At 38.2% G+C, this 243,793-nt stretch overlaps 5 protein-coding genes across 12 annotated transcripts in view; 4 read left to right on the forward strand and 1 right to left on the reverse strand.

The window, feature by feature from the left end:
• The window catches only part of sgms1b (sphingomyelin synthase 1b), a 19,558-nt gene extending 1,643 nt beyond the window's left edge, over nt 1-17,915 (forward strand). Inside the window, exons 2-7 of one of the 3 annotated variants that reach the window (XM_026915438.3) lie at nt 2,644-2,683; nt 10,544-11,142; nt 11,244-11,361; nt 14,367-14,520; nt 14,951-15,117; nt 15,999-17,915. In XM_026915438.3, coding sequence (XP_026771239.1) covers nt 10,718-11,142; nt 11,244-11,361; nt 14,367-14,520; nt 14,951-15,117; nt 15,999-16,172 — 1,038 coding nt within the window. In that variant the 5' untranslated portion in view covers nt 2,644-2,683; nt 10,544-10,717 and the 3' untranslated portion in view covers nt 16,173-17,915. Of the gene's footprint in view, nt 1-2,643; nt 2,684-7,487; nt 7,596-10,543; nt 11,143-11,243; nt 11,362-14,366; nt 14,521-14,950; nt 15,118-15,998 lie in introns of those variants that run through there. The other 2 variants (XM_026915436.3, XM_026915437.3) reach the window with 2 other exon arrangements.
• Nucleotides 17,916-24,716: 6,801 nt separating this feature from the next.
• On the forward strand, nt 24,717-39,253 carry asah2 (N-acylsphingosine amidohydrolase 2). 2 transcript variants are annotated; one of them, XM_026914654.3, is made up of 21 exons: nt 24,717-24,774; nt 25,168-25,326; nt 25,417-25,520; nt 27,042-27,185; nt 27,271-27,447; nt 27,606-27,733; nt 28,142-28,219; nt 28,390-28,510; nt 28,664-28,789; nt 28,948-29,034; nt 29,111-29,215; nt 29,416-29,497; nt 32,673-32,788; nt 32,865-32,959; nt 33,058-33,097; nt 33,961-34,059; nt 34,790-34,885; nt 36,153-36,305; nt 36,401-36,457; nt 36,551-36,639; nt 38,383-39,253. In XM_026914654.3, exons 2-21 carry the CDS (start codon nt 25,194-25,196, stop codon nt 38,579-38,581), a joined length of 2,229 nt encoding a protein of 742 aa, XP_026770455.3. In that variant the 5' UTR covers nt 24,717-24,774; nt 25,168-25,193; the 3' UTR covers nt 38,582-39,253. The 2 variants fall into 2 exon arrangements, with proteins under 2 accessions (XP_026770455.3, XP_053094394.1); XM_053238419.1 differs by having other exon boundaries at nt 24,742-24,774; nt 25,165-25,326.
• On the reverse strand, nt 38,807-50,214 carry a1cf (apobec1 complementation factor). 3 transcript variants are annotated; one of them, XM_026915452.3, is made up of 12 exons: nt 50,057-50,214; nt 47,900-48,043; nt 46,043-46,177; nt 45,618-45,748; nt 45,294-45,532; nt 44,816-44,980; nt 44,031-44,128; nt 43,645-43,924; nt 42,942-43,135; nt 42,501-42,637; nt 41,457-41,626; nt 38,807-39,912 (listed from the first exon to the last, which is right to left on the reverse strand). In XM_026915452.3, exons 2-12 carry the CDS (start codon nt 47,996-47,998, stop codon nt 39,761-39,763), a joined length of 1,800 nt encoding a protein of 599 aa, XP_026771253.1. In that variant the 5' UTR covers nt 47,999-48,043; nt 50,057-50,214; the 3' UTR covers nt 38,807-39,760. The 3 variants fall into 3 exon arrangements, with proteins under 3 accessions (XP_026771253.1, XP_026771252.1, XP_026771254.1); XM_026915451.3 differs by having other exon boundaries at nt 42,942-43,159; XM_026915453.3 differs by having other exon boundaries at nt 39,774-39,912; nt 41,448-41,626; nt 42,942-43,159.
• Nucleotides 50,215-65,028: 14,814 nt separating this feature from the next.
• Nucleotides 65,029-220,922, forward strand: prkg1b (protein kinase cGMP-dependent 1b). Of its 3 annotated transcripts, none has more exons than XM_026915240.3 (18): nt 65,029-65,342; nt 83,825-83,991; nt 111,844-111,957; nt 160,118-160,223; nt 170,304-170,367; nt 186,994-187,071; nt 187,195-187,286; nt 197,972-198,037; nt 201,836-201,910; nt 214,430-214,526; nt 217,017-217,156; nt 217,315-217,404; nt 217,490-217,631; nt 217,747-217,910; nt 218,038-218,160; nt 219,069-219,131; nt 219,230-219,296; nt 219,411-220,922. In XM_026915240.3, exons 1-18 carry the CDS (start codon nt 65,077-65,079, stop codon nt 219,507-219,509), a joined length of 2,013 nt encoding a protein of 670 aa, XP_026771041.2. In that variant the 5' UTR covers nt 65,029-65,076; the 3' UTR covers nt 219,510-220,922. The 3 variants fall into 3 exon arrangements, with proteins under 3 accessions (XP_026771041.2, XP_026771040.2, XP_053094395.1); XM_026915239.3 differs by lacking the exon at nt 65,029-65,342 and adding an exon at nt 72,717-73,224; XM_053238420.1 differs by lacking the exons at nt 65,029-65,342; nt 83,825-83,991; nt 111,844-111,957; ... (4 more) ...; nt 197,972-198,037; nt 201,836-201,910 and having other exon boundaries at nt 214,386-214,526; nt 216,946-217,156.
• A 3,597-nt stretch (nt 220,923-224,519) lies between these two features.
• Nucleotides 224,520-227,632, forward strand: dkk1b (dickkopf WNT signaling pathway inhibitor 1b). The gene is made up of 4 exons (XM_026915648.3): nt 224,520-226,165; nt 226,297-226,438; nt 226,631-226,774; nt 226,871-227,632. The coding sequence occupies exons 1-4, from the start codon at nt 225,992-225,994 to the stop codon at nt 227,119-227,121; spliced, it is 711 nt and encodes a 236-aa protein (XP_026771449.3). The 5' UTR covers nt 224,520-225,991; the 3' UTR covers nt 227,122-227,632.
• The last annotated feature ends 16,161 nt before the right edge of the window (nt 227,633-243,793 follow it).

Here is a 243,793-nt window from a genome sequence, read left to right on the forward strand (position 1 = left end):
TAATCGTTTAGATCGAGTTGGGAATGTCTTCACAATGTACACACGAGTGTCATGCCATAAATTCCATATACCACATTTTAATACAAACACATTGCTTTGACCCTTATTACAACCACTTGTTGTAGGTTGCGCATGATCATTAGGAGGTCACATGACCATGACATGTATGTAGGCTGTATACCTGTGCTAGGAACTCAATAACTTACCTAACATCCCTGGAAGTGACGCTTTTCTCATGTGACCGTCTATATTGTTTTTTTTCTGCGGCGAATACTTGATTTAAGTTTGGTTTTGGCTTGAGGTGATAAAAGAGTGCAAACTAAATTCTTTCCGTGCTGCAGAAAAAGGGCGAAACCTCTATTCCCACAGGACAAAACAGAATTTTTACCAACACGTTATCTTAGATGGAGTATATATTTACCTGGGGTTATTTCTCCTGGCCATTTTATAGAAGGTAAAATATGGCGTAATCCTTCCAGATGTGTGCATGTACGGTCAGTAAAATATTACAGATGGGACTTAAATCCCAGAGATACTTTGATGATAATTACATTACCCCACCTCCCCAGGGAAAGGAACATGTTTTCTTGTTGGTTGTTCTTTTCAAGTGTTCATCTGGGATAGTCGCAGTAGCTGTGTGTATTACCCATAGTGCACTGTGACCATTTATCAGTTTTCAGTCAGAAATGGCAGTGAGCAGTACTCTGTGTACACTGTCAATACATTTCACTTTGAATAAATTCTTTTAAGAACCCTTCTTTCAACACCAGCATTTGAGTTATTCTATAGGTGTAGGAGGTCACATGGGCTTTGTGTGTTTGCGTAAGCAGTGATTAAACAGAAGACAGTGATTAAATAGAAGCATAACCTTCTATAGATAAAGTGGTATAGAGATATCACAGTATTGGCTTACAGCTTGATATTTTTAAGGAGTAGTAACACTAAAGTTCAGATAACACATTGGAACTGCATTTAGAGCTCTACATTAAAGTATACGTAAAGCAAAGATCCCTCTGTTTTCACACCAGAAAAAGTGACAATGCGACAGTTACGGGGGAGTTAGGTATGCAAAAAAAAAAAAAAAAAAAAGTTTATCTTTTTCCTTGTTTTGTTATTACAACATGTAAATACATTTTAAACTAAACTCACACAGTGATGTGTGTAAATTATAGAGGAAACTATACACATTTAATTACTAAAATTTTATTTTTAATGGAAAAAAAATCATTGAGTCAGGGACAAAAAAAATGCTAAATCATGTTGATTCTGATCTGCTATGAGTTGCCCTGGAAATCCACAGTTAGGTTCAAACTGGTGGGAGCACAGATTAAACACCGGCTCAGATTCTTCCTGTTATCACGCCTGAAAGAAGTATACCAGTTGGCCAGAGAACCTTTCACAAATTTCTGATATGGCTTAAAAATATTCTACACAGCCATCATAACATAGAAGTCTTACCCCTTTAACAAGGCCTACAGTTTTACTTATGTATTTAACATTAGTCAGTTACCTGGTTCACAACCATCAACGTCAGAGACACACGTGGAGACCCTTAGTGAGCGTGTAAACTCACTCCTGGATGCATTTTCCCTGAATTCACCCAAAGTTCTCATTGGCTGGTTACTGCTTGCTTCTTGCGACAGTCAGATTAACCTTTGCTGTGGGGAGCAAAGCAGCACAACCCACATTATAAAATCTTTCATAAGTAACTTGCAATAGCATTTAAAAACAACTGGTTAAAGCCCCACCCTATGTCACGACAGAAGCACTCACTCCTAGACATATTCAAGAACCAAGGTAACTGTTTTAGGCACCAGTATTTGAATACAGAAATCACTATTTGCGTAATCGTTATGCTCTATACCCACATGAAGATTTGAAAAAGAAAAACAACATCTGGCAGTATTTAACATAGACAGCTGTACTTTCCTGATGTGTAAGTTAGAGGTGTGCATCAGGATTGGAAAAATCTCAAGCGGTCACAACTATGTTAAACACACTGACACACTCTTTTTCTCATTAAAATTTTCTCAAATCAGAAAATATTCCATTACATTCAAAAGTATTTATTAATCTACAAAATCTAGAAAACTGGTACCCAAGACTGACCTTTTGGTCGGTTTGAAGGTTGCATGAGAAGTTTTTAAAATTCAGACGGTAGAAGGTCAACCGTTAGTGTTAAGTGTAGTACTCAGTAACTGACGTGATTACACAACACTGACGACAATTTACCCCTCTTTCTCTTAGTAGTTAACTGAATGTTGTTGTTCGTTCGGCTGCTCCTGTTAGGGGTTGCAACAGCGGATCATTGATCTGCATATTTGATTTGGCACAGTTTTTATGCCGAATACCCTTCCTGACATAACCTTCCCCAATTTTAACTGAACGACCTTTATTAATTCCTACAGATACTCGAATAACAAACTTAGGTAGAAGGCACATCTGTACTTGAAACGCATCTACATATGTGAAACAGCAGCTCGGTGTGGTACACTTTAAAAGATAATGTATAACTATTTTAACTAATATATAACAATATTCAGATTTTCTTATCAGAGTTCCTTCAAACCCCTGGTTAATATCTAACTCTGCCTTGTCTTTGGCTCAAGGTTAGGGATTCACTGTTTGTGTTGTGTTCTTCAGGTCAGAACTCAAGAAGCCCATTGGATGATTGCATTTGCAGGTACCTGAACTCACTACTAGACAACTTTTTACAAAGATTACTAGAAACTAGGGTGGTGTCACGGTTCGTCGTGGTGTATGATTGGATGGTGACCTGACTCTTAATTTTTTCAAAATACCAATTAAATTAAAATGCATTTCTGTCTATTACTGTCTCTGTTCTTTTTTTTTTTTTTTTTTTTTTTTTTTAAATTGCCAAATTTTTTTGCCAAATTCTTGGCGCAGGTGTCACGAGTCCTCTGAAAACCCTCTGGCTGTTTAATCCATTACTGTTGTAAACACCTCTAAAACCTTTACTGCTGCTTGTAGCATGTTTGTAACTTTATTGTACATGATGTCGTCGAAAATAAGAAAAGAAAAAAAAAATTGTTTGATCCTTTTTTTTTTTTTTTTTTTTTTTTTGCTATATAGCCTATTCATGGATGCACAAAGACTTTTTGTACAAAGATGTATTTAATAAATAAATAAATGTAATAAATAATAAATTTTTTTCTTTAATTTTCACCATAGGCTTGTGCTTTTTTCAAGTGGACCATTACTACAATAATTCAGTAAACTTGTGATAGTTTTACATTACTGTGCAAATTTCAAACCATAACACCACTACTAGAAACTGGTAAAGTAGAAATGAGTTCTCTTTCACTTGATATTGCTTACTGGGTGGTCTGTTTTCTGTTGTTTATAGTTACGTAAGATCCTTTCGGGTGTTAATGGAAAGAATGAGACCTGCGAGCTTGTGAAAAGCACGTGATCCTAATATAGCTGAGCATTTCACCCGAGCACAGTTGTGCAAGATTTCCTGTTTTACTTTGCCTGTGGTTTACTGGTTTGCTATTTGGTTGGCTGATTTAGGTTTGCCTTCCTTGCCCTGTCACATATTGTGACTAGACTCTTGTTGCTCATTTGCTTAAACAATGTACTGTTGTGCTCACTGGGCTGGTTCGCAGTGCAGATTAATGCTTGCTACATGTTTCAGGTCAAAAATAGAAAGTCGGGCCTATTAACTCTGACTCACCATATGTGAGAAAAGATCAGTAACCAGAAGCAGCGAATAAAGACATCCCATGATCTTTAAAGAGATAATTTCTCTTTGAATGTAATTAAGGCCCAACGTCGCAGCCCTCGAGCATCACTAATGAGATTTCCTTACAAGGAATTGGATCAGGACCTTCCTGCCTTTCAGAGAGGCCTAATTTGAAAACATGCTATGAATTAGGCTACTCACATGAGGTTTTTGAGGGTGTTCCAGTATCATATCATAGTATTTTGTTTTCGTTTAGTCTAGACAAGATGTCTTTTGCTCTCTTGTCAGTTTGGGGAGTTTGCTCATTTATTTCAGCGGTTGTTATATTTTCTGATATAATGAACAGAATTTGTGGTTGTGTTCGTCAGAGAATATGATGCCTTCCGAAGTAGCAGTTTGTCATTTTTTAATCAGCGTTTCAATGTCCTTGCTTGCAATTGTCAAGAGTGATCAAGATTAGTTGTGGTATAAAAGTCTGGGACATTTATCATCATGTCATTTTGTTATAACGAGGTAAAGTTAATTTGTAACCGGGATGTGTCATGTGCTTGCTCATTTTCATGAAGTGGGAAATGATTAAGTCATAAAAGGAGCGTCTGAAACCACAAAACTACGTGGGCTGCATATTCCCTGATGAAATCATTGTGCTACTCAAGACAAACGTGTTTATTTGATAAAGGACCTCTGTGCAGAAGAAGGCAGACAGCAGACTTGATCCTTATATTGAACATGAGTTTTATCCCTGCTTTCCCCGCAGACTTGAAACCGGACTCTGCGATTAGTATAGGGGTTGAACAGTGGAAAATCCTGCTTGCCCAGGGAATTGAGCAGGGCGTTGAACTTTGTGCCGCATGCGTCCTGTTCATTTTCATTCACATCCTCTTCAACCGTGGACATGATTAGAGGAAAGAAAGAGGCCTGTATTTGGCTTCATTGGCTTCATTGTATACGTGATAATAACCTGCATGTAGTTAACAGTTTGTGCCCGTTTCTGAGGGGTTAGAGCTTTTTATCAGTGTCCCATGACTTTTGCGTAATTCTCTTAGATCAGAACTCATGTTAGGTAACAGGGCTTATTACGCTTAGTCCAATGTCAAGCTAAAAAAATCAGACAAGTAAAACATCAACAACTCCTTGAAGGTCCATTCTGAATGCACAAACAGATTGAACATTTATCAAAACAAATGAATATACAGTGACTTTGACCGTGGCATGGTTGTTGGTGCCAGATGGGCTGATTTGAGTATTTTTTAGAAACTGATGGATGAATGCTTTTACCATGAAAACATAAAAAAAAAAAAAAAAAAAAAAAAACATGAAATCCTGCACATTGCTGGTTGGGTTGATACTGTTTCTGAGCCAAGCTTCTTCTGTAGCTAATTTACCATTATCAGGGTTTAGCTTGGTCATGGTAATTGGATTCAGCCTTATGGAGTGTGTGTGTGTGTGTGTGTGTGTGTGTGTGTGTGTGTGTGTGTGTGTGTGTGTGTTAAGGAATTCATGGAGGACAGAGAGTGATTCAGTATGTGAATGGGGCTGTTGTGGCTTGTCTTCTACTCAACAGTGATGGTGTGTGTTATCAAACTCCGCTTGACCCACTGCTGCTTCTTGTTGCAACTTTCTATTCTACTGTGAAATTACAATAGTTAAAATAAAGTAGAGTATTGATCTTTAGTGTTTCAGCTGCTGTCATTTGAATGACTTCTTTCACATTGGTTAGGCTTCTGTTTGCAAAAATGGAGCATTAGCTTAGCATTTGTCTCGTATTTAGTCATTAAATAGGGCCAGCGATGTGAGCTGGCTGCTCAGTAGGGAATTAAGTCATCTTAGAGAATAAGAAAGGCAAAGAAATAGGCCAGTTAATTATGCAACCTAAAGACGCTTCTATAAACACTTTTAAATCTTCTTTCTCTCTGAACTGTGACCGTTTCTGGCACACACACTGTTTTAAGCTTGATGGCATTATGGTGGCCAGCAGACAGCGCAGGACTATAAGGAGCATGAGGGTGGCCATGTTGGGAATTTGGTGCAAGCTGAACTATTCTCGGGATGTAAATACCTGTCAAAAATAACCCCATCACCTCTCACGTTGTACTTGACTGAACAAAAGAACAAAAAAAGAATTGATCATAAGCAACATTGTGCCTGATGTGCTTTAAATGGGAACAGACTCAGGAATGAACTCGGGACAATCCTGGTTGAGGAGTGTTGTTTGTGTTTCATTAAGAATCGCTGCTGTGTAATGGGTCCAAACTAAAGACACCAAGTGGCAAAAAGTGGCAAGTTTAGAAACTCGCTTGTTCAGCGCTTGCTATTGTAGATCTGTATTTTATGCCTCAGATCCTGATGGATTTGGGCTCTTTGGTAACTTGATACCTACTTTCTTATCATCCAGTTTAGAAGGAGAATAAAACTGAGCTGGTATTCTTTGCCGTCATGTCATCTCGAGGTCAATTATGAATGGCTTCTGCTGTTCTACTCAAGATAATTAAGAATTACCTTATGTTTTAGGTGTTCCATTAAATGAAATATATCCAGTATTGGGGTCATTTTGGTTGTTTCATGGTTAGTCATGTTGTATGGTTGGACGGTTTCCTCACCGCTGACTTTAAAAATACCTATTATAATGCATTTTCATTTAACAGTGTCTCCCTGTTTATTATTATTATTATTATTATTATTATTATTATTATTATTATTTTCTCTCCCTGAATGACACTGTAGCAACCTTCGTTTCTCCACACAGTGGTTGCGACTGCACTGAAAACCCTTGGACTGTTTAATCCACTACTGCTGTAAACACATTACATCGCTACCTCTGCTGCCACTCCTAGCATGTTCAAAACTTTATCCTACACGACGGCTATCAAACGCTCAGATGTTGAAGGTGTCTTTGCTGCCCATAACCAAACAACTATCAATTTCTGTACTAGTTAGATTTTTAAATTCATTGTTTCACCTTTCCTAACAGCCACTCTGTTTGTCAGCTTATAAAGACAACATGATAAATGCTGACAGTGTAAGAGATTATACGGAAAACATGTGCTCAGAAATGATTGATCAGAAAGCAGAACAAATTAGAGGATTTTTATTTCCTTTTTGTTTTTGTGTACAGGGAAGTAAGGAAGTGCAAAGACTTTCATAAATCATTAATCAATATTTTTAGACCAGGTTATCTCACTGTAAAAATTTCCAACCGTAAAACCCCTGTTTCTGGTATTTGTGTCTTGGCTCACGGGGCTGATAATCTGGGACAGGTGAAATCCAATACAGGTGAGAGTCGGATGTGCATTGTGGTTCAGGTCTCGCCCACTTTTGTACGTTGTTTAAAATGAAGCCGGTTCAGTAAGAGAATGCTGCTTTAGAAAAACACACTCCCTATGGAGGAGGATGAAGGCAAGATGAAAAATGAACCTGGAGTGTTCATTACAATGGTGACCTAATGCCTTAGAGGTAGAGTCATCTACTCTAAAACTAGGAACTGCATCAATGTTCCACCTGAGAGTCAGGCTCACAGAAATGCCACACATGCCACTCCTGAGAAGAGTAAATGTTTCCAGTCAGAGAATGGCCTTACTCAGAAAGCGGTGCTTATAAAAACAGAACTTGACCAGCAGTCTTAGCAACCAACAGAGCGAGTAAATATATTCTTGTTCGCTTACTCATTAGAGGTATACATATGCACCCCCCTTTCTTGTTGCCAGGCAACTAGCTAACAGCTTTAGGCCAGAACTAGGGCTATGTCGTGGAACATGACCGAGCCAATCAGCGTGAGGGGGCGGGGCCAGTGAGTGGGGAGTGAGCTGAGAAAGCATGAGCAGTTGAGGAGGGACCAGCAGTTTTACAGCACATGGGGAAGCACAAACAGCTACTTGTAGCCAGGACTGAGGTAAGTTTGAGTGAAAACTTTTCCTTTCAGGAGAGAAAACCTGTAGAGAGTGAAATATATATATATATATATATATATATATATATATATATATATATATGTATATATATGTATATATATGTATATATATGTATATATATATATATATATATATATATATATATATGGCATGTGTGGCAGGTGTTAATTGTGGAACTTATTAGGTATTAGGTAGGTGTTAATTGTAGAACTTATGAAATTATTTATTAACTTGGGAGATGTTGGAAATAATGTATCCACTATTCAGCTGGATGTGAAAATGTACTGTACTGTACTGTACGTTCATGACCGTGGTCAAAGTTTAACTGCTTGTTGCTATATTAGACACACGAGTGTGTGGCTACTGTATGTAGTGGCTGTAAATTATGAAGCCGAGTGTATAGGTGTTTGTGACTTTTTAAAAATTTTTTTATTTAAATCCTTTTTTAAAAGCTTTAACTGCGGAGTTTCAGAAACTCAGAAAAGAGATTGATGATTCTTGTTTGAACCTACAGGAAAGGAAGATTTACATTGGTTTGTTTATTTAGGTATAGAAGACGGACTATATCAAGTCTCAAGTCTTGAGTAGGAGTGTTGGTCTTTAAATAATGGTTGATTACTCCCATGACGTTGAGTTCTCATACCAGTGAAGGAAGAATAACAGCTCTTGTTTTTTCTGTTCTTCGTGCATGTCTTGTGAGAAACTGGTGTGTTATCTGGACGCTTCAGTGAATCGTAATAACCTACCTATTGTTAAATGACCTTTCGTAGGACGTCACACTAACATAGTCTCTACTGAGCTCTTTTAAAAAGCATTTGACATCAAATGCTTACCACACTCTCACTTTTGTTTCATAGTGTGCATCACAAACCTTTGGTTGCACAACTTTAACAAGTATCATGTGATGCTAACCACTATTAACCTCAGCTGAGAAATATGAAAAGAATTTTTTTTTTTTTTTCTCCTCATGTTAAAGTGACGGCTGCATTACAAAAGTTTTCTTCTGACAGAGGACAAAGGGTTTTATATTTCTTCACCATTGAATTGACTTTTAACAGGAAACTGCACTCACTGTGGAGTATGTGAATGCTGTTGTATGTCTAAGTACCACTTGGTAAAAACTACAAAAAATCAGTTTTGAAAGAGTAAAGCATAACTGTTCTCTTTAACAGTAAAAAGTTCTGCCTGCTAATGATAAAACTGGACAAAATGTCTGCACTGTGTATGACATGCAGTGCAGTGGTTCAGCTGATAATGAAACACTAGTGCAGAGCAGGCTATGTAATAGAAAGCAGATGTGTGGTGGGGAGACATCCCTTCCCCCTGTTCCGTGAACAGACTTGTAAACAGACTTGCCACACCCTGGCTAACGCACTCACAAGTTCTTCAAATTCTTCCTAGTGCAGGCCATGTGCTTCAGCTTAAAAGCGGTTAACCGATAAACATTTCTCCAGCTATAGAGGTCAAAGGAGTGTGGCTGATAGAGGATGTTTCACCTCGTGAGGTTTGGAAAGAACGGTCTGGGTTTTTATCCAGCAGAAAGTTAGTTAGGCAGTGTATTCCACAAAAGTTTCCTGTAAGACAACATTAACTAAAGTCTCAGCATAATTTCCTTGACTCATGCTACATGCGTCTGCAGTGGTTTTGTGCTTGCAGCAACTTGTAATCTCGTTTGTGTCCGCAATTATCCAGTTAACCTGGTCAATGCGTGTGAAATCCGTTATTACTTCATCAATTCATTGTCAACATTCAATGTGATTATCTTCCTGTTTTTAAAAATTGCATGGACATTACTATAGTTACAGTAGAATTTTAGACAAAAAGACAAAAAAAGACAAAAAAATTCTCAACAACAATCAATGCCTGGGTTTCTGAGGGTCATCGTAAGTCATCACACGTCATACAGTCTCTGTGCCATTTTGTATCTTTATCCCCTTGCGCTTATGTACTTAAATAAGGCCACCAAAATCCTAGGCCCATCTCCGATATGGATCAAACGGAGATCATGTTGTACTTGCGTGACTTGATACACTGTTATTTTAATCTACAGTTACGACCATGGAGATATTATAAGAACTGGAAATATTTGTTTATTCATTTCAATAAGCTTTGCTCACTGGTGCGTTGTATACACAAGACTACAGTTCAGGGTGGTGTTGTCATCTTGTCATCTTTGGTTCATAGTGATTTACTTTCTGTGAAAATAATGTGACGAGTGATGCAAGTTCCTAATGCCATGTGATTCACCGCTTTTGAAATGTTGAAACTAATCTATCTATCTATCTATCTATCTATCTAATCACACTCTTCCAAGAACTGTGTGAAAGACGAGCGGAGTGATACACACAGTGAAACGTCCCAGTGTGGTTATAGGAAATATAGGCACTCTTGGAACACTGCTCCACCAATCAAATTAGTGGAGCTAATTGTTGTATAATGTGCTACATTAGAAACTTATGTTAAAAGTGAACGATGACATACTCGTTCATTTCTCTTAGTCTATTAATACACTAACTATCTTGCCATATGTTATTACATTATGTTAGCTACCACTTTTTCAGCCCTGTCACTTAGGATTCTGGGAAAACCAAATATGGGACTAAGCTGTGCATTGGAGCTTTTACTTGCCTGGTGGGTTAGTTAATGAATTTATGATTTGCCTGCTCCAACGAAGGGAAAAAACTTCATTGGTTTATATGCCATCCTAAAATGAAATCAAAATCTAATGCACAAAGAGCAAAATGTAAACAATTTATCAGAAAATTATGGTCATTTTGAACGTACGGCTACAGGGATACATAATTATTATTATTTTTTTTTTTCACACAATGGATTTTATATTATTTGACTGAATACTCCTGTACAGCCAAACCCTGTCCCTGATTAAGATATGGTTATCATGTTTTCTTCATGTGTCTTTTCTTTGCAGGCAGAACCATGCATTAGGAGATGATGTCCAGTTGACATCCAGAGCTTGTTTTCTACAGCTGGTTTCAGCCTCCATCCTTCTGCATGATGAGCGTTGCTGAAGGAACGCTGTGCATCCTCTAGCGCTCTACACTGGTCCCTTCATTCCGTCTCTACAGATCGCTCGGGGACGGGCATGAAAACAGCGCAGTGGTCCAGGGAAGAGGTCACCATTGAGCCGCGCATGGAGACTCACGTGAACGGCCATGTTAATGGCCATGCCGCTGGCGATGGGAGTAAGACAACGCGCAATGGCTTAGCCAACGGTTTTCATAAGGAAGTGGTGCGAATTCTAATCCCTGGCCCACCCAGCTCTTCATTTCCCACTGAGTGGGGCAAGACTGCCATGACTTTGTTATATGCCATCTGCTGCTTTATTTTAACCACTGTAATGATTTCTGTAGTCCATGAGCGTGTGCCTCCCAAGGAGGTGAGCCCTCCATTGCCTGATAAGTTCTTTGACTTTTTCGACCGTGTGGAGTGGGCTTTTACCGTGTGTGAGATTAATGGGATGATTCTGGTGATGTTATGGATCTTACAGTGGAGTCTCTTGAAACACAAGTAAGTGTTCTTTTAAAAACAATGGACACTTTTGAAGTCACACATATTTCTAAAAGGTATTGGATCATGTTCTCTGGTGACATCAGTCTTTCCTTTGGCAGGTCCATTGTTGGTCGGCGGTTTCTTTTCATTGTAGGGACGCTGTACCTGTACCGGTGTATCACCATGTACATCACTACTCTGCCTGTTCCAGGGATGCACTTTAAGTGCTCAGCTAAGGTACAAATTCTTCTGAAACTGATCCAAGAGCAGTAAGAGTTTTTGTATTCACTGATAGTGCAAGCCTGCTTAGGTAGCCAGCATTTCATGGGTAAATCTTTCCACACCTGAGATAAAGGTTCAATTTGGAAGGCAGAACAACGTTTTGGCCAAATTTAAAGTGACCATCGAGAGTTTGTGTCGAAAGTGAACAAAATAAAAAAGGTTTATAAACATTACCTGTCTCAAGCTAGCCTTTCCTTTAATGTTTTGCATATAAAATTATGTTCATAGGTTGTCAAGCTGTTGCTCTTGTTAAGTTAGCTAATGCCTACGCTAGAGGATAATTGGGCCAGTTTGGAGGTCAGTTCACCGCTGCCAGTGATTATATTCTTGGATTATCCTCTGGTATGAGGTGTGTAAAATTCATTTGTAACCCATCTGATCTGCTTACAGTCAAGTTGTTGCAGTCCCAATTTAAAATGTTCAGTATTTATTAGGAATTCTGCATCCTGTCTCAGGTAAAAAACGCAATCTTGATGGGAAGTGTCAAAGAGCGATAACCAGTGGCAGCTGAACTGAACAGTCATCATGTTCGTTTTGATCTGAAGTCATGTTTGTTCATGAGAAATTCTGAGAGATGCCAGGTTTTGAGAGTTGGGAAAATTGGCCGGGACTCTTTTGCAAGCACAATCTGAAATCTTGACCAAAAAAAATCATCGAAATATAATAATGTGACCTTAAAGGATGCACTGATACTCATCAGGAGCGATACTGATAAAGAAAAGAAAAACTTACTTAATATTAACCAATCAGGGATGTCGCAAAGCATTTTATTAAGCTCTGTATTATGTCAGGTATAACAGTGGCTATGAAAAGCGCACACACATGTATTCATGTAAGTATGCAGCTAGCCTCGCTCTTTATAACATTAGTCAGTTAATTTTACGTTACTTATAGTTGTAACAGAGACTGTAAGTAAAGTATGTTTCATTGTGTTCATTGTGTTGGAATCCCGTGTTGTCAATGACCGGAAGTGACTGATCATTAAGAATAACATGATGGATAAGAGCTGTTATTGCTGCAGCGTTGCTTGCTGTTGTGTGCTGCTAGACGATGCTCTATTTCCTAATTCTTCTTTGATTGCGTTCATTAATTGTGAAATACATCCAGATTGCTGTCATTTCGTGTCATCTGGTCATTTGCGGAAAACCACACTAGGCTCCAATCCCATAATTTCACATGGTAGCAGATGTTGGTATTGGAGCATCTTTTACAAGTAAATGAGCATGGCAGTATCAGTACTGTGCATTCTTAGAGACATTACATCTAGGGACTCTCATGATTTTTTTGAGCATTGATTAGGATTGTATAAATCTCGTGTGGACCAGGGAGAACTCTTTAGTCCTCAAGTGCTCATCCTTTTTAAAATGTTTGATGGTTTAGCAGAGAGGAGAGGCTAGTAAGCGGTGGCAAGTAAATACATTACATATGTTATTGGTTAAAATGCTGCTGCCACTCTTTTTTTTCATTAGCTTTTTTTTTTTTTTTTTTTTTTTTTTAAATCTGATTATGTCAGAATTTCTCATTTCCAGTATTAGTCATGTTAAATTTATTGCAATAATGGAAATGGTACATGTTGGTTTGACTGTAAAAGTAACTCTCAGAAGAAATGAGAAGCCAGAGGTCAGAGTGTGACAGAAATGAAATACGTTGCACAACGAATTACCAAAGTTGTGCCATGTTTCATTCTTTGAAAAGGGGACCCTTTACTGGAACCTTAAGGTGGTACAGTTAGTGCAGTTCTCTATTTTCTAAATCCTGTTCTAGGCTTTGACACCAATAGAGACTCTTAGAACAGCGGATGATTAACTTGTCAGCACACAACAGCACATACGGTACTTAATTTTCATTCGAAAGCCGTCTTTTCATTCGTGACACGATGTCTCTTGAAAAACACGACTAATACCTCTAAGCAAAGAAGTTGCAGCCATTAAGACTTGCTGAATGCAGAAGAATGAGTAATAAAGAAATGAGATGATTGTTTGGAGTGTGACTGCGTTGCCATGGTGCACCCCCTGGCAAGTGTATCTGTGTGAGTGTTAATGTTTGTTTCTGTTTGTGTGAGAGAGTCACCCTGAGGGGTGGGGGGAAGTGGGGGCACACACCCACTACATGGAACAGGAAGTGCTTACTGCACAGCCTGCAGGGAAACATTCATCACCAGATGGGCCGAGCCCGGTGCCTTTTTCACATGTCAGATCCTGCTTTCCTGCTGAATGCAGCTGTGTGAGAGAGTGTGAGAGAGTGTGAGAGAGTGTGAGAGAGTGTGAGAGAGTGTGAGAGAGTGTGAGAGAGTGTGAGAGAGTGTGAGAGAGTGTGAGAGAGTGTGAGAGAGTGTGAGAAGAAATGCAATGTAAACACAGACTCAGTGAAGGATTTTTAACAAAAAAATTTAACGTGGGCTTCCTCACTGTTACATCTTTCATTGTACAGAGCATCAGTTTGTATTATAACGAGGGAATCCACAACCACAGCACCGTTGAATTCTCAAATCTGATTGTCAGAAGGTGTTGATTAATTTTCTATAAAAGCAGCTCTGACAGTAGTTCCAGCTACAAGGCAGTTACATATTAATGCACTTGTTCTAATAGTTGATCGTTTCTATAGTAACTTATAGAAGGTCTTGCATGGTGGACGCTCCACATGAACAGGATTTAAACATGTATAATTGTTGATGTATAGACATTTTCAGTGAGGAGATGTTTATTTGATAGTTTTAGAAGGAGCCTCCAGTGTCAGTGCTTTGTAACATAAAGCTTAAATGTACAACTTTACCTCTGTAAGTTCTTTAATAAATAAACAAATGTTGATGTTATAAAGCCTTATTTCAACCATTCTGCTGTTTTTGTGAGTTACACTGGTTGCAGTTGACGGCAGATATTAGAGGTTGGATTTCACCTTGTCAAAATGCTCATTGTCACCAGCTACTTTAACACGATACACTCTTCTTTTCTGTGCCACAGCTACATGGAGATTGGCAGTCCCAGATGTGGCGGGTGATGAAGATGCTTGCCGGCGGTGGTTTATCCATCACTGGCTCTCATCACATGTGCGGGGACTACCTGTACAGCGGCCACACGGTCATGCTGACCCTCACCTATCTCTTCATTAAAGAGTGTAAGAAGATTCTCAATTCTCAGTTCTACTCCGGGACAGAATCTCTGTTCAGATGACAGAGCCACCTTGTGTTAGACTTTAGCACATGCACTGGAACATAGCCATGTCAGTGTGTCTGTGGCATTGTCGCATTGCAATGTTTTCATGCAAATGTTAGCAAAAAAGTGAGCAGAAGAAAAGTCAGTCATTGCATTTTTCCATAAAATACTGCCAAACACAAACAGTCATGGAGAGAGACACACTTCATCATTGTCCATTCACTTTCCACATCAGCCTAAGATTATTTAGGTTTCCTTATGTACTTAACATAAAAACAGAAGATTAGAAGCCCTCCATAAGGCTAAGTTGTCATCTTTTTTGAAAAAAATACATAGAAAGAAGTGCAGTTTCACTGATTTGGAACTTTTTCCCTCCATTTTGTGTCTCACAGACTCTCCTAGACGCTTCTGGTGCTATCACTGGGGATGTGGGACACTCTGCGTCGTTGGTGTGTTCTGCATCCTTCTCGCTCATGATCACTACACCATAGATGTAGTCATTGCCTATTTCATCACCACGCGCCTCTTCTGGTGGTACCACACCATGGCTAACCAGTCGGTAAGTAAACCTCAGCAGACAAATGCAGAGCTATCTGACACAAACTATTGTTATTGTGGATGCTTACTCATCACTATTCATTCCTCTGTTACACTGTGGACAGTCAATATTTTTAGACCTTATTTTAGGAGTGCCGTGAAGAACTTTGACTGCTCTTTAAAATGTCAATTTTACTTTTCAGTTGTATTTAATTTAAAAATCTAGTATTGTATGTCAACAAATATGATATAAAAATAATCCTTAAATACCATCTAACTCCTTTTTTTAGTTAATGCTTCACATTACTACAGCATATGTAACATTAACAAAGGAACTACACTTTCCTGATTGTTTGGCTTATTTAGTTTATTAATAAAACATAATATTAAAACTAGTGTTCATACAATCAGTGAGTAAAATGAATCCCATAGTGAACAATATAAAATATAAAACACCTTAATTTACATATTTGTGGTTGTTAACTGGCAAAATCCAGAACTGAATAGCAAATTTAAATATTTATACCTGGACACCAGAGTACAGTAACTTATCAACATTTAGGAACATGCTGTAATTTAATTTTTTCCTAATTTGTGGACTTGTTTTTACTCATTGATTGAATAAACATTAGTCAATGCATGTGTGTTTTCTTACCATTTAAACAAGCATTAAATAATATAGGTTTTAACTTTATTAGAATTATGTATGGTGTATTAATGCTGATGTTTATTGTTTGTTAATGTTAACTAATGCAGTAAATGATGTTAAGGTAAAGCGTTACTATTTTTTAATACAGTCATTATTGTGATTTTTGTATATTTAATACCAGCTCATACTGCTGGAGGTGTATGAGTGAACTTCACCTTTATTAATGAACCCAAACGCCTCTTCTGATTGTTCAGGAACTCAAGGCAGCAACTCAGAACAACTTCCTGTCACGCGTGTGGTGGTATTGGGTTTTCCAGTATCTGGAGCGGAACGTGCAAGGTGTCGTCCCTCGCAGCTACCACATCCCCTTCTCGTGGCGATCTATACAGTGGGGCACAGTGAAGTACAGCAGGATTGATTCTGACTGAACGTAAACGCTCAATCTGAAGAGCGAAACTCTCAAAGACTTTCCTTAAGTGCCAGGTCATGTGACAAATGAAGCCAATCCCTTTAGCGCTCAGCTGCAGGGCGCACCGGTCCATCTGGCCATCCAAACATCGTCCAAAGCATTTCATTCCTCACCCACTACCTACATTCCCTTCGCATTTCAGCTCGGATGTGTTATGGGATGCGTGGTGTGTAGTACACAGGGCCAGAGCGACTAATGAATGCGTTTAGCACCTAGCACCTGCCAAAAGTAGTCACGTGGTAATGTGATCTTTAACAAATCACTAACTTGGTAGATGATCTGCCTCTGTCTGTTACTTGAACATGCAGTAAAGTGAACCAGCTACAGATATTTCCATTTGCTTACAGACTGAGCCAGTTTGCCATGTTTTATGACAGACCTACTTGACAGAGTGGAATCTAAAGTTTACCCCAGTCAGCGGGTTTTTTTCCAGACTGTTTGCTTCACTCAAATGTAGAAGTGTCCCTTTAACTGAGAATCCTGCAGTTTATTGTTGTTATTATTATTATTATTATTATTATTATTATTATTATTATTTTTCAGAAAATGACTTGCAGGGAAGGACATGTTTGAAGAGAAGTGCAGTTTTGTAGCTATCCACTTAAACACAAAATTTGGAAAATGTGCTTTCTATAAGAATAGTGATTTATTTTTCAGAGTAAATCTGTCACATTTTTTTACATGGAGAGCAAAAGGAGACAAAAGACTGTTTTTGGTGATACAAACTTCCTCAGTGCCTTTCTTGCCAGGATTGTACAGAGATCCTGTGGTCTGTGTGTTTGTTCTTTTTTTTTATTATTATTATTTTATTATTTTTGTGCGTGTGTGTGTTTTTTTTGTTTTTGTTTGTTTGTTTGTTTTTAAGCTTGTGGTATCAGTGGTACATTAATGTTGATAAGACCCCTTAAATCAAGGCAGAAATATCCAGCATTTAGGTTGGAGGTATTTAGCACTAAAATATGAAAGAAAACATGAGAAGTAGTAAATAGCTATTGCTGGTAGAAATTGATGGTAAGTGTAAAGGCATCAATATATGTTAGTATTATTTCTTTGGTAAATTTGGATAGCTGCTAGGTTGTAGTGTCTACTTTCATATTTCCTTAGACCTAGAATTTACTTTCACAGCAGTTGTTCATAGACAGGGAGTTAAGAATAAAGTGTATAAGAAAAATATAAAATGATTGTTGTACTATCTTTGCACTTGTCCTCATTTTTACCAGCAAAGCATATTTGGTTTTAGGAAATACCCAAAACTTAGGATGTTGTATAAGGACTGTAAGGTTTTTACCAAATATTCAACCATTAATGACCACCAAGCCAATGTCCATAATCAGTTTTGTTGTAGTTTTTGTTGTTGTATATTAAATTTATTTATTACAATATGTCTAGAAGTATTCCTCTTAATGGAATATGGGAACATATTTCATGTCCTGTTATTTTGTCTAAGACAAATGGCTGTGTCTTTGGTTCTGCTTTAATTCCCGACTACTGGGCAGGAGAGTAGTTTCAGTGTCTTTGTGCATTGATCGCCGAGAGTATTTTTGATCATGTCTACCCTATCCAATGTGGTTAATGAGCAGGATGATACTTTGTTCATAAGCTGATAACAATGAGCTGTTCTGTACAACACATGATGAGAAAAGCTGCTAACACTTTCAAATTTTTTGGCAAATAAATGACAACCATTAGCACACAACTAAAATGATTTAGAAGTTGTGGTTATTATTTCAAAACACACACTGTCTGTTTGCACCTGAATGAACATCTCTGAACATGCAGTGCCTTCTAAAAAAAATTGTGAGTTTAAAAATAATTTTATCGATAGCCATTTGGCATTCTGGTCAGTATGCTTAAACAATTTACCAAGTACAACCTCAGATCAGGTGCATACAACTGACAAATTAAAGGAAAAAGTGTGCTAGTACAGAGTTGAGCCACCAGAACATCTTCAGTGTGCTGTAGGAGAGATTCTACACGTTTCTGGAGCTCTACTGGATGGAAAAACATCATTCTTCCAAAAGAAATTCCCTCTGTTTGTTTTTTTGATGGTCGTGTTGGAGCACTGTCTAATACATCACTTGAAAATCTCCCATAGATGTTCAGTTGGGTTGAGATCTGATAACTGTGAAGCCAAAGCATATGATTTGCATAATTTTCATTTTAATCAACCCATTCCCATCCTATTTTTATCACCCGAGCCATCATGCCCTGTAGGTAGGGCCGGAGACTACTCATGTCAGGATAAAAGTATTTCATAATAGGATAAAGGTGATCAGAGTCAGGACGCTTTCCTCTAAGGGGACAAGTGGACCCAAACCACACCGACTTGTCCCCATGTGTTGAATCTGTGAACCTCAATGTACCTAGAGGATATATCATTTGGCCTTCATCAGTTCTTTCCACAATTTTAAGTCCAACTTCCCAGCAGCATTGTTGACAGGAAAAACAGTAGACGATCATCCCAGGACCCATTTGACCTGGTGGAGAGTGTGGGAAATATGCAGCACAGTCCCTGACCTGCTGGATTGAGTTGCATTCCTTCAGCAAGTACTGAAAGCACTAGAAAGCAGCACACAGTAGCAGAGTTTAAAGTGGAAGAAGGTAACAAGATCCATGAGACCAGGAGAGCAACCCTCCTGTCATATCTGTTCCTTAATACCATTATGCCTTCACCATCATCAGAAAACACCTTATTAGTAATAATACTCTTAATGTTTTTTTTTTCTTCAGTTGGTTACCCATCTGTATATGGGTCTGGACCTCTATAGTTTGTAATGATGTGTGCTAAAACTAACTAAATGTATGCCACTACCAGATCTAGACATGTACACTTCAACCTGCACATAGGCTTGCTGCTGGAACAGCAGAAGTGAAGAGCTTAAAAAAATCTCAAGAGTTCATGAATTGTTGTTTTGCTATAAAATGCAGGTTAGCAAAAGTTCAAGCAAAATCCAAAAATGGCTTCCCATTATCCACTGGGAAAGGCTGAGAACTTCTACCCTTCTATTCTTCATGGAATAGAAGTTTATTCTGCATTCGCTTTCAGCGAAAGAATGGTTTCACATAACACTCATTTTGTTTCTCTGGGGGAAGCCTTAAATGTTCTGTGTAGAACCCAAAACAGAGGGGTTCTCATTATAAAGCTAGAGCTATAACTATTCAAAGAACATGTGTCTTTTTAAAGAGATTGCCATTGATACCATTTGCATCATTGCTAAATACTTTACACTGTCAGAAGAATACATTTCTTAGGTACCCTTCATTATATCTTTAAATTACTAAGCTCATAACTGCATGTTCATTACTTGTTCAAAAGACAAAAAGCAATCATAAAATTTTATGAGATAAGGTTTTGAAATATATAAATAAGCCATGAGAGGGCGTGTGTTCTAATAATTTTATCATGGGTAAGAGTAACGCATTACGCATAATGCATAAGTGCCTAAAACCCCATTTTTTATAAAACTGTGACAAAAAGAATATGATAAAAAGATCCAGTGATCAGTAAAGAATTTAATATATTAATTATATTCACAAGAAACATTTAAAGTTTGTTGCCACATCATGTAGCATATTAACAGGCAAGGATTAGTGTCTTCAATGGGCAGAAAAGTGGCTTATACAACTACAATGCAATAATCCCAATTTCATTTTTTTAACCTCTGCATGCTGGTTAACCCTGGACACTCAAATTTCAATGTCAAAAATGACTGTCATGTTTTTATAAATGACAAATGTATAAATTTTATATGTTAATGTTTGATTTCACCCAGTGAGTTCTTCATGTTTTCTAGCCCTCTGTCAAAAAGGATGTCAAGATGGGAAAACTCTACATGAACTTTACGTACTGTGGTTTTCATGTATAAAATGCGTATGTGCATATGCACACTATTTTTTCTGATTGGTTGAAATAAACAAAAAAGTAGTCACCATACTCTGTGGGTCTCACATAATGTCAAGGAAATTGATAATGGAGATATAATTATGACGAAATGACAGGTTTGCACACACACACACACACACACATACACAAAAACTGAATATTAACAAAGCAAAACTGGCTAGACTGAAATGACTGTTATGTGCTTTGTAGTAGCACACACACTGCATGCAAAAAAGGTTCTGGGGAGCTGGTAATGCAAATGCGTTCACTAACACAGACACATTACTGGAATCTGGAACATTGAAAGACCACAAAATGGGTACTAGATACACAAAGATAAATGTTATAAATGTTATAGGGGTATAGACTCTTAAAAAGCTTTTGTCCTGCACTGCAATGTTTTATGTAGATCAGGATCAGGATGTAGAAAGTTAGAGAGCTAGAACTGTAAATCATCCAAATAGGGTATAAACTCAAGCAATTTGAATTTGCTGCCACTGTCCCTCCCTGACTTGGCCTTCATCCCATTCTTAAGAGGTCTAGGAAAAGCAATTGCATAAGGATCTGATTCATTAATTTGGTTCTTATGCTCCCTGAGGTTACTACACTACTACCTAAAAATGTTCAATATGGCAAGCATCCTTTGGTTTGTAACTTTTTGGTGATTTCATACTTTTTCACAACTGCCAGCGCATGTTATACATGTAATCCCATGGAATGCAACTGTTTTTAAAATGATTTCCCATTAGAGCTCTGCTACCCAAACCAAGGTTACCAAGGTTCGGGTTCGGGGCAGGTTTGTAACTAAAAAAACATACATATTTTAAATGTTAGTATATATTTTAAATATTCATAAATATATTTAACGCAAATTGTTTCGCGCATGTGCGCACGATTTCTGTCACAAAACAGCAGACAGCACACACACCTCATGATTGAATTTAGCTAGGTAGGTAGTTGTGCACAATGAGTGAGATAAAGCAAAAATAAGGGAGAACTTAATACAGTGACAAATGATGCAGGGAAAGCTGCACTTTAGAAGAATTATGACCTTGTTGTTACAACCAGTAAAGCGCTCAGTGGTGTAGGGCTTGCAAAGATTTTTTTTTTTTTCAAAGCAGAGTTTCATAACTGGTGAATACGTGTTTTTTCTCTTTTGCACTCGTGTGCTGAGGGGGGTGCCGTGCCTTGATGAAACTGTGCTTGTTTACGTGTGTTTGTTTTCTGACTGTTGCATGCAATCCTGAAATACAGCATATTGCAAAAGGTTATTTGTTATGAGATACCAATTTCGGGTTCGGGTCAGGTTTGGTCTTAAAATTTAACAGTACCGTTAGGGTCGGATCAGGTTGGGTCAAACGATCTTGGGTACGGGCCAGGTTCGGGCTTCAATTTAAAACCTGTGCAGACCTCTAGTTCCCATCAGCTTTTTTTTGTCACATCTGACCAATTCCAAAGTTGAGAAAAATGTCAAGTGATATAAAGCACTTTTTTGACCAGTGGTCATCTGACCAGTCAGGTTGCAAGATGGAGGGCAAGGGAGAAAAGCCAACATGGATTACAAAGTGACAGTCTTTGTTAATGAGTGAAAGTGAAGAATATTTCATCACCAATATTCCAAGGTTGCATTTGGGACATGTGTCAGTGTGTGATGTGACTTAGCACAAGCACAAGCTTGATTTTCTGCCTCCAAGCTACAGTGAAGGTAAACAGCCTTCTCATCACCAGTGTTAAACCATCCATCCATTTTCTGTACATGAATAGGTACAGCCTATCCCACAGGGCAGGGGGACACCCTGGACAGGGTGCCAACCCATTGCAGGGCACATTCACACACTACAGACAATTTATTTCGCACATTTTCCCCCAAAAACTGTGCCCCCACCCCTGTGGTATGAGGCAATCGTGCTATCCACTAAGCCACCATGCCCCCCCAGTATTAAACCAACCTGATAATTATAAATTTATTCTAGAGAGCAAGCTAGGCTAGTTAGTTAGGTGATTCTATCTGATAGCTGAAGCCCAAAATCTTTAAATTCATCCGCTTTTTAGTAATTAACTAATCATACATTGTTAAGAATTACAAAGTATCCAGACCATTGTAAGCAAGGAATTTTATGTAGCTTGGTCTTCGCATATTGTAACCAAATTTGAAGGTGAACCTCTTTGGAAAGCTGGAAGCTTTACTTAGAAACATTTCTAACCAGACATTACTAACCATTGAAACCTAGAACCATTCCTTATCTCCTATTTTCTAAGAGTGTATCTAAGCGCCTCTGATTTTTAAACCAGACTAAGTAACAGAGCTTATTATTGGTCTAATGTTACTGGATTGGTGTGTTTGGATAGCAAAAGGTTGTTTCATTCTCTTTAGTTGCTGGAAACCGAGTTAATGCCGTGTAAATTCCAGGAACACAGCTCCTGATCTGTAATAATTCTGATATCAGTGAGACAAGACCTTAATCACAGTGAAGTTTCACAGCACCAGCACAACGACAGTTCTAGATGTCTCATCTACAAATAGATGAGCTATTTATGCACATATACATCAACATATTGATTGGATGCTGATTTTTAATGGCCTGTTCATGCATATTTATGGCATAGCAGTAATTCAATGGAAAAGGCAGTCATGGTTCAATGCAGGATGTGTACTGTGTACTCTTTGAGTTATCTCTGAAGGTGTAGTCAGTGATAAGGCAGAACATGAGCCAGAACCTCACGGCATGTTGTCACTACCAATAAACACAGAAAACAAAGAAATTATCCTACAAAGCCAAGAGTAACAGGTATCCTCTCAATAAGATTGTATATAGTGTGATTCACCAACATAATCAGTCTTAAATAATGATATGGTATGAGCAGGACCAATGCACATGACTCATGCTTAAAGACACAGTACTCAGAACTGCATATTTTTTGTTCATGTTGTTCAGACTTCACTGTATTACTGCACCTACAGGACTCGCCACTTCATAAACTTCAAAAAGCCCAATTTTCTCAGTCCTCCCTATATGCAAGGGCACTCCAGATGTGTTTCGATGGGTCAATTAAACACTTTTCCTGGATGGATGATCAAAGAAGCTATTATGTGCATACCCCGAAGAATATGTTTCAGTAATAGTTTTAGTCTGCACTAGTACATTTGTCCCAGAAATGAGTCTTGAGAAGAGCTGTGAACCTCTGAAAGCTCACATAGGAAGTGAATAAAATCAGTGAGAAATGCTGCAAAAATGTGTAGAGCTACAGCCCACGAACCATGCTCACTGTTGCTTAAACTGAATGACAGAAGACAGGAAATGCTCAGCAGCTATGGCTTTCCCATAAACAGCTGTAATTCTGAGTAGAGATTGCTTTTTTCTTTGCTGTCTGCTTTTATGTGCTTTTATGTCCTATATTTATAACTATAAAGTCTACTGAAAAACCAAAACCTAAGGTCTACTCAGATGTAGAAAGCATGGTTGCCTCGAATGCATGGTAAAACCCATTTCAATGGCTATTCAAAACTAATCCAAACACTACACCATTGGCCGGTAGGACAATAGGACAAAGTAGGACAAAGTCAAACACCAAAACACAAATATTTTTCCTCCCAAACCCCATAAAAAAACCCTCAAAATTACTATTACTGTCGCCACGACAACTTGTGCTGATATCTATCTATTCTCCAAACACCAAACATGCTAAACAGAAAAGCTGCAAAAAAAAGAATAAACTTACGGTTTCGTCATCTGTCCTTTTGTATAATTTGTACTTTGATTGGACAATGCGTTGTGATGAATGTGCATACCCTGTGATCACCTTGCAAATTTGTATTTACCACCTCCGATGTAGAGTTTTGTTTTTCTTTTGTTCTTTGTTTTTCTTTTGTTTGATTTATTAGTAATAAATAAGTCTGATTTATTGTTTTTGTCCAAATGCTAGAAAGTGTTGGATGTTTTCATGAGCTTCTTAAAATATCTAGTATTTTTGCATATATTACCATAAATAATCAAAGAATATCTGTGTAATAGACGTGTGTAATGGACCATGCATACCAATTTGTCTTGCAAAACATTGATATAATTCATTTTGTCTCAGCAAAACAAATACAAATAGCAGCAAGAAGTCAAAATTTTGCCCAAATTCTACAGGAAATCTTGCAGACTTGAAGTGTGGCACAGCAAAACAAAAAGCTTCACTGCCCACTCTCTTCCTGTTACATAGTCTATAGTTTGGGTTTTAACCTCCTCCACCAATACAGTCAAGCACTGGCAATATATTTGATACCAGAAAGCAACTGCAGACATGTAGACAAATTTATTCCTCTCCCTAGCTTATCTTCTTATCAATAACATCTACTATAAAAAATGATAAAATTAAATATATAAAAATGAAAAGTCTTTCTCTTCCATAGAGCACACAGATTTCTCTTATTCTTTATTAAATATGACTATCATGAAGTTTTAGTTTTGTTGTGTAGATGTACAAATTGCATGTCGATCTAGCTAATATCTTATGGTATCTTATAGTGGCAGTCCAAGACAAGAACAAGAAGGTATTGAATAATGGCTATAAAATAGAGGATCCAAGTTACCTTTGCCCCAGGAGAGCATAAGATCTTTGCTCTATCAGGGCAAGAGCCATTTGTATCTCACATCAGAGATATTGATTTGGTTGTGGAGCCTGCTCGCTCACTGTAAGTCATTTACAATCATTTACAACTGTGAAACTTACAAGTTTTTTCAGCACATATATATATATATATATATATATATATATATATATGTATGTATGTATGTATATATATATGTATATATATATATATATATATATATATATATATATGTATGTATGTATGTATGTATAGTAATATTAGTTACTCATAGATCTCTGTATTTCTCTATATTCTTTTACAAATATCTATCCAAATTATTAGTAAAGTATTATTACTATTAATAATAATTAATAATAAGTATCAAGTGTCTGAGCCATGAGTTGCTGTTTGCTACATAGAGTTTATGTTCATGTCGTATTCTTTAGTCGTCATTAGTTGCGTTTTTGTGTTTGCACTCTGTTCCCACGTAAGTAGGGTCTGTCTACATCCAGGGCAGAAGCATGGCTCATAAATCTGTATGCTGTAAGCTCACCAGTTTGGAGGTTCTGCTCATAGTTCTGTTTGTGTTGATGACTGGAATCGCAGTGGGACTTATGACCATATTAGCGCTTTACATTAACTTCCAAGAGCACAGTGAGTCATGTTCCTTGGTGATATTTTCATCTAAAGATATTACTGGATGAATAAACTGTATAATATAATTATAATATAAATCTTACACAGAGGTTACAGAAGATCCTACTGCCTCTGAAAAATTTGGAGAAAACCCCTATCTGATTGGAGTGGGTCGAGCAGACTGTACTGGACCAGTAGCAGATGTGCCTCTGGTGAGCTGGGCTTATATTATACATTTCCATTAACAATCCATTTATTGACTATAACTGTGGCATCTTTCCTAAGAGTGAGTTCAGTCAAAGATTTTGTGCTGCATTTTGTATTGAACTGGAACAAAGGTTAATACATTTATAAGATTGAAGCAGGAACCACAGCTACAGTGTCAGGGTGCTTTCACGCTTTCCTTTTTTTTCAAGAGAAAGGGCAAGCCAGAACACCCTTTGTGCTGCTATATACAGTATATATTAAAAAAGTAGTTAATGCGACACACGCACACACACTGTACATAACAATTCTAATACCAGCCCTAGCTAGTATTGCCTATCTGAATGCATACTATCTAGATTAGATTTATTATGAGTAATAAAGATTAAATAATTATTGGTTTAAATGAGGAAGCTGTTTGCTTTTACTATAGATTTGGAGGTAAAAAAAAACAAAAAAAAACAAGAGAACTTTAGCTGCTTGTATGATTTGACTGTATGCATCCATAGTTAAAGTGGGATGTCACATCACATACTGTAACAAAAAAGATAAAAATTATTACTTGTTATTTTGCAATGACGGATTAATATGCGTATCCAGTGAATCATCATAATTATGTGCATATCAAAATGTGTTACATGAAGAAGGACATTTTTCGGAAAACACTTAGAATAGAATGGAGTTTTATCTGAATAAAAAATAATAGATAGTGTTTCATATAGAAAGAAGTCATCTTTGGCCATGGCACCATGAATTATTTATGTATTTATAAATTAGAACTAAAGTAACTATACTACAATATCTGTCAAGAATGCAGACAAAATATAGCATGGTAGTGAGTATTGAGAAAATAGACACAAACTAACCAATTTCAGATGGAATAACTTGCTTTTATTAATTGTAAATATAACCAAGAAGCAGTGACAGTGAGTCACTTAGACAAACTAATTTTACTGCTCTTAAGTAGCTTGCCATTACTATTATGAAACCATTAGGGTTTAGACTTATAGCATATGATATAGACATAAATCGATTACACACACACAGGAACACAGTTTTTAACCAGCAGATGTGATGTGAGCTAGAGAGCCATTTTGAGTGCAGGACAGTCTCTTATATTTGCTCAGAAAAGTTGCTAGATTTGTCACTGTAAAAACTGACTGTAAATTTTACAGTAATTTACTGGCAGTAAGGTTGCCAATAAAGTACTGTAAAATATTACAATAAACATTATTGTAAAGTACTGTAATATCTTACATAGTAAAATTACACATAACCCAGTACATTTGCTCATTTGGGTGATGCTTTAAAAAAAAACAACAACTTACAACTGAGCTGAAGGACCCAACCATAGCAGATTGTCTCTGGGATTTGACCACACAACGTTCTAATTTGCAACTCAAAGCTGTAACCACTGAACCACCACAACTAACTTCAGCATCAGCCAAATGAGTAAAGAGAATACTGTGGTGTTCTAATCAAAAATGCTGTCCAAACTCACAGGACTTTTTTTTTTTTTTTTGCAAAAGATGGGCTATGCTAACTCTGATCAGACTGCAGGAGGAATCCACACTCGCTTGTTCAGCAGGGCCTTCATTGTGGATGATGGCAACAAGAGAGTGGTGTTTGTGAGTACTGACATAGGCATGGTCTCACAAAGACTAAGACTGGAGGTAAGTCAAAGAGAAAAAGAAAAATCTTCAGTGCTGAATTATAACTCCAGCTGGTTCGTATCTCAAACTGACCCGGCTCTTGTAGGTGCTCAAGGCACTCGAGGTGAAATATGGGACTCTCTACAGGCAAGACAATGTAGTTCTGAGTGGCACACACACACACTCTGGTCCAGCAGGGTATTTCCAGTACACCCTCTTTATGATCACCAGTAAAGGCTACATCAAGCCCTCTATCCAAGCTCTTGTGAATGGAATCGTGAAGGTGTGTTACAAATTCATCACATCGCTTCTGTCCTTGTCTGCTGTACAGACTGTTTAATCAAAACCATTCACAAGTACAATTGGCCTCATTATCATCATGAATAGTAATATGTACTGATTGTCTAATGTTTATGCAATGTCCATGATCTGCTTCAACAGAGCATTGATGAGGCGCATAAAAACATGAAGCCCGGGAGAATCTTTTTGAACAAAGGAAATGTTGTGGATAGTAACTTCAACAGGAGTCCACACTCATACATGAACAACCCTGAGGAGGAAAGAGAAAGGTATTATGTGTAATATGAATACTGTCTATTTATACAAATATAAGCTATTATAAACTATAGCATAAGTGATAAGTAAGGAACTTGATTCTCACACATTCCACAACATTAAATCTAACTATAAACTGATAAATGTACAATGTGTCATTCTTTAATTAAGAAAATAAAAACTTTATCATTGTATAAGAGGAATGGCGCATTCCAGGACATGCTTTTATAGGAAAGTAATTAATGATCAGGTGGTGTGATACAGCCCGATGTGAAGCCCCATCTGTTTAATTCCTTACTTATGCAACTAATTACTATTAGTTGACTAATTGATTATTGGATGCATAAATGCAAATGTCTGTTGAGATACAGAATGTATAAGGTGTAACTATGGGTGATAATTGGTTAAGATTTTATCTACAGGTACAAAACCAATACGGACGAGCAGATTGTAAGCCTAAAGTTCACAGATCTGGATGGGGATGGAATGGGAATATTCAGGTATGCTGGCTTCAAACTAGTATTTCATACAAACTGACGTTTGAAACATAAATTGTGCTATTATGGCAGAATTCTGGTTTTGTATTTATATGTTGTGATCTCAAATTACAATACTTAAAGAAATGTATATTTAATGTATATGTGCACACTTTCCTTGGGATTCCTCTCAGCTGGTTTGCTGTTCATCCAGTCAGTATGAATTACACCAATCACATGGTGAGCTCAGACAATCTTGGCTATGCCTCCTATCTGTTCGAACAGGAAAAAAACATTGGCTTCTTGCCTGGTGAGGTGAGATGTCCCATTTATTTATAGAATTTTTATTAAGTTTGATTCTTAATCCTACAGCTCACAACTGAGATGTGTATAATATATAACTATATCAAACTACTATCAAACAAAAGGGAGAGCATTTCCAGAGTGCCTTGTATCATCGCCCTTTAGGGCCCATTTGTAGCAGCGTTTCCCACCAGTAACAGCGGAGATGTGTCTCCCAATACTCGTGGACCATACTGTGTGAATACTGGGGAGAAGTGTGATTATCTCAACAGCTCCTGTCCTATTGGTGGGGTGAGATACCTTTAGATATACTCATATAAGGAAAATATGATAACCTGTAGTGTTTTGCCATCCCTGCCCTGTACTGTTTAGTGTTTAGTATAAAACAAACCCTATCTTGGTTGTCAATTCTTTGTGGTTTTAGTCTCTTTTCTTGTTTGTATTCACAGACTAAAATGTGTGTTGCTTTTGGACCGGGTAATGACATGTTTGAAAGCACCAGGATTATTGGAGAAAACATCTATAAAAGAGCAAAGGTATTCAGAATGCATAGATAGTTTTTAATATTTTGTACACTTATCTTCCACACTAACGCAGTGTACTAATATGCAGGAGCTTTATGGCAGTGCTCAGCAGGAGGTACATGGCAGTCTCCATACTGCACATCAGTGGGTCAACATGACAGACGTAACTGTACAGATTAACTCTACCCACAGTGTAAGTAACCTTTGAGTAACCAGATTTACTTTGGTTTTAACCCTGGTTCTTGTAAAAATTGTAGGGTTTATTTGTCAGAACAATTAGCATGTTTTAATAAACCATGAGGGCAGTAAATGACAAAGACTGCATTAGCAAATCCAGGTTATAGGGTATAGTTGAGCATGAAGTTTGAACTTATTGATGTATACCACTACCAGGTCAAGACATGTAAGCCTGCACTTGGCCACAGCTTTGCTGCAGGAACAATAGATGGAGGAGGAGACCTTAACTTCACGCAAGGTACATCAATCTCCATTTTATGAGGCAGTTAATATATGGGCTGTATTTAGCAGAGCTGGAATTCCTGAATGAGAACAAGCTCAACCCACCCAAGACCCAGACCGCTGCACTCAAGACCTAGATCCAGACCAAGACCAGTGCCCTGAAGGTCAGGACCCATTTAAGTTTCCAAGACTGAAACCCAGACCATTCCCTTCAGGACTGAGAATCAGACCAATCCTCCCAAGACTGAGACCAAGACCAGCTCCTGCAAGGTTGATATCCAGACCCTGACCAATCCTCTTAAGATGGAGAGTACAAGACCCAGGCCCAGGCCAGTCCCCTTAAGGTTGAGACCCAAACCAGCCATCACAATGTCAACATACAGTCCCAGACAAATTCTCCCAAGACCCAGACCCAGACCACTCTCCTCAAGTTTGAGACCCAGTCCAGCCCTCTCAAGGTCAAGATCCAGAATCAGACCAATCCTCTCAAAACTGAGAGTCTGATTTCCAGACCCAGACCAGTCCCCTGAAGACTGAGTGCCAGACCTTGGTTAGTCCCCTCAAGTTTGAGACCCATACCAAGACCAGCCCTCTCAAGGTCAAGATCCAGACCAATCCTGTCAAAACTGAGAGTCTGAGACCCAAACCAGTCTGCTTAAGTTTGAGAATTTTGAAGGTTCTTCAAAATTTTCAAAACTGTATTTTATAAAGGCTTTTCATTTCAAATGATTAGCTGAAAGAGTATCCAATCTAACTATTAAGAAATGTCATTCAGATTGTAAATGAATTGCAATATTTCCTTTAAGATGGTAAATTTAGTGAAGAACAAACAAAAGTTTGGAGGCTTTGCAGGAGATATAACAATTCTATTCAGTTTTATGTGAAAATTAGGCATACATGCATACATTCTATACTGCAGTACAGAAACAGCTTGGAAAGAGGTGATTATTATTTCAGCATACAGGAAGGAGAATGCAGTTTGAGACCAAAAGCCAGAATCCAAATACAGACCATACTCTCAGAAATGAGACCCAGACCAAAGATACTTTTATGTGGTCTCAAGAGTTTTCAAGAAAAAATGATCAAAGCTCCAACTCAAGTGTATAATGGATGTAGTATAATATGGTAATGGAACACCATGGCAGAAAGTGTCCTGACATCTTTTCTTTTTTAAAGCAATTACCCCTGTCAGAAAGAGGTCCCTTTTACCTTTGAAATATCTGGTGGAAACTACATGCATAAGCATGAGAATCAGCAAAACTTTTGTTTTCCAGAGTTTGGAAGAAGTGGACTTTCACATTATGCAACTCTTGACAGGACTGTGATTAATTTCAATAATTTTAGTAATTGCTATACCTGCTTACTCCAAAAGCCTATTAAATAATTTTAGTCCTAATTTTCCAGTTTTGGTTTCTAATTTTTAACCCTATATTGGTATTAAATTGTTGCTGTCGTTGATACTGATGAATTGTGAGTGGTGCAGATACATGCTCTTTTTCTTTGGCTTATATCACTGCACAAATATTATTCATTTTTGAAATGTTGCAATGTGAGCAATGTGGGATAAACAATGAGAAAAGCTGCTAAACCTTCTTACATATAGTCTACTAGATTTTATTTTATTATATTATATTCTGTTTTTATTATGTATCATTTTTGCACTGTGGGATGAGGCACTAAGGAAAAACATTTCACTACATTACATCACATGCATGTAATGTGTATGTAACAAATAAAGAACCTTGAACCTTCAATCTAGAAGAAGTACATTGTTGTGCCTACAACAACTGTCCTTCCTAAAAAATAGCAATAATGCCTGCAAAGACAGCCTCTCCACAGTCTGCCATTATGAGAAAATACACAAAAATGTTGATTCCAGTTTGGTTAAACATTTACTGTAAGTGTTTGTACTAAAAGCAAGTACATGCCCTTGCCCTTAAAACAAGAAATAGAACATCTTCATTTTCTTTGCCGTCAAATGCAATAAAATATAACCCAAAAGCGATATATAATTTAAAAAATAAACAAATTAGAATTACTGATACAATGATATATATGAATAGTAATAGTAATAGTAGGAGGGCTAGTTGGAACTATCATGATAAACCCTGAAAATATGTCATAATTGTAACAGTATGGCTTTCACCCTCATTTTTTGGCAGTACAGCTCATAAAATAACTCTTGATCCAGCATATTCTATTTTTTTGCATGATGACCTTGAAGTACAGTGACAGAAAGCTTGTAAAGCTTAGGCATGACATTGTAATGTGTGTATGGGATGTAGGTATTTTTTCCATGCTTTTATTTTGCTATTTTGATAGCATTCATTTGCTACTCCTTCTTTTCATAGCGTTTACAGGGATGATACAATTAATTAATTAATTAATAGTGTAACATGGTATTTAATATTGCCAGTGTATTTACATTTACAAATTTCATATTGTGATTACAGCAAATAGACATTGGTCCTGGATTTAATACTGCTTAATACTGCTCCTTGTTGAGATGGTAAAATGGGCTTAAGTTCAAGGTCAGAATCATGCATAATTGAGACACACCTTTGGTGTTGGGAGTGATTTTATTGAACCAATTAGTGAAAAACAGAAAATATCAGAATTCATATATGCAGTCTCTTATCTACTACAGTGGTCTAAGGACTAAATAGATTTATTTTTTCCTTCTTTTTCGTTTTCTATTTTCCATGACAATAACTGAATAGCAGTCCACTTCTAGTCACTGGTCTTTAATAGTGTTCTCAAGACTTTACAGATATCAAGGGTATTCGACTTAGAAATGAAAAAGAGTAAGCATCTATAGATATTGATGGTAATTGTTTATCTGCAGCAACATGACTCAGCAGTTACAGCTGACGATATAGCTTTGGAGTCCAATGGATATGTAGTTACTGGGTTTTATTCGCTGACACGTGACAGCTTTTATTCCTTCATCTGTAGTAAGAGACTTTGCTTAAGCTGTGGGGCTGAAACAAAGTTGTTTACTGTAAGAAACAATTGAGGAGTATGCATCAAAAGAACAGCCATGAGCACAGTTTCAATACAAACTGAACTCATTAGCTCATGGCAGCCTTGTCCATTCAAAATCTTACATGTTTTTTATTTTGCTCATATTATTTCCAAAGATACTGGGTATAATAGTATTCTAATTTTGTATCTGATATCTACATGTACAGGGGCAATTGAAGGAGATCCATTCTGGGATGGTATTAGGGACGCTCTCTTGGGTGAACCTTCCAAAGAAATTCAGGACTGCCAAAACCCCAAACCCATTCTCTTTAGTACTGGAGAGGTAAGAACAAGTTATAACAAAATAATGTCTAGACAACTTTCCTTATATACTTCATCTACAAATAGTTTGTTTCCAGATGAAATGGCCACTCCCTTGGCACCCAGAAATAGTGGACGTACAGATCATCACTATTGGATCAGTGGCCATAGTGGCAGTCCCTGGAGAAGTGAGGTAAGTAGAGAAGGACACACCCATATTAGATTTGTTTAAACTAGCAAGGGCATGTCAACTGTATGATTTGAGATGTTGCCTCCTTCATATTTTTCTAGCACTATGTCAGGAAGACGGATCAGACAGGCGGTCAAACAGGTGAGAACATGCACACATACAGCCCAGCAAACATTATCAGATGTAATCAGAAAGTTTAGTAAAGTATTTGAGAGGTTCTAAGAAGGTTATGCTGCAATGTTACAGAAATAATGTTCCTGCAATGTTCTGAAAACATCTGCTGTGGTAATGAATTCCCACAATGCTACAACCAATGCTGTAACAATGCTACAGCCATCTGTGGCCAGATGTCCAAGAAAACAAAAGTGGCTGTCTGTGGGAGGGATGGCATACACTTTCTCCTGTCAGTCAGAAAGACACTAACCATTTGTAAGAGCCTGTGCGTCATGTATGCAGCAGAGGGTAGTTAACACTTTTCTCTGAGTGCGTTAAGCTGCACTGTGACGTAGCATGAGCAGAAGTTTGAAAAGATGTTACCCAGTTGGTAGTTGTTGCATCATGGGGAGAGGTAGCTAGTGGGTAGAAATTTGCAAATAACAAATTGGGAGAAAATGTTGGTAAAACAAATTAAAAACAAAAAGAATATTACCAGTTAGACAAAAACTTTATAGATATTATAGAAATATAAGTGGTAACGTTATTACAACTAAAACATTGCAGCAGCACTGTAGGAATATTGCTAAATGTTATGTTTCACACAGAAAACCTGACAGATTGAATGTTCTAAGAACCAAAGGTCCTTTCAACCATAACAGAATGTCCTTCTAAACTAAAATTGCTAACTAAATGTACACTTCAATCAGCCAGTAACCATTCTTTTTAATGAATCATTCTTATTATGGCTTCTCCATTCATATCAATCTATTTAGTGAGCACTGTGGTCCAACACTTGGAAAGTGCTTATGTTTATGGGAATAATGATGTTTTATATCCATCTGCTTTAGGAACTGGAGTCAAAAAATACTTTCACCAACACAGAAGTGGTCATTACTGGTCTGTGCAACATCTATACACACTACATTACCACCTATGAAGAGTACCAGGTATCAGCATATAGCCATTTATTTTTGTTTTTGCTCATAATTGACCAGAAAAGGGGTTGAAAATTTACAGAAAAAATTAAATGGTGAAAATAGAGGTATTGTGTCACAATAATGTGCAATTAGAAGTGTAAGTAGCTATTTATTTTTAAATGTTGGAAATTTATTTGCGTGCCTCAAGTTATATAAAAAGTTACAATAGTTAAATTTGGGGTCAGGGGAGGAGATAAAATTTGTACCTTTTCTTATTTCATAGGAAACTGAATGACATTCAAGCGTGGTGATTCAAATTCAAACAAATTTTTCCTTAAGATCAGGTTCTTTCTTTTTAGTAAAGTAGCTTTAATATATGAAGAGTGATTAAGACTAACAAGCAAGCGGTTCTTGTGCAGAGATGATTGGTTGTGGGACCCATACAAAGTTACAAATAACTTTAAATTGCACAGAAATTGGATCGGTTGAATTGGTAACTGGGCAAAAGAAAAAAAAAATTGAGTCATTAAGATTTGACATTTGTGTAATGTCTAAAGAAGGAAAATGCAAGGACTAAAAAGAAAATATTACTGAGTAAGAATACAAGTATAAGTACATTTATACTCAGGTAATGTAAAAATCCCCTAAAACAATACTGTACTTATGTATAGTAATGAAGTATGCTTATGTAAGCTCTTTCAAATTTTGGTCATTATGCATAATTTTGTATATAATCTACTGAGGTAATGTTCATTCATAGGTGCAGCGGTATGAAGGTGCTTCCACCATCTACGGGCCTCACACTCTCTCAGCCTACATTCAGCACTTCAGAGGCCTTGCCAAAGCCATTGCAGAGGCAAGAACACTATTACTATCACTATTAAATAAGACTTTTTAACTATCACAAGATTTTTGTGATGAAATTCTCGTCCTGGGTTGCACAGTGGTGTAGTGCGTAGTGTTGCAACTTCCTAGCCACCTTCAAATTCAACCAGATAGGTAATGCTAGTTACATATATAGCTAAGATCCTATTTCACACTTCCTAACTGCCAGGGGCATTATATAATCTGTGGATACTTCCTTGTGTACATGTGAGATTTTCCAACAAAGTCACATACAGATATTTCAGGGATTCCTGACTGTTATCCAGGGTTCATAGAGCCATAGTTGCATATGTACCTAGCATACTTTTTCATCCTTCCTAACCACCAGGTGTAACACTTGGATAATGTATACCGAGCTTGTAATAAGGAACAAGACTCACTTTAGAACATATCTAAAAGCTACACCACTGGAAGGGTCGAGTTTAATCTCGTAAAATCTGGAGAAAGTGCTTGGAGGTGTCCAGGTAGCAGCAGCACAGACTTCAGGCTAAAGGGGCACATCTCTAAATGGAACATGAGGAGTTATTTCATGGATAGTGGCATAACACAGTATGGACTGAGTGTAAAGCCCATCTGTAGTCCAAAATGATGATGCCGTCGTCCACCCAGGGGGTTAGTCTCAGAAAAGGGACCTCACATGTCTTACCCCATAATATAATCTGAGTACTGGATGGCTACAGTTTGGAGCAAATAATACTTCTGGGCATGTATCAGGCCCAGCAATGTATTCTCTGCAGACTCACTCTCATTGAAATTCAGTGGACTGATTCACAAGGTTGGGTGATATAACACAGGGCACGCCAGAGTCATCTGGCCACCAATGTATGTGAGGTGAACTTTTAGCCAGAGCATGAAACCACCCAAATCTACTGTTCAGTAGACCCATTTCAAGTCAGTATTATGCATAGGCTGGATTCTCAGATGTCCTCCCAGTTTCCATGTGGGTTTCCCTAGGGTTCTCCGGTTTCCTCCTACATTACAAGAACCTGCCAGTAGGTGGACTGGCTGCTCTAAATTGCCCCGAGGTGTGTGAATGTGTGTGAGCATGATGCCCTGCTATGGCCTGGCATCCCATCCAGGTTGCATTCCCGCCTCACACACAGTGTTCCTGGGATAGGCTCCAGATCCACTGCCACTCTGACCAGGAAAAGGCATTTACTGAAGATAAATGAATTCTGACCATATTTTCTTATTTGTGCTTTAAACTCCATGGAATGGAATGCTCTTCTCTATAACAGGGTAAGACTGGAGAGTTACCGAAAGGTCCTGAGCCTCCTTTTTTCAAAGACAGTCAGCTGATCTCACTGCTACCAGCTGTGCCAGCAGATAAAACACCAACTAACACTACCTTCGGTCAGGTCCTGGAGCAGGTCAATCCTCTTTATAAAGTGGTGAGTCAAACAGATTCTGGTTACACTAACTATTTACACAGACTAAATGATTCAGACTAAGATTTCATTGCTGGATGAATGTTGTGTTTATGCAGGGAGAGGTTGCATCTGTTACTTTTGTTGCTGGAAACCCCAGAAACTCTGGAGACATGGTGGGGCAATTGAAAGTTAATGTCACACTTGTTATAGATGGTTAACCTTCTACCTGCAATACAGCTCCTAATCTGTGAGCCTTCTGATTTCAGAGAGACAAGACCTTCATCACAGTGGAGAAGTTTCTCACGACTACCAGCACATGGGAGGTTGTTCATACAGATGCGTCATGGGAGACAAGGTAGGGGAGATTTAATGAGCGTTTTCCGTATGTGCATATTTATCTTACTGTTATATAATGTGCTGTTTAAATGTGCTTGTTTTTATTAAAAGCATAACCTTGGCCACTTATAAGATCACTTCCCCAAAGGTGTACTCTGAGTTATCTTACAAGGTGCACTCAGTGATAAGGCAGAAGCTGAGTCAGGGCCATACTGTGAGCTATCACTGCACCACTAATAAACAGAGGCCACAAAAAGATTATCAACAGAACGCTTGAGGAACCTGTTTTCCAAGAGTTAATATGGTAGCTGGACTGAAATGTTCAAAATTTCAAAAACTACAAAAATCAGTGGGCTTTGACCTTATTTTCTTTCTAAGAATGTAGTTTTCCACATTGCTGCATAACCATTAATAAGTATCTGTGGTATGTCTAGCAAGTAGGTGAGAAAGTTTCCTGAGTATAAATATGACATTTCTGAATTAATTCTGAAGCCAGAAAAAACACCAAAGGCAGAAGGTAAGCAAGTAATAAAATATGAAGGGGGTGTGCTCTTATAGGAAAATAAACAATGACAGGGTGATGTGATACTCTGAGTTACTGTTACCAAACAAGGGTTGTTTATTTTCCTATGACAGCATGTCCTGAAGTGATTTATTCCTCTTATATCACAGCAATTTGCCAATTATTACATTTTTTTATTTATTAAAGAACAACACATCATACATTTTAATCAGTTTATAGTTATGTTTAATATTTTGGAAGATCCTTCCCGGTATCAATTATTTTATAGCAATTATAAACCATTAAATATGGTCATGTTATCAACAAACAGACTTTCCTGTGCAGGAAAAATTAGCTTTACCTTTGACTGTTCACTGGAGACTTCTTCCAAAAATGCTAAATAAACATCTCCTACTAGAAAACCCCATGGACACTTTTTAATCCATTTAAGTGAAGCGTCTTCCATTCAATTCTCTGTGTAAATTATTACTATAGGAAAAATAATGTATTAGAACAAGTCCATTAATACAGTATAAACCTGTTAGCTTGTCTGAGCTGCTGTTATAGAAAATAAATCAACACCTTCTGACCAATCAGAATTGAAAATTCAACAGCGATGTGGTATAATTGTCATCAAAAACATCCATAGTTCATGACTTTCCTCTGGAAACTGGTGGTAGTAGGAAGGACATGGGCTTGAAATTAAAAATTTAACCTCTGTTATGGATGTGACATGAAATGAAAAATTCAAGTGCAATCTGCACAGGAATATTATAAACCACATCCATAAAAGTCATATTAGAGTAATGTTAACCCTCGGCTGCTTGTCTGGAATGGTTGCATAACCAGTTATCACTGCTTTTATGACCTTGATGTACATTTTGTTTAGGAACTAGACATAAAATTGATCTCGTCTTTGAGTGCATTTGCTTAGAATATATGGGGACTCAATCGAACTATTCCAGTTCAGCTAATTCAGCATGCTCATGTTAAAATGTTACCACAAATGCCTTATTTCTCTTTCTTACCTGAGCTATTATTAAAGCATATGGACCTGTTTTTATCCTTATTGTGCTTAGGGTGAGTAGGTTTCATAGTATGCCATGTCTGAAGTGGCTTTTTGTGGTTCAAATTGCTTCTCTGAAGTGTTAAGACAGGTTTAAAGGTCAAGAGTGATGACAGAGAGATTGGATCATGAAAAAGCTCTCTCTCTCTCTCTCTCTCTCTCTCTCTCTCTCTCTCTGTGTGTGTGTGTTTCAGATTTTACTGGATTAAAGGGACGGGTGGTCAGAGCAACACCACAGTGGAGTGGCATATCCCTCTCTCAGCAGAGACAGGCACCTACAGGATTCGTCACTTTGGACACTCCAAAAGGCTTAGTTTTCCCAGTCCTGTGATCACTCCATATGAGGGCACTTCAGATACATTCAGAGTCACCAAAACACTCTATTCCTTTTGAATGCTCAGTGCCTTCATAGTAGGACAACCATCAAGGAGCTGCTGCCATCAGAGTCTTCAATTAGATGAATGTTATGTTGTAATGATTGCCATAATCACTGTGTATGTTTGTAAAGTAACGTCTTTGTATTTGGACTGTATGAAATAAATTCTTTGTGGTTATTCCTAAAATCAGAATAAATGTTGAATTAATTTCCACAAAAAAATGAAATAACAGAAATAGACACAGAATTGAACAGAATTTATTGATGGACACATCCAAATTATCCCATTTCTCCCTCTTATTTCGCAGCATAATGATGTTTTGAATTTGAAAAACCTCCCTGTCACCCTCTTCTGATTTCCCCTCTAGTTCTTATGCCAGTCATTGAGACAGATGATTTGCAATATCCTAAAATGTCTTACAAATAGTGTTGGAATTCAGGTATAAAAATAAGTTCTAAGTGCTAAACACACTTTAATACTGTCACTGTTAGGCATCAAGGTATCTGACAAAATGTCACATTCTTCATCCAACAAAAGATGAGGTGGGATATTCAAAGGTTTTCATAGGTAGCAAGCTTGGAAATATTATCATAAATGTCATAGCACAGAGAAAAAAAAACTTATAAAGCTAAAAAACAAAGTGTAATGCCAGTTTAAAAAAAGAACAGAGAAAAGACAAAATGCCTTGCAGCATGATAGTATATGTTTAGGTTTTTGTTATATTAAAAATTCCTAATATATATATTATTTATTAAGGTAAATACTGAAACACTTGCACCACTACCACAAACTTTAAATACCAAAGAAATCAATATCAAAGCTGTATGGCAATATGACATCCTTAGCAATGGGGCAGTGTGTTTGTTTTTGTATATTATAGTCTTAACTATACATTTAATGGCAGTTTTAATAACCCTAAAAGACACCAGATTTAAATTCTGATCTCATACACAGGCAGGTTTTACAACCTTGTCTCTTTTAAGAGCTGTATGGGTGCTATCTAATGACTTTTTTCCCCTAACAACTTGTATGAAAGGTATTTTATGACAAAAACTGACTTGCGTTCTATATAATGAAGGGTGAACTGGACAAAGGTGGCATTCAGGCAACATTAGCATTCATCTCTGCTCAACTAAACACAAAACACATTCATTCATACAGAATGGATGTTCAGACACTGTGCTGCTTATGAGTTTTAGAATACACCATAAGCATCTCCGCGGGTGGTGACAGCGAACGCTGGATAACCCTCGTAGGTGGCGTAGGCTGTCAGGTCCTGCCCCAGAGACACAGTTTGTTTGAGCTGAGACGCAGCCACAGTGCCAGTGGTGTTGGCGATTGCATAACCTGGAAACAGACAGGAGAAATAAGAGTTAACTGTTGTTTTGGCGTCTAAGACAGAAATGTAAGTATTTATGGACTCGTGAGTTTATAGTACGCTTACCAAGCTTGCCGTGGTAGGCTAGTTTGAATAACAACAGAACTATCCACTATCTCTGAAAAATTTGAAAGTTCAATTCATCATTGGAAGTCCAATGGCAAGGACTGTCAACGTGTGTACAGGTTTAGCTAGCTTACACAGAAGTGAACTTATTCTCTGGCCCTACTGACCACAAACAAACCGGTCAAATTTTATTTTATTTTTTTATTTTTATTTATTTATTTTTTATTAGGATAATGACATTCATTATTTGGATGCATAACATTTTATTTATTTAGTTCATTATTAGTGACCATTAGGTAATGATATTGAATTCGTAATGTAAGTGTACTTCATAAAACAAAGTCTAATGTTACACTATATGGCCAAAGGTATGTGGACACCTTAACAATGAAACCCATATTTGCTTTTTTAACATCCCATTCCCGATTTAGTTCCCTGTTGCTGTTATAAAAACCTCCACTCTTCTGGGAAGACACTAGACACTTTTGAAATGTGGCTGTGTTGATTCAGTCACAAGAGCATTAGTGAGGTCAGGCAGTGATGTTGGGTGAGGAAGCCTGGGGCGCATTCGGTGTTCCAGTTCATCCCAAAGGTATTCAGTGGGGTTGAGGTCAGGGCTCTGTGCAGGCCACCTGAGTTCTTCAAATCCAACCTTGGCAAACCATGTCTTCATGGAGCTTGTGCACAGAGGCATTGTCATGCTGGAACAGGTTTGGGTCTCTTAGTTCCAGTGAAGGGAAATTCTAATACTACAGCATACAGAGACATCCTATACAATTGTGTGCTTCTAACTTTGTGCCAACAGTTTGGGGAAGGCTCATATATGAGTGTGATGGTCCACACACTTTTGACCATATAGTGTATGTTTGCAATTACTTTTTGTAGTGTGCTAGATTCAAACAAATGTTTCTAAGCCACGTGCCTTTTACCTGTGATGGGGATCCTAAGGGCATACATTGGTAGGAATAGCCACATTATGTCATTTTCTATGTGGATTAGTGTTTTGCCCCACCCTAGACTGCCACCCCAATGAAGTCATTGGGTCTAACCTGAATATCCCATTTGTAAATGGTCTTGCTATGTCCCTGTTTCCCAGATATTAGTGGTACTAATCACACTAACTAAAAATTTTGCAGCAACATTGTAGGACATTCTCAGAACACCCAGAAATTTCATGGAACCAAAAATTTTGAGACATTTTGAAAAAATTGAACGAGAGTGAACAATATTAGAGATTTGTCATAACATTTCAGAAATCTTTTAAATTTCTTAGCTGGGTTGGCTCTTTATATTTTCTCTTTTTAAGATTATACATGTTTAATAAATCTCAGTCTGGTCACTCAACAAGACTTGCTCAACTTGCTCAAATTTAAGCTCAAAAAGTGTCTTTAACCCAATAATGTAACTGTAATAAAGTTATAATAAGTATATTACAGACCTTACATACCTGGGAATGCCACAGCAGCAGCGGCTGCGGCAGCGGCAGCGGCAGCAGCAGCAGCAGCAGAAGTATCAGCGCCCTCTGTGTGTAGACCCAGAGTCTGCAGTGCATGCTCCGCTGCGTGGATTTTGGCTTCATCCACTGCTGCACACAGTTTAGCTGGGGTGAACGGGTGTCTACAAAAAAGAATGGTAAGGATTAATGGTTAGGTGCCTTGCACATTAGTGAGGTTTTTTGTCAATCCAAAAAGTCCCGTTAAAAAAAAAAAAAAAAATGCAGAACAAATTACCCCAAAAGGTCTGACAATTGCTGACAATTACACCATTCATTTACAGCAATCTGCTCTACATGCTCAGTTAAATGTTAAATGTGTTCTAACTATAAAAATATTAAGCAAAAATAAGACTTTTTACTGTGTATATGAATGTTTGGTGCTATGGTACTATGGTAAGGTCCAAAAGTCTGATCCAACATCAAATGACTAGTTTTGTTTATTTAATCATAAGATTTTCTCAAATTATATTTCTCAAATAAGATTACATCATTCTTTAGTCAGGAAAAGTTGAAAGAAGTCTATAATAGAACCAGAGACAATGAAAAATGCATAAGACTTAGAAAACTGTACTAGATGAATCAACATCTGGTGTTCACTAGTAACAGATGGTGACAATTAGCACTGTGTGATGCGTGTAATTTCAATTTTAATGAAATATATTGGCATCAAAACAATTTTCACAAATGAAATGACTCAGGAAATAATTATATATATATAAAATTTTAGAAAAAAATTCTCAGCTTGAAAAAAATGGATGCGTCTAAGCTTAAAATAATCCTGAAACAATTTGTTATTATTATAATCATTATATTATATTACATTATTCAAATTAATATAATGTAATCAATTATATATCAATTAATAAATTAATGAAGTGGTAGTATTTGTTTAAATTAGTAAAGTTCTAGTCATTTTGAAATGAAAACCGTGGTAGTAGGATTAGACTTTTAGGTAGGTGCAGATACAAAAGGAAGATTGAGAAGGGTTCAGCTTACATGTTAGGGTACTGAGTGGCCAGAGCAGGGATGGTGACTTTGTAAAGGAAAAGTTGCCTCTGATCTGGTCCAATGGCTGAGTGAAGTTGATACACTGGCTGTCCCCAGTTATTCTTCTGACAAATATCTTCCAAGATCTTTAAAATGGAAGACATTACATATACGTATAGCTTACAGTTTTACCCTCATCAAGAAATACAGGCTTTATGAATATCCCCTGGTAAAATTATTTGCATTTCCATACTAGAATTATAAAGTATTCCATACTCTATACCAAACTTTGTATTCGCTTTTTTTTTTTTTAACAAAAAAAAAAAGCCTAATTAATTTCAAATTTGGTGGAATTGTTGATAACTTAGTGTCCAATAATATCTGATTGAAATCGTGATGAACAGACTGCTTGAAATAGTGAAGTGACGTTTTCTGATTCTTTGTGTTTACCTGTGGAGCATGTTTGATTCCCTGTGGTTTCAGGGTGACGGGGTTCATGGGCGTGAGCTCCATGCCAGGGAGAAGATCGTAGAGTTTGTCATCAGGGTGTTTGTCAGACTTTAGCTGATACGTGGGGCAGCCACGGCCCACGCCTGCATAGGCGAGGTAGCCTCGACCCCCCAGCCCGCGCACACCTGCCGCCCCTACAGGCATATTCATGTAAATTTCTAGGAATGCAAGAAGGCATTGAATCGAATCAAATCACCAGAAATCACCTGGGTTTCGATCAAGATTCAGAAAGCTCCAAGCCAGCACAGTACAGGCTCTGATACACCGTCTAAGTAGATCTGATTTGTGATGTCAATTTATTTGCCGATTGACGCTGATGTCCTAATTTCTAGTAATCACATGACTGTATTATGCAGGCATGGAGAACAACTTCAGAAAAGTGCTGCATCAAATGCCACATAGTTCATCTGACAAGCAAATGTCACACAGTACAATGAAACATTTAGCTTATTTCAGATATGTGCGCTTGTCTTTTGGACTTTATTTTACATGTTTCAAAAAATGCAATTATTATTAATAATGTTATAATTAATAATGTTTAATACAACATTTGATCAGTACTTGTTGATTTGGATTTTGTTGCAGTATAATTTGCAGGGATCAGCTCGCTCAGAAATTGTGAGTACTTGTCTAAGACACTCACCTCTGACAGAGGGCGGACGCACCAGACCCCGAGTGCTCACATGGCCCTTAGCAGTGGGGAAGCGGAACTGACTGGGTAGAGCTGCATAAGCATGAGGTGCATAAAACACTGGGGCACCCAGGTATGCAGCTGAGGGGTCATACATCTGACCCAGTGTGTAGGCGTAGTCGCCCTGCAGCAGAGCTGCCCCTCGTCCTCCTGTGCCACGAGTGTAACGCACATAACTGTCTTTATCCACTGGCTTGGCCAGCGTCACTTCTATAGGAGAGCCATCAATCACCTGAAGGATTAAAGTGTTTATTACTCACTGTGTCATTTGATCAAAATGTGCTACATTATATGGAATGAGGTTTGAATGTTATAGCCATGACAACATGTTTCTTCACCTTTCCGTTCAATGCGTTCATAGCTGCAATAGCATCCTCTCTCTGAGTGAAGTGAACAAAGGCGTAGTCCCTGATCTTTTTCACCCTCTCCACTGCACCTGTGAGGACGTCACATATATCTTTCAATCCTGCCACCAAGATCCCTTGATTTTAATTAAAAGCATAAACCAAAGAGATGAAACATAAAATTTTGTGATAGGTAGGAGCAGAATTCAGAGAAGAGCAAGTTAATGGCTCAGGATGTCAAAATGCTGTACAGCTCTTAAAATTTTGACATTTTTGCATTTGAAAAAAACCCTTAAGACATTCGTGCAAACACCAGGACCTTTTGAAAGTGGGATTTTATATCATTCATTCATTCATTCATTCATCTTCAGTAACCACTTTATCCTGGTCAGGGCCACTGTGGATCTGGAGTCTATCCTGGGAACAATGGACATGAGTCGGGAATACACCCTGGATGGGATGCCAGTCCAGGGCAAGCCACCATTCACACACCCATTTACACACTCATTCACACCAAGGGACAATCTAGAGTAGCCAGTCCACTTACAGGCATGGTTTTATGATGTGGGAAAAAAACAGAAATCCTGGAGAAACCCCACTTGGACATGGGGAGAACACGCACAGAAACTCCAATTGAAGCAGGGGGATGTGGGTCCCCAATGCACTGCCATGCCACTAGCGTTTAAATTTTTTCTTTAAATCAGATCCAACCCAGTAGAATCCAAAAAAAATTGGATTGGGTTTGGTGTGTATATTCAGATAGTGAATTTTTGAATTACCAGGTTTGATGGCATTGAACTCCTTCTCAATGGTCTCTTCTGTCGTGGCCAGCATCAGGTTCCTGATGTAGAGGATCTTCACAGTGGACATTGTGTCTTCATCCACTTCCACTTCTGGCTCTGCCCAGTCCACAGCGATGGCATGACCCCACAGCTGGATCCGGCCTGTAAACACAGACAGTCTCAAACTGTGCCATGCATGGGCCTTGCAGGTTCTTTAAACAAAGTAAAGAATGTTTGCACAGACTAGCTGGAGGCTCAGTACCCATTGAAACTACACTCTTAAGAAATATTTGGTTTGATACTCTGAGGAAACCCTTAAATGTTTAAAGGTCATCCATTCCGAAAAAGTTGCGAGTAAAACGTCTTTAGAAAGACATAACCTTCAACCGTACAATGAACCCTCAAGCAATCTTTTTTATCTAAGCGCTTCTTGATGGAAATGTTTATCACTTTCTGTCTCTCAGTGTGTTTTTACCTGGCAGCAGTTTTCTCCTGGCCATGGCTGCAGCACGGTGGCTCTCGTACTCCACAAAGGCAAAGCCCCTGTTCTTGCTCTTGTCAGCGGCACTGGGGTAAACAATCACCTCCACCACACCATCCGTCACCTTCTTCATCTCAGCCAGGATCTCCTCTTTCTTCTTGGTTTTCGGGATGCCTCCCACAAACAGGCGGCAGTTGTCCACGCTTGCACACACACCCAGGAGACGACCGTTCCTAAACCAAAGTTAGGAAATGACTTGCAGTTAGCTGTGTGCTGCAGTCTCAAAATCAATCATATTTTTTTGAGACTTTGTCCTACCTAATTTCATAATTATTGAGTTGCTTCATGGCATTCTTTGCTTCTTGTTTTGTACTGAAGGTGACAAAAGCATAACCTCGGTTGTTGCCATTGAAATCCATCATCATCCGTACTTCATATATTTTGCCAAACTATAAACAGAAAAAGAAATAATAACTACCAGCACCATAACCTTTCTCCTTTTATGATAATACCAGGCTAAGAGAACGTAATAATAGTTTACTTCACAGTGTAAACTATCGCACCCCTAGAAACATTCCTGTTATGTTTTAGGAATGTTATTTAAAAACAAACACCCAGAAAATTAGTTTGAATGTTCTTTGAACCAAACATACATTTCAGAAGATTCAGATAACCCAAAATTTTTATTTGGCCAGGTGTCATCTACCAACAGATTTGGTGTAATGTCTTTAAAAATGTCTTACTTTTTCACAAAGAGGCACCAGCTCATCCTCAAAGAGGTCCCGAGGTAATTTGCCCACAAAGATCTCGCTGCCCCTCTCTGGTGGTGGGCCTTCCCAACCAGGTGGTGGACCTCCGTATCTCCTCTGGCCATTTTCCTACAGGACAGAACAAGAACTGTGATAGATTGCCATGCAAACCAAACTGAACGTCCATAGATCGGCAGGTGGAGATCAGCCCATTACCAAAGTGCTTTGAAAGAAACCATTTGTTATTGCAAGGATGGAGTGATGGAGGATTATTTAGCTGAGAGATTTAATCTCACCAGTAGACTGCCTCTGTACTACTTATGACACCTCATCCAGCTCATTGATGGCTCACATAATTAGCCTACTTACTATCACTATTGTGATTCTGACCTGTTCTTAAGAAGAATCAGTATAATCTTTAATGTGAGATGGTTTTGCTGAAATCCCATGCAAATAATCCATGGTCATAAGAAAAATAGGAACCAATGAGAATCTATACAGTGGAGAAGGTATTGGTATTTGCCATAACGTTGGTACTGAATACTTCTGTAGCTCATATTTAGATGCACTAGTTTGACAGATGTGGACGGCACTGCTCATTTTTCAGCACAGGGTGGTGCTATAACTATAAATACTCTTCAAGAACTATTGGCTCCCAATGGTATTTCTACACCAGTAATATCATAGGTGACAAGCCTCTTGTGTTCAAAGTTCATGAACAATACAGAATTCTGAATTCAGACGCCTTAAAGGGAAAGAAAATCAATATTTTAAAGCAATTTCCTAATATTTTTTTGTGAAATATGTGCTTTCAGACTAAAATATGGTGGAAAATGACCTCCACTAGGTTTCCAATTAAACCTGCAAAGTTCTAAATTCATAAGTATGGAAACATTCTCATGACATTATAGGTTACTGTATGAATTATGATAGAGGGTTTTTTAAAGATATCTAATGATCTTTTCTATATATACATACAGTTCTGTGCAATAGTCTCAGACATTCTAGGTTTTTCTATCAATTTTGTCTTTCATATATATTTTTAAAAATAACTTTTATATCAATTATAAATCCAAACAGGCTTATTTTAAGCCGACTGCATTAGTGTGTTTATAATTTCTTCCCCCCAAAATGTAATGTTACACAGAAACCCAATAGAGGTTGTCTGAGATTTTACCTGCAGAGACAAAAGAACTCTCATGAGTTCTCCAAGAAACCTGGAATACCATACCATTTTATTTCCTTGGCAATCACCATAATACTATAAATAAAAATTAATGTATTCAACAAATAATTGTGATTTGATTTAATTTTTAATTGGGTGTGTTACTGATTACTGTTATTACCTAAAAAGTTATTTCTTTTTTTAAAGGCCTCTTCACTTTACTGTATTTCTTTAGATGTGCTTCGCTAGACTTTTGCACATTACTATAACACACCACTACGGTGAAATGATCAAAAAGCTGAGTCGTAACACTAAATTCTTCTGTTCTTTAACATAAGATGGAAATACAACATTAAGTCTTTGCATTAGTCATAGTTTTGCCATCTCATCTGATGCAGGGAAACATGTGGATGGTCATTTTTCCAACATATGTTATATTAAATGCTTTATTTTCACACACAAAAATCATTTTTAAAACAATTTAGAATGTGCAGCAAATATTCTTGTGCCAAAAAAGTGTGGGAATTTTTACTGTACAATTATACTGTATACTATCCAATTATAAAAAGAGAATAATTTCTCTTAAAGTGCCTCTATCCCAAACCCAGCTCTATCTCTTTCTCTGGACTTTGGCCTGAGGCAGGGCATGCTGGGTATTGTAGTCTGTTGTCAGTGGTGGCTCCTACCTGGTGCAATTGATATCCTGTGCTCTGGATGAGAGCGCGCAGTGCAGCCTCTTTCTGCGTGCCAGTCAGTCCATCCCCGCATTTTTGATTGGTTTCCATTGTGAGTGATTATCAGCAATAAATCAGCAAAATTAGGGGTGCTCACTGAAATTAAATCAAAGTTCAAACACACGTGAATGACAAGGCAGAGGTGCTGATTCATGCTCAGAAGCCATGGCAGCTCTTTATTTCGCCTTGTCGAGATGCAAATAGTGAAAATTCTTTAACTTTAGCTTTAAGGAATTAAATATCAGGTCACAGTGCAGAATTGTCTATTAGCGTTGCATATTTAGCAGATAAATAAGTAGAAAAGTTAACCTTACAAACAGCGAAAGCTATATACCAAGCATCTGGTAGGATATGTACTTGATCCAGGTCATTTTCACTCTCCATTTTAGATATTCATGAAAAAGGAGATCTCATGTATATTGCTTCTCTCTGTAATGGCTAGTGTTAGCATTATGAGTGCAGAGAGACATTTTTCTCAGCTCCAGGTCAAGGACCGCTGTGTAATTATTAACTGAAGTGAGCCAGCACGACTGTATTTGCTTAAACTGAGGGTATAACACTATGTTTCTCTCCCAACCCCCAAAATTAGCATTAGGAAAATAAATCCTACAAAATGTCTTTGTGATCACTGCTAGAAGTGCTCCATCAGCCAATCAGACCAAACCTTATTAACCCAAACTGCAGATGAGCCTGTTGTGTAACCAGCTTGATTGAATCAACTGCGAAGAAGATGGACTACTTCTAATAATCAATGAAGTGCCTGTCTTTGTCTCTTTTACGCTTTGCTTGATCAAAGCAGGGACATGAAAACCAGGCACACTCCTCTAGCATAAGGGTCAGATAAGACAAGACTGCCATTCATGTTCAATTCATATTTGCACTTAAGCATCATGATTATTTCACATGTGATGTGTGTGTGACACAACAATATAATGAAAAGTTCTTTTCTTTCACCTTGCCATGATACACACAAGTTTTAGCTGCCTGACTGATTCTCCTTCATAAGCATTAATACTGCATCACTAATGGACACACGAGAGCTCATCCTGAATTCTTCAGGCATCCTGAAACAAGCACTAGGCTTCAGGCTGGAAAAAAATAGATCACTGATGACTAACAGTGAAACAAACTGTGGACTGGCAATTGATTCAAACAGAAAAAAAAATCATTATGACTGTTGCCATGATTGCACTCTATTGACAAAAAAAAAACATGTAGGCAAACACCTTTGATAATAGAGTCTGTTTTGTGGCCAAGCATTAGGCTGCACATTATGGAGATGGCCATAATACAGTAGGAGAAAGGTCCATTAGTGAAATCCGGGATATCTGCGGTGCTCTCCACTCTAGCCTGGTTACCGTTTGCATAAACAAGATAACTAGACGGCATCTTATCTGGCTTAGATCAGTACCTGCTTTTTGGAGCTGTGTTGACCAAAGCTTAAATACACACTGAACTGAAGGCCACTATGTCCTGTACTGCCTGAAAGCAACACTCGCTCTGCTTAGTGTGTATTTTTAGTGATAGGAAGATGCTTTTCTTTTTAATTGTGCAACTCATTTATTTGTTGTGAAAATTTAATTTTCAAGGAAGTTAAATCCGTGCCTAATGGCATTATGCCTGTACTAAACAAAGCCATTAATTTCACAATGATTGTGTTGTGTGCCTATCTTTTTCCATTCCAATATTTATCAGCAAGAAGTGATTAGCAAGTGAACACACAACCACTACGTACATGGTTACTAGACACATTTCAGGATCATCCACGTAGATCCACTATGAGGAGCAACTCTACTCCCCTTTATCAGCTGAACTAGGCAAATAAGTGGTGTACAGTGTGCTCGTCAGTGCTAGCCATCATAAAGGAAGTATCGATTCCCTTTCTTTACATCCCATCTGTTACCGTGAGTCCAGCTGATTCCTTATGGTGGCCATGCAAGTGTCTCACCCCTTTCTTATGTACTACCTTTACAATCATAATGGAGCATCAGTTCACAGGTGACAAACATAAGCAAAATACTAGAGTCCTGAAACTGAGTTAGTCGAACATCTTCTTAAGCTGCCTCAATGAGTTGCACCAAGCCATAGAGCAAGAAAGTGGGGACTTACCTGAGCAATTTTCAGAGATCAACACATGGAAGACTCAGACCTTCATTCTGGTAAACTGGGCAACATGTCACTGGGGTGATTCTGTAATCACATCATATCAAACTCCAAAGGTTCACTGTCCTGGAGCTACTTTACAAGCTGGGCGGGTTAAACGTTAACCAGCCCTATCTCCCTGCCTCTCTCGCTCTCTCACTCTCTCTCTTTCTGTGTGTCCATGCAAAGCCCTTTGTCCAAGAACAGAAAGATCTTGGTGCCTCCAGCTTAGTGACCCCCTGGAGCCAAGGCCCTCTGTGAGATATCTCCAAACACGTTATGTTTTACCTGCTTGCTCATTTGGTTGAACTCAGAAAGAGTGTTTCTTTGGTGTTGTTGCGGTTGGTTGCAACTTTTAAATCACGGACGTGGACTTTATGCTGTTCTTTTACCTGATAGCAAATATGCCAGAGTCTATGTGTTTATGTGAGTTTATGTGTTTATGGCAAAAATTGTTATAGTAAATAATTATCACAAAATATCATATTATCATGGAACTGCTTAGGAGCAATCACTACAACCAAGGACCTATTTGCAGAGTTTCACAATATAGATTAGTTTTTGATTGAATGCAATTTTCATTTGGGTGACATCAGTCTAATTATTGACCGGGTAAACATTATTGCTGATGTTGCACTGTGTGACGCCAAGCCATGTCATTGGCTTGTTTATATGAGTTAGATATAGGCTGAGGGGAATCGAGGCCCCTGATCTCAGGGAAAGGAGTTCTGTTATGAGCAGAGTTGCTCAGAGTTCCTCAGAGTTGGAAACTTATAAGGATTTTGGACAGTGGACACTGGATACTGTAGACTTGTACCTGATTTAATCATAAAGACTGTGACACTTAATACTGTTTTCACTTCATTGTCTACAATTATGAAAGATTACTGAATTGCAATTTCTCTTTTGAGTCTGGTTCCTCTCAGGGTTTCTTCCTCATGTCATCTCAAGGGGTTTTTCCGTGCTCCTGTCACCTCTGGCTTGCTCATTAGGGCTGTAAATATAAATCTGCATACAGATAAAGCTGCTTTGTGACAATGTTTATTCATAATAGTACTACAAAAATGAGATGAAATTGAATTGAAGTACCTCAGAGTTGCTGAGGCCAGGGAATAGAACTCGCTCTCTCTCCTTAATTCACAAGCCACTCTTCCGTCAATCCCAAAACTAATCTCTTACCTTGGACAGAAAGAGATCAAAATTAAAAGAAATGTTTAAATGAATCCATGCTTGGAAGCAGCACTGGCTTGTGGTCATATATTTTGGTGGGGCGGGACGACATTAATAATGATATAGCCTTAAACAAAATTAAGTCAAGAGGCTATCATGTTTGAATTATGCTATAGACTACTATTTAATTCGTTTTTTTTACAGTAACCCAGTAGTAGGCAGTTGAGATTCAACAACATACAGTCATGCAGTGTTCTGTCCAGCAGCTTGTTTTGAGTGGTTTTAGATGTGCTTTGTTTGAGGTATTATCATTAAGCAGGGTTAAGGGGTTTCAGCTAAATTTCCAGCTCAACTACACCTCAAAACCCACACAAAATACCTGCAACTAGCCCCAAAAATGTGGTCATTGGAAAATAGAGAAGTTTCTTATTTTCCTTAGCCTTCTAGTGAAACAAGTATTTCACACACATTTTGATGTGTAGACATTATTCACTCCATAATCCCCCTTTCCCTCTCTCAATCTTTGCAATATATCTTACAATAGAAATTGTTCTGTACATCATAACCACACTATCTACACTTACACACATGCTAATTCGAGGTAATTAATTATGGTTAATTCAGATTATTTACTATAAAACAGAGTATTTAAACTGGCCTAATCTGGCAACCCTTCATTACCTTCTGTGTCTGCTCCTTGTCTGAAAATATCCTTAGAATGAGCAAGGGGACAGAAAAAATGGATGTCTGCCCATATGGATGTCTATTCGCACTTGTTGCTATTCCTATTTTTGACCACTAGGGGCAATAATAGCTCCATGGAAGCTAAGTGGAGCAGTGAGTGCTTTGCCCCATGATTGCACAACTAGAAATGAGAGCAAATCAATGGAATATTGGGTTATATCTGTCAAATAAGAAAATTTTTTTAAGTCATTGGTGACTCAAAAGAGGTAATTAACATTATTAACATTTAAATGGAATTGAAAATGTAAGAAGTTGTGAATCAGGACTATGAAGGTTAACATTTGTTGAATGGCTGATATAAATAGTGACCCCTATGGACAAGCCACCACTGCTTGGAAGAGAATGTTGTATATAGTATATAATGGAATATCAGTAAAAGTATAATGGTCCAGAGCATGTGACACTTGATGTGGATTGTAGTGCCCCTATCTGGGTAATTATCTCACTCTTTAACAGGCTTACAAGGACCATCAATTTTGCTGATATTACACTCAGACTGTAAAAGAGTTGGTTGATCAATGACTCAAATCCCACCACACCGCACCCTTTTAAATGCAAATGCATTGATGAGAACGCAGCTAAAAAATGAACTTATATGAGGAGTCTCAGAAATACAGAAGAGTTTCTGATAACTGCATATATAGGCTTGTTTATGAGGCAAATAAGTGATTCTGAAAAATGCTATAGCTGCAATGCCTATTTGGGTTCACTCAAGGACAGAGCACACCAGTCTTTCTGAAACATTATGTTTGTCAGAGCAAAGTGTCACCCCACACACACACACACACACACACACGCACACACACAAACACACACACACTAGGTTGGTTTTTAATAACCCAATCTGTTTGAAGTATTACAGAGCTTGTCTTTTTATCTTTGACCTGCATTACGTAGTTATTTTTCAATTAATCATGCAGTCTTCACGCAGAGATGCACCATAACTGGGTGACAGTACCAACAGTTTATTCCTCATTAATTTCTGGGCTTCTTTCTCCAAAGCTTCTCCTTAAGTTATTCTGGCTGACCATGTATAGTGCTGATAAACTTTAGACAAATTTTAACCACGTAAATATAGGCTTACACATTTGTAAACAAAAGCACATGGGGAAATGCAAACTGACTGGCCTGGTGACCTGTTTCTCTACCGATAGCATCAGATATGTCCATGGGGCCATGACGTGATTTACAGTTACCAATTTATTAGATACACCTAGGACAATATTCAGAGCTGAGTAAAGCACATGTGGTGAAGATTTAATACCAAAATTGCACACATATTCAGACTTCAGACATAACTACAATCTTAATCTTTATTCAGAAGTTATTTGAGAGTTACGCATGTGGGGTGACGTTTGAGTAAAACAGAACTGTGTCTCAGTTACTCACGATTCTGACCTTGGACTTGATGCATTTTTCTTGCATGATATCGGCTAGAGCGAGAACCATTATTAAGTCCAGCACCATTATATGACAGTTTGATGTAACCATAATATGTCATGCTGAAATGTATGCCTTGGGCTGTAAAAAATACAAAAAAAAAAATAATAATAAAAAAAATATGTAATGCCACTTCAGGCCAATATTACATACATAAATATGACAGATGAGTGCTTGGTCAACATATTCTTCAAACCATGGGAATGCTCTCTTTATAGAAAGACACTTAAAATGAACAAAAACATTGGCATTATTTTATTCATTCGACATCTCATTATAGCAAATTAAAACATGATAAAATCATAATTAACTGTTGGTGCATTACATAAAAAAAGACAAAATATTAGCATGTGCTGGATCAAGTGCTATTTTATCAGTTTACGAATAATGACTGTTAAAGCCAAGCGTATTTTTAAATTAAACCAAATTTGAAGTGCTTAATGGGATAACTGCAATTAAGATTATTCATGCAGCAATATAGTGACAATACACTCTTGTTAGATGTTTATTTCAGTGTGTCTCATTTGTATCATCTCATAATATTAGTCTTTTTACTTCTATTCCTGATTTTTTTTCTGGCTTGGTTTTAAAGGCAGTATTCTGGACCCTTTGAAAAACCCCTCTAGGATGCAAAATCTGGCAACCTCAAAGACATGAACTACACAAAGATGATTTGCACAATCTGACTGGCACTCCAGAAGTAGGTGTGTAACCTCTGAATACGTGTAACTTTCCTCACATTAATATTGACATAAATTTTGGATTTGTCTCTAACTCTGAATATTGCCCCTAGTTTGTAGCTGCTCTCATTGGCCACTTTTTCAGACTCATCTACAATACAGATGGCTTTTGTGGGTACACAATTACTTTTTGTAGCACATCTGTTATTATATACAATTTGTTAGCCATCCTCTACCATGTCCATCAGTGGAAAGGCACCACCACAGAACCACTGAGCAGAAATTATTTGGATAGTGGGCTATTCCTTTATGGAAAGTGTTATAGGCCATATCCAAAACCTCAAAGAAGCTGAGATGTTGATTCCGATAGACCAGATTTAATACTTAGTTTTAATTATTCCTATTATAACACAAATAATTTAACATGTTCATACCCTTGAGCCTAATAATGAACTTGGCTCATACCAGTAAATTTTGACAATATTCTGATAACTTCGTGAGAGTTTCCTTTAAAAACAATGGCTATTTCTCACAGTGGTAGTAAAAATATCATATCAAGGAAGTCCATGTCAGTTGCCCCCAGAATGTCGCCATCCTGTTGAAGGAGGTATGGAACCATAGTAAGATTATAGATCCAAGGTCAGGCATCAGTAAGCACCTACATCTAAAAGGAAAGACCCTTACACAAGATAGTCCACTGATAAGCTACGAGCTGCAGTTATACTGCATGTCATTCAGAGATCATGGATGGCTATGACCTTCACTACTGCCCTGGCTCATATCTCAATTTCATCTGATTTAGACTCAAGTTTCTCTGAACTGATCTCTGTCTATGATGACATAAAATGATATACTGTAAGACCACACAGTAAAGTATAAGTGGTTAAGAAGTGGATATTGAATAAACCTTACTGTGAAAAGAAGATATTGTTTGATCTATTTCAATCATTGGTATATAACTCGGATCATTGTTACATGAATTACCGAGTGGGAGGTTGCATTAGTATCATGTTCTTGTTCCCAGGTGGTTATTCTTCATTTTAAAGTAAGACATTACAGATAGAAATGATGATTTTCATCATGTCTATCATTTTTCTGATTTTTTTTTTTTTTTGATAAACTGCATCCACTCATAAGCGAATCCAAATGTCAAAACTCAGCAGTAAAGGTTTATTCTGTTTTTTCCCCACTCACAACAACTGCATTATCTAAAACTTTATGGAAGTTTGTAAACTTTGTAGAAGGCTTTAGCTCCACCCACTTGGCACATTCACCTTGTGCCGTGTATCCCAGAAAAGCTCATTTCCTGCTATAAAAATTGATGTGTCATTATGACGTACATCTCTGTTTTTTTTAATAAACCTTATAAACAACACTTTCAAGTGTGGAAATACATGAAATCACATTCATTTTTTTTCTCAGAATCATTTTTATTCCTTCTGAAACAAAAATATAAGTTTTTAAATGAGCTGTATTCATGAGATTCTGCATGTGTATTCTTATCCGTAATTAGAAGGATCAGTAGACATCAGAAGGTATATGGCAAGCTGATTTATCATAAAATGGGTTAATTATGGGAGTACCCATGATTAAATTTTGCATCTACAAATGGATTTTGACTAGTAAGAATTACACTTTGACAGTTCAGAATGATTCTGCATTTTGACAAGTCAAAAAAAACAAAAAACTTTTAAGATCTTTTAAGTTATGTCACCAGAATCAAAATTTGAAGCATCAAAAATCCCAAATGACAATCTGACTCTAATTCTCTTATATCCAGTCTAAATGATTCACAATTTTCAGATATATTTCAATTAGAAACCATGTGTATCACATGACACACTTCATCCAGGGCTTATAAACTGTAGTCTGCACAATTTTGATAGGCTAGAATCAAGCTGGCTGTTCTTGAAAAAAAAAAAATGCTAGCATGTTAGAAAATACTATGATCCTTAAAGAGTTTATCAATATGGAATTTGTGAAGAAAGGAAATGTTGTTGAGTTTCAGCCCTGACATGGCCACTATACAGCAAGCAATCAGCAAGATCAAGTGCTTGACTCAACATGGATATAAAAATTGCTATTTAAAGCTACATTTTCTTTAGTCAGAATGATCATGTAAGATTTCCACAAACACGTTCTGACGAATCAGAATGATCAGTCACGATATCTGAAAAACAAGAGCTGTCTCGTTAACAATATGTTCAAGCTATCCATCATTTCTATGGAGATGTCTTAAAAGGACCTTAGACTATCATAAATCAAATTCAGATCTCAACTTCAGTTTTGTCTAGTCATATCTTACATTCAGTTGTATTTGCATTAGTAATAACAATTTCAAATATCTAAAAACATATATTTCAGATATCTTTAACCATAAAAAAATTGATATCTTTAATTGGAATTATGAATAACCAGAACTGAAGTGGCCATATCTTGATTTGTTTTACAACTTGTAATTTAATTGTAGGTTTCAGATAGTTAGTAATGAATTTCAGATATCGAGAATTTGGAGCTTGCATACAACCCAGTGGCAAAGGAAATGTCAATATTATTAATCAAAACATCATTACTAATGTTACATCATAGGTTAAATCGAGTAATAAGGAATCGGGAAAATAATTTACCAGCCGGTAAAACTGGTCTGCCAGATTGCCCACCTCAACCTGTGTTTTGGCAGCTGGTAGCTGGTCAGACCAAGCTGGATTTTTTTTCAGCAAGGAAATATATGATATATCAGAACTGTATATCAGGAGATTGAAACTCCTTTATGTTTTCCGTTTGTTTATTTTTATACGTCTCATGTTCTAGTATATTGAATCATGTGTTAGTGTGAGTATATGGTCTGTGATTTGATGTAGCTAATGTGAAGAAAAAGATGACAATAAAGCCATCTATCTATCTATCTATCTATCTATCTATCTACTCAGGGGTGTCTGGTATAAATATATGTGCTAGCAAGTCTAAACTCATCGCTGTCTTTCAAAGAGAAAAAGACATTGATATTCCCATTCATATCCACCACAGATTATTTTGTATTTTTGTGGAATTAAGCACAACAGCACCACCAACGGTCGTGACAGTCATGTCACATGATTACACAGAGGGGCACACCACTAGATTTCATATGCTTTTTTCATTTGAGAAGATGAATGTGAAACACAGTTGGGGGTGTAATGAAAACAATATGGAATATTTATTCTATCATCCTTTTTTCCCCCAAATGCCTTTTGGACAAGTCACTAAATAGATAGAATAAACACACTTTGCCCGATGAAAACACAAATTACACAAAAGGACAGACGACAGAGCAGTAAATTTAGTTTTTTTTTTTTTTTTTTTTTAATGAAAGGGTTACAACTTTTCTGTTTACTTTGTTTGGTTTAGTATTCTGAGGAAACACGGCATGTACCCAGTCGAGCATTAAGGACTTTTTAAACATTACAATTTAATTTACCCCAGATCATTCTTTTTATACCTTGTTGATGAGTCCTTGTTGTATAATGCTTTGCTCAACCCTAATAGTTTCTATTGATAAACAACAGCTTTTAGCCTCCCATCTAATCTAGTGACCAGCTGTCGTTGGATATATTGTACACCAAAAACTAATACTGAATGGAAATTTTCCCCATTGAGAAAAGACAGTGATTCTGTCTATCTCAGGCTGTGAAGGCAAACCACTGCTGCATCTGCATACATCCAAGAAAACTACTTTCACAAAGCAGAGTGCAGGATTTCCTGCTGAGTTTATTGATTTGACCAGGCTTCATGATGAGACCACTTTTCCTTTTAGTCTGTCTGTGTTTTTCTCTGTGCTTTGCCTTTCCCCTCCCTCTTCAGTATAACTACTGCACCTCCTGAATTTGGTTTCTGATACTTGGTTTATAGCGTGATAACCCAGGCACAAGAGGAAAACAGTAATTTGTGCTTTCTGGTGAAAGCAGCTTTATCTTTTTTGAATAATAATTTAGCTTGATAAAACAACAAGGAGCTTGAAGTGTTGCTCCACTCATCCATATGAATGTTTATTATTGCACTAAATTATAAAGGCTCCTCGCTTTGTAGGTTCGACTACAGGCAAGACTTTGGATCCATCACTATGGTAATGCAACTGTGTTTGCATTTTAAGGAGTCAGAAAAGAATAACAGTTACACGGAACATAATAAAAGAAAAATCACACTGTAGGCCATACATCAGGATTTTATTCTTAGCCTCTCTTTATAAGCAAATGTGAAATAGAGAATTGAGGATTTCCATGCACATAAAAATTATCAGCAAACAAAAAGTCAATGCAGTGTCACATCAGGGGCTTCTAATAATTTTTTTAATAATTTTCTTTAACATAATTTATGCATTTATTCTCTCATTAGTGAGGTGTTACTAGTTCAGCTGATAGCCAATTGGCTATTGTGGTTAATCTGTTGTAAACAGTTTATGAAGAAGTTTTTTTAATTAAAAACCAACAAACATTGTACTTATAGAAACATATACAAATGCAAGAAAGATATAACAGATTAAAGAAGAGTAGTACATTTTAAATAAGCTTTGCTGTAGAATCATATAGAGAGAAACAGAACAAAAAAAAATTTTATAGCCTTTTATCATAATGTTATCATAATCAGAGCACTGCTAAATTGTTGAGTCTGACTGAAGATGTTGATTAATTTTCTATAACAGCATCTTAATAGTTTCGTCTGCCAGGCAAATCACAGCTTTATATTAATGCAGTCTTTTTAATATGTTATTGTTGAATTACACAGGGACTTTTAAGGTGAACACTCTGCCTAAACGCATTTTAAAAATACATGTAAGCACTGATATGGTGACGTTTTCATATGTTTCAGATGTTTATTTAGCATTTTTGGAATGAGTCTCCAGTGTCAGTGCTTTCTAACACTCAGAAGCAAAGTTGCAACTTTACATTTTCCATCAAAGGACAAAAGTCTTTGCAGTCTCTTGGTACCATGGCAAGCATCTTGAAAAAAATAAAAAATAAAAAAATTTTAGTTACATCAAGAGAGAGAAAATTAGAGATTGGTTCTCCTATAACATAAATGATAACAGTTATATCTGTTTCATGGACATTCCACAACCTCCATGGATCCAAACTATGATGTGTCATTATAGATAGGATTGCACAGTATTACATTTTAGTGTAAAGCAGTACTAACTTCAAAATGTGTCCATAAAGAGTTTGAGTAGCTGCATCACTTTTCTCCAGATGAGGTTTGTTGTGTTAAATGTATCACTAGCCTCAGGATAACTAACCTCAAGTGCTATTTTCTGTAAAATATCCACCATGCCAAAAAATACATGCAGCCTCTTTGGGAGATTTAGGAAGCACAGCCAAGCAATTCAGTCTCCTGCCAAGCATCACAAGACAGACCAGATGAAAGAGATATTGGAAAAAGTTATCAAGTTCTTAGATCAGGTTATGACAGAGTAGATAAAGCTCATCCAATTTTTTAATTGATAAGCAGCAATGTCAAGAGCCATGCTGAGCAATTTCGTTTCTATTCCATAGAACTGATCTGAGCAAAGATGAGCAAGTTATTTCTATATTCATTCTTTTTTTAGTAAGTGCTTTATCCTGCTCAGGGTCATGTTAGATCCTGAGCTTATCCAGTGAACACTGAGTGTGATTTGGGAATACACGTTGGATGGTACACCAGTCCATCACAGGGCACCATGCACACACATATTCACCCCTAGGGACAATTTGGAGTAGCCCTTTCATCTACACGCATGTTTTTGGGAGGTGATAGGAAACCGGAGAACCTGGAGGAAACCCATATGGACATGGGGAGAACACAGACAGCAACCCGAGCTGAAGATCTAATGGGGACCCTGGAGCATGTGAGGCGGCAATGCTACTATTGCACCACTGCGAAATGAATTTATTATAATGTAAAGTTAAAATGTAAAGTTTGATAAATTGTTACATTTGTCAAATGTAACAAACAAAAAAAATATGTGGCCATTTAACTGTATCACTTCACATCATATTCCTACATAGGGCTCAACATGCCCCTGCCTCATGCTCAAGTTACCCCTGCTAGTTTGTACCATCAAACTCTATTAGATTGATCATTTTAGTTATTATATAGTATATAGACGATTTGATGATTTGATCCTTTCCAAAGGGTTAGAAAAACAAATAGTGATGCTACATAAAATCCAAGAAAAATATCTCTCTCTCTCTCTCTCTCTCTCTCTCTCTCTCTCTCTCTGGTGATCTTTCTCTCCTCAACCTTTTTGTTCTCTCCTCTAGAATAACAGATGACAACTTATCTGCTCTGACAGTTTCTTATCCTGCTCTAGAATATCACAGAATACAAGTGCCTTGACCTTTTCATCCATGTCCTTACCTCCTGCATGAATACTTACTTCAAGAAATGGAAAAATGGAAGATAAACACAGACAAAGAGGAAGAGATGGTAGAGCAGACAGAGGGACAAATATTTGGGAGGACACAAAGTCTATACAAAAATAATTCACTGGGGACAGGTTTGATGGGTCGCTTTATGTTACAAGTGTTGTGCTTGTAGTGTTTGGTTTAATAAGACCATTTGGTTCACATAGTTCCTCTAGTGTCAGGCAAGAATGTGCATATAATAATGCTGTTCGAGTCAAGCAGCTGGAACACCACATGGATTCATTCAAAGCAGACGGTGCAGTGTTGTCCCATGTGTAGGCTGTCAGCAGCTTCCTGTCTCTACCAGTAGGCTGGGAAAGCTCTGGAGAGCAAGAGTCAGGCACAAGTGTAAACTCCTATACAGGATGCATGCAGACAAGTGAGGTGTTGAAAATACGAGCCTGATCCCCTGGTAATTATGGCAAGTGCAGAAGTAATCTGTTATACTGAAGGGAGAACAAAAGAGAACGAGAGAGTGGCCCTAAAAATAAACATCTCCTCATCACCTGAGTGTGTTTGAGGGGCTGAAAATAATTAAATGCTGTATACATGATGATGAACCACTATTAACACTGCAATAATATAAATAGAAAGAACTTCTAATATAATATACAGTAAATAGAAATAATATAATAACAAATAGAAATAATAATTTAAATAGAAAGAACTTCTAAAATGGGGCTTCTTTTATTTCTCAAGCATCTCTCATTAAGCATCTCTTATTTCTTTTCTCTGTACTATGTAAGCTAATGTGTGTCCATTCATGCTGTTGACCCATAGCTGTAAATCTCTATTCACAAACACACACACACACACACACACACACACGCATACAGCCTTTCAGCAGCATCCGAGCAGCTAATGCTCTCACTCCCTCCTCCTCCCTCTCCATCTAGATGGTCGGATGGAGATAAACATTATCGATTTTGCAGCATCCTGTCTTCACATTAGAGGCCTTCCACAGTTCCGACAAGAGAAATTGTATGCATTACAGGAAGGCTGGTGACTAATGTCTGCCAGGCTGCCAGTGAAAGCTGAGCTCACTCCCCAGAGAACGCACACATACATGGGATCTGAGATGCAAGGTACACTCAAATTTTGTGAATCGGAGTCAATGTGACCTGCTTGTAAGGACAGAAAAAAAAAAAACAAGGTCAAGTCTCCATTATTGTATCAAACATAAATAGAGTATCCCATGTGACCTCTGAAAAATAGCTCAGTGTAAAGCCTGAGGCTTGCTTTCATAACGCACTGGACCTGAGGCGAAAGGTTTCGCCATACCAGTGGGTTTGTAAAGATTAACTTTAGTCAATGTTTAGAGGATTTCAGGCACTCATATAAACCATCAGTGTTCATGTTAAGAGTTATGCAAAACAAAATAGATCAGAAATACTCACTCAAAAGAAGCTGGCTATTAGGAAATATACAATTATAGTAATATATGATAATCAGACTAGCATTTTCCTTGATAGCAATGGGCTGTAACATTACCTGGAGTTGAATATCTATATCTGATCCTTTTAACGCAAGACACTACAGGTGGAAACACTGTTGATGCATGACAAAATGCTGAATTTTTCTGAAATTTTGGATAAACTGCATCTATAACATGTCTTCTCTTGAACTGTAGTAATAGAATTATCCAAAGCAAGCAGTGAAAAGCTTGTTTCCTGATCCGATTTAACAGATAATTTGTTCTAAATGAATACAAACACAGATATGAATAGGAGGTGCACTTTAAAAAAAAAAAAAGATTGCCAGAAAGGTTCACAGGGCATCTGGCTGAAACTAGAGGTGTGCATCAGGATTAAGATCCCAAGAGATTTGGCAGTTTTTACTATCATGTGTTTTGCACAATGCATTTACATAGTAACTGCCTGGTCATGGTTGCGGTACTTTAAAAAAGGCCACTAGTTTGTTTATATTTTGGGAAATAGAACTAAGTAAAGGGTTTCTGTTTTCTCTTGTGCTTTCCAGTGTTTCCAGAGGCATAGTAGTATGGTCATATTTAATTAAAAAAATTAAAACACAACAAAAAAAACCCTAACCCTATACAGATACAGATAATGTCATTGCATTACACCCCTAATGTCAATTTATGTGTCAGTATGATGTACATGTCAATTTCCTTTATAAGTCTTATAAACCCCTCTTACTACAGTGCATAAACATTAAACCACATTTTAAATGAGTTTAACACCCAAAAGACTCTGATTCTAGATGATCTGGGCTCATGACAGTTTTCCAAAATGTCGATATCTGTTGGATTTATGTTAGAATTTATACTGAACAAATGACCAAAACATTTACACCAGCCTGTGGTGTTTTCTTGGTTAAACAATAAAAAAGGATTTTCCAACCCTGTTTTGTAAAAGTCCTTTTCTTGAGAAAAAGAAACTTGTCTTCACAGTGAGATAAACATTTTAACTGAATTAACATCACCCAAAGACTGGTTTTATTAAGTATGCAAGTTTGCACATATTGAATTAGCTGAAGCCTTATTTGGATAAATAAATGTATAATTTTGAAAGATTTCCAATACAAAAGTACTTGGAAGAATAGCAGTAATGAATTGGCAAAGATTGAATGTGATACACTATATGACCAGTTTGTGGACACTTGACCATCACACCCATGTGTGGTTTTTCCACTCTTCTGGGAAGGCTTTCCTGTAGATTTTGGAGCATGGCTGTGGGGATTTGTCCATTCAGCCACAAGCGCATTAGTGAGGTCAAGCACTGATGTTGGATGAGGAGGTCTGGGGTGCGGTCAGCGTTCCAGTGGAGGACACTCGAGTTCTTCCATTCCAACATTGGCAAACCATGTCCTCTATGAGCTCACTTTGTGCACGGGGAACATGTTTGGGTATCTTAGTTCCAGTGAAGGAAACTCTTAATGCTACAGCATACATAGACTACTGCAACTGACTCCTGGCAGGTCTGCCTCTGAGTGCCATTCGTCCTCTGCAACTAATCCAGAATGCAGCTGCACTACTGGTTTTCAACCTTCCTAAGTTCTCCCACACCACCCCATTGCTACGCTTCCTCCACTGGCTTCCTGTAGCTGCCCGCATCAGATTTAAAACACTGATGCTTGCCTACAAAGCCAAAAACGGACCAGCACCCACTTATCTCAAAGCATTTATCACACCTCGCACGGCACCACGCTCCCTCCGATCCTCTAGCACTGCTCGAGTGGTCCCACCATCTCTCAGGGTACAAGGAAGGCATGCATCGAGACTCTTCTCTGTTCTGGCACCAAGGTGGTGGAATGAACTTCCCCTAGATGTTCGAACAGCTGAGTCACTGGCAGTCTTCAAACGACGTCTAAAGACTTACTGCTTCCTAAAGTACTTAAATTGGCACTTGTCTATTACCTCCCCATCAGAGTTTTTGGACTGATAGTATTCCTAGTTTGTGACCTAGCGAGCCAGTATCAGAATGTATTTTTGATAGACTTCAAAGCACTTCTGTAAGTCGCTCTGGATAAGGGCATCTGCCAAATGCCGTAAATGTAAATGTAAATGTAAATGTGTGCTACCAACTTTTGGGGAAGACTCACAATAATGGGCATAATGGTCAGATGTCTGCAAACTTTTGACCTTATAGAGTATATAGACTTTTTTTTTGTTCATTACCCTACTCACCTATAGTGTCTTGCCTTAAAATCTTCAATGAGAAAGTCTATAACACACACCCTCTCAGAAATAAAAGCATCAAGGGTATCAGTGAAAAGGTGCATGTTGTGTGCTTTTTATAAAACTCGCTTGAAATTCTTTTTACAGGTCAATTATGTACATTCGGTTATTTGTGAAAGGGATAAAGATATATACATAAAGGCACACTAATGCACAAAGTAAAACAAAGTAGAGTGTGCAACCTCTATTCTCAGAGTGAAAGGCAAAGATGAAATTTGCTCCACTGAGCTTCCTGTGTATTGATTTATACACCAGACTTGCGTGTGTCAAAGCTCTCAGGCAGGACGCTTTCTCTGGGTCTACTCATCAGTCTGACACATCACTGGCAGGCTGGAGCTCATGAAGCATCTCTGCAGCAGCAGCATCAGATCCACAGGGCTGGATCTTCAAGCAGAGAGTCGAGTTACGCGGGAAGCACCTCAGCCTTCATGTCTTATGCTCATGCGAGCTATTCAGGCGAGCAGCACAAAGTGCACAAGTTTTTCTCCACACTCAGCACTCAGTACAGTGGCCAGTACAGTACTGATTTTTTAATGCCACACACACACACACACACACACACACACAGCTGTTAATTAACTGGGTGTGTGTGTGTGTGTGTGTGTGTGTGTGTGTGTGTGTGTGTGTGTGTATTGGGGGGGGGGGGGGGGGGGGGGGGGGGGTGAGCACCACGTCATTTCACCCCCTCTTCCATTTGCATTGCACGCGGGAGATCTGAAGACTCTGTCTCTCTCTCTTTCTCTCTCTTTCTCTCTCTCTCTCTCTCTCTCTCGCGCGCGCGCACACGCACCACCGGCACCGGCACCGGCTTTTCTTCGTCGCGAGCGCCAAAGTTCCAAGATGAGCGATTTGGACGAGGATCTGGCCAAGCTGCTTGTGATGAAGGATGAAAGGATTAAGGAGATGGAAAGACGCCTCGGAGAGAAGGAAGAGGAGATCCAGGAGCTGAAGAGGAAGCTGCACAAATGTCAGTCGGTGTTACCGAGCGCGCAGATGATCGGACCGAGGACCAGGCGCGCGCAGGGCATCTCAGCAGAGCCGCAAAGCTTCACCTCCTTCACCGAGCTCACCGCAGAGGCTTTCCGCAAAATCCCCAAGTCTGACAGGCAAGGCAAAAATGTTTTCATTGCTCTAATTGCTCACAGACACAAAGTTAACACCAGGGTTGTGTCATTAGTAGCACAGGAAAATGATCCACTACTAATTCTCCATGTAGGACGTTTTAATAACACAAGTTGTGCTCAATTCCTCTTACAGTGTCAAACAAAATTTGTGTCCGAATCATGGGCTGTAAACCCCTGGTCTCAACACTGGACACTCTAAGAATGACTGTAAACATTTACAGTGTTTATTTTGCAGCACAATAATTATTTTTTTTTACAGGATTGTACTGTAAACAATTAGGCAATTAGAGCAGTGCATTGGTTTACAGTAAAATACCAAAAAACGCAATGCATAGTGGGATATCTAAGGTTTTTGGCATGGCTGAGAGTGGTAAAAATGCTCCTCTGTGTCGACCTTGAGTTTAACTTTATATACTTGGGAAAACTTGCCTCAGTTGTGGTGGTTCAGTGGTTCACGTTGTGAGCTGCAGCTCAAAAGCTCTTGTGTGCAAACCCCAGAACTGCCAAACTGCCATGGATGGGTCCTTGAGCAAGCCCCTGAGTCTTCTGCTCAGTTGTATTGCTTCATCCAAATGAGCAAATGTACTTGATCATATTTTATACTATCATTTCTTTTTATTTGCAAGTAACACGGAAATTACAAGTTTACAAAATTTACAGTATATTACATACAGTAATATACTGTAAAATAATTATCTGTAAGATATTACAGTACTTTACTGTGACTATGCTTTTACGGTTAATTACTGTAAATGTAAAATACTTTACTGCCAACTCTGCTGCTAGTAATTCGCTGTAAATTTTACAGTGTAGGTGTTCATTTTTCTATGCACAGATTTTTTTGCAACATGTAATAACATGACTTCTTCAGGTCAATCGAGAATATTGCCCCGGAAAAGAGCATATAAAACTAGATGACTTGTCTACTATCATTTATTTATTGATTTATTAGCCGAGTCGCCTTTTAATTCTCAGAATTTCGACCCAGGAGGTCATGTTTTTCCCTTCATATGAATGCATATGAGCGCATTTTTACATAATTATAAACCCAATCACCTCAAATCAGATAAGCTTTTTCTCAGTTTCTTAGAGTTTGAATTAAGATTTCTATGCACAAGCTGCAAAGAAACACATCAGGTAAACATTTAAGCCTAGATAAACATATATAACTATTTACAGTGGGAAAATCCTGTAAAAGGGGTGAATCACATGATCTGAACCACTTCACTTAATTGATTCAGCTCACTACACTCTCAAAAAAAAAAAAAAGCTTACCAAACTGCACTTTTCCTTGTCCCTGGGGCGGTATCACCAAAGATACATCTTTTCTACTTTTCTGCTATTGTGTATAAATGTACACTTTCACGGACTGGCTGGAGCTCAGGATACATCTCTGTATAGCATCAAATGGTACGCTTATGGGTAACTAAGAAGGTACATGTGGTGTAGGCCTTTAATAATGTACTTTAATTCTTTTTAAAGGTACATTATATTCACAATTTAAGGTAAAAGATACATGCTAAAGATAAAAAGATGCCCCCTTGGTGGTCCTACTACAGCACAAGTTTGGTACCTTTATTTCTGAGAGTGTAGCATATACACAGCAACGTTTCTACTGTTGGATAAACTTTTAAATAGCACCTTTGACATTCAGTAGTATCGAGCTGGACATACAGGAAATTTGCTTTACGTGTTTGCATGAAGTTCTCTCCTTCTCGCATTTATTTTCTGTTTGCAAAACGCACGTCCTGCTCCATTTTTAGCAAAATATCAACACATCTCCTTCAGTGCTCGGTGCTACTGGCCACAGATTACAGACGGATGCTCTTTCAGATGTGAAAGCAGTCTTTGTGCAGTTCCCCCTCCCTCCCCACTCATGCACAGCTTACCTCCTGGATCCTAACCTTGCTGAATATTTAATGCTTGCTGTTACATATTTAATGTAGATGAACTTCCTGCCATATACAGGCGTGCAATTTGTTAGGTTTTATCCTAGCCTTACACGCAACCTGGATTCCAGTTAGTGAAAATCGTTATTAAATAATGGAACATACACTGCCAGTTGTTTGAACACTATACTTTAGCATTATTGGTTAAATGACCTTTAAAAAAAACTCTAAACTTTAAAAACTGAATTGAGAAGTGTTTATTATTTAATGTTAAATGAATTGAGAAATGTTAGAAATGATTTATCTAATCTAATCTAAACGGAAAAGGTCGAAATCTTTATCACTATAATTAGGCTCTTTATGCACACCACATATTTGTTTTACAGTTAATACTAGCACTGTCTCTGAGTGTTTGCTCTGTTGACTTATCAAGTTTACCCTCCAAATAGTCTTGCCTTTAATAAAGCATTCATTTTGAGGTAGGATCTGAGAGTGAGCAGTTAATAAGTAACAGATTACAGATATAGGTTTCCTTATTTAATTGCTATTCTGTATCATGTTGCTAGGTCTGTGGTCATAATAGTCATTAAAGTGTAATAAAACATAGGAACCTATGATGATTAGTTTTCTTGGCAGTTTATTTGAAAGATAGAGCTAAAAAAATCTGAAAGTAGAGTTAAGGTCATGCATCGTATTTATTGTTATAAGCTAGTCAGTTCATGCTAGTTTATATTTGCCCCACTAGATGTCACCAAATTACAGCAAGTCTGTATAGTGATGCCCAAACAGAAATTTTACAGGGTTTCACATGTAAGAACAGTCAACTGGCTTCCAAAATGAAGTAATGTGTCCATTTAGTAGACTGAGATAAATAAAGATAAAAATGTTTGTCTTTTTGTCAACCATTGCAGTAGTTTGTCTTATAAAGCTTGTTCTAGTCAGGTTTACATTTCCCATAGGTAACGCATTACAGTGCAGAACATACATACATAGTTAATCCTTGGTAAATATACAGTAATTTTAATTATTATTTTAACCAACTTCCTTTTTCATCTCTATTACTGCTAAAATTAGACCACTATTATCATTACCTGATGCTGAAACATAGGTTCATGCTTTTGTCTCTTCCAGGCTGGAGTATTGCATTTCTACATACAATGGCTTCCTGTGATTGATTGTAAAATTCTCGTAAAGACATCCATGGCTTAGCATCCCATTACCTTTGTGACTTTATTCAATGTTTCATGCCTTTATGGTCACATGCCTCAGGCAGCCTTTTTACATCACTCATCACAGTTAGCTAGCTATCTTCCGCAGTACGTTGAATGCAGCATAACTCCTGAGGAAAGACACAGTAACACTTTAGTCATTACGTGACATACACAAAGTACTTACTCATTCTGTAATATTTGGAAAGCATATTTCAGAGACTATGAAAGTAAGGCACTATACACAGTGTGATGTATTTATGTGAGTCATCGCTTTGTGATCGTTCAAAAAACCACTGACATACTTTCTACTGCAGAAAAGAATGATCGGAGAAATCTATTCTCCTAGACACTAGTGTAATAGCTGGAGTCCCATTTGTAGGTCAAACGTGCAATTTGGCTCATACTGCCACATATAAAGGTTCAAAGAGAGTTCAGAAGGGACAGTGGTGACTACAGGGTGTGTTTGACCTCTGCATACTCTGAGCACATCTTTTTATGTTTATTATAATAACAGACAACTGATATTGATATTGTAGGTGATGAAGTGTTGCAGTAGAATGCTTCATCATCATCAGCTAGTAGTTCTTTAATAGGTAGTTTGCCATGAGATGCAGTATATAATACTGTAATTATTGCTTAGTTCATAATGAACTAACAAATCCTTACTTTCTTATTACTTACTGAGTAATTACCCAATATTCATTAATAGTTAACAGGAGTGACTTAGGTGTTAATGTAGTACTGTTCATTCATTAGTCCCTATACAATATTGTAAAGTGTTAACTTCCCATACCAACATGTAATATATTCTACAATCATTCTAAGGCTCTTATCAAACTTAGGTCAGACAGATTCTAATAAGCTTTAGTAAAATTGTAATTTTACAAGTAAACACAGCCTCGTCCCTGAAGAAAAAAGGACATGTTTGTGTTTTAGGACAGTCTGCCTCCCACACATGGCCTGCATGTTTGAATTTAGCACTCCCTATATAATCAACAAGCTCCTTGAAAAGCACTCGAGTGTGGACAGTGCGTTAACTTGTGGGGACAGATAAAAGGCTCCTGGGTTTGTCACGCCGGCCCTTGCTGCATTTGCATCGCATCTTGTCGTGACACTTTGATGTGCTCCCCAGACTCCTTGTGCGTCTTCAGTGAGAATGCCACGGAGCCCTAATTGGGCCTGTAATTCACCGTAATGAATGGGATAGATTTAAATTGGAGCTCTCATGGAAATGAGATAAAAAAAGGCTAGGAAGGAATATGAAATATTGCTATCCAGCATGCACCAAATTGTTATAATGGACACTTCAAATTATTGCCACATCAATCATGTTAGATTTGCACGGAGGTTGGCTTAGCAGGTAGGCAGCATATTTGGGAAAGGTTTGTGCTTCAGAGATAAAATATATCATGCTCAGAAGACTGCAAAAGGACAACTATTTCCTAAGGGTCCTTATTTTGGTCAAAAATGATGGAGCACTTCATGTGTAATTCTTGAAAAGTATTTTGTTCACATCAAAGTTTGAAAAACGGTTGACTAAGGAAAAGGTTTTTTTTTGTTTTTTTTTTTTAAAAAGAAAACTAGGAAAATACAATATCATGATAATATTATAAACCAAAAAAGTATTACATAATTTAATCTTGACATATGCATTATTGGATTTGCTTGATTTTAATCAGGGCTGTTTCTTAACTATATACAGAACAAAAATAATCTTATATACTTACTTGCCTACATGGTGGCTTGGTGGACCTACGAGAACTGTTTCAATCCAGTAAGGTTGTCATACTTTCTTTGTACCCCAAGAGGGAGCATTTGATCCTTTTTTCAAACAATATGTTCAGATCTGATATGGTCTACTAGATATGGTAATGCAGTACTTTCCACAGTATTCTATATTTACCTTTTGTAAAAATAATTTCTATATGGAGAATTAAATTAAGGATTTGCACAACAATATGACACTTATATTGTCATATATTCATCAGAGCACCATGCACACACACACACACACACACATGCACAGACCCATGCTGATTCACACCTAGGGGCAATTTAGAGCAGCCAGTCCACCTACTGGCATGTTTTGGGAGATGGGAGGAAACCAGAGAACCTGGATGACTCAGGCACAACCATTGACACAACACTACCTGCCGCTCCAGCATTTAGCATGGCACAGTAAAATCTGTAGTCATTGTTTATTAGGCATATCGGTGCAGAAAATATGTGACTCGTTTAGTCTCTTTTGCACAAAGGCTATGAAATGAACCTGGTGGGTTTGATGGTTCTCACACAGATGCTTCATTGGAGATATCCTCAGTGTTTGCTGCGGATCATTAAAACTCCATCTGTTTAGGGTAGCCCTGGTAGAGCAGAATATTTCACAAAGGGGTGGGTGGGTAACAGTAGAACATAAGCAACCACATATGGTCTTCATTTCAAACACTAGAGGAAGTTCCACATAGATTATCTTATGACACACACGATCTATAACTGTATTGATAAGGTTTAATAAGAAAAGCATACACCAAAGGGGAAAAGTAATGGAGGGCATCAAATATTCCCAACTTCTTTTCCATACCAGTAGTGAATTCAATATGATTGCAAAGAACAGGCAATCAGATGAGATTACACAGCCTAAGAGCTTTACTCACACTACAGAATCCAAGACTGAAGAGCTGAGATCAAACCAAATCAGTTTGATATTCCAGCAAGACCAAGATCACATGATTGTCTGAACGGCTACATAAAATGCATATTTTCAAATGGTTGTGTACTGAGATTTCTTTATGAACTTGAACTGGGACATGAAAATTCCAGTTCAAAAATATATGCATTTTATGTAGCCGTTCAGACAATCATGTGATCTTGGTCTTGCTGGAATATCAAACTGATTTGGTTTGATCTCAACTGAAAGGTATGTTGGGAACAGGTCATTGCTAAACAAACATTATATTCAACAGGTACACACACAATTGTGAAAACATATGGCCAGGGTTGCTGTGGCTCCGAAGCCTATCCTGAGAACACTGGGGAACAATGTGTGGCGGGAATACACCCTGGATGAGACTCCAGTCCATCAAAGGGCACCATGCACACACATTCACACACACACTCACATCTAGGGGCAATTTAGTGTAGCCAATCTACCTCCTAGTACGCTTCTGGGAGGAAACCGGAGAACCCGGAGGAAACCCATACAGACACGGGGAGAAAAACACGGCACAGATACTCCACACAGACTCTAACATGTGCTAAGGATCAAATCCAGGCCCATGGAGCTTTGAGATGGCAGTGCTACCCGCTGTGAAAATACGCCACACACAAAAACAAAACTTTAGGGGAAAATGAATTAAACTATTTTATTTGCTCATTATCCAGTGAGGAGTTTTATCTGCTTTAACAATCACAGTCACATCATCAAGATATAGGGACTATTCAGGTATATTGTGAAAGTATTGAGAGATAGATTTTTTATTGTCATTGCACAGGGTACAACGAAATTGTGAAAATATAACTTAGAAGTTATGAATTTGGAAATAACCCAGTTACTGTTATTGTGGTAAGAAATGAATTATAGAATGTTACTCAGGCCAACAGCTTGTAACATATACAGTATAGAATATGTAAATGATGAATTTGCAGAATTCAGTTATTAAAATTTAGATTTATTGAGTCAGTGAATAAGTATGCTATAAATAAATAATGTCTAAATGTAATTGAGGATGAAAGTAAGGACCTAACCCAGTGAAAATATGTCTCCCAAATTCCCAAACATTCCCAAGTCATTCAAAATAGTTTCCAGTCAGCTTTAACAACAGCCATGCAACTTTAGAATAAGACATAAACATTTCACCTTCATATTTATGAACAGTACGGGGTAATTTATATATCTGAATTCATTCTGACACACTTTATGGCTTGTATTTCCTCCACCAGTGTCACGACGCTTCCCAAACTTCAGGAGCTGTTGTAGTGTTAGCATGGGAGTGTAACAGGTTTTCCAGACAGCCTCAAGTACCCGAGCGCTCTCATTGGCTCACTGCTGTCCACGTGCGACTTCTGATTGGCTGAGCGCCTCGCGGAGGAGAGTCGCGCGAACGCGTTACTCCAGACGGAAAAAAAAAAAAAAAAAAAGCAGAAAAAAAGCGAAGTGTTTCGGCATTCCGGGAGCGCTCGCGCGTCTGAGCGGTTCTGTAAGACCATGTGCGTGAGAAGTGCGTGAGAAAAGAACACAAACAACTTTGTGTGTGTGTGTGTGTGTGTGTGTGTGTGTGTATATGTGTGCGTGCGGTGTTTTTTTTCCGAGTGCGATGCATCGGGAATTCGTATGCGCGCGTGACTTTTTGCGTTGATTTCCTCAGTAGTGATCACGTGCGCGCGGCTTTGTGACAGCTTGACAGCTTTTGTTGCGCTTGCCACAGTCAGCTGGAAGCTCGGAGAGCATCAGGGGAGCATGGGCACCCTGCGCGACCTGCAGTACGCCTTGCAGGAGAAGATCGAGGAGCTGAGGCAGAGGGACGCGCTGATCGACGAGCTGGAGCTCGAGCTGGACCAGAAAGATGAGCTGATCCAGAAACTACAGACTGAGCTGGATAAGTACCGCTCTGTGATCAGACCAGCCACACAGCAGGTCCAGCAGAAACAGAACGAGCTGCAGGAGCAGCAGAGGACCAAACGGCAAGCCATCTCAGCTGAACCAACCGCCCTGGACATCCAGGATCTCAGCCAAGTCACCCTGCCCTTCTACCCCAAGAGCCCAGAGTAGGTCTCCAAATAAACCGCTCACACGCTCACACATGATCCATGCATGTATGTGGTGTGTTTGTAGAGTCTTCAAGTTGTGAAAGTGTACTTAAGTTATCCAAGGATTAAAGTCACAGCATAGGACGATCCCCACTGTTCGATTAATGGTACCTACAGTACCTCATGCACTGTCTAGATGTTTGAATGAAACCTTATGTGTTTCATTCAGTGTATGTGTCTAGCTGGAATCATACAGGTGGAATGGTGGAGCAGCTTCAGGTGCCTGGTTTCGATCCTGAACTCGGTTGCATCCTCTGCTTACTCCAGGTTCTTCCCAAAAACCTTCCAGATGTTCCTGGTTACTGTGTTGTCAGTGCGGGGTCCGTGAAGCATAGTCAGGGAGTGTTGGATTTTGTTTTTGTTACAGCAGTGGATTATCAAAATTTATGATGTTTATTACTGAGTTCTTTTACAGGGTGTCTGAAAAGTCAGGACTCATCCAACGAGAGTAAAACTACATATACGTAATTTTGTATTTATTATTTCTACCATGTGCTCTACACATTTTCTACACCACTATATCACTTTTTTTTTTTTTTTTTTTTTTTTTTTCCTGATTTTGCTTGATATATCCCCATTGGTCCCTGGCTTTTCGGATGCCCTGTTCTTATGAACCTATTTGACCAATTGGTCTTTTGAATATGGGTTTCATCCAAACTACAATACCTCCAAAACATGATGTAGTCTATAAAGAAGGTCAATTTGGACCTAATATGCCGTGTCAGTGGAAAGTTCAGAAGTGAAAAGATTTATGGCTCTAATAAATAGCTAAAATAATATTATACATATTTTAAATAATAAGATTAATATTTTTGTGTTCATAAAAAACTGTACTGAAGGAGTACCTGGAATTTATTTAATAGTTAAACAGGTCCTTGGCTGCACAAAGTTTGAGAATGCCGGACTACTTTAAATTGGTGTGAATGTGTATGTTAGGTGTCAGGATAAAGTGTTTAGTAAAGATGAGTGAATGTATGAACTTAAGCATATCCAACACTGGGAATTTTGCTGCGTAGTGATATAATCGTACCTTTGACGTCAACGCTTTTCCTTTTCTGTCACTGGGACTCCATTGTGACAGCTACACAGCAAAATCCACTGTTCCTGTGTTCAGTCAGCATGCACGCTGCTCATTTCTGTCCAGCTGGACTTAATATCAGGACGGCTGTATGATTAATTTCAACAGGGTTTTTGCTGTCAGGCATTGACGTCTGCTTTGTACTTCTCCCTGCTTCACTGATGATCTCGATAGCACAGACGCCAGCTCTGAATGAACACATAGAGTGTTGACGGATCTGCAAGGCTGGATTGTGTACTTGGTCTGCATACATAATGTGCAACCCATTTAAGCACAGACACGAACAGGTGTCGTCTTCCCACTTGTTGCTTCAGCTCATCCGTGCTAACACAGAAGTGAAACAGCTACACAGGACTAAATGTAGCTTTAAAGAGCTAATAACATCGTAGATTATATGCGATAGTGTAACATCATTCAGATAATTCTGACATCCTCCTACCTAACTTTTCCTTGAAGTGGGCAGATCATAATGCCACTGATTAAGTGGTCATTTCTGTTAATCACTGACTATTAAAATGCTGTTTGTATAAAATGCTGTAACAATAATAATAATAATGTGCAGGCAGGATGTTCAAGGCAGAATTTTTTTTCCTGGAGCAGGATTACTCAGCCCACGTCTGTATTCATTCCTCTGCTTCCTTCGTCTCCCATTTTTGCATTTTCTCTCTCTCTCTCTCTCTCTCTCTCTCTCTCTCTCTCTGTCTGTCTTTCTTTTTCTTTGTGCGTGAGAGAGCATTTTCACAACTCCCTGTGCCTGCATGACATAGATATTTACTTCCAGCACAGAGTGGAAAGCAATATTCTTTTCAGCTCTGGGCGAGCGCAATCTGTTCTTTTTTGGGTTTCTGCTCTTTCTGTTAATCATGTGTACAGGCACTGTCTGGAGAGCAAACGCTAATATGTGTTCAATTTGAAGTAGATCCAGGGTGACGTGATGGTGTTTATTGCAAGGTGCCCACAACAATATGAAGCTGGATATCCATGATCACACCTAAGTGGAAGAGGTCAGTGTAGTTCGATGAGCAGAATACAAAGAGAGGACCAGATCATGTACAGTATATATAAAACAGAGTGTATTTAGTGTATTTCTTGTCAGATTAAATATTCCAGTAGTTAACAGAGTTGTATCATGAAGTGAGGCAGAATGTCCTTGGATGGAAATGATTATGTATATATGGCTGTGCACATTTTGAACCAGATATTAATTGCATAATGACAGATGTCACTGTGCATCCAATTTTCCCAAGTATATTATATCTCTTTGCACCGATTTGCTTTTTATCTAGCCATTATCTATCTTTGAAACTATTTTTGAAAATGCGGGGGTTGGAGTATATCAGAAGTTTTTCCTCAACTAGTGTAACAGCTTCAGTTTGCAGTGCCTGAAGCAACAGTGTGTACCATTTCAGAGGCTATTGTTTTTTGTTTTTTTTTTTCCCAGACAGAGGCTTATCAAGACTCCTGAGGGACTGGGCTCAGATGCTGAATGCAGACACATTACTTTACAATATATTTAATCTTTTTTCATTTTGGCATTGTGCTTTTAATGCCATTCAACTAACCTTTTATTGCACAAGATGACATTCAGAGTAAAAGGAGTCCTTGAAAAAAGTATTCAGCATAAGATTCTCTCAATCCATGGCCTCGGTAAAGGTTTTTTCCCTCAGAATGTGTCTATCCCTGAGAGCATACTTTCTCCTTATAAGGCCGTTGCTCTGACTTGGTCTCTCTGGCCTCGCACACATAAATCTTTTCAAACAAAAGAGTGGAAGTGAGGTTAAGAAATACACAATGAACATGAGTGGACAGCCAAGCAGAGGATGATTGCAGCATGCACTGTGAGCATCTTGACCTACAACAGATGCCTGAATCTATTTGGCTTGGCTTAATAAAGCCAGGCTCCATGTGGCTGAAATACAGCATCGGCATTCCTCTGAGCTCTAATGATGCATCTTCATATCAAAGACTTTCATTTGATATTGTGGAGCCTGACGAAAGGTGGCATTTCATTCGCTGTCTCCATGGCCACCCTCCTCTCAAAGCGCCACTTGTTTTGGACAGGCTCGCATGGAGCTGGTCTTGAATGATAGCCACCTCATGTGGCTGCCAGCTCAAAAGGAAACTTTGGCACTAGGCAGCGCTGTCCTTTCTGATCTTGCTAATGAACAGGAGAGTCTTTGACGTCTACAAAGGTCTAATGAAGTGCCAGTACCAGTCTTTTATTGAAGCTTATTTTGGTGCTTATCGAGTGTTTGCATGCATGGAGTCTTTCAAGTTGATTCAGCAGTGGTGGAACAGGAGGGACTTTTGGTTTATCAGTCCTCAGGGATTTTATATAGCTGTCAATATAATGCTATAGATCCAGCAATAATCTGAGACTTTGGGAGGTTTTTCACTGAGGGGCTATAATAAGAAAATTTAGTAGCGTGCCTGAGAACACTGAGAACAGAATAACCCCATAAATCGCCAGACAGCCTTCAGTCAGGTCAGTCTAGCATGTGGGCCCAGATTCTGATTACAATCTCTCCAGGGCATTGGTGATTAAATGATTTATGGAAATGTGATTTGCAATTTAAAGTGTGCTATCTTATGCCCAATCAATGACAGTCAATCGTTTTAACAGAACATTTGAATGAAATTTAGATTTCCTTCATTGACACTGTGGATTGGGTTCGGCAGAAAAGACACTGTAAACTGTCAGTATTAGGGATCGGCATTTTAGGCAAAATTACTCTTTACATTATTCAAATATTTGAAAGTTTAAACTGCCATTCATACACGCACACACACACACAAACACACACGTATATATAAACACCCACCCATACACATACACAAAATAGCATATATGCCACAAAACATAAAGTCTTTTTTTCCCTCCATTTTCTCCAATTTTGGTCTTGGCAAGTTCCCATCCACCAGCCAGCTCTCCAGCAGCTACCAGCCAGGGAGGGTGAAGGCTAACATGTGCTTCTTCTGAGACACACGAAGCCAGCCAAGCACATACTTCGGAACTGCTGCTCGTGCTGCAACACATGGCGCCGTAACACACTCAGAGGAAAGCGCTATCTGCCCTCTTCCGCATACATGAGCTCACAGATGCCCATGATTGGTTAGTGCTCTGATTGACGGCGGAGAGATAGTGTGCCACCTTTCCCACCCAGAAAGCATGGCCAGTTTTGCTCTCTTGGACTTCCAGCCACAGATAACGTTGTCGTTGTGGCGTTGTCGGCATTTGAACTTGCGCATTACGGTGACCTCTTTTCTATTGGGCCAATCGGGAGCATAAAACATAATTTGTTATCCACTTCACTGTGTGTGTGGATAGACAGTGTTCTAGTCTATTACATTCCACTCCTGGCAAGGTTATGACATGTTTCATTAGTAAGCAATAAAACATGATGCTGCATGCTGAGAACACTGCATACTGCATACACACTTAGTACACTGAAGTGGATTGTATTCCTGTAACAGTACATCCCAAAGAGTTTTATTCCTCTTATACTACAATTGCCACCTATTACAATTTAGTATTTATTTAGTATAGTTACCTTTAATGTTGTGGAATGCCCATGAATCTAGTTAGTTCCTGTTATCACTTATGTTATAGCAGCTATATACAGTCATTAATAAAGGGAAAAAATGCAGCTTGTTACAGAAAAACTGCAAAACTCAACATCCTCCATCTTCAGACTTTCCCATGTAGTAAAGTTACAGCTTTACACTGGAGACTCCTTCCAAAATGTGAAAAATAAATAGCTCCTTACAGAAAACTTCACCATATCAATAATTATATGTTGGAATTAGCCATTACTATGGCAGACCATGTCTTTATGGACCTTGTTTTGTGCACAGGGTCATTGCCATGCTGGAACAGCTTTGGGCTAGACCCCTTAGTTCCACAAATCTTTGGCCTTATAGTGTAGCTTATCTAGCTTGACCTAAGTTCTTATCTAATTTTCTTGCATAAGAATTTAGGTAATATTAGTTTTGCAATTGGATTTGTAATTTGAGATTGAGTACATTTGACGTCTGTTACTGAGATGCTGTTTTATAGTCTCCAAGGCTAAATCTGTGGAAATGTCTGATATGGTCACGTAATAGAAAGAGTGTTATTAATATAAACCTGTGATTTGCCTTGCAGCCAGCACTGTTGTCAGAGCGTCTGTTATAGAAAATTAATCAACACCTTCTGACCAATCAGATTTGAGAATTCAACATCTGGTATAAGTTAATTGTCTTTTTTATCTATACTGCAACACAGTTATCTAGCTGCATCTAAGCAACAAAATCGCTTTGCACTGGAACTTAGTCCTCATTTATTTAAAGGAGAGAAAAAAATCATCCTGCTTGTTTTTTTGCTTCTGTAATTAAAGTTTGACCTTGTTTGTGTCTTACATTTCAAAGCTCAACCATTGTGATGACCTGCTGTGGCAAGAAGAGTCTCAATTTGTACAAGCATGGAAGAAAAATTCTTTCTTTCACACAACAGCATTATTTATACATTGAATTTGATACTGGGCTGAAAATACTAGATTCAGATAGACATGATATGATGATACGGTGACAAGGGTGGTCCTATGCTTATTTATGTTAAACTGAGATCTGTTTTTTACAAAAATGCATCAGAAAAATAAACGCTTTTACAAACACGCTGGAAGCAAAGAGCAAAGTGCTCTTAATGCTCTAATGGCAAAGAACATTAAACACTTAAGAATTAAGTGTTTTTTAAACACTTAAAAATTAATTGATTTCTATTTTTGAGCACATTAGGGTTCAATTAACACAGTTTTGCACTTTTATTCAAAATATGATATTTATTTTCAATTTTACACTTTGTATCTCCCAGGATACCTTGCCTGTTTAGGGTATATATATTAATCAAATTAATGTTTTTTTGGCATTGCTTGATAAAAATTTAGAAACTGCTTTAAAACATTTTAAAAACATTGGGCCTCTATCAATCATTTAGTAAAGTTGTGTGTAAATATTTGCATAAGCCAAACTAAGCTAAACATTTCTGCCGGGTTTCTGCTGATTTTCTTCATTCTCGCGTACATACTGTATGTTGATGAATGACAATCACACATAAATTATCAGGCATTTGCCAACACGGCACAGCTGATTTGCATTTGGTGATGCTCACAAAACTCAGTAAAAGGCAAAGTCCACAGAGCTGATGTGATGAGTAAACAACAAGAAAATCTTTCTCAGAAATAGAAGTATAGAAATAGAAGTGATTTTGACAGTATTTTGTCATGTCTATGCCAAGTAACAGTGACACCTACAATGTAGCAGCACCTGAAAGGCCAAAATCTGGAGCCGAATTACAGAAAAGCTGAAGTCTATGTGAAATAAGTGAGGTAAAAACGGTTTGACATGGTGGATATGGGCATATAGGTCACACTGCAGATGGAGACATGGCAGATCAGTCACATATCGGTGGCTCTAATGATGCTTTGCCCAGCATTAAAAAAGATACCATGGGAAACGGAACCCACTTATATGCTGAGCTATTACAGCCTGTCCTTTTATATTCCTTTTATATAAATTTCTTCTTAATTGAATGACTAAGCTTATTTGTCTTAATTTATGTACAGTCAGGTCCATAAGTATTGGGACAGTGACACAATTTTCATAATTTTGCCTCTGTATACCACCACAATGGATTTGAAATGAAGCAATCAAGATGTAGCTTTAATTCAAGGGGGTTAAATAAAAATATTGCATTACCCTTTTAGGAATTATGGCCATTATCACAGGCTCAAAAGCAATTGGACAATTTACGGATAAGCAGTTTCATGATTCACTGATGCAAGTGAAGGAGGCCATCATTAAGCTGAAAAAACAAAACAGACCTATCAGAAAGACAGCAGAAAGATTAGGAGTGGCCAAATCATCAATTTGGTACATGCACTGGCTATTTCAGGAATACCAAAAGGCCTGGAAGACCACGGAAGACTTCAGGCAGTCGTTGACTGCAAAGGATTTGCATCCAGAAATTAAAAATAATCTTAATATTATGAGTTTTACTATTATTAGTTTGTCCAATTACTTTTGAGCCTGTGAAAAGAGAGGGACTATGTAAAAAATAGCTGTAATTCCTAAAAGGTTAATGCAATATTTTTGTTAAACCCCTTGAATTAAAGTTGAAAGTCTACACTTCAATCACATCTTGATTGAATCCATTGTGGTGGTGTACAGAGGCAAAATTACAAAAATTGTGTCGCTGTCCCAATACTTATGGACCTGACTGTATTTATCTCACCTTGCTTTAAATTTTCTACATATTTTATAATACGGTAATTAATGTGATTTATATAAAACAACTGGATTTTTATAAAATATGCATTAAATTTGTTTGTACAAATGAAATACATGAGCTGTTTATACTTGACAGTGTAATCTGTATATAAAATTGCAGTAATCCATTGAAATTATATGATTTGAATCCAGTCAGTTGAGGTTTACATTAGTAAGTATAGCAAGAGAGAGAGAGAGAGAGAGTCTGTGTTTTTCTTCATGTTGTCATCTATGTGATGTCGGCGTAGATGCAATGATATTAGCACTGGCTAAGATGCGAGTATGTTAGCGTATTAGCTTGAGAAAATCAGCGTGATTGTGAGAAGCGTGTTTTTTTAAAACCCCTGATTCGAGATAAAGAGGAAGTTACGAATGTTATGATAAATAGACTACTTTATCATGCAGTCTGTTGAATGTATTGTTCAATATGCAGATATATAAAATCGTGATCATTGTATGGAGTCTGATATCTTTACACTACCTTACTGACTCTTGATTATGGAATATTCATACTTGACTTGGTAGTACCAATGTTTTCGTCTATTTCAGGAGCTCTTTAAAAGTTAGAACAAAATGAAGCACTTCCCACAGAATGCCCCCTTCTGAGTTCCAGAATAAATGCTAAATGAATAATTTCCCTTCTGCTTTATCTCTTTTATGGTTCCTGTTATTGGCATCCGGAGTCACCCCGAGTCTGTCTGGAAATAGTAGGTTGTCTGAATGCAATCTCTTTATCAAGAAGAGAAATTGGAGGGTGATAGAATAGGCTACATGTTCTGAAAACCCCCATTAACTCCAAGTATAGTGAGTCATTCAGGGCAAATTTCCATTTTATGATAACATAATTGGGCAGTAAAGATCGAAGTCTGATACTTGTAGCGAGTGATATGGTCCTAATGTCATCTGTATTAAGAGTGTATCTTCATATTAATACCCACTGTGGCTTGTATCTGTGCTGCAGGCAAAGTCACGATCTCAAGTCATTATGCAACAACTCATTAAAAATTTCATACAAACTGCAGCAAATCTTTGCCAGTTAACACACATATACCTGCCGTTTCTCCTTCAGGCTTGACAGGTAAAAGTTTAGCCCCAGCACAGTAGTATAAAAATAGAGATGTTGTAGTTGTAACAGTTTCTGAGAAAAAGAAACACAGGCATGATTTTATTTCGGTTTTTAATTGTCATGAATTGGAGGCAGGTGGCTGTAAGTCTGAGCTTCATTTTATCCACGTCCAAGGCAGAATTGTGGTGAAAAACAGGCAATGGTCAGCAATACATGACAAAACAAGATCAAAACATGGAGAAAGCAGAAGGACTAAAGCAAAGAAACAATCAGGAAATAACACTTGGAGTTGCACGCTGAAAAGATAACAAAACCTGGCAAAGAACATGCATGATTGAGCTGCTTAAGTAGAGAATGATTGAAGAAAAACAGGAACCACGTGTGTTAGAAATTGGGCGTGTGTGAGCATTGCAGTGTATGACCTGGATTTGGATCAGACTGGAAATTAGGAGCGGTGGTCACTGGATTGAAAGTGGATCCAGAAATGACACCTAAAACATCTATAACCTGTTTATAAGCAGGCACTGTGAATGCTTTAATAAATCAGGTTTTGATTTACGCAGCCAAAAACTTTACATGACAACAAATATGATTTTAGATGTTATTTTACTCTGCTAGCTAGTTAGTAAGCCTGTTAGGTTATGTTTGTTTAGCAAAAGTTTATCTATGTGCCTTATGTAGTTCTTATTTTCTTAACTGAAATGACTGGCATCATTTTTTTAATGTATTTTCAGCTTCTACTTGGTGGAGTATTATAGGAAATTGAGCATGCTCACAACACCACTTTCTCTTTGTCCTAGCCCGTTCTCTTTGACATACAGATGGGACAAGCCAGCATAAAGATGTTGGGCTAAAACGTATTGCTAGAACAGCTTTACTGGGCTTCAGAGTGGTGAAACAAACAAAACAAAACAAAACAAAACAAAAAAACGGTTGCACTATTGTCGGGGCATCGCAAATTTGAGTCCTGAATTTGAATCCATACTCTCTCTCCTGTCAATCACAGCGACACTAGCCAATAGTGGGTATCTGTGAGCTCATGGATGTGGAAGAGGGTAGATAGCCCTTTCCTCCAAGTGTGCTATGCAGCAGTTTGAAATGTTGGGGTTGGCTGTCTCAGGAGGAAGCATGTGTTAGGCTTTACCCTCCCCAGTTGGTAGTTGTCATAAGATAGGGGAGAGCTAACTGGTAGGTAGGAATTGGCAGGTAAGCAAATTGGGAAGAACAGCTTCATCGTGCCTTGGTGTGGATTCTGCAGATCTCTGGAACTGTACAGGAGTGATGAACACCATTCTTCCACAAGATATTTGGTGAGCTGATTATCACTGAAGGAGCTTTGAAAACAGTAATGAAACCCTAACATATTAATAGAACAGAAATGGACCCTAATATATTCCTATTCAGCAAGCATTAGCGCATAGTGTGAACGAAGAAGCCGGCGTAGTTCAAATGTATCAGCGAGTCAGCTCTCTAGCTCTTGCTCTCCTCAGGGCTGCAAGTTCACTGGAGCAGATGTTTCATTTCCCAGCCCTGGTGCCCAAATTGAAGGAAAGTGTTCTGATTTATCTCAAGCAGACGGAGCGTCTCGCTTTTGCATTATCGGCATAATAAAATAATTAAAGTCAACCAGAGCATGGATTGAAAATAGTAGCTTCTAAAAGGGCATCTCTGAACGGCGTTCTGCCAGTAATGACAGGGCCTCCTGATGCACGACAGAAAGATGAAACATACTGCACAGCCCTCAATCAGTAAGGCTGAGGCTGTAATTTAGTATTTAGTTCTGTGTAAACGAGAATCCATCCACCGATGAGAGGCAGCACTGACTGCTTTCACAAAGTCAATGTCCGCATGACATTATTTCTTTAAAAGAAATAACCACTTTCTGGTTCTCAGTTTTTTTAAAGATGAAAGTGCTTTGAGTCTGTCTGAGAGAAACCATCTCAATGTTTATCTGAAAAGAGCATTAAATTCCATGCTTACCCGAGACCATATAGGCTGCCTGGATATCACTGAAACACCATGAGTAGTGAATTGATTTTCTCCTGTGCGCTGTGTGCTAGTGTTCAATTTTATATACAGCTCTCAACCCATTAAGTTATTTTCATCCACAGGTCCAAGGAACTCATCAAGGAGGCCATTCTAGACAATGATTTCATGAAGAACCTGGAGCTCTCACAGATCCAGGAGATAGTGGACTGCATGTACCCGGTGGAATATGACAAAGAGAGCTGCATTATTAAAGAGGGCGACGTGGGCTCACTCGTCTATGTTATGGAAGGTAAGTAGTGATGTGCAAATTAAAATGTAGATTAAAAAGTCAATTCTTCATCTCAGGTTTTACTCATTAAGGTTTTACTTAAAACTGAATGGATCAGAAACAAAGCTTACAGGCATTTATAAGCTGAGTATAGTATGCAAATGCTGCCAGACTTAATCAGTAATAGTGAGAATTAATCAGTAATGCTTGTTATAAGTGTTATTGTTTGCAAAATCTTGTGTTATCAAAATTACTAGCCTTGCACTTCCATACCAGATGACAGAAATGAATGCTTGTGTCTGGAGGGTCTGTGTGGAAAGAATTTGACTTAGATCAGTTCTCAGCTATTCCATTTTGTCCCTTTATTTATAACAGGTTGTTTGTAAAGGAAAATGTCAGTCACTTCATGTTTCTCTCTTAATGCCTCTTGATCCATTTTCCCCCCGATAAAGCTTGTTCTGGTTAAACTTGTATGATCTTCTTTTCCAAAGCTCAAAAGCAGGTTTTCAGATGCTTAGGTAATTCAACACACGGCTCTGTTACAGGATTTACGTTAACACAAAGTGGATTAGAACATGAAAGCAGAAAAAGAAAGTTGTCTTAATAATTAATATTGCAAAATAACTTTAACTTAATCAATGATGAATTATATCACGGCACTGGTGAATTCTCAAAGCTGATTGGTCGGAAGTTGATTATTGATTTTTTTTTTCTCCATTTTTCTTATGTTAGCTGTCCTCTAACATATGATGGCAGCCAACCAGTTGGAGGATGAGGCTATAAAATAAGGCTAACTCATACTTTCTCTGAGACAAATGAAGCGAACTACAGTATTTTTTCAAACTGCTGCTCAAGCAGCGTAACACACTCACTATCTACCCTCTTCCACATACACGAGCTCACAGACGCTATGATAGCATAGTGTCGCTGTGATTGACAAGCAGAGAGAGTAATGCCATCCATGCCATCAAGAAAGCATTGGAAATTTACTCTTATGATAAGAAAAACAAAGAAAAACACATACTTATTGACATTTATTTAATATTTATGAGAGAAATCAGTGCTTGGTAATAGTCAGTAAGTTTTCCACCACAGGAGAATCCGAGGGACAGAGGACTTTCTGGTTTCTCGGTGACATGACAATATGTGTCTTGCAAAAGAGAGACTTGTGAGGGATTGACTGTTTTTATCTTCTAGAACATAAATCTTAATAAACTAATTTGCTTTTTAATTAACATTAAAAAGCATTTTGTGCTAGAAACAAATAAAAAAAATTAAATTGTTGGGAAATAGCTGTGGTACAAGAGGAATAGTACACTTTGGAAAGGCCTGTCACCACTTTGGCGTGGCATCACACCACCTTGTCATAATTATTTTCTTATAGCAGCACATCCTGAAGTGTGTTACTGGTAATTTGACCAACAGTAATGAGTTACTTCCTCTGTAGCGGACTCTTTAGATATGGGACATGGGAGACATGGGTTATTGTACTTATTGGTATTCAGTGGTGTAGTCTGGGGTCAGAGTGGACGTGGAGAAGATACTTGTGCTGATTTCAGAGTGCCTGTCTGGTCATGAGCTGTGATCGAGTCACACTAGGCTGCTGATTGCATTTAAGCAAGACAACTAACCCTTATTTAAACCCAGGTGCCAACTGCACAGCAGCTCTGAGGCTGAGGTTGAGGTTTTCTTCTCTAGCTAAGGTCATCTGAAGTGATTACCAGACCTGAAAGAAAAAATGGTTCTGGCTGAGCCATTTCACTTCAAACGTACCCCATTGCTCGTTCATTGAGTTCTGAAGAAAAAAAAGTGATGCACCTTAAAATGGCACCTGAATTGCCAGTCTTGTCATGAACCTAGGGTCCTGTCACAGCGGAGATGACATTCTGCTGTGGTATCTTGCTGCGCCAGTGTGTGTGGGGTTGATTTAGATCTGATGGACTCCTTTTTCTACCTTTCAACAACAACCCTGCAGGAGGTGTACACTTTATTGCAGAACCTTTCTCAGCAAGCTCCTAGACTCTCAGCCTTCCAGAGTCCATTGTTGCGCCATAGATTTACTTTCCTTTGTCACAACTGGCCTTGCAGATTCAAACTGACAGCCTGCTGATTTACAGACGCTTTTTTTATCTATAGACCTGGCCGGTTTTCCACTGGCGAAGGCTTTCTTTGGCTTTTTGGCAGCACCGTAGCCATAGACAGACGAGAACCTTCATCCTGCTGTGCTTTTTCAGGCTGCTATTCAGTTGACGCTTTCTGGCTTTGACACATTCAAGCAGCGGGTCAGAATCTAGCTGCCAGTGCTTGTGGCGTTAACGGGACTTTTTAATTCGCACAGCTTTTCAGATCTTGCACTTGGAAAGGGACAGGCACAATTTTGTCTCTCCCCGTTGTCTGCTATATGTTTTGCTAAGACAGGATTACTGGATATGCAATTTAGCTATATTTAGGCACACTTTGAAATTAGTCTGTGCTCAGTGCACATTTGACTAATGTTTTAATTAATTAGGGAGTAGGATGGATGTCAGGGTGAAACACATCAGTGTAACTGCAGCTCAGGTTCTGCATTTTGCATATCTCTGAATTTTGAAGTGTGAGGACATAGCAGCTCATTTTCAGACACCATAAATTCACACAGATTCTCACAGTACAACAGATTTACTGTAGAGAGAGAGATACAGCACATATCTCTCATAACAGCCTGAAACTAGACTGGAATAAACAGTGTGATCTGACAGTCAGGGGCATAATAATACTTGATGATCCTTGGGTCAATTGGGACTAACCTTTATTAAATATTTAAAGGTCTTAAAGTGCAGCAGGGTTTGCTGGTTATATTTATGTATATACAATAGGGGTCTAAGTCAATATCTATCTGCAGTTGTATATTTAGTGCTCCAAATATCTGTGGAAACTAGTTTCTGCCACACATGAGAAAGTATTACATAACTTTATCCCACAATTGCAACTTACATTTATGACATTTGGCAGATGCCCTTATCCAGAGCAACTTACATTTATCTCATTTACACTACTGAGCAGTTGAGGATTAGGGGTCTTGCTCCAGGGCCCAGTAGTAACAGCTTGGCAGTGCTAGGATTTGAACTCAATCAGTAGCCCAACAGCTTAACCACTGAGCTACCACTGCCCCACTGACTTTTTACTCTAGTTAATATATCCCAGTTGCAATTTTTTAATCTTGCAACTGTGAGTTAGTGCAACTTTGTGCTTCTGCTTAATAGGCTATCTTCGACCCCCTAACCGAGCCACACCAACACCACAGGCACAACATGCAGTTCATCCTAAGACATTCCCCTGGAGTGGCCAGTTCCCGTGAAAAAAGAATCAACAAGAATGTTTCCTTACACAAGGCTGCATATATTTGTGTTGTTGTGGGTCAATTATTGAAAACGGAAGCACTGAGTCATAATTCTGAGATATTAACAAATAATTTTGCAATAGATAGTCACAATTGTGAAATATTAACTCACAGCTACGAAATAGAGAGCCACAGTTGCCCAATAGTTGCAGGTGTGTGAAATTAACTCAATTACGAAACACGAGAGTGAGTCAAATGAAAGCACTGATTTTTTTTTTTGCCTTGTTTATTGCAAATAGGTATCACAAAAGGGTATCATTTTTCTACATAATCTCCATTTCATTCAAGTGTTCCAACATTTAGTGAGTGGATTTCCCTAGAGAAAAACTATTTGGTTCAAATCTAATTTAGGTCGCACTTTTAAGCTTGTCATTTGACTCACTCTTGTAAAAAAAGTAGAATTTGCATGATTAAAAAAGTAATTTGGATTTAAACCTAAAGTGGGCCTAAACGTGAACGTTGTTTTCTCTCAATTTTTAGAAAATAGAAATATGCAGGGAGTGTTTTTTTATCCAGCTTATTTATGTTTGTGCCTGCCCATGACATTTTCTAACAAATTTAGTCTGTTCTCCAAGATATAATTTACCAAAATATAAACAAACTAGTAGTAATTTAATCTACCACAACCCTGACCAGGCAGTTACTAAAGATGAATAAATGAACACTGTAAAGGCATTGCTGTAAATTCATGTTAATGAATGTGGTCTTTATTTGTCCTGTAAGCTTCATATCTGACCTGCTCGCTCACATGAAAGTAAAATCCCAGTCCTGATGTACACCAACTAGATGCCATGTGAACCTTTTCGGCAAGCGTTCTAATAAAAATCTGTATTTGTATCTGTTTAGAAAACAGATATCTATTTATCTGCTCATTTAGGATAATGTATTCGTACTCGGTTCCCTAATATACATACATTTCATAGTTTTAGTGTGCTATCTAGTTATAGGAATCTCAAAAGATAAGTTTAAGTTATAGCCATAAAAATTGTGTTTTAAGTTACAGTTGTAGAGATTATAAGCACAAAAATCAATGATTCGAGTTAACTCTGTCACAGAATTGATTAGAATTGCAGGGAAAACAAAACAAAACACGTGATTAATGATGTTTTAAAATGGCAGCCATTTGTCGTGTCTCCACTGAAATAACAGGCACTTGAAATCGAAAACCGTAACAGTCTACTGAGTCATTCTTGTACACACGATGAAGTGCTTCCACCGGAACGGACAATTATAAACAGAAGTGCGCGATGGTGGTAAAAATCTCTTCTGCTGAGATCTTTCAGAATGTACACTTTGAGCAGGAGTGATGTAAACAGGAACCCCTCTTCCCCCTGTCTGCGGTGCTAATGATGAAACTGAGCTATACTTAACCCATGTGAGAGTTTGTAAATAGACAGGCGTGAGAGTCGATGCATTTCCTTTTGGAAAACACACAGATGCGACGGATTTGCAAGTAGCAGTTGAAGCAGATGATCTGCCAAACTACCACAAACTGTCACCGGATGTCGAGGGGTTGCATAGCAACCTCATTAATGCTCATATACCAGCCAGCAGAAGTAAAATGCCTCTGTTTAGATTTGTGTCATTTTTAATTATCTTTTAATTATGCTTCACGTGAGCTGGATTAGGACGAAGAAGTGGCATTAATATATGATTTTTAGATTCAACCTATGCCTTCTTGCTAATCTTACTATTCGAATGTCCATAAGAGTTAATGACAATGATATTTGAATAACCAAATAGATGAAAAAGGTATCTTGTGGCATCAAATATAATTTTTCCACCATTATTAAACCCCTCCTTTCGGTGGCGGTGCACGTTTTTATGCATTTGACAGCTGTTATATTGAAAAATAATGAACAGAAATATTAAAGGCTCATCAAAAGCTTTGTGTCAGTGCAATTTTTCAGCCTGTATCTCTGCTGTATCTGTGTGAGATTAGGCGTCAGGTGAAATTCAAACTTAATGAAGTTTTAACTGCAGTGAATATCTCATTGGATTACTGAACACACTGTGATCACAGTGACATGCTTATATTAATCTGTTGGTAAGTATTTGCATGTTATATTTACTAAACCAGCGAAAAGAAAGACAGAAATTGATACACCATGTGAGAGCAGTGCTTTTTGTAAAATGGGTTTTAGCCAGAGGAATCTGATTTGTGTCCATTGTAGTTTATAACATTTAATGGAGTTACTGGAAATGCATTATCTTGGTTTTCTACTATCCCATGAGGTTCCCATCCATCTGCTCCCACTTGCATGAAAGTAAAAACTGTGAGCTCTAAAAACCATGTGCTTAGGGGTACTGATAGACAAAATAAAGTATTAAAATGCAGAGTCCTTGAAATTTTTTAAATAGATAGGAAAAATAAATGCACAATGTCACAGGATGCTGGAAATCCTGAGATTTTTAATTTTTTTTGGTTATATTGCACCACAAACCTGCACACCAGGAAAGTGCTGCTCTCTGCATGAAAATACTGTTAAAAATTAGTAGCACAAATGCACCCCTAGCTATAAACATCAATTCTATAAACAGTCAGGGGATTGAATGATCATGGATTCTTAGAAATGCAGTGGTCGAGAAGTGTGGAATTCAGATTACCTAGCAAGCGACATATCTGTTGTCTAAGCCTTCCCGGAAGGAAGGTGAGGACAAGCATAAAATAAGGACATCTCTGGTGAGGGCAAAATAATGAAAATAAGATAAGAGATTAAAATAAGAAATGGCCAAAAGCAAACTAGGAAATTGTTGTTAGCAGCAGCCTACACAAATCGAAATGGATCACTCGAAGGGAAAAATAGACAGTTACTAGGGGTGTAAAGAGACACAATATTCCAATTGCACACGGTGGTGTCTCAATATGATGCTTTTTTTGATACAGCAGAAATTAGCATTGCCTGAATTAGCTTTTTCCTGCTTCCTGCTGTCCATAGCCGTTGCTGCTCTTTACAAGCTAGTACACGAGTATGCTGCATGCTAGTATACTAACTCATGAAATACAGCATACTTAGGACAGACTTGTTTTTAATGTATTTAATGACCAGTAGCCTACTTTGTTTTGCAGTCTGTAGATTATATTGTTCAGCTGTATTGAATTTCAGCCAATCTATAGATGCCTTAGTTTATGATCAGCTACAAAGTATGTACATGATTATTAAGGGGGCACATGATGCAGCCTTGATGCAAAGACACATTCTTAAGACCACAGAACTAAAAGTGATAAAATGGAAAAAATTTGTAGGAATTATTTGGTATTCAAGAGAAGAGAAACCAATTAAATACATTAATTAACAAAAAAAAAAACTGTTAGCAAATAGAAACCATTAAAAATTACTCTGCATTTAGTTTGGTTGTTTGGCAAGCAATCGAATTTTATTATATTGTCATATGGTCATCTACATGATAAAACTGGTAGGCCTAATGAGTGAGTAGCACTGTGTCTTTAAAACCAGGTTCTGGTCAGATCGGAGATTTTATAGAAATGAGTCATTTTGGCAGATACACTAGATCTGGAACGGGGTGTTCAACAAACACATGACTGTTATGGTCAAGGGTCCACAAACTTTTGGTCGTATTACTGTATTTGTGGTTGGGTGCAGTACTGAACACGGTGGGTTCGGAGTAACTGAGTCATTCCACGTCACTTCAAACAAATTCCAAAAAGTTGGTTGCATCAATGTCTTCAAATTACTTCAAACTTATTCTAGTCTAAGATTGATATTGAAACTGAGAATTAACGAGCACTCCTGATCAGATATCGATAAGTCACAGAGTACAGCTGGTTTTGTATTGGGGAGTAGGGGGACGGAGGATGTTGGGGTTGTCGGATTTCTTGTACAAATTAAACTTTCCTCAGATTTTTAATTCAATGATCCAACAATGCTGTGCCTTTGTAAAATTTTCTGATCAGTGCTGATGTACTTCTCAGAGATACTAGATAATGTCAAAACTGTATCTGTCTTATTCTCTGAAATATGGGCCCTCAGCATGGCCGAAAATGCAGTATTCACATTAAAGTCATTGTGAAGCACTTTTCAGATGAGATGCAGACTTAGAAGTTGCTGGAGCTTAACACCAATCAGCCATAACATTAAAATCACTGACAGGTGAATTGAATAACATTAATTATCTTGTTACAATGGCACCTCAAAGTTTTCAAAGTTGATGTGTTGGAAGCAGGAAAAATGGGCAAGCTTAAGGATCTGAGCGACTTTGACAAGGGCCAAATTGTGATGGCTAGACGACTGCATCTCCAAAACGGCAGGTCTTGTGGGGGTGTTCGGGGTATGCAGTGGTTAGTACCTACCAAAAGTGGTCCAAGGAAGGACAACCGGTGAACTGGTGACAGGGTCATGGGCGCCCAAGGCTCATTTATGCGCATGGGGAATGAAGGCTAGCCCATCTGGTCCGATCCCACAGAAGAGCTACTGTAGCACAGATTGCTGCAAAAGTTAATGCCGGCTATGATAGAAAGGTGTCAGAACACACAGTGCATCGCAGCTTGCTGCATATGGGGCTGCGTAGCCACAGACCAGTCAGAGTGCCAATGCTGACCCCTGTCCACCACTGAAAGAGCATACAATGGGAACGTGAGCATCAGAACTGGACCATGGAGCAGTGGAAGAAGGTGGCCTGGTCTGATGAATCACGTTTTCTTTTACATCATGTGGATGGCTGGGTGCATGTGTGTGTCGCTTGCCTAGGGAAGAGATGGCACAAGGCTGCACTTTGGAAAGAAGGCAAGCCGGAGGAGGCAGTGTGATGGTCTGGGCAATGTTCTGCTGGGAAACCTTGGGTCCTGGAGTTCATGTGGATGTTACTTTGATGTTACTCTACCTAAACATTGTTGCAGACCAAGTACACCCCACAATAGTGGCATATTACTTCTGTAATAGTCCAGCAAGTTTCAAGTCTCCGTCTATGATACTGATATTTCTGTGAGCATCTTAAAAGTGCTTTTTGTGCAAATATTGTATTTTTGTCCATCTTGAAGGGCACATTTTAAAAATTAAGTCAGCTAAAGCCTTGCTATGAGCTTGCTAACCACTAAACATTTTTTGAAGTACTAACTCTGGCCAGAGTTTACAAAAGCACAGCTGTCACAGTGAGATCATTAAAACTGAAGCCACCAAAAAGTGAAGAAAGCTTAGGTTGTTCACATGATTACTTTTATGCATCACGTGGGCAGATCACTACAATATTTGAGATTTGCCAGTCTTTTATACCAAACTTTATATCCTAAAAGTTGTAAAAAAAGTAGCAAATTCTGACCTCATGGTGCAGCAATGGTTGAGCTCTGGTTGACCTGCTATGGAAAAACTGTCTGTTATTAAAATTGGACTCATGCAGGACTCTTAGACAATTTGAAAAAATATATATATATTTTCTCTGCGTTTTGACCTCCTGTTCAAACAAAAGCAGTGTTTTAAGGTCACTAAAAATGAAGCTTTATGAAAACACTTTTCAAAGGTGGAGAGATTTTAAAACTGTTTGGACTGTTTTCATGTGGACGGGAGAAATGTATGTTTTTGAAATCGATGATGTCACGGCATCAACCTGTGTGTTATTAATCTACTAGGACTCCATTTATCATATCTGCTGACCAGGTTGTTACTTTGTGGTTTGTAATTACATATTTGATGATGTATTTGCAGTTTTGTTTAATTATTACACCCTCGTGTTTTCAAATCATTTTTGCGTTTTCATGTGGAAGGAGATATTTTTCAAAAATGGAGGAGTAAATATACGCATATACGAGTGTCCATATTTTCTATTAAGGGGAACTGACACTAAATTACATTGCCCACACAAATACTTCAAATGAGTGACCATCACTCTGATATGTTTAAAGGAATAATTTGTCCAGACTCCTTATTTTAACAAGAGTTTGTCTTTCACTAGATCTGCATAAGATGCTTGTTATGTCCTCTGTGGCTTAAAAGCCGAAACAGGTGTTGAATTCATACACTACCTCTCCCCTCCCCGTTTCTTTCTTTGGATCTATGATGCTAACACTGCTAACTAGAAATGAAAAGCAACAGGCTGCAATTACCTTGATGCAAATTACAAACCACAAGCATTACACAGTTGCCACACACTGCTTTTGTTCTACAGAGTACTCGCATAAAGAATTGTGCATATGATTATAGATGCTACATTCTGTGCCAAGTAACATTAAACAAGTCGTCCCTAATGAAAGTAAGCTTCAGGGTGTAATTCCTTACTTTGACAAAAATATCTAGCAGGAACAGAGAACAGCTTGTTATTTTGTAATATTATTTTGGCAAACCCCAGGTTACATTTCACACAGTTTCACCATGTTTCAGACTGGGTTATTCAAGAATAGTGTTCATTCTCTGTCCATTTAATAATCAGATCAGTTTGTTCTTCACAAGACGATTGGGCAATATCATAAAAGCTTGCCATATTCATTATTATTTCCAGATTCAGAGCAAGTAAACATACCAATTGTATTGGCATTTTGATTGTTTACTAAGAAACTCTGTAAAATGATAATCGTAGCATTGTTACTGGGCATACAGCATCTGCCTCATTGCTGATAATCTACCTGGCTGAAAGCAGGTGCTCCTTTCCACTGAATCCTTTTGATTCTGCCAGCCGTTAACAACTCTGTCTCAGCTTGGCATGCAACCAGTAGCATGCTTGTGCAGCCCACACAGCATGGTTGGCTGTTTAATTCTGTGCTTTTACCAAGGGCTCCCTTCAGGGAAATAAGCTAGCATAAAAAAAAAACAATAGTTACAATAAAAAATAAAAAGAAGTAAAATAAAGTCTTTCTTAGCTGATAAAGACTGTTGAACACCAGAAGCTAGGCACAGTGCCTTGGCTCGTTTAGTGTTTCTACAGTGTTTCAAATATCTGTTTCTAATATCAGACACAGAATGTAGTTCCATCACAAGTGACTTGATTGTATGCAATGTAAGCCCTTTATCCTGGTCAGGGTCACGGTGAATTTGGAGCCTACCTCAGAAACATTTTGCGGGAGGCAGGAATACACTCTCGATGGGACCCCAATATAAAGATGGCTTTGGATGGTTTCACTTGAACAGGCTAAAGATTGCACTGTATTAAATGAAGTCTCAAGTCTCATTCATTATTCAGTGGATAACTTCACTTTGATACTATAGATTTAAAGCTAAAGACTCTAATGAAAGAAAAAAATAATTCTGATGCTTATACGGAAGATTCTTTCAACACACTCAGGAGTACTGTTTGACTTTATAGCATGCAGTTGTGCAAGTGTAATGACACAATCGCACTCCAGCGTCCCCCAGAAGAGGTTGGGTTCCCGTTTGAGTCTGCTTCCTGTCATGGTTTTTTCCTCATGTCATCTCAGGGAGATTTTTCTCATCACTGTCACCTCTGGCTTGCTCCTTAGTGATCTAAATCTACATCTACTGTTTATACACTAAGCAAGGACACTAAGCAAACTATTATCCATCCTGGACAATGTATCACATCCCCTCCATGCCATACTGGTCAAACAGTAGAGCTGTACATATATTTCTTAATTCTATTACCTTATTTTTTTATTATTATTTTTTGTTATTTCTTATTTATTTCTGATTTTTAATTTAGTATTTTAATGCACAGACTATAGCAGAGTAGGCCAGGCTTTCATTTCATTTCTGTGAGTTATATACTGTATGTAACTGTGTTTGTGACAAATATAATCTTGAATATTGAGCACCTTCAGGAAAAGAATAATTTAGCTCTGCTGTAGCAAGGAATGGTACAACAGGTCATTGTTACTAACAGCGATCACGCTATACAATAATTCTTCACTGAGCACTTTATTAGGAACACTATACTAGTACTGGGTAGGGCCTCCCTTTGCTCTCAAAACAGCCTCAGTTCTTCGTGGCATGGATTCCACATGATGTTGGAAACATTCCTTTGAGATTCTGGTCCACGTTGACGCGATTGCATCACGCAATTCCTGCAGATTTTTCAGGTGCAATTTCATGCTGCAAATCTCCATTTCCACATCCCAAAGGTGTTCTATTAGATTCAGATCCGGTGACAGGGAAGGTCATTGAAGAACACTGAACTCATTGTCATGTTCATGAAACCAGTTTGAGATGACTTTCGCTTTGTGACATGGTGCATTAGCATGCTAGTAATAGCCATTAGAAGATGGGTAAATTGTGATGATGAAGGGATGCACATGGCAACAATACTCAAATAGTCTGTGGCATTCAAGCAATGATTGATTGGTATTAATGGGCCCAAACTGTGCCAGGAAAACATTCCCCACACCATTACACCACCTCCACCAGCGTGGACTGTTGACACAAAGCAGGTTGGGTCCATGGATTCATGCTATTGGCAGCAAATTCTGACACTACCATCTGTGTGCCTCAACAGAAATCAGATTCATCAGACCAGGCTACTTTTTTCTGGATTTGAACTGTCCAGGTTTGGTGAGTCTGTGCCCAGTGCAGCCTCAGCTGTCTGTTCTTGGCTGACAGAAGTGGAACCTGATGTGGTCTTCTGCTGTTGTAGCCCATCCTCCTCAACATATCGTGCATTCCTAGATGCTTTACAGCTTACCACAATTGTACAGAGTGGTTATCTGAGTTACTGTAGCCTTTCTATCAGATTGAACCAGTCTGGCCAATCTCCGTTGTCCTTTCTCATCAACAAAGCGTTTCACAGTTGGCTGATTAGATAATTGCACGAATGAGTAAGTGTGCAGGTGTTCCTAATAAAGTGCTCAGTGAATATGTGTTACATTTTTTTGCACTGGGTTGCATTCTTCTTCCTGTACTGATGCTACTCATCATATTATTGCACTGTACAGTTGTACAACTGTTGATCACAGCTATTCTGCTGCATATCCGTGGTTCCATACTGCTGTTTTGCACCATTTGCCCCATTCATTACACTAATCATTCATGTTCCCTGGATTCTACTCCAGTACTGCACTGACATTTTCACATCACGCAGAGATCTTGTGTAAATAAGACTGTATTCACTTTATACTGTTAATAATCCTGTATTGCACTGACACTTTTCACATGGATATAAGGCTATACTCACTTAATATCCAATACTATATTTTATAATTTTGTACTGAATATGTTTATTTTATTTATTTATTTTTTATTATTCTGAATACTCTTGCTTGCAAACTCTACTTTTTGGATTGCTGCTGTAATTTTTGAATTTCCCACTGAGATTAATAAAGTGATCTATCTATCTATCTATCTATCTATCTATCTATCTATGTCTATTTGTCTGTCTGTCTGTCTTATATGAATTTCTGTAAAGCTGCTTTGTGACCTTTTATGTCCATTGTTAAATGTGCTATATAAGTAAAATTGAATTGAATTGAAACCAGCAGTGCTGTGGTATAATAGATAAAAGGTAAAAGTCAACATATAGTTCTGACCACGCAGTCTAAAAAGGGATGAAAAGTGTTCTGTAATACCTGATAACCTTTTTTTTTCACCAAATCTGCATCTTTCCTCCAAATGCAGATTGCTAAGTAACAGCAACTGTCGCATTACGCCAAAATGTTTCAAATCGTTAGATTAGACAATAGAAATAATAAAAGACTGAACGGTGTTAGAAAAAAATAACATGACGTACAGCTTGTAGCGTAGTGACAAACTCAATACTGCTTCATTGAACGGTTAAATAGCGTGGAATAAAAGTGAACTTTCACCTTCATACTAGTCAACCAAGGTTACAAGAAAGGCAGAGTGCAGAGATTGGACTATTGCCAAAGTTGTAACAACAACTATATTTTTAATTTGTAAACATAAATTGTTGCAATTTTGGTAAATATATTTGTTTTTCCTAAAGTAGACATATCAAAGTATATTATTATTATTATTATTATTATTAAAAACCAGTTTGGATAAAAACAAGATTTTTCATCATTTTTGGACGAATCAATATATCTGATGGGTTTTCCCAGACCACCACACATTTTTGGAAGGAGTCTCCATTGCCATCACTTGTAACACTCGGAGGTAAAGCTGTAACATTATTTTTCCTGACACAACAAAGCCTTTAGGCTATAGGAAAGCTGGGGCTTTCCGGTTTCTCAGTAACTTGACAGCCTGCATTGTCTATCTTTTTAACTTTTAACTTATTGACATAAGTGATAACAGGAACTTGTTTCGCAGACATGCCACCATATTAAATGTAACTATAAATGGATAAAAATAGTGCTGTTCTTTAATAAATAAGAATGGTTAATGTTAACAAATTGTTGACATATAACATAATCAACTTTGTGGTGTTAACAGTAACTTCGCTTCACATCAGGGCACTTCACACCACCCCTTGTGTTTATTCCTTACATATTATTTTGATTCATATTGTTATTTCATGTCTGCTTACACCTCTCATATTTTTCTGAAACATTTCCAGCTATATTGGCAGGCCAGGGTTTGGCACGCAGTACGAGTATAAGAGTAGGATAATGCCAGCTTAACTTGGATTGAAGCCACTCCTCCGCTCCTCCAGCACTATTTATCACTTCATTTGTGAGGCCCACTGTGGACCTCTTGCTTAAAGCTTAAGAGTCAATTAGAAAGGCTTTATGGGTGGCAGACCCCTCTAATATGGAGACTGGATCCGAAGGCATGAAATCAAGATCCTTATGAAAGAGAAAGAAACTCGCCAGAGATTGACTTGAGGTGATAGTGAAGGTACATACACTAAAAGGTAGTGGGACATTGGTAGCACTTGTTAAGTGAGAAAATTGATATGAATATGTAAAAAAAATCATTTATGTGTCGTTTATGTAACTTAAATTAAAATACACTATAACGTGAAACCAAATAGCTATTTTATGGGATGCATTATACTTTGTTTAATTGCACACTCACACACACACACACACACATTATCCTTATGAGGACTTAATTATTGACATAATCATTAACTGCTATGCCTACACATAAATCTAACCCTAACCTGAACTTCAGTAGCCGAAAGGAAACCTTTTGGTGCTTTTAGTCTTTTAAATAATTTTTGGAACCAGCTAAATGCCCCCACAAGGACAAAACTCTCAGATATTCCTATCCTAAGATATAAAAGCATGCCCACTAGCAAACACTCTGGCCACAAAAATTGTCAAATGAATGAGGTAAACGTTACAGTAGCACTGAGGGTAATGATATTGCTGCTTTTACATTTTGTGAAGCTTAGTCGATTAATTAAAGAAAAAATGTAGATTTTCATTTGGTTAATTGACTGTTAAAAATCATCATTAGTCTTGGCTTTAGTTGCCAGTGCCAGCACTTAGATTAATCAAAATCTAGTTTGAAGATGCACTGTCATGTAAGGCATTGTGAATAACCATAGAGAGGCTGCATGTGTTGTCTGCCGTTTCCTTTTTTCCTGCTAGGAGCCACATGAGGCAGAAGCAGTAAATTGTCTGTTTCTGAGAAGCACCCAGGTGTTCAGCACACTGCATAAAAATAAGCTTATGCAAATGCTCAGAAAATGTCCAACCAGGAACAGGGAGGTGATCTCACCAAAACATAATAGGTCTAATTACCTACTTAATCATAGATTTACATCCAAAGCAATATCCCACTTATAAGCAGGGAGACATTTTAGTGTGATCGATTGTTTATTATGGAGACAAAAAACCTATCTGATGTGACCATGTGACCAGTTCGACACATCAAGTGCAGCAGTATTTCTGGAAGTGCAGCATCACAGGAAAAGCTAAATGCAATTCAGGATCTCTTCTTGCTCTAAGCTTTCAGATAAATTGATGAAATAGTCTCCAGAGGAAATTCATTCGATGTGTGCCATCAATTACTTATGTATGAAGCGTTTGATGATTGATTGGACAGACTGATCACCGCGGTGCTGCATCTCTGAGTGAAACATTTGTGCCTCGTCCCATTATCTTTTCATATTTTGGCCCAGCACCACTTATTACTTAGCAAACTAATTATTTTATACAACGCCCCTCTCTGATTTCTTCTTTTTTTCATATTTGATGCACTTAATAATTTCATCTCCTAAACAAAATTATACACACATCCTAAGTAAACACAAAATAGTTTTTAAATGATCATTTCATTTATTGACGGAAAAAAGTTACCCAATATCAGCTGTCCCTGTGTGGAAAAAGTAACTAGTAAGTAGTTACTCAGTCAACCAGCTAACTAAATTTAATTGATAATTGGGTTAAATTAGACTAGGCACACCCAGTATTGATTACTTCCAGCAGACATTAAGAAAGAAAGTTATTGAAATATATCAGTCAGGAAAGGGTTACAAAGCCATTTCTAAGGCTCTGGGACTCCAGTGAACGACAGTGAGTGCCATCTCCAAATGGCGACAACTTGGAACTTGAATCTTCCCAGAAGTGGCCATTCTACCAAAATTCCTCCAAGACCGCATCAATGGCTTCGTTTACATGCACATCAAATTCCGTTTAAGTTCTCTATTCAGAATGCATACGGGCATCGGAATATTCCCATATACATGGTTGTTGTAAATATGCCTGAGTTGCCATTCCTAAATACCTAGCCTTCAGCTAAGCATCTGTTAGCACTCACAATTCCTGCGGACTGAGCATGCGCATATATCTATATATGAATAAGGTGTTTACATGCAACAAATTTCCGATTAAAACATGCATATTCCAGGGGTGGGAATCGGAATATGGGGAATCAGAATATTGTCTTAATCTGAATCTAATTTTGTCTTAATCTGAATCGGGCAATTGGATTGCGTGATTACATGATTCAATACTAATTAGAATATTGCCAAATTCCAATTAATATTGGAATATGGATATGCATGTAAATGTAGCCACTGACTCAACCAGGAAGTCAGAATAGAACCCAGACAAACATCTAAGGAACTGCAGGCCTGGCTTGCCTCAGATAAAGACAGCATTAATGATTCAACTATTAGAAAGAGACTGGGAAAAATTGTATCCATGGCAGAGTTGCAAAGTAAAAACCACTGCTATTCAAGAGGAACATAAAGGTTCATCTCACATTTGTCAAAAAAACATCCCTTGATGTCCCCCAAGCCTTTTGAGATAATGGTCTGTGGACGGATAGTGGAACTTTTTGGAAGACCCATGTTCTGCCAGATGTAAGTCCTGTTATCTGGTATAAAGCTAACACAGCATGCCACAATAAGAACATCATAGCAAGAGTCAAACATGGTGGTGGTAGTGTGATAGTGTGGGGGATGGTTTGCTCCTTCAGGGCCTGTGGCGTCTTGCAGTAAGTGACTGAGCCATGAATTCTGCTCTCTACAAGAAGATCCTAGAGGAGAATGTCCAGTCATTAGTCCATGACCTCAAGCGCAGTTAGGTTATGCAGAAAGACAATGATCTGAAGCAAAAGAGCAGGTTTACCTCTGAATGACTCAAAAGAAACAAAATGAAGGTTTTGGAGTGGTCAAAGTCCTGACTTGAATCCTATTGAGATGCTGGGGCAGGACCTTAAATGGACAGTTCATGCTCATAAGCCCCCCCAGTGTTGGTGAATTAAAGCAAGAGTGGGCCAAAATTCCTCCACAGTGATGTGAAAGACTGCTGTCCTGTTATTGGAAGCTCTGGGTGGCAGTTGTTGTTGCTAAAGGTCACACAAGCAGTTAAGTTTAGCGGGGGCAATTACTTTTTCACATGGATGATCTTCTCCTCGTCTTATATTATCTATGAGTCAATGAGATTATCTATGAGAATATTATATTATCTTATTATATTATATATAGAATATTATATTATCTTGTGTGAGGATCCGAAACAATATAGTGTGACAAATATGCAAATACTGTATAAGCAGAGGAAAGGAATGCAGAAGGGGTAAATACTTTTTCACAGCACTGTATTCTTTGTAGGGGTGTAATGCAAGGTCTGTATCTATATCTGTATATGTATTTGGATTTAAACCTGGAGTGGTGTGGCCTAAACCTAGAAAGTTATTTTTTTATTTTTATTTTTTTTTAAATAAGAACCCTGTCACTGTGCCCCTGGATAAATGCCAGCACTGTCAGCATGGTGTGTGACTTCTGGCTCTGACAGTTCCTCAACCTCTGCTACATCACTCGACTTATTCGTCTGAGATGTGTGTAGGACAGTTTTTTCCCTGCTTGCACAGTTACTTGTTTGTACCTGTGCACAATACTTTATAGAGGGATCTGTCTCCAAAAATATATACAAACTACCTAATTTAAGCTAAAGATAAATGAATACTGTAAATGCATTGCATATGTTCGTGTTAATAAATGTGGTCTGTTTGTCCTGAAAGCTTCATATCTGACGACTAGCTTGCACCCGCATGAAAGGAAAAAAAAAAACTTCTCTCTGCAAGATCCTAGGGCTTCTCTGTATGATTCATTGTATTTTTTAGCATTTTCCAATATGAGTTTCTGTGACAAACACACCAGGGATGATGTCATTAGAGCAGAACCACAGAGTGAAACACACACACACAAACACACACACGCGAACAGCCAAACACACTACTGTTAGCTATTAGACTGAAAAAGGAATTAGTGCTGAAAAACTACAGGGAGCGAGAATGTAAGTGATTAGTACAGAAAAGTGGAGGCCTGTGTGTAGAACGTTAATGCTATGGTTTAAACAATAATGCTATTTTTAAGAAAAATACATTGTATTTGTAAGGGAAATTTTGCATAATGTAATGCACTAAAGTGCCAGTGCTGGGAAATTTGGTATAATTTTTGCATATTCATTTAAATTTTATTGAAATGTTTTATTGTTTTCATTTTGCATTTGAAAGGGAGCAAATATTTATTTTTTATGGCTACATATTTGATTCCAGTCAGAGGCACATTAAAATTGCAAACTCAGTCTTTTATTTCATTTCACATCATCATAGCGATTTTTAACTTAGCGATTATAATTTTTATCATGTATGATATTTTCGTCCATATCATGCAGCATGTGTGTGTCACTCAACATGTAACGTGTAATAAATAATTCAATTAAAAAATACACAGCATGTTATAATGTAGGTTTTTGATTTTTTTTTCTCTATTTGTCTCCCACCTACTAGCCGGCTCTCCCCTATCATACAAAAACTTTTGAACTGCTGCTCATGCTGTATCACAGGGCAGTGTAACACACTCAGAGGAAAGTGCTATCTACCCTCTTCCACATACATAATCTCACAGATGTCTGTGATTGGCCAGTTTTGCTGTGGCTGGGTGAAAGGAACGGCGTACTCTCTCCTCCGTGAGCCAAATTTGCTTCCTTGGCTCCTGGCCACGGATAGCTGTGCATTGTCCGGATTCAATGTAGGGAGCCATTTGCTGTCTATTATTGACTGCCTTGTCTATTGATTATTGATTCAGAGTGAATTTGGTGTCCATTGGGGCTAATTTATTTAAACCCACATCCAAAACACATCATCATCAGTGATTACAATAGCTTTTAGTAAATATGACTGAACATGCACTGTCCTTTCAGAGTACAATTATAAAAAATTGACATGAGGCAGAAAAGTAAGTTTTGCTTTTCTTGGTTTGAATGAAAGAGTTTGCTAATGGCAAGGGCAGCTTTTCTCTTTACCATGCTTGTTATTTGGAAAAGACGCTACATGATTACAGACTTGAAACACTTGACTTAAAAAAAGTAGGAAGCAAGAATCTTTAGACTTTAAAATGAATATGTGTGCTCCTATGTGTTTAAAATGAATGTGTGCTCCTATGTGTTTAAAATGAATGTGTGCTCCTGTGTGTATGTGTATTAGTTTTATGCCTATGATGAGACTCCATGCTATAAAGCTCAACCATAATGTTTTCCTAAGAGTAACAGTGAGTTACTGAGAGTAGAAATGTTTAGCTCTCCCAGTCAATATAACAGACAGCCATCACTGTACTACAGGATACAGGATAGTTCACACTTTCTACATATTTTATATTTTTAATGATTTTATTTCAGCTGAACTTTAGAATATCGGGATAACTAATCGATTGTATCTCTTCGAGCTCTTCTTTTCCGCCAGGAGGCTGAAGTAGTTCTCAACCCTTTTTCTTCACTGCTGTTTAACAAGCCTCAGTGAGTCAGTTGCAGCTCTCACATACTTTTCCTAGCTGATCAGATAATGTGCAAACAGACTCGCTGGGATTTGCATCGCTGAGGAAGAGGAAGTGAGGCTGTCGTCTTCTTTTTATTTAGAAAAAGCACACAACACAAGCCGTGCGCATGAGGCAGGCGTGAAACTGTAGGGGTGTGGTTGATATTTTGACAAAATGTCATCATGACCACCTGATGTGAGCTGATGAAACTTTGTTAGCTAAAATGTAGAAGAAGCATTAACATTAGGAATCGTCGTCTTCATTTCAATGTTGGCAGCATATGACCAAAGCAAAAATGCTGTTTTGGAAATGACGCTACGTGAAATACATTTCAATCTGCTCTAATTTTTAATCCCGTTATCTGTTTAGCTCTGCTTCAGAAAAAAGAATCCGTCTGATGTGACTATGAGTTGTAAACGTTATTGTCTCAGCGTTATGAATAATGATAGGACAACTGCTACATGCTCTGCTGGAAGCCAGGCGTGTTGAAATGATCCCTGCTGTAGATGATACTATTTTTTTTCTTGCCTCTTCATAATGTAAAGTGTTTTCAGATCCTTTGATGGAAGGATGACTGTGAAAGTAGTCTCTAGCACGAGGCACCAGAAGGCAGTAGCAGGAATATTAGACCTTGTGACTGACAGCTTGAAACAGGAATGAAACAGCTGGGCATTTGTTCCAGACGTTGAGTCAGTTTGAGGTGAGCAAGCCTGTCTAGTTTTATTGCCTGGAGTCTGTCAGCTAATCTCAAAAGTGATGTTAGGTGTAACAATTCCTGTATCTGTATTCGGATTTACACCTGAAGTATGCGTGGCCTAAACCGGAAGGGGGATTTAAAAAATATTATTTGAACCCTATAGTTGTGCCTCTTGAAACACTGAAAAAACTCTGAGGGGCTGTTTACACGACAACGTTTTCAGCCAAAAACGGGAAACTTTTTATGCGTTTTACCTGTTTGTTTACACGACAACGGCATTCTGGGGACTGAAAATGCATATTCATCGTCTCCATGTAAACACCCAATATGGGAATCTTTGAAAACGGGGACGTCATGCACGTGCGTAGTACGTATTAGGTATGTAGACATGCGCAGTACGTGTCTATTGTAAAGGCAAGCGCGAACAAACATACACAACAATGGCGGAGTACATGGTAGTGTTGTTGCTGCTCAAGAGTTTGCTAACGTTTCTTCAGCAAAGTGTGGATTTATTTCACCAATATTACAACCAACTAACAAGGTGACAGCGCCAACTACTGGCCTGGCATACGTAATACAGCGTTTTTGGCCGTTATCGTGGAAATGTGTAAACGCGAATCGTTTTGAAAACGTTGTCGTGTATACGTGAAACTTTTTGAAAATGCAAGAGAAAACTTTTCCGTTTTTGACTACATCATTGTCGTGCAAACGTAGGCTGAGATAGAAATGCCAGCACTGTTAACATGGTGTGTGAATTTTGGCTCTGTTCCTCAACCTCAGCTACATCACGCGAGTTCATAATTGGTCTCAACAAGAGATGTGCACAGGACTGTTTCTGCACGCACAATTATTTTTGTTTGTACCTTTTTTTTTAAATATAAACAAACTAGTAGCCTAATTTAAACTGCCATGACCCTGACCAGGGAGGCAAGGATGAATGAATGACCACTGTAAGTTTATGTTAATGAACTTGGTCTTTGTTTGTCCCGTGAGTTCCATACAGTGGGCATTAAAAATCTGCACACCTCTGTTAAAATTGCAGGTTTTTGTGATGCAAAAAAAAAAGAAAAAAAAAAGAAACCTTTTAATGTGATATAGCAACCAACAAAATTCAAGTGAAAAAGTGAAAAACAAATGAATGAATGAATTTGGAGCTATCCATGATTCCTTTTATTTTGACTAGAGCCCCAGTCCCAGCTGAACAGAAGCAGTTCTGTATCATGATGCTGCCACCACCATGCTTCACCATGAGCATGGTGTTCTTTGGGTGATAAGCTGTCTTGTTATTGTACTAAACAAATTTTTAAAATTGTAACCAAAAAGTTGGTCTCCTCAGACAATAACACATTTTGCCATATGGTTTAGTTTTTTTTTCTACCCCATAATGCAGACATGTGAAGAAAGCTTTTGGAATATTTTGTACCCCTCTCCTGATAGACATCTTTCAACAGTGAGATCTCGTACAGCTCTTTGCGGATCATGGCTTGAGCAGTCGGATAAATCAAGAAAATGTCAGGAAAATCCTGCAGAAACAGCTGATCTTTATTTGGGGTTAATCAGAATGACTTCACTGATGACAGGCATCTGATAATTACTTTTGAACATGAGTATAAACATGATGGTTAAGTGCAAGCACAGTCACATGTCCCATTATGAAAGAGGTGCCCAATTGTGCAGCTAGGTTATTGTAAGTTTTTTCTTTTTTTTTGTTTCTCTAAAATGTTTCTTGCAATAGACACCTCTAATCTCAACCAGATGCCCTGTGATCCTTCATTGCAGACTTTCTAAAAAAGACAAGCAAAAATAAATAGTGTGCCTCCTGTTCGTATCAGTATTTGTATCTGTTCTGAATAATGATTTTGTATGTGTTTCCATCTCTAATTTGTATGAACTGATGATCAAGAGTGAATATGTGTCATAAGAAAAGCTACAACCTGTCTTTCACATAACCTTAAATATGTGTATCTTTTTACCCAAAGTAGATCGTTTCAAAATTGCAGTCATAGGACCAGATCAGTCAGCCACAGATCTGAAATCAGCACACTGATCGGCAGCTCAGTGAAGTGTGTAAAGACAGTCAGAGTGTTTGAGCGCTCTCTCAAGAGGGCATTCCAGGGTGCAGGTGTCAGTGATCGTAACCTGGCAGCTGGAGCTCCAGGACACATGAACATGTTTGTGTCTCTAGGTTGGATTTATGAGCTCATACATGGCGAGATGTTCCAGGGGTCATTTTTACAATGTTACTCATCTCTAACATTGTAAAAAAAAAAAAAAATGCTTTGAAAGAGCACAAATGCTGAGGTTTTTTTTTTTTTTTTTAGATTGTTATGCCTTTCTGTAGAAGTGGGAGCTCAGTGGTTAAGACATTGGACTTTTGCTTGGAAGGTTGTGAGTTTGAATCCCAGCACCACCAAGCTGCCACTACTGGGCCCTTGAGTGAGGCCCTCAACTGCTCAGTTGTATAAATGAGATAATTGTAAGTCGCTCTGGATAAGGGTGCCAAAACAGCTTTACACACAATAATTAAATGTTTCCATTTAAAAAGTGGAAGAAACTAAAATATTCCCTACGAGAATTTCAGCCCAAAACCTGGTGTCATAAAATGAAAGCGCAGACGGATGCAATTGCAGGTTAAGCAGAGTATCTAATGCAAGAAACACGGGTAGACTATTCCAAATCATACAGCAGAGTCAGTCAAAAATATGCAAGAAGGTCAGGTGATCAGCGAACAGGGCTAGACAGGACAAAAGCAAAAAATGTGAGACAGATCAGATCAAAAACAGAATCAAAAGGCTTGGTATAGTCAGGTGTACAAGACAAAGCTGAGCGTATACTTCACAAAACATGCACAGATGAGAGTCTCTATTTAAACGGGGTGTGTGTGTGTATGTGTGTCTGATTGAATGCAGGTGTGTTCAATTAGAAGCTTGGTGGGTAAGAGTGTGTGCATTCTGGGGAGTGTAGCTTGAGGCGTTCATATTCGTAGGCCGTGGAGGTTGTTGGGATATGGAGTCCACGGAGCACTGTGATCTGACACCTGGTTGCCTCTGCCAGGAGGTTCAGATAAACAAATGCACAAAAAAGAAGTCCAAATGCACAAACTTAAGAATATAAAGGTTTTTAAAACCTGCTTGGAGGAAAGGACCAAGAGCCCTCTACAAGTGTCACCAGCCTTGTTAAACATTACAGAAATGTCCTGTGCAGCATTACAGGAACTCAGTGTTGTTATTCTATCCAGGGCAGACATCATGAAATATTAATGATAAGGGTGCATATAGTTTTGAAACCAGTATTTTGTAGTAAACAATTGGACTACTTAAAAACTTTTTGTGTTTGAACAAAAAAAGTTTAAATAAAGCTATAGAAAGTACCTGATTATTTATTTGTTTATTTTGGCTCAAAATGAGGTATTGAGAAAATCTGAGAAAATTATATATATATATATATATATATATATATATATATATATATATATCTGTGTCCAGGTCACGCAGTCTCTCATTAACGGTGTTCATTTATATATCCGAGGCAGCCCTTAGACAGCTGTCAGAAACATTTCTGTTCAGAAAACTATATATATAGTAGAAAATGTCAAAATTTGACCATATGAAGGGTTTTCCAGAGTACTAGGCTTTCAGACTACTTTAGAGCAATTTAGAAGCAGGAAATATCAGAGCTCCATATGAAATAAGCCGAGGTATCAGGGTATTTGGACTGCTTTTCATTTTGCTGCCTAATCCTTATGGATTTTTGAGTCAGCTCAGACATGACAGACCCATGCTGACCTTATTTAGTTGATAATGACTTTCATGGAATTGCATGTTTTTGGCGAAATAAGGTTTTGAAAAGGCCTAATGCAAGAGCAGTGGTGCATGTTCTATTGATTACTCACTTAATCTTACTGAAAGGACATGTACTTGTCTGGATATGTACTCTGTTTTAGTCCGTGATGGTTTGTGCAGGTTCACATCCTCCTGTTCTGTTAAAGCACACTACACTGATTAAAGCTTCAGGAGTGTGTACTTTGTGCGATCGTGTGCATCCATCCATGTGTGTGTGAAAAGTAAACTTGTATGAGCCTTGTTGCTTTGGGCATTGGAGTTGGAGTGTATGGGTGTACTCAGCGAGCATGGACCACTGTTTTATCGAATAGTGCTGCTCTTCTTAGACTTAGACCTGCCTCCTGCGGGGTCCTTTAAGGCTACATGAAGCGTGAGGTCAGTCTGGTCTTCATCCCCCTCTGCACATGTGGGAAAACATTTCCATGCGTCTACACAATGCCTGCCGGGCAACTCATGTGCTAGCAGATTTGATACTGAAAACATGTTTTACTGGGTAGTATGAGTGGGTAAAGTCTAAGATATAAAAGCATTTCTTATGGTATAAACAAATAGGCTATGCTCTCAAGCTGCTTTCAGTAAAACACGAAGATGATGTATGTGTGAAAACTCTAAAACCAAGGAAGTACATGGGAACCGGATGCAAATTCCTAGTTTTTAATGTAAAAACATAATTGTAACAGGGAACTAAGAAAACACCTGCATGGTAACTAGAATAGCAAAACGCGTAACCTGAGAGAAGCAAGAAACAAGAACATGGACAAACTGTAAATACGTACACAGTATTGCTCCAACTGAGGACACTGCCAAGGATGTTGTCGTGCATCGGCAAGGACATTGTAGCTCCGCCTTCCACCTCCATCAATAACATTGTCATTCCACCTCCCTATTTGTCTGAGGATGTTGTTGCTCTGCATCCCACCTCCCTTGAGGACATTGTAGCTCCACCTCTCGTCTCCAGTGGGGACATTGTCACTCCTCATCTCACCTCCGCTGAGGACATTGTTGCTCTGCCTCCGTTGCGGAGGTCGTCATACTGCCTCCTGCCTCCACTGAGGACATTGTTACTCTGCCTCTGCCGTGGACATTGTCGCTCCTTCTCTGCTGAGGACGTTGTCGCTTAGCCTCCTGCTTCTGCGGCGGACATTATCGCTCTGCCTGATGCTTTCGCAAAGGACATTATCACTCTGCCCCCACCAAAGACATAGTCGCTGCGCCTCCCGCTGCCGCCAAGGACATTATCGCTCCACCTCCCGTCTCTCTTGAGGTCATTGTAGCTCCGCCTCCCATCTCTGCTTGAGGACGTTGTTGCTGTCCCTCCCGTCTTTTTCACTGATATTGTCACAAGTTTTCGCACTGCCTTCCGCTTCCACAGAGGACATAATCCCTCTGCCTCCTGCCTCTGATGAGAAAGTTTTCACTGCGCCTCCCACCTTCAGCTAGGATGTTGTTGCCCTGCCTCCAACCTCCCCAGATTGACATTGTCGTGCCGCCTCTGAAGAGGACATTATTGCTCTGCCTTCTTTGAGTACCTTGTCATTGTTGGACATTGTTGGACATTGTTGCTCTGCCTTCCATCTCCGCCAAGGACGTTGTTGCTCCATCTTCACTGAGAACCTGGTCATGTCTCCTGGCTAATGCCAACCTCCAGTCCTCATGCCACCTGTGGTCAATGTACTTAGTGGTCCAGGACTCCGTTCATGTCCATCATCATGCTTCAGAAGCTGTATATCAGAGCAACCATGTCCTGTATATTATATTAAGGGAAGGGTCTGCCATAAATTCTCTCTCTGAGTGTGCATTGTGTTTTCCAGCACAACAAGCACTGCTTATGTGGTATTGCTTTGGTTTTGTTTTTTCCCCCGTTAGTTACTTTCTCTTTTAAATGTTCATGCTTTTTGGTCCTTGATTCTTGTTTTTCTCGTACGTCATGCATTTTGCCATGCTAGTTACCTTGTGTGTGCTTTCTTAGTTGTGTGTTACAATTGCATTCTTTTATTAAAACCTTTCAGCGTTAGTTTCCAGTTCCCGCTTAATTCCTTGTTTTGAGTTATCACAGGATGCTGACAATCTGCAGTGTAACAATTTGCTATTGACTCTCAGTGCTGTTGACTCTCTGCCAATTCATCTAATTAATGAGCTAGGTAAAAAAAAAAAAAAATCGATTTGCTCATGTGTTGTTCATGCATTGCCTCAAACAATCCCCAAGCCTTTGGTAAACTCTATAATTAAAAGGACATCTATGATTTTGCAGGTTTTTCACTTTTTTCTTTTTTATTTTTTTCTTTATTTTTAATCTGAATGAGCACACATATACTGTATGTGGCAGTCCTGAAGTAGTATTGGATTGGCGTTGTCTCTGTGATTAAAAAAAAAAAAAAGTTGTGCCTCTTTTGTGCTCATTCCTACACCTCATATCATCCTGTCAATCTTCATAGATAAAGCTGTCAGCTGATGACAGGAATCTAATGAATGCAGGAGAAGCCTTGGGGGGAGGGGGGGGGGGCAGTTGTGGGGAAGCTGAAGAGGTGGTGTATGATGGATTACTACAGCTCTACTACACTGCTGCTAACACTCAGGTGTCCACTGGATACTTTGAAAGCAAAGTGTTCTGCTGCACTGTGTTGATACAGTGAAGGTTTATAACTTTGCTGTTTTGACTAATAGCTGAGAAAGCCAATGGTAGTGGAGTGAAGGGTCTGAGTCAGAGTCGCTGTGTGATGTTTGGATTAGTTCTGCTGATAGCATCATGCCAGCAAATGTGTGTATGTTTGACGTTCTGTGCCCGCTATGTGGCCTCTTTATGGGTCAGCAGACTTAATAGCAGTGTTGCTTAGCTCTTGTTTATATTAGTGTCTAGCTGGGGCTTAACTGACGGTAAGTGAGAAAGTCCAATGCCATTAAAACCGTAAATATAAAATATATTTCTTTAGTGAAGCAATGTATTATACCACAGCACTGCTGAATTCTCAGATCTGATTAGTAAGAAGGTTTGATTAATTTTAACTTTTAAGACAGCATGACAGTAGTGCCAATTGCAAGGCCAATCACATGTTTATATTAATATCTTCATTCTAACATAGTACATTCATAGGGACATTGTTTATATGAGGTTTTCTGTCAGAAAATATTTATTTAACATTTATATAAGGAGTCTCAAGTGTCAGCTTTGTGATGGTCAGTTAATTTTCCGCCATAGGAGACTTCAGGACAGAGAACTTTGTGCTTCCAGGTTTCTCTGTAACATGACAGATGCATTTTTTTGTCTTATTAACATCAAGCAAAGAAAAAATGAGACTGGTTAAGAGAAGGATTATTTATAGCTGCTACAGCTGATATAACCTATGATGTGTCGTTCTTTTAATAAATAAAATAATAAATGTAATCCTCTGCAAATCAATGTGGTATAAGAGTAAACACTTCAGGGCATGTTGTCATTGGAAAATAATTAACTTCAGGGGGTAACAATAACTCCGCTTCACACCAGGCTGCATCACACAACCCCATCATTGATTGTTTTCATATAGCAGCACACCCAGACATTTTTATTTTTCACTTCGTTAATCTTTGGCCTTTAGACGCACAGGAAACAGGAGCTTAATTCATTTTTAATATACAAAATTCCAAGTACAATTTTCATGTTTTTTTCTTTAAAAAAAATTAGTATCTGATCAAAAATCTGAGTCTGTCTACTTTTCTTTTACGCATCCTATTTGCCAGTGTACATATTTAAATCAGAGATTTGCCCTACTCCAAAGTATGTCCTGGTGTCAGCTCTACTAATAAGATGAGACTTTCATTGCAACGGCACGGCGAGGCCCAATCTGGAACTTTTGTTTCCGATCTGTCATGCTCGCTTTCCTAAAGAATGTCTCTATGATTGCTTTCAGATGGCAAGGTGGAGGTGACCAAGGAGGGCATGAAGCTGTGCACCATGGGACCAGGCAAAGTGTTCGGCGAGCTGGCCATCCTCTACAACTGCACACGCACCGCCACTGTTCAGAGTGAGTGAGCACGGCACATTGATGCATCACCCAGAATTTCTAGCAAGTAATTATAGTGGTAGAAGCAATGTGGCAGCTTGATGGTATGAATGCAAGCACTGGTCATTTACAGGTTTATTCTTAGGAAGAAGTTAAGGATTCAATTTTAGAAAGAAGCAGCACATATGCAGATATATATATAAACACACACACACATTGAAATCCCCCTACAACTTCATGAATTGACTCTGTCACCATGGAAACCTGTGCATATTCTTTTGCTGTTCTTTTGGTAATGTAGTTCCGGCAGTTACTTTCGAGAGTAACTATGGAAACACACACACACACACACACACACACAAACTGCTAGGTATAATGACTTCTGGACTGAGATGGCCCAAATTCCTCAGCACACAGCTTTTTCAGTGGGCGGTAACAATTTAATTATTATTTCTAAATATATTTAATATACAGACATACAAATGCAAAATGCAATCAATTCTACTTGTCCTCTTGCAATCCATATGCATGTCAGATACATGAAATAATTTGCTAGTATTATTTAAACTAATAATTAGCATTGACGAAGCACAATGGAGCTGATTTTTCCCCCCATTACACCAAACACAACGCTGTCAGATATTTTAGTTTCACTGCTCAGTGTTTTATATAAATCAAATCAGTTATGTCTTCAGTGCATAAAACATTCATGATTAACAGATGCAAAACCTAGTCTATTCAGTTGTAAAGCCTCGAAATGAGCATCGATGGGAGAAGGACAGTGTGGATGTTAACATGTTATGTGGCTTTGCGCATGAGAGCAGGTCTGACAGTGTGTTGAGATATAATGATGGGAATTCCCAATGCAGCCATCAGCTTACCACCAGGAAGCACGTTCTGGCAATGGGAGCTGAAGATCTTGTGTTTTTCTCACACAGCTCTCTGCTGCAAAAAACAAAATTTCTTGTAAAAATTTAATGTAAATTTATTCCCCACCCTCTCTCCCTCTCTCATTCTCTCTCTCTCTCTCTTTAAACAAATGGTTTTATGTCCTGTTTTCACCGAGCTGTATTTGAATTTCAGACAAAAATGTCAGATTAAAAAAGCAGAAACGTTCATGCTGGGTATAAATTTACACGTGCTGTCAGCTAAGCACAAATCACAAGAAGGACAGTAGGAAAAATCAAGACAACCAGCATGACACAGACCCACACACAGGTCAGAGAGAGCTTCTAATGACTGTTTTGCAATAGCTTGACCTTTTCCAGGTGATATCTGGGCATCTGGCTTTCTATAGCGAACAGCATAGAGGCCTGTATGAGTGTGAAAAGAGTCTAAACCATAAAGCACCTATGGAATTGCACTGACTTTTCTCCCAGAGATGAATTCAACTTAAGTACTATTCGGATGGGATGCAGTTTCCGGGCATGTATCTATTATGTCGCCGGAGGATACCTATAGTAATTGTAATCGATTTAGTCACAGAGATGGGAGTGTCATTACTAAGTATGCATGGTCGTCACACAAAAAATTCCATGTACTACATACAGTGTACGTGTACTACATACAGTACATTGCATACACAGATTTCACTGACTGTAGTGATTGTTTTGACCTTTATTATAAGGGTTTATTGTAGGTTTTGTCTGTTATTAATAGGCCACATGACCATAACATACAGTGGGGTCTAAAAGTCTGAGACTACATTGAAAATTTGGGATTTTCTTTTTTCATTTAGGTTACAATTTTGAAATATTTAAAACAAAGAAAGTAAATGTTCAATATTTTGGATACAGACCATGTATTTGTGATACAGACCATGTTAACTAATTTGTCCAAAAGGTCAGATTTGTGTTCAGCGTGTGTTCAGATGACACTCAGATGGATGTGATCTAAAATGGATCATAAGGTTTTGCACAAACTTGTGGAGTCCGTGCCAACTCGAGTGCACACTGTCGTTAAAGCAAAAAGGGAACATACCAAATACTGGGAAACTCTGAAATTCATGTAAATATTTAATTCAAGGTGTTGTCAATAATATAATTTGTAATAAAATTAGAAAATAATTCAAAAGAGAAGCATTTTCACTAGTGCTTTCAGACTTTTGGACCCCACTGTATATAGGCTTTTCGTGTTCCAGGAACTCAATAACTTACCTAAAACCCTGGAATTGTTGACAAGTTCTTTTATAAATTGTTAATAATTTGCTGTTCAACTTGGCCAATACTTGGTTTCATTTAGATTTTTGTCAGTAGAAAGAGTACTTCCTATTAAGCTTGTGAATTTAAAGTGGAAAAAAAAAATACAAGAAGCTGTTTACAAGTCAGCTAATGCTGCTAGTTGCTGGCAAAGACATTCATGGATCTTATCTGTTTGGCCAGCACAGACAAGGGAAGCTAAGATGCCTCAGAGAAAGATTTTTTGTTGCCAGACAGCATAGGCTATTAAGGTTCATATAAGACTACAGAATAGGCTTAAAGGAAACGCATAACAAGATACAACACAGTTTATTTTTGCCATCGTTTTTCATGGTCAAACATGATAGTCTATGAGCAGTTTACGATACTATCATCAGTCATCCCAAGCCTTCTTCCTGGAGCAAAGCACAAAACTTCTTTTTCCACAGGATTTCATAGGAAACCATGTCAATTTGGATAAGATATACCACATATTACCTGGGGTTATTTCTACAGGTCATAAGTACAAAAGAATTACTCATGTATTTGGATGGGACTAAATTCCCAGATATACTCTGGTAATAATTGCATTACATAATGTAAATAATTGTATACAAAACTAATACATTCTGAATAGGGTTTTTATTTTGTTTTTTGTGTCTTTTATGAACATTTTTGGTTACTTATACAGCGGTTTAATTGACCTTGTTCACAGGAACAAGGACAAACATTCAGAGAGGGTTAATTACTGACTCAGACACTGTTTTTTTTTTGTTTAATTTTTTAAGCCTATTATTTTTTTTATTAACAGTTAAAAGAAATACATATATTTCAAACTTTACACAGTACAGCCCTCACATTGCTGGCACCCATTAATGAAGCAAGGCCCTGCCACCTAAAGTCCAGCTTAACCCCTGCTAATCAAGGCCATATAATCATGCAGCATACCCATCCACTAAGAAATATAAAAAAGTATACAAATATGTCCTAATGTTTTCTGATAATTCTGTTTTTTGAGTCTTAGCAAGTGAGAGAACTACCACCTTTTATATATATATATATATATATATATATATATATATATATATATATATATATATATATATATATATATACATACAGTTAGGTCCGGAAGTATGACAGTAGTACAATGACAGAGTTTTTGTGATTTTGCCTTTATACACCACTACAATGGATTTGAAATAAAACAATCAAGATGTGATCGAGGTGTAGACTTTCAGCTTTATTTTAAGAGGTTCCACAAAAATATGGCATTTACCATTTAGGAATTACAGCCATTTTCAGCAAAGTACTTCCATTTTCAGGGGCTCAAAGTTATTTGGACAAAGTGACATAATTGTAAATATAACCATAATTTTAATACTTGGATGAAAATCCTTTGCAGTCAATGACTGCCTGAAGTCTGGAGCCCATGTTCTCCAAACTCAAATTCTCAGTTTCCTCCCTGGAGATGTTTTGCCAGGCCTTCACTGCAGCCACCTTCAGCTGCTGCTTGTTTGTGGGTCTTTCTGCCTTCAGTCTTGTCTTCAGTAAGTGAAAAGCATGCTCTATTGGGTTGAGATCAGGTGACTGACTTGGCCATTGAAGAATATTATATATATATATATATATATATATATATATATATATATATATATATATATATATATATATACATAAAGTTAGGTCTGGAAGACCTATATATGATTTCTCTCCAGTGATCTTAGATCTTAGATGGATCCTCTTGTGTATTATTGATTTTTTTTTTACCTGCACCTAAAACACTCATATCCTTTCTTATCGTTTCCTCTGGTAGATATATCATTTTAAATGTATGCTGTGTTTTTAGGTCCAATATATCTCCAAATCCTGACTCCTAAAAGGTTAACATTTTATAGCACTGCCAGAATGACCTAATCCCACAGAGTACTCTGGAGTTTATGGAGTTTATCTGTAGTATATAAGTTATGCCATTCATCTTGAATATTCTTTTTTATTTTTACCCCATTTCCTCACAATTTGGTCATTTGCCAATTCCCATCCACTATCATTCGACAGCTATTAACATGGGAGGCTGAAGGCTAACACGTGCTTCCTTAGAGACTCCAGAGTCACCCACCACATCTTTGCAAACCACTGCTCATTCCTCAGTCCTGGAAGAAAGCACTAACTATCCTCCTCGCCATACATGAGCTCACTGATGTAACACCATCTCTCCCACCGAGAGAGCACGGCCAATTATACTCTCTTGTACTCATGGCAAAAGATGGCTGTGGCATCATCAGGATTTGATCTCCCGAAGATAAGGCAAACAAGAAGCACCTGTATCCCTTCTTGTGCTCGTGTGCAACCATGGCAAGACCATCCAGCAAGGTCACAAATTAATTTAATGTCATGCAGATGCTTTTGCATGTGGTCAGAATCAAACTTCTATAGTTCAGCTTCTCTCCTGTGCCATGGGCGTTCTCGAGCTGTATGCAAGCAGCCCTGTTGCCTCAGATGGCCAGGATACTCCTGCAATTGGATGAGTGGCTCCTATGTGTCAAGTAGCACATCATTATCGCACATTATGGCACTTAGTCTTACGGTGAACTTAGTAAGAGGTTTCTAGCGCTGAAAATGCCACACAATTCATAGGTATGAGGCTAGATTCATTTGAGAATGCTATCCACTCTGTCACCCAAGTGTGTGGGGGACAGTTGAACTCAGGCAGGTTGCTGTGTGCAGTATTGTCTCCTTTGGAGGATTTGGATGACTGCAGCTGCAGCAGTAGTTTCCAAAGGTCTGCTGGAACTAAGAGACTATTGAAAGTGGGTTATTAGCCTGCAGCTAGACCCCAAATACCACAGACAGAGACTAAGGTGTGCTGGTTCCTCATGACATCATGGCATACATTATCCAGGTGATTTGAAACCAGAAATGATCCAGTGGGAACTCGGTGAGAAGGTTCTTAAGAAATGATGGCTGGATGACAACTGTGACAAATTCCTACTCTCAGTGTGCAGCGCAGTTCTGAGTGTAACAAGTACTGCTTGAAATTGTTCTTTGTAATTCATGAGCTTTTGTGTGTTTTGTTTTGGGCCTAGTTGTATTTCTGCCACAGTCCTGCCATTGCTTTTTTCCTCAAATGTGTGCACCTGTTCCATGTTGTGTCCTGCTGTTCCTTTGTCTTATTGCAAAGTCTTATTGTGTAGTTTAGTGTTGTTAAATCTGAGCCTTAATTTCGAAGTCTTGTTTTCTTTATGCTTCTTAATTTTTAAGTCTGAATATGGAATATCCTAGTTTGTTGGTGTCTGCTTTTATATTGAAACAATGCCTTTCATATCAAATACCACTTCATGTGGTCACTTTGTCACTTTGTCGGACAATTTCAGCATATCTGAGAACGCACACTAGAAGGGATCCAGGTGGTTGTCAACATCCCTGGTTGTTCTGGTTATTCTAGGTTCATAAAAACCACAGTATACATATCTAACGTTGGACTCTCTTTTAAAGTGTTATGTCAAGTGTTATAATTCTCTGCTTACATGTCTGGATATTGACTTGCATTGTTAGGTGATGTTGCTGCAGTCCTGGTTTACTAAACCCTTATGTGAATAATTCTTTGTGATTTTTACATAAGGAGATAATTGCCGTGGCTGGCAGTTGTTTAAATTTCCTTATTTGTTCTGGAACAAATGCTTAGTTGTAACCTGTTCAAGTGAATATTATGCTTTGGTTTCTTAGGTTTTTTATTTACTAATTCATACCAATTTTTCATGTGAATCTTGTGGCTGTCCAGCTGCATTTCATATCAATGCTCATAGAGGAGTTTTCATTAGAGCTGATCCTTTTTCATTTTAATATCGCACCCTTATCACACTAACATATCAGACCTTAAAATTTGTTGAAGCTGTACTTCCTCTATCTGGGGTGCAGTGTACCTGATTCATTTATTCAGAGAACTGGAAAATAGGAATTTCTACAACTTGGTACTGGAAGAAATAAAGTAGTTTTGGGAAGATGCTTATTTTTATCATTTATATTCTGTAACTTTAGAATGGAAATGGATGAGTGACAGCTACTTCAGTGGTATATAGTTATACCACCAAATATAGTTCTTCTCATTCTGATTAACTTGCTAAGACTTAGAGAATTTTCGAAATTAAGACTCTTGTCTTCTCTAAATTCACTTCTCTTTTGATCATTCCTCATATAAATGTGTAAACGAGGTCAGGTGTTTGATATTATATTATTAAATATTATTATTATACATTCAGCATGTAAATCTCCTTATCCCATTTGTTCATCAAATGCTTTTAATTGTCTGTCTTTCTATCTTAAAAAGCTTTCCTTTCTGTCTTAGCAAGAGTTTAAATATAATCTGTAAATAATGCAAATAATGGAAGATAAACTGTTATTTGACAAATAGTGTTTATCCTTATTCCTACTATAGGTTTTGATTTTGGGTCCTTATGCATTCAGTTAAATTTAAAACGATAACGCTGATTTTTTTTTTTAGCAGGTTCTGTGTTTTAAAAACACAAGCAAACCTGATAACTCCTGCAAAAAAAAAAAAATATATATATAAAAATGTGTAAGCTGATTTAATAACAGACCCTGTGGAGGACTATATTGTTTGGACGAGCAAGATAGTACATTTTGTCCATCTTGAATATGCAGTTTGGGGTTTTTCTGCCAAAAGGTCCAGAATACAGAGTAATGTTTATGCAAAGTGATTAGTTTTGCAGTTTATGAAGCACTTTGAGAAATGGCAGTTGTCTGCACAAATTATTATAATTGAAAGGCAGGTACTACATTTGTTGAAACTCAATAATCTGAAAAAAATAAGGAAAAAGTTTTTTAAAATAATGACTGTTGTGGCAAACTTCGTTCATGTTAGATATTCACTGCACATTCACTCACCTGTCATTCACATATTCATTGCACGATCACATAACACTCTGTTTAAATGCCGACAGCATTAAACAGAACTTTAGAAAAGGTTTTCATTCACATATACCTTATTAACATAAAGCACAGTCATGTCGACACTATTTTATTCATTTATTCGTATTTTGAACATCTTCCTGCCCTAGCAGGTATTTTACTTGAGTCTCAGTTTCACTTTTCTGTGGGTTTCTTTGACACCAGAACTCGCCACAGCTCCAGAGAACAATTAGCACACACAAAATACTTATTTACATATTGTTTCCTCCCAGTATTTTTCACGTGATATGATTCATGCAGTTATTCGTTATAAATCACCTGCAACATGCCAACCATTTGCATATAAAATTTATCTCATCGGACACTCAAATTAGTGCTGTGTATTCTGCTTTGTAGTAAAGATGAATTAAAATACAGTTTTTTATTTTATAATCTATTCTGCGATTAGGTGTAATAGCTGTTTGGTAATGTTTAGATAAGAAAATGTTATAATTTAGGTTTAAGGTTTAATGCTAACCGGAGCCTGACATCTTCTAATTCTTTAGTATCTTTTAATTCTGTCAACAAAACTGATGGCGTACATGTTGTAGTCTTCTTTGGCATTAAAATCAGTCAGAAAGCACTATTCAACTGTTTGACTTTACCTTCTTTTGGTGTGGCTGAACATGGCTCACTCCTACTTATCTACTTTTGTTCTGTATTTGCTCATCTAAATCCTTGAAGCTTTTCCCGTATACAGTTTATATTGCAGCATGTGGGTTGATCGAGTCTTGCCTTTTAGCTGGGAAAACACAGGCCTGGAGTGATTTTGGGACTTCTGTCTTTTGCCACCTGTCTTCTGTCTTCTACTGTTGTTAAGTCTGGCAATGAATAGGTATATTTACAGGGCGAGACATGTGGCAGTGGATGGTTATGCTCTTACTGTCACAGCAGCTGTTTAGTTTATATTTGAAACCTTCCCTTTAGCCAAATGTTAAGCCGGCTTTACACTATGCGATTTTTGGCTTGATTTTGTAATTCTGTAATCGTGAGTTGAGATTGGAGGTCTTTAATTGCATACTGTAACATGCTCACACTTACAGACAGCCAACGACAAAGTTCTGGCAGTGTCAGGAATTTCTGATTCAAGTCTCTGAGTGTGATTGCCGTTACGATGCTCGACTAAAAGCCACCAATTGCAGGACAGCATAAATCATAGGACAGCTACCAATACACTCATGGCAAAACATAAATAAAACATGTTAATATACAGACAAAGTTCACTTACTAGGAAGTTTCCATGTATGCGACCCTGTTTTCTGCACGAGCCTGGATCATGCTGATTGATGACGTAACCACAGGGTTGTCATTTTATTTAATTGCAGGTCTATCTTTCGAGGGTCTTCATCATATAATCTCACTGTCAGGTCAACTCTGTATTTGTGAACTCAGTTTTCTAGAATACACTATGGCCTACAGGCATGGCCACTTGGACTACGCTACCCAGAATCCACCACCAGTGACACGTTCTCAATCACTGGACTATTGAGCATACTCACCTGTTTCCGATCACACACAGTCACACTCACACTTTAAAACGAGGCTTTCATTCACACTGACTTTGCGAAGTAAATGCTCAGTTTGTGCTGTCCGCCCCTGACGATTACCAAGCCTGTGGTAATCCTGTGTTTGCTATCCTGGTTTCGACTTTTCTACTTCCCAGTTTTTTCGTTTTGTCTTTGCCTACGTTATGGGTTTGTGCCTCGTCTGACCCTCGCCTGTTTACTGACTTTGATCTTGCCCTACGTTTTGGATTTGTCTGCCTGCCTGATTGTTAATAAAAACACAATCAACTGCATCTGCATCAGTCTCACCTCTCAGTTTGTGACACTAACATGGACAACACATTAGCGCACAGTCTGTCAAGAAATAATCTTAAAAGACGCTGTAATTGCTTTAGCCACTTAGGTAGTGTATATTCAGTTTAAAGCACTTTGTGCATGAATATAATAAGATTTTGGTTATCTTTGCACACAGCACAAACTATTTACTGCACTCATTAAGCAAATGCCTATAGCCAGGATAGCTTCTCACAGCATAGATGCAGTTTAAGGACAAAAATAATTAACATTCGTTCAAATTTTCTTGCATTTGTTCCACTTTATTATTACATGGCTGTTAAAAGCAGAACAAGTTCGACATTTGAACGAAGAACAAGAACAGGTTTCATTTTTATAAATACTCAGCTTAACCACTCTATTTATCCAAGGCATACATATTTTGTCTGGGTTATGAAGATGATCACAGGCAAAACATTTTGTTTTTGCAAAACATAATTTAGAACATCAGGCTCATTGTGCCAGTGGGAAACAGGGGTCATAAAATAAATCAAAGAGACCAGACACAGGGTTGTTTTTGACACAAATGTATTGAAATATTTAGAAAAGGAAACCTGCTGCTGGAGAAAATAGCTTTGAAGTGAGTGATGCCAAAATAAGAAATAAGATAATGTGTGTGAGATTTTTAAACTACCTTGCCTATTCCAGACATAACGAAAGAAAAATATAATACCTTCCCTTTCTCCATATGTAAGTAAAAACAAGTGAAAAAAACCTGCAAAAGTGTCACATGACACAGTGTCCAGGCAGCTATGAAGGAAATTATTATCTGGTCCTTACAGAGTGCGAATAATTGATGTCTGACATTACACAGGCTGATACAGTGCTAAAATGTCTCATAAACAGGGAAGCACAGAGGTTATATACACAATTACTAAGCTAACATTAAGGTGTTGCATACAAAGATGAAAGGCTGGGATAGAGCAAAGAATCAACAAAGAACAAAACTAGCACAAAGCTGAAATCTGAAATTGGCTGTTAAGCTGGACAAACATAACGGGCTCGGCATTTTCCCTTTTCTATTCTCCTAACACAGTGATGTCACTCCTGATCTGCCAATCCTAGTGTCACATCTGGTTCTCATCTGGGATATCCAAAACACGTAGTAGAGAGAGAAAGGAAGAGAGAGAGAGAGAGAGAGAGAGAGAAAAACACATACAGAAAGCCAAAATGCAGAACAGACGTAGTGCTTCACATCAGTGTTACTGTGTTATTTTATTGTGCATCTCCTTTCGAGATGCGTGTTGTTTATTCCCATTCCCAATACACCGCACAGCGCTGTTGAATTCTCCATTGAATTCTTGTTTAGTCACAAGATGTTGATTAATCTTCTATAACAGCAGCTCTGACAATAGTGTCGGTTGTGATTTAATTCAATGGTTTATATTAATGCACTTGTTCTAATATATTATTGTTTCCATAGTAACAGCTCATTCGCAGGGACTTGTATGGTGGACACTCCACATGAGCAAAGTCTAATAATGAACAGATTTTTAAAAGATTTTTAATGTGCTGTGATATAAAAAAAAGCAAAAATGTAAAATTATTGATACAGTGAAATTTTCTATAAGAAGAAGTTTATTTAAAGTTTATGGAAGGAGTCACCAGTGTCAGTAAGTTTTCCACCACAGGAAGGTCTTCAGAACTACATGTCAACCTGTTTTTTTTTTTTTTTATTAACTTCAAGAAAGGGAAAATAGAGGCTGGTGTTTATAACTGCTATAATGTAAGTGATAACAGGACTTAACTTGTTTTCTGAATGTAATTATACATGATTGAAAGCCACAACATGTCATTCATTAATAAATAAACTGTAAAACTGTAAAAAATAAAAAAATCTGTGGTATAAGAGGAATAAAAAACTTTGTGCTGTTATAGGAAAATAATCAACTTCAGGGTGGTAACAGAAACTCTTCTTTGTACATCACACCATCACTAATTATTTTCCTATAACAACATACACCATTGTGCTTTATTCCTAAACTTCTAGGCACCCTATTTTTTTTTTAGTACAAACTTTGTTTTAGATTTTTATTTTATGACTTCTACATTATCGAGAAAAATGTTCATATGCCAGCAAAGAAAGCAGCATATTACGTAAGACCACTTTTCAGACAAAAAAACATGATGAAAGTTGCTGGGTTTTGCTGCAAAATAAGAAGCGAGTGCGATAGTCAAAGTCTGCAGAAGGACTGTGGCTGCTTCTGTAAGATGCTCAGTAACACTTACAGCTCATTTCCTTATAAAACTGCACACACTGTACCTGAGATACTGTTTTTTTTTAAAAGCAAAGGGTCATTACACCAAATATTGACTTTGTTTCATTTATTACTGTTTAATACTCTTTATAGTATTTTTTTTAATGTAGAAACATTTAATTTTATTATTTTTGAAGACATTTTTGCTCTGCAGTATTTTTCTTGCATGTGCCTAAGACTTCTCCACAGAACTGTGTGTGTTAATGTGCATCTGTCTATAACATATTGTGACTTCTGATTAATTTCATTTTTAAATCATCTCATTTCTGCTTTTGTGTCTTTTTTTTTTTTAAATCCTCTGAATTCTATAGTTAAGTTGAACCTCTCCACTGTGTCTCCTTGGTGATGACCTGTCGAGTTATTCCTGCCCCTTTGCAGCCATTTCCTGTTTCCAACATGCCAGCATCTCGTCTTTTGATTGTTCCTTCTTTGTTCTTCTACTTGTGCCTTCATTCTAGCGAGACCTTTTTGCTCCCTCCCCCCATATCCCTGTTAACATTTAGCACACATACGACAACAAAATGTGTGCGCAATTTACGTCTGAACGACATTGCAGGCAGCTTGTTTGCTAATTTGGAAGAACGTCTGTGCAACTTAATTTTTTGATTATCTCTTTTCAGACATCCTTGATTATAGTGTTTGATTTAGTTCTCTTCAGGCAACCTTCCTCCCATGGATAATCAACGTAACATACACTTTGGGAGGTGGTTTAACTGTGAAGTAGCAACGACGAGTGTAGGGTTCGAAATCCAACCGAGAGTTTGATAACAAACAAGGACAAACAATCTAAACATCCAAAATCCAAAATCAGGCGAGTCACAGCCAGTTTTCAAAATAAAAAAAAATGGCAAACAGAGCAGACTATAGACTTTATGGGTGTAACCAACAGTTATAGCAAATGAGAAAAGGCTTAGAAATGTAGGCAAGACTTAGCAACGAGTGATACAAATGGAAAGGTGTAGGTCCGGCAGGGATTGTAGGTGGAATGACCAGTGCTCTCTCCCACCCTCAATACCACGACTGAGGTGAGACCCTTGAGCAAGGCACCGAACCCCCAACTGCTCCCCGGGCGCCGCAGCAAAAAGGCTGCCCACTGCTCCGGGTGTGTGGTCACGGTGTGTGTGTGTGTTCACTACTGTGTGTGCACTTGGATGGGTTAAATGCAGAGCACAAATTCCGGGTATGGGTCACCATACTTGGCCACAAGTCACTTCACTCACTAAATGAGGTACAGGTGCATGCTATCGGTACGCCGATGGGCTATCAAGTAGGCATGGCTAATGATGGGGAGCTCTGGGAGTCGGAGGTTCTAGAGAGAGGGGGAGAGAGAGAGGGAGAGAGAGAGGTCATTATGACATCAACGTGTAGATGACTACTGTCATCTACACAATATTCTAACTCACATAAATGTAGGTGATTAAAAATGTGCATTAACAGCGATCCAACAATGATGCTGTGACAAGCTCCATGACATCTTTCAGACATAATTTGTGCAAGTTGTGCTGGTAGATGCATGTTTCCTACCTGGATGGTTATTGCAGATTTTAGTTTTGTGCAGCCATCTTTCTTAAGGCACTGCTGGAAGTTCGGTAATAAAATGTTGTTTAAGTGAACGTTCAGTTCGCAGCACCGAGCAGGCAATTCCAATACATTAAGTGAATGAGTGATTAGGACTGTGAGGGTAGTGATTACCCGATGTCTTCCTCCCACCTCTCTGTCTTCTCACTCATTAGGAGTGAGGGATGGAGGGGCGAGTTAAAGCCGCTGAGCTGCACAAAGCCACACCCTTTGATTTCCACTCTTCCTGGGCAACATTTGAGGCATTAGCAGCCAAAGTTTAGAGAGACAAAGAGATGCATCGCCAGCTGCCCGTTCATGTGTTAAGTGCTGCGAGTGCTTCGTTGCCATAGAGACCAGAGGATTTCGAAATTCTCAGGGGAGAGTGTGCATCCCCCCCCCACCCCACCCCACACACACATCCTATCATGGAGTGAAGCTACTACAGTAAACATTAGGTTGTTAATACCACTTTATTTCTGAAAACAGTGCCAGCTGCTTAATTTATGAGAGAAATTAAGGCATTATCTAGAAAAGAGGAAAGTACCATGCACTCTTTGTCTTTACTGGCGCTTGGCTGCGATTGTTGGAGTCGTGCCTAGCTGGTGCCTCTGAACTATGGCTTTTATGATTCCGCTTATTTGTGTCCCCCCCAGGCGCAAGCTTTTGCTGTAATTGCTATGAAGGTTATGTTGGGTTTTACAATTTTTTTAAAGGCTACAGCCCATTATGAATCCACTGGCAGCAGTCTCATCTACCCCTCTATGTCTTAAAGGATCCTGGTGTTAGGTTCCCCATTGCTCTGCTGTTATACAACATGTCTGAAGTTTTTCCCGGATTTCATTTGTAGCTACCCAAGCCTTTTTCCTCAGAAGCTGTTTTACTTTTTTTTTTTTTTTTTTTTTTTTTTTTACTGTTTACTAATAAGAAATCCTGCTTCACTCCTAGCGTGACTACTTTCATTTTTATCTCCATATATATAATTTTCTTAGTGCATCACAACTGAAATGAGATTTGATAAAGGACTCACTTAAAAGTATGTCTGATCTTTGATATGAGATTTCGTAAATCCATTCTGCTTGTGAAGTGTCCATTTTTACCGGGTCTTCATAGACCAATGGATGGGTAAAAATAAGCTCAAGCTTGTTTTATGTCAGAGGCAGCATGCGTTTGTTCAAAACTGTCATGGAAGTATGTTATTTACATGCTATTACTTCACACCACTCGAAGCGGGTGGAAAATGGGAAGATGGGAAAAATATAGTTAATGTTAATAAGTGTCTATAGATTAGCCAAATACACAGGAGCATTGAGTTAGTTCTTGTTCAGGATTGTTCCGTTCCTTGAAAGGTTCCAGAATAGATCTTTCACTTGTTTCCATTTTGAATGATGCTGGGAAAACGTTTGGGTTTGGTGCATTTGTTCTTGGTGGTGTGAAGCAGCATTTTGACCTCACAGCTGCAGGGTCCCCAGTTTGATCCTCAGCCTGGGTTACTGACTGTCTTGAGTTTTGCATGTTCTCCCCATGTTGATGTGGGTTTCCTTTGGATTCTCTGGTTTCCTCCTACCTCCCAAAAACATGCTGGTGGATGGATGGATGGATGGATGGATAGATAGATAGATAGACTTTATTGATCCCATGAGGGAAATTCTTGTGTTACAGCAGCATGGTGTGTTACAGTAGCAAGATACAACACGTACACACACAAAATATAAAATATAAAATACAGTAAGTTAAATTAAATGTAGTAGTGCAGATATGGAACACAGTTGTAGATTTAACCAGATTTACATCAGTATTTACATAAGTACACTTGTGAAAACTGGTAGTGAATAATGATGAATATGAAGAACCTTGAGAATGTAGAATATAATGACAGCTTTCTAAATGATAGCTTTCTTGTAGTAGTGTATTATCTGCGCTAAATTACCTTTCAGTGTGAATAAGTATGTGAATGTATGTGTTAGACTGGCGTCCCTTTGAGGGTGTATTCCTGCCTTGTACTCAGTGTTTCTGGGACAGGAAAAGCTGAGGATCCACCATTACCCCCCTACATACTCCCCCCCCCCCAACCCCCCCATCCAGGATCAGGTGGTTACTGAAGATGAAGGAATGAATGCTGAGATTCACTAAAATCCTCAGTTTTCTGATTAGAGGAGCTTAAGATTGATTACCTTGACAATTTATACTCTGAAACTAACCGGCAGGTTTGAATAGTTAAGCAAGTTTGTTTAATCAGTATTGGAAATGTCATGTCATGTTTAATCAGTATTGGAAATGTCATGTCATTTTATTGAACATTTTACTGACATGAGTAATTAAAAAATGTTTAATTTAACTTGCATTTAAATTTTGCACTTAAATTTTTGCTTGTTTTTTTTTTTGAATCCCACAGTCAGTGTTGTAGTTTATTTTTAAATGGTGAACATCTTGGGAAGGGTATGGCACACTTACAATAGAAAATAGAATACAATATATTTTATTAGTATAAGTGTATTTAGCAATGTAAATTTAAATTTACAGCACTGTAAATTTAAAATTTCACACAAATTATTTATTTATTTTATTTTTCTAAATATTTTAATGTGCTTATATGCAATAGGTAAATTATACTAAATTTTAATGTACACATTGTGAAACATTAATAAAATGGAAAACTGCTAGCCTTAGAAGTGTTCAAATATTATTAAATGTATTTGCATTTACAAACATGGGAAAATGTCATTTATACTGTTGTCTTCTCCTGGCAGATTTGCTGCTTTCTACTATATTGACCATCATGGTTGTAGTCTGCAGCTTCCGAAATCACTGAGGTAATGGAGTTGACCTTGAGAGTTAAGGATTGAGCTACTGTGAATGAGATGATGTAACGGGGCATGAGTTTTCTCCTGCTCCTGAATGTTCTTTGGTAGACAACCATACCCATTCGAACGGTTCACAGTTGGAGTCTTGTATCGATATCTGTCAATGAACTGCTTAACTTCAACCACTCGTAAACAACTACATTATCAGTAGGTGTGGTGTTCCATGGAGAGAGAGGTAGTAGCCCAGTACAGTTAGACTCAGACTTTGTCCCAGTGTTATTTTAAAGCTAGATATTTAATAGCACTGATGCTATCTGAATAGAGTAATATTTCCATTTCCCCCTTTTGTTGAAGGCATTTTCCCAACTGTCCGAAACGAATCAACATCTAACATTAAATCTTCCAGTCTGTGTACTTCACACCAAAATGTTTTGTTCTGTACCCAATCTAACCTCTTGTCATTGGACCAGTCAGCAGAGATGGACCATATTTGAGCTTAACAACAATGGCTGGCATAGTATAACAAATAAACCATATCTTCCATAAAGCGACAAACCCTGGGAATCTCTGCTTCTATCTAAGAGTACATGCTGGAATTGTGTGAGCTGGGTGGTTGAATGGTGGAGGAATTGGCCAATTTCTTGGCTGGCTCTTTCACCTCATTCATGAACAGATATTATCCATTTCCATTTATTATTCCATTCCAACTTATCCATTAATAGTTTTTCCGTAATTGCCCTCCATACTTGCAGTGTGAATTGTGGCATTCAGTCTGACACAATCCTTGTGGACAGTGAAGTATATGAAAACAGGCAGAAACACTTCTGCTGTTTTGAACGGTATAGGTAAGGCAGGAAGGCTGGGGAGGTAGGGACTTTCAAAAGCAGTCTGTCACCAATAAAATGGTGGTTTAGCCTTGAGAGGAAGATCGAGCATAATAAAATGGAAATCTTCCTGGCATAGCACAAGCCAGAAATACACATCACCACACACATAACCTGACTCCTCCACCCTGAGTAAGGTGAAAACTTCTGATAATAGGACATATGAGCTAGAGAAGTGTTTCTGGGACCCAAGCTGAGATTCTAACTTCCTGGTTTACAAGTCAAGCCAAAGTTGTATCAGCACTGATGAATAAAGGAAAGTATGACACAAATACTACCAGACCAACACATTCTGTATAATTTTTCATCACAACATCAGAAGAATATGACCTGTCCTGACTAAAGAAGCCACATTCTGACAAAGTCTCTCGTCATTTACAGCTTTAACTACAGCATTTTTTTACCTATTATTACCTATAGTCCCTTACTCTAGTGGTTCTCATCCCTTTTGTGTCTGGCTGCAACTCTCCATAAATTTTACAACCCCTTCCCTCTGGAATTTCCCTAAGAGAAGGTTGTGGTATTTGATGTTTTTTTGCCTTTTGGTTTTTTCTATATATATACAAGGACATGTAGAGATTTTTGTACAAATAATTCGGTACCAATTTTATGTTAATTTTTACCCCTCTCTTGTGTACTTTTAAATGATCAATTATAGTGATACTATGAAACCGTGACATTTTTATACTATGTTATCGTACAGTGAAAACCTAACACTCAAACTTAACACTGCAAACCATAACACTATTACTATCTACTTTTAGTCTCCCTAAAAAAAAATTACTATATCTCGTCTAATCCATTGGATCCATTGTGTCAAGAAACCCTTGTTCTGACATTCTTGGCATCAAAGGGCTTTGGACCACATTTTGTACACACCCTAGTCCAGAACTACACACCTGCACACCAGCTCAGATCTATCAAGCTGTCTGGCACGTTGGTCTCTGAGATCTGGACATGCTGATAAGGTGAGAACTCAGTTCTTCGGTGTCCTTCTTCCTCAGTGATGGAATGTGCTTTACCATCCACTCCAAATGCCTTTATGTTTCTATTCCTGCCAAGGTCTACGGTATCTAAAATACACACACACACACACTTCCCAGTTTACACACATATGTAATTACAATCTATCTGTACAATTTACTTCCTAATGAGGTTGTATGGAGCTTGCTTGCTAATTGGGAAAACATTGGCATAGTGCCATTTTTTCAAATCATCTTCTGTCTATCTTCCAGACATCTTCGAGTGTGATTTAAACCTGCCACAGTTATAAGACTGCACTTTTCTACACATTCTTGCCATGTAGTCAAGTGTCAAATGGGGTTTGATTGTCATTCCTCTACAGAACTCATATACAATGGAACAAAATGTTGCTTCTTCAGGACCATGGTGCAACATAGACCAATACAGCAGTGCCCTTCTTCCTCAGTGATGGAATGTGCTTTCCCATCCACTCCAAATGGCTTTATGTTTCTATTCCTGCCAAGGTCTACAGTATCTAAAAAACACACACACACCTCACTGTTTTTCTGCCCACTTCCCAGTCAGCGGCATTATATAGTCCCAGTCTTCCCTGGACTACATAGTGCCTCTAATTAGACAGGACAACAGAGCAGTGTTGGATGGGAGATGCTGGTGAAAACAATTGTCTGTTAACTGTTTAGAAAATTGTAGATTCAAGCAAATATCAAGTAAAAAGAAGCAACAAGTAAAAAAAGTGCCTCATGACAGCAGAAGAGTCCCGAAGCACCATCATAAAGTGCAGGGGTACAGTGATAGCTGTGTGATGGTGGGTGTTGAGAAGTGTTTGATTAATCCAGGTAGGTGTTGGGAAGATGAATAGTCTGACTGCCTCAAGGAAGAAGCTTTTGCAGAGTCTGGTGGTGGTGACACGGATGATCAGGTACCTTCTACCAGATAGCAGGAAGGTGAAGAGTCCATGATGGGGGTATGAGCGGTCATCCACAATGCTGATAGTTTTGTGGATGTAGAGGTGGTGGTAGGAGGTGTCAGTAGTTGGTATAGAGACCCTGATGACCTTCTCAGCTGTTCTCACCATCAGTGGGATTCATCAGTGGGGAGCCAGTGGGATTCCCATACTAGACAGTGAGTGAAGATGCCTTCTATTGTCTACATTTAGAAAGCACTAAGTAATAAGGTTCTATGTAATAAACAGATTCAGCACAAGTTCCCTTCATGCAACTGTCATCCCATGTTTCATCAGCAGACCTACCTTTTTGGAGCATTGGTTAGTCAGATATATACAGCTGACTAAAGTCATTCATTCATCTTCAGTAACAGCTTTATCCTGCTCAGGGTTGAGGTTGCACACATGCATTCACACCTAGGGGCAGTCCTAGTAGCCAATCCACCTGCTGGTTTTTGGGAGGGGGAGGAAACTAGAGAACCTGATGAAATGTGAAACATGAGGATATGCGAAACTCTGCACAAATAGTAATCAAAGCTCAGTATTGCATTGAGAACTGGAGCTGTGAAGTGGCATCCATATCCACCACCCCTAACAGTTATCAGTTAGGCAAATCAATGTTATATTGATGTCTTCCCAGTTAGCAGACAAGTAGAATATGGCACCTTTGAGACATAATTTGTCCTTACGTTTGGTAAGATGTGTGTGTATTATTATTATTATTATTATTATTATTGTTGATTGTTCTTTCTATAAATGCCTGGTTTTTCTGAACTTTTCATGTTTATGCACTTATGTAGGTCCCCACTTTTTTGAAACTGTCTTTTTGTTACCTCTCCAATACTACCATTAATCTTTAGTCTTTCATGCCATGAATACATTCAGCTTTTCCAAGCGCTTTGTCTTGCTTTCAGCTTTTTGCACATCCTGTAAGTGGCTCTTGATAAAAGCCAAATTATCAAATGTAAATGTACAAATGGAGCCATATTATTAGGCCCTCCACAACTTCAGCCCTTAGTGGGTGAGCCTTTGTTGTGTTTGATTGAGGTTAGCTTTCCGTAAACCTGCCTCTTCACATCACCTCTCCAGATAAAAAGGCTTCATCCTCCTGCCACCGACTCACTTTTCACAGAATGACCCAAGTGTGAACTGAGCCTGTGAATTGCTGCCTGCAAAATGTCTTTTCTCTCCTGCTTGTCAGAAGAGACAAAACTGTGCTGCGTCACAGGTGGAAATCCTGTGTACAGCATTGAAAAGCACAGTGCTTTTTTACACTTCCCTTAGGTTAGTATTGTAATGCTGGACGTGTCTGACATCCATATGAAACAGACAACTTTATTTTTTCCTTACATAAAGCCACATTTTGGGTAGCTTCTGTTAACAATGCACCCTTTTTACATTTTCCAGCTTTCAGAGCTGACATCAAGGTTAGCTACTGTGCTGTATGAATTATTTTCCTGGAAGTCTTTTGAAATTTATCAGCTCTAATAATGCAGGCTGTATTTGGTGTGGTCGATACACCGCCCGTTCTGTGTAACAGTGTGCTGCTTGTAATTATCTCAGTGCAGCAGGCGAACTCTCTGGTCTATAGATGTTCGGGGGTTTAGTCGCTCCTTTATTAGATATGTGTAACAGTGCCAGTAGTGACAGCTCTCACATAATTACCCCTTCTGTTTCCCATGCCTGTCATCAGGTGCTGACAGTTGCTACAGTTTCAACAAGCTTGCTCTCCCACAGCTCTAATGTGCTGGATGTAGTACAATATATTCAGTATATGCACACAGCATTGCATAATGAAGCTAATTCTGCTCAGCTGGATGTGGACAGTGCTGTGTAAAGTGGCCCGTTTCCCCTCTTGTTAACAGGTTAGAAGCTTAGAGAGGTTCAGGTGATGTGGCATTTTTTTTTTTTCACGAATAGCAAGAGATTTTCTCTCATGGGTAGGACTAGTTTAAACATAAGCAGCTGGGGCTTAGAAATTAGGGTGCAAATGAGGAAAAGCAAATAAGATTGGGCACATGGTGATTTATTGTAGTGTGGGTAGGGAATTTAGCAGTTTTTTGAAGAGCTCAGTAAAGTGTGTGTCTCTCAGGGCCTTACAACAGGTGCTTCATACTCCATCTGCTTTAGGCATATGGTTAAAGCAAACTGCTGCCATTTATGAGTGGTATATAAGTATGTCTATATCAGGGTCATAGCATAAATGCATTAGCTAGCCCACCAGACAAGTGGCAACTCCAGTGATGTGCCCAGTCACATGTTTTAGTTTAACAGAAACCTAAATGACTAGACTAAAAACATTTGCTAATGTAATGTAATATGTTGAGCTCGTAGCTAGTGAAGTGCATTAATCCAGACTAAGGGCAACCAGTGAGTATATGAATTCCTAGGGAATGGATGACTGTGTAGCCATAGTCCTTATCCTCTTCCAAAAAAGTTGTTGGCCAAGATTTCAGCTTTGATATGTGATGTTCTCTCCTTACAACACAGGTAAAAGATATGAGTGTAACTAGGATCTTTATTTTCACTTGAAATCTTTAACCGTGAGGCAGGCCTGCCAACATTTTCACATTTTGCATAGGATCTCCATATTTTAACATTGGGGCATGCTAGCACCATTCAAAATCACTCAAAGTAAGCAAAAAGATGATTAACCCCTAATAAAAATGGCAGATGAGCCATTCAGTATACACTACATAGCCAAAGGTTTGTGGACACCTGACCATCACACTCAGACGCCATTGCTGCTGCCCTCCATATTTCCCTCTCTCACCTGGAAGATAAGGACACCTACATCAGGATGCTCTTTATCGACTACAGTTCCGCCTTCAATGCGGTCATCCCCCATAAACTCACCCACGAACTGTTTGCACTTGGACTACACCCCACACTCTGCGACTGGCTCCTAGATTTCCTGACTGGGAGACCGCAGTCTGTCAGGATTGGAAATAGGACCTCAGACACCATCATAACACACATTGGCACCCCACAGGGGTGTGTTCTCAGTCCCATCCTCTACACATTGTTCACACATGACTGTGTCTCCTCCCACAAGGAATACATCATCGTGAAGTTTGCTGACGACAGCGCAGTGATAGGACGGATCACTGGTGGAGATGAAGCGGCCTAAAGGAGGGAGGTGGCCAATCTTGTGACATGGTGTGAGGACAACAACCTCACCCTCAACACGGACAAGACAAAGGAGATGATAGTGGACATGAAGAAAGAGAGGAGAGCTCACCAGCCACTGTTTATCCGAGAGCTTGAAGAGGAGAGGGTGAGCAGCTTTAAATATTTGGGGGTCCACATCAGCGAGGACCTCACCTGGACACTCAACACCACCCAGCTGGTTAAGAAAGCACAACAGCGGCTGTACTTCCTAAGGAGGCTGAGGAAGTTTGGCATGTCACCTAAGATCCTCAACAACTTCTACAGCTGCGTTGTTGAGAGCGTCTTGACCAGCTGCATCACTGTGTGGTATGGCAGCACTACAGTGAGGGACCGCAAACATCTGCAGAGAGTGGTGAAGACTGCTGAGAAGATCATCAGGACTCCACTGCCCTCTCTGCAGTCTATTTACCACCGTAGAGTCCACAGGAGAGCTGCCTCCATCCTTAAGGACCCAACCCACCCACAATACGGACTGTTCACACCCCTGCCCTCAGGACGGAGGTACAGGAGTATGAAATGCAGGACTTTCAGACTAAGGAACTCCTTCTTCCCCTCAGCCATTAGACTTTTAAATGGGTAGCCAGTGGACACAGACTAGTCTCACGTATCTCATAGAATAGGTGGACTGAACTGATGGACAGCAATGTGGACAGCAAAGAAAGAATTTCATCGTACAGGGAAACTTGTTTTCCTCACTGTGCACATGACAATAAACGCTTTGAATTGAATATGTGGGCTTTTCTTAAACTGTTGCCACAGGGTTGTAAGAACACAATTTACTATGTCATTGTATTACAATTCCCCTTCACTGGAACTAAGAGGCCCAAACCTGTTCCAGCATGACAGTGCCCCTGTGCACAAAGTAAACTCCATGAAGACATGGTTTGACAAACTTATCGTAGAATAACTTGAGTGGCCTATGCAAAGCCATGACCTCAACCCCACTGAACACCTTTGTGTTGGATGAACTGGAATGCTGACTGCACCCCAGGCCTCCTCACCAGACATCAGTTCCTGACCTCACTAACGCTCTTATGGCTGAATGAGCACAAATCCCCACAGCCACGCTCCAAAATCTGGTGGAAAGTGTTCCATGAAGAGTGAAGGTTATTATAACAGCAAATCTGAAATCAGATATTCAACATGGATGTGCTGGTCAGGTGTCCACAAACTTTTGGCCTTATAGTGTATAGATCTGGAATGATTGACTATTGCATAGGTGCTTTGAACTCCCTAATAGTAACTGACCCCCCTGGAAGCCCCTTCCCCCATTTCACATTAGTAATATTTCGGCCTCAACTTAATTTTCCTGCTTCAATGATGCAGCATTCTCACTTTCTGCCAAGGAATGTCTTCTGTGCTAGAAGTGTAGTTATATGATTGTGTTACACTAGTTTTCATTACCATTTTCTCATACCTGCATGCTGCTATAGTTACAGCAATGAGTTGCCTATATCAGTAGCTCATGGGGCCTACTATGATGGAGGGAAAAAAAAACAAGCCCTGGCTAGTGATTTTTCAAAAACTAGTATGTGCTGTGACATTTTCAATATCGTATTCCACTTGAACTCTCCTCAATAAACATTCCTTGGCCACGGCTTGTCATGGTGAACTCTTCGGTATACCCATTTTTGTGTTAGCAGTGATTGTTATTGCTGTGAGCAGTGCAGTAGGATTTTACCATTTTACATAAATCAGGCAGGATTTTGAGTGGTGTGGACTAGAGTTGCATGAGGCGTTAAAAGTTTGATGTCTTCTCAATATTACAGTTCAGTTTTATCACTTTGGATTCTTTCAGTGCCATATTTAGGTCAATAGGTCATTGAAATACAGCTGAAATACATTCTAGCTGAGTAGGCGAAAAACAATTGGTGCTATAAACATGCAAAGTGCAAGAGTACATTTAGAAGAAAAGTTATTTTGAGCCTGCAACTTGTGGAAAAGTTAGACTCAAGAAAGAAGGTTTGAACATTTTTTTTTACCTTGCTGATAAACACAGGCATCCCACACACACACAACAAAACTAGTCTGTTGTAAATCTCTCCACTGCCAGTCAGGCACCACGAGCAACATGCCTAAGCATCTGGCAGATGAGCATCCTGAACTCTTCGGGTTAAACCAATTTGTCTAATTTAATTATGAAAACAGTTTATTAAATTTAACGGCTTTTACTTTTTACTTTGAAATTGTATTCATCTCTTAGTGATAGCTATCGCGAGTTGATCATCTTAACATTTTTCTTTTTTTTTTTTTTTGTTGCATGATTCAATATTAGTGGTCAAAACCAAACACACAGAGTGCAATAACCTCAAATTACAATCCATGATGTTTAACTGTTTATACCCAATGGACTCAGGATAAATTTTTTCCTTTTCTTGTTCCTTTAAAAGGCAGCAGTATACAAAAAGCAGCAAAAAGCTATCTTTTGAGCAAGAAAGACAAAAGATTTGAATTTGTAAACCACTGTGTGTGTGAGCTTTCAAACAGAACTTCTGAACACTAAGTCTTTTGTTTTGAAACCTCCCCCTGTCTGTCATTGACCCAAATGTTATATGGTCTCTTGCATCACTGCATGAAGCCACAGTTTAAGTCCCAGTTCCATTGTTTGTGTGTTTGTAAGATTCTAGGAAAAATTTAATCATATCACTTATTTCTTCATATCTTATCTATTCTCGTATTTGCTAAATAAACTAACACAACAGCCAACATCTCCCCTGAAAAAGGAGTCTAATACTGAAAATAAACAACATCCCAACACTATACGCCTTAGAATTGGGCTTGTAAGTCTAACAGCAAGGCTCCTATTGAAAAATGTATTAAACTGAAAATAGAAGAGAGCACTGTATTAGGAATCTGTGGCATTTACCCCAGGGGTGCATTGTATTTATTGGGTAGAGCTACACATGCCTTCTTTTTATTTACATCTGGGGTGTCGATTTGACCTCGGTGGTTAGAGACGACTTCTGGTACCGTACTGACATTGCCTCGGCAGACTCTGATTAGGCCCTCTGTCGTGGTAGCGATCTGCTGGGGCTGTTGTGCATGATTTCCCAATAGTGGACCATGGGAGGCTCCTGCTAGATGTGACTCAGAGGTTTTAGTACAGATCCTGGCAGTCAAATTTAAATCATAATCCAAAATCTAAAATGTTAAGGCAGGCAAAGGTCAAAACACAACCAGTATTAGTAACCATGGCCAAATAATAATTGAAAATTAAAATGCCTTTTATTATACAAACACTTAATATGGCAAGACTTCACAATGGCTATGATAACATGAACTGTTTAAATAATTAAAACCAGGAATTAGCCAGGGAGTGATTGTTAGACGTTGTGCTAATACTCAGTTGATTGTGACCTCTGCTGGCATGGAGGGGAAGTGTCCTTAGCTGAGGATGTTCACAAACATGCAGTTTGTGTGAACAGTTCTATCACCAAGGGAGGTAGCCCTCGCTGCAGATCCAAAAGTCCACATAGTGGAGCTGGATCTGATCGACCTCCTCCTATAAGCCTAACCCTAACCCTAACCCACGCAACACTGTACAGCACGAAACAATGAATTAAACACATTTATCTACCCTGAAACACAGTCCATCCCCTGGACTTTTTTTTGCTCGACTTTGCCCAACTCCACCCAGGTACGAGCTGGATCAAATACTTGCACCAAAGTCCTAAAATTGTCTCATACAATTACATATATTATCACATATATTATATTAAATACCTCATATCTAATAATTAAACCAATTCCCTGATGCACATCATACATTCATATAGTAACAAAAAGCAGTGATTTTGTGTGATCAAGAGGTATACTCATGGTATTCTATCAACGCACAGACAAAACATTTTACTCATGGAAACAATTCATAGCAAAAACTGCAAACACTGAAATGTATGATGTTGCCTTGACTTACAGCTCCTCAAAACCATTCTACTCTCCCAAGGGGTACAGAGTGTCCCAGAAAGACATCCGTTTGTTTCTGAGGATTCTTTGAGCCTGTTTGGTGGTGGTTTGCTTTCGTTTTGTCACTTGATGTATACTGCCAGCTATACACCATGCTTGAGGGACATGGTATGCTTGAGGGACATGGTATGCTTGAGGGACATGTCTACCAGGCTTGCTATCAAACATTTCACTCTTGAAAGCATGGATTTTGAATGCATTCATTTTCAAATTCATTAGCTAGCAGGTTAACGCTCCAGTGTGCTTGCCCAGTCCCATGTTTTGGTTGCTCAGAAAGCTAGGCTAACTGACTAGGCTAAAACGTGGCAGGTAACATAATTTAATAATGTACGGTGAGCTAGTTAGCTAGTTAGCTGTGGCAAGCTAGTTAGCTTGTATATGAATCTGGAGAAGGGGAAGAATATGTAGCCATAGACCTAATTGTCTCCTCATAAAGAAACGTATTGACAATGAGATGTGGTGTTTGCATTGTCTTTGCATTGCAAGTAAAAATATAATTCATATATAAATAAAAATAAAAATATAAAAATATAAAAAATATAATATAATATAAAGATTAACTATATTCTCTTTCGAAAATATTTGAACCGCAAGGATAATTTGTGTATGTTTGTTTATGTTTTTGGCATACACTGAAGATATTTGGTTTTGAGAACAAAAAATGAATATGAGAAGATCGATCAGGATTTCAGCTTTCATTTCCTAATATTTACATCTAGCCCATTCCGTCTGGCCTTCTGGTTCTTACTGCTGATGAGTGGTTTGCCTCTTGTGGTATGGCTTCTATATTTCTGCTATTGAACTCTTCTTTGAACGCTGGATTGTGATACCTTCACCCCTGCCCTGTGGAGATTGTTGGAGATGTCACTGACTGTTGTTTTTGGGTTTTTCTTCACAGCTCTCACAATGTTTCTGTCATCAACTGCTGTTGTTTTCCTTGGCCGACCTGTTCAATGTCTGGTTGTCAGTACACCATTGGTTTCTTTCATGTTCAGGATATTCCAAATTGTTGTAGTGGCTATGCCCATTACTTGTGCAATGGCTCTGATGGATTTGCCCCCTTTTCTCGGCTTCGAAATTCTTTTCTCTCAAAAACAACTCTGTTCTACATGTTGGTTTATCCTTTTTAACAACAAATGCAGTCTTCACAGGTGAAACCCAGGGCTCAGAAAAAGAGTAGCTATTAATTATTTAAATGCTCAATCTAACAGGGCACACCTGGGCAACAAGAAACACCTGTCAGTCATATTTTCCAATATTTTTGATCACTTGAAAAAAGGGTGGGTTCAAACAAAAGGTGCCATGTTCTAAGTTAACACATCTAGATGTAAATATCAGGAAATTCTGATCTATTGTCTCACATTCATCTTTTGATCTCAAACCCAAATGTCTTCAGTGTATAGCAAAAACAATAGAATTGGCTTTGCTGTTCCAATAAAAATGATCTAGGCTAGATAGCACAACTGATATTGGTATTACAGTCAAAATTCTGGCATGGTGACAGCCCTAGGGTGGACCATGATTACAGTGCACCTGCTGTTACAGGAACTAATGGCCTGTGTTCTCTCTGCATGCGCTTCGGTAAAATTTGGAATTTCCCACAAGCATTTCAGAGATGCATCCATAAATTAAGTTTCAGCACATTAGTTACAAATGGAGCCATTAGTGTGGTGCCTGCACAGTGATGTTTACCTAGCAGGTATGCACAAACAGGAAATGTGTGTGTGTGTGTGTGAGAGAGAGAGAGAGAGGGAGACTTTAGAGTGATTGGCTTCATTGCTTTCTGTTTGAATGATTAGCATCCCTAACAGTGATTGCAGGCCATGTTTTAATGGAGCTTATTGCAGAGAGATTAACAGTAATGTAACAAAATAACACAAGCTCAGACATAAACTGGCACTAAAACCTTCAGAGCAGTCTGTGTTGAAAAATGAGTCTGCACTTAAAAGCCCACACAGGAGATGTTAGCAGAATTTGGAGTAGCAGCAAATCCAGCACATGAAAGTGTTGTCGTCCAAGAAAACACCTTTAATCATGACTAGAGGCAGGACAAACACTGAGTATAGTATTCCTCAGGTGCAAAACCTTCAGTATTATTGAAATATAGATATGTAGCATAAACATTCTGTTAACAGAGTTGCTATGTTTATTTCACATAAACTAAATCATCAGGAATGTGATGCTGCTTTGCTCATGTTATCATCAGTAAGAAGCTTGCTGAAGGCGCTTTAGTGAGTGTAATTTAAATTCTCAGCTTTGTGCTCAGGTGTACTTTCTGCACTTTGCATGCTGTGATTAAGATTCTATGAGCAGCTTGTGGATGGGGCCGAGTGGCTGATTTTTTTTTTTTTCGACCACAGCCTTAAAGGCCTGATTCTGATTGCATTGCCAATAAAATGTTTTGAACTTGTCATGTCCGGAATTTGCATTCAATTATCAGGCTTTGATGTATAATTTTAGCAGTAATATCCACTCAACATCTGCTTTAGTAAGAACACCTATACACTCATACACCTATACACACATTCATGCAATTATCTGATAAGCCAATCAGGCGGCAGCAGTGTAATGCATAAAATCATGCAAGAGCTTCAGTTAGTGTTCACGTAAAAAATCAGAATGAGGAAAAAATTTGATCTTAGTAACTTTGACCGGGGCATGGTTGTTGTGTCAGATGGGCTGGTTTGGGCTCTTGTAGCCCATCCACCACAAGGTTCCACATGATGTAATTCTGAGATGCATTTCTGCTCACCATGGTTGTAAAGAGTGGTAATTTGAGTCACCATTCCCCTCCTGTCCACTCGAACCCCGTCTGGCCGTTCTCCTCTGACCTCTCTCAATAAACAAGGCATGTCCACCCACAGAACTGCTGCTCACTGTTTGTTTTTCACACCATTTTGTGTGAGCGTTGTGCAGGAAAATCCAAAGAGATCAGCATTTTATTGCAGTACATATCAAGATTTCTTTCCCCAGAGCATGCAAATACAGGGCACATCAACTTGACCATGTGTGTGGGGAGGGGGATGTTTCAGTGTGTTTATCCAGTCGCTCTGTGTAGGTCAAACCAAGATCCAGAGGTCAAAAGATCTGTGTTGGAATATGTGGAGTATTGTATACCCATACATCATATGTGGCACTGGTGGGCCTGTTTTACAAATTCTCACATGCTCACAAAGGTCCAAGTTCACATATGTGTTTCAATTTCCACCAGTTGTGCTCCCTGTGAGGGTGTCCTTTCACTTTACACCACTGACATGTTTTGCCTTGCAGCACCAGAACTACACAATGTCTCTTTTCTTTTCAAGCTTTGCACCACCATCAGACAACAAAAACCTTCTCACACAGCCCTTATTGTTTGTTGGCAAATCATGTTATCATATGAAACTAATTACCAGGAATTTGCTAATTTGATGATTCTTGAGTTGAGATGTATTATAACAAGGATTCACATCTAATGTACTATTCAAACAGGATAAAGATTTCCAGAAATCCAGTTTAAGAACAAGTTGCTCTTGACCATTAGTAAACCTATTAATGGTTATAACATGTATGTAGGTTATAGCTGTGCTAGGAACTCAGTAACTTGCCTAAAACCCCAGAATTAGTACATGCATGTGTTGGAGGCAGGACACAAATGCATAAAATCAGCATGTTGTTTGTTGAGGGTAATCCAAGAATCATTGACATAGTCCATAGGGGATAAATAACAGACAGGCAGAAGCCAACAAGAGATATCTGTAATCATAAATGAGAACACAAGAGATGGTCAAAACCAGGAAATACATTACATGGTTGCTAGATACACAACATTGGTTGCTATATCTATGAAACACAGAACAAGAAACAAGGATCAGTAATGCACAATAACATCGGCAAGACTTCGTAATAAGAGTGTATAAGTAGACAAACTCAGACAAGGTGAATAGAAATGGGAACAGACCAACAACGGGATAAGGGTGGAGACCGGACCAAAACAAATGCACATGGATGAATTAAAACAAACGAGAGCTACAGTTGTTGAGCTGATAAACACACTGTGTGCTTGAGAAGGGGAATTTGTGACAATTATATTGTTTTGCTTTTAAAACGATTTGGTTTCGGCAGGATACAATCAGTCAAGTCAGTCAGTCTTCATACTGAAGAAAATGTGCAAAACCTTCTTTCACACAGGGGGCAGTCGTGGCTTAATGGATGGAGAGTCAGACTTGCAACCCGAAGGTGAACCCGAAGGTGAACCTGAAGGTTGTGGGTTCGAGTCTTGGTTCCGGCAGGGATTGTAGGTGGGGGAGTGAATGACCAGTGCTCTCTCCCACCCTCAGTACCACGACTGAGGTGAGACCCTTGAGCAAGGCACCGAACCCCCAACTGCTCCCCGGGCGCCGCAGCAAAAAAGGCTGCCCACTGCTCTGGGTGTGTGTTCACGGTGTGTGTATGTTCACTACTGTGTGTGTGCTCTTGGATCGGTTAAATGCAGAGCTACAAATTCCGAGTATGGGTCACCATACTTGGCCACAAGTCACTTCACCTTCACCTTCACCTATATAACAGAATCTTTACCAACAAGGGGATATATATATATATATATATATATATATTATCTGGGGTTATTTCTATTGGGCATTTCATATAAGGTAAATGTGCAAAGGTGTATGTGCAATCAAAAATACTGGCGCGGTGGGCCTGAAATCCCGGAGATACTTCAGCAATAATTTCATCTCCTCATGTAAAACTAGTTCAGTCTGAACAGGGTTTAAGGTTTAATCATCTCTCTATTTGAGTGACAATTGAATAGAGGTATAAAAAGCTCAGTCAGTTCTTTAGCGAGTCAGTTAGCTGCCATGGTGACCTGGAGGATGCGTTTTGGCGTAAGAGATGAAGGGCACAGTTCCTCTTTGATGGGATTAATTATAGCGCTGACTAATTATAATCCATCCTCTATCTCTTACACTGCTATTAGTACTAGCATGGATGTTTCTCATGTTCCTCTTATTAAATCCACTGGATTTAATGCTGAATGCACAATATTATTGTATGGTATTTTTTTAATGTATTCTGTCTACAATTGTGTGGCAGAGATTGACGGAGAGTTAAGGCCTCATTTGACAGCTGGAACGCTTGAATCAGGCACATTTTTTCCAGGAGGCAGACAGCCAGTTTTTTTTTTTTCTTTTTTTGCCATGGAAATGCCACAGCAGCTCAGTCAAGAGAAACGTTCTGCTGCAGGTTTTACAGCAATTTATGAACTCCTTGGAAAGGTTTCCTAGAACTGTGCTCTGCTCTGATGAACACTCATTAATACGCTGGTGTGTTCCTGTGACCTGAAACGCAGTGTATAATTTAGCTCAAATAAACCCCATATATGGTCATTTCAACTGTACCCAGCTAGCCGATCCATCCATCTAATCTAAATCACCACTGAAGAGCGAGTATAGTGAGGGGAAGTGGAGATTTTTTCACATCCTCCTGATGGCACGTCTGCTGTTTTTGTTTGCTCACAAGTTCCATTTTCTTCATCTGGAAGCATTCATCCTAAACATCAACTAATTTTATTACAGAAGATGATTGCCTCTCCACAGTGAGAGTAGAGAGCAATATAAAGGCTTTTGAGAGTTTGTTTTTTTTTTTGACTGATTTCAGATTATTCACTCACACTAGCTGAACAAATCGGTCATTGCTTATCTCCACTTCTACTGTTTTATAGTTGTATCATGGGGAGTCACAAATGAGAGTAGATTATTCATTGAAGATCACAGAAATTGGAAACTACAGTTAGAATTGGGGAGAAAGAAAGAGAAAAAATAAATAGAAGGAAATATGGAGCAACCTAGGAAAACTCTTCACATGGTCACACTGACATTTTCTACACTGTATGGTGCAATTGTAAAAAAAAAAAAAAAAACTACATAGCTTTCCTGAAATGAAGCTTGTTTCTCTTTTGCATGCTTCTCAACCGCAGGTAAAGTTCTAGCATTTTCAAAAGTGAAAATGAGAAAATGTAAAGCTTTCGTTCCAATTCCACTGAAAGACGCCTCATTCATTCTGTCAGTTCTGTTCTGCTGAATAAACTTCTTGTTATTCAGTTCTTTTTCTTAGACCATTTTAATGAAACTTTTATAGATTTTGTCCATTATCGTCTTTACAGAATGTGTAAGCGCTCTTCTCTGTTTTGATGATGACGTTGCAGTGCAGGAGCTTCGCAGATATTTTTGATACCTGCAGATATTTTTGATAAATTTTCCTATTTGTAATCACATATAATCAATATCTGATTACAGGCTGAATTGATTAGGCTTATGGCACATAGCTATCCAGCACATGATGAAATCATGACATTGATTGTGTGAGGGAATCACATTTGCTAGCATGGTTTTAGTCTTCGTTATGCAGACTGACTGCATTTGTAAAACTTGCTTTTTTACCTCACATGATCTCTGCAGACAGATGCCAAGGCAAGGTTAGGAAGTAGCCTAAATTAAAATATTTCCACATTGGAAAAATATTTATGTTTTCTTACAGCAGAGATTTCAAAGTTTTTTATTATCAGATAAAACCCAATTTTGGTCAGAAACTGATTTTTTTTTTTTTTTTCGATTTTTTTTTTTCCAGACCAAGCAATAATACGCACTGAAGCCTGAACATCAGTAAATTATAATTGCTTTGCCAGTAATCCCTATTAAATTTCTGTCACTGTATCTAGACAGATAAAGAATTGAAATATATAGTTTTTTTTCTAGTGAAAAGAACATTGTGAGTGTCAGTTTCCATAGAGGCAAATTTTATTTTTCTTCTTCTTATTTACTTTACTTCAAATCGACTTTGACATCCAGTAAATCAAATGTAGTGCTTGCCTTGGCATGAAATATAGTTCTTCAATATCTGTTTAGTTAAGAAAGCACATCTATTGCTGCTGCCAGTCTGGTACGATTTGCTTTGGCACAGTCTACTTAAAAGGGAGGATATGATAAGCAAAGCAGCTTTTGGGAAGTTCATATTCCCATTCCGTGTGTGTGTTTTCACACTTTCACCCAGTAGCTTAAATTCAAAACTCATAGGAATTATTGTAAAAAATATATTCATACAAAATTAATATAACAATTGAGGATGTATTGATCTGATATAGAGTATTGCTATTGGTGCTTGAAACTCTGAAATATTTTTTCCGTCCTGGTACGCTCTGTTTAATGTAGAGAACATATGGTATTGATTGACATTCACATAAAACACAAAACTTGTCTTAAAGCACAAATGTTGTGCTATTTTTCCACAACTTGATGGCAGAAGCATGTAGACTGCTGGCTTGATTGCTAAGATGTCAGAGCGCTGATATCCTTATCATACTGAAAATGGAAGAACTTATGGATGAACATTATTTCATCTAACTTGCAATTGCAATAAATTGATTCGTGATTTTTGCAAAAAAAATAAAAAATTAATAGTCAATTATTAATGTAAGGTAATTGACAAGTAATTGATTAATCATCTTAAATATGGCTTTTTTAGTAATCAAATATAAAACAAAACTGTGAGGAATAACATAACATTTAGGATCTTGTTACTCTACTTACATTCTCCGCTTCTGATTATTCACTCATTACTATTCTAATGCTCATTCTCTGTAACAATAACAACCAAATTACATTACAAATAAGGAATTTAATAAGGAATTTGTTTTTAACGAAACTTGAAGTTTGTGGATTTAGATGGAACTTTCTACCTCTTTATCTAAATTGTACTAAAACATGTAGACATTGCCTCATGATTAAACTTAATAAGCCAAAATTAAACAGACTGAACTTAACTGGCCTTATTAAACTATGAAATTGCTTCACATATTTACATATTTACATACATACTACATACATACATACATACATACATACACAAACTACATAAAAAAAATAAAAATTAAAAAAAATCAAGCCCCTTCCATGAAATGTAATATGAGCTATAATATCAACTGTAGAACCCGGTATGTGTGAAGGTGGGTGGGAAGGATTACTCAGGAGACAGACAGACTTTGAAGGAGCTTCAAGGCTCGCTTTATTTTTCCAACAGGTACTTTTCAGTGCTCTCTCAACAACTCAAGTGGAAAAACCCAAAATAAAACTCAGTCCCAATATTTTGAGGCCTTGATCAAGTTCGCCAACACTTTCCAAGCTCGCACTCCAGGTGTGTGTGTGTGAGTGTGTGCGTGTCCTTCTCTCTCAAATTCATGGCGTTCTGCCTGAAAGGACACATAAAGCACAAATAAGTAAACTCTCGTTACTTGCTGGTTCAACCCACCTCCTCTCCGTCCGCTGCTGACACTTGACCACGCCCCGCTGCTACATCGACAGTTAGTATATTTCACTTCCAAGCATGAGTGAAACTAGTTTCAGCGTTTTATGTGTTGCTTTTTGGGTCCTGATTGTTGCTGTCATAATTCAAATTTCTGTGCAGGTGTACACTGAAAAGAAGAGAGCACATCAGTCATGCTTTTTCGTGAATCTGTTCATGTAAAGTTTACATGAACTTGACAATGCAAAGGATGCTGCCCATAAAAAGCCTTTGGTATCCAAAAATAGAGGCGTTTGCATTCTACCAGAACATTTTTGTTGGTGGTTAGGTAAAGGTCACATCATATGTAAAAAAAAAAAAAATAAAATAAAAAATAAAAAAAATCATGTCACTAAATTAATAATAAATTCATAATCAGCATAATTGATTATGTTAACTAATCGACGCAGCTCTACTATGAACACATTTGTGTATACTTGTATGTACATCTTCTCCACAGAAGCAGTGCTAGTCTTGGAATAGCTTTGTCTGTCATTACCAGTTATTGCAAATGGACAGGAATAATTTGATTTTCAGCTCACGGGCATTCATTACTCTTTGCCAGTTTTCCAAAGACTGATAGATAGCATGTAGGACTGAAACTATGGCAGATGATGCAAGTGTGCAGACACGGATGACCCTCTATGACTGCACGCTTAAAATAGTTTCATCAAACATTCACACTGCTGCCACAATAAGCAGAGGCGGACCTATTGACTATTTCTCATTTTATTAGAGCAGTGTGACATCGTAGTGTGAATGATGCAGTCTGAATTTAAGTCACTTACAAGTAATATTCAGATGAATGCAATGTTTGTCCTATTACACAAGTGAGTCAGTTACCAGTCCCTCAGAGAATAATCCTCTTTAACTCAGTATCTTGCTTAACTCATTTCATAGAGCCTAGTTTCTCTACACAGCGAGCAGCTGCTCTCAAGGGCTATTTCTAATCTGCCTGAAGTATATTCAACTCCTCTTTACCCTTTAATTGGAAAATTGGAAGCATCTATTGCAGTGTCTGTAGTAAAGCAGGCAATTTAGACATTTTGAATAATGGGATCTGAATAACCTCCTAACTGCAGCTGGACTGCTTTTATATACCCTCTTCAGTATGCTTGATATGGAAGAGATGTTTTTTGAATTTACTTCATTTCTGCCTTGATGCAGTTCAGTAGGCAGTGTAGCATGGAATAGTTCTGACCATGAAGAGCAACTGCTTCAGTGTTATTTCCACCTGGATGTGGTTCAGCACAATTACTTAAGTACAATTAGCTAACTGTACTCAGCATAGCAGAACTGCAGGCTCTGGTCAAACTCTGGCTGGACTCACTTCTCTACAGAAAGAAAAATGTAGCAGTATCTGCTAAAGTTTCTTTTTTTTCAAAAGTACATTTTTTGTGTCTGATTTATGAAGCAACATCACTTTGACCCATATTAACACTCATGATCCTAAATTTCACCATCTTCTAGTTTAAGCGAAGTGATGTGATGTGACGCCAAGTATGGTGACCTATACTCGGAATTTGTGCTCTGCATTTAACCCATCCAAGTGCACATGCACACACGCACACACACACACACAGCAGTAGGCAGCCCTTTTTTTTGCTGCACATGGGGTTATAAAAGCAGCACCTGGGGAGCAGTTGGGGGTTCGGTGCCTTGCTCAAGGGTCTCACCTCAGTCGTGGTATTGAGGGTGGGAGAGAGCGCTGATCATTCACTAGCCCCACCTACAATCCCTGCTGGACCTGAGACTCAAACCCATGACCTTCAGGTTCACGTTCAGGTTACGAGGCCGAGACTCTAACCATTAAGCCACAACTGCCTCCTTGGGCATTCCCAAATGGCTTCCTATTTCACTTTGGTTGCTCCCTACATAGGTTGACATATATTAGACAACAGTTAGTTCTGTCCACTAATTTGATCGGTCAAGCAGCATTTCAAGAGCGCTTACATTTCCTGTACCCGCACTGGGACGTTTCACCGTGTGTATCATTCCGCTTGTCCGTGTTTGCCATGTAAAATTCCACTTCCTAGTTTGAAACCATTACTACAGTAATGTTACCGAGGTCATCAGCAGACATGGCAAACAATATGTAGAGGAATATATAAATTTGACTTAAAATATAAAAGCTTGGCGGATGAAGATGAAAAAGAAGAAAGGATGCCAGTTTTACCAGAAGCATCTTTAACAGGAATGTACAAATCAATGTGAGCTAACTAGCCAGCTAGCTGACATGCTATAAAGTGAGTTTGGCTTCTTTGGGATCTATTTCCGCTAGCGGAGCAAAAATAAACAGAACATTTGGCCGTATTGTGTGATATTAATTTCTTGTTTATAGAACTGTTGCATAAAAGCAATATCACACTCACAACTGTGCACTTATACTAAATATCAGCACAGCTGTGATCACCTATGGCCGAGTCACAGCCTTGCCGATATTCAGTATAAACGCACTCTTGCTTGTGTGTGTACAGCGTACAACATCATTTGAGATTCAGCCACAGAAACCTTTAACTTTTTTATTTAAAGTCTGTACTCAAACTTCTGTGTAATTAAAGATAAAATTATTGTTATACTTGACTAGTTGCATGCTGCTATTAAGGGAAAATTTGCTTCTTGGTGTTTTCATTAAAGGTTAATGAAGCTGCTGCTTCTAATGTCAGTTTATGTCTTTTATATAAGAAGTCTCTAAACATGACTGAGTATCTCAATTCATCTCTTAAGGAATAAAATTTACTTTCTTATGGCGTTATAGGATAATGATCAACTATGACAGCATATCCCAATGCGTTTTATTTCTTTCATACCACAGACATTTTTTATTTATTAATTAAAGAATGACACATCACAGTTTTTTCTGTTTGTGGTTTCATTTAATGTTGTCGAACTTCTGTGAGATGAGTTAGTTCCTGTTCAGTGGCTAAGAACTTACTGTCAGCTACAAAGTGCTGACACTTGAGACTCCTTCCAAAGTCTCTTTGAATTAGCTGTTGCTATAGAAAGATAACGTATTAGAATGAGTGCATTAGTACAAACCTGTGAATTGAATCACAGCCAGCATTACTGTCAGAGCTGCTGTTAGAGAAATTAAAGAATTAACACCTTCTGACCAATCAGATTCGAGGATTCAGGAGCACTAAAGACTGAGATCTTTTTTTTTTCAGTTTCTATTTAGATTTTTCTGATTTCTGCAGCTGAACAGCTTTATAGCTGACAACATTGACAGCTATGAACTATCAGTCAGTGGACATCTTGACATCTTCCAGACCAGAACTATCTTGACATTGATATCTCTTCTGGACTGCCACTTTCCTTTTGTACACCACTTCCAGGATTATAACCTTGATAAATTCACCCCCCTGCGAAGTCTGACTCATGTTTTCCCACTACCCTGTGTCATTTGATTCGGGAAATATCATGACTCAGATACGGAGTTGATCATAAACAAAGATGAATGACAGAAATTACGAACCCCAGGGTATAAAATTCACACCTGTTTGTCTCATGTCCCATCTAATTCCAATGACGGAAAGGCAATCTCTGTGCTAAAGGGTCTGTCATTAATTTGTTTTACTTTGCCATGAATAACATTAAAAGACTCCAATCAATAACGGGATAAGACTTAATTTAAGTTGACTGATCACTGTCTCCACTCTGTGTTGCCTTACCTTTGTATTTCGTGCTCCCAAAGTGTCGCTCAACATGCCACAAATGGCTTTGATTGAAGTGAAGTGACTTGTGTTCCAGTCACGTGAGCCTTCCAGCAGAGGGGTGCTAACTGTTCGATGGCAGATCCGAGATTATATCCCTGTTTTATGATGAGTGCTGAATATTTATTAGCCTGGATCGGGGCTTGTGATGGTGACGAGCATCTGCCAGCCACATTATTGTGTTAGTAATCATATTTGTCATTTGGGAGATCAAGTTCATTAGAGCTGTGATGAGTGTGTGGACAGTTTGGTGGACTGTGTTAATTAACAGTCTGCTGTCATGCTCTGTATGCGCTATAGGCCAAAGCCAGTGGATTAGTATGAAAGGTTGGCTGTAACTCATTGTATTGAGAAGACACTTAAAGTGGAATTTATAGAGTTTGCAGAGATGCCTGAAATTCTTAAAAATGTCAGAGTACTGTTTATTTCTAGTTTAGGAATGTAGTTAAGTTTGAATAAAAGGCCTAAAGAATTAGAATTTTTTATTAAAATTTATAATATTGTAAATTTTTAATCTAACAATTTCTCAACTACTGTAGTACCAAATAAGTTCTCTAAGGCATATCAGCATGTGGCCTGTGCCTTTTCCAATGATAAAATGACTACTTACTTCCTAACACCTCTACACCTACCTTCCGGGATAATGTAAATTTGGGGAAAAAAAGCTACCATCCAGGCTGCTTACAGCGAGGGTTGAACACACAGAAAGCATACTAGAAGAAAGAAATTGACAGTGTCTTTGTATTCATTCTTTGTAAGCGGCAAATAACTTACACTTTTGACTGGTAATAAAATGCCAGATGAAACTACAAACTATAAATAAAGGTGTAACAAAATGCCAATATCTGTATCTGTATTCAGAGTTAAATCACAAGTGGGTGTGGCTTAAACCAGATTTATTTATTTATTTATTTATTTATTTATTTATTTATTTATTTATTCATTTATTCGTTTATTTTTCATTAAATGTGACCCTACCACTGTGCCCCAGAAACACTGGAAAATGTTTAAAAAATGACTGCTGAGGGAAAATGACTTCATCTTTCATTAACACAATATTTAACAGCAAATTAATTATAGTGCCTGTATGTCGTCAGGGGCGGACTTAACCATTAGGCAAAGGTCGGCAATTGCCTTGGGCCCCCAGCTACCTAGGGGCCCCAAAACCCATATTAACTTATAGATAAGGTTTTTTTTACTTTACGCAAATTATATATTTTTAAAACTCTATCGCTAAAATGGCATCAGAATGCTTCATTTTTAGTGTTGCACAGGAGGGTCCACCCCTATTCCATTGGACTATTCCATTATTTCCATTATCATCCAAAGAACAATGCATTCCACATGAGAGCATTTAACTTACAGAACAGAAACTACAGCTCACAGTCTTTTTGAGTAGCTCTCCACAAGGATGGCACATCTGGATTTACAGTTGGGAGCATGTAGAGGTTAGTTGGTTTATGTTGACGGACAGCAACCTTCAAGTCATTCTATAGACTTTCAATTGGATTTAGGTCAGGGCTTTGACTAGGCCACTCCACATCATCCACCTTGTTCCTTGCTCTCCATGGTAGCTCTGACCTTATGTTGGGATCATTATCCTGTTGGAATATGAATTTTTGACCCATTTTCAGATTTCATCAGGTTCTTCCCAAGAATCTTCATATACTTGGCTCCATCCATCTCCCCCTCAGTCTTGACTAGTTCCTCAGTCCCTGCAGATGAAAAACATCCCCACAATATTATGCTTCCACCACCATGCTTCACAGTCAGAATGGTGATGTTTTGGTGTTGGGCCATGGTAGCATTCATGCAGAAAAAAAGGTTTTCTGACCACAAAACCTTCTTTGTGCAAACTTCATACAGCTCTCCAGATGGATCTTTTTGAGAAAAGGCTTTCTTCTTGCAACCCTCCCATACAGGCCAGACATGTGCAATAACTTTTGATGTTGTTGTGTGATGCATGTTTTCCTCTGTAGGCCATAAAATAGGTCTTTCAAAGTTGCCGTTTGGTTCCTGGTGGCCACTCTGATTAAGTGTCTTCTTTCCTGGTCATCTAGTCTTGATGGACGCCCAGATTGTAGCAGATTGTGGGTGCTGCCGTGCAATTTTCACTTCTTAATGATGGACTTCATGATTCCACTTCCTAATGGACAGCGTTCCAGGGTATCTTATCTTATAGGTTTGGTTATTCCTAAGGGATGCAAGTAAATGAGGTGTATACTTATCAAATGAAGATATTGTAGTGTTTCATTTTTATATAATGTTAGAAATGTTTTATTGTTATCATTTCATTTTAACATTAAGTGTTGTGTGTAAAAAAAAAAAAGATTTATTCTATAGGCCATTTAAATGTAAAAATAGTTAAATAAGTGTGTATTCATTTTCTATAATTATGCAAAACACTGTACATTCATATATATACACACACACACACACACATATATATATGTTAATAAATATGTTAAGATGTTAATAAATTTCTTATTTTATAGCATTCTGCATATGCTTCCTGCTTAAAGAATTAACATAAATGGTGACAAATAAAAAAATGTGCTTGAAGGCCAAACTGTCTTCTTTGATTTGAGACAGTGTTTGCTAATTTATCTGTGTAATTTATTAACATCAGAAATTAGAAAGTGTATATTGCTTGGCAACATGTGTACAACACTTAGGACAGATACCTAAAACAATTCAGATTATACACATTATTTTCTGTCCTGTGCGTGCGGAGTTTGCATGTTCTTCCTGTGCTTCGGGGGTTTCCTCTGGGTACTCCGGTTTCTTCCCCCAGTCCAAAGGCATGTGTTGTAGGTTGATTGGCATTTCCAGATTGTCTGCAGTGTGTGAATGGGTGTGTGATTGTGCCCTGTGATGGGTTGGCACCCCGTCCAGGGTGTCCCCCACCTTGTGCCCTGAGTTCCCTGGGAAAGGCTCTAGGCTCCCCCAATGACCCTTTGTAGGATAAGCAGTACTGAGAATGGATGGATGGATGGACAATGCACAATAATTCAGAACAATTACTCAAACAATAGGAGAAACTACTTATCTTTATACTACAAAAAATTCACATTCAACCATTTTCATGTTGCATGTTGTAAGCAATAGGGAGACGAATAGAACATCAGTGTTTTTAGAGTAAAGTAAAATCATTTGGTCTAATTAGAAACTAGACACCAATATGTAGACTAGTAGGGGGCGATTCTGAAGAAGCTGCAACATGCTGTAAAATGACTTTCACTTTAGAAAAGATGAATGAACCCTGTATCAGGTCACTTTCATTGTTAAATTATTTGCTTGATTATGCACAGCTGTCATGTGACACATTGTTGGGCTTAATAAAGTTTTAATGATTTCCTTAAGAGCCGTGTCCATTCTAGTTCTGAAGATTTTGCCTTCCCACAGTCTGCACAACTGTTTGTACCCAATGTTGGGGTTCTGATTTTCCTTATTTGGTCATTGCTTCCTGTTCTTGTTAACACTCTCTCACACTAATGATTGGTTCCATCTGTTTCTTGCTTTAGGCAGTCTATTTAAGAAAGCGCATGTCTTTCAGCCATCCTTTGCTGCATTTTATTGTAGTCCAGTGCTTTATTTTCCTTAATTTCTGTCTTGTCATATTTAATGTGTTCTGGTTTTGGCTCTTCTTTTGGTTTATCCTGAACTATTTTGACCATGCTAGTGTAAATAAATGATCAAGGCCTGAGTGGATATTTGGCAGGGCAATACACTGGATGCACTGTATCCAGGCTCAAAATCATTTTTTGAGAGGTTTGTGTAGAAACGGAGCCCTATTGTAAACTGTCTGACCTTCTCCACTCATTAACTGGGGCAGTGTTTCCAAAAAGTTTTTCTAGCATTATGCTTAAAGTTCTAGAAGTGATATTTGCTCTGCCATGTAACAATCATTGAGGTTTGGGATGCATGAATATTAGCAGTGTACAAAGATGCAACTCTGATGCAATACAGCAGTTGTGCCTTAGGTTTCCATTTTCAGTGTTTACCCTGTAACGTTTCTATCCACCACTTATTGGCTGCCAGTATTGTAACTCACCAGAAAGTTAGTGCTCCCATACATCTTAAGGATTTGGAGGAATCTTCCAGTTCTTGCTTGCTGCTGTCCATAGCCATTTGCTGTTTTTTAATAAGCAAATAAACTAGTATGCTAGCAAATTGCCTGACAGTGTGCTTAGGAGAAGCAAATGATACAATATGATGTGCCATATTGTTGTACCCCTAATAAATATACCTTTCTAAATTGTAATTTGGGTTGATTCTTGATGCTTTACTGTATGTGCTCTTGTTGATCACCTGATGCCTAGATTGCACGTGTCCTTTAAATGACTGTCTTCATGTTAACTTTTCACATGTTGAAATTGCCTTTCCTTATTAAAGACGGTTTAAGGAAAGCTGAATGTAAAGTGGATGTCATGATGGTGCCAAAAGGGGTGCTGAACTACACTTCCCACCAGCCCCAGCACGTCACATGTTTTTAATCACTCGCACCTGTGTCTTATTTCACCCTGATTAGCACCATTAAACAAGTTCCTGTGTTTCAGCATCTTATCGTCAAGCTTTTAGTGGTGTTGTCATGTGTGTCACAATCTCGCTTATAGTCTGCATGTTTTTGCCTTGTGTCTTCGGTTCAGGTTCATGGTTCTTGTTTCTGCTGTTTTGGTTATTTGTTTACACTTTGTATAATAAAAAAATCTTCATTTACATCTGTCTCTTCTACTAAACCCTGACAGTGGACAGTAATTGACAGGGGCTGAAATATTTTCAGAGACTTCTACATTGTATAATCAATGACCAGACAATCCCGTATCAAATCCTTTCACAGCTGCCCAATTAACTATTTGTTTCTTCCTCTATTGCTATAGAGTTAACTTCAAGTATTATAATAGACAGATTTCCAACGATTCACATTCCTCTGATTCTTCCTCGCATCTTGTGCTTTTCCTTGTCTTCTCTGTATGAGATGATGGTCATTAGTTCAGACCCATTGAAGAAGATGCTGATTCTAGACACCTTTCCTGTCACTGCTGCTGTCAGTGATCACAGCAGCAGAAAAGAAAATAACCATCTGGCAGAGTCAGTATGCTGTTTCTCTGGCTCTGTGGACAGTCTTCCAGGGCTCGAGTGCCTCTCTAATTGCCTGTCCATTCCTGGCTGGAGGTGACTGACTGCTTATCAACACAAAAAATATTGTTCCTCTGTTAAAAGTTTCAGGTGTCTGTAGTCAGAAATGTGGAAGTCTTTCTTTTTGGCGTTAATGTAACTCTGATATAAAATGTAATATTAAATATAGTGCTTAATATATGATATAGCTCAACTTCATAGATTCAATGTAGTGACCAAGCTGTGCTGTATATTCATTGTTCTGATCGATCAGATACAGAAGAATATACTACTTTACATACAGAGAGTATATAGTAGAAGATACTAGTCAGCTATAGATATATTTGCACCCTTGGTAAAGATTAGTTGAGAGAAAAAAAAAAGATGTGGAAAAAGGTCTTAATCTCACTGAAAATCTGAGAAAAATGTAATCTTTTAAGTGAAGTGAATTTATATTAAGAAAATAAAAAAATCTTATTAAAAATATATTTTAACAAAACCACATGTCTCAATTATTGACACTCCTATAAATTTGTATGATCTGTAACTGAAGCGTGTTCTCATTTATATTTCACTCAAGTTCACCTGACTATATGCCCTCCTGTTATACTGGGGTATAAATATGAGGTGATACAGAGGCCAATTTCCATTAATCATTCTTCAGCAAGAAGAACGGGGAGATTAGAGATTGCACAAATGAAATGAGACAAAAGTGTGACCTTCATAAATCAGGCAATAGCTATAAAAAATAGCTACATGAAAATGTCAATGTTAGGACAATAAATTTATTATTGAACTTTAACTAATAATTAGAAGTTTAAAACAACCAGAGCTGTGGTGAACCTTCCTAGAAGAGGATGCAAGTGTATTTTGTTTCCATGCACATTGAGGAGGATGGTTAGAAAAGCAAAAAAAAATTCAAAAGTTCAAGGTTGGTGATTCGCACAAGATGCATTTTGAGGTTACAAGTCTACAAATCTACAATTAGATGCTACATCCATGCCAACAACAACAGAACCTTTTTCCCCATCTAACTCCAAAGTGCCTGAAGTTCACTAGACACTACTGGAACTTTGGCTGGAACCAGTTTCTGCGGACAGATGAAACAAAAATAGTGCTTTATGGCAACAAACACTCAATTATGGCAGAGGATCTGTGATTTTGTGGAGCAGTTTTTGCTCTGAAGTTCCTGGGATCCTTTTTAGGATACATGGCATTATGAACTCCATGAAAATGTTGAATAACAATCTGGCTGTCTCTGCGAAGATGCTGTAACTGGGATATGGTTGGATCTTCTGGCAGGGCAGTGATCTAAAACACAGAAAAAAATAGTTCAGTGAGCATAGAATCAAGCTTTTGATATGGTTATCCATGTTTATAAAATTGATTTAATTGACCGTAATTGCTCCATGATCTTCACTGAGCTCATTTTAAACTTTTTTTTTTAACAAATAAAAGAAACATTTTCGTGTTGCGATTTCTAAAGCAAGCATGAAGATCAGTTTTTTAATCTGATCGTATTTTAAATTGGACACTTGATGAACATTAAACAGAAGGTTATCAAAAGTGAACAGAGCATAGTCTTTAAACTAACTCTGAAGTCGGTATACTTCTGTTTAAGGTTTAAATAAGAAAGTAAATAAGGAAAGTCTCTTCTTTTTTTTTTTAAATCAGATGCTATCTGGTGCTCTTTTGTTGCTGTTTGCCTTGGATTATTGAGTGATTGAGTAAATATTTTTAAAACTGCTTTAGACTAGACACCAACTCCTGACTCAAGGACGGACTTTCATAGACAGGTATTTATTTTATAATAATAAGACTGTGTGCTAGGTGTATACACCTGTAATCTTTTATTTTGGGATATAAATATATTTCGCCACTCCATTAAAATAAGTTTTCAAATATCAATTTTTAGGTCCTGATATAATCACCTTCTACAAAACTGATCCATATGAAAATCCAATCCAGTCATTTTTTCAGATTTGTCCATTCAGCTTATGCTATTCCTTGTTACTCTCATGTCAAATTGACCCGAACAGGTGTGATTTTTATGAATTATGTTTCACGTATCATTAGAGAAGTTAAAGAAGCACATTATTATTACTTTATTAGGAAAACCATACTAATACTAGGTAGGATCACCCCTTTGCTGTCAGAACAGCCTCAGTTTTTTATGGCATGGATTCCACTAGGTGTTAGATACATTGAGACATTGCATCATATAATTACTCCAGATTTCTCAGCCATACATTCATGCTGTGAACCTCTCATTCAATCAAATCCCAAAGGTGCTCAATTGGATTCAGATCTGGTGACTGGGAAGACCACTGAAGAACATTGAACTCATTGGCATGTTCATGGGACCAGTTTGAGATGACTTGTGCAATGGTGCATTATAATGCTGGATATAGCCATTAGAAGATGGGTAAATTATGGCTATGAAGGATGCACATAGTCAGCAGCAACCAGGGGCCAAGTGTGTACCAAGAAAACATTCCCCACACCATTACACCACCTCCACCAGCCAGAACTGTTAACACAAGACAGCTTCAGTCCATGGGGTCATGGAGTCTGACATTTACATCTGCATATCATAGCAGAAATTAAGATTCCTCAGATGTTTCTGGCCACGTTTTTCCATTCCTTGTATTCTCAGATTCCTGTTCTGTGTTGACAGGAGTGGAACACAATGTGGTCTTCTGCTGTTGTAGCCCATCCACCTCAAGGTTCAACATGCTGTGCATTTTGAGATGCCTTTCTGTTCACCATAGCCTTCTGTTACCATCCATTGGCATTTTCTCAATACTCAAACCAGCTCATCTGACACCAACAACCATTCCATGGTCAAAGTCACTGAGATCACATTTTTCCCCATTCCGATGTTTTACGTGAACATTACTGAAGCTCTTGACCTTTATCTGCATGATTGTATGCATTGTGCTGCTTCCACATGATTGGCTGATTGGATAATTGCATGAATGAGCAGGCGTACAGATGTTCTTATTAAACTGGAGTATGTGTTCTGTGTTGGGGGAAAAAGTGATTCTTTTGTGAAAATCGTAAACAAAGCATATCAGTATGAACATCCAGACCTGAAAAATAACACATGGAATCCCTGAAATCAGATGATTTACCATTCGGTATTTGGACATCCTTATCAGTGAATGTCTTTTTTGGAGTTTGGTGCTCTAGGCAGCTGAGCTAGATCAAGATTGATAACTTCTATGTGTAATTCTGTTCTGAGGGAGTGTCTCAGTCCAGGCGAAGCAGTTAAGGAGAGTGCTGAGAAGTTCAGAATGAGAAGTATTCTCCAGTGAGCTGACCTGGATATCAGACAGAGAGAACGAAAGACATTAATCTTGGTCATTTATGGGGCACTCACAGTCCTCATGTCACTGAAGTGGAGCTTGTTGTTGTCCTCTTATCCTATGTTTCGATCAAAGAGTCATTTCCCAGACATGTTTTCAAAAAAAAAAAAAAAACACACATAAAATGATGCAGTGATCACTATCTAGCTTTTGAAACAATGTCAGTTCTGGACTTGAAGCTTGATGTCCAGACTGGGTATGTCTGTATGACATTGAGGAGAGGCAGATTGCCTGTGTGGACCATGAAGGAAGAAGTCTGTTGTTTTTTGATTCACTGAACACAATTATTGCCTTGTATTTGAAAGGTAAATCCTTCTTCAGATGGTCGGTTCCTCCCTTTTCTTCAGCTGCCACTTTTCTGTGCTTGTGACTCTGGTTAATCTTACCTGGATATCCTATGGCACAGGTATTCAACAAAAAGTTCTGAGAGATCTGGCAGGTGATAGCCCCTGCCCTGAATATTTTTCTAAGGAAAAATAACTTAATAAAAACCCTTTCTGCTTCAGTACATAATTTCACCTGGATAGTAGACTTGAACTTCCTGCTGTGATCATAAAGACTGTCCTGTGCTCATGCCAAGACTCCTAAATACATTATGATTGTAGCAAACACTCTATCCTTTCAACACATGTAATGGTTTACTTTTTCTCTGTATAACTGATTAGAGAAATGATTTATAATCCCAATATCCAACATAACCCAGAAGTGGGCTGCTTTTTTTGAGTCTGATTCCTTTCAAGGCTTCTTCCTCATGTTGTCTCAGGGAGTTTTTCCTAGTCACTGTTGCGTCTGGCTTGTTCATTATAGATCTAAATCTACATCCAAATTCCTGCAAAGCTGCTTTCTCAAAATAGTATTACTTACAGTATTACCTCCCAGTAATTTACTGGGAGGGATGATTGTACAACAAGGTGCCTGGCTCTTTATATTATACCCCGTCACCTTGATATCCAAGCAAAATGTATGTTAACACTGAATTTATAAACACTTTGACAAAAAAGAGCATTGAAATAATTGCATAACTGTCGGTTCTTTAGGTATGTTTATTGTGCAACAGTTTCCATTCAGATTTAAAAATTACAGAAGCAACTTTTGAAGATGGAGGAAGAAATACTGAAAGTAGCTATATCTAAAAAAGATCATATACTGTATATGTGGTAGAAATAATGGTACAAAGTGCAAGGTGAGAATTCATCTGAGTTTATGAATACTCTAGGTTAAATATAACAAATTTGTTGACTCTGCACAATATTGTGACATTTGGCATTGGGTTTTTTTACTCTGCATGGTCTAAAAATTGTATTGTGATGACTGATATTTAATCTGCATGTAAGCAGTGCATAATAGTAAAAAAAAGGATTTTGGACCAAAACAAGCTCCATATGGGTAATCTTAAAGCAATGTTTTGCATCCACATGCAACATTTAGAGTTATGGTGGCAGAAGAGTCCAACTGTTTTTCATTGGAAAATAATTTTGTATATAATTGAGCTTAACAGCATGTCTGAATGGTCTATTATTGCCTAGGAGCAAGGCTACAGACAAACAGCTATTTCATGTCAATGGCACGCCAGATAAATTCACCAAAACTCTTTTGGCTCTGCTAACATTCCAGACAGTGGAATGATTTATAGCAGATCTAAGTGAATTATGACAGTTCAGCTGTGAGCGAGAATCTGACTTTGGATTGTTGTGACGCAGATAAGGCTATTTATCTTTGAGTTGATCTCCATGCCTGATTTTCTATTTGCCATTGCCAGCATGAATATAACTCAACTTTTAAGAATTATTATAATGGTATGGGCTTAAAACCTGTATTATAATAGCTCGAAGGAAAAATCTAATATAAGGGAAATGTAATATGGAGCATGGTTGGCCATTTTGCTTCTTTAAAAAGCAGTAAGACTGTGCATGGCCCTTTAGGCTAGACAGGTCCTTATTTTGGATAAAAGTATACCTTGTTTAGTGGCACAACATTGCATCTAAACTAGTGGATTTTTGGATTTAATGCTATATTGAAGACAACAAACTTTTTTTTATGGGTATAAAATAATGCTGGTGGGGAATGCATGTTGTCACATTGGATCTAATTCCACTTGTTTGATTGTTTTTCTCAGCTCTCACTAATGTGAAGCTATGGGCTATTGACCGGCAGTGTTTCCAGACCATCATGATGAGGACAGGACTCATCAAGCATGCTGAGTACATGGAGTTCCTCAAGAGGTGGGCTTCTCTCTTTGCACAATATCTGCAAAATAAAAGGAGCAAACTGTACTTTTCCTTGTCGTTGGGGTGGTACGCTCAAGGATACATCTTTTGTACCTTTAGTGCATATCTTTAACCTTGGGAGGTGCATGCAGTGTACTTTGAAAAATTATCTAAGAGCTAATTAAAGGCACAACACTGGTCCTGACTGGTGTCCCATCCAGGGTACTGACAGTGAGTAATTAGTTAAGTCCAATTACAAGTCTGAAATATTGAAACAACAAGAGTAGGGACAGTTTAATACCTTTCTTCTGACTGTAACTGCTCAAAATAAGGGTGCAAATATTTGGGTAATTATACTTTGTTACTATACTTAAGTATTAAATATAATACTGAATACATATTTGCTTATTTAATTACATTCCCAAGAAAAAAATCTTTTTACTCCTTTTATTTTTATTTAAAGTACTCGAAGGTCTTCTTCTCTCGTCCAGCCAGTGACTGTGCACTATACACCAATAGAATGGGCTCTGTTTAGCATCCAATTTTTTCAGTATAGCATCAGTCATGTTCATCACTGTAGAAAAAAAATATCAAGAATAGTATCAATTCATCATCTGTGCTGACCTTTTCATGCTACACAATGTAGTTAGTGCTATAGCTATGCGTGTGCATTGGAGTATGAACTTAAGGATGAGCTCACCTGAGTGAAATGTTTCAAAAGGGCTCGGATAAAATGATCATCTTCGCCTCCCTAGAAGGCAGGAGCTCCAGCTAATTTGAAAAAGCATGCTACTAATTTGCTAACATTAACTGGCTATATTTAGTTTTCTAATGCCAGCTTAGACTAGCATCAATTCCAGTAGATAACGTAATTGACTATGCAGCCTAGCTAGTGGTTCAAATTCTAGCAAATGGTAAATATTGCTTAATAACAAGATACTTTAATAACAAGATAAATTCATTACCAAACTATGTATTGCTAAGCATGAACATGAGCAGCAAACGTACACAGATTGAATGATGTTTTCAAGTGTAGCTGCTTTAAACAAAACAAAACAAAAAAAAAACAGCTTCTTACAGTTTAGATAAGTTACATCTCTTTACAAAATATCACCAGAAAAACATTCACATTTTACTTTGTAATACTTGACCTCATTTTTAAAGTAGCTTTTTTAAATTTTACTTTGACTTCAGTATAGTTTTGACTGGCTTCCACTTTTAACTGAGTAGGATTTTATCTATACTTTTACTTAAGTATCACTTCTCGGTTCTTTTCCACCATAAGAGTGTGATGGTATACACTGATGTAGAAGTCTGAAATAGATCATGTGCTATTGCATAATATTAACACATCATATACAGTACTTTACTTTAGATCATTTACTGTTAGGAGACACTTCTTTATAATACAGCTTACACAGCTTCTTGACAGCTTGTCTATTATCTGTTAGGTCTGAATGGGCACGTCAGTTTCTGAAAGGCTGTCTGCAAGTTTAACACAAAGATTTCATTAATTGAAAAGCTATTCTGTATTAAGTTAAGTTGCATGCTGCGTCAGTGTTTTTATTCATGACTAAATTAAAAATATTTGAGTGGACCACGCAACAAAGTTCAAAGGTAGCATTACTAACAAAAGTTATTACAGAATAGCTTTATTATTATTATTATTATTATTATTATTATTATTATTTTCAAATAGTGACATCTTAAACAGGATAAAGAGGATATGTATAAAGAGGACATATTGAAAGTCCTTATCTTGGTTTGTTTTTACTAAGTTGGACTTCAAAAATAATAAAAAGTCCATAAAAGCAGCAACAAACCATGTGAAAAACACCGCAGATCCAGCGACTGAACCCTTAGCAATATTTGGGATCTACATATACTGTAACATCTTATCAGCTTTACAGTGTGAGAGAGAGGAACCTGAGATGTTTGGCTAGGGATCACATTGAATCAAAAACCCAATTTCCAGGAGAAGCTGTAATTCCTTTTGACATACATCATCGTGTTTAAACGCCTTACATGCACATTTCATGTAAAATGAAGACAGCCTGTCTATCTGTCTATATGGAGTAAACATGCAGAGAGCCTTGTAAACACAGATGTGTCAGTGTTATTACATTCAGTTATAATGGCTTCCCACAGGTGATAGACCTGCTGTCTAAAAGCTGCTTTAGGCATATTAACATGATGTGGGTGCTAACTGTGTACGACTGGCAGTGCTTTCATGGCAAAAAGAAAGCCACAAAAGCAAAGGTATTTCCACACAATGCACCCCTGAAAAACTAAAGTGCATTTCTACAATCTGTATTTTAATATTGTTTTTGATAAAATGGTAAAAGCTAAATCAGTCCTCTTAACAGGAGCATTTTAAGAATATTTGTCCAGCTTCCTGAACTAAGGACATAAAGGGGCATGCTGTTATAGGAAAATAAGCAACGATGTGGAGTGGAGTTACTGTTACCACTCCAAAATTGATTATTTTCCAATAACAGCATGCCCTGAAGTGTTTTATTCCTCTCACACAACAGTAAATTGTCAACCCTAACTTGTTTTTTTTATTTATTAGAGAATGACACATCATACTCTACATTTGTATCTGTTTATAGTTACATTTCATGTTGTGGAACATCTGCAAAACATGTTAGTTCCTGTTATCACATACATTACAGCAGCTATAAACGGTCGTTCCCATAAACAGCCTCTCTGTTTTTCCTCTCTGTTGAAGTTAATACCACAAAGAACTGCAGCTTGTCATTTTGTTATGGGGATGGGCTCGGTAAACAGTACTCAGCAGGGCCCGCTATCCAAATGGAGAAAATATGGAAAGAAAGAAATTCTGAATCCGGAAGAAGCAAGGAGGAGTGCTTACTGGCCAAGAAGCGACCTCAAAGATGGCAGCAATGGGGCCCTAGAGTGCCGTGCTCCAATGTGCTAACCACTTCGCTACTTGCTGGGATAAGCGGCTGCGAGGAGGGCATGTATAAGGGAAGCAGTGAGCTGACAAGAAGCCTTAACACATTCTCTCAGTTTATGCAGTGGCATGGAGAACAGTCTCCGTGCTGGCCAAATATCAGGCCAAATATAATTGCTGAGAGAGATGAGAGAGAGGTGTCCACTCGTCATGGCTTAACCAAGGGTTCAGCGGAGAAAGTCGCTGACCCAGGGTAAATGGACTCCACCTGCAACGGCAGTTCTTTAGTCGCCAGCCACACCCGCTGGTCAGGGCAGAATGTGATGGCCATGCGGCTCTTGCGATTTGCTGTGTGGGTGTTCCTCGGGGCGGCTGCTTGCAGGGCCGTTCTGTCCTTGTGCCAGACCCTGCGACATTGGCCTACCATTTGTTCTGCTGCCAGGACCCTGAGCTCCTCCTCCTGCTCGGCAAACATGGGTGGAGGGTAGCCAAACTGGCACTCAAATGGTGACATGCCCAAGACTGAGTGCCTTGAGTGTTTCGCCCATGTTGATCGATTGGAGGAGGCCAGACTGTTTCAGGTCTTGGTTGACCCTTTCTGTTTGGCCATTCAACCCCAGTGGAACCCTGATGATAGGCTTCTCGTAGCACCTACTAGATGGCAGAAGGCCTTCCAGACTGGCAAATGGAAGACCAAGTCGGTTGGAAAGCCATGCGTTCTTACTACGTGCTGCAGGAGGAGCTCGCAATCTCTGCCAAAAGCGCGGTCTCGTTTAGGCAGCGAAATAAATTTACAGGCCTTCGAGAACCGGTTCCCTGGTATAACCCCCATACCCCTGGGACACTAGTAGGGTTCCTGTCAAAGGGTGAGGTGTGGCCCCAGGAGGTGACCTGCGGTTGAACACACAGTGGGACATAAAGCCTGCCTGGTGGGCCACCACCTCGATCCAGGTCCTGCCGAAGCACCCAGCGGACTGCCTCTTCTAAACCCCAGCGCAGAGGGGTGACTATTTTGGGAGACGGAATTCTGGGCTTGGGGGCGGGATCCTGTGATGGGGATCCGACTGCGCCTCCAGCTCGATGTTCTTCGACGTGGGTTTAATGAACAGAATGAAGTCAAACTGGGCAAAGAACAGGGACCACGTGGCCTGTCGCGGGTTCAGCTGCTTGGCCTGCTGGATATACGTCAGGTTCTTGTGGGCTGTAAGAATGAGGAATGGATGTTTGGCCCCTTCCATCCATTGCCTCCAATCCTCCAAAGCCAACTTAATGGCCAGGAGCTCACAGTACACTACATCGTAGTTTCTCTCTGGTGGAGTTAACCAGTGTGAGAAATAGGCACAGGAGTGCAACTTTTTTTTAGGAGCTGACCATTGGGATAGGACAGCACCCACCCCAATGTTGGAAGCATCAGCTATCTATGAACTAGGCATAGGGTCGGGCATCCAAAGCACAGGAGCTGAAGTCAACCTCCCCTTTAGGGCCTTGAACGCCTCCTGCGTCCATGTAAACCTACCCTGGGTTTTCTTGGTCAGGGTGCAAAGTGGGGTGGCCAGGGTACTGAAATTCTTCACGAAGCACCAGAAGAAATTTGTAAAGCCCAAGAACTGCTGGACCACCCGGACCGAGGTGGACAGAGGCCACTCCTTGACCACTTTAGTCTTAACCAGGTCCATACTCAACCCCTCATGAAAGAAGGAGATGATGGTGACGTGACGTATAGGTGGTTTTGAAGGAGGAGCTTTAGGAGCTTTAGCGAGTTGCTAAAGATTAAGATTTCATCAAGGTAGACAAACGCTTAGTGGTTCAATGTCTCACAGAGGGCCTCATTTATGAAGTGCTGGAAGACTGCGGGGGTGTTCATTAGGTACTTGTAATGCCCCAAGGGTATGATAAATGCAGTCTTCCATTAATCCCCTGCCTTAATGTGAACCAAGTTATACACACTGCATAGGTCTAGTTTGGAGAAGACCATGGCCCATTGTAGTCGGTCAAAGGCCGAGTTCATCAAGGGCAGGGGGAGTCAGTCCTTTTAGGTCACCATGTTTAGGCTGTGGTGGGCCCTGCGCTTTAAAAACATCTCTTGGAGGTCCCAGTAATCCTCCAGCACCCCCAAAAGGTCCACTGGTTTCTTTACGATGGAGGGGGAGTTTTATTTGCCCCTGAGGCAACTAGGGAGCGGCGCCGTCTGTGTGGTTATGGGCCCGGAAGCCAGTGGTCACTCATCCAGGGCAGAAACAGGATGTACCCACAGCAGTGGGTGTAAAAGGACCTCCAGGGGCAATTCCAGGCTGCGGGCCAAGCCTTTGTTAGTTAAATTGACTGCGGTCCCTGAATCAATAAAAACCTGGAGGCTTGCCTGTTTGCCCTCGCCCCCAAAGAAGGATGGCCAAAAAAAAAAAAGCCAGAAATGTGAGGGGCTGCATTCAGGGATAACCCAGACCCCTCTATCTGGGAGGGCCCCGTCTTTTAAAGGTTTGTGTGGGTGGAAGGCACTGGCCCAACTGCCCATAGCCCCGAGATCATTGTGGGTCACGGCAAGCAAGCCCTTCTTGCCGTGGTAAAACAGCGGCACCCAACTGCATGGGTTCTAGCAGGATCTCAAGTGATTTGGGACCCCCAGGGGGAGCTATAAGGGCCCTCCTGAAACCACACTAGGGCTGGCTTGCCCTATTTGAGCATCACTCCAACCGTCGCTCCTGTAGACGGTTGTCTAGTTGGACGGTGATGCTATACAGGGCCTCCAGGTCCCCGGGAGGATCACGAGCAGCCAGCTCTTCTGAGAGGCCCTGTGTATAAGCCGCCTGGATGTTTGGTGCAGACTATATCCTCATGCCAACTATTTAAACAGTGTGGGTTAAATAGTGGCATGTGCAGGTGCTATGCGTCAGCACTGACTACCTGCACTGGACTGAGGCACTATAAAGGACCATGCAGGTGGCCATGGATGTTACTTTTTTTTTTCTCAAGAAACCATAAAGTCCTGAGTTCTAAACACTTTCTGGTGGCAAATCTAATGGTGCAGCTTTATATTTAGACATAAAGGTAGAGGCATTTATTGCTAAATAAATATCTCCTTGCAGAAAACTTCACCATAGCAACAATTACACCAATTTTTAAAAATCTGTTGGAGCAAGTAGAGCAAGTCTCTGTGTAAGTTAACATATTAGAATGAGCGCATTAATATAAGCCAGTGATTTGTTTTGCAGCCAGCGCTTATGTCAGAGCTGCTGTTATAGAAAATGAATCAACACATTCTGACCAATCCGAATAGAGAGTTCAACAGCACTGCTATATTAATAATAATAGTAGTAATAATAATAATAATACCTGCTCTGCAACTGGAGTTTTGTCATTTATTGTCATCCTCTTGAAAATGAAAGTATTGGTACTGTGTAGTAAGGCATTTAAAAACTTTTTTTTTTTATCTTGCAGCTGTTTGTTGTTGTTGTTGAGTAGACTATAGTAGTAATCATTTATTCTTTATGCTTACTGATTGATTGGTATTTAAGGTATGTCAGCCTTTTGGAGATTCACAACGAGTGGTTGGTTCCAGAAACAGAAATCAATGTCTAAAGCCATTGCTTTGTTCTAGCTGTTCATACTTAAATCGATTGTGAGAAGACACAGCACCACTTAGCATTTTTTTAGGTCATTAAGTAGACAATTAAATCAATAAACTGGATTTGGTTAAAGGAAAAGTTCAGGTGAAATGGTTTTAAAATGTCATGATATTATGAAACTCCCCAAGCAAAAAAAATGATTCACAGACACTAAGAGCAGTGCCTTATTGTACAATGTCAATAATTTGGTCACCTGGACGAATGAAATTTGCCATAAAAGTGGTTTATCAGTTATTGGCCTGACTCTACGATTGCCTTTTCTGCTTCATGAAGTTAGACGCTCTGGGATCTCGACTGTAGAGTGCTCAGGGATGTGTGTGTGTGTGTGTGAGAGAGAGACTTTTTCAGTGAGCATTATGGGCCACTTGGACACTCTGATTGGCCTGTAATTATTATTTAATAATAAAAAGGTTTTCAGAACTGTTATTTATCGAAGAAGAATGTGTCATAGCATGTATGGAAGGAGTCTCCAGTGTGAGAGCTTTATAACAGTCAGAGGTAAAATTGTTACCTAAAAAAGTTTTCTGCAGTTTCTCAGTAATATAACCAGCTGTATTTTTGTCTTATTAAGTTCAAGAGAAAGTGAGCGAGCAACTGTTTATAGCTGCTATAACGTAAGTGATAACAGGAAATAACTTATTTCATGGACGTTCCACAACATTAAATGTAACTATAAACAGATAAAATGCATGACACGTCATTCTTTAATAAATTGTAATAATTGGCAAATTGCTGTGGTATACGAGGAATTGGAAAACTTCAGAGTGGTAACATTTCATGCTTTTTATAAAGCAAATTATATCAAAACAAATTGTTTTATTCCTTACATATTACACAAGCCTACCACACAATAAAACATTTTAAAAACACTGATGATTATGCTACACAGAAACCTGTGATAGAATCTCTTCTCTCATTATTATTTGTCGGATGTGATTGGATTTCTGTTTTGAAAGTACTTCAACATCACGTTCCTCATGACCTGTTACTGTCAGTCATTTTTTTTATGTGAGATTTCCACTTTTCTTCACTCTCAAGGGAAATCAGGCTATGGGTTATATATACAGAGGGCAGGTGCTGATTACTGCCATTGGTTTCTGCAAATTCATCTGGCTTATCTGAGACTAATCCATTCATTGATCTTGACCTCTAGTGAATTACGAATGCAGAGCATGTCCACTTTTCAACCTGATGCCACGGACCCAAGAGTTTTCTTCCCATGTTACGTATTATGTATTAACAGACCATAATTTTACATGAAATGTGCATTTGATGAGCTGAGAAATTTTCAACATGCCCATTTTATAAATATTAAGATGATGATCCAATTGAATCAGATGCAATCCTGGACTATTATTACTCAATAGAAAAAACTGTGGCTGAAGAAATACTTTCATGAAATAGTACGATCATTATGTTTTTTTTTTTTTTTTTTTTTTTTTTTTAAAGTGAATCCCCATTAGTTTTACAGCAAGTCTAGTTTTTTGTTTGGTTTGTTTACAATTTTTTAAGCAAAAGAAAAACAAGTCTCTTTTAAATTTTGTATCTTCTGTTTCTGATAATGAAAATGACTTCTTTTTTTATTTCTGCTCTATATTTTTTATATAATAACCCAACAACCATTCATGTTTGATTTTTTTTAAAAATCTCTGTTACTGGATGACCAAAGGATGACCAAAAAGCACATGGACTGACATCCATAGTTGAGACATAATGTTATCCAGCTTGTGATGTTTTGCATGTGAGCATTGATTAATATTAACTTAAATACATTATATACACTATATATAGTTCACTATAAGTGTAATATATATATATATATATATATATATATATATATATATATATATATATATATATATATATAATTAGTTAACATTCTGTCTAACTTGCTAAGCCCCCCTTTTCAATATAAATTCAAATTTTTAGCATCATTAGATTTGCTGTTAATAAATACATCAAGAGGGGTTATTTTGGACTTTTCTCCAATATAAGGGTGTTACCGACTTGAAACACTTTAAAATAACATAGAAATCACTAATGCATCTTCTTATCATTCCTTATGTGTGTAATAGTTTAGTCCAACATAATTTATCCATTATGCCTCATGGTATAAATCATTGCTTAATCCTAATCGCTTCCTTGTCGAGCTATTATATATTATCGTGCTATAAATGTCCAAATATTGCATTACAGACTTGAAACACTTAAAAAAAATTTCAATGATTTTACCATTGAAATCATGCAGCTGTCTATGTGTCTTTGTGTGTAATAGTTTTACTCATCATAATTCCTATTTTGCCATCAATAAGAGTGCATTGCTTAATCCTAACAGCTTCACTATACACTCACTGTCCACTTTATTAGGAACACATGTACACCTGCACATTCTTGCAGTTATCTAATCAGCCAATCACATGGCAGCAAACATCAGAATGAAGAAAAAGTGTGATCTCTGTGACTTTGATCGTGGCATGGATGTTGGTACCAGCATGGATGTTGGGATGGTTTGAGTATTTCATAAACTGCTGATCTCCTGGGAATTTCACACACAACAGTCATTAGAGTTTACACAGAATGGTGCAACAGGTGAAAAACATTAAGTGAGTGACACTTCTGTGTGTGGAAATGCTTTGTTGATAGAAGAGGTCAGAGGAAAATGGCCAGATTGGTTCGAGGTGCTAGAAAGGGTGTAGAAACTCATATACTCTTTACAACCGTGGTGAGCAGAAAAGCATCTCAGCATAAAAAAATCGAAGCTTGTGGTGGATGGGCTAAAACAGTAGAAGACCACATCAGGTTCCACTACTGTCAGCCAAGAACACGAATCTGAGACTATCATGTGTACAGGCTCTTCAAAACTGGACAGTTGAAAATTCAAAAAAAAAAAAAAAATCAACTGTTCTTTTTCCAATCTTCAACTGTCCATTTTCAGTGAGTCTGCTGATTCGGCTGATTGGATAACTGCATAATGAACAGGTGTACAGGTGTTCCTAATAAAGTGGGTGGCGATTGTATAACTATTAAAAGATATTAGCGTTTAGCCTCACATCTAATATCACCAGCAGCCATCACTGAGTACATGTATTATCTACATTCATGGATTATGTCTTGAAATCTTAACATAACCTGAGCATACAGCACAACTGTTTTCTTCATTTCAGTCAACATTAAATTCCGCTGTTTTTTTCTGCAAATCTTTCTGAAGGCAATGCTTTCAGTTAAAGTCCTCCTGCTGTTAAGAGAGAAAATGGAAGTGTTTTGATGGTTTTTTTCCATGCATTCATTGTGACATTTACATGCCCTTAAGATCTTGTGCTCCAGCAGGCAAAAAAGACTGTTGTCGTTTTTTTTTTAAAAAATAACTCTAAAATAAATACGCTTGGAAATGCAGATGATTTCGATATAAACCTGTATGTTTGAAGTGGATGTTCAGGTCAAAGTGAGTTTAATGGCTTAGCCTGCCAAGAGCGATGTGCTTAGCTGGCTCCCTACAGTGCTTTTCACACATGTTTCAGACTCAAACCTGTGTTTTTATATGTCTCCTTCCTGCAGTGTTCCCACATTCCAAGGCCTTCCAGAAGAAATACTCAGCAAACTCGCAGATGTGCTGGAAGAGGTATGCTTCCCGAAACTCAACGCAGATCACGCACAGCTGCTTATTTTGTTTCTGTAAAATTCTCAAAATTGAAATATATAAGTGCAATTTATTTACAAACTCATGCACCACCACATAGCTACAGGTCAGTAAACAAAAGCAAGACCACACAGTTTATCACTAACAAATTCCCCTTCACATGCTAACCATCACTAAATTCACATGCATCTAATCAGTTATCAGTCACTACAAATGCATGAGTAACTGATAACATGTCCCTCCACACATACACAAATTCAGTATAATATCAGAATAGGCAATCTCACAAGTTTCCTGTCCAGAACACAAAGTACGTCAGTCTCAGTGGTTTTTCTTGTACATATCATAGAGACCATAGAAAACAATAGATTGGAAGCTATGACCGTGTGATATTCATTTTTCCTTGTGCATGATTTACCATTACGAAAACTTGATAAAGAATTTAATCTGACAGAAACAATAGCAAAATAAAAAAATACAGGAAAACAAGCATTTCCTCCATTTCAATATTATCAGCTGTGCAGCTGGGAACTGCTTGTTGGCAGCGGCAATCACAAAAAGTCAGCTGGATGGTGGATTATTCGGAGGTTCTGCAGTAATGTGCAGTAAACCGTAAAACATTTTTGATATAATCCTTTTACAAAGCTATTATATATTATATTATCGAGCTATAACTGTCCAAATAGGGCATTACAAACTTGAAACACTTTAAAATACCATAGAAATCATGGTTTTACCCATCATAATTCCTATTGTACCGTCAATAAGAGTGCATTGCTTAATCCTAACAGCTTCACTATACGCTCACTGTCCACTTTATTAGGAACACATGTACACCTGCACATTCTTGCAGTTATCTAATCAGCAATCACGTGGCAGCAAACATCAGAATGAAGAAAAAGTGTGATCTCTGTGACTTTGATCGTGGCATGGATGTTGGTACCAGCATGGATGTTGGGCTGGTTTGAGTATTTCATAAACTGCTGATCTCTTGGGAATTTCACACACAACAATCTCTAGAGTTTACACAGAATGGTTCAAAAGGTGAAAAACATAAAGTGAGAGACAGTTCTGTGTGTTTAAACGCTTTGTTGATGGGAGAGGTCAGAGGAAAATGGCCAGATTGGTTTGAAGGATGTAGAAACTCATATAATCACTCTTTACAACCTTCCTTGTGAGTGATTTACCATTTACCAACTGGGAACTGCATGCTGGCAGTGGCAATCACAAAAACTCAGCTGGATGGTGGATTATTAGGGGATTCTGCTGTAATATCCATTAAACTGTAAAACATTTTTGATATAATCCTTTTACAAATCGGTTGTTTAATGTCCACATGGTCAACATTTGCACTGTTCATGTTGCTTAAACGCATCTGAATGCTGTATAATTACCATTAATGGTAATTATCATCACCATTACCATAGTTTGTAAAATGTTAAATTTGACACTTCACTGAGGCCTGGGTAATCTTTTGGGATTTAGGTTTCATCCTTTTTTTCTCTTTTGTTTTTGACCATTTCTCATACAGTTTCTGAGTATTTGTGGCTGAAATTTTTGGTGGTATCACTAATAAATATATACGTATAAATATATACTGATGTTAAATATACAGTGGGGTCCAAACGCTCACTAGACTACTAGTGAAAATGCTCCTGTTTGGCCGTCTTTTTCAATTTAACACAAAGATTTTTATTGCAAATGATATTATCAGCAACAACCTGTGAAAAGTAAAATCGTAGAAATATTTACATGGATTTCAGAGTTTCCTAGTATTTGGTACGTCCCCTTTTTGCTTTAATGACAGTGTGCACTCGAGTTGGCACGGACTCCACAAGTTTGTGCAAGACCTTATGATCCATTTTAGATCAAATCCATTGGCGTACCATCTGAACAAATGCTTCAGTAGAAGAGATTAGGCATGAGGAAAATCGGACCTTTTGTACAAAGCAGTTAACGTGAACATTTTCAAAATTCTATCTGTTCTTTCTGTTCATTTTCATTTTTTAATTAATAAAAAAAAAAATTCCAGATATGCAGTGTGGTCTCAGACTTTTGGACCTCACTGTATATTTTTTCTAATGCTAGCTAAGTCTAACATACCCTGATAGATTTCTGAAAGATGAACTCAAGACATTATCTTTTTTCACTGACAGGAAGTGAGGGCATCCCACAAGCATGTGAGATTGGCGAAGGGGGCGGGGATGGGTGGATGGGTCAGTTAATATTGGAGAGTTTAAAACCTCTGAGCAAACTATTCCAGATTCACATGTTGATTGGCTCATGTCTCATTATTACTGGGGATAAAAAAAAGACTGCTCTTTTGGTTCATTTTTGAGTGATAACTCAAAAATATATTTATATATATTAATATATATTAATTTATGAACCAATGTGTAATGGTTGGCAGGTAGGCTTGTGAGATCGTGTGTCTATCTTGCGCCCTATTGCCGATTAGTGATGGTATTGCCTGTGGCTTTGAGAGGGGAAAAAGAAGGAGGCGTAGCCAGACATATGTATACTGTAGCTGCCATTGTTTAATCATTTTTTTGTTTTTGTTTTTTTTTTCTTAATTACTCATTAACAAGGTCAGGAATGCTTTCAAAATTTAAGTCGGAACTGTAAATAAACATAATGAGTTATTAGCTGTAACTAAGCTCTTCATTAAATTTAAATAAAATTATACAAACTACATGGGCATGTGTTCTGTGATGAACAGCAGCAGAGATACTTATTGAATTTTTTAAGTCGCCCTGATAAACAACACACTGTTTCATTTTCTTTAATGTTTTGTGAGTGCAGACAATCATCACTCGGCTTTATCTGTTTGGCCGCACGGACAAGAAAAGCTACAATACATCAGAGAACGTTGTTGTGTTGCTCTGGTCTGAAGTCAGACAGCAGGTTATTAAGGTTCATGTAGGATACAAAACAGGCAAAAAGGAAACGCATATTACGAGACACAACACACTTTAGTTTTGTTGAGCTTAAAGCTGTAGACGACACATTTTCCGACATACATTTGAATCGTCCAACTTGATAGCCATCGCAATCGTTTGGAATCCTGATGCTATTGTCAGTAGTCCCAAGCCTATTGGCTGGTGACGATTTAATCGTGATATAGCACAAGCCTGTTGGAAGCAATACAAGCCCCATTTCAACAAAGCCTAGGTGGGAGACTGGAAAATTGGAAACGCTAAAGTATTGTATCTAAGTAATTCAGGTGAGTTAGATTAGAGTGCTTTCCCGCTGGCCATGTCATTTCCAAAAAAAAAAAAAACTATGAATACACAAAACTGTGAATCAACTCTTACTTTAAATGTGCCCAATACTATACCTGGTTACAACAATGCAAAGCAATTTTGTGAATATCTAACCTAATTCCCTTAAATATAACATTAGTACCATGAGAGCTGATGTCAGAAACGAGTAGAACTGTCTCCAGAATGAAAGCTTGTGCTGCACCAGTATCGTGCAAAACAGGTAGTGAACGTGCTTAACTAGGTTATAACTAATAGGCTAGACAAAAACATTCAAATTTTAAAGTTTCAAGAATGGGTTAAGGTTTTACTTATTTAGACTTTTATTTTCACTTCAATTTTGCACATATTGCAAAGACCATCTTGTCAAAAAAAAAAAAAAAAAAAAGAACTCCTTGATTTAACTAGTTAGCTGAAATAGACTTAAAAGTCAAAGCCTTAGTGGGGTTTTCACTAATTGGCTGAACTTCAACTAAAATCAACTTTCTAATGAGATAAAAATATAACCTTATGAGTGAGATCAATATGAATTCATCTGCTAACACAGGTGCCTGGACTAATTTTCTCAATAAACTACGATTTTGTCAGGAAGATCTTTTTAAAATTTTCCATCAAAATTAAGTCACGAAGTTGATCAAACATGGTCACGTCTGTCATATGGCAAATTCTACAGATGTTTGACTGGTAGTTTTCATATGACTGCGAAACCATTGGGTTTGACATGCTTCGGGTATTAATTCATACACTATTAAAACATTCGCTTTTCCTGTGTCATAATCAACCTCAGGCCGTAACAGTAACTCCGCTTCATGTCGGTCTTCATTACACCACTCTCTCATTGATTGTTTATCTAGAACAGCATGCCCTGTCACGTTTTATTTCTTATATACCAGCCTACATTACAAATGCATTGCATTTTCCCAGTGCAGCATCATCTATTGCTCACAGTCTCATTGTGCACACATTTGGGATAGCACAGGCACATTCATTTCTGAAAAGGTTTTAAATTATGTGCAGTGCACTTCGTTTCCACTCCATTAGAAACTGACTGTGAGCAATTGAAGCAATTTCCCTGCCGTTCTCTGTGACTAACCGTGTCACTACACCACACCACATTTTATATGCAACCGCTAGCTTTTGTACTTCTCGAGCTCCAAGATTTCATATCTAATGATATCTTCGCATTTCTGTGCATTTGTGTTCTGGTTATGACTCAGAGGCATCATGTCAAGATTGAGTCATGCTGCCAAAGCCTAGATTGCTAAAGCTATATAGTCAGCAGTGCTTGAAGCGTTAGACAGACTGTCTGAGGAACAGGTTCTATTTCGGGCTGTTACGGTTAGCATGCAACTTTAGCAAAATGATAGGACTGGGCTGTGGGTTTTATAGATGCAAACCTTTCTGCCTCGTTGTTCAATTTTCTTTTCATATATAGTGATTATTATATGAGCTAGTGATATTCCATTTCAGTGAGCTGCAGACACAAAACCCTTAAATGCCAACACCTTAATCCATCCCTGCTTGAACACACATGATGCAGCAAGTCATTCATCTCCTGAAGACCCTTGATGATGAGCTCGATCAGGAAGCGAAGGCTGCAAGAGGAGGGTTAGGGATAGCTACATTCTCCTACTGTGTATCTTTCTTCCTTTTTTTACAATGTGAAATGCTTTTTTGTTGTTGATGTTACTGGACATAATCTGAAGAAGAAGCCTTTAGTTGTCACATATGCATTACAGCACAGTGAAATTCTTTTCTTTGCATATCCCAGCTTGTTAAGAAGTTGGTGTCAGAGTGCAGGGTCAGCCATGATACAGCGCCCCTGGAGCAGAGAGGGTTAAGGGTCATGCTCAAGGGCCCAACAGTGGCTTGAAACCCCGACCTTCACCAACCAAGAGCCTCAACCATTGAGCCAGTGCAGAAATGATTATGTAACATAATGATTACTTTAGTTTTGCATTCACTTGGGCTAAGCGATCTCTGTTTAAATCAAGGTTTAAAATCATGGAAGAGTCTGCATGATGTATGTATTGTCATACCAAAAAAAGGAAATATAAACTATATAAAAGAAGGAAATATAAAACCACATCCATATCAGATTATTTGCGGTAAATAGATGTATCAAGATGGGTTATTTTGGACTTTTCTCCAAAATAGGACATTACAGACTTTAAAATAATAACATATTTGAACACAAATGAAGTTTTCTATCAGTCCTTATGTGTGTAATAGTTTAGCCCAACATAATTTATCCATTATCCCTCATGGCTTAATCCTAATAGCTTCATTGTCGAGCCATTAATAGATTTTATCCTCACATTTAATATCACCACCATCTGTCACTGAGCAGATGTATTATCTATATTCGTGGATTGTGTCCTGAAATCTGGAGATTACCTCAGCATACAGCACATTTTAGTCACCATTAAATCCTGAACTATTTTTAATACAAAACATAAATATAAAACCTTCTCTATCTAGGAATATTATGAACTAGAGGAAAGAGACTAGTTTTAAAGCCATACTGGAATCCTACACAAACACATACAGTGGAGTCCAAAAGTCTGAGACCACCTTAAATAAATCTCTTTTTTTTTTCATTTAAAACTGGAATTAAGCAGACAGTTGTAGAATTTGGAAGAACTTGAACTGAAGAAAGTTTTCAAGATTCTGCGCTAATTATCTGTTGGAGGTCACTATTTAAATTGAAGCAAATGATCCCTTCCACAGACGCACATGTTCAGACGACATTCAAACATGGATTTGACTGAACATGGATCTTCAGGGTTTTATTCAAACTTGTGGAGTCCATGCCAGCTTGAGCGCAGACTGTCATGAAAGCAAAAAGAGGATGTACCAAATGCACCAGGTGAAGTGAATAACTTTGATGATCTTGTTACAATGGCACCTGTCAAGGGGTGGGATATATTAGGCAGCAAGTGAACAGTCAGTTCTTGAAGTTGATGTGTTGGAAGTAGGAAAAATGGGCAAGTGTAAGTATCTGAGCGACTTTGACAAGGGCCAAATTGTAATGGCCGGGTCAGAGCATCTTCAAAATGGCAGGTCTCCTGGAGTTCCCAGTATGCAGTGGTTAGTACCTACCAAAAGTGGTCCAAGGAAGGACAACCAGTGAACCGGCAACAGGATCATGGGCACCCAAGGCTCTTTGAAGCGGGTGGGGTGCAAAGGCTAGCCCGTCTGGTCTGATCCCACAGAAAAGCTACTGTAGCACAAATTGCTGAAAAAGTTAATGCTGGCTATGATAGAAAGGTGTCAGATCACACAGCTTGCTGTGTATGGGGCTGCGTAGCCACAGACCGGTCAGAGTGCCCATGCTGACCCCTGTTCACCGCCGAAAGCACCTACAATGGGCACATGAGCATCAGAACTAGACCATGGAGCAATGGAAGAATGTGGCCTGGTCTGATAAATCACCTTTTCTTCATCATTTGGATGGCCAAGTGCATGTCACTTACCTGGGGAAGAGATGGCACCAGGGTAAACTATAGAGACTGTTGTGTGTGAAAATTCCAGGAGATCAGCAGTTTCCCGAAATACTCAAACCAGCCAGTCTGGCACCAGCAACCATTCCACAGTCAAAGTCACAGCTGTCTTCCCCATTCTGATGTTTGATGTGAACATTAACTGAAGCTCTTGACCTGTATTTGCATGATTTTATGCAATGCACTGCTGCCACATGATGACTGGCTGGTGAGTGTAGTAATTCCTTTTAGTAATAAACTGCTTCTCGGTAAGTTTATCATAACAATATCCTAAAGCAAGAACCAGTTTGAAAAGATGTCTAGGACCCAGGCAGATAAGCTACATAACTTTAAGCTACATACCCATATTCATAAATTCACATATCTACATCATATACATGTTAAAAAGACAATTTGTTTAATATTCATACTTTTATTAAACAGTTGCAAAACAAAGCTCTGCAGATGGCCAACTGCTGAATGGATTTTTATTTAAAATGTGCCATCCACAAAGACCCTAAAGAGAGTTTTTAAAAGATTATTCATTTTCACTCTTCAGAAATGTTGTTAAAAGTGATAAAGCATATGCATGAGAAGTTGCCCCTAAACCACAGTAAAAGATGCCTCCCAGATCCACTTGAGATGAGTCAGGTTATTAATGATGCAAATCCACCCATGAGTGGGCATCTCTTTGCCCTTCTCGGCACTCGAACATTGTGTATGCTAATTTCTTTTAGCAATTGAAACAATATCTACCCTTGTGGAATCTAGATCGAGGAAAGCAGCTGTTTGTTATTTGGTGTGATATGGAAATGTGACAGATTGCCTGGGGGATTAATATTAATTATGATGCTGTCACTCGGATTAGCTCTTCTTCATTGTTTTGCATCGAGAATGGAATTCATAATTCCGGAAATGTTGTTTGAAATGTTGCCATGGTACCGAAATACAGATTTTCTCAATACTGATTAAAAAAAAGGCTGTACATTCAAATTGTCGTGCATCTTATTATACAATAAACTGTAAAAGAACTAACAGCTTTCTTTACATTAATACAAACAGGAACAAGACTGTTGACAGTGTGGCTCGTGGTTAATATGATGGCAGTCTCTTCAATCAATATAATTTTTGAAAAGGATTCATTTTTGACTTTGAGTCAATTACACACTGACTCTGAATCAGTTCAAACTGATATACTTTTGCTTTTTATTTATGAGCTGCACTGCAGACTCCTCTAATCTAGACTGCTTCAGTAAACTTGAGAGATGAGGCAACTCTCTCATCTCTACAACTATAATCTATTGAAAGGAGATGAAGCATGACCTAAAAATCATCGAGAGAAGTATGATTGAGAGCTCTGGTGATGCTGTATGAGTCACCTGGACCCTGGAGTCTATAATCACTGATACTCCTGGGCTGGCCTCTTCCCCGATGTCTTTTTTTTTTCATTTCATTTCACTCTACATATCTTTTTAAAGGCTTTGTTACAATTTTGGATGGTCTGTGAAAGCATGTGCATATGCATAAACCATGACTCTGTGACAATACTGCTCAGAAAAATCAACCCTTCAAATGTCTGGGGAAACCCTTCATATGATGATTTTTTTATTTTTATTTTTTTTTTACTGTATATGAAAACTGCAGGCTTAACTTTGTTGCATTTTTCATGTAACTCTATCACAAGTAAAGTTCTAGCATTTTAAAAGCTGGTAACCCCAACAAGTGAAAAGAAAATTGCATTTAAAAAGTTCATTCCAACTACGGTGGAAAAGCATCACAGACATTTCGACAGCCACTAACAGATTCCAACCTGAATTTCATGTTTTGCTATCCAACAACTTGATAAAAGCATGACATTCACTCAGTAATCCCACAAACCACAGGTAGCATGACTTTAGTCATCTTTAGCAAACTTTTTATTACTGTGTTTGCTAAACTGGCTCCTAAACCCAGCATTCATACTAGCAAGCGACAAGTAAATTGTGTTGCTTGTAGTTTGTCACTTATGTGTGTGCACTGTGGTCATTGTGCAAACTGTGATTGTTTTAGTTTTGATGAGAAACAGTAGTAGCCAAAATGTATATCCTGTTTTGTTTGATTTACATGTAACATGCCAGGATTTGTACTTGCTTCTTTGCCGTATTATCAAAGTGAAGTAACTGTACTAGCTATATACACTCACCAGTGATGCCAACCATCTCCTCTACTTCCTTCCAAATTTTATTTTTCTTGGTAATATCTCTATACGCATGTTGATGGTTGATGGTTGAGGTTGTACATGAAAGAATAAGACGAAACCATGGTTATACGTTTTTCTTCCATTTTTGCTTATCGAACAGTAAATGACCGACTTGAACATAGGAACAAAAGTTGTGAGCGGGGAACTGAAAAAAGTCAGAGGAATCATTTGAGCCAATCGTATGAATTTGTCAGATTGAGACAATCTCAGATAAAATTTTGATTTGTAGTGTGATAGTGTGAACGAAGGGTTATCCAACATGATATCTGCAGGAAGATAGCCAAGGCAAGATGAAACGCTAATTAAAAAGCAGGGTCATGCTCTTTTGTTGAAATATCAAGAGATATCATATCAGGCAGAAAAACCCAAGTTTGGCCCAAACCAGAGTTTTTGTCTTTTTGCCTGTTTTAGCCACAGTGACATCTGATGGGTTTTCCCAGACCACCACACATACTGTATAGACTATACTGTTTCTGTTTCCCTTGAAGGTATAACGCGATGTGAGCAATGGACCATAATTCTATGCATGTAAATTGATATTGAAGCTGCTAGATTAAAAAAAAGATTTGATAGCTTTCTTATTTCATTCAGATGCCAACCCTCTTTTAGAATCTGCTGCTTTTAGAAGACCATTGTTCATTGGCAATAACAAAGACCAAAATTGAAATTTCTATTGCATTCATTCCTAATAGAATTATGTAGCATGGTTTTTGTGCATTGCTGTGTAATTATTTAGATTTGCTGCCTGTGCTGGTGCCATTTATTCAAATTACTCTGTAGTGGAATTTGAGGATAAATCAAATAAGAGCCAGTTCAAGTGCACTCACCTGTGTTTCTAGTCCCTTCTGGCAGGAGCTGTCAAAGACCAACAGGAAGAACCACTACACAAAACCCTTCAAAAATGACAGGACATGACCACTCTCAGCAACCCAGTCAGTCAGAGACCCAACATTTCATTTGCACCTTGTCACTCGCTCAAACATCACATTTTCGCTTTCTCTTTGGAACGCTTTGAATATTTTTTTTTTTTCTATTTGAGCAGCTTTGCAAAGCACCAATTCTAAAGATTTAGTAGAGTTCATGTAATGTTTTGAAATAAATAACTGCCTTAGCATGTGTGGACTCAATGAGTGGGTGTAAATTTCAATATTTGCATGGAAGAGTTGCTACTTCAAAACTCCATGGGCAGACAGAAATTATTTTGTCACTTTAAATCAATGAAGACAAAATAATGAAGCTTTGCCAAATCACACAGGAAAGAACAGTTAACAAATATTTTCTGTGAAAGTCTGCATTTGCAACATAAAATCAAACCGTTCTCAGTGTTAGGCACATTGTTAACCTGATTAAATATCCAATTTCAATATGACATGGAATGAGTGTTGTTCAGTTAGACATTTTTCAATGGTAGTTTGTTTTAATCTAGAAAAGTTTGACAGAATTTCCTGTGACCTTTGCATAGGCATTGATTTTTTTTCCCTCTGGCCTTTTAATAGCTTTTGCCCAGACTGTGATGTCTTCAGTCTGCGAGAGCACAGAAAAAAACAGGGGAAAGCTGTTCAGCTGCATTTACCCTTTGTGACTAGAACCTGATTCCAGACTCTTTGATAAATACAGCTTCACATAAACTCACACCTTCTAAAAATAAAGGCTCGAGCCAGAGTTAACTCTTCTTCCATGCAGCGTTGGCTCGTCTAACGTAAACATACAGGCTCACGTCCAGCACGCGCCCCCCAAGCCATGTTAAATAAATCACCCTCTGAAAGAAACTCAAAGAGGATTTTGGCTTATCCCAACACTGTACAACGACAAGATGTTTGGCTTCCATCTTAAACACATGGGCTGGAGTGCAGGAGTGGGAGTGTATGCTGTTCCCATACTGCCTTGGACTCTGCTTGGAGCAGAGCGAGTCGGAAGGTCAGCATTTTCCATCTGATGTGTGAGTCACAATAGTGCAGTGCAGTAATGAGGGAATGAAGGAGAGGGAAATAATAGAAGCTTTGCTTCATCTACCCAGCCAATGACTGGCGACACCTCAGGAGGATTTCTCACACTACATGCCTATATTAGCCACCGCTGTCCAAAAAAAGATAGGGACACTACTATGTACTATGATAAGAGCAACAATTCAGGCATAGTTTCAGTTCTACAATCTGATTGGTTGAGCTGATTTGAAGTCCTGGCAAAAATACTAAACATATGTGCAATAACTGTGTTCTGTATTAATGGGCCAAGTTTTAAACCAATTCAGGGTACACTTACGAATGTTGTCGTCTCTTAACTGCCTATTATGGGGTTACTCTAAAAATTCACTACTCAAGTGTGATGGCATCTCCACTTAATTTTGTTTGAGGCTTTGGCATTATTAATGTCGTCCTGCTCCACCAAAAGCTATGGTCACGAGCTGCTGCTGCTGCTTTTTTTGCCTGTTTGATTGGTCACTTGAATTGAATGACATTTAATTCAAATCCCAATAACACAAAAACAAGTAAACATATAAATAACATCAGCATGGATCTAATATGTTCTGTCGCTGGAAATTTCAGGAAGAGAAAGTTTTATGATGCTAATACACAAAGAAATATATATTGTACACATTTAAATATTATTAATGGAATAAATCTGTATTGGAGGCGGTCTGTGGATTTAGTTTTACAGCTAAAATGGTGCCTGGCTGCAAAAAGTTTGAGAATCGCTGCCCTAGAAGGTATAGCAACATAGCATCAATATTCGATGATGCAGGCAAGTTATTAACAGCATTGAGTATTTTCAGGCTTTATAATATTTAAGTATCATACATAAGGAATCATAGGTCTTATCTTTGTGTGCTTGGTTTTCCAGATGCCAAACAGCTTGCAGTGCAACAGCTAATAATAGGATCCCTTTTGGGAAAAATTCATCTGGCTGCTGACCTCAGCATACACTGAGTGATCACTCAGATAGAAGATGGAGTAAGCCGCTGACCCCAGTCGGTGCATGATAGACAGCTTCCTGTGCTTCAGAGAAAGAGAGTTGTATTATTTCAGGCAATGTTTCAGTAGCTGATTATAAATAAAAATGACATTTTATATTTTATTTAGAACAGGATATTATTATTTTTATGATTAAATTAAATCAGTGCAGTAATGTTGGCCGGTTTTATTCCTATACTAAGGAAAGTCTTTCAGCCAGACTTTTTTCTGTGCTGTATTGTCAATAGAGCGTTTCACATTCTCTTGGTTGTAGGGCAGACGTCTTTCTAGGTTGTGTTGATAAAGGTTTTAAGTGAGAATACTTTATTTAAAATATTGGAGTTGGCGACACACTGATATGACCAAACTGTTATGCTTTTCCAGGCTTGTGCTGCAGCTTCTTTCAGTTGTTGTTTGTTTCAGTCTCCTCTTCAGGAGGTGAAATGCATACTCGTTTGGGTTAAGGTCTGGTGATTGACTTGGCTAGTTTAAAACCTTCCACTTTTTTCCCCTGATCAAGTCGTTTGTTGTGTTGGCAGTGTGTTTTGGTCTTATGCATTTCTCTCTAAACTGGCAGACAGAATGTTTCTGTAGACTTCTGAAGTCATTCTGCTGCTACCGTCATAATTTACATCATCAATAAAGATTAGTGAGCCCGTTCCAAAATGTTTTGGATCATGAGCAGGTTCATTTTCTCCACACTTTGGCCTTTCCATCACTTTGGTAGAGGTTAATCTTGGTTACAGAACTTTCGTGGCTCATCTCTGTATTTCTTTGCAAATTCCAGTCTGGCCTTCTGGTTCTTACTGCTGATGAGTGGTTTGAATCCTGTGGTATGGCCCCTATATTTCTGGTCTCTAAGGCTTCTTTGAAAGGTGGATTGTGATACCTTCACCCCTGCCCTGTGGAGATTGTTGGAGATGTCACTGACTGTTGTTTTTGGGTTTTTCTTTACAGCTCTCACAATGTTTCTGTCATCAACTGCTGTTGTTTTCCTTGGTCGACCTGTTAGATGTCTGGTTGTTGGTACACCAGTGGTTTCTTCCTTTTTCAGGACATTCCAAATTGATGTATTGGCTATACCCAATGGTTGTGCAAAGGCCTTGATCAATTTTCCCTCTCTCAGCTTCAAAATGGCTTGCTTTTCTCCCACAGACTTTTCTCCCTCAGGCCTTCATGTTGGTTTATCCTTTTTAATAACAAATGCAGGCTTCACAGGCAAAACCCAAAACTCAGAACAAGAGTAGACATTCAGAGCTATTAATTATTTAAACAATCAATGTAAAAGGGCTTACCTGGGCAACAAGAAACACCCGTCAGTCAAATGTTCCAATAATTTTGATACGTTTTTTTTAACACTTCCAGATGTAAATATCAGGAAATGAAGGCTGAAATTCTGATCTATTGTCTCATATTCATCTTTTGATCTCAAACCCAAATGCCTTCAGTGTACAGCCAAAAAAAAACAGACTTGGCCTTGCCATTCCAGTACTTTTGGAGGGGACTTTAAGTTGTGTCTCCAGTGCCATACCATGCATTATGTATTGTTGTATTTGTACTTGTCTATGTACTTTTACATCTTAACTTTTAAGAACTTCCCCGAAACAATCCAGAGAAGCAGTTTAATAAATGTGGCTGTAAATGGCTGTGGGCTGTGCAATAAAGGTGGGTACAAAGATAGACATAGTTTTCATGGTCATATTTTTTTTCATATTTTATTTATTACATATTTAATTCAATGAATTACATTAAAGGAATTTATAGCAGTTGCTTTTAGGCAATCACTGAGTTGATGTCTTTCAGCTGACCAAATCTTTAAATGCAATTTTCTCCCTTTCCGCTTTTGGTAATAAACAGACTTTAAAACAAACTTTTCATTGATTTTCAGTTCAGGAAAGCACATCGTTTTCAGAACTTTACATAATAGAAAATGTCAAAATTGCACCATGTGAAGGATTTCCCAGGCAGCCACACAAATACACTACAGGGTGTCCGAAAAGTCTCCATACGCAGGGGACTATGTATGCCAGCACCACGTGCCTCCATCAGGGGATGTTTGTGAACGTCCAATTCTTGGTTGGTCCGCAACAGTTCCAGCCTTTTTGAATTTGTTAATAAGTTTGGCAACAGTGTCATGTGTGATGTGCTTGCCATGTGTCCTGTTAAAGTCCATCGTAACAGCTTCCTGATCCAGCCATGAGAATGATTTCAATACATTCTTCTTTTGTCAAAGGCATTCTTAAAGGCTGTCTGAAAAAAATCCCCAACATAATATAAACTAAGTATGAAAAATTTTGGAAGATATTTTGCTAAAAAGTGTTAATTTCACCTATATATGGAGACATTTGGGACACCCTGTATACTACATCCTGGAGTACCTGGTTTTTGTAGAGAGGTAATGTCACAGATCAAATCCTAACATTATGCATTAAAGGAAAATGACAAATAACCATTAAATCATAAAACACTGACCAACAACTGAGTTTAAACCGAAATTGTATGGCAAGTTTAATCCTACTTGGCACTGTTTTTATGATACCCATGTTGACTTTCCCACATGACTCAGAAACGAGTAACACCTAGGTCACACTGGTGGTTAGTAGAGGAGACAATAAGAAATTGATTTTTAAATAGGTAAGCACTTCAAAAGTTCCGTTTTGTAATATAATTTTGTAAAGTTTTTATTTTATTCTCTGTCCTTTTTTTTGGATAGAGAAGAATTGGCTAAGGCATCCTAAAAACAGAATATGCTTTTATTTTATTGCATTGAGTTTCCAGATGTGAACATAGAACTCATACTAAAAGTAGTTTGATCCTTCATTATTTTACACCACACTTCTGTGCTTCTGTGTTGTTTCTTTTGTCTGACTCACCTGGTGGATTATTTGACCGTGTTGCTAACGTGAAAGAGCTTGTAGTTAGAAAAATAAGAACAAGACAGGAACGTGGAACACACAAATGGGTTATTGGCTTGATGATCAAACTTACCGTAGGTGATGATATACTGTATACAGTCTGTAAGTCTTTCCTTATATTAACTGGATGTATTGGACTTTTCTTAAGTGCTGCTGTAAATTTGTTTTGACGTTCTGAGGCTCTGTGTTGTTGTAAGAAGTGTGTTGGTGTTGGTGTACATCAGTAGACATTGTTAACAAAGAGATCAGGTTTTGTTTGCAGACAACCCACAGAAATATGCAGGAACAATTCAGCTGACAAATTGCTCATTATCAGTTTTAAGAGCAATCACTAAACCCACTGACTGCTTATTATTGTTTTATTATGTATTGTTCATACAATTATCCCTAGTCCAGGTGAGGTTTTTCCATATTTCATCTGTCTAGTTTTGGTGAGCCTGTGTCCAGTGTAACCTTAGATTCCTGTTCTTGGCTGTCAGGAGTGGAACCCCATGTGGTCTTCTGCTGTTGTAGCTCGTCTGCCTCAAGGTTTGACATGCTGTACGTTCTGAAATGCTTTTCTGCTCAGCATGATTGTAAAGAGTGATTTTTTGAGTTACTATAGCTTTCATTTCAGCTCAAACCAGTCTTGCCATTCTTCTCTGACCTCTATCATCAACAAGGCATTTCCACCCGTAGAACTGCCGCTCACTTGTGTTTTTTTTTTTTTTTTTTTTTTTTTTGTACCATTCTGTGCTATAACTATAGAGACTTTTGTGTGTGAAAATCAGCAGATTCTGAAATATTTAAACCAGTCTGTCTGCCAACAACCATGCCACGGTCAAAGGCACTGAGATCACATTTCGTTCTCATTCTGATGTTTGATGTGAACATTAACTGAAGCTCTTGACCTGTATCTACATGATTTTATGCATTGGCATTTTGCATAATGAATTGCATGAATGTGAAGAGGTAAAGATATTCCTATTAAAGTAGGTGGTGAGTGTATAATTAAATATATGCACGAGACACTGTTTGAAAAAAGAAAAGGTCTAGGTATAAGGTTAGGGTTAGATTTCAGTGTAACATACCAGTAATGAGCTGCATTAATAATTATGTCAATGGAAGGTCGTAACAAGGATAGTAAGTCGTGTGTGTGTGTGTGTGTGTGTGTGTGTGTTTCCTTGCAATACATCTCATCCTAGCATCTATTCCCAGGCTCTGGATCCACCATGACCCTGACCAGGATAAAGTGCTTACTAAAGATGAATGAATGAGCCAATTAGCAAAATTAGGCTAAACTCATCCACATTGCAGTCCCTTGTGTTTAATTAATTGCAGAAGCCACAACTCATGATCACAATTAAAATACAATAACTTGAGCAAACCTAGTGTTTACCTCATCACTGTTTTAGAAAAGTGTCAGGACTATGATTAAATAAAGATAAAATGTGTTAATTGAATCTTATTTATGTTCAAGCCCTATATTTTGTATCTCAGCCTTGAGGCTGCTTATTATTTTGTGTTAATGGACTATTTTAAGCTCACATCAGGATAATATTTGCACTTAAGCTGTTAAGAAGTTTATAGGGTTGAAGAAGCTGTAGTGTGTGCTGGGGAGATGGATGTTCTTGTGCTCTCACCTGAGCATGAATCTGTGTGAAGAGACGTGATGTGGTGTGTTGAGCATGCTACAGTAGCATCTAATGTGTGCTCTCTCTCTCTCTCTCTCCTCTCTCTCTCTCTCTCTCTCTCTCACTCCCTCTCACTCACTTTTCTTAGACTCACTATAGTGATGGAGAATACATAATCAGACAGGGCGCTAGAGGAGACACCTTCTTCATCATCAGTAAAGGAAAGGTAAGATTTCTCTCAGACAGACAGGCACGACTGCATATCTTCAAACGCTGTTTGTGAGATTTGATTGTCTTAATGCATTAATTCAGATCCTCAGGACTCAAAAATGTTGCTCTATGATAACAGGTGAATGTTACCCGAGAGGATTCGCCCAATGACACTGTTCATCTGCGTGGCTTGGGGAAAGGGGACTGGTTTGGAGAAAAAGCTCTTCAAGGGTAAGTAAATGTCGTAACCCCTGCAAAGAGAGGTGTCACAAAAAAAAAAAATATATATATATATATATATATATATATATATATATGTATATATATATATATATATATATATATATATATATATATATATATATATATATGTATATATGTATATATATATATATATATATATATATATATGAGTGGCAGCCTGGGAAAACCTTTCACATGGGGAAATTTTGACAGTTTCTACAAGTTATGAAAACTGTATATTTTCCTGAAATGAAATGTTTCTTCTTTTTTTTTTTGCATGTATCTCAAACACAGCCTTTTAAAATCTGTTTAAAAGTGACAAAAATCCCATTTAAAGATTTCATTCTAACTCCATTGAAACATGCCCTTACTACCTCTACAGTTCTAATCTAATCTATTGAGTTTCGATCTCATTTTAAAGAATTATAAGCTTATAATGAGAAATGAGTTATCACTTTGATTATCAGCTTCGTCCACATCAGTCTCTGTCTCAGATCACCTGAGGTAAAAGTCACTCATGGTCTCACTCAACAAGAGCCTCATCGTCTCTTCACTCCATTGATCTCTGTTCTGCTAACATTGCTGGGCAAATGATTGCTGATTCATTCAGTCAGTTCTGTTTCTTGTTATTATTATCCTTTTATTGGGTCATTTAAACATTTTTAAGCCTGCGGTTATCTGTACAGTGTGGCTAAGTGCTCTTCTCTGTTTTGATGATGATGTGACAGTGCAGGAGCATTGCGAACATTTTGAAAGCCAGTATCTGATTACACATTGAATTGTGTCAAATAGCTATACAAACATTTAGTTAAATCGTGAGAGGCACGCTTAGCTAATATGGTTGTAGATAACTTTAGGCAGAGTGACGGCATTTACCACTGTTTGTTACACAACGTGATCTTTGCAGGCAGACACCAAAGTAAGGTTAGAAAGTAGCCTAATTAATAATAATTTTAAAAATTCATGTTGTTTTTATAAGATAGTTTTGTAAAGTAGGTATTGGCAAAGTCTCTTCTAGGCAGAAAAACTCAAGAAATTTTTGTCAAACCTGATATTTTGTCATTTTTTGACAGAATTGACCTACAGCGAACTCATTACAGCGACAGGTTTTCTCAGACTGCTACACAAATTTGCATTTATCATTATGAGAAATGATAATTGTTAACTGTGAAGAGGAACAATAATTACATGTCAAACCATAGTCACAGTACTCAACACCTGATCAATCTGTGTACATCGTCAGAATGTTTAAAGCACCTTATATTGAAATTCAGACCTTTTCAGACCATTAGTGCGGGACTATCTGATTTTCTAGTGCTCCCAAAACACCTCATGATGACTTCTGTAAGTTATCAGCATGCTTATTTGAACAATCAACAATAGAAAGTCTTAGCTGTTGATTGTTGTATTGATGGATTGACTGTATAAACTGTCCTGTAGCTTCCTGCCAATAATTGTGTCTGCCTTTCACAGTTAACAGCAATTATGTGTTCAATAGAATTGTTTCTTCCAGGTTCAAGCCTAATGGACTGCTTAATTGGAGGAATAATTGTCTAAACAAGGACACCACTTGTAGTTGTTCTCAAAAAAAGCATGTCTGAGAGCAAGCATAGGCAGTCGGTTTTTACATGACTAGAAGATTGTGGTGAGGAGGGGATATGATGGCGCTAAGGGCACAGAACTAAAAGAGGAATTGCTTATTGAAAGATCCAAAGAGACGAGCAGGGTCAGAACAGTCAGACTCCTGTCTTTCAAGGTGAATTCATGAATAGGTGCCATTTTGCCATTGTAATGCTGAAAAATTAAGCTTCAGTTTTCAACATTTATGTGACCATTCAGAAATGTGTTAACCCATTTCAGGCTGCAATATCCTGTTTCTAAAATGTTTCTTTGCTGATAGTGGCTTCATTCTGCTCTTAAATGAGTAACAGGATTGAGTTTTAGCATAGTATTATCAAACTCTTCGAATGAACTACCATTCCTGATATTTTTTTAATCATAATTTACATAATTCAAGCTATAATTTGGGTAACAGGATTACACCTTACTAGCCAATATCATAATATTATTGAAAATAATATCTGTTGTCTGAGTGTGTAGAGCTCTTCTCTGTTTTGATGATGATGTGCCAATTCAGTTGACAGCCCCTGAAGTGAATTGTGGCACTTACAGTAGCTATACAAGCATTTTGTTCATTTGGGAGAAAAGCACACTTAGCTAGCTAGACATTGTGTTTGTAAACCATGTTTTCATTCAGTATCATTGGAAATAAAGAAAAAAATAGAGAACTTATTTTTCCTCTTCCCATGATCTTCAGGAAATGTGGATATTCCTGTTGAAAATGTGACTTGATTGTTGAATATTCCAAATATTTCATACAGGTAAATGTCACGGGAAGAAAAATGTACATTTTTTATAACTTATACTGGATGACTCATGGAAAATGTTTTAAGCATGAGATGTTAAATGCATTCCCACTTTAATGCAAAAATATTCTGATTTTGAAGTATTTTAATCATCATATTTTAAGGTAAAGTGAAGTTATGGTGGAATGCTGTTTTCCTGGTGCTAGAGATTTTATTAACGTTTGAATTTAATTATGTGAGACCTGACGATAGGTTGTTGTGAAGGACGCTTTAATCCAACTCAATCTATCTGTGTTTAAAATACCTTTTACTTTTACTTTACATAAATATTTGTAAATGTAATATCCCTGGGACACGAATGTCACCACAGTCATGGGAGATCAATTATAAAAATGCATCCACCATTCCGTGTTCAGATGAAGCGCCACATTCCTGCTCAGCTGAAGTGCTCTCATGTTTGTGTTTGTTTCTTCTCATTACGCTGAAGAATTCTGTCGGCTCTGTCAGATATTTCCTCTTTAATGTAGGTTAACATGGGTGAGGTACGAGGCAAAGCATAGTAGGAACACGTAGTGGAAGAGGACGGTGGTGTGTGCATATGCTCCTAACAACAACGGTAATCAGTTTAATGACGCTTGAGTGTTGCCATTGCAGTAATGGATTTGGGGAAGTATTTTGGTAAACACGGATAATGAACGCTTTTAACATTCTTTTAATCTGCCCTTTGGTGGTTGTATGACGGTTCACAGCTCGGTCATGATGCATCTGGTGACTGAGCACGGACGAGTCTGCTAGCATATCACAGTGGACCATCAGAGACGAGTAAAGCTCATATGCTCTCACACACACACACACACACACATGCACAGTAATCATGCGAGGGCAATCCGTATTCCCAGAATGAAGTGAGTCCTTGGCAAGAGCAATCTTCCATGTGTGAAAGGGACACTGGGGGCACTGGTTACTGTGGGAGCCATATTGATTTTCTGATGGAATGGAATGAGTAGGTGAATTTTAATCAGAAATTAGAAGAAGATGTATCGAACAGCTGAGCTTTAAAGAGTGACAGTGGCATTTCAAAGACATTTTAATCCAAATGTGTAATAAGTTTCTGTTTAATTTGTCCTGCAGGGTCACGTGAACCTACAATTTGAAAAATGAAAACATTAGTTGCCTTTTAATGAATAAATCTGACTAATACTGATGACATGTACGTAATGTCAGTGTTCTCTTGAGATTCAACCTGGCAGACAGACAAGAGACAAATATTGAGTGTTATCATACACCTTTTTCCTGAAACCTGTTTATTCCTCTGTGTGTGTGTGTGTGTGTGAGACGATCTTCTCTCAGTCTTGTGTTTAATCTCTTAAGATCAAAAAGTGAGCAGTGAAGTGACAGCATCCTAAAGAGCAGGGCACATGTGGGTGAACGAGCATGTGGGTGATATGACATTTGTCACTTGTCGTGTCAACTATTAAAGGAGTGCTGTGAAGTTAATTCTGAAGAGCTTGTCACGATGCATTGCTGCAGTCACGTTTGGGGATTCGTCTTGTTTTCTGTAGTGATGGTGGTATTATTTTGCACATTACTCATATTGCACATTCATGTCTTTGCAGCAGAATGCATAAAGTCATGCAGATACAGGTCAAGAGCTTTAGTAAACGTTCACATCAAACATCAGAATGAGGAAGAAATGGGATCTTAGGACTGACTGTTGCATGGTTGTTTATGCCAGACAGGTTGGTTTGAGTATTTCAGAAACTGTTGATATCTTCAGAAACAGTCTCTCACGCTGTCTGTTTTTTTTTCTTCAGCAGTCATGTTTTGGTGTGCCTGTGCCCACTGTAGCCTCAGATTCCTGTTATTTGAGTTACCATAGACTTCCTGTTAGCTTGAACCAGTCAATTCTCCTCTGACCTCTCTCCTCAACAAGGCGTTTCTGCTCCCAGAGCTGCTGCTCACTGGATACTTTTTTCCCCAACGCCAATTTGTATAAACTCTAAAGACTGCTGTGCATGAGAATCCCAGCAGATGATTCACAAAGTGACACATCAAGCTTTTTAACGGTTTATAGTTACATCTAATGTTGTGGAACGTCCATGGGACAAGTTAGTTCCTGTTATTACTTACATCATAGCAGCTATAAATAGTCATTCCCTCACCAGCCTTTTAATAAGACAAAAAATGAAGCTTGTCAGGATAAGAAAGTTAAGAAAGTCCTCTATTCTTATTTCCCATGCTGGAAAACTTACTAACCATTGCAACACGCTGGCAATGTAGACTCCTTCCATGAGTGTTAAGTAAACGTTTCTTTAGAGAAAACTTCACCATATCAAGGATTATATTTTACTTAATGTTTTTTATTTAGCTGTAGATTATGTAGCTCGTCTGCTATACGTCTGCTATACGTCTGCTATTCAAGTCCCTGTGAATTAATTGCTATGATAAAAACAATAACGTATTAGAACAAGTGCATTAATATAAACTTATCATTTGAATTACAGCCTGCACTACAGTCAGAGTTATGCATAGTGTAATATACTTTCTAATGATTTCCCATTGAGATCTATGACTCTAAGTACAGTATTACCATGTTGTTTGTTTTCCTTTGAGAACTTTCTCTCTGTATGTAAAACCAGTGTCTTGTTAAATGGCGAGCTCTTTGATGTGATCTTAAACTCCCTGGCACTGACGAGGAACGCTAATTGGCCATGTGGTGTATTCGTTTTAGGCTGAAAGGGTGTTACTCTTCCAAATGCCTCTTCTTGATCTCTGTCCCTTTGATCTCACCTTTCGCTGTCTGTGGTAATTAGCACACAGTCTTGTGTGTTTGTTAGCGCTACGCTCTTTAGCAAACCAAATCACCACTTTGTTGTGCTTGTTGGTCTGAGGCAGTCTTTCATCTTAAACAATATTTGGTCATTCCCAGTTATGTTGTGGTGAGATAAGGTGTAAAGAGACAATCGAATAATAGCAGTGATGAAAAGGCCCAGACGTTTGATGTGAAGTCAACTTTCATGTCAGTGATCCTGTTCAGCCACTGATTTAATTGGTAGTGATTAAGATAATCTTTTTCACACATGCTAACTTTTCACATCCATTGCTTTTGCTGATGTTCACCTGTTAGAGCCAAGAATGCGCAAATACCTGTAAATCTCTAATGACCGCACCAAAGGTCACTGTTGTTTGAATTATCTACAGCTGTTACTTTAATGGCTTTGCTCTCGATTTAGGTCTATGAATAACTTCAAGGACTTTTATTAAGGTTCTTTCATTGTAGGCGTGCTTTCCTCCTGTGCCCTGAAGGATTTGGATTCCGACTGTGCAAGGTCTCGGTTACTGTTCTACTCTTCTTCCATTTCTGTTCTCACCCCACATGCATTTTTTTCCAGTCGGATTGACAGGTTTGACCTTTTCAGCATGGGCTGATGCGAGCTGGTGTGGTATATTCTGTATATTCCCGGGCCAGACGTTTAACAGATCACTGGTGCATGCCACTGTTCAGCTTGGTTTATCTTTGCCATCTCTCTTTTTTCAGCTTCTGTAAATTCTTGCTGTTTTACTGTGTCTAGTGCTATATCATCTGAAATGATCAGCGGCGTAAGGTTCTGGGGCAACAGTGTTTGATTTTCTTTCAGAAGTGTTGGACTGAACGATTCGAAAGCCAGTTTGTTTGTACCATTTTGCCAATCATGGGAGGGAAATTACATGTATGATGTAATGCTGCAGGGTGACACTGATCGCACCCCAGTGAGGGGACTGGGAGCTATCTGTTTTCACACTTTTGCTGTTCAGTGATGTGCAATGATGGAAACATAATATCAAAGGAGGACTAGCCTGTTGCAGTGGAGCTTCACAAACGTCCTCCTTGCTGTCATCGCATTAAAAAAAGAAACATGTCTCTAGACGTCAGATTGATGACCACAAACACAATCCCATGATAGAAGCCAGAATTCACAGCTGCTCTTTTATCTCACATGTTGATGGTCCATATGATGTGTTCAGGGATGAGGGTGGAACATATGTGCCTTCTTCCTTGCCTCTTCCTAGATTAGTGCTCTTTCATCCTCCTGTCCTTCTCCCAACAACTAATCAGTGAACTCAATCAACTTGGACTGCAACAGAGACTGGACGTAGATGGTTGTTTAGTGTTTTGTTACCATGCTTACCCAGGATTACTAAAATAGTAAGAGTGTAACCGAATGTGAACATATTATTCAGAATAAACAGATAATGTGTTCAAAACAGATGCAAATACAGATTTGAATAAGAGGAACACTTTTTTTTTGAAAGGTCAGAATGGTTCACATGGCATCTGGTTGAGACTAGTGGTGTGCATCAGGACTGGGATCCCGCAGGAAGCAACAAAAAAAGTCCCTGGAGCGAGACATTTTTACTTTCATGTGAGGCACAAGTGAGGACAGAGAAAGAACTTTCATTAATTTGAATATGCGGCGTTGTGCAATGCATTTACAGAATCCTTAGTAACGGCCTGTTCGGGATTGCGATGGTTAAATTAATAACTGTGCAAGCAGGATTGAAGTTCATATCTCAATTATAGTAGTAACAGTGTAGTATAGTAGTATAGTGTAGTAACAGAATTCACAGAGCAGTTTTTTTTCTGGATCTAGGCCACGCCCACTTCAGGTTTAAATCCAGATACAGATATGGATATTTGGAGCATTAGACAGATACAAATTTCATTCATTTTATTCGTTCATTCACTCATTCATTTATTTATTCATCTTCAGTAATCAGGGTCACTGTGGATCCGGAGTCTGTCCTGGAAACGCTGAACGGGATGCCAGTGAATCACAAGGCGCCATGCAGACACACATTCACACACACTTTCACACCTTGGAGTGTATTATGAACTGTAAATTTAGACGTTTTTGTAGATGTGATGTTGTGAAGATGCAGCACTAAGAACATTATGGAAGTTTTTCAGGTATTGATGAACCTTTCTTGACCATTATGTAACAATTCTCTTCATTTCATCATTCTCGTTTGTGGTTAGTTCACAATTTTATAGAAAAGGTGAAATATTTATACAAATGTATACAAAGTGAGTTGAGCTACTGCTGAAAAATATGAGCCAAAACCTGGCATTTGGTGTACAAGTGAAAAACTCCAGGCAAGAGTTACACATAAACACTTATGTGGGTGTGATACAGGCATTTTAGCACAGCCGGCAATGTTGTTATACTGTCACGCTGTCAGCTTTAACCAAACAAACTTAACATGCTTGTCAGTCTTGTGAAGAATGTATATGTATGCTGGTAATGACAAAAGATTAATAATAAAAAAAAGCTTCTAAGCCTTCAATCTCTTCCCATTAAGTTTAAATCACTGTGCCCAAGAGTTCTGTGCCAATAAACCAGTTAAAAGGACAGAAGGGTTTGTTCCATCATCCTGTAATTCTAGTCTGCATGAACAGGAGAATTAAAAGTTGATTTCACAACATGATTAAAGTAATTACAGTCCATTATGATTCAATTCATGTTGTTACTCTTATGAATTATTAACTAATTTTAGAAGAAGATCCAGATCTTAATTATATCGCCATCTGGGAGAATATGCGCTGTAATGGACACATCCACTGAGCTTCTATAATAATAATTCTGTTTATGTTTAATCTTATAATCCCACTGACATTCATTTTAATAATTTTTATTCAAATTACACCACAGTCAAAGCCGAATTGACTATGTGCGTGTATAAAAATAAAGTGAGGCTTTATACTTGTAATTGTCATTTTAATAGCTTCTGGGATTGCGTGCTTTTCAGTGTGCTTTTCTTCATTCTAATGGTCTCCTAGTAAAGATGATATAGAGACTGGGGCCTCATTTATCAGTCATTTAGTAAAGTTGTGTGTAAAGGTTTACATAAGGCAAACTGAACTAAAATATTCTGCTGGATTTGCAAAAGTTTCAGAAACGCTGATGTACTCGCATGCATGTGTGCATTTGCATTTAGTGACGCCCACAAAGCTCCATAAAACTTCAAGTGCACAGAGCTGGGAGCACGAAATGAACAATGAGGGTTAAGGCTGAAAGGCAGAAATGGAAGTTATTTTGACTGGAAATGAACAATCAGGGTGAAGGCTGAAAGTCTGTTTAATAATATACAGGGTGTCCCAAAAGTCTCCATACATAGGTACATAGGGGAACTTAACACTTTTTAGCAACATGTCTTCCAAATTTTTTTATGCTTCTGCTTTATGCTTTTAAGCATAAAAAATTTTGGAAGACATGTTGCTAAAAAGTGTTAATTTCCCCTATGTACCTATGTATGGAGACTTTTGGGACACCCTGTATATTATTAAACATATATATATATATATATATATATATATATATATATATATATATATATATATATATATATATTCAGATTGCCATTAAGAATGCCTTTGACAAAAGAAGGCCATGGTGTACCAGGAAAGGATACAGCACAAAGATCATTTAAAGGAACGCATTCAAAGTGCAATTACATGCAGATGTGTTAACACAAGTTCATCATGAGTGGGAGCGATGACTCCGTGTGTAATGGCAATATAATAATAATAATATTAATAATAATAAGCAAGTGCCTAAACTTCTGTCAGCTGACACAGATGTTTATGACTTAAGGTTATGCGCAGGCAGAATGGCCCGTCTACTATTTATACGCCACCATTTCTTTTTTTTTTTTTTGGTGTCTTAGTTTATGGGTTTGTATTGGCTCGCTTTCTTTATTTTTCTTTTAATATTCTTTAATTAATGCCAATAATATAAAATAACGGTTAACATTTTGATCTAAGGCAGAATTTTGAGATAAGTCAGAGTTTTGAGATGTCAACACTTTGATATAATTAGTCATAATTTTGAGATAAGTCAACATTTTGAGCTAATAAGTCATAATTTTGAGTTGATAAGTCAGTATTTTGAGATAATAAATCAGAATTTTGAGATAATAAGTTAAAATTTTAAGAGAAGTAAAATTTTCAACATAGTTCTGCTGCCAGAAATAAAGAAAACATGTTTATACATTTTTTTTTCTTTTCTGCCTAGCTGGAATGGGCTTCCATTTGGGAAATGAATTTTAAGCCGCATCAGGAGAAAAACTTTCAGATTGCTGATACAGACAGGAGTAAAATCGCTGTGTAGCACCTCTAAAGGATGCCGTTATCTCAATTCCCCGTGGAGAAATAATCACTTTTAAATGGGGATTAAGTGTGTTTACAGTAATGACTGTGATGAAGTATTGAAGTTGCTTCTGTACTGACACTTTGTCTCAACAAGAGACAAAAGTCATGTAGCAGTACAGCAACCAGCTCAGCATCTCTGATACAAAATTCCAACATTATATTTCAAGCATTTACAAGAATACAGAACTCATTATACATGATGTGATTGGTTGTGTGATTATTGCTTAATGTACATGCAGCTTGGCCATCCTTATGATATGAACATGTTGCTTCATTATTGGGAGACAATTTTGGCATCATATTCGAAGTATTTTTTTTTAAGCATTAGAGATGCAAACTGACTGGATGTGTGTGTGGGTGTGTGTGACCTGCATGGACACCTGTATTCAGTGCTTTAGTAGAGTGCAGCTGCTGGAAGCGATCACTGAGGGCAGAGCGTTCCAGATCTCCTCCTCTCTGTACGTTTCCCTTAACACAGACTTAGAGCTTGTGCTACACTTTAGCACAATGGCACATGGCATTTCAGTGATGGAGGATCTGAAAGGTCTACAGTCTGCTATGGTCTCTTTCAAGTCTGAACTCAATTCCTGCAGTGAGGAGGACTTCAGTGACACAGAGGCGAGCTATACAGAGTAATTTCATAGATATTGCTGCTAGAGTTACTGTATTGTGTGTATTCAAATGATTGATTACTTGTCTATGTTATTATGTTGGGTAATAACACTTGAACTGTGTTAACCATTTACAAGGTAAAGGGTAATAATATATAAATAACCTTTTCAGGATGTAAAAGGTACTAATTTTATCAATTGCTATTATTTTGGTATTTGATTTAGTCAAGTTTATATAATTTTCTTTTTGGGTGAATTGTCTTTTTATGAATTTTGCTGACATTTTCCTATATTTCTTATTGTCTACTGATTTCTCTCTGTGTTTTATGATTTTTTGAATCCTGCATATCGACTGCAGCCATCTCCCCCCAGGCAGGATCACATGACCACATTTTCTATATGCCCTAATGAAGTGATATCCACATGGTGCTCTGGCTCATAAATTAATCAAGAGTGTCGAACGGATTTGACTGTGTGTGACTGATGTGTCATTTTATCTTTCCACAGAGAAGACATTAGGACGGCCAATGTCATTGCTGCTGAGGCTGTCACCTGCCTGGTCATCGACAGAGAGTGAGTTACATCTGTTTGGCTCTTGGTGTCTTTGCGTCTGTGTTCTCAATGCCACGGCGACTTTATTAGTCTTTCATTCCATCACAAAGTTTTATTAACATGTTACATGCCCATGGGGAACAAAGTACAAAGACCAAGCTACACCTACTAAAAACACAGAAACAATGTTTCGTTGTATAAAGTGCGGCCGCATGTGAAAGAACGGCCACCCTTGGTGAAATACCTCACACATCATGGTTCTCCAGTCTTAGATCTCCAGAGACAGAAACCCCCCTAGTGTGTTTGACTCTACTGAGCTCTGAGGTGTGTGCTGCTAAAAATACACAACCCCACCACCCACAAGGAGCATGTTCCGCAGGAGAACAGCGATGAATGTGCTCCCACTGGCTATTAAAATTCTCTTGTTTTGGATGCTGTACATCCATATTGGCATTTTATCCCTGAGATGGTTATGCAATGTGAGTGGAATTGGTCTGTGCGTCTAGTCTGATGTCAGAACTGTGGGAAGTCTCAGAGATGTTGAGTCTGTCCATACATGTCCACAGTGCACTGATATAGACCACGATCACACCTCTACAAGGCCAGTCCAGTTCTCAAGTCTGGCAGCTAGTGCTCATGGAACCTGACTGAACCAGCTTGCTGTTTCCTAAATAAACTGTAAAATATCTCAGAAGATGAATGGTCAGTGGGCTACATGCTTCATGCTTCATGTTCCTGAGAGACGTCTGAGAGACGTCTATATTATTTTACTGGAATTCTTTACTAAGAGTACAATGTGAACTCAGCCAGCAGTAGCTGTTGAGCCTATAAAAGTCAGCACATCATATTTCACAGCTGGTGTTACATGTGTCACGTTACTTATAACAGTCTTGTAAAATATATTTTCAAGAAAGTAATGGAATTTGGAATTTAACCTTTACTCTCAAATGTATTGCTAATTGTAAGGTATAGGTGCAATACAGCCAAAAATGCCACTTGTCAAGACTTACACTGTCCCAATCCTAGTGCAAGAGTGGATTAAGGAAGGAATAAAATACAACGGGGTGGTGTATTCTGTCTCGAAGCATCCACCAAAGTGGATTATTTCCCTATAACAGCTTGTCCAGAAATACTTTCTCTTCTACTACAGCGGTTTGCCAGTGATTACAATTTTGAATTTATTATCACACTTTTTAACTAGTTATAGTTAGATTTACATTGCATTACATAACAAAATACACTTCTTGTCATTTTACCAAGAATCCGGAACTCCTCTGCCCCGTTACTTACCATTACAAAGCACTAACGCCCTTACAGAACACTTATACTTACAATATATCAATAATTATATATTTTTCTTTGTTAAACAGCAACACATTTCTTAACCCTTCTACTGTTAGTCTTGGATTATGTGGATCGTCTGCCAAACAAGTCCCTGTGAATGCGCTGTTGTACTAGAACAAGAGCATTAATTAATTAATTTATTTATTTATTAATTAGTAAACATCTCATTTATGTTTCAGCTGGAGCTGCTGTTTTAGAAAATGAATCACCACCTTCAGATTTGAGAATTCAACAGCACTGTGATCTACAGTACTGTGCAAACGCTTAGGCACATGCAAAGAAATGCTGTAGAGCAAAGATGCCTTCAAAAATAATGAAATTAAATGTTTCATTAAAAAAAAAACATTAAAAAAAAAAGTGGTCTCATGTAATATGCTGCTTTCTTTACTGACATCCAAACATTTTTCTGTAACATTTAATTTAATGTGCTGGAAAACTAATGTTTGGAAATCTAAAATGTACTGAATCAATAATGTAGAAGTCATAAAATAAAAATCTATAGCAAAGTTTGTACTAAAAAAAAAAAAACAGGGTGCCAAGACTTTTGCACAGTAATGTATATAATAATAAGACAGCAAGGAATACAAGGAATTGTACTGCTGCTTGTAAGCTACATGCTGTGTATTACTTTCTCCAGTGTTTGTGTAAAGTGTGTATGTGCAGTAGCTCAAGACAGCCTGAAAGCTTTGGCCACACACATACAGACATACACACATAAACACATGCTGGTAGGTCATGTGGGAGAGAGGTTCTGCCTGGATGATGACCCATATGACTGATTACTTCACATTACATATGGCAAATGTCCACATGACTGAAATGATATCCTTCCTCAAAATAGTAAAATATACTAATACAAACACAGAGTCAACGATTACACTGACGCACATAACACTGTGGAACAGATGGCAGGAACAAAAAAATAATTCCACATGTATGAGACTTCTCAAACACTGATAAATGCTTCGAGCATAAAAGGAAATGAAGAGCATTTTCAGCTTGTCATAAACATGGGCACTGTTTATCGCCAGGGTTTTGCTTTTGCGTAATCTCTCGCTGCTCCTGAAAGGGCAATGACGGATTATCTATTGAACTGTATTCAATCACCATTATGGTTCATTTTCTTATCGTTTTGAGGACTTATTTAAGTAAGCAGCTCATGTTGCTGACCTTCGTTCCATTATTCGGTCAGTACCTTAATCCTACAACTAAAGTAAAAAAAACCACAGTGATATACTAGTTTAATATTAATTTAATAAGAGACCATTTTGAAAATGATTTTGCCACAAACAGTTTCAAATGATTCCCTTTTACCTTTCATGTAACTGGAAGATATTTACAAATCTTTTCCCATAGATAAAAAAATGAATGTAATTATATTTCAAGAGGCCAAAAATAGAGGAACGGTAAGATCGGAATCCAGTGTTGTCTTTTTACAAAAACAGAAGCGGTTAGAAGCAAAGCATTTATTGCATCCATTGCTCTTCTTTAGTAGCACTGCAGTCATTATAGTGTGGCATTGGCACTATGCACAGGATTTTCTTTGTAAGTCCAGAGACTGCCATGGCCACTGGTTCAAGGCTTCCTAATGGACTCGCTCAGCTTAGCTTCAGGCTATGGTGCACTTTAATTGAGTGCATGATGTTCCTTAAAGAGAGAGAAGGCATGTCATCTTCCTTTATAATAAAACATGGCAGGACATGCTGTTATAGGAGAATAATGATAAGGTGGTGTTATGCAGTAGTGTGGATTATTTTTATTCTTCTTATACCACAGCAGCTTTCCAATGATTACAGTTTTATTTATTAAAAAAACAACATATCGTACATTTTATCCATTTATAGTTCCATCCACATAACAGGTTATTTTCTTTTTATTGCTTGCGTCATAGCAGCTATAATCAGTTGCTCCCTCACTAGTCTGTCTTTTTCTCTCTTCATGATAATAAGACAAAAAAAATGCAGCTTATCATGTTCTTGAGAAGCCACAACCCTGAACCCCATGATGGAAAGCCTTAAGTTACAGCTTTACCTCTAACTGCTAGAAAGCCCTGACACTGGAGACTCCTTCCAAACATGTCCTCACAGTCAACTTTTAACAGATATACATAATTTTAATCTGTTTATGCAAATCCCTGTGTAAGATGTTATTACAGAATTGTTAACATGTTAGAATGAGTGCATTAATATAAACTGTAGCTGCTTATAAGCTGTAACTGCTGTTTGTAAATCAACACCTTCTAACCAATCAGCATTTGAGAATTCAACAGTGCTGCAGGTATAATTTAGAATAAAGACCAGAAAGCATGAGAATTCTCTAAAAGGCACCCTGTGCCTAAAAATATGTACTTGTTTTGTCCTTGATGGCATGTATGCTGCATAATTATGTAAACAATTTGACTAAACTACTGAAAAAGGAAATCTGGGCTCTGCACTGTTTAACTGTAATCATGTGTATTCTTTTTGAATTTTGCAGTTCATTTAAGCATTTGATTGGAGGTCTGGATGACGTCTCGAACAAAGGCTATGAGGATGCCGGAGCCAAAGCAAAGTAAGTTCTATGCTTATGCTTATGCAGTAGATATGTGGGGGAAAAAATACATACTAAAATACTGTACAGCAAATATACATGCACCCAACCCCCCCCCTCCCCCCCCCCCCCTCCCTGCGTATACACACATTCACTGATCCCACTACAGCAAGGTTATTTATAAGTTTATTTCTAAAGTTCAAAATCACAAGCTAATCCACCATCCTTAGAGTCTACATTTAAAAAAGGAATAACTCCTATAAAAAAATATGGATACACAACAGAATGGGAATAACAGATGAATTCACAGTAGAGGAGGACCCACAACCAAAAAGGAACCACAAATGTCCAAATCTGTTGCGAATCCTAGTGAGAAACACTGTACCGGATCCCACAGAGCCAAAAAATCTTGTTTCTCTTGCATGTCATCTATTAAAATGTTCCTTTAATGAGTCTGGCCATGTGGCTGGTAATTTGGGTGGAGACCAAGCATGAATTAATTGGTCTGCATCTCTCATTTGATTTGCATGTTTGGTTGCATCTATGACCTGCATGTGGTTTTAGTTGTCTCTGGTCATCTTTGAGACTCTAAGGAAAGAGCAGCTAAATCTAACTGCATGGTTGTTAAACATGTTTTTTTTTCTTTGAGGATGTTATTTCTCTCTGAAATTTTGAAATGTAGAGAAATGATTTGTTGATGGGCCCAGTGTAATTCTTAGGGGTGGCACTATCTGAATCTGTTTAGTGCTCCAAATATGCAGTATTCAGTTTTAAACCCAAAGTGGGTGTGGCATAAACCAGAAACACTGGGGGAAAAAAACAGTAGTAGAAATGCCAGCACTGTCAGCATGGACTGTGAATTCGGTTGGCATTTATTGTTTTTGTTCGTACCTGCCTTCTAACAACAAATGAGTTGGTTTTATTTCCCAAAATAGAAAGACTAGGAGCCTAATTTAAACCAAAGTGACCAGGCTATTACTAAGGATGAATGAATGCTGTACGTTGATATGATGATGAAAGTCTTAGATAGATAGATAGATAGATAGATAGATAGATAGATAGATAGATAGATAGATAGATAGATAGACTCTATTGATCCCATGAGGGAAATTCTTGTGTTACAGCAGCATGGTCAGTAGCAAGATACAACACGTACACATACAAAATATAAAATATAAAATACAATAAGTTAAATTAAATGTAGTAGTGCAGATATGGAACACAGTTGTAGATTTAACCAGATTTACATCAGTATTTACATAAGTACACTTGTGAAAACTGGTAGTGAATGATGATGAGTATGAAGAACCTTGAGAATGTAGAATATAATGACAGCTTTCTAAATGATAGCTTTCTTGTAGTAGTGTAATATGAAAGTGTTATCATCTGTCACACACAGGTGAGCTGTTGTACAATGTTACTGCGAATGGTAAGAATGAACTCCTGTAACGTTCTCTGTGACAACGAATTTGAATGAGTCTTTTGGAGAATGAGCTCCACTGACTCTGTAGTGTGTTGTAGAGAGGATGAGACGGATTGTCCATGATGGAGAGCAGTTTGTTCAGTGACCTCCCGTTCCTCACTGACTCAAACGTCTCCAGTTTGTGTCCAATGATAGATCCAGCCTTGCGAATAAGCTTGTTATTCTATGTCTTCAGCTTCATAGCTGCCTGCCAGGTTGTGCCTGTATGAAAATAAAAACCTTCCACTTGCATGACTTTTTTGTTGCTTCCGGTGGGATCCCAAGGAAACTCTAGTCTCAGCCAGATGCCCGTGAACCTTTCTGGCAAGCTTTCTAAAATGAATAATAAAAACTAAACAGTGTGCCTCCTTTTCATATATGTTATTTGTAGCTATTTAGAACACATTATCTGTTCATTCGAATAATGTATTTGGACACATCCCTAGTGCATATCTCCAGTACAGATCATCAGCGCTATGCTTTGTGAAGCAGAGTTTGTTATTATTTTGAGTGTGTGTAATATTATCCCAAAATCACAATGGCTTTTAAGATGTACTGGGACTGATTAGGACCACAGGGCCACTAGAGCTTTAACCCTTAACTCTGGGTCAAAGTTTTTTTGTTGTTGTTAAAAACCATGCAACTTTTTTTTTATAGACTGATTGCAATCATGGTTTGAGGAAAAGGGTTTGAATTTCCTACTCAAATATATACTTGACCCTGGAAATTGTTGGTACAAATGCTCCCCCTTGTGGTTATAGTTAGTCATGTCAGAATGTCATCTCCATCTCGGGGCAGATGGTCTGAGGAGAGTATCAGCTGGACAACTGCCATCAATATCCATCTGTATTTCAGTTTTTTGTCTTTTCTCCTCATTGTTTCAGCTTCAAATCCACTGGCCATGTTTCCTCTCCGTGAAATATTCAGTAGATAATTGTCTGATTTAGTTCTGATTTGATTTGATGTCACTAAGTGAAACAAATCTGATTTTCAGGTTTAATGTGGCAGATTTTTTCAGGATGGGAAAAATGGTAATTTACTTGATATTTGGGGAATTGATTCAAGCGAAACTCGATGGAACCTACTGAAACCAAGCTGTATTCAAAACAGTTACCTAAGAATGTGAAGAAGTGTGCGTGTAGGGGACAGCCAGGTCGTCCAGGGAACATTTCAGGGGGTAGGTGTGTTCAAATTAAAAGCAGATATGGGTCATTTGTGGTTACATATATCAAGCGCCAGGACAGCTCTGATCTGAGCAGAAAACTGAATTGTGCAAAGAAGCTTGTAATGTAATGTAGCCTATGCTTAAACTAATCCCGAATGTATGTAATCATAGCTGGCGATAATCTCATTTCTGCTTTTCCTCTCCAAATGAGTCACGTTGCCATAGTGGTCATTCAGTCATCAGAGCCGGGTTTGTGTTTGTGTGTCTATTCAGCTCCTCTTGTCTCATTAACTAGCTCAGTGTTGTGGAGAGGGCTCGAGTGATGCATGTAGTGAGAGCAATAAGCTTGTGTTAATGAACACACTGCTGCAACAATGCTCGTGCCCGCAAGTGTCTAAACAGCCTTCAGGAGCACTGCTGATGAACTTTCATTAGGTTCATTAGTTACTAGGATACGAGGCTGTTTGCATGATATGCATCACTTTGTTTTCCTTTTTGAACAGCTGATTTTCTTTGCTACTGGCTTGTCATTGGTGTAGGTTTGATGTTTACAGAGTGCCAGTGACTACCACTAGATTTCACATTCAGTACTTTCTGTAAAGTCCAGCACCTCACGTTACCCCCGGCTGGATTCTTGGCTTGGTCAAGCTGCCAGAAGGTAGAGGAGACCCAGATCAGTTACCTATACTTGGCAAGGGAGAATTAGGGATGTTCTGCCCTGGACGCATGTAAACAGGGGAGACACCTGGCAGGGGGTGTCAGCTGCCATGGAGTTCCTGCAGCCCCTAAAATATGTAGGATGCAAAAAATAAAATAATAATAATAATAATAATAATAATAATAATAAACTGTAGTTGACTATATGATTGTAATTGAAAACATTTTGTGCGGATTCACACAACTGGCCCACATTTACAAAAAAATATCTGAGACACAGCTCAGAGCACACAAAGAAATCAGGAATGAAAATGAAAATGAGGAATTAATGCATACCCATTTTTATACCCCAGTTACCCCAGAATGAAATGAATATAAAACCTTGTGCTTTTTTACACTGATACAGTGGAGTTCTGAGTGACAGTTTAATTTATCAGTAACATTTTACATTAATCCATCATTTAACTGAATACTACTTGATACATCAGTTAACATGAGCAAGCATTAATACACTGTAAGTAGCATTAACAAAGTAACTAATATCTGTATTCATTGTTTTTATACATATACATAAATAAAGTTCCAAATAAGCCAAATAATCACCTTAACTAACATGTCTGTGGTTGTTAAGTGAAAAAATTCAGAACTGAGGCTGAAGAAAGTTCCATTATTTACAGCTGGAGATCAGATTTCAGTAAGATATCAACAGAGTAACATGCTGTAATTGAATTTTTGTTAATTTATGTGGACTTTTTAGTCATGGACTGAATTAACAGCCAGTTCATGTGTATTTCATTACCATTTAAACAAACGTCAATTAATGCATGTGAAGCTTTGATAGTTTGTTAAAATTATTCATGGTTTAATAATGCAGAAGTTGATGTTTGTTAATGTTAACTAATGTTAAATGTAATGTTACTTAAGAGAACCTTAATGCAAAGTGTTACCAATTTATCTTAAGCCATGATCGGAAAGAACCTAAGCAGCCGAATGAATGAGTCTATATAAATGCATATAAATGGGTTAATAAATAGTGGTATGTGTATATAAGCATTCCCTGCCCTAATCCTGTGACAGTTTAGTTAAACAGTCTAAGGTAGAGACCAACTGTGTTAATAAAAAGTATTTATTAAAATCAGCTATTTATAGTATAGTAGCTCTGGAGGCTGCAGTAATCTCGGAGTGTCCAACATGTCCAGCATGCATCTACTACCATCTACTGGATGCAGTGCACTAATACACCATAGGTATTCAGTGAATCACAAGGATAATAAGTAGAGACACAACCTTTTCTTTTCCGATACGATACTGAAATTTTGAGGATCAGCCAATATTGCTGCCCATCTAAATACAAATACAATAAATACAATAAAATCAATCCTAGCCAAAAAAAATAATAATAAAAATACAGTCAGGTCTCTTTATATGTAGACATTTCTAATTCCAAAAAAAAATCTTTCCTAAATTTTTTTCCATTTGTTACAGGATCAGTTCAAATTTATTCGTTTTTTTCTCTCATAGTTGATCCACCATTTTTGCCCGTATCAGCCCAATACTGAACCTGGATATCGGATTGGTGCCATCTCTAATGATAAATAAACAACATTATTGGACAACTTTAAGCAGAAATTGGCCTGAAATTGGCCTGAAATCTTAGTTTTAGATTAGTCTTACATATATTCAATTCAATTCAATTCAATTTTATTTGTATAGCGCTTTTAACAATGAACATTGTCTCAAAGAAGCTTTACAGAACATAAGAAACAAAAAGCATGCAAACAGAAACAAAAACATGCAAACAGTCCTAGATGTTAGACAGAATTATCCCTAGTGAGCAAGCCTGAGGCGAGTGAGGCGACTGTGGCAAGGAAAAACTCCCTTAGATGATATGAGGAAGAAACCTTGAGAGGAACCAGACTCAGAAGGGAACCCATCCTCATTTGGGTGACACTGGAGAGTGTGATATGAACAATGTCCTTTCTGTATTTATTTATAGTCATGTAGGTTGTTGTCTTCCTCAAAGTCCTCAAAGTCCACAAAGTCCACATAGGGTTGGCAGCATTGCTTTGAACGCCCAAATCCTCACGAGGCAGAAACCGGCACAAATATATACACACATATATACACAAACAGTCAGACATAACAAAATGATGACTACGATATACATGAAAAATTAATCACTCCCCACTGGATTTGCTTTTCTGTTGTTTGGAGAATATGTTCATGGGCACTCACGAACAGTTTCATGCTTTTTTCTTAGATGTTTACAGCAACAAATTCCTGGCTAATAGCTAGCGAATGTTAGTTTAACATGGTCAATGTTAATCTTGCAAGCTAGCTAACACTCAATATATGTTCTGTTCATTGTAATTCAATAGAAATGTAGATGGTTTTCATAAAACCTGGCTCGCTGCTCTGCTAACTCTTTAAGTAGACTTCAGCTAGTTCAAAAGTCAGCAGTCTATGTTGTTAAAATGAAAAGTCAAAAAGAACATATTAATTACTCTTATTTAATCTCCACTGGCTGGGCATTATGTCCCAAATTGACTCCAATGTCCTGCTTATGATGTTTAAGCTCTGTTTAAGCACATCATGTTGTTCTCCTGAACCAGAGCTCCATGTTCACTGAAAACCTCTACCATGGGTAAATCTGATGCTTCATTTCAGGAGCATATCTTCACATGGTCAAGTTGTAGGTTAGATGTTTGGAAGAGACATAGACATAGATGAGGCAAACCCTCCTGTTGCTGTGTGGTTCCTTAAGAGAATGGCCTGTCAGATACAGAGTCTATATACAGCAACAGAGGACACCTCCAAGAGCCAGTGCACCTTACTTACCATGTGACCAATCATTTGATTTGTGGTTGGCTGGCTATGAGCTCATGTCTTCAAGGACATGAGCTCATGTCCAGTGGGTGCTTTTAAAGACATGTCTGTTCAGCATTTTATGGTCCCTGAATACATGAGTTGCCTATACATGTAGTAAATGTAAGTACATATTCACTCAGATGGAGCAATGCTTCTTTAAATCCTTGTCAATATTACAGAAATACAATGCTGAAAGACCGTTATGTAAGTTGGTTATTTTTATGCTTGGTTTTTCATGCCGTAATAAAATCAGTTTAATCACTCTCTATACATGACAGCCTGTTCACAAAGTCACAATACATTGTATAAAGAATAAAACCTTAAGGGGTGTGCTGTTTTAGGAAAATAATCAATGAAAGGGTGGTGCGTCGCAAGGGGTGGGGGTGAAGTGGAGGGCAATTCCAACATGCCTTTTATCAGTTTATAGTTACATTCAGTGCTGTGGAAGATCTTCCTAAAACCTAATTGGTTCCTTTTATCGCTTATAGCAGCCACAAACCGTTGTTTCCCTCAGTAATGATAGATAGATAGATAGATAGATAGATAGATAGATAGATAGATGGATGGATGGATGGATGGATAAAAAGCTTGTCATTTTACCAAGAAACCACAAAGTCCAGTGCTGGAAAACAAAGGACCATATCAACAATTATACTTTTTTTCTCTATTAAATACCAACCTTTTTTATTCTCTTATATTACTTAGACCATTCGCCATACAATTCCCAATGAATGAGTTTTTAAAGATAGAGTTTTTAGAAAGTATTAATGTAAACCTGTGATTTGCCTTGTAGCTGGCAATATTGTCAGAGCTAATTAACACCTTCTAACCAGTCAGAATTCAGCATTAGACAGCACTGTGGTATAAACTATGTATATACAATAATATAAAATATAATGTGTATGTGTGAAAGACAGTTCCACACTCTGTCCTTGGGTATGGCTTTTATGTATTGCTCTCTGAGTGTATATTCATCTGTTATCATGGACTTACAGCCAACGTCCTACGGATGGATTTGTTTAAATGAACGTCCTCGTGTATATTAGTCCTACAGCTGCTTATTTTCAGTTCAGAGTAAATTTACAGTTGCATAAAGAATGTTTATTTATCAAATAAGCTACAGGTGACATTGGATTGGCTTATTTAATTAGGGCTTTAAATCTCATATGACATTAGCACCTCCCGGTATTGTTATTCCCATTCGTACCTACTCCAGTTTAAACAAAGGCCACCCACAGATCAAAGCCAAAGTTCTCCACAGAATGAGACAAACATGAGATTGGTGGGAGGTCAGTTAATTTACAGCATTCATTGTTGAGCAGACCTAGTGCCCATATCTAAAAACAGACCAAATACAATTCCCATTTATGGGCAAAAAAAAATTGATACAATTATACATGTTACATAATAAAGTCTGTGCACTCTAAAATCAAAACATTTATTCTGGTGACCTCAGTCTAAATTGTTCTAGTCTCCATTATATACAGTAGATGATTATCAATTTATATGGACAAAAGTTTGTGGACACCTGACCATCACATCCTTGTGATGTGTTTCTTTCCCAAACTGTTACCACACAGTTGAGGCACACACTTCTATAGGATGTTTTTGTATGCTATGATTTTACACTTTTCCTTCACTGGAACTAAGGGACCCAAACCTGTTCCAGCATGACAATCATCCTTTGGACAGAGTGCTCAAAAAACTGAAGTGACATCAACCCCGTTAAATGCCTTTGGGATGAACTGGAATGCCAACTGCACCCCAGGCCTCCTCACCCAAAATCAGTGCCTGAGCCACAGCCACTCTCCAAAATCTAGTGGAAAGCCTTCCCAGAAGAGTGGAGGTTATTATAACAGCAATGAGAGAACTAAATCTGGAATGAGATGTTCAACAAGCACATATGGCTGTGATGGTCAGGTGTCCACATAGTGTAGTCATAGTTGGCCATATAGTGCAATTCAGTCAAACATCATAATATACAAATCACCTTATAATGAAACTAAGAGAGACTTCATCAATTAATTGTGTTCTTCTATAAAGAGAACATCCCCATCCCCATGAAGGATAAGCTGACCAAGAATTCATCTACTACACTTTCAGATCAGTTTAATTTAATTCATAACTTTATTCATTAAAAAAAAAAAACAGCATGTCCTGCTTGAGGATTAGGCCATTCTTCTCGGGTCAAAGGGGCTTTCCTTGCATCTGATCATTTTCGAGCATGAGGTCAAGCCCTGCACCTGGACAAGCACCTGGACAAGCTTTAGCTAATCACTGACCCCTGATGAAGCTGGCCTTGGCCATGCTGGATTTTGGACTTAGGACTTATTTTTACAGCAGAGGTGGAAATACTGAGAAGTGTCCATGTTGGTACGACAGAATGTGCGTTGGCTCTCAGTTCTCAATCTCTGAAAGGCTAGAGGTTATGCAAGGATTCAAGCAATCCTCTGAAAAAAACCTGGCAGCTCTGCTGTAACCAGCAAGCAGAGGTAGTGTGGTGTGTGACCTATATGCAATCTGAAATGAGTATTACATCATCCTCATCAACATCTTCATAAATATAATGCATTTCATATTAATAAATGTATTAAAACACACTGAATGCTGGTATGAAAAGTGCACAGCTATTGGGTGGTGTGAGTAATGTAAAGCTCCTCCAAATGTCCCAATTAATAAACTGATACACCTTTCACTTTCTCTCAGTGTGATGTACTTGTACTTGTTTACTCCAAGCTGCTACACATACAGTCTGCCAGCTCAGTGGAAAATCAGCGCTCTGCTCACAGCCCTCGTCTTACATATCAGCTGTCATCCATTTACAAACTGGAACATATGTCGGTGGCTCCCCTTCCCTCTTATGGACTTCAGAGATTCCCCTTGAAAGCTGACACTTTCAGCGGGGCACGGCTGTAGCTATGGTGACAGGAAACAAACCAGTAAAGAGGCACACCACGAATGATGATATGCATAAGGAATTACCTGTGTCACCTAAGTAAAACTGTAGAAATAAATGAAATGCTTCCACAGTACAGTACACACATCATGTAGTGTGGAGAGGATTTGCCTGTGTCATCCTGTCTGGAATAACACATTGTAACTCTGCTGAAATATTACTACTTGTCCCAAGCCAGAAGCATTTTGCCGATGCTGTGTTCTTCAGATCAGATAACACTGGGGTTCCCTGAAGTGTTTTCACTCCTCTAAAAGAACACCGGAGATCCTTTACCACACTCCTTCCCGCCACTCTGAACATCATATGTCGTCCAGTCCAGACCTAAGGGAACACTTTTTACCAAATTAAAAACAATTACTATCAGTCTCCATTTAGCTTTCATTCTTTATTAGCACTTTGAGCATTTTATTCAAAGGCAAGCCTAATTACGAACTTCTAATTAGTTGACAGAATGTTTACTAGGCATAAGTGCCTAAACTTTTATCACAGTTAAGCATATCACTGCATATAAATATACTGCATTTGACTAAATAAACAGTACAGACCTTAAATTAATGAATAAATGAATATAAACCTGTGATTTCCTTTACACTCAGCAGACGTCACATTTGCGACTCCAGTATTACTCCAGTATTTACATAGCTTTTTTCCGAGATGTGCTAAGCACATGCCAATGCCAATGTTTTTGTTTAATTCTATTTGTTCGTCTTTGGAGAGAACATGGCCATGGTTTGAAGGTTAAGCTGACCAAGCATTCATCTGCTATGCTTAAAGCTCACTTTAATTTCATTCATAACCTTATCCATTAAAAAATTAGCCCATGGGATAATAAATGTCTCAGATTAAGATGCTTTTCTGATTTCCTCTGTGTTTAAAAAAAAACAAAACTTTTTTATGGATTACAAATGGATGATCCTATATATTTATATTAATAATATTGATTAATAGTCATATTTATAATTTAATATCAGTCTTGAATGGCATTCCACAGTTTTTTGAGTGCATTTATAGCTCAAAACATGCATTTCAGTGTGTCATACTGTGGTTACATCAAGCTATCTGGACTTACTAGTGCTCCTCACATGAGCCGATAACAAGCAAGCAAAAGGTATTTAAGTCCAAAGCCACAGTCACATGTCACTAAGATACACTTCTGTTTTACTCAAACTCCATGCAATTGTTGAATATCATTTAAGTCTTTTCTTACATCTTGGTTCTGATACTTGGATACTGATGTGTCCAATTTAGTGTGTAAATTTTATTTACTCGTAATCTCTTTCTAGTGTCTAACCTTAGATAAACAAAATACAGTTTTTAAATAAGGAAAGGTATTGAACAAATCTCAAACAATGAGCAAGTGGCATTTTTTGATAAAGATTAAGCCTGAAAATTCATTCATCTTAAAGTTGTGAAGCAGGGCACACCTGTCTTCTTGAAAACAGTCATGCATTTGATACCACTTAAAAGATTGCATAAAAGAAATAATGTTACTGAGTGATGATGTATCCTAAAGATAGCTCATTGGTTTAAACTTGGTGGTTAACCTGCATTTGTAAACACATTCCTAATCAGTGGCAAAGCTTTCGTTCGGTCAGTGTAATTATGTGAGTATGTTCTGCCTGCTCATAATTCTGCCTTCACTGAAAAGGATGCATGAAGTGCTGAATTCAAATTTGGCCAACCCAAATTACTGTCATAAAATCTGTCCCCAAGCCGCCTTCCAAATGCCTTCCACATGCTGCCTAAAATGCTGTCTATGTAGGCAACTGCCTCCCAAAAGAACATAGGGAATTGATATTTAGGAGAATCCATGAGAACATTATTTGATTAACATATCATTTGATACAGATTACTGCAACAGAAGTCAGCCAGGATCACAGTAGTAGTAGTAGTAGTGGTGTACCTCACTGTCACTGGCCTTATCTGTATGTGTTTAGTGCCCCAAATATTCATATCTGTATCTGTATTCAGTTTAAATCCAAATTTAATTCAGATCTGTCTCTGAATTCTGGCTCTAATTGTCTCAATTGCAGGTGTGTGTGTCTGTGATATATGATAGTAACAAATTTCTCAGAAAAAAAAAACAAAAACTAGTCACATAATGTAACCCACTACAAATCTGACCAGGCAGTTAGTAAGACCACTGCACAGTCATGTTAATGAAGGTAGTGTGTGTTCGTCTTGTGAGTTTCATGCTTGTACCCTTCATGTTCGTGCCTGCCTTGCATGAAAGTGCACAACATTTTTGCTGCGGCCCACAGGATCCCTGTCCTGGTGGCATCCAGTCTGAAATAGATGCCCTGTTTGGCAAGCTTTCTGAAATAAAATTTAAAAAATAGTGCCCCTCTTATTCGTTTCTGTCTTTGTATTCATTTAGAACACATTATCTGTCCAATATGAGTAATATATTCATACACATTTACATACTGTTTACATACAGCACCATAGTATAGCTTTTATACCCAGAAAGAGTTGTTTGGAATACTCAAAGCACATGTGTATTAAAGAGACCAGTGTAGACAAAGGCATGAGTCCCATGTTGCCACTCAAGTGGAAAATGAACATTAAGTGATGACTGACAGTAGTTGTTTGCAAAAGGGCAGAGGTATAGAAGGCGTGCTAACAGGGATAACCTTGACCCATGTTCACAGGCTAAAAATACTCGAGGGATCGTCAGACAGACTGTACCAGTGGAGGCTGCTGCTCGTAGAGGGACACACTTGGACAGTGTTTTGGCATGCTGAATGACCTTTAAGCATAAGAACTGCTTTGGTCTCACTACTCACTTGCTGTATCAGTGAGAGGGTTCTTACTGTCCCATTAAGTGATAGAGACTTGACGGAGGAAATTTCTGTCACTGCTTTAGATTTGACTTCTGTTACTCACTAGTTCTCTGAACTAGGTGCATGACCATTTAACTGGCTTTTGAATCACTTTGATAACTGGTGCTTGCTGATTTGGAGAGACTTCAGTGATCAGTGGCTGAGCTTCATGCAGGGAGACTTCAGGGATCTGGACAAGTCTTTCGTTCTCCATACACAGGCAACATTGCTCTGTAACACTCAAAATGTAAACTGCAAATGGCGCCTCAACTCAACGTTTGAGCTCGGACTATCGCTAACACTCTGCCGAACATTCTCATAAACTGAAGAATCAGGAGGTTTCGACAAGCAAGCTCTGTAAGATCGCAGTTGCAGTATTACTTTGCCTTCTGAGAGGGATCCATTTGACCGTTCTGTATTATTACGTCTTTTGGTTGGACCAAGAGGAAGGCAGAATGCGTGACCTTCTTCCTGTTCCAGTGCGGGAACGGAGGGCAAGAGGGCGAATCAGCAGTTTGCCTGCCTCCATTCCTGCTCCACTCACATTCCCTATAACATACTCTATTCAAACCTCTAAGAAGTTCCCCTTTTTTCACTTTAAAAAATGCAGATACGAGGCAGAAAACGCCTTCTTCTCCAACCTGAAGCTGGTGGACTTCAACATCATCGATACCTTAGGGGTGGGAGGATTCGGACGAGTCGAGCTGGTAGGATGGCCAGAAAACTGGGCCACCATTTTGTTCTTCTTATTTATAAATTTGCCTTCTGTCGTGATGTGTGCCATATTTACTGTAATATTTAACACCACTTATTTATCATTAGCCATTGTAACTAAATGCTCTAGAAACAATCAACTTACAGTGTTTTGCTACAACTCCTATATACTTTACTACAGATAAATATATGAGGCTGTGTTATTTTATGATGTATTGCAGCAGGGATATGCAGGTCTTGTGCATGCTGCACAGGTCACGTCTAGGAATATTTCAGTTCTATTCAGGGTAACTTTCCAGTACTAGTATAGACCAGTGTTAATAGGCCACACATGTGACTCAAGGACTCTCACTGTTTTGTTTTGTTTTAAATAAAACTCTTTATGAAAATGAGCAACGATTCTTGTATAAAATAAACATAAAAAATGTTCTGCTTGAACAATGGGAGAAATTATTTCCCTTTTCTGTTACATAATTCACTTTTATAAGAACTTATGACATAATAGTAATAATGGTATTTTGTTTGTCAGAATAGTTGGAATAGTGCTTGCAAACAAAATGTAATCCTTGAAGAAATTCTATTAATTTATGTAAATTATAAATTTATAATAATTTTTAAATTGTTGCCTTTGACCACTTCCTGTTATACTGGGTTATAAGTGTGATGTTACAAACGTGTAAAATCCCTAAAATCATCTATCACCATGGGGAAACCACAGGCAATCAGGTACTGGTTATAAAAAAGCATCTGATACCTGCTGATGCTTTGGAGCTGTTTTACAGCTAAAAGTCCAGGGACTCTTATGAAATTTATGGCATTGTAATTTTCACTATGTACCAGGATTATTTAATTCAAATGTGGTTGCCAAGGTTAAGACTTGGCTGTAGATAGATCTTGATGAAAACCCCAAACATACATGCAAAGCAACACAGAAATAGTTGTGTGACGCAAAATCAATGACTATTTCAGTCTCCAGATTTGAAACTTAAAACCTGCTGTCTGAACTGCAGATGGTAGTAACCATGTGGAAACATTTAAAAATGTAGGAGCATTAAATGTTCTAAATGAAAGAGTGGTTTCAGATAAACATTAGACATTATTGGATGCTGCTCTGTGCTGTTTCTCTTCAGGGGAGACTTCATCAAAGAGACTTCATCAGCTATTAATTGTGAGGGTGCCAAAATTTTCAAAGCCAGTGCCCTGCCATACAGTCTGCACTGATTTTAATTTTTTAAAACAGTTAAAGTGTTAAAACTATACAGAGATATTTGAACTCACTTGTTGCTCTATTTTTTGCTCATTTTCATAATATAAGCAGTTCTGGAGTTGACCAAAATTTATGAAACATCAAACTTAATTAATATTTATATGAAAAGCTGAAAGGCAACAACATGTGTAGAACCAATTTTTAAAAAGTCCTCTTATATATGCATGTAGTAACACATGAAGAGAGGTTGGGGTTGAGCGAGACAGGGAGCATGTCGCAATGCAGACCAGCAGATTCCTTTTGCGGTGTCGTAAGGAAAAGGAAAAGCCCAGTAGTCTGGCCTAAAGAGGAATCCCCATGTACCAGACCTATTTTAGGCCCCATAGCTCTACGGTAAAAACAAGTGGCCTTTGCCAGACGTATATCTTGTGTGCGAGTTGTGTGATCAAATGACCACTGACGTGAACGATACGCTATGTGAAAAATCTGTGCACTCTATCTATATTCAGCTTTCGAAAACTATGATTAGTACAAGGAAGTAGTAGCCACACTGGGTGCAAATGCAAAAAAAAAAAAAAAAAAAAAAAGAGCTCCACATGAGACTGCTATATGTACAGTCCTCAGTCCAGATGAAACATGACATCCTAAATTGAGTTGGTGAAAGTCATGTTACTGTCGACCATTTCATTTTGCCCAGCAAGCTGCTGCTGATGAGCATGAAATTTAATGACTTCTGTATTACCCCATGCTGCATATGTCAAAGTCAACATCATTTAAAGATATCATGAAGTGAAGTCAGATACAATACATGCTCTATGGCAATCTGCATATCCAATATGGCTACCACTTACTTCTTATAGAAAATGCATCAAGATTGTAATAATCTCAATAACATCTAGCTGCCTTTTTTCAGTGCTACGCAGTCCAGCATTTTGTTCTGTACAATAATTAACCAATGAGGTAGCAGATAATTTAGTAGATTTTTTTTTACTTGCCAAACTAAATGATATATAGATGGTGCAAATGGTGAAATAGGAAATAGAAGAGATTGAAAAAAACAAAATAGCTATTAAATTATGAATAGAAGAATAATTTAAATGTAATTTTACAACATTCTTACTGGCTGTTGGGAAATTTCTATCACTTTAATTAGTTTTAACTAATTTATTTATTTTAATTTTTTTTTAAAACTTTTAATCCATCAGATAGCCTATTGATGACTTTCAACAACAGCTCATGCACCTGTCCCGGGGGCTCTCATTGATTTTCCATACAGGTACAGCTCAAAAGTGAGGAGACCAAAACGTTTGCCATGAAGATTCTGAAAAAGCGCCACATTGTGGACACACGGCAACAGGAACACATCCGCTCCGAGAAACACATCATGCAGGAAGCCCACTCAGACTTTATAGTGAGGTACTGGACAATCCTCAGTTTCAAGCAAACCCTTATTTCTTACGCCATTCAGATTCTTTACATTAGAGCTAGAACATTACGACAAAATGCTAGCAAGATCATGAACTGCTACTGCTAATTATTCTCATTTAATTCCTTATACCTTTTTTCCAATTCAGATTATACAGGACATTTAAAGACAGCAAATATCTGTATATGCTGATGGAAGCCTGTTTGGGAGGAGAACTATGGACCATTCTTAGAGATAGGTAACCGGCTGACTGCATAACTACAACACATGTATTACTCCAAATAGCCATATTCTGACATTTTCACCTAATTTATCCCCTACAGAGGATCTTTTGAAGACTCCACAACACGCTTTTACACAGCCTGTGTAGTGGAAGCCTTCGCTTATTTGCATTCCAAAGGGATAATTTACCGAGATCTCAAGCCAGAAAACCTCATCCTAGATCACAGAGGCTACGCCAAGCTGGTGAGCTGCCATCTCTGACACCTTTATCATCTTACACTAAATATAACAATGAACAATCTGAATGCATGTGAATGATGAAGAAGGAGGCTGATCAGTTAATTTGGTTTCATTGCAGGTGGACTTTGGCTTTGCCAAAAAGATTGGATTTGGGAAGAAGACATGGACTTTCTGTGGAACACCGGAATATGTAGCCCCAGAAATTATTCTCAACAAAGGCCACGACATCTCAGCAGATTACTGGTCACTTGGTATCCTTATGTATGAACTCCTGACTGGCAGGTGAAAAAAAATTGACTGTTTATAAAGTCTTTAAAGAGAAATTTAAAAAGAAAAATGTAGAAAAGGAGATTTTCATTAGATCAAAAAAAGGTTTTGAAGTATAAAACTTTGTCATGCTATTTTGCAGCCCACCATTCTCAGGGCCAGATCCAATGAAGACATACAATATAATCTTAAGAGGTATTGATATGATTGAATTTCCAAAGAAGATCACCAAAAATGCTGGCAATCTAATAAAGAAGCTATGCAGGTATGCTTTTATTAAAGTCTTGCGCTGTCTATGTGCTGTGTTAAGAGTAGGGGTTGCATAGACTAGTTGACTAGTTAACTAATACATTCATTAGTCATCGCTGTGGGGACGTCAACTAGTCGGGGTGGTGGAAAAACTATAAGGAGATGCAGGCACACTGTAAAGAAAGCAAGCTAAATGTATTTTGTTAGTCTGAAAAGATTTCAGACTAGATTACACTCAGCTGCACAATACTGCACTTCTAATATTTTGATATCACTTTGCATGAAGTGGAGACGTCTCTGCGAGATTTTTTAATCTCACTCCCTCTCGCTCCTGAAGGAATTTCTCCCGCTGTTATTTTTGTTGTCTTTTAAGGCTAAATAAAATTTAAATATAATCTCTGCACTGTGGCACAGTGAATTTCATTATGACTAGCACTGTGTGAAAGAGTGTGTGATTTTGGAGCCACGGGTTGCACATCACTATCCAGTCCCAATCCAATCAAATCAGTGTTGCCTGCCAGCTGAAAGAGGCCGATCCAGACTCATTTTCAGATGTTACTGAGGATGAAAGAAAAACCTCACAGATGCTGCTGTAGACATCATGTTCTCCATCCATCAGTTTCAGAATAAATGATTTCAGCTGAGCCAGCAGCTCGTCCACACGACTGCGTTTTAATCATGTGTACGTCTTCAAATAGTTTATCATGATACCCAAATGTATTATTTTTCACATTTATTACACTGTTTTATTTACTTTTCTTCATTATTGCTGTAGGCTGAAAAGCACTGAAGCTGGAAATGTCATTTGTAGTGATGTCCTTATGAAAATGAGTAGTCATGCAACCCCTAGTTAACACTGGGTTTTATGATCTTATCAAATAAACCATTTTATTTCATTTTCAATTTATTTCATGTTTTATACAGGGACAATCCATCTGAGAGACTAGGGAACTTGAAAAATGGGGTGAAGGATATCCAAAAGCACAAGTAAGTAGCATGTAAAATGGTATGGTGTAGACTAATGATAGACTTCAAGTTAGACTTAAGTCTCATATTATCCTTGATCTCTTATCTCCTAACCACAGATGGTTTGAAGGCTTTAACTGGGAAGGGTTGCGCAAAGGGACTCTCACCCCTCCTATTATCCCTGAAGTAAGTTTCCTGTGTAGTTTCTCCTAATGATGGATGGATGGGTGCAACACACAATTATACTTTGTTTATAATTTACTTCAAAATTCTTATTAGAGTTGTGCTTTTCTCACTCAGGTGTCATCACCCACCGACACCAGTAACTTTGACAGTTTCCCCGAGGACAACGAGGACCCACCACCCGACGACAACTCAGGCTGGGACACGGATTTCTGATCCGATTGGCCTGTCTGAATGTCAGTCAGGACCTTCAGGACATGGTTGTGTTGAGTGACTGCTGCTCAAGGAGGCAAACTTAAAAAAAAAAAAAAAGAAGAAGAAGAAGAGTCCAGCTCTGGGTCACCATGATGCCTTCCCCAATGCTGTCGCCCTCCAATGCAGCAGCATTGGGATGCCCCAGATCCATAAACATCCAAGCCCATTGTTCTGCTTGCTGAGTATTAAAGACACTCTCTGATAGCTTTATCACATCACATTACTCCTCATGCTGTTTCTATCCATTCATAGACCCTTACTCTTCTGTTCTATTTGCCTTTTACTGATTGGACAGAGCATGAGTTACACGTAATGACAAGATTGGACAGTGCTGAATTTTCTACCTGTGGTCATGCTGTTAAACTTCCATGCTCACTGGCTTCTCTGAACTTTAGTTTCTTAACCAATCTAGTAGTATATCATGATTGTGTATATATATGGTTATTATATATTTGGAAAGTCTCACACTCTATATGTCATTATATAGTACATTATAAGACATACATGATAAATTTTGCAAGGGCAAATTTCTTTAATATGATGAAATGCCCTTCCACTTTAATGCTTTTCCTCCATGCCTATATTCGGATGAATATTCATAACAGTTAGCCTATTTTGCTTAAAAGCTGACATCTCTATTCTTTAAAAAAAACAATGCAAAAACCCCATCCATCCACTCATTTTCTTATACTGAATGTGTCTTAGGCAAGGGTCAGTGTCTACAGGTTTACACCACCAGAGGGCAGTCTGTGACAAACACGAGCCACCTGATGCGATGCGTGCATGAAGAGAAAGGGCAACAATCGGCAAACAATTATCATGTACATGCTGCTATATGAGCCGCTCTGTCATTATTGCTGGCCATGCCTACTACAAAACCACAATCATCCAATCATTGATGGCTAGATGACTGCCTGAAGGCTGACAATAGCTTGAACACAAACTACTGTGCTGGAAAACAAATTAAGGATTTTTATTTATTGTAGGACCAGAGGTAAATATTTATGTACATATTCAGTGCTGATATTTTGTGATACTTGTAGAAGAAAAAAAAATATTGCCAGAGTAAAACTGGCTCTGTTATTTAATTTGTTTGGAATATGTTTTATCTGTATGGTACTTTGTAGAATTTGTTGATCTCTTTTGTGCACCTCGTGTCCAAAACTTCATGATGGACAGTTTGTGCTTAGCGTTTTTTTCTGGCATTATTGGAAGTGCCTTAATTCAATGGCATTCAATATAGACCCTACGTTGGTACTGATGCTGCATGACTAGGTGAACACCTCAGATATGTAATCCTTACTTGTTTGTGGCTTTTTTTAAGGTTCAGCGATTTGTATGCCTTTTTCTTACAATAAAAAACATCAAACATAATTGGACCTTGTAGTCTTAATGCCAAGTTTACTGCTGTTCTGTCCGTCAGCACTGTACTGCTCCTCCATGATCATGTCTTCAACCATTTCCACTTGGTTATAAACTCATAAAGACCTCACAGGGAACACTGAGCTTTGGCTTAACCCTGAGGAAGGACTAACTCATATCAGTTGGTGATAATGATTTGTAAACAGTTATCTTCCCTGTCCTCGCCGACACAGATAAACTTGAAAAACGTCCGTTCCCCAAAAGGCACTGTCTCATAGACATCAAAAGATATAATTACTGGTGGTGCAGATGACATCATTGACCCCTAATTTATTGCTTGAAGTGTCAGTCATATATTTTAAAGATATTATAGAAATAATCTAAAAGAACCAGTACCATTTCTGGAGGTTTAAAACAAGCCAGGTTTATGATTTAATAAATAAATGAGTTAGATAAATTCGTTATATTCCAGTTCTGTGTAAATCCCAGTATTTTGTTCTTTTCTTCTTTTAACAAAAACCTATTCTACATTTGGTGCATTAAATACTTGAGTTATTTCAGTGTTCAAACTGTGGTGTGCCAGTCAGTTTATACTAAGCAGAACTTCTGGGGCCCATTAGAGCAGCGAGAGAGCCAATCTGCACAGCACTCCAAACATGGAGAATCTCCATCAGCAGCGTGCCTTCATGTCAGCAAAGATACTGGTCCTGGAGCTTCATCAGAGAGAAGGTTTCACCCTCCCTGCTCAGACTGAGTACATATGCATCAAGACTGAGTTCCAGAAAACAGAACTAACACAGAAGACAGAGAAGAAGAAGGGCCGCATCCAAAAACGCATATTAGTGTACCAAATATTTTGACGTGCTTTTTCTGACAGTAGCATGTGGTTCTGAACAGCATGAGAACGGTGGTTAGATCCTCCATCCGCCTTCCTGAAGAGTTCAAACACCAATTAAAGAGTCACACAGGTCTAGTTTGACCTAGTTTGATCCAGCGCTGCTTACCATAGTGTAAAGGACAACATCTGAGAGGGTTACACAAAGACAAAAGCACCTTTGCGAACTTACAAGCTCATATTCTCTCTGTGATTGCTCATTGCACTTGAGCGCTATAGTGCTGCAGGTGGCTATATTAACATTTCATGACAATTTCCAGGACTACAGGAAGACCATTGCTGCTAGTCAAAGTTATCCGTCTTAGAATGAATCGGCTTCAGCACACCGCGTTTGTAATGACCAATCATCGGCTTGGATGTGTAGCGTGTTCCCCCAGTGACTGAATCCTCCTCGTAATTTCACCACAGTGATGCCGTGTTGTTGGGTGAAGCCAACTAAATATGCTCAATCAGCCACATTTAGCCATGCACACAATGTTGCCAACTTGGAGACTGTACTGCTGTATTGTTTTTTTGGCAGATTTTAAGACTTTATTTCAAAAAAAGAATCTAGCAGCAAATCTAGTGACTTTTTGAGTAGATGTTATCGATTGTCCATCCATCCATAGTTATTCCATCTGTTATTCCATCCATAACTGTTTCCTTTGTGTCTATTCCCTAACTACTCACTACCAGTGCTTCATTTTGCGTGTTCTTGATTGAAATCATAATATTTTGTAAATATGTAAAGATTTTGTGGTGCCATTACCACAAACTTCTTTCAAACTTCTTTCTATAGGAAGTTATAATCATTAATTTTTTATTCTGAAAAAATTCAATTCTATTTTATTCTAAGTGTCTTCAGAATATGTTCCTAATTTATGTAACATGGTTTCATATGCAAAAGATCACGACGACTCAATGAATATCAATAGTCTGTGGTGTAATTGGGCAACTTCTAGGGACTTCTTTAAGCAGGCATTAACTACTCTCCTGAAAAAAGTTGTCATCATGGCATACCAACAGAACTATATGTAATTCAGTAAACCTTTTTTATTAGTTCTCATTTACTGTAAGTCTATATAAAATGGAGATGCTTGCTGTTTAAACATTATAGGCCTGCTCAACCATGACCTATGAAACTTAAACTTTATCTACTTTTTCTTAGTTTGTGAAGAGAACCGGTTAGCATTTATGCTAAAGAGACATTGTGGGCAGTGCGTGTGATGTTTCTTCACAGATGTAGACAAACTACTCTGAGCTACATCCGGGAATTTGAAGTCAGAATTTGGTGTTATACAATTAACAATAACTGTGAGCACAGAAAGAAAGCCACTAAAAGTGGCCTGCTGTGATAAGGGTGTTTTAGATAAAGCCAGATTAAGACTGAGCGCTCAGGGCTTGTTTGATGTGTGTGTTCATCAAAGAGTGCTTTCGACAGCCTCCATTTTACACCAAGCTTTGTGCTGTCCAATTAAAACAAAGCCCAAACAGCATGAGGACGAAAAGCTGCCAATTCACGTCTAATGAAGTGTATTGAGCGTTTGTCCTGCAGTCGGCAGTTATGAGTGACCTCGGTGTCGGCCACATCAAAGAGCTTCACGTGGAAGGTTATCCCATAGTATTCATCACACAGACACTGTGACACTGTTAAATCCTTAATGAAGAAGTGTCTCATCCAGAGACTTTCCAGGGGAAAAAACAGGATTATTATGCCACCAATATTAATGGGGTGAATAAGATAAGATAAAGATAAGATAAACTTCTATTAGTTTGTCCTGGGGAAATTCAAGTGTTACAGCAGCATGTGTGAGAGGGTAGATAAACAAATGGAAATATGACAGTAGTAGCATCAATATGACAAGAACATAAATTATAAAATATGGTGGCCATATGATACACTATATGGACAAAGGTTTGTGGACACCTGCCCATCACACTCGTAACCTTTGGTAGCACACAATTTTATTTTTTTTCCCTTCACTGGAACTAAGGAGTCTAAACATATTTCAGCATGACAGTGCCCTAGTGACTCGAGTGTCCTGCACAGATCCCTGACCTCAACCCCACTGAACACCTTTGGGATGAACTGGAACACCGACTGCACCCCAGACCTCCTCACCCAACATCAGTGCCTGACCTCACTAACGCTCTTGTGGCTGAATGAGCACAAATCCCCACAGCCATGCTCCAAAGTCTTGTGGAAAGCCTTCCCAGAAGAGTGGAGGTTAGCATAACAGGAAACATGGACTAAATCTGGAATGGGATGGTCAACAAGCACATATGGCTGTGATGACCAGGTGTGCACAAACTTTCAGCTATATAGTGTATGTTGTGCCTAGTAACTAGTGCACTATCCAATCATAAAGCAAGCCTTATTCCATTAAATCATATCAAATAATATATTATATAAATAACATATATACAGTACATCACTCCTGTAGAAATGAATGATCTACAGTATAGTTGAACATTTATGAAATTTTTTTTTAATTATTTAAAAAAATCCACTTATGAAATTTCAAAACCTTGGCAATTAGCTTTACACTGCAAAACCTAAGTGAAAATATATTGAATATAGTCAAATTTATCTAGTATTTCCTATTATAAGATTACAATTAACCAAATATGTTTTTTTATAATAATTTAAAAAAAAAAATTTATTATTAAATCTATTTCTAGACATTTTTTACTCATTACAAGCTTTTTTCAGATAATTTTGCTTCTTTCTAGAAATAAATGCCTAAAATTAGCAAACTTACCTGCCAATAGACTATTTCAAGCTTGAAATCAGTAAAAAATGTCTAGATCTAAGTTTTAGTAATCCTATATCTGGTTTGTTGTAGGAAAGACTAGATAAATTTGACTATATTGCTAAGAAGTCATTTTTTTGCAATACCTAAACGTGTGATTTTTTTTTTTTCATCTCACTTCCCTTTAAGATAACACAAACAGTTTAAATAAATGCCAGCCCTCTTGTCTGTAGAGTTGAGCTTCACAAGGCTCAGGACCACTTACTTACCTTAGTGTTAATCAGCCACTGTTTACTCGCGAGCGCAGACTGAATGATAATTAATTCGGTAAACTTTCCCCGCCTTCTCATTTGCATTCCGCCTTTGATCTTTGCTTACTTTTGTTTTATCGAATGCATTTCAAAGTCCCTTCATTACAATGTGGCTAATGGAAAGGAGAAGCAGAGAAAAAAATCCGAAAGCTACTGTCTTAATGTCTTATAACATTTCATGCACAGTACAGCATTTTCAGATGGGCTGCTGTACATAAATACACAATTAGCATAAATACATAGAATAAATACATGATGTGTATGCATGCATGTATGTTTGTATGCATGTGTGCATGTATGTGTGTATGTATGTATGCATGCATGTGTGTATGTATATATGCATGCATGTATGTTTGTATGTATGTATGTGTGTATGTATGTATGCATGCATCTATGTATGTATGTATGCATGCATGTATGTATGAATGTAGGTGTGTATGTATGTATGCATGCACGTATGTATGAATGTTGGTGTGTATGTATGTATATATGCATGCATGTATGTGTGTATGTATGTATGCATGTGTGTATGAGCCCTTATTCACTGATGTAGGCTATTTATTTAAACTATTAAGTGACAGAGACATTGTATCCAGTGTGGTCAGGCAGTGGATGAAATGTCTCTCTCATTTATCAGTACTTCTGAGACATTAAGGGACGCAAAATGCGTCTAACTTCCACAGTAATCCCGGCTGATTAGAGTGCTCCCCAATACACATCGCGTTCATTCCAGTTAAAGCAGGAGTAACAGCTCGGCTAACAGAGCGCCGCGCGCTGCGTTTGATGTGAGCTCGTGCACAAACACGGCGCGAGGCTTAAATACCACAATGCGCTCCCTGCCCTGCCAAACACACCAAACCCACCAAACACACCGGCAGCGGCGCTTTTGAAAGTTCACCCCCCCCAACACACACACACACACACACACACACCCTCCACCTCCTCCACCCCCCTCCTGCTCCTCCACCACCTCCTCCTCCCTTTGTGACTTACGGCGAGGGGCGGGGAACGCAAACATCGAGCCTGGGGTATAAATGAAGCGTCACGAGCTGCAGACCGGCACGAACATAGCAGCTGAGAAACCCTCGGAGATCTCCAGTGAGGACTTCTGTAGCCTGTTGCATTGAAGGAATATCCGCTCTGATGGCGCTCGTGGCGTTTTCCGCCTTGTGCATCACTCTGCTCACGTGCGCAGCCGCGAGCGCTGTTTTGCACAACTCCAACGCCATCAAGTTCGGTCCAGCTGCGGCCACCGCGAGCCCAGATGTGCTGCCAGTGGAGGGCGGGGAGCAGAACTTAGCCATCGATACAGCGCAGGTAAGCTGCAGCATCACGACTAGTTCCAGGAGTTTGTTTTACACTCGTTATTCTCAGTGTGCACAGTTAGCTTGTATGTGATGTTGATGTTGATGTTTATGTTTGTGTTGTTTACTTTTCCCCTCATGTAGCCGCTCGTGTGCACGGCTGACTCTGAGTGCAGTCGCGAGGAGTTCTGCTTCCTCTCCCGCGGCGCGTGCCTTCAGTGCAAGAAACGCCGAAAGCGCTGCATCCGGGACGCCATGTGCTGCCCAGGCAACCACTGTAGCAATGGTAAGATGAGTTTATATATATATGTAACATCTGTATGAACACACAAAAAAAATCTCAACAGTGTGACTTGTTTCATCTCATCTTGTCATCTTGTCTAGTATCCTATGCATCATCAGTAAATCAGCAACTCTAATGATCCTATAATATCCTTAATAACTTAATATAACACTGTTTTCATTTTTTCCCCATCAGGAGTGTGTCAAGCGAACGACCCGGACCTCGTTCTCCAAGCGGGAGTAGAAGAGCTTGTCCCCGTCAGCGCTCTGCGTGAGGAGAACGCTTCAGTGGTCCAGCAATCCAAAGTAGTAACTCAAGGCGCACCTCAAACCCTTAGAGGTAAAAACCCGTTATTACAAGCAAAGGAATGAAAAATCTACCCTTTCCGCCAGTGTAGCAAGAAGTCTGACTTTGTGTTTGTGTGTGTTGCTTCAGGTCTGGATGGAGAGAGCTGCCTGAGATCTTCAGACTGCGCCGAGGGTCTGTGCTGTGCCCGCCACTTTTGGTCCAAGATATGCAAGCCAGTGCTGAAAGAAGGCCAGGTGTGCACGAAGCACAAGCGGAAAGGCACTCACGCTCTGGAGATCTTCCAGCGGTGTGACTGTGGGGAAGGTCTGAGCTGCAGGATGCAGAAAGGAGATCACAGCAAGGCCTCACGAAGCCTCCACACATGCCAGAGACACTGAGATGCTCAACTCGAGGATTATTTACTGAAAGTTTCTGGGAAGCAGGACCAGTCTGAAAGAACATAGAAAAACGTCACCAGTGGAAATGGATATGGAATAAGATACTCTGTTTTTTTTTGTTTTTTTTTTTCTACGTATATATATTGTTCTTATTTCTTTCCATCTCCAGTTGTGTGTGTCAACATCGCAGAGTAGATATAAATGTTTCTCTATGGAACTTGGCATTTGATGGTTGCAGTACATTACTGTATTGTAAATACTATTAGGAAGTTGGCACTTAGCTCTGATTTTTGTCAACACACAGAGGATGCATCACCCCCTTTTGTATATACAGATTTACACAATCATACAGAGTTTGATATATGTCTATTTTTTATTCTAAATAAAGAGTGTAATGATATTTATGTTTCAGACCATGTCTAAGTATGCAAAGACAATCTGGTAGATTATTTCTGTAATAGCTCAGATGCAAATATTTCTTACAATTACCAATAAAAAGATAAATGGTAAACTTTTAGAGTAATACCACTTACATTCTTTTATTCATACTGATATTAAAACTAAAGGTAGCATTGTGAGAATACCTAATAGTAATAAATATGGAAAAAGATGGAGGGGAGGGGAGAGGGTTGGCAAGAGATGGTAAACACTTATGTTTATGTACTTAATCACGTGGCTTAAAGCTAATTGATTAATAGGCAATAGAAAGCTGCACAGTCACATTTCCTGTTGCTTTCAACACACTGCATTATGAAAATGCGAATTGGGCATATGGAAGATAACAGCTTGCTGTGACAGTGAGTATACAAAAAAAAAAAACCTCAGTGCTTGTTCTGGTGCTCTCTCTTTCAATATGTCTGCTTTACATTAACTGTACTCACTGAGCTGTTAAGCCTTAAAGGTTTAAGGATGCTGAAATCACTTAACACGGAATAAAAGGTTAAAACAGGCATAGAATATAAACACTAGAGATGATGGGTATGTGCAATAGACCATATCTGATAAAGCATAGTACTTGAATGTGTGTGTGTGTGTGTGTGGGAGGGGAGGGATCTAAGTGTAAAGACGCATGTTTGTAAATGGTATAATTCAAAGAAAGTACGGCGATATCACAAAAGCACAAAATCCCGCTGCTCATAACATGCTGTCCCTTTAGAACCGTGTCCTCTTTGAGCACCGAGTGTCCCTTTCGCATTTCCTCCTTAGTAACTGGAAACTGAGGGTTTGAAGTCTTTACTTGGATCTGTCAAAGGAGACAAAGCAGTAGGGTAGACATTTCAAAGCACAGGATATATACACACTGACATTGTCCCGTGCATGTGCTTTGGCTGCTGTTCGAGAGGCCGTCCCTCATCTTTTGTGAATACCATCAACAGCTCAGAGACCAAAAACATCTGTTCATGGAATCCCAATCATAACAACTGCGCAAACAGACACTAAAGTCCCTCGACTAAGCATACAAGTAAGGTGGCTAATTCTTTGCGGGCAACAGAGCAAGCATCTCTAGAATTCTGGAGCAGCTCCAGGACTATTCAATTTGTTCTTTGCTTAAGGGGATAAGAGGCTATTAAAGGATGTCGCTGGCATTTAGTCATAACTAATCTGCAAACATTACAGTGAAATCATGGATTTCCCTCTTTTTTGTGATGAGTACAATAAAATAGCAGTTCAAGCGCTTCAGAAGAGGGCAGTGGGAATGTTTGCAAACCTGCCTCACTTTGAAGTCGAGATCAGTCGACGGCTTCGTGGCACAATACTACTTTGCAACAAATAGTTAAGGAACTGAAGCTTCCTGAGAGACATAATTAGAAAGATGCAAACACATTAATATATGATGAATATTTCTCTTGTGATAATCCTTCACTCTGGTCCTGTATGAAGGCACTCAAAAAAGGCAGGCAAAAAAAAAAATCACTGTAAGATATGATTTCTTATCATGAAAAAATGTTTCATAGTCTTGCTTATAGAAATGGCACTTTAGGTCCTTCATATAAGGAAAAAAAAGGTTATGGGGTAACCAGTAGATATTTGGAGACAGACAAGAATCTTTCCCAGGGTATTGCTATGTCCCTTGATGTTTCTTTGTTTTAATGTCCGTCAGAAGTCCAGATGTTCAACAAGGCATCACATGACTTAATAAAGACAGAGGAAAGCAGATGAGGCGCATTTTCTTCATATCAGTCTAAAGGCAGCAAGCCACTTTTTACCCAATAGCTCTTCTTCTTATCTAAACCTTTTGTACTTCCAGATGTTTTTCCACGAGTTCTATCTTCCATTTAAGTGGTTTCCTATTTTCGACATTGACTGAGCCTCTAATTTCTTAATTTTCATTAATCTTATACAGGTGGAACGCAGACGTGAGGAAATGCGGCACGACCTTAAATAGTCATTCAGTGTAAGAGACGCTTTTCTTGACTTCTATAAGCAGCCTGGCATAAATAGGGGCGTCAGGATAGGTGTCTTTAATTTAGAGATGGATGTAATTGCTGGTGAGAGGTTACCTATCACAAGGGCTCCTCTTAGATGTTGCCATCAAAGGGGTGAAAACGTTGACACAATGATAAAAACAGGATTTCTAATTAGAGTCCTTCTCTGGAAGCCACAGAGCACACAACCCTACACTTGAAGAGAAAATAAACGTCTTCCTTCACAATACTATAGACTAACAAGATTTTAGAATTAAAATGTTTTACGTTGAAGTAATTAGTGTTCTCATTCAGTAAGAATCACTTCTTTCTAAAGAACTACAAATTCGTATATAGAATGCACAAAAAATAAATCATTTTTATAATTATTGTAACTTGGTATCTTTTAGTTAATTGATGTAAATTTAAGCGAACAAGTCACGTTGTCAGAAGTCTAAGTTCCACTTCCAAATTAAACTAGTCTTTTCTAACTTATTGGCAAGTCAGCTGAATGTGCTATTAGTTTTTATTAATCATTAGGTTCTGATGTACACAATTTTCTAGCTATCTGCTCTACTTCCTTGACTGTGTTTGTGTAAAATAGGTTGCAGTCAAATGGATCGACCATGGACTTGTTGCATTCACACTTTTATTGGCCCTTGCTGGTTTTGCTAGCTGACTGACAGCCATGCTGGAAAATTACAGACAGGAAGAGCAGACGATAATAATGGCAGGCGTCACAGAGATGAGCTGTGGAAGACATGGCAGGCTTGGAAGTGCAGACATCAGTCTGAGGAAACCCAAATAGAAAGGCTGGGAACAGCAGAGCACCAGTAAGCCTATTTTATTAAGTCTTTCAAGTCAAAGAACAACGCAGTGCCTCAGGTAAAAAAAAAAAAGAATGAGGAACAGCTAACAATGCCAGAGCAAGCATGGCTGAATTTCATGAAAGTTGGCTCTAAACACAGTGCAATTTGATAATATGAAATTCATATCTGATCTGTCTGACTCAGCTTTGGAATAATTGGCTTCTTGCTTTGTAACATACAGCTACATTTTTATTTTTTCATTCACAAACTCCTGGCGATGCAAACTTTTGCACTCAGCTGTGTATTATACTATCATGCTTCAGAAGTGGTGCAAAACACTCCCCTTACATTTCTTTCATAAATGTGGAGTTTGTGTTTATAAACATCAAGTTTTTACTAGTTACAGAAACAAGTGAAACATTTTAAACAATTAAGTAATAACTTTGAATTTAAAACAAATTAAGGGTTTATATGCTTTTTCCAACTGAGAGTTGCGTGGCTACTTTTTATAAAATACTTTTTTTCCTAGTGTGCCTAATTACTTCTATAAATAGGTTGAAATGTGCTTGTCCAGCTTAAAGATTATTATTATTATTATTATTATTATTATTATTATTATTATTATATTTTTTAAATTAAAGATATACTGGCCACAATTTTCATGTGAATACAGAAAGTCACACAGAAAAAAGTTCTGCACTAAAGCACTATTTTACTCCCAAGCATGTAACCAGGGAGAAATGTTATCCCTTTTTCCTTCATATGGACCACATGGTGAGATGATGTTCTACTATAATTTAAAGTAAAACCGTTTCAGAAAATCTATAGATATATATATATGAGAGAGAGTGAGCAAGCCACATAAAGAGAGGCTAATAGGCAAAAGAGCATAGCATAGCAAAAAAAATGTTTCATGAATATGAGGAGAGACAGAAAATACACAATAGTACAGAAAATATATAATATATAAAAATATCCACACAGAGAAGGAAATGAAAGGGGTACAATATAAGTACTAAAGATGTATATGAAAGGAAGCAGGTTTTATGATACTTGCATCACAACCTTAAATTGTTACTAAACTTTAAACGATTAACACTCAATACAGAATAAGAAAAACTGCAAATAACAAGATGATAATGTACATTTTTTACATTGTGATGAGAATGTGTCATATGTAAGTATATCACTGTATGAATGTAAATTTAATGTGGTCCATGTCTTTTAATAAAAAAGAATTTGATTAATTTTCATGTTAGTTGCATAAATTAAAGCGTAATAAGTGATAAAAAGTTAAAACCATTCCCAAAAATAGAGGAAAATGAGTCAGTTCAGTTAACAGGAATGAAGACGTCTATTTGGTTTGTTTTTACTTCTGGTTTTCTGCCCTGTTTCACTGTTGACAAAATTCAGGACATTTTCTGAAGATAAAACAATGTAAAATTGTGAAAATACATAAAATGATTTCAGTGTATGGTTAATTTATTTATAAATTTTAGCTACTGTCCAACACAAAAGTACAAAAGTAACACACACACACACACACACACACACACACTTATGTATATATATATATATATATATATATATATATATATATATATATATATATATATTTAACATCCCTGGAATTACACCATTTGTGTAGAATGATTGATATATTGTGTATATATATATATATATATATAAATATATATATATATATATATATTATTCCAACTTGTATTTCTACAGCATGTCTCATGACATTCAGTGTATTATAACCTTCAGACTCAGCAGACTCAGTCCAGCAGGTGACCACTACATGGGAAATAATAAAAAATCACTGTAATAAAATAATTAGAAGTGTGTGTAGATTCTGCCTACGCATCATAATGGCATAAATGAAGAAATTTAATTAGTGGCATAAACCTTTAAATATTTTAAGAGCATTTGTGAACTGAACAATAAAAATGTAGAATCCTACAAAGAGCTGATAATATGTGGAGTTGTTTGTGTTTATTCTTTCAAGTAATTAAAAATAATGACAAGTGTTAAGTGCACATGTACAGGACTAGCAGGATAATTCATATGAAACTTATTCATGGAAAGCAACAAAGCTTTAGAGCTAACAGTCATTGAGACCTCTGCTCTGCTCGGCTCTACGTCACTGCGTTTAAAGTCGTAGCAAAGTTGTAAAATTCCTAGCTATGATCTTAGCTTATCTGTTGAAGCTTTCATCACCTCCCCAGGCTATGCAAATATGATGTAATTATGTCAACAGAGACAGAGAGAGAGAGAGAGAGAGAGAGAAGGATGTATAGTATAGCAAACTTGCTAATGTAATCCATTCACTTAGAGTAGCTAATGTAACAGCATTAGTACATTTTCAACTCTTTAGAACAGAAAGTACCAGGAGAATACTCTCATAGACATCAATATGCTGCAGATAGCCTTGTTTCTGCATCTTGTCTGATTCGATATCCCTGTCCTGCCTCAGCGATGATGTAGCTCTTGTTTTCGTGCTTGGAGGAAAATGATTCTGATGTTATTCTTGATGTTTTGTTTCATTTTTCCTTGTTTATTTTAATAACATTGAAAAGAAACAGCTAGATTCTTCACAACGTGGACTCAGCTGGTTTGAGTCTAAACAATATGCTGGATTTCCCAAAAGTCACTGCAGTGTCACATCTCATTCTCAAACTACAATTAGACCAAGATACAATAACTTGACTAGATTACAAATCTACCTAATCTAGCATAACTAGTTACCATGAAAAAAAAAAAGTAGTGCTTGTTATATGATTCGGTTTCTATAGTTAGCTATCAAACATCAAATGTGCTCACTAAGGTAATTAATCGCTAATAATAATAATTATATAATATCACTAACAATAATTTCCAATTTCAACATTATATAGCGTACTTGACAGCACTTATTTAACGATATAATGACTAAATTGCTTTTTTGTATATGCCAGCTGTTCGTTACATACAGGTGTAAGTGAGATACAAACCACAATAAACAAAACATTTCTTATGCATATAATCTCAGTAAGACTTAGGCATGTGTTTAATGTGAAAGCTATAGAATAGCACAAATGATTTAGTCATAGTCTGTAACACTTCAGAAGAATGGACTTCAATGGAAATTGCAGTAGATACCTTATCTCTTATCACAATCATTCATGGATTCACCGTGAGAGAGAGAAAGTAAAGGTAAGCTAAAGAAAAGCCAAAAAGGCTCCCAAAGGATAATTAGTGGCAAAAAAAACAAAAAAAAACACACTAACCAACACTAACCACACACACACACACGAGATTGACTTCATATTGTTCAAATGATAGCACAAAAATCTTTTTTTTTGTTACTTTACTCAGACATCATGCTGACATCTCGATATACAATTATTACATTCACATATCACACTTTATTCTGAATATAGTTGGAAAGTACAAACTTTTAAAAGGTCAATTATGGACACATACATTATCGTGGATGAGGAATTATATTTCAAATGTTTTTTGAGAAGTTACTATTAGTACGGCTGTAAGTATTTTGACTTTGGCCACCAGCGGATATGAGGAGATGTGTATTATCTCAGTGAGGAAGATAACTTCACACTGTTAAGAAAATACTAACACTAGGTCAATGCCTTAGAGTAAACTAATGATGATGATGATGATGATGATGACTTAAGCCTTCCTTCCATTAGTGGAAAAGAAAGAACAGTGGACCGCTAGTATATTTTTACTTCTGCAACTACTAATTTAATGCACAGTTTCTCTAATTTATGTCGCACTTGTAAGGTTTTCATTTGACTCACCCTTGTAATTTGTTATAATTTTGACAGATAAATTAGTCTGTGAGTCAAAGGCCCACCCTCAGTCAGTGCCAAGAGGTTTACACACGACTTTGTCATGTCATCGTGCAGTCAATGTTATTTGTTTGAACAAGTTAAAAGTGGGGTAAACAGCCAAGCATCCAGAGTCACAAAAACTCCAACTTTTCCACGTCCTTGGTTCCAGAATAAATACGAGTACAACCATTCTTCTACAAATAGACAGGGTTTTATTCATGATGTAGTCACTGCCAAGATTTGATTGCCAGAGTGTTTTGGGGCATTTCGCTGATTAAATAAATGTCCTGTATCATATTCAAGGCATAAACTTAGTTTATTTAGGGATGGAAAACTCAAGAGTCAACCCAGTATATACAGATAGATAGATAGATAGATAGATAGATAGATAGATAATTGAATATATCTATCTATCTATCTATATCTATATCTATCTATCTATCTATCTATATATATATATATATATATATATATATATATTTCATACATATTAAAAGAGTCTATCTATCTATCTATCTATCTATCGATCTCATTACACAGTGTTTCAGTGTATCAGTGTATCACATCTTTATTTATGGTCAAATTTATGAATTCATATGCAATTACCAAAAAAACAAGGATAATGTTTCATGAGCGCTTCCAGTAAGCTTTGCATAATGAGTTTTGTTCACCATTAGCACAATGAAAAGGACTTTATTTAAAGCGGTATCGAACAGTGATGTAGCTGTGGGTGAATTAGGGGCCATGTTGAGTCATGTGGCAACCAGCAGTAGTCCTTCTGTTGTCACCACAGTGCTGTGTTTAATTGTATGAGTGTATCATCTTTCTCTCTCTCTCTATCTCTCTCTCTCTCGCTCTCTTACACACACCACAGTGTATAAAGAATTGAAGAGATGTGCTTCATCTATCGCCCAGCAAATAACACACAAATTTAAAAGCTATCATTGATTTTTGTGTGGCAGCTGCTGATTCCCAATTTCATGCAACAATTCTTCAGGAAGTTGGCTTTGATGCTTGTCAAAGTGAGAAGCAGCATTGCCTCGTTCTGTCATTGTGCTCTGTGGGTCAGGGAGAGTTGAAAGCAGATAACATCCTGTATCTGCACACACATTTCCCATCTCCCCTAGAAACAGGACAATGTCATTCCACAGGACCACTCAATTCACTGATGCCCATTCTAAATGGCTATTCTGTCACATTCATTTTCTCCCTTCGAGAGAAGCCCAAAGCCAATTTAGCCTTCTTCTCAATCGTTTCCTTTGTGCCTTGTACAGTTTTCTGGGGCTTAATAGGGCCCGGTCGCTTCCCTTTGATCGAGGCTTTTCCTTTACCAAAACCCATAACACCCCCATTTGTTCTATACAAATGCCCAACTTAGCTAACACAAAGGAGAGTTTGCACAGCATCTCATTTGCCTAAGTGATTGCATCCCCAGAAAAAAAGGCAGGAATCTTTGATCTTAGTCAGGTGTAAATGTGTTGGATTGAGTTGTCCCACAGGCCACGGTGGAACGGTGTGAGGACCAGGCCACAAAACAATGGCAGCTCTGATTCGAGCCATTACCCACACATTACTATCAGTGTGTTTGCTCATTTGCACAGTTGTTTAGGAGGCAAACAATATGTGTTATTAGGGAGGGGCAGGGAATTTGGGGGAAGGGCTTAGGACAGATGCCCCCAAGTCCGTGGGGTTTATCTACATCTGCCAACAAGGCCGCAAGCAGCCTCGAGGCCAGCGAGGCACTTCAAAAAGAGAGGCCGTGCTTTCACAAGGCCGGTTGCTATCTAAAAACAAACAACATTTAGCACATCGGTGCCTGATGGTAATGACAAGCAGAAAAAGCTGCTCAGATTAGGCTTGAAAGGGGCGAGCGACCTTTTCACCATACTTCCTCTTGTGGGTAAGAGAATCATCATCTCTCTCCTCCAAAGAAGAACTGCATTTTTGCAAGGTATCATGCTAAATATGAATGGAGTGGCTTTGGAGTGTAATCTTTGGGTGGGGAGGGGATTGGGGTGGAGTTTTTTTCTCAACTGTGCTTGAAACAAATACCGTAAATAAGGTAAAAGGGAAGAGGGAGGGGTGGGTGTACATTACAGCACTTCAAAGGACCTCTATCAGCCCCCCTTCCATCTGAGAGCCCAACCCCTGCGCTTATGTTCGAGCTACTCACTAATGTGCACAGACAAACAGAGAGACTGACTCAGAGCAACATCCGTCAGTGTTACCTGCGCATGCATTAGCAGCTTCTTCTCGAAATGAGGGTCAAACCAGATCCACAGAGAAGCAGAGGTGAACTCACGTGACCCAGTAGACCATATCAGCGAACATCCTGTTTAACAGTAGTGAGAGACTCACACGCTCACACAGAGGCACCAATGAAATCATAAAAACAAATCAAAGGCAACACAGATGTCCTTTAATGTTGCTGTAATGTTGCTTTAAAGAGTTTACACACCTCTGATCTGTCAGAGCTGCTCATGTATTCGGTGAACACTGCATGTTGATGAATGATGGTTCAACAGCTTAAAAATCACTTATATGGTTGACAGCACAGGCCGTGTGGCAAATAAAGCAATCCACGAAGCTGTTTTGATTTCCAGCCCTTTAAAATGACAGATGGTATCTATGACAACTGCGCCATCAATCACATTTGTTGTTGGTGGAAGACAATCTTTAGACCTTTCCGTCATACATTATCAGAGAGATTGTGGGTTTGTTGTTAAAACACCATGTTTCATTTCACATGTCAAAAGTGTGACATAAGGAAGATAGAGGGAGAAGATAGTGATATGAGGAATCATTTTTAATCCTGTTTTGTGTTTGATGTGCCGACAAAAAAAAAAAAAGCCTAACAACCACTTAGCCTTTTCTTGTATATATTTTCCTTTTCAAATTTCACTTTTTTTTTTTTTTGCATTAATGCCCGAGTCTTCTTCTCTGCTTTTGTATCTTGTGTTTTGACTATTACTGCTTCCTGATTACATTCTTTACAATTCATTTCTCACTTTAATCGCAAATCTTTTAAAGGAACTGCCGCATTAATTCTAATTAATCAAGTATATCTTGGTTAATGTGTATGTAAATACCAAGTATTTGAAGAGGAAATGTAGCTTGTATTGAATTTCTTGGTTGAGTTTGCTGAGAAATTCATCATGAAATGACTTTCCATTTGCAATTTCAATGTCTCTGACACTCTAAAGGAGCCACTTTACAAATTATATAATGCAGACCATGATTTATGTGAAGTATGTAGACTATTTCTGTATAGTATAATGAGAATGCATGCAGGTGACAAGCGAGCGGTAGCTTTAAGATTATCACCTATTCAGCAACTCATTTTGGCACTATTATAATAAAGTAACACATATAACGGCTAGACGGACCACAGAAAAAACTGCCCTATTATTATATTCATCACTCAGATGCAGGAATTTTTACTTTTGGTAAGGACTAATGGCAACCATCATGGATGCAAGCAATTACAAATAACCCATGCCAATATAGTGGTTTTAAAATTGTTAATGGTGGTGTGAGTGAATGCAGTGGTTTGCTATGGCTAGAAAGCACGTCTAGACACTTTTCTAATATAGACTCTAAGACCTAAATCATTTAGACACCCCATAAATGGAAATATTAATTACCCAACAAGTCTACAGACTCAATCAAGTCCCTTACTGAAAAGTCACATGATCTTCACAAGTGAAATTTACACATGTGGGTTTTAGACGCTTCATGTGCTGTTTCACAAATTTTTCACATTGTTTTGGAATTTTCACATGTCGAGCATTTGTTTTATCTTCACATGTGATTTAGTTTCACATGATTCATTTATTTTCACATCTTCATTTGCCATATGCAGGGCCTGTGGTTTCAATTTTCAGATGAATCAACGACGTGATCACATATTGTTGTACTTATTTGAGTTTACAATTACAGGGTGTAACATTAAAATGCATACATAAGTTTATATAAGTTTACATATGTTTACATATGTGACATGTGTTTAAACATGAGACCACATTCATCATTCAGTAATCTAAAGTAAGTGCTCTTTCTTGGTTAGGGCTGTGGAGGATCCGGAGTGTATCACAAGAACAGTGGATGTGAGGCGGGAATGCTCCTTGGATGGGATGCAAGTCCATCTCAGTGCACCACTCTCAAACACACACACACATACACACACACATTCACACACTCATTCACACCTAGGAGAAATTTAGCAGAGCCAACCCACATACTGGCATGCTTTTGGGATATGGAAACTGGAGAACCCTGAGGAAACCTTCACAAGTATGGGGGAGAAGATGCACACACACACACACAACCTGAGCTCTGGATTGAACCTGAAGCTGTGAGGCAGCAGTGCTACCCACTGCATCATCATGCTGCCTGTGCTCACAGAATATTTACATAATGACATGTAGAAAAATGTATGAGCACATGGGAAATGTATGTGATTTTTCCGCAAGTGGTGTCATCAGAAGCAAGGCTTGAGCCTAAAGTCTGCATCGCCACTACCTTTGCTCTAATAATTCTGAGTGGCGGTGGCTTTAACATACTCAGTGGAGACTGTACGCAGGTGAGTCCTACAGAGCTGGACTTATCACAGCAAAACAGCCCTCTTCAACCGCCCTAATCTCCTCTTCAAGCACAGGTGTTTCTCATCCAAACAAACCTGTTGACAAATAACAGACTTCAAATAGAGGATCTTCTCAGTTAAAAGCAAATTATGTGGATTCCAGATGAAGTTTGGGATTCAAGAAGCAGCTTGAAGCACATTCAACAGTCTAGCCAGACTAATCTCAACTGTTGGATAATAGGCTTACCTGGGTGAATTAGCAGATGTAGAACATTAGAGGTTAGTTTAATCTAGACCCATTTAAGCCATGTTTGGGTCAAAGATCACTTCAATTAACAATTTTGGGTTAATATTAATATTAGAGTAAATGCTGTAAATTTGCATATTGTAATATTACATTATAGCCTCACATCGCTTTTATTCCCAAAAAAAAATATATATATCTGTTGTTTAATTTGATCAAAATGCACTTTGTTTTTATAAATGCAATTTCTCTCAAGAAATTTTGGAAGAGCTGGTGATTTAATCATATGTAGTCCGAGAAGAAGATGATGACTGAAAACCTTTCTGCTATAAGACACATCATAAGACAGAATATAAAGCATAAGAGGAATCAAAATGATGTCCTAATTAATTACTGCCAATTTCAAAAAAATGTTTTTGCACCTTTTTAAGAAGATGGAAGAAAAATATTTTATTTTAATTATTGTCAAGCCATATCAGTAATGTTGTCACATATGCATTACACATTATTTTTTAAAATGATTTTTATTACAAAAAAACAAGATCTTATAACATTTTTAGGTATCTTCCCCAACTGTTTGAGTGGAATATTTGAGAATGTGATTTTTATACAATTATTTTGCTCATTTTCCAAAGCTGTCAATAATTCTAAAGGTAACTGTAGACAAAATATGATAATGAATTTTAGCTTAATGGCAAAATTCTGTCTAATCTCACTCTCTCTGTAGAACAATAGAATTAAAGCCAGCTAAAGGAACACATTGTTAATGTTTTTAACACATACTCAATCTAGAAAATAAAACACCTCTAAAACTAGCTAATGAAAGAAGGGTTTTTGTGAGTATTTAAGACTAAATGTAGAACTATGGCAGCAAGCTTCATAAGATCACAGTGCAGTTGTCATGAGCCATTATGAGCTGAATTTATAAAGAGCTTCAATCCTCTTTAAAGTTTCCATCACCAGTTTACCACACATTACTCATTCTCTGCAGACCCAGTCATAATCCTGCAGCGCCATCATCACTTCATCAGCTGTCCAATATACAGGCCCCTGGGCTAGCACAACACACGCCTCATGAGCCAATTAAAAGCCAATCAAGACATTGGAGTATTTTTGAGGGGTAGCAGAGCACAACAACTGAAACCACAATTAGAGCATAGACGTGCTACAGGGCAGCAAACACAGACTGCAGTGGTTCCAGCAGTGTGTGGTCTCGGGCGTGTGCAGAACGAAGGACAAGGAGTTTTGGACAAGGTTCATACGCAAGAGTCTTCTCAAAACAGTGCAACAAAACCACGTTCTTCAGTCATTATAAGTGAGTCATTTGTTGTGGAATTTAAACAGACATTTGATCTAGAGTTAGGTCATTAACACAATTAGATAATGACAAATCAACAGGGTTTCGCTTACACAGAGCTGCCATATTATTATTCCACTTTCGGGTAATTTACATTTTAACAATATGATAAACTCATTTTATAGATTTTTTCAATGCTTGTGAGCTTGCATAATTGACTTCTCCACATAGGGTGATGTAGACATGCTAACTTTGAATTTCCAAAATGTCTGGCGTTAGTTTCTTTAATGTATGCGAGAGCTATAAATTGTAAGTAGTGCTCTTTTCAGCATCTGCTGACTAAGCCACACACAACAGAAACGCTTATTGCCGGGTTTGCCCACACTGCTTTGCATTGGCAAGTGTCCTGCTCATGTCATTTTATTTGATGGCCAAGCTATTTGCAAAAAAAAAAAAAAGGTGCTGGGAAAGTCATGGAGAATGTGAGTAGGACAATTATCTGAAAATATGACTATAATTAAGCCTTTCAGCAGCTTTTCACCCTGCAGTCAAACGTTACAAATATAAAACATTTAATGACTGTTAAATGGAAATAAACATGTAGACATCCAAGCCTTACTAATAAGACATAGGCAGACTTTTTGCAGACACTGTAAATAGCAATGGGGTAGAAAATGAAACACATTAGTCATATCAGCTTTAGGCAGAGTGCACGCTACATGACTTTCCAAATCTCTGAATTGCTGACCCACTCACACTACACAACTTGCAATCAGTTGTTTGGTAGACGAGTGCTTTTGTGCACAACACATGATCCCTGTAAAAAGATCTATGATCTTTATTCACAACATAAATCTTTCTTATGAAAATATTCGCCAGAGCTGTCTATCAAGTGACTTGGTGACTTTGTCACTATTTTGTATGGAAGCAAGAAAAAAGAGAAATACGAAAAAAATATGGAGGAAGGATGAGCTGCGGAAAAGTGGCCAGTGTGGAATGTCTGTTCTGTAAAGAGAACTGGAGGTACAGCTCTTTTTATACTGTGCGGATACTCAGGAATCATGATGTTTGTTGTTATTTTTAACGACTGTACTAACCAATTTCTCATAGAAGTATTATTATTGTGCTTACAGTTTGCCCTCATCCTGCCACCCATATAAATGGATGATAAACTGGATTCAGAGTTCTGCTGCGCATCACAACAGATTCATTTTATTTCCTCTCAGACACTCTAAGCACATGGACACTTGGCTGTTTCTAAGCACTGTTCTTGCTCCGAGTCACAGAAGGGTTCACGCTACATGATTCACTGATGAAACCAAACATGCTTGAAAATATTGGAGCCTCGGGAAAATCACACTGCTGGACCACGCACACTTCATAAGCGGTTGCCACGCACACTTCACGAGTGAAAGCTGGGGTGAGGTAATTAGTCAGTAACTGGGAAGTCAGGGCTGGAAGTCAGGGACTGGGAAGTCATATAGTGTGCATGAGGCTTAATGCTTGTGGGAGAATAAGAGCACTGGTGAACACTCTCACTGAAATGTCTTGGTCACACAACTTTCAGCACATTTCAGCTTTGTCCTTTTATAATGGCGCAGGAATGCTCTAAAACCACAAAACATCTGATATTCCTGCTTAGACTCTGTTTGTGGCAGTTAAAGAGACAACTGTGGTGACTCATTCACTGTAGCCTGTTTTACCGCTGTGACAGATAACAAAGGAAGCATGCCTGATAGCTGAGCCAATCTGTAATACTTAAAAGACGGCAGCAGGATGATAATGGACGGTTCCAGAGAAGGGTTCCCGACACACTGACCACAACTCTAATGATAATTGATATCAGATGTCTTGTGCCGTCTTTACAGAGATGGAAGATTAAGGAGGAAAGCCAGAAATATCTGTGTCCTGTCCATTGAGCCTGCAGCCTAACTTCCGCATCTGGGTATTTAGCTCATTTGTAGGCCTCTTGTGCCTTGAATGATAAAGGCACCAAGATAAACGGAGGATTATAGTGTGTGGACCAGGCATTAATGAAATGTCAGAGGGATTAGCGGTGACGTAGAGTCCAGCGTTTAAGCGAGGTGTGGCCTTACTTTAATCCTCCCTGAGTCGCAGTCTCTTTCTTCCTGGCTCCACTCCAGCTGCTTGATTACTTATGACTTCAAGACAAGAATCCCTGATGTAGCAAGGTTCAGATCTAATCACTGAGTAAAATAGTGCTACCGAGCTGAAATACAAATATCTCTTCGGACTGAGCTGCATATGGAGCAATATAGAAATGTGTAAAGTACAGCAAATATTCTACTCATACCGAGCTTATTGGTCAGGGGGATTGAGTCAGGCTAAGCATGATGGGGCCGAAAGTCAAGCCGGAGCCGGTCTGTGTTCAGTAGCAGACCTGCTGGCACCAGATGAGTCCACCAGTAGCAATGCTGCATGACAGAACCTGTCATTAAAAGCACAAATACTAAATCAGAGCACAATTAATCACTGCACAGCCCAGACACACACCTTCGGCCTTGCTCCTTCTAGGTCTGTCTCACGGCCTTACGTTGCCCAGGATCAAGGAGACTCCCTGAACCCTATTACACTGTCTTCTGGCTTGTAATTTTCTCTCCTCTTTCCTCAAATGCTGTTTCCCTGCAAACAAATAAAGCAGCATTCTTGGAATTTAACCTGAATGCTTAGGATCTGAATGGTTTGGGGGAGGGGGAGGATTGCTTACATGATTTGTCATGGAAATGTCATGGAAAGTCTTGTTAAGTCATGCTGATCAATGACAAATCCTTTCCAAAAATGGGACTCATCTTGAGTTATAACAATATGTATTATGCTCACTTATGGACACATGGTAATTTATAATCACTAAGCCCAGAGCAAATGTCCAAAACAAAAACAGTTACGCAATAACGTGAGTGACAGCATGCAGTTGAAATTCTTTCCTGTAAGATGAATAAAGTCTCCACACATGTGTGTGTATGTGGAAGGTAATGACAAGGTTCTGTGCTGCAGCTATGCAAGCCGAGCTATGGAGCGATGGCAGGAGTCTCTTGTCAGCGGCGTCACGGCTCCTCAGGCCATCCATGCAATTTCTGTTATTACAAGGCTATGCGGTGCATCCATGAAGCTCTGCAGAATAAGCAAGTCCATTTGATTAGACAACAACAATGAGAAGACAGTCTGGGACACAGTACGAGAAAATAAAAAGGAGGCCTTGAGGCAACTTGAGGCCTGAATAATGAATGATACATCAAAGGCCAAGCTAAATTGCTGGTTCATTAGTGGAGACACCGGATTTCAAAATTGCATGATTTCTTCTTGAAGACAAAAACAGAGATGGAGACAGACAGGGAGGCACAGAAAGAGGGGATGACAACAAATGAGCATCAGCAACCAAATATTTCTCCTGCCATCTGCAGATTCCCAAATATCCCTACGACTTTAAAAAATGACTTGTGAGAGATGATACAGCGCAAACAAAATAAGCAATCTC

This window comes from Pangasianodon hypophthalmus, chromosome 12, assembly GCF_027358585.1.
Source record: "Pangasianodon hypophthalmus isolate fPanHyp1 chromosome 12, fPanHyp1.pri, whole genome shotgun sequence".
Lineage (NCBI taxonomy): Eukaryota > Metazoa > Chordata > Actinopteri > Siluriformes > Pangasiidae > Pangasianodon > Pangasianodon hypophthalmus.

Excerpts from the sequence above, each read along its gene's own strand:
- a1cf (XM_026915451.3), bottom strand. The coding sequence starts at position 47,998 with ATGGAAACCAATCAAAAATGCGGGGATGGACTGACTGGCACGCAGAAA. Across the intron at positions 44,129-44,815 it reads GTTCAATGCCATCAAACCTG|GTGCAGTGGAGAGGGTGAAA; the intron begins GTAATTCAAAAA and ends ACGTCCTCACAG. Across the intron at positions 43,160-43,644 it reads GCGTCCGCCCTCTGTCAGAG|AAATTTACATGAATATGCCT; the intron begins GTGAGTGTCTTA and ends TTGCATTCCTAG.
- asah2 (XM_026914654.3), top strand. The coding sequence starts at position 25,194 with ATGGCTCATAAATCTGTATGCTGTAAGCTCACCAGTTTGGAGGTTCTG. Across the intron at positions 32,789-32,864 it reads TTCTCTTTAGTACTGGAGAG|ATGAAATGGCCACTCCCTTG; the intron begins GTAAGAACAAGT and ends GTTTGTTTCCAG. Across the intron at positions 32,960-33,057 it reads GCAGTCCCTGGAGAAGTGAG|CACTATGTCAGGAAGACGGA; the intron begins GTAAGTAGAGAA and ends ATATTTTTCTAG.
- prkg1b (XM_026915239.3), top strand. The coding sequence starts at position 72,917 with ATGGGCACCCTGCGCGACCTGCAGTACGCCTTGCAGGAGAAGATCGAG. Across the intron at positions 214,527-217,016 it reads GATTCGGACGAGTCGAGCTG|GTACAGCTCAAAAGTGAGGA; the intron begins GTAGGATGGCCA and ends TTTTCCATACAG. Across the intron at positions 217,157-217,314 it reads CACTCAGACTTTATAGTGAG|ATTATACAGGACATTTAAAG; the intron begins GTACTGGACAAT and ends TTTCCAATTCAG.
- dkk1b (XM_026915648.3), top strand. The coding sequence starts at position 225,992 with ATGGCGCTCGTGGCGTTTTCCGCCTTGTGCATCACTCTGCTCACGTGC. Across the intron at positions 226,439-226,630 it reads AGGCAACCACTGTAGCAATG|GAGTGTGTCAAGCGAACGAC; the intron begins GTAAGATGAGTT and ends TTTCCCCATCAG. Across the intron at positions 226,775-226,870 it reads CGCACCTCAAACCCTTAGAG|GTCTGGATGGAGAGAGCTGC; the intron begins GTAAAAACCCGT and ends GTGTTGCTTCAG.